The sequence below is a fragment of the Rana temporaria genome, chromosome 10 (assembly GCF_905171775.1).
Source record: "Rana temporaria chromosome 10, aRanTem1.1, whole genome shotgun sequence".
In the NCBI taxonomy this organism is placed as follows: Eukaryota; Metazoa; Chordata; class Amphibia; order Anura; family Ranidae; genus Rana; species Rana temporaria.
Genome location: NC_053498.1, coordinates 99157183 through 99392525, shown reverse-complemented (window position 1 = coordinate 99392525; position 235343 = coordinate 99157183). Strand labels below are relative to the sequence as shown.

At 44.2% G+C, this 235343-nt stretch overlaps 1 protein-coding gene across 2 annotated transcripts; it reads right to left on the bottom strand.

The window, feature by feature from the left end:
• Positions 1-7589: 7589 nt before the first annotated feature.
• On the bottom strand, positions 7590-148110 carry LOC120915371 (collagen alpha-1(XII) chain-like). 2 transcript variants are annotated; one of them, XM_040325801.1, is made up of 15 exons: positions 147755-148110; positions 59152-59718; positions 47827-48105; positions 44837-45112; positions 40912-41187; positions 40057-40329; positions 36725-36997; positions 34487-34762; positions 33211-33483; positions 30852-31124; positions 30117-30392; positions 27768-28043; positions 24125-24397; positions 19550-19819; positions 7590-8736 (listed from the first exon to the last, which is right to left on the bottom strand). In XM_040325801.1, the coding sequence occupies exons 1-15, from the start codon at positions 147825-147827 to the stop codon at positions 8669-8671; spliced, it is 4002 nt and encodes a 1333-aa protein (XP_040181735.1). In that variant the 5' UTR covers positions 147828-148110; the 3' UTR covers positions 7590-8668. The 2 variants fall into 2 exon arrangements, with proteins under 2 accessions (XP_040181735.1, XP_040181736.1); XM_040325802.1 differs by lacking the exon at positions 33211-33483.
• Between the last annotated feature and the right edge of the window lie 87233 nt (positions 148111-235343).

Below are 235343 nucleotides of genomic sequence, written 5' to 3'. Positions count from 1 at the left end.
AAGCTATTTAGGAAAAAAAATTGTACCTTTACAACCCCTTTAAGGGAATCTGTTTGGGATCCCCAGGTCACCAGAACTAGTGTCCCCATTGGAAGATTTGCCCTTTATTACTTTTCTGGGGACAACCCAAACTTTGAGATTTTCTTTTATGCCGAGTACACACGGCCTGAAATTCCGACAAGAAAAAAAAGAATTCCGACGAAATTTTGGCTCAAACTTGTGTTGCATACACACACGGTGACACAAAATTCCGACCATCAAGAACGTGGTGACGTACAACACTACGATGAGTTAAGAAAAAATGCTTCAGTTCAATGCTTCCGAGCATGCATGTTTTTTTTTTTTTTTGTGCGCCAGAATCGCATACAGAGGATCGAAATTTCCGACAAGAACTTTTCCCGTCGGAAAAATTGAGAACCAGCTCCCAGATTTTTGTTGTCGGAAATTCAGACAGAAATAGTCCAATGGGGCTTACACACGGTTAGAATTTCCGACTTAAAGCTCACATCAAACTTTTCTTGTCAGAAATTCCAACCGTGTGTACGCGGCATAACTTTCACTGTCAATTATAATGGTAAACGGAACAAATGGAGAGGGTGAATCTCCTTAACGGAGAACAGACAGCAATAAAAATCGACAGGTGTTCTAATCCCTCTACACTCTATCCAAAACAAAAAAAGTTTTGCTTTTAGTTATACTTAAAGGATGCCAATACTGTAACTGTAATTAATTGTGACCCTTTCCAGGATGCAGAAAACTGCACCATAGATGTCTACAATCGATATCGATGAACGCAGGCCCCTTTAGTTCATGTATAATTTATGTGCTTTATCCCTTTACTTACAGAAAATTATTAGTATGATTTGTGTGTGTCCTAATATATAATAAATGTACTAGAAATAAACTAATTTAAAATCATAGATGACTTTTTCTTCTGTAATGTTTGAAATATAATGATAGGAAAGTCTGTAGATAAAGGAGTATGTATAGCCAAAATGAAAGAAAATTGCTTTTACAAACACTTTAAAGCAGTATTAAGCCCAAAACCAAACATGTAATTTATTGCAGCTTACCAATCATTAGATGTGTTGGCTGTATTAGTTTTATTTTTTTACACTTTTTCCTCCCCCTCTGTTTTCACTTTGTCTGGCTAGTAACACACCTCCTGTATTAGAGTGCCTTCACTCTAAGACCCCTTTCACACTGGGGCGGTTTGCAGGCGCTATTGCGCTAAAAATAGCTCCTGCAAACCGGCCTGAAACAGCGGCTGTTGTTTCTCCAGTGTGAAAGCCCAAGGGCTTTCACACCCGAGCAGTGCGCTAGCTGGACCGCTCCAAAAATCCTGCTAGCCGCATCTTTGGAGCGGTGTGTTTACCGCTCCTTCCCTTTGAAAGCAATGGGAAACCCCGGCTATACCACCAGCAAAGCCCCTCTGCAGAGGCGCATTGCCGGCGATATTAACTCTTTTTTGGCCGCTAGCGGGGGGTAAAACCTCAACAAGAAATGGCCTAGCGGGCCACATTTGGCCCATGGAAAGTCCATGCTTCAGTATAGCCAGTAAAATATTATTTCCTATTGTGTTAAAGCGGGATTCCACCCGCAATTTTTTTTTTTTTTTTTTAAAGTCAGCAGCTACTAACAGTGTAGCTGCTGACTTTTAATAAGGACACTTACCTTGTTCTACTTGCCCGCGCTGATGGACCCCCTGATGCCGATCCCACGACTGATGCAGGTCCCGCGCCGCCATTCACACTAGGGGAAACAGGCAGTGAAGCCTTATGGCTTCACTGCCCATTTCCTACTGCGCCTGTGTGAGTCTCGTGCCGGCTTGTGAATGGGCGGCTGCGCTCTGAGAACACACACAGTTCCCAGAAAGCAGCGCGCCCCATTCACTAGGAGAAGGAGAAGAAGAAAACACACCGCAGTGCCGAAGAGGCAGATTACGGGCTTCCGCATAGCAACAGGTATTTCGGGTGAGTATAAATTTTTTTTTTTTTTTTTCACTTTTTATTTTTTTTAGGACTTTTGGCCAAATGTTGTTTTCCTGGGTGGAACTCCGCTTTAAGATAATCGGCTCCCAACCCTATCAGCATACATCCTGGTCAGTAGATGCCATGGGAAAAGTCAATTGTCTGAGGTGTAGTATACTTTCCAGACGGTCACCAGATCGGGTTTGTGTGTGGGCCTCCATGTCTGTAGGCCTGCTGGAAGACCAAGACCTAAGTTGGTGGCTGTAATGTTTCCTATCATGTTACTACCTATTGCTAGCCATTCAGAAAATCCAACACAGATAGACAATAGAGTTTTAAGCAGACATATTTATTTTTGTGTTTGCCAATTACACTGCAGTGCAGTTACAAAGCTGCACTACAACACCAATACTTACAACATACAAAACAGTGACAGGTCCTCATTGTAACTTAGCAATGCTAAACAAAGAAGTAAGATTTCAACACTTTTCTAGATGCATTGTTATAGAATGGTGAAAAGCAGTTCACACATCTAAAGTTCATTATGGGAAATTAATAATACTGACACCCTTGGCCTAAAGTTGCTAATTCTAATGTACATAGCACCAATTCTTATTATTTTTTTTAAAGTGTTGCTCGTGTTTAAGGAAAATCTATCACAAAGCACAACATCTGTGTGAGAATTCTCAGATACAGGAGGCTTGGATGACTCCTGAGCAGAATGCTGGCTCAAGTGTTGTCCATCATTGTGAAGATAAAATGTATGTAAAGTCCGATTTTTTTTTTTTTTTTTTTTTTTTTTTATTTATTATTACTAATATTATTTTTTTATTTGTTTTTAGATATGATGTAAAATGGTTTGACCCCTGTCAAGTTTATATTTTTGTCCATGTCTCTGCGAGGTAGATTCACCATCTCTGTTGGTCCTGGAATAGTGACCCTTGTCTCCGATACATAAAGTGATGGGAAATCCAACATTTGTGAGTTATTGTAGGAACAGGAGGTGAGGATAATCCCGCGTACAAACGATCGGACATTCCGACAACAAAACCGTGGATACATTTCCGACGGATGTTGGCTCAAACTTGTCTTGCATACACACGGTCACACAAATGTGACATACAAGACGTACGACGGCACTAGAAAAGTGAAGTTCGGTGAGAGACGGTTCGGGATTCGTGCTTTTCAGTCTGTTACAGCGTGACAAATGTGCAATTTTCAGTGCAAACGCTAGTTTTACCAGACCGAGTGCTTCCGTCTCGTACTTGATTCAGAGCATGCATGGAATTTTGTGCGTCGGAATTGTCCACACACCAGCTCTCAAATTTTTAGCTGTCGGAAATTCCAGAAAATGCTCGATGGAGCCTATACACTGTTGGAATTTCTGACAACAAGCTCCCATCGAACATTTGTTGTCGGAAATTTTGAGCGTGTGTACGCAGCATTAGCCTTCCATTGGGTAAACCTGTTGTTTTTTAAGTGAGGATAATCCCCACCCTTTGGAGAGATCTCTTCTTACATCCTGCTGTGTCTCTGGGGCAGGAAAATCTACTCAACCACTACCTACCGTATATACTCGAGTATAAGTTTTGTGCTGAAAATGCCCCCCATGACTTATACTCGAGTCACCTTTTTGCGCCTGATCTCCCGAAATTTGGGGACCCGGTACCGGCCTGCTGTAGGTCCCCTGGACCCAAACTTGGCACACATGTAGCCCCATTCTTCCTCTACAAGTGTGCAAAGTTTGTTGTCCGGGGGACCTACGGCTGGGGATTTTTCAAAGCTGGGCACCCCTTCCATAGACTCCCATGTTAAACGGTAATTTCTCTGGTAAATTTGGGGACCCGGTACTGGCCAGTCGTAGGACCCCTGGACCCGGAACTTGGCACACATGTAGCCCCATTTCTCCTCTACAAGTGTGCAAAGTTTGTTGTCTGGGGGACCGATTTTTCAAAGCCAGGCACCCCTTCCATAGACACCCATGTTAAACGTCAGTCTAGTCATGGACACAGTGAGGCATGCAGATGGACACCCTAGGCTTATACTCGAGTCAATAGGTTTTCCCAGTTTTGTGGTAAAATTAGGTGCCTCGTCTTATATTTGGGTCGGCTTATACTCTAGTATATACGGTAATCAAAAACAATGACTTAACATTTAAAAAGGTTCAGTTTCACTGCCCTAGACCTAGTATAAGTAAGTCAGAATATGCAAAGGAAGATGGGAAGTGAGGAAGATTTTCCCCAACATAGATACAGGCAGCAATTAAAGCTGAACTCTTTACAGATATAACAAACAGCTTTTTGTTCATTAATACATGCCGTCTGGGCTAATTTTGACATTTCTCACATACATGGAAATATCAGTTTTTTGTTTTCTAGAAAATTACATAGAACCCCCAAACATGATATATTTTCTAAAAACAGAGGCCCTGTAGAATAAAATGGTGTTTTTTTTTTCACTTATGTCACATAATATTTATGCAGCCGTTTTAATAAATACATTTCGAGAAAAAATACACCTAAATGAATTTCCCCTCATATAGCATACACCTAAATGAATTACCCCTCATATAGCAGGGGTAACCTTACGCAAACGACGTAAGCGATGGTTACGCGACGTGATTTCGTTCGGGAATCGGCGTATCAGGCTCATTTGCATAAACAAATGAGACCTGAACGTAAACGCCACCTAGCGGCCGGCGGCGAATTACATTTACGATCCGACAGTGTAAGTGACTTACACATGTCGGATCTTCAGCGTATCTATGCGAAAATGATTCTAGGAATCACTCGCATAGATACGCGGGTCAAAAAAGAGAGATACGACGGAGTTTCCTGACATACTCCGTCGTAACTCTACTGAGAATATGGTCCAAGGCATGTAAGTGTCACCTAACTATAAGAGAGAACTAATTAAGTCTTTGGCCTTCCAGACAAAGCTGTGCAATGTTGCAGAGCTGTGAAAAATCTCAGGATCTGTATGGACAGACTTACAAATGCTTTGGCAGGTAAAACAGCTGCATTATATGTAGTCTGACAGTGCTATCTGGATAGGAGAGGTTGACTGTCTCTCAACATGTATAATCCAAGCCAATGATAAAGACTAAAAGGTAAAGTTTATTGTACAGAGTACGAAATTGTACACAAAGTAAAATTAAACCCATGGAGATACCATTTTCGTAACAGATTGTCTCCTTATTCACTGATATTTACATTAATCATGGTTGTTTGCTGAAGTACAGTGCTATCAGCCATACAAAAGTTTGAATATCGTGCAAAGGTTCATTTTTTTCACTAATGCAACTTAAAAGGTGAAACTAATATGAAAGACTCATTACATGCAAAGCAAGATAGTTCAAGCCGTGATTTGTCATAATTGTGATGATTATGGCTTACAGCTCATGAAAACCCCAAATCCACAATCTCAGAAAATTAGAATATTACATGCAATCAATAAAACAAGGATTGTACATAGAACAATATCGGACCTCTAAAAGGTAGAAGTATGCATATGTACTCAGTTTGGGACCCTCAATGCGGCGTGGCATGGAAGCGATCAGCTTTTGGCACTGCTGAGGTGTTATGGAAGACCAGGATGCTTCAATAGCGGCCTTCAGCTCTTCTGCATTGTTCGGTCTCATGTCTCTCATCTTTCTCTTGGCAATGCCCCATAGAGTCTCTATGGGGTTCAGGTCAGGCGAGTTTACTGGCCAATCAAGCACAGCAATCCCACGGTCATTGAACCAGGTTTTGGTGCCTTTGGCAGTGTGGGCAGGTGCCAAGTCCTGCTGGAAAATGAAGTCAGCATCCCCATAGAACTTGTCTGCGGAAGGAAGCATGAAGTGCTCCAAAATCTCCTGGTAGACGGCTGCGGTGACCCCGGACTTAATGAAGCACATTGGACCAACACCAGCAGATGACATGGCTCCCCAAATCAACACAGACTGTGGAAACTTCACACTGGACTTCAAGCATCTTGCCTCTCCATTCTTCATACTCTGGTCCTTGGTTTCCAAATGAGAAGCAAAATGTGGTCTCATCAGAAAAGAGGACTTTGGATCACTGAGAACAGACCAGGTCTGTTTTTCTTTAGCCCAGGTAAGACGCTTCTGACGTTGCTTGTTGTTCAGGAGTGGCTTGACAAGAGGAATACGACATTTGAAGCCCATGTCCAGGATCCATCTGTGTGGTGGCTCTTGATGCACTGACTCCAGCCTCAGTCCACTCCTTGTGAAAGTCCCCAACACTTTTGAATGGCCTTTTCCTGACAATCTTCTCCAGGCTGCGGTCATCCCTGCTGCTTGTGCACCTTTTTCTTCCACACTTTTCCCTTCCACAACTTTCTATTAATGTGCCTTGATGCAGCACTTTGGGAACATCCAAATTGTTTTGCAATTACCTTTTGAGGCTTTCCCTCCTTATGGAGGGTGTCAATGATGGTTTTCTGCACAACTGTCAGGTCAGCAATCTTTCCCATTATTGTGATTCCTACTGAACCAGACTGAGAGACCATTTAAAGACTCAGGAACCCTTTGCAGGTGTTATGGCTTAATTAGCTGATTAGAGTCTACTTTGAGCCTAGAATATTGCACCTTTTCACAATATTCTAATTTTCTGAGATTGTGGATTTGGGGTTTTCATGAGCTGTAAGCCATAATCATCACAATTATGACAAATCACAGCTTGATCTATCTTGCTTTGCATGTAATAAATGTATCTCATATATTAGTTTCACCATTTAAGTTGCATTAGTGAAATAAATGAACTTTTGCACAATATTCTAATTTTTCGAGTTTCACCTGTACATGGTAAACTTCAAGTTTTCCTAAAACACGGACATCAAATAAAAACACAACAAGCAATAATCAAAGTGCACTAATCCATAGCAACCAACCAGAAACAGCTTTTGTTACCTAGATCCACTGCAGGCTGCTAGAATATGAAAACTGATTGGATCGCACGGGTTACTACACCACTGAACCTTGCCCTCATTGAATAATACCTTGTACCTCATCCAGACAATTCAGAAGTTCATCTGGGTTTTGTAAATGACTCAATAACCTAGAAAAACTTTTATGAATCCACCGATACCTGATCCTCCAGGAGCCCCCACTGTTGGTGGACACCACTGATCAGAAGCTGTCATAATTTTCCACTGCAAAGCCAACTGCTCTGTTGTCCACCACTAATAATAACCTCAATTTGGAATGATTCAGAATCCTGCAAGAACCCAGTGATGAACACTTGTGGCAGCCAATGGGCACTACCCACGTCACTAAGAAGAAACATGGGCACTGCTGACATGACCCTCCCACACCAAAGAACACAAACAAATATCTGGGGCTTGACCTGTTATGTGGCCATGCTTTTGGTAAGTAACTGTCATGTGATCCCCAGGAGCCTCTTTGGTTGGAGGTGACCAATGGACTGGAAGCTGTCTTTGCTCTCCACTGCTAAGTCGGTTGGAGGTGACCAATGGACTGGAAGCTGTCTTTGCTCTGCACTGCTAAGTTGGTTGGAGGTGACCAATTGACTGGAAGCTGTCTTTGCTCTGCACTGCTAAGTCGGTTGGAGGTGACCAATGGCCTGGAGGTGGTCTTTGCTCTCCACTGCCAAGTCGGTTGGAGGTGACCAATGGACTGGAAGCTGTCTTTGCTCTCCACTGCTAAGTCAACTGGTCTACTGTCCACCATTCATCATAACATCAAGTTGGAATGCTTCTGAATCCTGCGAGACCCCAGTGATTGACACTTGTGGCAGCCAATGAGCAGCTCCCATGTCATCAGGAAGAAACATGGGCACTGCAGACTGGACCCTCCCACTCTGCAGAGCATAAAAAAAATAAGGCCTGGGACCCGTCCTGTTATGTGACCAGAGGTTTTGGTTCATAATTGGGGCTTTTAGGTAGATTTTTTTTAAATATAAAAATATAAAGAGTGGGGAGGAGCGAGAGTGTGGAAGAGTTTTCATGTTCTTCCCTCGGAGATGATCTTTTATATAATACTTCAAGTTTTCTAAAAAAGGTCATTCAATAAAGCCAAAAGCAATGATCACACTGCACTAACTTATAGCAACCAATCACAAACAACTGTTGTTAATTAGATCCACCTTGAGCTGCTGGAAGCTGGCTTTTGATTGGGTGCCACAGGTTACACCACCACTGGACTTTTTACTCATTAAATAAACTTAAAATGATAACATATGAATCCTGTGAAGTTGTTCCTGCACATTCTGCAAGCACAGTCTTTTCTTCCAACCTTGTTAGCAATTCCCTGTGCAGAGGAGATGCCATTTTCGTAACAAATTGTCTCCTTATTCGCTGATATTTACATAAAAAAATAACATTAATCATGGTTGTTTGCTGAAGAAGCACAGTGGTATCGGCCGTATTTGACCCATTTTCAAGCGCTCAGTCTGTTTTATTCCCCTCTTTAACAACCTTCACTCAATCGAACACGTTCCCTTTTCTGGTTGTTGTATGAAGATTAAATGATTGTGTTAGAAACAGTTTTCAAAGTGGTTATAAATAAAAAGCACAGGTTTAGGGTGGTCACATGATATATCATTGACCGGTGGGATGCAAGTCAAATCATCCCATGTTCAGGAAAATGCTTAAGCTCATCCACTCTTGCCCTTCAACATCAAGGTCCAGTTTGTAAACATACAATAGGCTTCCTTCCGATTCGGCGATTTCCATGCTCATTGGGCCACAGCTTTTTTTCCATTAAGCGGAGTCTGAAGACTTGAATAACTGTTTGCAGCCGTTCCTAGGGAGACAGAAATATATACTGCATTTTATAGTTGTTTTAGGCGGAATTTATACACAATATAAAAATGCATTGGACATTTGTGCTTCTTTAACCAACTCAATACCAGCATGTTAAACCCTTTTTTGTTTCCAGGCCATATTTCAGTGCTGAGTTAGTTTGACTGACAAATACGCATGCTATAGTGAACCTAAATACATTTTATATCATTTTTTAAACAGACAGAGCTTTCTTTTAGTGGCATTTAATAGCCACTATTGTTTTATTTTATAAAGAAAAAAAGACCAATAGGTAGATTCACAGAGAGCGCCGCAACTTTAAGGCGGCGTAGCGTATCGTATTTACGCTACGCCACCTTAAGTCAGAGAGGCAAGTACTGTATTCTCAAAGTACTTGCCTCCTAACTTAAAGGGTCACTAAAGGAAAAACTTTTTTTAGCTGAAATGACTGTTTACAGGGCATAGAGACATAATAGTTAACTGATTCCTTTTAAAAATTATTAAAAATAGATAAAAAAACAATCATATAATGTGCCTGCAGTGTAGTTTCGTTTTTGCTGTTGTTTTCTGGTTCTCTGATGTACAGAGAGCCACTAGAGGGCAGTCAGCCAATAGAGAGCAGTGATACTTTGTCTAAAACTCCTCAGCACCAATCCAGTTTCGTTTTACACACAGCTCCTTGATTAGTGACCACCGTGAGAAATCTCCCAGTACTGTGGTCATCAGGAAACAGGCAACCAGGAAGTGTCCAGAACAGAGAGGATTTACAGCAACATGAAAGCAAAAACGAACAATGAGGACATGAAACCAGGACTGCAGTAAGGTAAAGGAAGCTATTTAGCTAAAAAAAAAAATTCCTTTAGTGACTCTTTAAGGCGGCGTAGCGTAAATGCGGCGGGCGCAAGCGCGCCTAATTCAAAATAGGCTGAGGGGGCGTGTTTTATGTTAATATGCTTTGACCTGACGTGATTGACGTTTTTTTGGAACGGCGCATGCGCCGTCCGCCTACATTTCCCAGTGTGCATTGCGGCTCAGTACGCAGCACGGTCCTATTGATTTCTACGTGGACGTAAATGACGTAAATCCATATTCACGGACGACTTACGCAAACAACGTAAATTTTTCGAATTTCGAAGCGGGAACGGCGGCCATACTTTAACATTGGCTACGCCACCTAGGGGGATGCCTATCTTTAGGCGGCCTATCTCTTACGGAAACGGCGTATCTGTACTGTGTCGGCCGGGCGTACGTTCGTGAATAGGCGTATCTAGTGATTTACATATTCTACGCCGACCGCAATAGAAGCGCCACCTAGCGGCCAGCCTAAATATTGCACCCTAAGATAGGACGGCGCAAGCTGGATAGGTTTAAGTGTATCTCTGTTTGAGAATACACTGAAACTTAGGTCGGCACAGATTCTGAGTTAGGTCGGCGTATCTACTGATACGCCGACCTAACTCTACCTGAATCTAGCTACAACAATTTGTGATTACTTAAACACTTCAGCCCCGGAAGGATTTACACCCTTCCTGACCAGAGCACTTTTTGCGATACGGAACTGCATCATTTTAACTGGCAATTGTGAGGTCGTGCGACGTGGTTCCCAAACAAAATTTACGCCTTTTTTCCCCCAACAAATAGACCTTTATTTTAGTGGTGTTTGATGGTATTTGAGCGACTCTGCAGTTTTTATTTTTTGCGCTATAAACAAAAACAGAGCAACAATTTTGAAAATATATTTTTTTTTTACTTTTTGCTATAATATATATCCTAAAAAAAAATCACAATAAGTGTATATTCATTGGTTTGCGCAAAAGTTATAGCGTCTACAAAATAGGGGATGGATTTAGTTTTATTTTTATTAGTAATTTTGGCGATCTGCGATTTTTATCTTGACAGCGACATTGCGGACATATTGGACACTTTTGACACTATTTTGGGACCAGTGACATTTATATAGTGATCAGTGGTATAAAAATGCACTGATTACTGTGTAAATGACACTGGTAAAGAAGGGGTTAAACACTAGGGGGCGATCAAGGAGTTAACGGTGTTCCCTCACTGTGTTCTAACTGTAGAGGGAATGGTCTCACTAGAACATGACAGAGATCACTGGGAGCAGTAGATCCCTGTCATTTTGCTAGGCAGAACAGGTAAATGCCTTGTTTACATAGGCATCTCCCTGTTCTGTCTCTCTGTGTCACTATCGATTGCCACCAGCAGACATTGAGCCTGCAGGACCGCTCATGCAGATGGCACACGCGCCCACTAGCCCGCGATTTAAAGGGGACGTACAGGTATGCCCATTTGTGCAGCCATGCCATTGTGCTGACGTACATCGTTGTGAGCTGGTCGGCAATCGGTTAAAGAGTTTGTTACCCTGAAAAAAAAAAAAAAATGTATCCTGCTGCTTAAAAGCATGAATAACAGCACAGTGCTTGTGCTGTGTAATTTGGCCCTTTCCATCATCTAAAATACCTGGCTCATCCTGCCTGGTGCTGCCCTCCCCTCTGTAAACTGACTGCCAAGTCCTGACAATGTGGTCAGTTTACGTGCGTCTGTCATCCGCTGTCTCTCCTCTGACCCCTCCCCACCCCCGTGCCTATCAGCTCATGTCAGTGCCCCCCCCCTCCCCTCTTGCTGCTAAAATAACTGTAATTTTCAGGCAATAATGTTATGTGCCCAGTGTGTGTGCGCTTTATTAAAAAAAATGCTGTTCTATACCTTATTTTTGAGCACCGATCAGCGCTTGCATGACCGCCTGACACTCTCTTCCTGACTGACTTCAGCAGGGAATTCTTGGCCCCTCCCACTTTAGCTGTCAGATTGGGAGAGGGAATGGTGGGCGGTCATAAGATATATGAATTAAGGTATAGAACGGCATTATATTTAATAAAGCACACAAACTGGGCACATAGCATTATCGAACACTGGGGATTGCCTGAAAATTACAAAGTGGGGTTACAACCACTTTAAAATGTTTTTGTTAGCTTAATACATTCTCTGAATTTAAGGATAAAAAAAAACTTCTGGGCACAGGATCCCAACCTCCCCCCCACAGCGTCTCTCCCTCCTCACAGGACAGAAAGGCAGCATTGGCAGCCATTGGCTGTTGTCAATCAAATTACCGGCAGCTGAGCAGCGCTGTCTGTGTCTATAAACACAGGCAATGCGGCTCTGGATAGAGCCCTTGCAAGTGGCCCCATAGGAAGCGGCTTCCTGTGGGGGCACCCGCCGAAGAGGTGGAGCCAGGAGCGCAATTGAGGGACTCCAAAACAGGAGGATCAGGGCTGCTTTTTGCAAAACTATTGCACAGAGCAGGTAAGTATAACAAGTAGGGTTGTCCCGATACCGATACTAGTATCGGTATCGGACCGATACCGAGCATTTGCGCGAGTACTTGTACTCGCGCAAAAGCTCCCGATGCCTGACCCGATACTTCAGATGAGAGAAGTCAGCGGGCGGCGGGTGGAGAGCGGGGAGGGGATGAGGGTGGAGAGCGTGGATTAGCGTAGAGCGGAAAGGGGCAGAGTGCGTGGCTTGGCGTACAGTGGATAGCAGGGCGGAGTGCGCGGTGGGGGATCAGAAAGGACAGGGGCGGAGAGCGCAACGGGGATCAGAGCATTCTTCAGGCGGGCAAGTAAAGTGACATGACAAGCGTGTCTTCTGCTGTTTTTTTGCCTGGGTGTCCCTTTCTGGGGAAGGAAATGACTGATGTCTCTCTTACCCAGGAATATGGTGGAAGGAGTGCCTCCGTACAACACATTTTCTCTGCTTGGGGTGCCATTTGGGAAGGCTTGTTTTTCTGCTTGAGCTAACGCAGATTTGAGCACTGGACACGGGACAGCTCAGAATTTTTGGTCCCGCTGTGTAAATCCCATCACCCTGGCAGGTATTTTGCTGGATGTGACTCCTGCCTGTTTGTTTCAATGCTGGGGCAGGAAGTTTTGATAAGCAGTGCACTAAGAATGGCCCAGGGGGAGGGGAGACCTGCGTTTCTTCGGTGAATAAGAACTAACTCTTCAGGAGCGCAGGACATTCTTCCCACTGACCAGCAATGTAAGGAACATTCTTCCCACTGATCGCCAATGTAAGGGGTATTCTTCCCCCTGACCGCCAATGTAAGGGGCATTCTTCCCCCTGACCGCCAATGTAAGGGGCATTCTTCCCCCTGACCGCCAATGTAAGGGGCATTCTTCCCCCTGACCGCCAATGTAAGGGATATCCTTCCCCCTGACCGCCAATGTAAGGGGCATTTTTCCCCCTGACCGCCAATGTAAGGGACATCCTTCCCCCTGACCGTCAATGTAAGGAACATTCTTCTCACTGATCACCAATGTAAGGGGCATTCTTCAAAAAAGTATCGGTAATCGGTATTGGCGAGTACATGAAAAAAAGTATCGGTACTTGTACTCGGTCCTAAAAAAGTGGTATCGGGACAACCCTAATAACAAGAATCACCTTTCATTTCTAAAACATATCCTATATTTTCATTTCTAATAGATAATTATTAAAGTTGCTTCCTGACATAAAATTTTAGGTTGACATTTTGATAAAAAAGAGGTGTTCAGGCGAAAAGATGTGGCCACATTGTACTGAATCTCTCCAAAAGCTTTGAGGGCTAATTCGGTATTGCCCCCCAAGGATTACCCCTATTTAGCCAGCAAGTACATTGGGGGCAGGATAAATGGTGCTGGTGGCCAAAGACTGACTAATGCCTAATGAGGACTTGCTCACCCTGACCTAAATGTAACTGCACAGTGCTGCGCTAAAGTCTGCACTTAGCCAAAACCCAATTACAAACCCGGATTAATCTCCGACCTCCCCGTCATTTCCTTTGTGTATGTTATTAAAATCAGTATTATGTACTCGCAAAAGGTCCTTGATTAAAGTGCATATAACATAAATCCATAACCTTGAAGATCCTTCCAACCAATTGGTACAAACTGCCGACTGTCAAATCTCCATAACAGACAAAGGTGCTGTTTCAGGCGTGCATGATGACTTACACATTTCAAGGGCATACCCTCTTGATCAAAGCAATCTTTCCTTTTTACCTAATACAACTCTTTATATACCTCACTATACTTGGGTATTTGTTTGCTTGATATTTTTCATTTTTTTGTTTTGCCCATAGATCCACTTGACTATGGGGATTTACACCTAAGTGTCTGTAATATATTCAACGGCACATCGTTTCTGTATAATACTTTGCATAAATCCCACAACCGTGGTTTTATAACAAAGATCGCACAGGGTAATTTAATATGGTTTACTATAGATTTAATTCTAATTTTCTAAGCAGGTGAGATGGTTCTCTCAGAATTCACAGTTACACTATACCAGCTGTAAAAAGCTGCAGAATTCGATTTAGCCAAATCCTAAGAAACAATTTCATGGCATGAACCTTCAACATTTGTCAAGGATATTTCTCAATCCATAATCACACTGAATGCAATTATGGCCCCCTCCTTTCCCCTTATCTAGCGGTTATTCTAAGAGGCATAATTTTATGCTGTGAGGATCTCTAACACCTTCTAGGATGGCTTCATCTGCTCTTAATATTCAACTTCTGCTCTAGAGATAAGAGAAGACAACAAAGTGGCTTTCAGTGGGGAAAAAAAGGCAATTTATTTTTACAGTCGGATAACTATCTGGATTTTTTTTTAAGTCCCACGCAATATTTATTCTGACTCCAATTGTTGTGAAGCAATTACCGTATTTATCGGCATATACCGCGCACTTTTTTGCCCTTAAAATCAGGGCAAAATCGTGGGTGTGCGATATACGCCGATACTCGCTTCCCGCGCTGTTTAAACGCAGCCGCCGACATATACCGAGCGCAGTACACTCGGCCATACTCGGCTCCCCTCGCGGTTATGCGAGAGAAGCCGAGCATGGCCGAGCGTGCCCAAGTGTACTGCGCTCAGTATATGGCGGCGGCGGCGTTCATACACAGCGCGGGAAGCGGCGATTGGCTCAGAGACCAGCGCGGGAGAAGCGGGGAGGACACCACGAAGACCGCAGACGGACGCCGGACCGGACAAGGACGCCGGGGAAGACACCAAAACAGTAAGTAATAAAAAATTTTTTTTCAGGAATTTCAAGTCCACATTAGGGGTGCGCGCTATACGCGGGTGCGCTCAATACCCCGATAAATACGGTATTCCTTGTGAGACCTCTATGCCTGGCCTGTATAAGCAGATATAATCACCGAGGACAATCCTCATCAGATAGTTTGAACTCACCAAATACTGATTCTATTCGCAGGGGTGCTTTTATTTCGAACATCGGGTTACAGCAGATGACAGGATACAACAGATGAATAGGTTGTGGTACTTATGCGGTCAAACAATTATATTAGGCTTGGTTTTTTCCTGGGCATTCCCCAGGACTTTGTTGTTATCTGTTTCAGCCTTCCAATGCTGCTGGCCAGCTATAGATGAGGGCGGTGGAAAAGTTTGTTTCACTTCGGTGTGTGTATTGGTCCAGCAGCGCACCAACACCTTTGCAGCCATTGTGCTACATGCTGGGTGTTTGGTGTGCTCCTGTAACTTTAAGAAGGGGTGGGCTGCCCTTCAGTCCACCTGCCCTTATCTATCCATCATAAAGCATGTGCCTCCATTGTGGGGACACTCATAGTTTAGTGTTAGGACCACAGATTCCAGGGTGCCGTGACATGGCTCACGCATGCGTTTGCAAATGCGTGCGGACAAAACCCCTGTTTTTAACGCATACTGTTAGACAGGTTAATTTGTTGTCTGCGAGCTGGTCGGTAAGTAGGCTTGGTTTTTTCCTAAGCATTCCCGAGGCCTTTGTTGTCAAAAGGTGATATTGTCTGTAGCTCACTATGCAGAATACATGTGCCCTGCTACATGTGGCCTGTAGCTGCCTCCATTACACATGAAGTTCAATCACAGGATGAGGGGTGGAGCATTACAAACAAAGGAAGTGTGTCATAACATCAGAGAAGGGGAGCATGGAAAACAAGTGCATACCACAAAAGGTCACTAGTGGCAGCATGAGAACGAAATATAAAGGTCCATGGAAAAATTGTTCAGAGAAACAATTAGCCAGATTAAGAAAGAGTTAAGCCGGCGTATCAGTAGATAAGCCGTCGTAGCTCTGAATCTAAGCCGTCGTATATTTAAGTGTATTCTCAAATTGAGATACACTTAAATCTAGCTAAGATACGACGGCCTGCGCTGTCGTATCTTAGCTTTCTATTTAAGCCGGCCGCTAGGGGCGTGAACGCTGATTTACGCCTAGAATGCGTAAATCAGCGAGATACGCCTATTCACGAACGTACGCTCATGCTCAAGCTCACCTAGCTTACAGGACTTCTATTTAGGACTTTCTTTTTATCCATACGGTACACCACATGCGCTTTGTTGCATATATTTGTACGAACGTACGCTTGCCCGTCGAAGTAAAGATACACCGTTTACGTAAGGCGTTTTCAGGCGTAAAGTTAGTCCAACAAAAAGCTGGCCTAGCCAATGTTAAGTATGGACGTCGGTCCCGCATCAAATTTTGAAATTTTTACGTCGTTTGCGTAAGTCGTCCGTGAATGGGGCTGGGCGTAATTTACGTTCACGTAGAAACCAATAAGTCTTTGCGGTGTAATTTGGAGCATGCGCACTGGGATATGTCCACGGACGGCACATGCACCATTTGTAAAAAACGTCAATCATGTCGGGTCACGATTCATTTGCATAAAACACGCCCACCTCTTCACAATTTGAATTAGGCGCGCTTAGGCCGGCACATTTACGCTACGCTGCCGTAACTTAGGACGCAAGTGCTTTGTGAATACAGATCCTGCCCCCCCATGTGAGTGGGTACATTGCACCACTACCCATTCACCAAAAAGTCAAAAGTAAAAACCACAATAGACAGTTTTTGAGAATTCAAAAAAAAAAAGTGTCCCGCGATGTACATCCTTCTTCAATCACGCCGTCTGACGGACCCGAAAAATAGAGAGAAAAAAAACGGTGTACCCGATACCCATTCACATGGGGGGCGGGATTTGGGGGCTTCCAGATTCCAATAAGACCCGACAAGACAACCAATGGCCAGGGTTGTCTGGAAGATGTTCTTGTCCCCAACCAACATGAGGACAAGGTGCTTTGGGGGGGACCCCAAAGCACCCTACCTATGTTGAGGGCATGTAACCTTGTATGGTTCAGGAGGGGGGGGGGGCATCTCACTTGCCCCCCCCCTCCTGTCCTCCAGGCTGCATGCTCGGAGATAAGGGTCTGATATGGATTTTGGGGGGGAACCCACGCAATTTTTTTTAACATTTTGGCGTGGAGTTCCCCTAAACTCCATACCAGACCCAAAGGTTTGATTTTTCATCTATTTCTCTGGGAGCAAGTTTGAATTTTTTTGTTCTGTTCTACACATCCCACAGATGAGCCACTTTACAGGCAGATTAAGGGGACCCCCCCAGGCACGATATTTAAAGCAATATTACATTTTTATTGTTTCACTTCAAGCATTATTAAAATCACTGGGCCAGATCCACAGCCCCGCAGCGCAACGTAACAGATTTAAGTTACACTGCCGCAAATTTCCTAAGTTAGGTATCGATCCACAACACACTTACCTGGAAATTTGCGGCGGTGTAACTCAAATCCATCCGGCGCAAGGCGTTCCTAATCTAATGGGGCGAGTCCCATTTAAATTAGGCGCGCTCCCGCGCCGGACGTACTGCGCATGCTTGTGACGCAAATTTCCCGACGTGCTTTGCGCAACGTGACGTCATTTTTTGATCGGTGCGGCGCGTAGTGTATTTCCGTATTCCCGTACGGCTTACGCAATCGACGTAAAATTTAAAAATTCGACGCGGGAAGGACGGCCATACTTTACACAGCAGTACGCCTGCTGTGTAAAAGTAGGGCTGCTTTACAAAAGTGTAACTAAGCAACGGGATCAGTTCCAAAGATAGAAACAGGGATACGAAGGGGGAACAGCAGATCCGCCTGCGTATCTCTTTTGAGGATCTGGCCCACTGTTCCTGAAAAAAAATGGTCATTTTAAAAACTTTTTTTTTTGCATTGATACATGTCCCCTAGGGCAGTACCCGGTTCCCCATAAACCTTTTATCGAAATACCATGCATATAAGCCGTTAAATTAGCACTTTAGATTTTTCATGTTCGTGTCTCATAGGGTTTGCATGTTCGCTCAAACTTTTTGCCTGTTCGCATGATCTGCGCTTAGCAGAGGCTATTTCCAGTGCTAAAGCGCCTGAAAACCACCCCAGTGTGAAAGGGGTCTTAAGGGGTGTGGAAACTGAAAAAAGGTTGTGAAACCCTGTGCTGGAGGACTTTCTGGCACAGGGTGCCTAATTCAGGGGTGGGATTGTGTTATTTATGCCGCTTTCCATGCCCCCGCTCTCATTTTTCCCTTGAATCCGTTCCTCCGAAGCTAAAAAATCCTTAAGCCAAGGTTCACACTGACAGCGGGATTGAAATTGTGCGGGTTCAGCATATCAGTCCGACTTCGGGGACATCTGCAGCGATCTATGCCATACCCAGCCCCTTATCCCCCCCCACTGCATTCTTGGACACACACAGGTACCCGCAGACAGCAGGGACCAGTCAGGACTCGCTGCGCGACGTGAGCATGTGCAGTAGGGAGCCAGGCTGTGAAGCTGCAAGGCTCCACTTCCTGATTCCCTTACTGAAGATGGCGGCGCCTCCACCCCGGAGCTGAGGGATGGGTCGGCTTTGGGTGAGAACATTGCGGGTGCCCAGGACAGGTAAGTGTCCATATTTTTAAAGTTTTTTTTGGCGGAACTCCGCTTTAAGTTCCTCCACACCAAGCTCATCAAACAATGTCTTTGTGGAGCTGGCTTTGCGCACAGGGTCACAGTATTACTGGATCAGAAAAGGGCCTTCCCCAACCTGCCACAAGGTTGAAAGCACACAGTTGTCTGAAAGGGTTTGCTGTAGTATTACCAGGACACTTCCAACAGAAACACCTAAACTCAATAATTTGGAGGGGTGGTCATGTACATTTGGCCATATTGGCCCAGATTCAGGTAGATCCGTGCAATATTTGCGTGGGCACAGGGCAACGAGTTTTGCTCTGCGCCCACGCAAATATTTTGAAATGCCCGCGATTCACGGAGCAGTAGCTCCGTAAATTGCGCGGGCGATATGCTAAACAGCCGGGCGTAAGGCTGCCTAATGTAAATGATCCCGCCGGGGGCGGGAATCATTTAAATTAGGCGCGCTCCCGCGCCGAGCGAACAGCGCATGCTCCGTCGGGAAACTTTCCCGACGTGCATTGCGGCAAATGACGTCGCAAGGACGTCATTTGCTTCTAAGTGAACGTGAATGGCGTCCAGCGCCATTCACGAATCACTTACGTAAACTACGTGAAATTTAAATTTCACGAGCGGGAAGCGCAGCTATACTTTAGCATAGGTTGCCCCTGCTATAGCAGGAGCAACCTTGCGCTAAAGTCGCCGTACGGAAACTCCGTACCTTGCGTGCGCAGGGCCCGCGCAACTTTTGTGAATCGGTGGTAGTATGCAATTTGCATACTATACGCCGATCACAATGGCCGCGCCCCCTAGCGGCCAACGCAAGAATGCAGCCTGGGATATGAAGGCATAAGGAGGCTTATGTCTGTCATATCCTAGGCTGCAGTCGGTGTAACGAGGTTCCTGAATCAGGAGCACTCGTTACACCGGAGCAAGTAAGCACTTGCGCCGCGCAACCTATGGTTGCGCGGGCGCAAGTGCTTCTTGAATCTGCCCCCTTGTGTATTTCTCTTTGGAATAGTAGACAGTTTTTTCATTTACCTGGATGCATTTTCACCTTCTTGCACAAGTTTCTTCCAGCACCATTCTTATACACTGGCCTAACGCAGATCTTAGTGGGGGTCCCTTCAGACAGGCCTGTAAGCTGTACACTGTGAGTCTCTGGAGCCACACTAATTGTAGATGAGCTGCCAGCTTGTCTCCGACATCTTATCTGATAGCCCTGTACATTTCCATCTGCAGAGCCCCAAACAGCCTTCAAGCTGTTGGATCGTAGGTCCTCTATGTGCAGGTACTTCACTTTAGTGCCATCTGTATGGGAAGAACATGTTGGAAAGGAATTCAGACTTCAGAAGAAAAACTAAATATAGCTTAAACATTTTGTAACATTTGCCATAACGGTCATTCCACAATGCTGCTGATCCACTATTGATACTTATAATAATATAGTTCATACTTGTTCCAGGCCAGTTCCCTGAACGCAGTCAGGGTGCGTTTGGGGAAACGTACCCGCACAGCAGCTGTGGGTCCATGCAGCCACGGTGTAACTGACATGTATGGGACTGCCTGCACGCAGCTGCATGGGACACTGGTGCATCCCCGTGTGGGCAAACACAGCCCACTTACAGGTATACACTTAAGTATGCCTATGTGAATGAGGCCTAAATGCTTGCTATCATGATGTACTGAATTAAAAAAAATATAGGCTACCAATGCTAATCTCACTTTCTAAAAATGCTATTCGCTTGTCTGTCATGATTATCTATTGCAGGCAGGGCAGGACTTAGGGTGGTGGGGGCCCCTGGGCTTGAGTGTTGAAGGGGCCCCCTGGAGCCGAGAATTGGGGGGGATGGAAGTTGTTGAGCGGGGGGGGGGGGGGCGAATTGAAGTTGTTGAGCGGGGGGGAGCGCATTAAAGTTGTTGAGCGGGGGGGGATTTTGCAGTTGTTGAGGGGGGGAGTGCCTCTCACCTGTGCCAACAGCCGGGGCCACAGACTGTCATTAGCCCGGCTGTCGGCTTTCTTCCCTTCAGCAGCCACAGTCCTCCACACACCACTCCGGTTCCTCCTGCTTCCGTGCTGCCTCCTCTTGCAGTCGGGGAAAATTAACCCTTTTGCGGGACTGCGGGAAGAAGCTGTCTGTGCGGAAAGTCCCACAGAATCCGTGCGTGTTGGGAGGTATGCGCAGGGCCGCCATCAGGAATTTTGGGGCCCCTTACACAGCTTAAGGCATGGGCCCCCTGAAGCAGAGAACCTAGGGGGGGTGGGGGTGCTGCCGCCTGAAATTGAGAAGCGTGGGGGCTGCCGCAAATTGAGAAGCGGGGGGGCCTTTACAAAAAAAAGAAGAAATAAAGAAGAAAACAAATATATATAAATATATGTAGCCATCCGGGGCCCTGGGGACCTCTGGGCCTTTTAATAAAAAGAAAAAATAAACCTCTGGGCCCTTTAATAATAAAAAAAAAACATTTATAAAAAATACATATAAAAAGGGAGGTTGCCAAACCCGGGGGCCCTGGGGACCTCTGGGCCCCTGGGAACCTCTGGGCCTTTTAATAAAAAAATAAACAAAAATAAAAAAATAAACATTTATAAAAAAAATAAAAAAGGGGGGGTTGCCACATGGGGCCCTGGGGACCTCTGAGCCCCTTAATAAAAAAAAATATATATATATATATATATATATATATATATATATATATATATATATATATATAAAAAATTAAATTTTTTTTATAAAAAAATAAAAAAGGTGGGTTGCCATCCGGGGGCCCTGGAGACCCCTGGGCCCTTTAATAATAATAATAATAATAATAAATTAAATATATATATATATATATAAAAAAAAAACATTTTTTTACAAAAAATAAATAAAAAAAAAGGGGGGTTGCCGTCCGGGGCCCTGGGGACCTCCGGACCCCTAAAAAAAAAGGGGCCCCCTATTGGGTGGGGCCCCTGGGCTTGAGCCCAGTCAAGGCCAATGGTAAGTCCGGCCCTGATTGCAGGCATCATTAATTGGCGGACCGTGGTCCGGATCTGGACTGAGTAACATTTCCATCCAGGCTGCCGCGGCCATGTCATTTAGGAGCCTGGGGCCATATTCTCAGAAGAGTTACGACGGAGTATCTCAGGAAACTCCGTCGTATCTCTCTTTTTTGACCCGCGTATCTATGCGAGTGATTCCTAGAATCATTTTCGCATAGATACGCTGTAGATCCGACAGGTGTAAGTCACTTACACTGTCGGATCTTAAATGTAATTCGCCGCCGGCCGCTAGGTGGCGTTTACGTTCAGGTCTCATTTGTTTATGCAAATGAGCCCGATACGCCGATTCCCGAACGAAATCGCGTTGCGTAACCGTCGCTTACGTCGTTTGTGTAAGCGTAAGGTTACCCCTGCTATATGAGGGGTAACCTTACGCCAGTCTGACGTATGCCATGTTAAGTATGGCGTCGGGTCCGCGTCGTCTTTTCCCGTCGGGTACGTCGTTTTCGTAAGTCGTTCTTGAATACGACTTTATGTCAATGACTCACACGTAGGCGTCATTGACGTTTTCCGCTGAGAACTGGAGCATGCGCACTGGGCTATTTTTAGCCCGGCACATGCGCAGTTCGAACGGCACGGGGGCGCGCTTAATTTAAATATAAGCCGCCCCTTTGAAATACGCGGGGATACGCCGGGCCTTTTACACTACACCTCCGCAAACTACGGAGCAAGTGCTTGAGGAATATGGCACTTGCTCCAGTAAGTTGGGGCGGCGTAGTGTAAATGGCTTACGGTATGGCCGCAGGAAAACTACGAGAATCTGGCCCCTGGTCTTTTTTGCCTGGTTGCGCTGCTGTTTACTTCCCCCAGCTGCCATATCATCATCCTTGCAGCAGGGCAGAGAACAGGAGAGGTCGCAGGTATAGGATGCTGGGTGGTTCTAGCAAGCAAGCGGCTTGTTAAAAAGGGTGAGGACAGTGCTCTGAAGGTGGTGGGGGTGCGGGGGACAGTGTTCTGAAGGTGGGGGGGGGGGGGACAGTGCTCTGAAGGTGGGGGGAGGATAGTGCTCCGAAGGACTGAAGACACTGTTGTGAAGTGATAGGATTAGGGAGGGGGAAGGGGACACTGAAGTGAAGGGGGGACTGTGATGTAAGGGGGGAACTGTGGTGTTAGGGGGGACTAAGGACACTGATGTAAGAAGGGGTCTATAATGTGAAGGTTCTCAGTCGTTGCACAAACATGCGATTCGGACCTCTGCTTAAAGATAATTTTACTGACTGGACCTCCGTGAATTTTAATTCAATACCCCTTTTGAGACACTACCCTGGAATTCAGGGCAAAGAAACAGTGTCTATATATATCTGACTCTCCTACCATGTTATATTTACCTCTGGTGTTCCCAGGGCTTTTTTTCAGCGGGAACGCGGGGGAACACAGTTCCGGCACCTCCTGTACTGAATGTATGTAATGGAAAGAGGTTCTGGGGTGTGCTGGATGATCTGTATATTGATGCTGGCTGCTGGGGGATCTATTGTTGCTGGAGGGGATCTCTTTTGCAAGGGAAGGGGGTCTATTGTTACTGGGGAGTTCTTCTGTTGCTCTCTGGGAATCTATTGTTGCTGGGGGGTCAGTCATTGCTAGGAGGGATGTACTGTTGAGAGAGGGGTCTTTGTTGCTTGTTGCTGGAGGGTCTATTGATGCTGGCTACTGGGGAATCTATTGTTGCTGGAGGGGATCTATTTTTGCAGTGGGGTCTATTGTTGCAGGTGGGGTATCTATTGTTGCTGTGGGTGGGTCTTATGTTGCAGGGGGTCAATTGTTGTTGGGAAGGATCTGCTGGCTGCTGGAGGGTCTATTAATGCTGGCTACTGTGGGAGCCATTGTTGCTGGAGGGGATCTATTTGTGCAGGGGGTCTATTGTTGCTGGGGGTGGGTCTTATGTTGCAGGGGGTCAATCGTTGCTGGGAGGCATATGCTGGCTGCTGGAGGGTCTATTGATGCTGGCTGTTGGGAGTCCATTGTTGCTGGGGTGGATCTATTGTCGCTGGGGTGTCCATTGTTGCTAGATCTATTTTACATTCTTCTTGTTTTCATTAACAAATTCTATACAAAATACTTAGCACCACAAAATAATACTTGTTTCTGCATTCTCTAAAATGGGTGGTACTGGGGAGGTGGGTAAGGGGTGGAACCAAGGAACGGTGCTCAGAGGTGGGTAGGGGGTGGAGTCAAGGGTGACTTGGAAGGAAGGAGTTCCTGCACCTATTCTCTGAGAAAAAATAGCCCTGGGTGTTCCAATGCCACTCCTGCCTTTGACTCAGTTGCCACCAAAACCCTTTGTGCTGGCTAGGAGGAGCAATGACCTCTTCTGCCATGTGACAGTGCTCAGGCCTAGTGATTGGTCAATAGATCCAAGCACTTCATCATTGGAGGAGGTCACATGTTCCCCTATACCTGGAGGTATTTTGCAATGACTACCATAGAAGAAGAAAGAGCGCCAGGAAAGGACTGAAGGGAAGAGTATAAAGTGGTTGGGGTTTTAGCTTTAGCCTGATATTTTGAATTGCATGACTTTGGTCCAAGCACATATTTTTTCATTTCTATTACAGACCATTTTGTTTGCAGATACTCACTGATCTCTGTGCACGCTATGGCAGACAAAGCCTTCTCCCCTCCAGATTTAAATATGGCGGACACTGTAACCAAGTATGTTGTATTTGATTTTAAGCCTTCTATAATAGTAGTGTTGAATCGGCCATCCACATGGACTTTCTGCACAGAATTGCTGGGTAATGGTCCATACTGGACTTCATAGCCAATGACACTGTCCAGATGAGGGCCCCAGCTTACTCGGAAACTGTGTGCCGTGGGGTCAGATATCAAAATCTGAGCTGGACCAAGTTGTTCTGGAAAATAAGTAAAATCAGATGATTAGCACCTGTCCAGGGTACCAGATATTTCACATTGTGCTAATATACCCTAAGCATCTCAGCACATCCTATAATGTAATATACCCTAAGCATCTTAGCACATCCTATAATGTAATATACCCTAAGCATCTCAGCACATCCTATAATGTAATATACCCTAAGCATCTTAGCACATCCTATAATGTAATATACCCTAAGCATCTTAGCACATCCTATAATGTAATATACCCTAAGCATCTTAGCACATCCTATAATGTAATATACCCTAAGCATCTTAGCACATCCTATAATGTAATATACCCTAAGCATCTTAGCACATCCTATAATGTAAAGTGCATCTAAAAGGTAAAGCTTCTTTTTTTTCATTTTGGATAGTATCACAGAGTTCACCAGAACAAAAAAAATATACCCCTTGCAGGTTTATGCCATAATGTGCTAGTATGTACTGCATATTAGCACATTATGACAGACTTACCTCTAATGCCTCGTACACATGATCAGTTTTCCTGGCAGGAACGGTGGACATGTTTATGTTTCACCTGTGGTGCTTGTATTTGTCCAGCAGCGCACCAACACGTTTGCAGCCATTGTGCTACATGCTGGGTGTTTGGTGTGCTCCTGCACCTTTAATGGGGGGGTGTCTCCCTTTCAGTCCACCTACCCTGATCTATCCATTAGAATGCATGTGCCTCCATTGTTGGGACACTCATTGTTTAGTTTTAGGACCACAGATTACAGGGTGCCTTGGCCCGGCTCTGTGGCTCACGCATGCGTTTGCAAATGCATGCGGACAAAACCCCTGTTTTTAACCCATACTGTTAAAGGGGATGTAAAGGATTTTTTTTTTCCCTAAAAAGCTTCCTTTACCTTAGTGCAGTCCTCCTTCACTTACCTCATCCTTCAGTTTTGCTTTTAAATGTCCTTATTTCTTCTGAGAAATGCTCACTTCCTGTTCTTCTGTCTGTAAATCAACACTGTAATGCAAGGCTTTCTTCCTGGTGTGGAGAAAGCCTCTTGAGGGGGCGAGCAGGAGTGTCAGGACGCCCACTAACACACAGCTCCTTTCTCTATCTGCAAAGTAGAGAGTGTCCTGACTTGCCTGCTCGCCCCCTTAAGAGGCTTTCTCCACACCAGGGAGAAAGCCTTGCATTACTGCGTGTAGTTACAGACAGAAGAACAGGAAGTGAGGGTTTCTCAGAAGAAATAAGGACATTTAAAAGCAAAATGGAAGGATGAGGTAAGTGAAGGAGGACTGCACTAAGGTAAAGGAAGCTATTTAGGGGGAAAAAAAATTCCTTTACAACCCCTTTAATTGGTTGTTCTGCGAGCTGGTCGGTAAGTAGGCTTGGTTTTTCCCTGGGCATTCCCCAGGTTTTGTTGTTATTACTTAGAATTACAAGCCTACAATATAAAACACCACATTTATATGCAAAACAATCTACTGGTTTGAGCTTCAAAAATCTGACATAATCATACCACCAGGGAGGCTACGGCAGAACCCCAGCCAAAAATAACTAGATGGGATTCTGAGATTACACTTTTTTTTCTGCCACTAGATGTCTTCCGTCTGATGGGCAGTATAATTTACCCACTTCTTCTGAGTCCAGGCTGTCTGGGAGCTGCCCCAGCCTGTCACTGGACAGTGAAAGGAGAAGCAGCATACTGATCAGCTCATCTCTCTCTGTCAATCTTTCCTCCTATCAGCATGCTTCTTGTCAGAACATCAACCAATTAATGCCTTGTGCTGCTTCTTTCTTTCACAGTCCAGCCCAGCTGTACAGATGCTGCAGGGGTGTGACCATGGGTTAGTTCCAAAGATTCTCAATTAAAACTATGCACACTGCTTTACACACTTACTAAAGTAAGTATTTGCCATTTTACACAGCAGAGTAGGGACCTAGCTACAGAGGGATCACTTTGACGCAGTTGACCGGCTTGAACATGTAGTGCAATATATGTGCAATATATGCAAACCCAAGTTTTAATGTAAACATTTGCTAGGAATATGTTAAGGTGTATAGCAGTGTGCACAGTGGCCCAGATTCAAGAAGCAATTGCGTCTGCATAACCATAGTTACGCAGCGCAATTGCTTACTTGCGCCGGCGTAACGACTTCTCCTGATTCAGAGAGCTTGTTACGCCGACTTCAGCCTAAGATATGCGTGGCATAAGGCTCTTATGCCCTTATATCTTAGGCTGCATTCTTACGCAGGCCGCTAGGTGGCGTTCCCGTTGTGGTCAGCGTATAGTATGCAAATTGCATACTAACGCCGATTCACAACGTTACGCGAGCCCTGCGTACGCAGTTTACGTCGTTTGCGTACGTCGGGTTTCGCGTAAGGCTGCACATGCTAAAAGCAGGGGCAGCCAATGCTAAGGATACCCGTCGTTCCCGCGTCGCAAGGTTTAAATTTTACGTCGTTTGCGTAAGTGAATCGTGAATGGCGCTGGACGCCATTCACGTTCACTTTGAAGCAAATGACGTCCTTGCGACGTCATTTACTGCAATGCACGTCAGGAAAGTTTCCCGACGGAGCATGCGCTCTACGCTCGGTGCGGGAACGCGCCTAATTTAAATGATTCCCGCCCCCTACGGGATCATTTACATTAGGCGCCCTTACGCAGGGCATTTTTGAGGAGCGCCCACGCAAATTACGTGGCTGCTGCTTCATGAATGAAGCGTAGCGCAAATAATTTGTGTAGGCGCAGGGTAAAAAGGGTACACTGCGCCTCCGTAAGGAGCGCGCAGCTGTACCTGAATCTACCCGAGTGTTCATTCAGAATCTGAGGCTGATACCAAGTCAGGTACTCACACTACTTGAATTAGTAATTTTTAATTTTGAATAATGTATTAATGATTGCAGCCTAGAATTCAGCTGCAATGTTAAAACTGCATTTAGATCTTGTAATTCTTCATTGAATAGGGCTGGAGGTGTTGCTTTATATGGAGTGGCTACTGGTAGTGGCCTGTGATGCCTGTTTACCTGGACATGATGTTGTATCTTGCAGGTGACACTATGGGGGTCTGTTTATAAAACATGAGTTGGATGAATGTCACAAGCATTTGTCCAGGTCATCCAATTTTTCCCCATATTTTTTTTTTTTAATATGACTTCCTTTGATTATTAGCTCCAACTAGTGGCCAAAATACAGTATTGTCTGAAATACTCCAGTCAGAAAATATCCTGCATTCTGGCCACTAGATGGAGCTGATGATCATAGAAAGTCATAGAATTAGAGAAAATATGGGGAACATTTATGCAGCCTAGGAATACTAGTGACATTTGTCCGAAGTCTCCTAAAATCTAAGGGCTGCCTGTTCAAAGTTCACCATGAGAGAAATTACCTGGAAGAGTTGCAATCTGGATGGACTGTGGAGGGACATACTGAACATTAGCTTCAGAATGTAGAGTAGCCTGGTATTTGGTGTCTGGGTTTAGATTGCTAATCAGAACGGTGGTCTCGTCAGCAGTCAACATTTTCCTCAGCTTCTTTTGTGGATCCGATACCAGAGCATACTCCAGAACATAGCGACCTCTGTCTGTGGTCAGCCTTGACCAGGTGAGTCGAAAACTTGACGTTGATATGTCCCAGGCGTGAAGGTTTCTCTTTTGTATCAGTCCTGTGAATGCAAGGAGGTCTTACGTCAGTAAAGAGTGTTTGCAGCTAAAATGGCCAAACCCTCTTAGTTTTTGAAAAAATAACAGTAATTCAATCTATTAAAACATTTTTTTAAGACATCCCATAATGCAAAAAATGTGCACACATTTTGTGTTTGTTCCTAATTTGTAAGAGCCCTAAAAAAAGCTAAGCTCCCATGGTGCACTGGGAGATTTTCCCGCTCTGTACAAGTGATGCTGCCAGTGGGTATGATGTATTAGAGTCAGATATACTATAGAATATTAAGGTGCCGATCACTGGGCTTGCTTATAAGCATCACTCCTATTGCAAGGAAATGATTACCACTATTTCATGGATAACACTAGCAGTACATTGATTTCATTGGCGGGTCTGAGTTCATCTCTTTTACCTAATAACTTACCACACTAAGCCCTTTTGCGTCACTTTAATGGGGGCAGGAGGGATTGACCTGGAGGCAGGAGGGATTGGCCTGGAGGCAGGAGGGATCGACTGATCATGTGGCCACTGTGATTGGCTGTCACAGTGGTCACATGATTGGGACTCAGTCCTGCTGGCTCCCAACTATTAGTAGATACACACTATGGCCCGGATTCACATACAGCAGCGCATAGTTATGCCGGCGTAGCGTATCGAATATACGCAACGCCGACGTAGCGCAGAGCGGCGAGCACAGTATTCACAAAGCATTGGTTTCTTTTCATCTATCTTTCTGTTTAGTCATTTACAGTTCAAAGGGAATGAACTTGATCTGCAGATGAAGTCAGTTTAACCACCGGAAGGACATGCCCCCTTAACGACCAGGCCATTTTTTGCAATACGGCACTGTGATGCTTTAACTGACAATTGTGCAGTCGTGCAACGCTGTGCCCAACCCCAAAAAAAATTCACCACACATAGAGCTTTCTTTTAGTGGCATTTGTTTACCTGCGCGTACAGGTTTTTATTTTTATTTTTTATTAAATTGTTCCTCTGTTTAACTCCTTATTCACCCTTAATTTACTCTAATCAGCCTCATTAACTCCTTATTCTCCTTCGCCATTTAATTATTATTTTCATGCTGATTTTTTTTTCCGCTCACTTCTATTTTATAAATGATTAATAATTAAACCTTTTTTTTTGCTTGAGTTATTCATTAATATTTTTTTAACCTTTAACATATATTTACACATTTAAGAAAAATGTATTTAATTTGTAAATAACTTTTCAGTGCTTGAACCATTGCTGACAGCTGAAATGCGAACAAAACAGTTGCGGTAGGTATTGGAAATTGGTATTGGCAAGTACTAACAGAAAGTATCGGTACTGGCTGTAAAAAAAATGTTATCAGTGCATTCCTAATGAGAATTGTAGGGGTAGGTGGTACAGAGTTAAGAGTAATGCCCTGTACACACAATCGGAATTTCCGATGGGATAAAATCTGATGGAATTTGCCGTCGGAATTCCGCTCAAGCTGTCTTGCATACACACAGTCAGACCAAATTCCGACCGTCCAAAACGCGGTGATGTAAAACACTAGGACGAGCCGAGAAAAATGAAATTCAATGTTTCCGAGCATGCGTCGACTTGATTCTGAGCATGCATGTTTTGTTCTCTGTCGGAGTTCCACACAGACGATCGGAATTAATACAAACATGTTCTATTTCTAAACTCCGACGGAAAAAAGTTCGATAGGGCCCACACGCGATCAGAATATCCGATGAAAAAATTCCGTCTGACTTTTTTCATCGTAAATTCCGATCGTGTGTACAAGCACATAAACCAGTTATGAAAGAGACTGTGCCCCGCCTGGCGTTAGTACACCAGAAACCAATGACTAGTTTGTTTTGGTAACCTATCACCCTACTCTACCAGTATTTTTGTTCTAGGTGTATGGACTGTAGGTATGATTCCACCTACATAATTGTGCAAAGTAACAGCGAGGACCCAATTAAGTTGTGTTATATATGAGAACATAGTACTAATAAGAACATGATATACATGTGGCCCAGGCTCACTGACTATGGTGACAATAAAGCTAGTTCATTCCTGAGACACAATAATAAATTAGGATTACCTGGGAGAGTGGTGACCTGGATAGTCTGTGATTGGGTAGTAGACTCCCTGGATTCGGGGATGAAGGTCACCTCGTAGGTAGTGCTTGGAGCCAAGTTACTGAACACCACACTAGTCAGATATCCATATAATGTTTTCTGCACCTTCTTGCCTAGGTCTGTCACTGGCGCGTACTCTATTACATAGTTTCCTGTATCTCCAGATAATCGCGACCAGGTCAGTTGGAAACTTGTCGATGTTTTATCCTTAATATGAAGGTTCCTTGCAAGGATCAGATCTAGAAAAAAAAAAAGATTCTGATGTAATTAGGCTAAATATGGCCATACACAGGCTGAACAAAAAAAAAACGAACAGCTTCCTCCATCCACACAAATGAGGCATGTGGAATCCCTTACCAAACATTGCATTCTGACAGTGGCACCCAACACTTTTAAACTTCACTGATTGGCTGCAGCTGCTGATTGAGAAAAAAAATGTCCCTTCATCAGAACCTCTGTAGAACAGCGACCACCACACACTGATCAAAATTTGGCCATTCCTTGTTGGACTCACCAAATTTTAGTGTATAGCCAGCTTAACGTCAACAAAGAGCCGACCAGGTATTATTAGAGGTACGGTATATAGTGCTAACAATTTATGTTGTGCTTTACATATTATACATTTACTGACAGTCACCAGACATCGATAAAGCCTGACAGTCAAGTTTTGACTGTAGGTATACTTGTATCCAGCTTACCTGGGAGAGTGGAGACCTGGATTGTTACATCCTGGATATTTGGAGCATTGGATTCTGGGATAAGGGTGACTCTGTAGGTGTTATCTGGAGTTAGCCCATCAATCAGAACTCTGTCATCTCCTGTCAAAGTCTTTCGACGCATTTTCCTTGGATCTGATGCCAGTGCGTACTGTACAGTATAACTTCCTGAATCAAAGGGCATCCGTGACCATGTTATTAGAAAACTAGTTGAGGTTATGTCCTTTACTTGAAGATTTCTTTCCTGAACTGGGTCTACAAAAACACACCAAGATACATTTAGGCATCATTCACAGAGGTGGGAAAAATTGTCTGTTGGGTCATGTTTTTACAGCATTCTGACCCCCTATCAATTCCACTCACAACCAGGGCTGAACTGGGACAAAAATTTGGCCCTGGACTTCATCCAGACTGGTCCCACTTTGACAGGTCTCTCCCATGGCGGCGCCCCCCCCCCCCCGGCCACCCGCACCCCCTCTCCCGGCCACCCAAGCCCCCTCTCCCCCTTCAATAGCCACTAGTCGTTCTACTTTATTAGAGTAGAACGGACGGTACTGGTACTTTTATAGGCAGTACCAGTGGGGAAGCTAGACATTATTTCACCTGGGGAAAAAAATCTGTTTGGTCCCCCCCCTTATGGGACAAGATTAGGCAGAAGTGAGAAACTCCCAGGCCATAGCTGTTGAGTCAGCTATCTGTCCCCTCCCCCATGCTCCTCTGTCGTCCCCCCTGCTACTCTGTTCTCCCCAGGTGAGCGCTGTGGGCAGGGAGACACAGAGGAGCGGAGGGGGGCGGCGGTCCGCTATCACTGAAGCCGGCCCACTGAGCCATCGGCCCACCGGGAAACTCCCTGTAGTCCCAATGGCCAGTCCATCCCTGCTCACAACTGTTTAAACATGAAGCGAATAGATGTGTACACACAGAAGCGTTATGCTGCGTACACACGGTCGGACTTTCTGACAACAAATGTTCGATGTGAGCTTGTTGTCGGAAAATCCAACCGTGTGTATGCTCCATCGCACATTTGCTGTCGGAATTTCCAACAACAAATGTTTGAGAGCTGGTTTTCAATTTTTCCGACAACAAAAGTTCTTGTCGGAAATTCCGATCGTGTGTAGCCAATTCCGACACACAAAAATTCATGCATGCTCGGAATCAAGCAGGAGAACCGCACTGCCTGTTGAACTTCATTTTTTTCGGCTCGTCGTACGTCTTGTACATCACCGTGTTCTTGATGTTCGGAATTTCCAACAACATTTGTGTGACCGTGTGTATGCAAGACAAGTTTGAGCAAACATTCCGTCTGAAAATGATCCACGGTTTTGTTGTCGGAATGTCCGATCGTGTGTACGCAGCATTAGTGTTGCTTTGCAGGGCAAACATACTGTTGCTTAAAAAAGTTTAGCAGGCATTGATGCTTTCCAACCATCCCCCGTTCACTTTTGTGGTGGTGCAGGTATTATAATATAATGTCTCTTCATCATCTGTCAAACATCCTTGTGACAGACTCACCCAGACAGGGGCTTTTGGAGGGGACTGAATGCTAGCCTCTTGCCTTGCGATCACGGTGCTCTTTGTGAGCTGTATGCCTTGGGACCCTGTATATGCCATATTAGAGTGACCGAGTCATACTGTTGGGACATACAGTGTAAGAAGATGCTCATGCCATCACCTCCAGCCATCTGTCTGTTCTCTGTGCTAATTGACCCTGCTATAGTGTGAAGGTGTCCTGTGTTTACACGTATGATAATGTGTATTGTATAGCAGGTGAGCGAGGAGACGTGACGTCTACCCTGAAAGGACATATCTATGAGTCACCTCAGCTGTCTAATTAGCCAATGTTAATTTATGTTCTGGTTACCTCCTCTTTAACTGTATATAAGACTGGCATTTTGGTTCTAATAAACACTCCATGTTCAGCAGACAAACAAGTCTCGTCTCGTTGTGTGCTTGTGAGCAGCTGGAATATCTGATATCTATGTCCAGACTGATAGGAAGCAGTATATGACGGAAGCACTCAAGCGGAGTGTGGGACGTTCCGTTACAGTTACCTCTGTAGAGTGAATCGTTTGACAATTGATGAGGATTGTAAGTGTAAATGAGCCTTTTAGGCATTGTAATTGTTTTTATTTCACATGGCATTTTGAGGAGCCACTTGAAGACTTGTGAAATGCAGCGATTTTAACTATGGAACACAATTGTCCCTGTCTATGGGCTCCACATGGTCCTCATTTGTTAAACCAAACTCATTTGTTAAACCAAACTACATATCATCCAAAGTGAAGTTTCCAATCCCAATAGTAAGGATGCAATAGTCCGATAAACACAGAATAAACCTTACCTATTTTAGTGGACACCATGATAACATCAGGTTGAACATGCTGGGCAGAGTGAGGGAAGAGTGCGATCCGGTAAGTGGTATTTGACAGTAGACCACCAACCACCGCACCAATCTCTGTGCCATATACAATCTTCCGTTGTGTCAACCTTGGGTCCGAAATTGGGGAATACTCCAGAACATAAAGTTCCGGATCTCCAGGCAATCGTGACCAGACCAGACGTAAGCTTGTAGCTGTTATATCAACTGCTTGAAGATTTCTAGTTTGGACAAGTCCTGTGAAAAGCAGACAATATCAGAGACAGCACTGATTTTTTTGGTCATATATATTAAATGTCACAAAGACGAAGAAAATTACAAAGAAAATAAAGGAAGGTCTTTGAAGAAGGTAGCCCCAATGCCCTCTGACGTACTGCATACTAAGTATTCCTTGGTGGTCAGTTCTACCGTGTTTCCCCGAAAATAAGACACTGTCTTATATTTATTTTTCCTCCAGAAATCACACTATGGCTTATTTTCGGGGGATGTCTTATTTTTTTTACCGGCAAGTATGGTACAACAGTATGGAGCCGACCTTACCGTATTTATGGGGCTGCCGACACCTCTCCGGTCACTTAGAGATACCGTAGAGCAGATAAGAAGGGCTGCACGACTTCTTTACAGCTCCTGAGCTCCGCACCAGTACAGTACGCCTATCACGTCTTGTTTTCCCGCCCGCGCCGCTACGCATACGACACGCCATCGCTACGTCTAATTTTCGGGGGGATTTCTTATATTTCGATCTTGCGTCGAAATCCCGCTACGGCTTATTTTCGGAGTATGTCTTATTTTCGGGGAAACACGGTAAACATGGCATGGTTGGAGACTGAGAGGTCTGGTCATTTTCTCACCCACTATGAGATCTATCGATCTCGGTGATACCTCACATGTGTGGTTTAAACGCCGTTTTCATATGCGGCCGCTACTTATATTTACACTAAATTACACCAATGACTAGTTTGTTTTGGTAACCTATCACCCTACTCTGCCAGCATTTTGCTTTTGGGTGTATGGACTCAGAGCCAGTGAACTGTAGGTATGATTCCACCTAAAAAAGGTGCAAAGTAACAGCGAGGACCCAATTAAGTCATGTTATACATGGGAACATAGTACTAATAAGAACATGATATACATATGAGTGGCTGTGGCCCTCCCCAGGCTGCCTTCAGGCATTAGGTCACTGACTATGGTGGCAATAAAGCTAGTTCATTCCTGAGATACAATGATAAATTAGGATTACCTGGGAGAGTGGTGACCTGGATAGTCTGTGATTGGGTAGTAGACTCCCTGGATTCGGGGATGAAGGTCACCTCGTAGGTAGTGCTTGGAGCCAAGTTACTGAACACCACACTAGTCAGATATCCATATAATGTTTTCTGCACCTTCTTGCCTAGATCTGTCACTGGGGCGTACTCTATTACATAGTTTCCTGTATCTCCAGATAATCGCGACCAGGTCAGTTGGAAACTTGTCGATTTTTTATCCTTAATTTGAAGGTTCCTTGCAAGGATCAGATCTAGAAAAAAAAGACTCTGATGTAATTAGGCTAAATATGGACATACACTTAACTTTTTTCTTCATTGAGACAGCAGGCTGAACAAAAAAAATAAACTAACAGCCTCCTCCATCCACACAAATGAGGTATGTGGAATCCCTTACCAAACATTGCATTCTGACAGTGGCACCCACCACTTTTAAACTTCATTGATTGGCTGTAGCTGCTGATTGAGAAAAAATGTCTCATCATCAGAACTTCTGTAGAAGAGCAATCACCACACACTGATCAAAATTTGGTCATTCCATGTTAGACTCACCACAGGCATTTGGTGCACACAAAGTAGATTTATATCCATTGTGGCTATTGAGAAATATATTTAGCTGAAAGATTTGGCTTGGGTGAGGACCGTGCTGGTCCATGGAGAGATAAGTATCCTTATATTAAAAGTCAGCAGGTACAATATTTGTAGATGCTGAATTTTTATTTTTTGGGGAGAGCCTGGAGCTCCTCATTAAGGTTCCATTCACACTAGTGTGGCTTGTCATGCAACTGTGGACATGAGAGCTGCATGACAAGTCGTTCCCCAAGTCGTTCCCCGCGTTGCCCATGTTTTCCAATGATAACCATTCATATATGCACGACTTAAAGTTGCAGCGACTTCAAAGAAGTTCATGCACTACTTTGGTCTGACTTTCATGCAACTTGAGGGCCACAGACTTTGATGTTAACCCTAAAAAGTTGCATGAAAGTCGTACCTGAATGTTATACAGTTGTGCAACAGTTGTCACTGGTGAAAGCCAAAGTCTTATTCAAAATTGCACCAAAGTTGCACTCCAAAGTCATCACAACTTTGGGAGTCATACAAGTGTGAATGGAGCCTAATGCCTAGTACACACGACTGGGATTCCCGACGGGAAAAGGTCAGTCGGAAGTCCCAAAGGGGAAAACCGAGAACCTGCTCTCTACTTTTCCCCCGTACAGACGATCAGTTTTCCCATTGGGAAAACTCTGATGAGAGCTTTTCCTCAGGAATCCCGACCGTGTTTATGCTTCATCTGAGTTTTTCCCCACAGGAAAAAAATGGCCAGTTTCTGCTACACACGGCCGGGTTTTCTGATGGGAAAAAGTCAGTCGGGAATTCCGGTGGGTAAAAAAAAAAAAGAGAGCTGGTTCTCTTTTTTTGTCTGGCGGGTTTGGCAGTTTTCCCTGTCCGAAAAACTGCGAGGGAGCATACACACAGTACGGGATTCCCGGCCACAAGCTCCCCTCGCAGTTTTCCCATTGGAAAACCTGGTCGTGTGTACGGGGCATAACACAAAAAAATTATCACCTAAAAACAATCTTGATTAATTATCAGTACTAGGTGTATGCATGCAGTTAAGTCCACCAAGACATACAATACAGATTATTCAATATTCAGTAATTGGAACCATTCTTTTCTTTTTTCTTTAGATAGGATTGCTGCCGATGTAGCAATGAAGATCCTAAAGCAGGCCAGAGCTCACTGATTCAGAACCACATAGTGAGACCATGTATCAAAATACGGAATTAATTAGCAGAGATCACACTGAGTGGATTTATAAATAGGAGTAACTTTTAAATTGGATATTTTCCACCAAGAAATAACAGCTCTTAAAGTGTATGTACTTTATAGACAAAACTTTTTTCAATTCATTTTTATAGAGTAGGGAAGGATTAAAACCCTTACCAGTATACATATAGCTGTCTGTGTGTATGATTTCAAAAGGAAGACCCAACAGGAAATAAGAAGAAATCTCTACAAAGTAAGGGAGATTCCCATTGAAGATTTACCCTTACATCTTGTTCTAATGACAACTGGAAATGTTATCACTTACTACTGTCTTGGTGACAAGAGTCACCAGACATCGATAAAGCCTCACAGTGGTTTTTAATCCTTCTCTATACTATTTAAAACTAAGAAAACATTTTTTACTGTAGGTATACTTGTATCCAGCTTACCTGGGAGAGTGGAGACCTGGATTGTTACATCCTGGATATTTGGAGCATTGGATTCTGGGATAAGGGTGACTCTGTAGGTGTTATCTGGAGTTAGCCCATCAATCACAACTCTGTCATCTCCTGTCAAAGTCTTTCGAAGCATTTGCCTTGGATCTGATGCCAGTGCGTACTGTACAGTATAACTTCCCGAATCCAAGGGCATCCGTGCCCATGTTAGTAGAAAACTAGTTGAGGTTATGTCCTTTACTTGAAGATTTCTTTCCTGAACTGGGTCTACAAAAACACACCAAGATACATTTAGGCATCATTCACAGAGGTGGGAAAAATTGTCTGTTGTCATGTTTTTACAGCTTTCTGACCCCCTATCAATTCCACTTACAATTGTTTAAACATGAAGCTAATAGTTGTGTACACACAGAAGCGTTAGGCCCCGTACACACGAGAGGATCTATCCGCTGGAATTGATCTGCGGATCAGTTCCAGCGGATAGATCCGCTGGTGTGTACATCCCAGCGGATCTTTTTCAGCTGATTTTTTTCGGCCCGACCGATTTCCAGCAGATAAAAATTTCTTAACATGCTAAGAAATCTATCCGCTGGAATCGGCTTCAGCGGATCGATCCGGCGGTCTGTACAGACTCACCGGATCGATCCGTCCGATTCCCTCCCTCGCATGCGTCGTAATGATTCGACGCATGCGTGGGTATCCTTATATGACAGCGTCGCGCACGTCGCCGCGACACGTCATCGCGATGGGATTTCGGCGCGGATTTAGATCCGATGGTGAGTACACTCCATCAGATCCAAATCCGCGGAAATCCTCAAGAGGATTTATCCGCGGATACGGTCCGGCGGACCGTATCCGCGGATCAATCCTCTCGTCTGTACCCGGCATTAGTGTTGCTTTGCAAGGCAAAAATACTGTTGCCTAAAAAAGTTTCGAAGGCATTGATGCTTTCCAACCACTTCTATTGACATGCGTTGAAAACACTCCATAAGCACACCATAAGTGCACCTACTGTATGACATTATGGAGCATTTAAGGTGTGGTTGGAAAGTGTCAAATATGATCATTTCCCATTTGGCCTCATTTGCACTTGTGGTTGTGGTATGGTAAAAACACCCAGTTGATCTGCGTTCCCCCCTCCTTCCCCAACAATTCCTTTTAAGCTGTAAATTTAGTGGATGGGGGTGCACACAGGCCATGACAACAATGCTTTGCATCGTGGTGCAGAAAAATGTGTTCCTGCTGTTGTGTTTGGCAGGCAGTACCACCTGCCAAAGGTGACCTATTCAACAGAAAAAATCTGCACCGCAAGCGCACCACAACCACATGAAATGCAAGTGGTTGCGGTGTGGTAGTGCAGGTATTATAATATAATGTCTCCTCACCATCGGTCAAACATCCTCATCAATTGTCAAACGGATCCCTTTTCAGAGGGCAAGTATAAACAAGCCTTTTAGGCATTGTAAAAATGTAATTTCACATGGTATTTTGAGGAGCCACTTAAAAACTTGTAAAATGCAGTGTCATTTTAACTATGGAACACAATTGTCCCTGTCTATGGGCTCCACAACCAAACTACATATCATCCAAAGTGAAGTTTACAATCCCAATAGTAAGGATGCAATAGTCCGATAAACACAGAATAAACCTTACCTATTTTAGTGGATACCATGATAATATCAGGTTGAACTAGACTTCTCAGATCGCTGGGTTTTCTGTAAATAAAGCTGGGCCCATCAGGGATCAGATTCTCAAGAACTTTATCCTTTTTAAGGATATCCCAGTTCTTCTGTAGAATCCGCTGCATGTGCCAGGCCTTATTGCTATACAAAAATGTACCAAAATACCAAAATGTAATTGTTCAATATCCAGCTTATCCTGAATATGATTCTCTTTGCAGCGATCATTTACTGTGATATCACTGGCATCTGCTTTTGCAGTGACCGCACTCTCATATAGGAGCAAGTATTTATTATACGCCTCCTCTATGTGAGAATCACCGTAGCCTTTGTTTTTAAATTTCCTTTTGAGGATGGTTTTCTGTTCAATATAATATCAATATAATATCTTGTTTGAAAGTACAAGTACATTTCAAACTACAAAATTGTCCAAAAGGCACATTCTTAATCCAGCACAGTTGGTGATTGCTGTTGGCGTGTAGATAGGAATCACCCACAATGGGCTTAAAATGCGTCTTGGAAAGAATGGAACCATCTGTCTCAGACCTGAGCTCCAAATCCAAAAAGATTAGTCTATGACTGTCCAGGACATGGATAAAATAAATGTCATACTGGTTGTTCTTACAATGATGCAGAAACCTTTCTAGCTGATCATCTGGGCCATCCCAAATGATAAGAATATCGTCAATAAACCTGACATATAGGACCAGGTTCGCACCATATGGGTTATGTGACCAGATGTTAAGATGCTCCAATAAGCTCCCATAGCGGTCCCCTGTATTTGCCTGTAGTGTTTACCCAAACATGAAAAATTGGTGTAGGTCAAGGCAAATTCAATACTATCATACAGGAACTGAACTTGTTGGTGATGAAACAATTGATCTTTACATATCTGCTAGCCCAAACTCATGCTTAAAGCGGAGGTTCACCCTCAAAATGAACTTTCCAGCATCCTTAAAGCGGAAGTAAACCCATTAATTTAACAGTTTGAAAAAGCAGTTACATTCCTGGCATGCCGGGAATGCTAACTGTCAAATTGGTTGTGCTCTCAACCAAACTGTCAAACCATCCAATGGCTGGTGTCATAACTGATCACATGTGCAGCACCATGGCAGTTGAAGATTAAACAGAGGCCAAGACACGCCTTAGCAGCTGTCAATCAACTCCTCTTCGCTTAGAAACGCCCATTCCCCGCAGGATTCCCCGCTCGGAGCCGGAAAACAAGGGCTCATATAACGATAAGTACAAGTAAAAAAAAAACAGCATACTGCAGATGTTAGCAGTATGCTACAGCTAATGTCAAAAAGTGGATTTTTGGGTGAACCTCCGCTTTAATGAAAGTATATAAAGATGTTACATCTAATGAAAGCCATCTATACTGTTTTTGTCAGGTATAATTGGAGAGTATATCTAACATATGGTCAGAGTCCTTAAAATAATACAATACAATAGAATAAAAATAAAATAAAAATAAACAGATTTGATGTATAGTCCACTCGAAGCTGAATGATATGAAAAAAAGGTATACAGTATGTAAATGAGGCAACTCACACCTAGCAGTCACCTTGCTATTGTAAATGTAACATAGGTTATTTCTATTAAAAAATGTAACAGCACACAACTTCATCTAGGATTAGCTTATCTCACCTGGAAGAGTGAAGACCTGGAGAGTCTGTGATTGGCTAAACTGCACATTGGACAGAGGGATAAATGTGACCTCATAGGCGGTGTTCGGAGATAAGTCTCTGATCACTGCACTGGTCTCTCTGTGTAGAAACATCTGTGATATCACTCCGGGTTTAGAAATAGGCACATAATTCACAGTATAATTCAGTGTGTCCCCTGGCAGTGCTAACCAGGTCAGGAGAAAACCTGTTGATGTTACATTCAAAACCTTCAAATTTCTTGCTTTGTTCAGATCTGTGAAAATGAGATGCATGCATTAATATTAAGTAGGTAAAGACATATTTAGATACAAACTGTACTAGTTGTGTATCAATTAGAAAACTCTGTAGATTCCCATGCCATGCACAGATTTATAGGTCTTCCCCTAGTGGTTTAATGTACATACCACGGTGTATAATTAGCATCTTTGCTGAGGAGCCTGCTGATAAAATCAGTTGGCTAGAACATCTGATAAACTTTTATTGCACTAATTGGCAAAAAGAACAGCATGTATATTTAATTATCAAGAGGCTTATATAACCTCATATTACTCTTAGGTATTTATCGTTTGCAGTCAGCTGATCACATGGGAAAGCTGCCCATGGTGCTCTGCAAACACAGTAAGTATGTCCTTAGTCCTCATGCCCAGCATCATTCAGATATAGGACATCTTTTGCGAAAACAGAATATTTCGGAGGACAGATTCAGATTGGAATAAAAACCCAGCAAGCATGAATTTTTTTTAATTCACACCAATAATGAATTAAAAGTAAACACTATTGTTTCTTAAAAATACGCTTTTAAAAATACGCTTTTTTTTTTTCTAGATGATCTTACCTGGGAGGGTGGTGACCTGCAAAGTCTGTGACTGAATATATGACAAACTGGATTCAGGGCTGAATGTGATCTGATATGTGGTCTTTGGTATTAGATTGCTGACCACTACATTAGTCTGATCCCCATACAGCGTTTTCCGTAACTTCCTCCTTGGATCAGATGCCGGTGCGTAATCCAAAAAGTAACGTCCAGTATCGCCCAGTAGCTTTGACCAAGTTACATTAAAACTTGACATTGTTACATTCAGAACTTGCAGGTTTCTTGAACGGATTAGATCTAAAAGATGGACATACAAAGACAGACATTATTAAAGGCTATCACCACATTAGTAGACGTTCCGAAAGAACATGAAAATGTAGAAAAGCAAGATCTTAAGTTCTCAAATCATAAACACTTTTAAAACAGAGTGAGATGAGGAATTAGAGCAGAGATGTGTACAGTAAGGTCTCGTACAGACAAGCGGATATCTGATGAAAACGGTCCGCTGTACACACCATCAGATCAAAATCCCCGCGGAAAACATCCGCGGTGACGTGGCCGCGACGATGATGCAGCGACGTGCGCGACCCTGGAAGGTAAATACTTCCACGCATGCGTCGAATCACTTCGACGCATGCGAGGGATGGGGATCGGGCGGACTTATCCGGTGAGTCTGTACAGACGACCGGATAAGTCCGAAGGACAGGATTCCAGCGGATAGATTTCTTAGCATGCTAAGAAATTTTTATCCGCTGGAAATCCGTCGGCTGGATTTTTATCCGCTGGAAAATGTCCGCTCGGGCCTACACACGACCGGATCTGTCCGCTGGAACTAATCCGCGGATAAATCCCAGCGGACAGATCCGGTCGTGTGTACGGGGCCTAAGAAGAGCGGTGTGGAGTAAACTAAATGACAACACAAGCAACAGTATATTTAGACAACATAGTTATTAAAATTGTTAAAGCCCAACTCTAAAAAAACATTAAAAGAGAAGTATAGTCAAAGCTGGTTTGGCTGCACTTCTCCTATGAATCACAGGAGTGCAATTGGTTTTTCACTCCTGTGACCCGTTTTCTGCAGAGAGCGGACTAAAGTCCACTCTCTGCTGACATCACCAATGTCAGTCCGGGCACTGCGTCATCCGACATGTGCCTGGCCTGAAACCCTCCACAGCCTCACAGCAAAACTGCTGAGAGCCTGAGGCCTCGTACACACTACAGAGTTTCTCAGCAAAAACCAGCAAGAAACTTGCTGGGAGATATTTTTTGCCGAGGAAACCGGTCGTGTGTACATTTTCGTCGAGGAAACTGTCGAGAAACTCGACGAGCCAAAAAGAGAGCATGTTCTCTATTTCCTTGACGGGAATGGAGAAAATTGGCTTTTCGAGTTTCTCGACAGCCTAACAAGGAACTCGACGAGGAAAACTATGTGTTTCGCCCGTCGAGTTTCTCGGTCGTGTGTACGAGGCCCCAGACGGCCGCTCCACCCCCTCCACAGCCCAGAGTTCCAGGGAGCGAGGAGGGAGAAAAACAGAGAGCTGTGACTGATAGTCTAAAGTGTTCGATCGCTTGGTTCTCAGTGCAGAGGTGTCGGGGGACAGATGCAGCATTGGACCAATGCTGCATCCACCTAGGTAAGTATGAAACGGCAAAAAAAAAAAAATCCTCTCACTTCTCTTTTAAAGTGGTTGTAAACCCCATTCATGAAGTTTGAACTAAGCACATTTATCTGTAGTGTTTTCTTATCTCTCTCCAAAGCTCTAAGTGTAATTTCTTTCTGCTGCTTCCTTCCTCCGTTATCAGCATGAGTCACTTCTGACACGTTCTCTCCGACACATGACATAACATGAGCTAATAATTTGTGTTGGGGAGGGTGCTTAGAGGGAACTAAGCACCGATCTTGTCTATTCAAACAACTCTGCATGTTCCTTCGTTCCTCTGCTTATGTGGAGGAGGGTTTCCCTTTCCTCCAATCAGCTCTCACACAGTGTAAGTTCAGTCTCCCCACCTACCCCTATGTACTGCTGAAAGAGGAAGAAAGATTTTTAACACGATCTGCGCTTTTCAAAGGGTGTAGAAAGGGGAGGATTTGTTTCATCTCGTGTATCATCTGAGGCTATTCAATTCACTGGGTATATCTAAGGGTTTACGACCACTTTAAAGCTATCCCTTGCAGTGGGGCTGCACCTGCACTGCAATGGTTCATTGCTAGTTTATGTCTAGAGGACACAAAAAATATTTAATTTACCTGATCCTCCACTCTGCTAGGCCACTCCCCTGCAGAGTCTTCACCCCCCCCCCTCCCCATGCTCCAGCAGTCCAAGGTCCTGACATCATTAAGACCAATGCAGGATACATAGCCCTCTATTGGATGTGATGAAGCCGCGGGGCAGTCCACGGCCACACTGTGGGGCACATCAACTGGCAGGGGAGTGGACAGTGAAACTGATTTCCCTCTCCCCTAGACAAAATTACCCATTTACTCTTGCAGTGAGGGCACAGCCCCGCCGCAAGGGATAATTTTAAAGTTTCCTGGAGTTGTACTTTAACAAGAAAGATAATAATTCTGTACAGCATGCTCATGTGATATACAAACTCCCGATACACACTATATAGTGAGGGTGATACCACTATAAACAATCTTCCTGTGTCACCTCCTGCCCTTCAGGTTGCTGGACTATGAATGATCATTACCATCCTAAAGGTTGTCCCTGTGCTCCCCACTCCTGTAACATACTCTTTACCAAGCAAAGATTCTGGTCACTGGATCCCAGTGCAGCCAATCTCACGCTGTCTGGAGTTTAGTGTGGAAGGTGTTATATAGTATTTAAAAATATGCAATCAATTTAGAATCCATATACCCAGAACATTGTACCTATTTTATATGCTTGCCCAAAGTTACCGTATATACTCAAGTATAAGCCGAGTATTTCAGCAAATTTTTTTGAGCTGAAAATGCCCCCCCTCGGCTTATACTCGAGTCACCTTTTTGCGCCTGATCTCCCGGACTTTGGGGACCCGGTACTCTTCCTCTACAAGTGTGCAAAGTTTTTTGTCCGGGGGACATACGGCCAGGGAGCACCGATTTTTCAAATTCGGGCACCCCTTCCATAGACTCCCATGTTAAACGGTCATTTCTCCAGTAACTTTGGGGACCCGGTACCGTCCCTGGAACCCAAACTTGGCACACATGTAGCCCCAGTTCTCCTCTACAAGTGTGCAAAGTTTGCTGTCTGGAGGACCTACGGCCAGGGAGCACCGATTTTTTAAAGCCGTGCACCCCTTCTATATACTCCCATGTTAAACGTAAGTCTAGTCATGGACACCGTGAGGCATGCACATGGGCACAGTGAGGCATGCACATGGGCACAGTGAGGCATGCACATGGACACAGTGAGGCAAAGTGCGGCACAGTGAGGCATGCAGATGGACACCCTAGGCTTATACTCAAGTCAATAAGTTTTCCCATTTTTTTGTGGTAAAATTAGGTGTCGGCTTATACTCAAGTATATACGGTATGTTTTAATATTTGTTATATTACTATATGCAGTACAGTAAAGCCTTCTAGAAAAAAAAGTATTTGTATGTCTTATTCCATTACCTATGCCAAAAATAAGAGGATTATTCCTGATTTTAGGACAGTGGTGGAAGCCATTCAAATCATTGCTTTACAGCCCATTGGTTAGAGGCACATCCAGAACAGCTAGTGCATAGTGCAAAAATAGCCTCATATTATAAAACCAATAATTCCATACTGCATACAGCTGTTTCAGCCTTTTTGGATATCATCAGTGCAGTGTATGGAAATCATAACTTTTATGGAGTAGGGATTGCTATATACAATTATAGAATTTTTATTTTAACTATCCCTTTCGCGTGCCAACTCTTAAGAGGCATCATGTACAACTGTAATAAAACATGTGTGTAAGAAATATTTGGCGCTCACCTGGAAGGGTAGTGACGTAGATTGTTTCAAGTTGGACAGATTTGTCTGTGGAACCCGGTTTAAGTGTCACCTGATAGGTTGTGTTTGGTAATAAATTACTAAGTACCACTCTGGTCTCATCTCCAAATAATGTCTTCTGGAGTCGGGTTTTTGGATCAGATACAACTGAGTACTCCAAAACATAGCTTCCTGTATCTCCAGACAACCTTGACCAAGTCAACCGAAATCCTGTGGTTGTTACGTCATCAGCTTCTAGTTTTCTTTCCTCTGTAAATTCTAAAATTGTAACGGAAATTCTGTACTCATAAATTCAGCAATGCATAATTATTACTTATACATCAGAGGTCTAAAATTAACATTGAAATTTCCTGTGGGTGTACAAACAAATATTAATTTATATTGGCTAAGTAGTGTGGTAAGGGCCAAAGTCAGCATCCAATTTTTTTTTAACAAATGACCAAGGTTGGGGCTGCTTGTCTGACTTGTAATTCTCATGTTACAGTCTATTCTTTGTAAATCCACTATGGTTGGTAGTCTGCCTAAACTGAACCTGACTTAGCCTAAAAGGTTTCTAAGTGCTGAAGCGTGGCCACCTTGTGGAGCCTGCAAATGGACCCCTTCCCCCTCCCCCCTTTGGACATAGGCCTATGGAGATTACTTGCCTAAGTCGAGGGCAAGCCATGCCCCTTTTTGTGAATACCCATGGCATAAAACTGTCATCTTCTAAACGCTTCTTTTTTTTTTGCACCTGTCTTCTTCGGTCCATCTAGTGCCATTATTTTAATACCAGACCTTTGTTGGATTTGTCCTGCTGTTACCATCCATTGTTTTTTGATAACAAGATGCAGATACGAGATTGCAAGTCCTCTCTTCTAGGTTGCACATTTATAGTTGGGACAATATTGGCCTAGTGTACATTGGAATATGTGACCAGTTAGGGTCTATTCACACCATAAGCCATGTTCTACTCCAGAAGGCAGTGTATGCTGTCAAAGGAGTGATGCCAGTGCTTCATTAATGACTCGTGGCACTTTAAAAAAAAAAAAAAAATTCAACTATATTCAAATGTTACAAAGAGACATTTAATTTATCTTTATTCACCACAGTGGCGTATGATGCAGAGTATTCCATTACATTATGCTGCACTGAAAATAGTACTGCATGTCTTACCTTTTTCACCACTGTAGCACATGTTGTGATCTGAACACATAGGACTCAGGACATACTGCCTTGTCTATCTGCTAGGACTGCGTTGGGCAGTGGTACCCAAGACATATGGTTTAGATAGGCACTCAAGGTCGATTGAGTTTTGCTTTTATTCCTCTATATCAGGGCTCGATAAATCCCGGTCGCCAAGGCGACTAGAAATAGCGTCCTGGCGACTTGGCTTGGAAGGTGGGCAAAAAAAAAAAAAAAATTGTTCCATGGGACCGGCGCTCTGCGGACTAGGCGGAAGCCGCGGCCTCGCCTAAAACATCCTGTCCGCAGCTCGCCGCGATCCTGGGAAAAGGCTGCGAGCGGCATCTGCCGCTCAAGGCCTTTTCCCAGGATCGCTGCGGGCAGGATGTTTTAGGTGAGGCCGCGGCTTCGGCCTAGTCCGCGGAGCGCCTTTTCCCCAGGATCGCGGCGGACTAGGCCCTCACCTCCCCCGCCGCTCGATCGCGGGGGGGCCGTGATGTCCAGTAATTGAGGCTGCGGCTTTGCGGCCTTGTGAAGTCCCTAGCTCTTCCTTGTGTGAGCTGGCGCCATCTGGTGGTGGCCGTTGGTATTACAAGTTAAGCATTACAAGTTACACAGCAATTCTAATGTAATTTTTCACTATTTTCACTGCCATCTTCTTCCCTCTAATTAGAACCCCCAAACATTAAATATATTTTTTATCCTAACACCCTAGAGAATAAAATGGCGATCGTTGCAATACTTTCTGTCACGCCGTATTTTCGCAGCGGTCTTACAAGCGCACTTTTTTGAGAAAAAATTAAAAAAAAATGTTATTAAAAAATAAGACAACAGTAAAGTTATCCCCACTTTTTTTAATATTATGAAAGATAATGTTACGCCGAGTAAATTCATACCCACGCTTCAAAATTGCGTCCGCTCGTGGAATGCCGACAAACTTTTACCCTTTAAAATCTCCATAGGCGACGTTTAAAAACATCTACAGGTTGCATGTTTTGAGTTACAGAGAAGGTCTAGGGCTAGAATTATTGCGCTCGCTCTACCAATCGCGGCGATACCTCACATGTGTGGTTTGAACACCATTTACATATGCGGGCGTTTTCTGGCTCCTAACTTTTTTAGCTGGCTCCTAGATTCCAAGCAAATTTGTCAAACCCTGGTGTAATGACAGGTAGATTCCCTCTGGATGGCAGCTTTGGGGGGGGGGGGGGGGAAATCGATGGGAAAATCTAGAAAATCTTTGTACCCTAATCTGAGTGTCACTGATGGCCCCTACATGTACAGTGCACCTCATTCCCCACCTTGTCATATGTGTAAACATAAGGCAAATACATACAGGCAGATCTCAGATGCTTATGTACTGTACAGAGGCCATTAGGCTTACACCAATTTACCTGGTATGTTTCTTGTCTGTGGCTAAAAAAGAGAACACCCAGAGCATACCAAAGCAAACATGGGGAGAATATACAAACTTAATGCAGAAAATGTTCTTGGGCGAGAACGTTAATTATGATTTGTAAAGCTAAATTGCTAAGCACTTGCTTTTGCTTTGCATCACTATAATGTCCTTTGATCCCACTTGTTTACTTAATGCAACAAACCCAGAATTAAAGAATGGAGATTGGTTTAAACAATGTAGAAATGAAAAAGGAAGTATTTATGTACAATAAAAATATATGCATAGCGTATTTATTTGGCACTGTATAAACATGATAACCAAAAATAGATTAATATTGTCAAAAACATGTAAAATCCTAATGCATTTTTCATTTTTAGAAACCTGAAAATCTTCATTACAGTTTTCTACTTGCCATGAAGAGTGGAGACTTGGATGGACTGAGGGCTGGCATAATCCACATTTGATTCGGGGTAAAGCGTCACTTGATAGGTGGTGTTTGGGATTAGTTTATTTAACACCAAGCTTGTCTGATTTCCAGGCAATGTCTCCTGCATCTTCTGCCTTGGATAGGCTAATGGGGAATATTCCAGTACATAATGTCCCGTGTCTCTGGAGAGGAGTCTTGGCCATATTAGCCGGAAGCTTGTAGTTGTTATATCCAGTGCATGTAGTCTCTTTGCTTGGATCAGTTCTGAAAAGTTAACACAAATATTATGAAAATGTACAAACTTTCAATGTCTAAAGCATTTATAAAAAATATTATGATCTCTTTTACCGTCTAAATTTTAGAAAAATCATTTGTAAAAAATCTCAGCTGCATTACCACTATATGTACACAAGATGGCAGCATTGCTTTTACTCTGAATTCACTACCAGACTCCAGTTTCTTGTGGATGGCTAAGGGGCTCAACTAGATACTTATTCAAAGCCGCATCTTTCACAATCACTCTACTTCAAACAACCAAGCTGAATATTAAACTTAAAAAAAAAAATGTATTACCATAGAGTATTCCCATAAGCCTAAATCTTATTATTTTTCATTTTTCCTCCCCCCCCCCACCTGTGTACAGCCTTTTGCGAATTTAAAGTAAACCTGTCATCAATAAAATACAAGGGTTGCAATTTCTGCCAGTTGCTTGATTTTTATGCTAAATCTGGAACAGGTCTATACATCATTAATGACAGTCTGAAGTCCTTATACTGTTTAGCGCCCTGCTCCTGTTGCGCTATTTTGTAAATCTAGTTACCTGAGCTGTAGTTTAGCTCAGAGGATTATACCAAATTGTGGGTTTCTGTTCCAGTCCAGCCGTGTGGCACATGTTCCCCTTGCCTGCAGGTGTCGCTGTCACCAGGAGTCAAGGTTGGAAATGCAATAGGCTGGATGCAAAAAAAAAAACTCTCCAACATCTACTTACAACTCAAATATCAGACATGGATGGACTGCTTATCATGTTTGGCATCAGGTCTCAATGTATAGATTTTTTTTTTTAACAAATATTTTTTTATTTCTTACTTGGAGATCCTGCCATGAACTGCACTTCCTGTTGCAGGCTGACAACACTAAGCCACCTTGCAATTCCAGTGATGTTGTCAGCATGCCACCAAATAAAAAAAGAGTGTACAGCAGGCTGACAACTGTAATGGATTGACTTAGGTGTCACTGCATCCACAAAAACACTTCAACGCTCAATGCAAGATTCTCCCAAGGATGCTAAAATGCGTAACGCTTTCTCAGGTGCAGCCCTCCACAGATTGGGAAATCTTTAGTCAACTGCAAAAAAAAAAAACACATACAAGAGGGCGCAAGCTTCTTGTGCATTACCCCCAAATAATTTATTGCATCCCCAAAAGACAAATAAATACTCACAAATGTATTAAAAAAAAAACAAAAAAAAAAACAGCGGGCATATTACATAAATACTTCAGCCATGGACGGTATGTCCCATCATTGGACTATCTGATTGGTAAGCTGATGCCGCTTGAGAACGGTCTGATGGAAAAAAAACAAACAAACGATCGAGTCAGAACGCGGTGACGTAAAACACAACGACGTGCTGAAAAAAACTAAGTTCAATTTCTTCCAAGCATGCGTCAACTTGATTCTGAGCATGCGTGGATTTTTGGGTGTGCCTACAAACGATCGTTTTTTCCTATCGGTTAGGTATCCATCGGTTAAATTTAAAAACAAGATTGCTTTTTTTTAACCTATGGATAAATAACCAATGGGGCCGACACACGATCGGTTTGGTCCGATGAAAACGGTCCATCAGACTGTTCTCATCGGTTTGACCGATCGTGTGTACGCGGCATAACACATTTTGGGAGACTTGCTCCCTTCCTCAGAGCTGAGGAAACTGAGGAAGGGAGCAAGACTCCCGAAATGCATTAGCTTACCAATCAGATGGTCCAATGATGGGACATACCGTCTATTTCTGAAGTTTTCATATTTGCCTGCTGGGTTTTTATACATTTGTGAGTTTTGTCTTTGGGGGTGCATAAAATTGCTTTGTGGTGATGCATGAAGAGCTTACGCCCTTTTTTTGCAGTTGAATTATGGGTGTTTTTTATAAAAACTTTGCATAATTGGTCATTAATGAATGTTCTCAGGCTGCATGCCCTGGAGATCGTATGTTATACATTGAAAAAAAATGTCAATGGGGAAAATACTGCATTATGGCCACTAGGTGGAGCAAAGGAGCATGTTTGTTTTCTGTGATACTCTGCATCATCTAGTAGGCAATAATGTGGTTTATTCTTGCGTTCTCATTCTGCACAATATGAAAATTAGCATTTGCACACATTTGTGCGTACAAGGCTTAAATTAAATTACTGACCAAAAAGGCAGATTTTTTTATTTTTTACTGAAGGATGCGCGCCGCTTGTTTACGCTCCTGTGTGCATATGCACATTACAATTAACCACTTAACCCCCGGACCATATTGCTGGTCAAAGACCAGAGCACTTTTTGCGATTCGGCACTGCGTCGCTTTAACTGACAATTGCTCGGTCGTGCGACGTGGTTTCCAAACAAAATTGGCGTCCTTTTTTACCCACAAGTAGAGCTTTCTTTTGGTGGTATTTGATCACCTCTGCGGTTTTTAGTTTTTGCGCTATAAACAAAAATAGAGCATCAATTTTGAAAAAAATTAATATTTTTTACTTTTTGCTATAATAAATATCCCCCAAAATATATATATATAAAAAAAAGTTTTTTTCCTCAGTTTAGGCCGATATGTATTCTTCTACATATTTTTCGTAAAAAAAAAAACACAATAAGCGTTTATTGATTGGTTTGCACAAAAGTTATAGCGTTTACAAAATAGGGGGTAGTTTTATGGCATTTTTATTAATATTTTTTTTTTTACTAGTAATGGCGGCGATCAGCGATTTTTTTTCGGTACTGCGACCTTATGGCATGACCAATGGCATTTTTATAGCGATCAGTGCTATAAAAATGCATTGATTACTATAAAAATGCCACTGGCAGGGAAGGGGTTAACACTAGGTGGCGGGGAAGGGGTTAAGTATGTTCCCTGGGTGTGTTCTAACTGTAGGGGGGTGGCCTCACTAGGGGAAATGACTGATCGCTATTCATACATTGTATGAACAGAAGATCAGCATTTCTCTCCCTGACAGGACCGGGAGCTGTGTGTGCGATCGGTTGGTCCCCGGAGCTGAAGAACGGGGAGAGCCGCGTGTAAACACGGCTTCCCCGTTCTTCACTGTGGTGGCTGCATCGATCGTGTGATCCCTTTTATAGGGAGACACGATCGATGACGTCAGACCTACAGCCACACCCCCCTACAGTTGTAAACACACACTAGGTGAAACAAAACTCCTTCAGCGCCCCCTGTGGTTAACTCCCAAACTGCAACTGTCATTTTCACAATTTAAATGCATTTTTTGCTGTGAAAATGACAATGGTCCCAAAAATGTGTCAAAATTGTCCGAAGTGTCTGCCATAATGTTGCAGTCACGAAAACAATCGCTGATCGCCGCCATAAGTAGTAAAAAAAAAAAAAAATGCAATAAAACTATCCCCTATTTTGTAAACGCTATAAATTTTGCGCAAACCAACCGATAAACGCTTATTGCAATTTTTTTTACCAAAAATAGGTAGAAGAATACGTATCGGACTAAACGGAGGGAAAAAAAATGTTTTTTTTTTTTTATATATTTTTGGGGGATATTTATTATAGCAAAAAGTAAAAAATATAGCATTTTTTTCAAAATTGTCGCTCTATTTTTGTTTATAGCGCAACAAATAAAAACCGCAGAGGTGATCAAATACCACCAAAAGAAAGCTCTATTTGTGGGGAAAAAAGGACACCAATTTTGTTTGGGAGCCACGTCGCACGACCGCGCAATTGTCTGTTAAAGCGACGCAGTGCCGAATTGTAAAAACCCCTTGGGTCATTTAGCAGCATATTGGTCCGGTCCTTAAGTGGTTAATGTTTCTATAATATTCCAACACTGTCCTCTAGCTTTATATCTGTCAGATGAGCTCTAATTCATCTCCAGGAACCCAATGTTGTCCTATGGATCTAGGTATCTGGGATAGAAATACTTTTGCTCCCTTTTAAAAGCTGTTGGTCATATTAATGAAAATCTGTCACATGTGAAGAAAGATCACAGCTTTGCAGAGCAGACTGTGAAATCCTATTTACTTTTTAAAGGGAGCCTGTGATGATAGAAATACGGGATCTGCCATTGCTGACTTGTTTTTAAAGGAAACCACTCCACCCGCCTTGACGTGGTGTGCGGATTGTACATTGATCAGTGTATTTTTTTAGCACTGATCAATGTAATAATATCACTGGTCCCCATAAAAGTGTCATTTGAGGGTCAGAGTTGTCCGCTGCAATGTTGCAGTCCTGCTAAAATAAAGTCCTGCTAAAAATCACAGATCGCCGCCATTACCAGTAAAAACAATCAAAAAAATAAGGGGCCAGATTCAGCAAAAACTGCGGCGGCGTAACGCATTGTCTTTACGTTACACCGCCGCAAGTTTTCAGCGCAAGTGCCTGATTCACCAAGCACTTGCGTGTAAACTTACGGCGGTGTATCGTAAAGATGTCCGGCGCAAGCCCACCTAATTCAAATGGGGTGTGTACCATTTAAATTAGGTGCGCTCCCGCGCCGAACGTTCTGCGCATGCTCCGTTTGGAAATTTCCCGCCGGGCTTTGCACGAAATTACGGCGCCCCAACGTGTTTGTGAATGGTGACGTGCGTAATGTACTTACGCCGAAAAAAAATATTAAAATTTGACGCGGGAACGACGGCCATACTTTAACATGGCTGGTGTAAAGTTAAGCCATGAAAAAGCAGGCTTAACTTTGCGACGGGAAAAAACGACTTAGCCAAATGCCGTTGTATCTTGTTTGTGAATCACAAATTAAGATACGACGCGGCAGGGTAGTTGAGCATCATGGGAAATGTAGTGCTAAAACATCTGGGGTGCCGAGGTTCACCATCACTGTACTAGAGAGTAGAGGGGAGGTTCTGGATGTACTAGAGAGTAGAGGGAAGGTACTGGAGGTACTAGAGAGTAGAGGGGAGGTTCTGGAGGTACTAGAGAGTAGAGGGAAGGTACTAGATGTACTAGAGAGTAGAGGGAAGGCTCTGGATGTACTAGAGAGTATAGGGAAGGTTCTGGAGGTACTATGGAGTAGAGGGAAGGTACTAGATGTACTAGAGAGTAGAGGGAAGGTTCTGGATGTACTATAGAGTAGAGGGAAGGTACTAGATGTACTAGAGAGTAGAGGGGAGGTTCTGGATGTACTATAGAGTAGAGGGAAGGTACTAGTTGTACTAGAGAGTAGAGGGGAGGTTCTGGAGAGTATAGGGAAGGTCCTGGATGTACTATAGGAGTAGAGGGAAGGTACTAGATGTACTAGAGAGTATAGGGAAGGTTCTGGAGGTACTAGAGAGTAGAGGGGAGGTTCTGGATGTACTATAGAGTAGAGGGAAGTTACTGGAGGTACTATAGAGTAGAGGGAAGGTACTAGATGTACTAGAGAGTATAGAGAAGGTTCTGGAGGTACTATAGAGTAGAGGGGAGGTACTAGATGTACTAGAGAGTATAGGGAAGGTTCTGGAGGTACTAGAGAGTAGAGGGAAGGTTCTGGAGGTACTAGAGAGTAGAGGGGAGGTTCTGGATGTACTATAGAGTAGAGGGAAGTTACTGGAGGTACTAGAGAGTAGAGGGAAGGTACTAGATGTATTAGAGCGTATAGGGAAGGTTCTGGAGGTACTATAGAGTAGAGGGAAGGTACTAGATGTACTAGAGTGTATAGGGAAGGTTCTGGAGGTACTATAGAGTAGAGGGAAGGTACTAGATGTACTAGAGCGTATAGGGAAGGTTCTGGAGGTACTATAGAGTAGAGGGAAGGTACTAGATGTACTAGAGCGTAGAAGGAACGATCCGGCGTCTAGGGAGTCTGAAGGTTCTATTAAATAGAGGAAATTTCCTAAAAGTTTAGAACATAGCAAGGAGATTCTGGAGCACAATATATTTGCAATAAAGAAAGGAGGTTCCAGATTGTTTATAATTTTAGTTACAATCTATCATCGGAATAGTGACTATGGACTATGCCTACTTGATCACAAGCCTGTGAAATTACTAATTATATTGGATTCCACTCCATGCTGGCAAAGATTCCCTGTGCGCCCTTTTAGTGCCTGTAAATAACTAGCACTTGCTATGTCATAGATCTGCAAACAGCAGCCAGAGCTGGCCAAACACATGATCTATATCTAGTAACCAAAGGCGTGTCACTATGTTACTCAGGTCTAAAGATAAATATTTTACTACGTCACAACTGCTGGTCAGCAGAAAATATATATAGCTTGGTGGGAAAAATAAAAATAAACCTCTTACAAATAGCTAAATAGATTCAGTAAACATGGCTTGTGCAAGGGATCACGCTAAAGCACAAATATAGTAACCAAATGTGATTATCTGCACCGAAAGAAGCAAGATAAGAGCTCAGCAGGCCGAGGAAGCAGGGAGGCACTGTTCAACCACTTCAGCCCTGGCCATTTTTTCCGAAACGGCACTGCGTCGCTTTAGCGGACAATTGCGCGGTCGTACGACGCTGTACCCAAACAAAATTGACGTTCTTTTTTCCCCACAAATAGAGCTTTCTTTTGGTGGTATTTGTTGCGCTATAAACAAAAAAAAGCATACATTTTGAAAAAAACACAATATTTTGTACTTTTTGCTATAAAAATATCCCCATTTTTTTTTTAAAGCGATTTTTTTCTCAGTTTAGGCCGATATGTATTCTTCTACATATTTTTGTAATAAAAATCACAATAAGCGTATATTGATTGGTTTGCGCAAAAGTTATAGCGTCTACAAAATAGGGGATAGATTTACAGTCGGGACTGTGACATTATGGCGGACATATCGGACACTTTTCACACATTTTTGGGACCATTGGTGATTAGCGATCAGCGCTTTAAAAATGCACTGCTTACTGTAAAAATGTCACTGGCAGGGAAGGGGTTAACACTAGGGGGCGATCAAGGGGTTAATTGTGTTCCCTAATGTGTGTTCTAACTGTAACGGGGGGGGGGGGGGGGACTGACCTAGAGGAAATTACAGATCGTGGTTCCTAGCTATTAGGAACTCACGATTTGCATTTCCTCACTGAAACAGAACAGGAATCTGTGGCCCGGATTCACGTAGAAGCGTGCATCTTTGTGCGGGTGTAACGTATCCTATTTATGTTACGCCTCCGCAACTTTGACAGGCAAGTGCCGTATTCTCAAACCAAAGTTGCGGCGGCGTAGCGTAAATAGGCCGGCGGAAGCCCACCTAATTCAAATGTGGAAGATGTGGGCGTGTGTTATGTAAATTTAATGTGACCCCACGTAAATGACGCTTTTTACGAACGGCGCATGCGCCGTCCGTGAAAGGATCCCAGTGCGCATGCTCCATATTAACCCGCAAGAAGCCAATGCTTTCGACGTGAACGTAAATGACGCCCAGCCCTATTCGCGAACGACTTACGCAAACGACGTAAAACGTGAAAAATTCGACACTGGCCCGACGTCCAAACTTAACATTGGTACGCCTCATCTACGCCGCATATAGCAGGGGTAACTTTACGCCGGGAAAAGCCTAACGTAAACGGCGTATCTGTAATGCGACGGCCGGGCATACGTTCGTGAATTGGCGTATCTAGCCGATTTACATATTTCTAGGTGTAAATCAGCATACACGCCCCTAGCGGCCAGCGTAAATATGCAGTTAAGATACGACGGCGTAGGAGACTTACACTGGTCGTATCTTATACAAATTCTGGCGTATTTGATTCTTTGAATCAGGCGCCAAGATACGACGGCTCAGACTCAGAGTTACGACGGCGTATCTGGAGATACGCCGGCGTAACTCGCACGAGAATCTGGGCCTGTGTGTTTACACACACACGTCTCTGTTCTGCCTCTCGTGCCTGGAGATCGCTCGCGGCCGGCGGTCATCGCGACCACCGGTCGCGAGCATCGGCACCCCCACGATGCAGCGGGCACACGCACCTGCTAGCCGCTTAAAGCGACCAACGTACAGCTACGACGGTTCGCGCAGCGGAGCCAGCCTGCCGAAGTATAACTGCGGTTGCTCCGTAAGCAGCTAAAGTGGGCAAGTGTGGATAATCTGGCCTGACCAGCAGGAGACCCATGGAAATTGGCCACTTACCTGGTGGTAGATGTCAGCCAGGTGCACTGTCAGTGTCACTGGAATGGTGTGAATTCAATTCTTATTGGTTTCTATAAGTTTACTGGTCTTTTCTTTTTATCATACTATAGAACAAGTACCTGAGGTAACCAGTGTTGATATAACAATCATTTCCAATATAAGACTACAGTCTGTATTTCTCGATTATCACAAGGGATTCCTAGACTGCTTACATCAGCCCTTGGGTAAAGAGCTAGAATAACCCAAAGTTCTTTGGCCAGGATTGAAACTACTGCCACAGTAGTCCACAGAGAGGTCTGCGAGCAAAGAAGGCCTACCGTATTCTAACTGACTTCTCGATGATTCTGGTCAAGCAGCAGGGATGGACTGGCCATTGGGACTACAGGGAGTTTCCCGGTGGGCCGATGGCTCAGTGGGCCGGCTTTAGTGACAGCGGACCGCCGCACCCCCTCCACTCCTCTGTCTCTCCCTCCCCGCAGAGCTCACCTCCTCTCCCTCTCCACAGCGCTCACCTGGGGGGACAAAGAAGCAGGGGGAGGACCAGAGGAGCATGGGGGAGGGGACAGACAGCTGACTCAACAGCTATGGCCTGGGAGTTTCTCACTTCTGCCTAATCTTGTCCCATAAGGGGGGGCAATGAACTGTATCTTTTCCCCGGGTGAAATAATGTCTAGCTTCCCCACTGGTACTGCCTATAAGAGTACCAGTACCAACCATTCTACTCTAATAAAGTAGAACAGCTAGTGAAGGGGGAGAGGGGGCTTGGGTGGCCAAAGCGGGAGTTGTCCGGCTGCCATGGGAGAGACATGTCAAAGTGGGCCAGTCTGGATGAAGTCCATGGCCAAATTTTTGTCCCAGTCCAGCCCTGTCAAGCAGTACTGGGAAGGATCTACCTGCCACTGACCTATGCAGTTTCTGAAGTATATGTAAACATTGGTAGCTTCAGTTTGTTTGTTAGATTCCATATTCCTATATTCTCACATTCCCTTTTAATAACCAGTTACAGGACTGTGTGCTGTTCCCACTAAGGGTTGATACACTTTACAATAAAAACCCTAAAAAAAAAAAAAAAAAAAAATGTGTCTTACTGTACCCAAGTGGGTCCTAATTCGATGCTATGGTCACTTTACAAACTGCTTTCAACTTAAATAAAAATGAAAAAAAATCTTTTTTTTTTTTATGAAATGACTGTTTACAGGGTATAGAGACATAATAGTTAACTGATTCATTTTAAAAATGATTAAAAATAGATAAAAATCAATCACATAATGTACCTGCAGTTTCTAGTTTCGTTTTTGCATGTTGTTTCCTGCTTCTGTGATGTACAGAGCCACAGAGCCAATACAGGGCAGTGATGGTTTGGAAAACTAAACTGATTGGTGTTGAGGGGTTTTAGACACACAGTTATCACACCTCCTTGATTAGTGACCACAGAGAGAAAGCTCCCAGTACTGTGGTTATCAGGAAACAGACAGACAACCAGGAAGTGTGGAGATCAGAGAAGAATTACAGCAACTTGAGAGCAAAAACGAACAATGAGGACATGAAAACAGCACTGCATTAAATTAAAGGAAGCTATTAGGAGCTGTTTAGGAGCAATAAAAGGGAATTATGCCATTAGGCTTGAAGGGGCTGTAAAGGTTCAGATTTTTCACCTTATTGCATCCTATGCATTAAGGTGAAAAAACATCCGATACTTTCCTGAGCCCTCGAAAGTCCCGCGTTGAGAACGCGCTTGATTTTGGCCCGTTTTTTTCTGGCTCTTCATTGGATAGATTGATAGAAGCAAATGCTGGACTCTGTAGCGTGCCAGCAAGGTAACCCCCTTGGGAAAGCTCTTCCCAGGGGGGTTAGCTGATATGGTGGAGGAACCGAGACAGCCGCCGAGGGACCCCAGAAGACGTGGATCGAGGCCACTCTGTGCAAAACAAGCTTCACAGCGGAGACAAGTATGATATGTTTTTTTTTTTAACCACTAGCTTACTGGGCACATATACCCCCTTCCTGCTCAGGTGAAATTTCAGCTTCCGGCACTGCGTCGCTTTAACTGACAATTGCGCGGTCGTGCGACGTGGCTCCAAAACAAAATTGACGTCCTTTTTTTCCCACAAATAGAGCTTTCTTTTGGTGGTATTTGATTACCTCTGCGTTTTTTTTGCGCTATAAACAAAAAAAGAGTGACAATTTTGAAAAAAAAAAAAATATTTTTTACTTGTTGATATAATAAATAGCCCAATTTTTTAAAAAAAATCAGTCTAGGCTAGTCTAGTCTAGTCTATCAGTCTAGTCTAGGCTGATATGTATTCTACATATGTTTGGTAAAAAAAAAATCGCAATAAGCGACTGGTTTGCGCAAAAGTTATAGCGCCTACAAAATAGGGGACAGAATTATTATTTTTTATTATTTTTTTTTACTAGTAATGGCGGCGATCTGCGATTTTTATTGGGACTGCGACATTATGGCGGACACATCGGACACATTTTTGTCACCATTCACATTTATACTGCGATCAGTGCTATAAATATGCACTAATTGCTGTATAAATGTGATTGAAGGTGTTAACACTAGGGGGTGAGGGAGGGGTTAAATGTGTACCTTGCATAGTGTTCTAACTGTAGGGGGAGGAAACTGACTGGGGGAGTTGACCGATCTGTGTCCCTATGTACAAGGGACACAGATCGGTCTCCTCTCTCCCTGACAGGACATGGATCTGTGTGTTTACACACACAGATCCATGTACTTGTCTCTGTAACCGCCGATTGCGGGTGCCTGGCGGACATCGTGGCCGCCAGGCACGCGCATCGGCATCTCAGTGATGCGGCGGGCACGCGCGTGCCCCCCAGTGGCCAGGAGGAGCAGAGGCCGTAAAAAGACGGCCACTCAGAGAATTAGAGCCACCCTGCGGCCGTACAAAGTCGTACGGCCGTCGGGAAGTGGTTAAACAAACCTCTACTAACACTTCATTGAGGAATGATCAATAACAACTTGCATTTAATACATTTGAAATGGCTTATTGTGAGATCTATCCACATACCAATAATTGAGTCCCGTAGTTCTTTTGTAATGATACCAAGGTCATCCTTATCTACAAATTTAAGGTGTTTCTCATCTGGTTGACTGGCTGCCGCAGACAGTTCCTCAAAATTCCCACGACCCGTTGTGCAAACAATAAATACTGTAACTCCCATGTCTTTGAGAAGCTGCATTGGCTGAGAGATGTCATCCGTGGACAATCCATCAGTCACCCACACCATCACTTTGGGAACATCAACTCTGGAGCCAAACTTCTCTGTATACAGCTGCTTTTTCACATAATCCAAAGCTTTGCCTGTGTTGGTGTCCCCCATCCGTTGCTGTATGTTCCGGATGGCCTTTTGGACGTCCTGGCTGGATGTGTACTGGTTAAGTGGGAATTCCAGAGTGGGGTCAGTGCTGATCTGCATAACGCTAGCTTGCACGTCCTGTGGTCCATACTTGAATGGACGCAAGAGGTCCCCAATAAACTCTTTGACGTTGGAAAACTCATCGTAGGTGACACTCCCTGAGCTGTCCAATAAGAAGAGAAGATCGCCTTCCAAATCTGGAATGAAGCTGGTGTGGTCTGCATAAAAAAAAAGGAAACATGTAAGATTTTAAATGAAATTACAGTATTTTCAAATATACTTAGAGCACACCTGGACTCTAGATCAGGGGTGCCCAACCTTTTGAAGAGCGAGGGCCACTTAAGAGACTTGGTAACCGGTCGTGGGCCACAATGGGCGGAGCAGGTGGATGGCAGCCCACTCTACTCTATAGAACCCACTCTACTCTATTTTTTAGCGGATCGGATTGGTGGTAGGCATTTGTAAACAGACACAAGTCCATTTACATCTGCCACTCCTTAGAGGTGAGTGGTGGGTCCAATTGGGTGAAAGAGGCCTAATGCCCCATACACACGATCGGAAATTCTGTCGGGATAAACTGAGACAGATTTTTCTGATGGAATTACGTTCAAGCTATCTTGCATACACATTGTCACACCAAATTCCGAGAAAAATGAAGTTTAATGCTTCCGACCATGCGTCGACTTGATTCTGAGCTTGCATGTTTTTTTTTCTGCGTTGGAGTTCCATACAGATGAACGGAATTTCCAAAAAAGCCCGTCGGAATTTCCGATGGGGCACACACAAGTTCGGAATATCCGATAAAAAAATTCTGTCTGACTTTTTCCATCGGAAATTCCGATCGTGTGTACAAGGCATAAAGCTGCTTTAACTCTGATGCACTGTTTACCTGCATCACGAGTGCAGCACAGTTCACCTGTGGCTTTCCTGCAGGTTAGCTGCACTTTGCCATAGACTTCTATTATATCCTGTAGGTGTGATGCACTTTCAGAAAACACATCAAACTCGCAGGTAATAGAGGTCTATGGATCAGTGCAGGTAGCCCGCAGGTAAACTGCTCTTCACCTGCGGATCAGTTTAAAAGCAGCCCAGTAACCACTGAAGAACAGATATGCCTATATATATATATATATATATATATATATATACACTGTGATTTTAGTAATAAACGTACCTTTAATAACAGTATTCTATTCTATTCCAGAGCAGGAGGTCGCGGGCCACATCAGAGGGCTCCGCGGGCCACATGTGGCCCCCGGGCCACTGGTTGGGCACCCCTGCTCTAGATGAACCTATAGCAGTTGACATGATCAAGAAACATCAGGCACCTACAGTAGAAGAGACCCTTCTAATTGAGACACTCAATATCACACTCAATATCAATCCTTACTGCTCTAAAAGTGATGCTCACACCCCTCTTATCTAAGTTCTGTAACCATTAGAGGGGCGGACTGACAACTCAATGGGGCCCCCGGGCAATAGAAGCATGTCGGTTTTGGACATATCAGGGACAGATGTAAAAAAAAAAAACACAGATTTTTACATACTGTCCCTGGTTTTAATGAGCCTGGCAACCCTGATGGTGCCCCCTAGTGGCATGGGGCCCTCGGGCAGTGCCCGAGTGCCTCAATGGTCAGTCCGCCCCTGCATTAGAGCATTTTATACACATTTTTATAGAGCATTTATAGAGCACACCTTGGGCCTCTTAGTACCAACTGACTATAGTTTAAACACCACGGCCTACGCGAGTATTTTTGCTGACCATGTCCATCCCTTTATAACTACAGTGTACCCATCTTCTGATGGCTACTTCCAGCAGGATAATGCACCATGTCATAAAACTCAAATCATCTCACCATTGGTTTCTTAAACATGACAATGAGGTCACTGTACTCCAATGGCCTCCACAGTCACCGGATGTCATTCCAATAGAGCACCTTTGGGATGTGGTAGAATAGGAGAAAAATCTGCAGCAACTACGCGATGTTCTCCTGTCAATATGAACCAAAATCTCCAACACCTTGTTGAATCTATGCCACAAAGAATTACGGAAGTTCTGAAGGGTAAAGGGGGTCCAACCCAGTACTAGCAAGGTGTACCTAATAAAGTGGCTGGTGAGTGTACAGTATATGAACACTATTATTTCTATTATATGTATTTCTATTTTTTTATGTTCAGTAGACAGTGCTGTGGCTTATGGTATTCACATTCTTTATAAGGTAGCAGCAGTGACTATTTGTACAAAGCTCCCAACTGTCCCTGATTTGGAGCAATGTCCCTCTGTCCCTCATTTCTCCTCATTTGTCCCTCATTTCGGTCTGATCTATATATTTGTATATAAAATTCACTTTTTATCTATCAAAAAGTGTTTTCCAGCGCTAAACCTTTCATCTGATTTTTTAATTGTTGCATTTGTAAAATTCCAAAAGTTATATAAAGAAATAGTGGTAAAAAAAAAAGTACTTGTGGGTTTAAAAAATCTTGTTTTTTTGTACAATTCTCCTTTAAGGGGGCGTGGCAAGGGGGTGTGTCCTATGCCTGCATACTTTTGCCGATAGGTGTCTCTCATTCCCATGTCAAAAAGTTGGGAGGTAGGTTTGTATAATCAAATCTTTATAATCACTACATTAGGGGTTGATATATTGAATGTTATATTAGTTTTGGTATATTAGATTAGTGCCTATTGTGTCAGCCCCCCTGAGCGCGGTAACTTAAAGGGGAGTTCCAGTCATTTTTAATGTTTATTAAAAGTCAGCAGCTACAAAAAGTGTAGCTGCTGGCTTTTAATAAACATACACTCACCTGCTCCACGTTCCAGCGACGCGCCAGGGTTCCGCTCCTCTCCCCCCCTCTCCGGCCGGCGTCTTCATTCTAAGTGTGGGCACCCGGCCGTGACAGCTTTCGGCTTCACGGCCGGGCACCCACCGCGAATGCGCGAGCAGCGCTGCGCCATCCGATTGGACAGGAGATCGCCTGGGACCTGTCACGTGTCCCAGGCGATCGCCTACAGGGAGGGGCTGCCAAAAGGCGATTAGACTATTCGCCTTAGCAGCCCCTCGGCGGAAGGAGGCAGTGGAACAGGAAGTCCCACTCCTCCTGAAGCCCCCACTCCCCCCCCCAAAAAAATGACATGCCAAATGTGGCATGTAAAGGGGCGAAGAGTGGATTAAGCGGAAGTTCCACTTTTGGGTGGAACTCCGCTTTAATATATTTGAATAGGTAAGAGATGCTTACATTTTATAGTCTGCTTAGAAAAACAAAACTAGAATCCAATAAATATGGTCAACAGACGTGTTTCCTTTGATTTAAGTTCCGAATACACCACAAGAATCAGGAACACCTGTATTTGAAAAATGCCATTCTATAAACATCAAGTGACAAAGCCACGTGGGCCGTTTTGTCCAATTACTTTACTGGTGTAAATCTCTATCCTGGTGCCTTACCTCATCCTGCAAGAATTCCATGAGACATAAAATGAGACGTAAATCTTAAATAACTGCCTTTTGACCCTTACAAATTGCATATCACAGCACACCTAGCGAGGAACGCGAGGAGGAAGGACAGACTTTACTATGTAAACTCAGAGGGACAGAATACGTTACACCTATACAAAGTCCACTTCTACTGAGGAAACCTTCCTGGCAATAATAAACGTCCCCACAATATGTATATATCACACCAGCACCAGCAGTAAGTGATAGGTCCTAGTTAAGGTGATAGGTTATGTGTCAGAGTTGGTGGGGGCCTCATTTTAAAGGCTTGTTAAAGGAGTGGTTAACCACTTGCTTACTGGGCACATATACCCCCCTCCTGCCCAGGTGAAATTTCAGCTTCTGGCACTGCGTCGCTTTAACTGACAATTGCGCGGTCGTGCGACATGGCTCCCAAACAAAATTGACGTCCTTTTTTCCCCACAAGTAGAGCTTTCTTTTGGTGGTATTTGATCGCCTGTGCGGTTTTTATTTTTTGCGCTATAAACAAAAAAGAGCGTCAATTTTGAAAAAAAATACAATATTTTTTACTTGTTGCTATAATAAATAGCCCAATTTAAAAAAAAAAAAAATTCTCAGTTTAGGCCGATACGTATTCTACATATTTTTGTTTAAAAAAAAAAAAAAAAATAGCAATAAGCGAATGGTTTGCGCAAAAGTTATAGCGCCTACAAAATAGGGGACAGAATTGTTTTTTATTTTTTATTTTATTTTTTACTAGTAATGGCGACAATCTGCGATGGACGGCGACATTATGGCGGACACATTGGACACATTTTTGGAGCCATTCACATTTATACTGCGATCAGTGCTATAAATATGCACTAATTACTGTATAAATGTGACTGGCATTGAAGGGGTTAACACTAGGGGGTGAGGAAGGGGTTAAATATGTTCCCTGTATAGTGTTCTAACTGTAGGTGGAGGGGGGTGACCGATCTGTGTCCCTATGTACAAGGGATACAGATCGGTCTCCTCTCTCCCTGACAGCACGCTGTCTCTGTGTGAGCCGGCAATGAGAGATGATCTCAAATGTTTACATTTGAGATCATCTCTCATTGGCCGCACAGATCGCATAGCAAACGGCCACTCCGATTGGCCGTTCGCCGCGATCTGTGATTGGCTGTGTCCAAGGGACACGGCCAACACAGAGTTTCCCCGCTGCTCCAATTGACGTCCAGTTGGATTTTCAGGTCCGCTCTGTAGCCGTCGTTCGGCTATAGCGTGGGTCTGAGGTGGTTAAAGTGATACTAAATTATATTATTTTTCTCTAAACAGGGCCAGGACAATGGGTGGACTGGAGGGGCGGCTGCACTGGGCACTATGGTATTATGTGAGGTGGGGGCAAACACAAGGAGATTGAGGGGTGGCATGGGGTAAGAATTGTTCTAGGGGTGGAATTTAGGGGGATGCTAGGAGTAATGATTAAGGAGGATTTGTGTTGGGGGGGGGTGCTGAGGTAGGGTATTTGTGCTAGGTGGGGGGATTTGGGGGCTTGTGCTAGAAAAAGTGATATGGTAGAAGGGGGAGGGGATTTGTGCTATGAAGGGGGGGGGGGGTTAGGAAGGGGGATGTGTGCTAGGAGGGGGATTTCCAGTGGAGGGGGGGGGGTGTGTCCTTGGAGGGGAAATTTGAGGAGGATTTGTGCTAGGAGGGGTGTGTGTACTGGGAAGAGAGTGAATATATGCTCAGGGGGTAAGCATGCAGAATAGTGCACAATTATAATTTTTTTGGGAGGGGGTGATTTTTGCTGACACACAATGCTCATACATCTTAGGGGGGTGGCACAGTTTGGCATGTTTGCCCTGGGCTCTAGATCTTGTACCGACACAGTCTCTAAATAGAATTCACACACATCCACTACTTAAAGCGGAGCACCACCCAGAAGGGGAAGCTCCGCTTGTTTGCTTCCTCTCCCCCTCCCACATTTGGCACCTTTCGGGGGAGGGGGAATGGATACCTGTCGTAACCAAATATTCGCTCCCACTTCGGTTAAGATTGCCGAAATCGTTGGGTGGCAATCTATGAAATTTCTGGACCCTCCTCTTTCCCCCCTGCTGCCTTCTGGGAGACATACAGGTCCCAGATAACAGTGCGACTCGCGCGTGAGCAGTAGGATCGACGGATCCCTGGACAGGCACGTGTCCTTATATTAAAAGTCAGCAGCTACAGTATTTGATACTGTTTAGGAGGCTGTCTAATGTTAAGAATACCTGAAAGTGATATTATTATTATGGTACTTACCGTATTTATCGGCGTATAACACGCACCCTAACTTTAAGAGGAAAGTTTAAGGAAACACGCAGGCACAGTTTACCCTCTAGTTTCAGGGTAAAAAAGTGAGTGTTATACGCCAATAAATACAGTATATAGCTCCGTCAATTTACGCTGCACTTTACATGTACATTGTACATTCACATCAGTCTCTACCCTCAAGGAGCTTACAGTCTAAGGTCTCTCACATTCATATACTGGGTCCAATTTAGACAGAAGTCAATTAACCTACCAGCATGTCTTTGGCATGTGAGAGGAACCCGGAGTACCCGGAGGAAACCCACGCAGGCACAGGGAGAACATGCAAACTACAGGCAGGTAGTGTTGTGGTTGGGATTCGAACCGCCGACCTTTTTTACTGCTAGGTGAAAGTGATATGTACTGTTGTGTAATACAGAGGGGTTCTTAAAGTGGTAGTTATCTCTTTACTACCACTTTTACCTACAGGTAAGCCTATAATGAGGCTTACCTGTAGGTATAAAGAATATCTCCTAAACCTGTACGGTTTAGGAGATATTCCCCTCGCAATGCGCAGCAGGGATCCTCGGCTAAAGGCCCGGCAGCCGCTGGACCTTGCCGGGATGAAGTCTCCCGCGCACATGACGACATCGCCGCTCCAGCCAATCACAGCGCTGGAGCGGCGATACCTGGAAGACACACCAAAGCAAGATGACATCTCGCTCGGCATGGACCAGGTAAGTTCTCCACACCTCGTTCCAAGGTAAGTATTTTATAATGAGCTTGTAGGCGGTGCCTACTAGCTCATTATGCCTTTTGCCTTTCAGGTGTAAAAAACTTGTTGCGGGTATACAACCGCTTTAACATGTGGCTCTGGGCACATAAATCAGACACAGGAATGAGACACTGGACACGCACTAGATGACTTGTACTGAACTTCAGAAACTTGAAACAGTTCCAGCCGGCACAGGTGGTAAACAGAAGACGCTGGCCTTGGCAGCACTAGATAATAGTATCCAACTTGGAAGAGGCAGCACTGCTGAGCCTTGCAGGGAAACAAGGCAACTCTCTGTATAATGCAAATCCCGATGGCCATCCATTTTTAAGAGAACCAGTCATGACTTGGCTTGTGCAAGAATCTCAGTATTATAATTGTGCACAATGATTATTTAAAAAATGTAATTTTGACCTTATTTATGCTTACTTGGCTTGTGTACAGAGACAGGAAAGGATATGGAACGCAGTGTTTTAATTTGATCTTATGGATCAACACTTAAGCTGACCTCAAATGGTTGTGTATACTCCCTGTTGCACTGTCTGAGCCTGAGGCCTCAGCTAGTGTTCTCTGAACTTTCGACCGTTAAGAACGCGATGACGTACAACACTACGACGAGCCGAGAAAATTAAGTTCAATGCTTCTGCACATGCGAATTGTTTCCGAACATGCGTTGGAATTTTGCGCGTCAGAATTGCTACAGACCAACGGTTTTTCCGATAGGATTTTTTTCCCTCTGAAAATTTGAGAACCAGCTCTCAATCTTTTGCTGGCAGAAATTTCCGACAGCAAAAGTTCCGATGGAGCATACACACAGTCGGAATTTCCGTTCAAAAGCTCACATCGGACTTTTGCTGTCGGAATTTCCGATCATGTGTACAGGGCATTACATTTGTGGTCATAGGGAAGAATCCCAATGTTACAGATAGTTAAAAGATAATTGGTATCAGTGGTTACTCATCTGAGGGGCATAAATTGGTCATTACTCAAGGAACCCCTAGGAACCTCTGAAGGAACCCTGGTTGAGAAAGGCTGGTTTATACTCGTATTTTAGCTTCTGAGTGTTCCTTAAGGGTGAGGCAGTTGATGTCACACTTCAATGACCTTTTACCACCTAACTTTCAGCCAAATTGTTGGCTCCAGACAAAGTAAATAAAGCAATATAATGAGTTGAATATATAATATTTTTACACATAAATCTGTACAGTTCTAACTTTCAGATTATTTATAAGCACAGGCTTTCTTTAAATAGCATTTCTCTGAGAGGGCTCTGTACACAATACACTATATACAGTCCCTTAGACATACTCACAGCTTCACTTGCAAGGCTTTGTGTATTTAAGATCCTTGCAGAGTTCCTCATCAACAATATTGAGTAGCAATTATCAGGATCCATGGCCCAATACTTTGTATGCTTTACATTTTCTTGGCTCTTTCATTCCCTCATCATGTGTACCATGCTCAGTCCTTCACAGTAAGAGCCAACCTTGCTTGCCCCCTTTATACTGGCAAACCTATTTTTGTGTCTCAATGTGCGGCGTTCCTGTTGGTGGTATAATTGATTGGTTTGGGTGGAGACGATTGAGCCATCACATGAAATGCAGTGGTGGTGCATCCATAGTGGGAGCAGGAGCGCCGCCCCCTCTCTCCTGCACCCATCAATCAACAATACATAGATTCAACTCCCGCACCCCCCCCCCCCCCCGACCACCTCTCCCCCTTCACTAGCTGTTCTACTTTATTAGAGTAGAATGGCTGGTACTGGTACTTTTATAGGCAGTACCAGTGGGGAAGCTAGACATTATTTCACCCGGGGCAAAGAATCAGTTTCATTGCCCCCCTTATGGGACAAGATTAGGCAGAAGTGAGAAACTCCCAGGCCATAGCTGTTGAGTCAGCTGTCTGTCCCCTCCCCTATGCTCCTCTGTCGTCGTCCCTGCTCCTCCCCCTGCTTCTCTGTTCCCCCCAGGTGAGTGCTGCGGGGTGGGAGAGGAGGTGAGCGCTGCGGGAAGGGAGAGACAGAGGAGCGGAGGAGGGCGGCAGTCTGCTGTCACTGAAGCTGGCCCACTGAGCCATCGGCCCACCGGGAAACTCCCTGTAGTTCCAATGGCCAGTCTATCCCTGAATATATGTTTTGTAGCCGCTGCCGCCCACTATTCAGGTGTCCGGCCCCCTATCGAGGGATTATGGAGGAGGATGGCTGACCCAAACTGGCAGCATTTGAGGGGGCAAACTGGCAGCATTTGAGGGGGAAAACTGGCAGCATTTGAGGGGGAAAACTGGCAGCATTTGAGGGGGCAAACTGGCAGCATTTGAGGGGGCAAACTGGCAGCATTTGATGGCACAGTGGCGACAATTGATGGGCACAGTAGCTGCGTTTGACGGGCACAGTGAGGCTGCAATTGATGTGGTTCTTTTCCGTTTGTTTGCGTCCCCCCCAAAATTTTGAGCACCAGCTGCCACTGATGAAATGTATCTATGGGTTAGGGCGCCCGATCCCACCTGGAGGGCCATATGGAATGCCTAGTACTAAGCAGTTTTCATATGTAAATGTAAAATGTTTAGAAGCAGTAATGAAAACAGCAAAATACATATTTTCTGATTCCTACACATTTGAACATATCAGGACTATCTTGGAAAATATGGGTCACCTGGCAAAAGTGGAAACTTGGGAGATTTGTTCACATTGTGGAAAACAAAGTGAGAAGAGTAAAAAATAAGGTGACTTTGGGGATTTTCAAGTGACAGCTGATAAACACTCATGATACCACCATAATAACACATAAAAGACGATCAGACACCTCAGTAAATAATGACGCCCACTTTCAGCTATACCTGGAAACCAGTCTTGGGTATCGTCAGGGTATAATGATTTACAGTACACTGTGGAAATATACTCCTATCTTGTCTGTTGTCTGGAAATATACTTTGTCTTGTGTCTGTTCATTGTTGTGATCTTGTGTTGTCTTTGTTGAGTGTGGCATGTGTTGCAATAACTTCCCTTTGGAATCAATAAAGTATTCTGAATCAGAATCTTCTGAATCTATAGAAACACAGAAAGAAGTGCCAGACCAGAAAGATCATTTTAATTATTTTTAAATAGATAAAAAAAAAATAATAATCAGCCAACACATTTCAGAGGAAACATCAATCTGTTCATCAGGGCTCAAAAGAGGATAAACCTTAGATGGACAGTGACCTCACAGATCTATGCTATAACTGGTATTACACTCTCCTCATAGAGTAACAACGAGCCGTAATGAATCAATCCTCTTAACTTCAGTATGGAAATGTGTGGAAAAATAGTTTGCCAACCATTATAGGAAAATACTGGCTTAAAGCGTTTGTTAACCTAAAAAAAATAAAAAATAAAGACACTAAAGCATTTTATACAGCACAGTGCTTGTGCTGTCTAATTTGGCCCCCTGTATCACCTGAAAAACCTGGCTGATCCTGCCAGTTTCTTCCCCTCCCCCCTGTAAACTGACCACGGTATAGCATGCCTGCTGGTCAGTTTACATGCCCCTGTCATCCGCTCTCTCCTCTGTGCTCTCCTTTATCCTCTCCTCCCTGCCTGTAAGCTCTGTGTCTGGGCTGCTCTGCTCCCCACCCCTTCCCTTCCTGCTTCTGAAATTACACACATTTTTATACCATCCTCTCTATTTAATCATGTAATGTGCCCATGTGCCCATGTGTCTGTGCTTTATAAAAATAATACAGCTACATTCCTGTTTCAGAGCGCTGATCGGCGCTCACGTGACTTGCCATCTCTCTCCTCTCTCGAATGAGAGCTGCAGTGGGTGGGGTCACCTCTCTCCTCCCTTCCTGACTGACGTCAGCGGGGATCCTGGGCCTCGCCTGCTGCAGCTGTCAGGCCGAGAGAGGAGAGAGGCGGCGGGTCATGTGAACAGCGTTGTGAAAACATGCATACAGCTGCTTTATTTTTTATAAGGTACAGACACAGGGGCACATTACATGAATAAACAGAGGATGGTTTAATGCGTACTTAGTGGGTTAACAACCACTTTAAAGCTGAACTCCCGGAATGAAACAAAAAAAAACCTTCGTATTGGGGTTAAATGTTTATGGAATCTACGGGTGGAGGAATAAGGTATACTGCAACATCTACCTTATTCCTCATTTCGGCAGGCTTTAGGAACTCTGCTCTTCTCTCCAAAACCCTGGGTTGTGGGTGGGCTCTCACTGTCCTCATGGACAAAGTAGAAAAGAATACTTCTGCTCAAAATTCTGAGTAAAGGTTTACTTCAAGACATTAGCATGCACATATTAGCGTGCACGCTAAGCAGTACTTATGCACGCACACAAGCATGCTCGTCACTGGCGCCAAACAGCCTATTCAAGCAGTATTGTGACATGAACTGATTGCTGAGTGATATATTGCCTTCCTGTGTATGACCTGACTTGCCTCTGACCTGTCTTTGAATTCCTGCCTACCTGTTGTGACCTTGGCTCATACCCTGACTATGCTACTGCAAGGTTTGCAGTTAGGCTCCATTCACATCTATGCGACAAAATGCCGGACGCTTCTGCCGCTAGAGGGGAGAATTCCCATTGCTGTCTATGGAGATGGTTCACATCTCATAGACGCCGAACGCCTGTCGCCTGAAAAAAAGTCCCGGACCCTTTTTTTCAGGCGACATTGGCGTTCGCCCATTGACAGCAATGGGAATGCTTTGTCAAAAAAAAAAAAAAAAAGTTTCACACTTGCGGCAAAATACGCCACGTACGCAGTACGCTGTTGTCGCATAGATGTGAATGGAGCCTTAGGCTGTAGTTTAAGTAGGGTTAAAATGGATTTGTTTCAAAGTTACAGGGTCTTACCCGATCGAGAGCGAGAGAGCAGGGGTGGGGCAGGGTGTGACAGGGTGGGACCATAGTGGAGTTAGAAGAGGGGGTTACTTTGCCACTTTGTCAGTTGGAGCAAGAACAGTGACAGACAAGCTTCTCCCTCCCTCCCTTCTTTCCCCCTTTTTTTTGGACTGGTTTCTTGTTTAGTCTGATGTTTAATAGAGTTCAGAATTTTATTTCCTCGCTTGTCGTAGCAGCTGGCAGGAGTCTCAGGGTATTCGAAAGCGCGAGATGGTTGTTAAAATTTAGACAATAATGAGTTGGGCCCATCAGTGTACCGTTCCTATTTAAGCTCATGCTGTAAGGTACTAATGGATAATTAAATTGTCTTCGAGTCTGTGGATTTGTGGCTGAGGGCCTTTAAGTGGAATTGTGGTGATTACAGCCTGATGGTAAAATAAAGGTGCCTTCAAAGGACACTACACCAGATATTTATGTCAGTCATTCTTATGATTGTTGTAATAAGTTTTCATAATGCAAATGGATTTTGTAAAGGTTGTATTTTGTAAGTTGTGTATTTTATTATTTAATAAATATCTGGTATGGCCTTTCTGTTAAAAGAACAGCATGGTTGCTAATAAACGGACAATACTGTATGCATTATACTTACCTATGCAGCAGGTGGCACTGTAGTATTTTAGTGTTATACTGTGTATTCTATGATATGACAGGATGTACCATCTATCCAAGTGCACTTGTTTGTGGTTAGTTCCTGTTTCATGTTTCTTATGCTGTAAGACATGCTTTGCAATCCTCCATATAAGCAAAGCTATTACTGCAAACAAGAAGCTTCCAGGGCATGGTCTCAATACTTTACACAACACTTTCAACCTCAACTATTGTTTCCATTTGACTGTTTATTGGGTAAAGGAAATTTAGTTGGGTGGGGTACATATTCAAGGTCATGACAGCCATAATACAAGGCAATACCTTAGTCATGTACCTTGCTGCTCGGGTTTGAACTAAACCTAGCTTGTATCCTGACTCTGCCTGATGTTCTTGTACTTTACGTCTCGGTTGTTGATGGCTTGTGTAGTGGCTTCGTTCCTGTCTGCTGATCAAGTTTCATACCTAACTGCTGCATATGCAAATTAGTTATTTATTCTGACACTGAGGCACGTCCAGAATGTACACTGAGCTGCATATGCAATGTGTTTGTCCTCTATATTTGTGAAAGAGCCTGTTTGATAGCTGAAAATATCGAATTCTGATATGGAGAGTTTTATGTTTTTGAAACTGAACTTCAAGTAAATATCATTCAAATGCAAGAGATACTTGTGTATTCTTCCTTGAATCTTGGTGTGCTTTGTGTATTTCTTCCAGATCTGTTCAGTAATCCAGTGTGAAGCTTTACCCCCAATTTAAGAAAGAATACGCAAGTATCTTGTATTTGTAATAAAGACCAGTCGCTGGTTCTCTCTCTCTTTGTCCAGGGTAACTGGTCTTGTCTCTGTTCCCTCCTGTAGTTTTCTGCAGGCAGCCTGTTGTGGGTGGAGCCTCCAGGATTCCTCCCACAGATCTGCTCTCTGCACAGACTACGTACACCAAGTGATGATTGCACTTCTAATTTTACAAGATTATAACTGAAAGTGAAAGAAAGGGCACTCTGAATGACAAGAAGACGTTCTCAAAAACAGTACCGAAAGGCATCACCACTCCCTTTTGACGCCATTTCCGGGTACCTGCATTCCATTTCTTTTGCAATTAACGTTTGAGGCTTTCCCTCCTTATGGAGGGTGTCAATGATGGTTTTCTGTACAACTGTCAGGTCAGCAGTCTTTCCCATGATTGTGATTCCTACAGAACCAGACAGAGAGCATTTATGAACCTTTTGCAGGTGTTATGGCTTAATTAGCTGATTAGAGTGGGACACTTTAATCCTAGAATATCGCACCTTTTCACAATATTCAAATTTTCTGAGATTGTGGATTTGGGGTTTTCATGACCTGTAAGCCATAATCATCACAATTATGACAAATCACGGCTTGAACTATCTTGCTTTGCATGTAATGAGTCTATCTCGTATATTAGTTTCACCTTTTAAGTTGCATTAGTGAAATAAATGAACTTTTGCAAGATATTCAAATTTTTCGAGTATCACCTGTATATATTATTTTATTTATTTTTGCCACAAAGTGGATTTATCCTTTACATGAATGTTTTTTTGTGCATATACAGTATGCGGTGCCTTTATTTCTGCCAGTAGTATTATTTTTTTTATGATGCACAAGGCATTGATACAAGGGTGGCTTGGAGGGCATTTGACTGTATTAATCTGTCCCTGATTTGTAGAATCTGGTTACCATAGGCCTCATACACACGATAGGATAGCCAGAGGACAACGGTCTGAAGGACCGTTTTCATCAGTCCAAACCGATCGTGTGTAGGCCCCAAAAGGTTATTTAACCTTAGGTTAAAAAAATGAGAACTTGCTTTAAAATGTAACCTATGGACTGGTAGGTCAAAACCGATCGTTAGTATGCAAAAGCATTGGTTAAAAACCGTGCATGCTCAGAATCAAGTCGACGCATGCTTGGAAGCATTGAACTTCGTTTTTTTAGAACGTTGTTGTGTTTTACGTCACCGCATTCTGACACGATCGTTTTTTTAACTGATGGTGTGTACGCACGACGGACCATCAGTCAGCCTCATAGGTTAACCTTCAGACCGTTGTCCTCTGGCTATTCTATCGTGTATATGAGGCCTTAGACATAGAAGTACAACAGCAAGTAAAAGCTTTGCCAAATGTGTGCCTATAAAGCGGACACACCCAGGAACTCTGGCGAAAAACAGACACTTCCTGACAGAGATTAACAAGAGCGTGGCCTAAAGAGACCTGTGGAAGTGTCTGCCTGACAGACGCACAGAACGTATGTGTTGTTTCTGACTGAGTCATTGTCTGCTAATTACCTGATTGAGATTACAGCACGCCAACGGCGAGGAAAATGCACCTTTTCTCTGCAGATAATTAAGGAAGCTGTTTTAACAGCTCTCTAGGACTAATTAAAGTTTCCCTGCCATGAGCTGATTATGGATGTATGCGGATGCCGACTTCTTCTTTTGAAAAATGGAGGTTCCCTGGAAATCTCGCTGAGGTTTTGGTTTCAGGAGTATCCGATCTAGAACAAGAGCAGAGATGATGAATTCTGACTGTTTTCTGACGCTTAGCCCTGGTTCACACTGGTGCGATTTGACATGCGACTTGACATATGAAATTGCATGTCAATTCGGCGGCATTTGCACCGTCCTTATCGGTGTGGCGCTGCAATGATTTCAAAAAGTCGTTTCTGTACTACTTTTTGCGATTTACATTGACAAGCAGGAGTGAAATCAGCTGAACCCGCACGGCTTCACTCCCGCAGCCCAGTGTGGGCTAAAGGTTTGATCTGGGTCTGTAACATAAAACTATTAAAAAGGTGTTGGTTACAAAAAAAAAAAAAAGGGCTTGTTCTGAGCTCTTTGAAAAGCCATCTGTGTTTCAGAGAGTGTTTGACAGGTGGTGAGGAGGCATTGTATCACCTCCTCACCGCTTGTTTTATCCCCTTGATCTCCGCTCTAGCCCACCAAAAGTGACGGGGTGTAATCCTTGCCACAGCTGCTTTGCTTCTCATGAGTACACCTCCAGCCACTGCTGCTACGGGGTAGTAGTTGGGGGTGCGGTGTAAAAGCACCTTTCAACCCTGGGGGTTTACTGCCCCGAACCTAAGGCCTACATTCACACAGTCAGGAAGGGGGGTGTTAAAAATAGGTGGCTGACTCCCCTGACCACCTCCTGGTGGACTGCGTGCAATGCATGCGCGTGGAGGTGGTGCAGGCTTCACAGGGTTTAAACAGGCAGTGAAGAGGCAATGTATCCCCTCCCAGCTGGCATTCGACTGCCCTCTTAAAAGGGTTGTAAAGGTTTTTTTTTTTTCTAAATAAGTTCCTTTAGGCTAGTGCATTGTTGGTTCACTAACCTTTTCCTTGGATTTCCCTTCTAAATGTTTTTTTTTCTTTGTCTGAATTTCTCATTTCCTGTTTCTCCACAGTAAGCTCGCCCCCATCATCTGGCTGGGGGTTAGTCAGCCAGAACAGCTTACTGAGGAGGAACAGGAAGTGAGAAATTCAGACAAAGAAAAAAAAACATTTAGAAGGGAAATTGACGGAAAAGGTTAGTGCAATGCACTAGCTTAAAGCGGAGGTTCACCCTAAAAACAGTTTTCTAACATTACATTGTGCTCACTTCCAACATTGACAGTATGCTGATTTTTTATTTTTTTTGCTGTACATACCGTCGTATAGCTATTTTCCCCCCCGGTTTCCGGGTAGTGGCTCCCGCGGGAGTGGGCGTTCCTATGCAGAGGCTAAGTGATTAACGTGATGACAAAAACTTCCCCCCAGCGCATAAGGTGCGCCACGAGTTACCGAAGGAAGCCGAACGTCGGTGCACAGGCGCCGTATAGCGCCGTATAGAGCCGACTTGCAGTTCGGCTTCTTTCGGAAACTCGTGACGCGCCTTATGTGACGGGGGGAAGTTTTTGTCATCACGTCAATCACTTAGCCTCTGCAAAGGAACGCCCACTCCCGCGGAAGCCACTACCCAGAAGCCGGGGGGAAAATAGCTATACGACGGTATGTACGGCAAAAAATAAATAAAAAATCAGCATACTGTCGATGTTGGAAGTGTAAAAAAAAAAATATAAAAAGAAGAAAAGTGCAGCGCAAAAATACAATACAAATAATAAAAATATATATAAAATAAATTGTCCAAGTGCAAAATAAAGTGTCCTTTAAATAAACAAATCCGGCAGGGGTGAGAGTGAAGAGGAGACACCAGAGGAAAATCCACCACCAAGGTAAAGATGGACTCTCACCTCATTGCTTCGACCCATAAAGAGTCACAAAGCATATCAGCATCCAAAACTCAGTCAGGACCAGCCTCCAGTCTCCAGCATAACACCATATCACATAGATATCCACAGGTCACCATAAAAGAAAAACACAAACATCTAAGTGCTCTCTGTATGTACCGGGGATATTTTAATAAGGAACAGTGGTACACTTACATTTAAAATCACTCTGAGCCGAGTGCGAGCAAAGCAGCATGTACAGCAAAAATCCAAACACAGCGGCGATGATCGAGGGTGACGTCCGTGCGTAACTCCTCCCCCTTCGAACGCGTTACGTCCCGTGGGCGTCCCGTGGGACGATGTTGGAAGTGAGCACAATGTAAGGTTAGAAAAATGTTTTTAGGGTGAACCTCCACTTTAAAGGAACCTATTTAGAAAATAAAAAAACGAACCTTTACAACCCCTTTAAAAACAATCTACTAATTTTCAGAGGGCAACATAAGTTTAAATGAGCCCTTAAAGCTGCACTCCAGGGGAAGTGTGAAAACTACCCTTGCACTGAAGTTCCCCTCCACATCCGTGCATATGTTTGTTAGGGGGAACATTGAAGATAAAAAAAAAAAAAAAAAAGAGACTTGCCTTATGTTTTGCTTCCTCCTCCCCATGTGATCAGTCTCCCCTGAATCTGCTTCTGTGTCCTGCATTCACATTCTGATGTCATCGTATACAATGCTGGTCCAGCAGATTGTGATGTCACCACCCCTCCTCTTTACGCCATCCAATTATGCCTTGTAATCACTGAAACAACTTCAGGACTTTTTATGAATGGTGGCAGTGTCGAGTGGGCAACCTCCTGTGGTCAGTATGCACAGGGGACGCTGCTCACATGGAATCCAAGCAGGATGTGTGTTGGAATACATTTTTCATGTATTTTTTGCAACAACTACATCAGCCAGTAGAGGGCAGTTGTAATATGTTTGTGGAAAATAAGGGGGGTTACTCCTGCGCTAATCAGTCCAGAACAAAATTGATAAACAAATATTGACAAAAAAGGCCCAAGCAGCAACATTAACACGTGATAATCATGAAACAAGCAAAAAACAAAAATAAATAGTTGCACTAAGTGATACCAAAAATATAGATAAGTGATGAGTAACATTAATAATAAATGAATAAAAAAATGTATGAAACAACTCAGCAGCAGATAATTCAAATCACAAGATATCTGCCAGTGGAAAAAATATCAACACTAGTGCCATTTGACATCCAAGTGCAAACAATAAATAAGCAGTATGTGATATTAAAGCGGGGGTTCACCCTATCGACGAAAAAAAAAAAAAAAAATTTTTATTCTACCATAAAATCAGGCATTGTAGCGCGAGCTACAGTATGCCTGTCCCGAATTTTTTACCCCCGTACTCACCTTGTTCTCGTAGATTGAAGATACCGGGGAATGGGCGTGCCTATGGAGACGGAGGATGATTGACGGCCGGCTCTGGCGCGTCACGCTTCTCCGGAAATAGCCGAAATAGGCTTGGTCTTCACGACGCGTGCGCATAGCCTGTGCGCAGGCGCCGTGAAGAGCCGAGACCTACTCCGACTGTCTTCGGGGAGAGTGACGTGCCAGGGCCGGCCGTCAATCATCCTCCCTCTCCATAGGCACGCCCATTCCCCGCGGGAGCCGAAAAATACGATCTCCCGAGTACAAGGTGAGTCCGGGGTTAAAAAAATCGGGACAGGCATACTGTAGCTCGCGCTACAATGCCTGTCTCGATGGTAAAATGTGTCGGGGGGGGGGTGAACTACCGCTTTAAGTGTCCTGGGGCAAGACAGCCAATGGATACAAAAAGGTTCAAATTGCATCCACATACAAGGAATAATCAAAAAATCAATGCAGTAAAAATAGTCCAATAAAAGGGAGGAAAGACCAGAACTTCAAGTGAACACTGATAGATGTGTCTGCAGATAGGAAGTAAGACTGTCATCCGCCACCACAGCGATGAAATATTCTCCAGTGCCACACAGAATAGTAAAGGGTCCCCCCCTTTACTATTACCCGCATTCTAGGCGTAAATCAACGTTCACGCCCCTAGTGGCCGGCGGAACTAGACAGCTAAGATACGACGGCGCAGGCCATCGTATCTTAGCTACATTTAAGTGTATCTCAATTTGAGAATACACTTAAATGTACGACGGCGCAGATTCCGAGTTACGACGGCGTATCTACTGATACGCCGGCGTAAACCTCTCTGAATCTGGCTATTCGTCTATAAACCAGTCATATCTCTCCCAGATTCCAGTCTGCTATGTAATGTAAGCAGGGTGGGGGGTCTCACCATATTTACAAGGGGGGCGTGTTAGCGGGGGAAGCCTCCATGAAACGAAACGGAGAGGCCCCAATCACATCAATCATTTTTTTTTCCTTGGAAATCCCTTTAAATGTTTCTTAGTGACAGCTCAGAAGAAACAAACTGATGTTACTTGTGTGATGTAGACCCACATTTCATGAAAGGTGCCGAGGAAAACTGGAAGATACTTTAAATGAGAACATGAAGAGACTAGTTTGAGTGTAGAAATAAGAAACCTGTGACAAGGGAGGAGACCCAGACAGAGATTTGTCATCCTATTTGCAGTGCAAACAGACCACAACATAGAGCCAACATTTCAGTGTAAAAGTTATATGATGACAATTTTAACTGAATGGCGATTAGTTTGCTAAAGCACTGTGTACTAGAAACAATGCCAATCTTTTAAAATAAAACAATTTTTACCTTTTTTATCTGTTGTTGTATCCCAGTGATGCCGATTTAAACAGTCTCTTTGCAGCCACTTCCTGTCTGTATACTCTGAGTCTACAGCAATGGCTGCATGGCATTTCTCAGGATAGGTTTCCTGATGGTGACAACAGTGGGCCATGCCTGTGTAATGTGCGTTGTAGTCTCCATCATCAAAAGCCTTTATGACAGGGTATTAATTCAGGAGAGCTACAGGAAGACAGAGACACTGGGCTCCATTCACTTTATTACTGTATCTGAGTGTGCAATAACATGCCGCACTGCGTTAAAAAAAAAAAAAAAAGTCTCAATTCACAAAGAAATGCTACTTAAAAAAGCGCATGTTTTATTTTTTAAAATATGTGGTAATTACCGAGTAAAACCGTGCGGTAAACTATCGTGAACTTATGAGGATAAAAGGAAACTTCTAGACAGCCGCACTCCAAAAAATATTTTGCCTTTAATTGTAAAATGGGATAAAAAAATACATGCCACAGCAGAACGGACAGAAGAGCTGATGCGTTTCACACTATCAATCAGTGCCTAAAGTGGTTGTAAACCCTTACAGACCACTTGGCCCTACAGGTAAGCCTATATTGAGGCTTACCTGTAAATTCAAGAAATATCTCCTTAACCTACATGGTTATGGAGATATTTGCAAAAAAGACTGCACCGATGTCTACGGCGCAGGCGCACTGAGCGTGCCGTTAATGAATGGGACCATGCCGTCCCTGACGGCTCCCATGCGAATGTGCGGGAGTGACGTCATCGCTGGCAACATTATGGTCAATATAAAACAAGTGATGCCCAGCAATGCCACCCATCAGTATCATCAGTGCCGCCCAACAGTGTCCATCAGTGCCACCTCTCAGTGCCAATCCATGCCCATCAGTGCCCACCTATCAGTTCCCATTTGTGCCACCTATCAGTGCCACCCATAAGTACCCATCAGTGCCACCCATTAGTACTCAGTGCCCATCAGTGCCGCATACCAGTGCCACCCATTAGTACTCAGTGCACATCAGTGCAGCCATATCAGTAGGGCAGAAACAACGAATCAATCGATTATGAAATTAATCGATTACAATTTTCATAATGGATTAATCGGCCAGTAACATAATGGGGTTAAAAAAAACTAAAATTAACCTTTTATAGTACAAAAAAGCAAATCGCTACTGTAAATATTACTTTCACTGTCCCACAGTAAAAAAATTAACCCCTTAATGTAGCGATTATTTGCTCTTTTTATACTTATTTTTTGTTTTTTTAATCCCCATTATGTTACTAAACATCTCAGGCCGGGGTCACACCTCTGTTTTTTGGTGCTTTTTGCAGAAACGCACTACAGTTCATTTACATGTTTTCCTATGGGACATGTTCACATCCATGATTTTTTTTTCAGCTGCTGCGTATTTGGAAAGGGCAAGGACTTTTAACGCAAAACAATGCTATTTTTTTTTGTTCAATAAACTTCAATGCAGAAAAGAATGTAACGTGTTTTTGCGTCAATTTGTGTTTTGTAATCTGCCCAACAAAAAATTGGCCCAAAAAAAAAAATGTAGAAATGCAATATGTATATTTTTTTTAAGGCCATTATCCGATTAATCGAAACAATAATTGACCAACTAATCGATTATGAAAATAATCGTTAGTTGCAGTTCTACATATCAGTGCCCATCATTGAAGAAGAAAACGTATACTTATTTACAAAAAAAATTACAGAAACAAAGAAAAACTTTTTTTTTTTTTTTTTAATTCGGTCTTTTTTTATTTGTTGCGCAAAAAATAAAAATCACAGAGGTGATCACATACCACCAAAAGAAAGCTCTATTTGTATGAACAAAACTAAAAAAAAATTGTTTGGGTACAGTGTAGCATGACCGCGCAATTGTCATTCAAATTGCGCTGAAAGCTGAAAATTGGCTTGGGCAGGAAGGTGCGTAAGTGCCTTGTATTGAAGTGGTTAAATAAAATTTGAGATATGGGCCTTGCATCCGCCCGGGAGCCCCCAAAAGTGGCACTATGACAGAACACTGGTATATATTGGCATATATTGGCACTTTTTGATTTCCCTGCCACATGTTAGCTATTATTATACTTTCTAATGACAGGTTCCCTTTAAATACCATATAAAGGCTGAAAACCAAGGAAGACAGATTCATGCAGACTTTATCAGTAAATACATTCTTATTAATAATAAATGATAAAATATTCAGTTTACTTTTTGATGCCAGTCAACTTATAATAAACACAGCTTGACAGCTTTCCAATCCCAGCCAAGATCTGTATTCGTTAAATTGATAATCCTGATTATCTAGGACATTTCACTGAGATACGAGCTTCAGGTACTTTATATATTAAAGCGGTGGTTCCCCTAAAAATAAAGTTTTGACATTGCATTTGCTATAATAATTACAGTTAGAATCGGCTGGTTTTATGTAAAAAATACCTCCGTACGTAGTGTTTGTATTATTCGTTCCCACCGCCACTTCCGGGTACGATGCTGGCGGTGGGCGTTCCTTATTGATGGACAGGCATCCGACCGACGCATCCATCGCGTCACGAGATGCCGAAAGAAGCCGAACGTCGGTGCGGCTCTATACGGCGCATGCGCAACGACGTTCTGCTTCTTTCGGCATCTCGTGACGCGATGGATGCGTCGGTCGGATGCCTGTCCATCAATAAGGAACGCCCACCGCCAGCATCGTACCCGGATGTGGCGGTGGGAACGAATAATACAAACGCTACGTACGGAGGTATTTTTTAGATACAACCAGCCGATTCTAACTGTAATTATTATAGCAAATGCAATGTCAAAACTTTATTTTTAGGGGAACCACCGCTTTAAATAATGTACGAGAAAGTGTAATGTTACAAGTAAGGTGATTTATAACACTCAGGGATGGACTATATACACAAGCCGATCCCTATACATAGCTGGCACTGCTCTGTTCTCACTCTCCCAATCATTCTTCTATTGCAGTATTCTGGGCTAAAACAACAAGTCAATGATTGACGGAGCTGCACTCAGTTCTTGGGAAGAAGGTCTGACTGCTTTATGGATGGGTGAGGATTGTTTGCATCATTGTGAGCAAAGGATTTCAGTTCAGGAGGCTTAAAGCCAAACTCTGGGATAAGCAAACATTGTCTAAATATAAGTGACATGTGTATTCTTACTTGAATGTTGGAGTGCTTTGTGTATTTCTTTCACATTTGTGCCGTAATCTAGTGTGAAACTTTGCCTCTGTTACATAGTTAGTCAGGTTGAAAAAAGACACAAGTCCACCCAGTCCAACCACAAAAAAATAAATAAACAAACAAAATAAAAAAAACACAGGGCTTCCTGTTCAAGGACTTCCTGTAATTAAGACCAGTCGCTGCTATCCCTCTCCTTGTGCAGGGTGACTGGTCTCGTCTCCGCCCCCTCCTGTAGTTTTCTACAGGCAGCCTGTAGTAGGTGGGTCTGTTGGGCCCCTCCTACAGTACTACTCACTGCACAGTGATGATGCCATTGCTACTTTTACACTGTAATATATGGGGCTGAAAATACATTTGGTGCACACAGAGTAGATGTATACAGTATACTGTGGCATAGGATGCATTAAAGCGGGAGTTCACCCGAATTTTTTTTTTTAACATTAGATTGATGCTCATTTTGTCAAGGGGAATCGGGTAGTTTTTTTAAAATCAAAGCAGTACTTACCGTTTTAGAGAGCGATCTTCTCCGCCGCTTCCGGGTATGGTCTTCGGGACTGGGCGTTCCTATTTGATTGACAGGCTTCCGACAGGCTTCTCCTCGGTCGCATCCATCGCGTCACGAGTAGCCGAAAGAAGCCGAACGTCGGTGCGGCTCTATACGGTGCCTGCGCACAGACGTTCGGCTACTTTCGGGAAATCGTGACATGATAGATGCGACCGTCGGAAGCCTGTCAATCAAATAGGAACGCCCAGTCCCGCAGCCCATACCCGGAAGTGGCGGAGAAGATCGCTCTCTAAAACGGTAAGTACTGCTTAGTTTTAAAAAAAACTACACGATTCCCCTAGACAAAATGAGCATCAATCTAATGTTAAAAATTACCATTTCCGGGTGAACCTCCACTTTAAGACCAGTCGCTGCTATCCCTCTCCTTGTGCAGGGTGACTGGTCTCGTCTCCGCCCCCTCCTGTAGTTTTCTACAGGCAGCCTGTAGTAGGTGGGTCTGTTGGGCCCCTCCTACAGTACTACTCACTGCACAGGCTATGTGCAGCACAGTGATGATGCCATTGCTACTTTTACACTGTAATATATGGGGCTAAAAATACATTTGGTGCACACAGAGTAGATGTATACAGTATACTGTGTGGCATAGGATGCATTAAAGTGGATGTAAACCCAACATTTTTTTTTTTTTTTTGATAAAGCTCTGGATAAACATAACATATGATAAACATGTCCAAGCTAGATATGTAAATAACCTGTCACTTAAAGCAAGGAGAGAGGAAAGGACTTTTTATTTAGACAGGTTTTTATCTGGAAGTCTGTTAATTTTCACCGAACAATAAAAGAGGATTGCTCAGAGCTGGATTAACTCTGTGTGGCAAGACTGGGCACAGATGATAGGAAATCTTATACTGTACATTGTGACATCCACTTTAAGGCTTTAGAACCACTTTAACTTGGGAAGCAGAGTTTGACCACCTGTGAGATCATTAGGGGAACACCGTACCCGCACACCAAACACTTGGCTCACAGTTGTGGTACAGTCCCACAATAAAAAAAAAAAAAAAAAATAGGCATCAGGAGGTGGCAGTAGCGCTTTCTGAACACATGCCAGTCACTGCTATAGCACCCTTAGACATCCGCAGGACTTGTGAATGATCCAGCACTAGTGTAAAATACATGCCCATACACTAGGGTGACCAGACATCCCCGGTTTCCAGAGACAGTCCCTGGATTGAGGACACTGTCCCCGGACCGGTTTGTCCCCTGATTTGATTAGAACAGGGGCTGGGGAAACTTCAAAGACAAAAATTATTTGCTTATGAATTGTAAATTTACACCACATCCCGTTTAATTTGTAAAGAAAAATTGGAAGATTTGGGATTTTTAGGGTGCAAAATTATGACAACAAAATATATCAAAAAAGATTTTATTAATAATGGTTAAAAATAGACAGAATAAAACCCATCATAAGAATATACAGTACAGTATCAACAGTGTACAAGCTGACAAAACATGTTTCGCCACCAATAGTAGCTTCCTCAGGAGCCCGATAAATGTAATTCTCCTGAGGAAGCTTCTATTAGTGGTGAAAACTGGTTGAGATTTTTCAGCTTGTACACTGTTGATACTGTACTGTATATTCTTATGATGGATTTTATTCTGTCTATTTTTAACCTTTATTAATAAAATCGTTTTTGATATATTTTGTTATAATTTTGCACCTCAAAAATCCCAAATCTTCCAATTTTTCTTTACCAATTTCAAAGACAGTCAGTGCAGAATAAAAATAAAAATAAAAATCAGAATTACACACCCCCGCTCTGCCACCTACTAGCTTGAGAGCCGGTTCACACTGGGGCGACTTGGGATCCGACTTGAAGTCGTCTCAAGTCGTCCCAAGTCGAGAAAAACAATGCAAGTGAATGGGAGCGGTGTTGATACACACGACTCGAGTCGCTCCTACTTCAAAAGTAGTTCCTGTACTACTTCAATCCGACTTGTAGCAATTTGTACCCATTGATTTCAATGGAAGTCGCCTCCAAGTCTGATCCAAGTCTGATCACGGTCTTAACTGAAGCGACTTTCCAGGAAGATAACATACATTTCTCAGGCAAACCTCTCCCTCCCTCCCCTAGAGCTGATTGTTGTTTGATTGGCCACTGGAAAGTCTCCTGTCCTGGAGACGACTTCAAGTCGTGTTGTAAATCGCCCCAGATCGCCCTGTGGTTCATGCTCAAGTCGTGTCGGAGTCGCCTCTGAAAGTCGCGCTGGAAGTCGTGTCGCCCTAGTGTGAACCGACTCTGAGGGGTGTATTTTTTTCAATTATCTGTGCCCCTTTCTGATGATCATGTGCTGCTGGTCAGAGAGGAGGGAATATTCCTTCAATTTCGGGCGCATGCCCATTCAGCTCCACCCGCATGTTCTTCTGCCTTGGCTCAAGTCCCGGCCAACCGCCTGCCTGCTTATCTCCTTGCCTTCCCTGGCGGAGTGATCTTCATTTGCTCCCTACCCAGTAGTAGCCGGGTACAGAGAGTGAGACTTGACAGGCTGTGAAGCGGGCGGCGACGGGCAGAGAGTCACCGATTGCTGCCATTACTAGTAAAAAAAAAAAAAAATACGTCCCCGGATTTCATTTTAAAAACCTGGTCACCTTACCATACACTAATGTGAACTTCCGATCTGTTCTGTCAGTTTATCAGGCAGAGCTGATTGGAGGCTCCATGCTAGTCTATGGCTGACCTACCACCCATGCACAGTGCGCTGCTTAGTCCCCCCCCCCCCCCCCCTGAACTTTACCTATTTCCCTCCTCCATCTCCCGGTCCCCAGGTTCCCCTCCCCCCACCACCATTCCCTGCAGCGAGACTCCACAGTGATATCATCAATTCCAGAAGGAAAGAACGCTTCCTCCTCTGACAAATACACAAACATTTATCATTCTCCTCTCTCTATGCGCATTTCCATTTTGTAAATATCACATTGTTTATTTCAAATGATACACTTGTCCGTTTGAAAAGGTCAGAATACCAGACATTTGTGTATTTGTTCTTATTCCCCTGTCTGTTTTCTAGATTACCTACGGTCTGTCATTTTTTTATGTATGAAATTTACACCCAGAGTGGCTTTAACCCTTTGCTGCTCATGTAATCCGGGAAACAGTCCCAGAGTAATCCTAACTGAACATCATTTACTTTGCTAAAGCACGGTGTCTTGTAAGCAATTGCCATGTTTTTTTATATACCGTTTTTGCCGGCGTATAAGACGACCCCCTAATTTTCCAGGAAAAATGTTGGTTTTGGGATATACTCGCCATATAAGACTACCCTCTTCCTACTAGTCTTTCTGAAAGCTGAGGGGGAGCCAGAACCGCTGACAGAAACAGGCTTTTTCAAATCTCACTGTGCCATTACATTACATTCCTCACTGTGCCATTACATTACATGCCCGACTGTGCCATCACTTGCCCCCACTGTGCCTGAACTTGCCCCCCACTGTGCCTGAACTTGCCCCCCACTGTGCCTGAACTTGCCCCCCACTGTGCCTGAACTTGCCCCCCACTGTGCCTGAACTTGCCCCCCACTGTGCCTGAACTTGCCCCCCACTGTGCCTGAACTTGCCCCTCACTGTGCCTAACCTTGCCCCCCACTGTGCCTGAACTTGCCCCCCACTGTGCGAACAGTGCCATCACTCACGTTTTGATTTGACTTCCAGGCCGTGACAGTCTCCGTCTACTGCGAGCGTCAATGATTTGAAAGCCGTGCCTTCTCCTCAGACTGTCCTGTGATAGACGGAACACAAATTTTTCCAGCAGCGCCTCTGTTCTGTGTTCCGCCTATCACGGACGTCTTATCTCGTCCGAGGATGAGAAGGCATCTGTGATAGGAGTAACACAGAACAGAGGCACTGCTGGGAAGATTTATGTTCTGCCTATCACAGGACAGTCTGAGGAGAAGGAGCGGCTTTTAAATCATTGACGCTCGCAGCAGGGAGACCAAACCCGGTGTAGAAGACGACCCCCTGACTATGGATGCATTTTTTTGCATCCAAAAAGTCATCTTATACGCCTAAAAATACGGTACTAGTCTCACCTTTTATCATCATCCTGTACATCTCAGTGCTGCTGATCTCCTGCAGGATCTTTGCAGCCACTTTCTGTCTACATTCTTTTTATATGATGACTATTCGACATTTCCCTGGAGGGGTTCCCTGATGGTGAGAACAGTAGAACATGCCTGTGTAATGTGCATTGGCACAGCTGCTTGTAATCTCTACTAAGAGAGCATGTGACAACCCAGGAGCGCAATTCAGAGTCAGGGAAGTGTGTTGTCACCCTGTAAGGGCTCTTTCACACTGGCGGCCCGTTCAGGTCCGCCTGCCAGTTTTTTTGGCGGACCTGAACGGGCGCTCCATGCTCCTCTATGGAGCCGGTGACATGCCCGCTGACATCCGACCCGCCAAAGTGTGACGGAGGAAAAACCTACTTTTCCATCCGTCTGGCAGATCGGGTGAACACGGACATACGGTCCGTGTTCATCCGATCCCCTCATAGGGGAGAGCGGAGGAAAGACAGGGCGGTCCCTGCACAGTGTGCGGGGGCCGCCCTGTCATCCGACGGCACAGCGGGGATCAACGGAGCGATCCCCGCTGAGTAAGCGGAGGTTCACGGGGCGGATCATTACTGACAGGAAGTCCCCGAACAAGGACCTTTATGGCAGTATCCCAGATGTTATTTTAATTAAAGCTGCAGGTTTCAAAATATTAAATATTTTTTTTTTTAAATGCATTAACAACAAGATCATGTGAGATTTATTTTTTAACAGAAGGAAGATCATGTGAGATTTTAGTGATGGGGTTTGCATATATTTTAATGTACCTTGTTGTGTGGATTATATAATTCTCCCGTGTTTCCTTGTATCCAGATTTAGCAGGGTACTGACAGTACCTCCCCGATCCTACAATAACATTTTAAAAACATATGCTCATTTAGTGCACTTCGATGCATTAAAAGGAACCTATTAGCACATGTACATACTTCTAAATTGCCCCTACATTCCTTCCTCTGATTCAGGGAATAAACTAATAGATTACTGGGGGTTAAATAAAAGAAATCCAACAGATTGTGGCGCCATCCTGAATTGAACTTTCCCTTTATAGTGCCGTCGTACGTGTTGTACGTCACCGCGCTTTGCTAGAGCATTTTTTTTAAAACGATGGTGTGTGGGCAACGTCGTTTTAATGATGAAGTTGGAAAAACAGTGGCCCAGATTCAGTAAGCAATTGCGCCTGCGTAACCATAGTTACGCAGCGCAATTGCTGACTTGCGCCGGCGGAACGAGTTCTCCTGATTCAGAGAACTCGTTACGCCGACTGCAGCCTAAAATCTGCGTGGCATAAGGCTCTTATGCCACACAGATTTTAGGCTGCATTCTTGCGTTGACCGCTAGGGGGCGCTCCCATTGTGGTCAGCGTATAGTATGCAAATTGCATACTTACGCCGATTCACAATGTTGCGCGGGCCCTGCGTACGCAAGTTACGGAGTTTCCGTACGGCGTCTTTAGCTTAAGGCTGCCCCTTCTAATAGTAGGGGCAGCCAATGCTAAAGTATACCCTCCGTTCCCGTGTCGTGAAATTTGAATTTCACGCCGTTTGCGTAAGTGATACGTGAATGGCGCTGGACGCCATTCACGTTCACTTTGAAGCAAATGACGTCCTTGCGACGTCATTTGCCGCAATGCACGTTGGGAAAGTTTCCCGACGGCGCATGCGCTTTACGATCGGCGCGGGAACGCGCCTAATTTAAATGATTCCCGCCCTCGGCGGGATCATTTACATTGCGCGCGCTTACGCCGGGCAATACATTGCGCGCGCTTTGCCATCCGCAAATAGAGCGCAGATCTCTTTGAATCCGGGCCTTTGTTTTTTTTTCATGTCGAAAAATGATCGTGTGTATGCGGCATTACTCTTCAGGCCCCGGTTACTACTGGATGGGGGAAAGGGAATAGCCGCTCCAGGTGGGAACCCAGACGAACATCCACCGTTGCAGACTCAGGTGCAGGCAATGCAGTTAGCAATGCAGGAACAAAGATTGTCTCTGGACAGCCGCACACTGAACAAATTATGGCCTTTATTGAAAAAAGGACAGCACTACAAGTCACAGCAACATATTAAGCACGACAGCGTGTGCTGTCTGAGTGTTTGGCTTGCGTTCCAGCCAAACCACCCGACGTTCACCCGGAAGTGACGTAGCACGTGATGCAGCCGGAAGTGCTACGTCACTTCCGGGTGAACATCGGGTGGTTTGGCTGGAACGCAAGCCAAACACTCAGACAGCACACGCTGTCGTGCTTAATAGCCAGGTGACGGTACCCAACGCCGGCTATTAGCAGCCCTTTGAGCTGCTACTTTGCAGACAACGGCCCCCCCTTTTTTGTTTTTATTTTATATATTTTTAATATTTTTTACCTGCATATACATATATATACTTTTAGTGCTTTCCCTGCATACTCTGGCATCGGAGTTACATGTGGACTTTGGTTCTAGTACATCTGCTGCAGCAGCCAGTCTTACTGCAGGTTTTGTCATATTGTTTATTTTAAATAAATACTTTTGAATTTTTGACAACACCCTTTGGCCATACGTTATTATACCATTGGAGGCCCTGGTTTTGTTCCCTTTGAGGAATCGAGACAGCCAAGGAGTGGAGAAACTGGAAGCCTGAAATCCATAACGTGCCTGTTACCCCAAGAGGGGACCTCTGTCTGGTGAGTGGGGAACCTGGAGGGGAGCACGTCGGAGTGTGTTATAGGAGCACCCCTTTTCCACCATCCAGATCCCTTTACTGGACTCCAATTATTCCATCAAGATCTCCACATTTTAATATTATCTCCTCTCGGAAATTCATAGACACTGTATACTACTGGCTATATAGGCTGCCAGCTAGCCGCACATATTTCCATTCAGCATCGTCCTGTGCAGATCACAGGGTGGACTGGTGTTGTTGGTTGATTATACCACATTTATACATGTGTTATTTATGCAATTGTCTTTGGCTACTGCTATATTGTGGCTTTTTTAGCTATTTACAGTGTTCATCTGCACATACAATGTTTGCTGGACCAATATAGGGTTCACATTATTTGCTTTTGTTTACTAGCACCTATTGCAATCTGTGTGTGTTTATTTATTGATGTCTGCATACTGTGTTAGTGTTTACAACATAGAGGTATACTAGCTTAGACACCCTGACCATCAGCACACTTCCAGTGCACAGTTGTTGGGTTTACACCCAGTCACACTCTTTCCCTAGCACTCTAAGTGTAGCTGTTGGCCATTGAGCTCATGCTCCCTTAGTCCTCTGACTCTGTGGGACCCCTACCAACATAGACCTCAGTCAGTTCAGCCCATACTGCACTAAGTGGAGCATATAATTACCACTTTTGGTCTAGGTAGACCCGCATCAGGACTTTTAGGTGTAGCAATACACTTAGGCAGCGCCACTATTCCTACTCCTTTACATTCCATATTCATTCTGCCCTCTAGGGGACAGTCTTTTAGGAAGGCAGCAGCCTCTTAACCTCAGATATCCCAGCGCAGGTTTCTTTACACGCCTTTATTTTACGTTGCTGTGACTTGTAGTGCTGTCCTTTTTTCAATAAAGGCTATAATTTGTTCAGTGTGCGGCTGTCCAGAGACAATCTTTGTTACTACTGGATGGGGAGCGGAGGAAGATCACTCCACCAGGGAAGGTAAGGAGATAAGCAGGTGGCTGGCCGGAATTTGAGCCAAGGCGGAAGAACATGCGAGCAAAGCTGAAGAAATATTCCCTCCGCTCCGACCAGCACATGATCATCAGAAAGGGGCACAGATAATGGATAAAAATACATACCCTAAGCTAGTAGGCGCGGCGGAGCGGGGGCGAGTAATTCTGATTTTTTTTTTATTCTGCACTGACTGTCTTTGAAATTGCCCCTGCCCCTTTTCAAATCCAATCTGGGGACAAAACCAGGGACAGACTTGGTCCGGGGACAGTGTCCTCAATCAGGGGACTGTCCCCTGAAACTGGGGATGTCTGGTCACCCTACTTTACAACCCCTTTAAGAGCCTACTGGCTTCAGGTGCGGCAACCCATTTAAAAGGACCAGTAATGGTGTCAGCAAGTAATTTAGCCACAAATATCACTTAAACTCCAATGTATCTGCATTATTCGATGAATAACACTCTACTACAGCTAATCATTCCATAGAAATGCTTTTGGTAGGCTTTTTTTTCAACTTCCTATAGGAAAAAAACATGACTAAACAGGCCCAGCAGAGCTCCCAGATACATCCTGCAGACTCCACGCTTTTCTGCCATCTATACGATACAGTGCATCCCCTTTTTATCATTCCAGTCATTGCTCCGTAGAAGTGACATGGACATCCATCATTGCCCTCTACTTTGATTGTACAATATTGGAACATCTTTCATTGTGCTGTATCTGAACCTGATGGCATATTCTGCTACATGTCCGATTTCTCTCCTTCTAGAACCGTTCAAGAGCTATTTGAGTCAATAGATTAGAGTAATGACTGCATTACGAGTGGCAGACAAAAGCCTGGTGAATGGAGCGGGAATAATCGAACATACGGATTTTATCATGCTAAGACTCATAAGTCAGAAATATGATGCTGTCTTCAATGAAATAATGTAAAGTTAAAATTGCATGAACAATATTTCAAAGCCAAACTTCAATAAATGTGACAGGCTGTTTTCTTTTAGAATTTAAGTTATACCATTCCGATTTGTATTAAAAATATTTAATATGGAGAAAAAATAAATATTCTAATGGTCTACCTTTTCTGATACAGCATATACAGTATCTCACAAAAGTGAGTAAACCCATCCCCCCACCCCCTTTTTAAAAAAAATATTTTATTATATCTTTTAATTATTTTATTAATATGCCTCCCCAGACCATCACTGACCCACCACCAAACCGGTCATGCTGAATGATGTTACAGGCAACACAAAGTTCTCTGCGGCTTCTCCAGACCCTTTAACGTCTGTCACATATGCTCAGGGTGAACCTGCTCTCATCTGTGAAAAGCATGGGGAACCAGTGGCGGACCTACCAATTCTGGTGTGCAATGGAAAATGCCAATCGAGCTCCACAGTGTCTGGCAGTGAGCACAGAGCACACTAGAGGACGTCGGGCCCTCAGGCCACCCCCATGAAGTCTGTTTCTGATTGTTTGGTCAGAGACATTCACACCAGTGGCCTGCTGGAGGTCATTTTGTAGGGCTCTGGCAGTGCTCATCCTGTTCCTCCTTGCACAAAGGAGCAGATACCGGTCCTGCTGATGGGTTAAGGACCTTCTACGGCTCTGTCCAGCTCTCCTAGAGTAACTGCCTGTCTCCTGGAATCTCCTCCATGCTCTTGAGACTGTGCTGGGAGACACGCCAAACCTTCTGGCAATGACAAGTATTGATGTGCCATCCTGGAGGAGTTGGACTGCCTGTGCAACCTTTATAGGGTCCAAGTATCGCCTTGTGCTACCAGTAGTGACACTGACCCTAGAAAAAAATGTAATGCCAAAACTAGTGAAAAACAGTTAGAAAAGATGAGTAGGGAAAAACAATGTCAGACACCTCCACCTGAACCATTCCTGTTTTGGAGGTCGTCTCATTGTTGCCCATCTAGTGCACCTGTTGTTAATTTCAATTAACAGCAAAGCAGCTGAAACTAATTAACAACCCCCTCTGTATACACCCCTCCCCCTCTGCTACTTAACTGACCAGATCAATATCGCAGGAGTTCAAAAGTGTTCCTTTAATTTTTTTGAGCAGTATATATATATATATATATATATATATATATATATGCTACAAACATGACATAAGCTTGGACATGAGTACTTAGCTCATCCATTCTGCAGTAAGCCTCTCTGGCTTCCAGGAAAATTGTGTCTTGAAACAGGTATGTAAGTTATTGTGTCTGAGTATTAATTCAAGAAGAAATTGACAGAACACATCTCATCAAAGGTGCATTGCAGTCAGAATTGAGAAGTAAGCCTTGAGATGCATTTAGGGAATACAACCGGCATGATCAGTAATTCATTTTTCCATCCAGCCGCAGTGCACCAGTCCACCCATCTCCCTTTTGTCAATATGGGTGAGCGGGAATAAAAAAAATCGATTATAAATGTGCTGGAAAAGATGTTATACTTAACAGGTCTGGTGCCCGTTTCTTAAAGTGCATCTATAGGTAACACCTTATTTTTTAGTTTAAGATAGAGTGGGGAAGGGTTAGAACCTATGTTGAGTTTTTTTGTCCAGAACAGGAGATGGGGGGGGGGGGGGGGGGGGGGGGGGCGGAAATCTTCCAATGGGCACATCTGTTCTGGGGACCACTGTCTAAAGCCTCATACACACGATCGAACTTCCAACTGACTTTTTCATGGATTTTGCTCCGAACGGGTGTTGGCCGTGAACTTGGTATGCATACACATGGCAGGATTTTACCGCCACCCTATTGTTGTCTCATCTTTAGCATTGGTTCTGAGAATGCGTGTTTGTACTTTAGTCCGATGGACTTGTACACACGATCGGATTAGCCGACGTAGGACATTTGTTGCTTGAAAGTTTGTCTGTTTGCACAGTGAACATTTGTCTGATGAAAAACACAAAGGGGCAGATCCACAAAGGTATATCTCCTGATACGCCGCGTAATTTTAAATTTTGCGCATCGTATCTTTGTTTTGTATCCTCAAAACAAGATACGACGGCATCTCGGCTAGATCCGACAGGCGTACGTCTTAGTACGCCGTCGGATCCAAGCTGCAATTTTTCGGCGGCCGCTAGGTGGCGTTTCTGTCTAATTCCGCGTCAAGTATGCAAATTAGCTAGTTACGGCGACCCACTAACGTACGACCGGCCGTCGCATTTTTTTACGTCGTTTGCGTTCGGCTTTTTCTGGCGTATAGTTAAAGCTGCTGTTATGAGGCGTACTCAATGTTAAGTATGGCCGCCGTTCCCGCGTACAATTTTGAATTTTTTACGTCGTTTGCGTAAGTCGTTCGCGAATAGGGATTTGCGTAGAATGACGTCACCGTCGTGAGCATTGGCTTGTTCCGGGTTAGTTTCGAGCATGCGCACTGGGATACCCCCACGGATGGCACATGCGCAGTTAAAAAAAAACGTTGTTTACGCTGGGTCACGACGTATTAACATAAAACACGCCCCCATCACAGAGATTTTAATGGCGCGCCATTACGCCGCCAAAGATACACTACGCCGCCGTAACTTACGGCGCAAATTCTTTCAGGTTTTCGAAAAAAAAAGAACAAAGTTACGGCGGCGTAATGTATCTTAGATACGCTGCCCCCGGCGCAGAGGTACGTGTATCTGCCCCAAAAAGTTTGTCCGATGGAGCGTACACATTGTTGTCAAAAAGTCAGATCGTGTGTATGGGCCTTAAGAGTCGGATTCCCCACAGTTTTATTGTTGATTCACTGATCTTGGTCATATCCGACTTTTCACACAGTAAGGTGATTGTACCATATCCGAGTCCCTAAACCATTTCATTGTACTTCAGCCCTGAGAAAGGGGAACATCTATGGGCCTCCAAAATATATTGACGGTTTGTCATTTCTATGGTCATTTATTGAGCCAATAAATCATTGTTGGACCAGGTTGTACCTTCCGGTACCATTGGAACAGTTTTTATTGTTGTTTTTGTCTCCCCTCAATTTGTAATAGTGACCATTTTCCCCAATAAATAAAGTTAGGGGAAATCCATTTCTCCATTTACATTTGTCCTCAGAACAAGAGATGTAGGGAAGTCTTCCAGTGAAAAAAAATTGTCCCAACGACCACGAAGGCCGGAATCACACTAGTGCGGTGCGAATTTCAGCTCTCTTATCTCTGCAGAGAGATAAGAGAAGTGTTCAGCAGTTTAGCAACGTTTTAGATGCGAATTTGGAGACCTGGGAGAAGTTACGGGTGAGAGGAGAGTGGGGAAGAAGTGTATTGAGCTGAATGAGAGAAATTCCTGAAGAGAACTGAACACATCTGCGAATCAGCTGCGTACCCATAGAAGATAATGGGCTTGAATTCGCACCTGAGCGGCACCGCAATGCCTAAAAGACGCACACGGTTTGGCGGTGTGACGGTATTAGAATGATATCCCCGTCAACATTCCCTTCTTCCCATAACGAAAATCACCCAATATCCCACGAGGAGGAATATTCCTGGAATCGCCCAATAAGCCACACATGAGCCAAGCTTACTGCTGGAACAAGACACTTTAATGGCAGCATGCTGCTGGTATACATGCAGTTTACAAGCTAAAACCTCAATCAAAGAACAATGAACTCTCCACCCCCTTTTCACACACAGTGGGGGCTCCTATACAGATTATAGGCAGACACTTCGGCGCCGACTCTGAAGACACATTTCTTTCGATAATGACATCAGTGAAGGTAATTACTAGTTGTAACAGAATACGTTATCTAGACAGCTTGGCCCCGCATATAGAAGAGTTAATTACCACAATGAAGCAATCAGAATAATTAACATGAGCCCCTTATATAATCACAGTAAACAGTAAACACAGGTCTCCTTCACACACACAATAGATCAATTACCCTTTCAAATAGGGAGCTGGCTGAGGAAGGGACATTAACATTTCAACAGAGGAATGAGTCACACCTGAAATCACCTGTTACCTCTAACACACACACAATTACTAGCAGGGAGAATTACACTGAAGCATATCCTTCACAGGCGGCAATGCGCAGTGCGAATGCATCGCACATATGTGAACCAGCCTCATTGAAAACAATGTATTTTAAAATGTTCTGCGAATTTGATGCGGTTTAAGCCGCACTCAATTCACATAGGTGTGAACCTGGCCTAAAGGACTAAAGATTTGGATTTTCCGACGGGAATTGTGTGATGACAGGCTGTTGTTGGAAAATCGGACCATCTGTATGCTCCATAGGACAATTGTTTTCAGATTTTCCGCCAACAAATGTGGGACAGCATGCTTTAAAATTTTCCGACAACAAATATGTGTTGTCAGGTTTTCCGATCGTGTGTACACAAGTCCGTCACACAGTACAAACACGCATGCTCAGAAGCAATGCTCACCATAACACAACATTAGCAGAAGATGCCCAAAGGGTGTTGCTAAAGAGCTGAAAACCCCGTAGTTTTGCGTTTGTTGGCTGCTAATTGTTTGCCGTATGTATGCAAGCAACGCCCTTCAGATAAAAGTCCTACGATTTGTCCTGCGGAAAAATCTGATTGTGTGTACCAGGCTTTTGAGGGGAACTTGCCACACTTTGGAAGATTTCCTCTAACTATAAGTTTGTCTCTGGGAGAGGAAATGAAGAGAAATGCCCCCATTGTTCAGCAGAAGTAACTCAACAACAGTGTTAAGGCTAGTAAACATGGGCCAAGTATGGGTTGTTTCAACAACAATTGGCAACATTCCTGCAGTCCTCCTTCACTTACCTCAGCCTTCCATTTTGCTTTTAAATGTCCTTAAAGTACTTGCATATCAAAGCAAGTTTTCAAATTGAAGTCAATGGAAACTAAAATAATTTGTCTTCAATGGGATGCAATACCGAATGCGGCCAGAGGTGGGGGGGTGCCAGAGAGCGCCGAAAAGACCAGAGGACACGTTGGCTCGTTTCCTGCGCCCCCATACCTCAGGCTAAATGAGGTACTGCAGGCCAATGTTCAGCTTTTCTCGGCTTCTGCGCCCCCGTACCTCAGGCCAAATGAGGTACTGCAGGCCTATTTTTGGCTCTGCTCGGCTTCTGCGCCCCCCATACCTCAGGCCAAATGAGGTACTGCAGGCCTATTTTCGGCTCTGCTCGGCTTCTGCGCCCCCCATACCTCAGGCCAAATGAGGTACTGCAGGCCTGTTTAGCTTGAATTCTGCTCTATGAATTCTTTATATACACTTTATGATCTGTGTATTTAGCGGTTTGCCTAGAGTTCAGTTTTAAAACAATAAATGCAAACAGAAACACTGGGGTCAATTTACTAAAACTGGAGAGTGCAGAATCTGGTGCAGCTCTGCATAGAAACCAATCAGCTTCCAGTTTTTTTTTTGTCAAAGCTTAATTGAACAAGCTGAAGTTAGACACTGAGGGCCGGATTCAGAAAGAGATACGATATCTCTGAGTTCCGACGGTTGTATCTATGCGCCTGATTCATAGAATCAGGTTACGCATAGATCTCCCTAAGATCCGACAGGTGTAAGTGACTTACACCGTCGGATCTTAGGCTACAATTCCAGGCCGGCCGCTAGGTGGCGCTTCGAATATGCAAATGAGTCGTTACGCCGATTTACGAACGTACGCTTGCCCGTCGCAGTAAATTTACGCCGTTTCCGTAAGAGATACGCGGCGTAAAGATAAAGCTGCCCCCTAGGTGGCGTAGCCAATGTTAAGTATGGCCGTCGTTCCCGCGTCGAAATGTGAAAATTTTACGTCGTTTGCATAAGTCGTCCGTGAATGGCGCTGGACGCCATTTACGTAAACGTCGAAACCAATGACGTCCTTGCGACGTCATTTAGCGCAATGCACGTCGGGAAATTTTAGGGACGGCGCATGCGCAGTACGATCGGCGCGGGAACGCGCCTAATTTAAATGATCCACGCCCCCTACCCGGATCATTTGAATTAGGCGGGCTTGCGCCAGGCGGATTTCCGCTACGCTGCCGCAACTTTACAGGCAAGTGCTTTGTGAATCAAGCACTTGCCCGTAAAACTTACGGCGACGTAACGTAAATGTGATACGTTACGCCACCGCAGATTTGCGCGATTATACGTGAATCTGGGCCTGATTGGCTACCATGCAAAGCTGCACTAGATTTTGCACTCTCCAGTTTTAGTAAATCAACCCCAGCATACAAAAATCCTCCAATAGTGCCTTTCTCTTGTTATCCTGAAAAGTGTTCATTTTATTAAATCACAGCTTCACACGTGCAGAGTTTTCATTTCAGGAAAAAATTCCTCATACTCTAATCCAAGGAGCGTCTTTCCATTTCATGGACTCGCTTCCAGGAAATGCTGTATGTGTCAGCTGCATTAAAATGTCATTTTTCAACATTTCAATTGGATGAGCTAATGACTAAATTCCCATGTATACCGTATTTCTATATGGAATTAGACAAATGATACATACACTGAGCAGGACTGTGAAATGGATTTGGATCGAAAACAAAATGTCATTGCTAAAAATGTAAGAATAAAAATGACACATAATCAAATAAATGTAAGCACATAAATCTCAGGAAATCAGAATGCGATGCGCCACACTAGTTGGAGAGGGCAGAGTACTGGGGGGGGGGGGTTCCAAAAATGACCAACCCTGAGTTTCTCTTGGATGAGTCAATGATCTGGTCCTGACTTTTTGCTGACCAGAGCTTTGGGCAATAGGGCTTGACATATGGGGTATCTATTTACTCGGCACAATCTCTTTTTTACAAAAAATTGTGTAATATATTGTTGTGCTTGATAATCCATTGTCAAAAGTATTGGGACGCCAGTGCGATCAGGCACGGATGTTGGCCGAGAAGGCCTGGCTCATAGGGCCAGATTCACAGACAAATACGTTGCTCCCCCGCGGCGTAACGTATCTGATTTACGCTACACCGCCACAGGTTTACAGCGTAAGTGCCTGATTCTCAAAGCTCTTACCTGTAAACTTGTGGCGGTGTAACGTAAATCCGCTCGGCGCAAGCCCACCTAATGGGGCGGGCACCATTTAAATTAGGCGCGTTCCCGCGCCGAACGTTCTGCGCATGCTCCGTGTTAAAATTTCCGGACGTGCTTTGCACAAAATTACGGCGCCCCGACGTTTTTTTTGAACGGCGACGTGCGTTACGACGTTTCGTATTCCCGGACGTCTTACGCAAAAAAAACAAAAAACGAAATTCGACGCGGGGACGACCATACTTTAACATGGCTGATCTAAAGATAAGCCATGTTAAAGCAGGTGTAACTTTGCGACGGGAAAAGACGACGAGCGACGACGTACGAGATTGCGACGAACGCAGGGATCTTCGTGGATCGCCGTAACTATTCATTTGCATATTCTACGCCGACCGCTATGGAATCGCCACCTAGCGGCCGGCCTAGAATTGCATCCTAAGATCCGACAGTGTAAGTCAATTACACCTGTCGGATCTTAGGGCTATCTATGCGTAACTGATTCTATGAATCAGCCGCATAGTTGGGACGGGCGGATCACAGAGATACGACGGCGTATCAGGAGATACGCCGTCGTATCTCTTCTGTGAATCTGGCCCACAGTCTCCACTCAAATTCATCCCAAAGGTGAAGTTAGTACTCAAGTTCCTCCACCCCAAATGCGATCATTAATGTCTTTATTTACCTTGTGTGCTGGCCCAAATCATTTGGCAGAGGGGGGATTATTTTGTCGGGTTGTTTTTCAAGCAATGGGCTTGGCCCCTTAGTTCCATTGAAGGGAATTCTTAGGGGGTCAACCTACCAAGACATTTTGGACAATTTTATGCTCCCAACTTTGTGGGAACGGTTTGGGGATGACCCCTTCCTGTGCCAACATGACTGCACACCAGTACACAAAGCAAAGTCCATAAAGACATGGATGAGCGAGTTTGGGGTAGAGGAACTTGGCTGGCCTGCACAGAGTGCTGTCCTCAACCTGATATAACACCTTTGGGATGAATTAGAGTGGACACCAGGAGCCAGGCCTTCTCATCCAAGATCAGTGTCTGACCTCACAAAATGCGCCTCTGGAAGAATGGTCAAGCATTCCCATAGACACACTCCTAAATCTTGTGAACAGCCTTCTCAGAAGAGTTGAAGCTGTTATAGCTGCAAAGGGTGGATCAATTCGGGCTTTCACACTGGAGTGAATGGAGCAGCTGTTTTTTGGGTGCTTTGCAGGCGCTATTTTTAACGCTATAGCGCCTGCAAAACGCCCTCAGTGTGAAAGGGGTCTAAAACTGGGATTCCATTAACGTTCATGTGCATTTAAAGCAGGGTTCGACGAACCCCGGGCACCAGGTCGCCATTGCGACTAGAATTCGCGACCTGGCGCCTGGTGCATCCTATGTCTCCGTGCACCCCGCCGCACGATCGTGCCGGGCAAGACCAGCCGGCCGGTAATTGAGGCCACAGCTTCGCGCCCTTCTGTAGGCCTATGCTTTCTTTCTGTGATCTGGCGCCATCTTGTGGTGGCCGTTGGTATGACAAGACAACCAGCAATTCTAATGGTGCTTCCCCTGTCTGTTTTCACTGCCATCTCCTTCCCTCCAATTAGAACCCCAAAACATTATATATATTTTTTATTCTAACACCCTAGAGAATAAAATGGCGGTCGTTGCAATACTCTGTCACACCGTATTTGCGCAGCGGTCTTACAAGCGCACTTTTTTGGGAAAAAAATATACTTTTTTTAATTAAAAAATAAGACACCAGTAAAGTTAGCCCAATTTTTTTTTCTTATATTGTGAAAGATAATGTTACGCCGAGTAAATTGATACCCAACATGTCATGCTTCAAAATTGCTTGTGGAATGGCGACAAACTTTTACCCTTTAAAATCTCCATAGGCGACGTTTAAAAAAATTCTACAGGTTGCATGTTTTGAGTTACAGAAGAGGTCTAGGGCTAGAATTATTGCTCTCGCTCTACCAATCGCGGCGATACCTCACATGTGTGGTTTGAACACCGCTTTCATATGTGGGCGCTGCTCACGTATGTGTTCGCTTCTGCGAGTGAGCTCGGCGGGATGGGGCGCGTTCCTGGCTCCTAACTTTTTTAGCTGGCTCCTAGATTCCAAGCAAATTTGTCAAGCCCTGTTTAAAGGCAGGCGTCCCAATACTTTTGACAATATAGTGTATGTCCTGACATAAAAAACTGTAACTAAAGAAGTACCACCATTTTATTCTGTGTGCAAAAAACACAAAAAAAAAACGACTTTGGCAGTGAAAGGGTTTAAACTATTTTAAACCCTCTGAGGCTCCTTCTTTAGGCAATGATTACCCATCGGAATACTTAGCCTTAGTTTAGGAATGTGGTTTAGTGCAGTCAGAGGTGCATTGTAGTTAAACACAAACTAGCCCTAAAAAAAGAAAAAACTGCTTCAGGCTGTTTGGGTGCCCTAAAATAAACGTTAGTGTTCAACTGTTGCTCGAATATCGTGTGGGATAAAAAAAAAAAAAAACGGAACTGCCACTATTTTATTCTCTAGGGGCCAGATCCTCAAAAAACAGGCTTAACTTAAATATGCCGATTTAAGTTACACCGCCGCAAAATTTCTACCTAAGTGCCCGATCCACAAAGCACTTACCTAGAAATTTTGAGTGGAGTAACTTAAATCGGGCCGGCGCAAGGCGTTCCTCATCATCAGGGGGCGAATCCCATTTAAATGAGGTGCGCTCCCGCGCCGGCCGTACTGCGCATGCTCGTGACGTCATTTTCCCGACGGGCATAGCGCGAAATTACGTTACGTCGGGCTTTGTGGATCGTGACGGGTCAATAAAGTTGCGTCGTGAAAAAAAAAAAGATACGGCGGCAAAAAAAAAATTCAAAATCGAAAAAAAAGCGCGGCGCGAGGAAGAAGGGTCTGCTTTTACATGGTGTAAACAGTTTACACTTTGTAAAAGCAGCCCTAATTTTGCACTTGCAAAATAAAACTTACGGCGACAAAACGAAGCATAATAGCTTCGTGGATCTCCGTAAGTTCTAATTTGCATACCCGAAGCGGCATTTCGACGCGAAATGCCCCCAGCGGCGGATGGGGTACTGCATCCTAAGATCCGGCAGTGTAATTCAATTACACATGCCGGATCTTCGTCCTAACTATGGAAAACTGATTCTGTGGATCAGTTCCATAGTTAGGAACAGGGATACGACGGAGTAACAGCAATTACTCCGTCGTATCTCTTTTGAGGATCTGGCCCTAGGTTCTCTGCTTTCAGAAAATGTATACTGTTTGGGGGGTTTAACTAATCTTCAAGCCTAAAATGATTTTTTTTTTTTTTTTTTTTTTTTTTAACATGTGTCCAAAAAAAACTCAAAGTTTTATAAGTCTATTCCCTTAATAGTTATGAAATCATTCAACCTTTTTTGTCCAGTTTTCATGTCGTTGCAAAAAGTGCAACTTAAACTGAAAAAAGAAAATAGCGGGCAGGAAAGATGCTTGGCACAGAAATGCGCTTCTTTAATATTTAATTCCAGATACGGAGCAGAGCTTTATCTTTTGTTCTGGATGTTTGATGCTCTCCGATGAGACAAATCAAATGCTTTCACACTGACAGGTTATCCGTTTTGCTAGGGAATCGGCTGACATTGGGAGGAAAGAGAGCTTGGGGGCCGGAGATCGATAGGTAAGTGAAATCCTGTTATGGGTATAAATCATGCGGCTCCTTCACAGTGGATAAGTTAAAGTCAACCTGCTAAGGATTCTATCTAATGACAGCGGTAGAATATCATTGTCACCAGAGGTGCTGCCGAGCGCGTCTCTACATAAGCCAAGGTTTCCTTATCTCTCAAAGTACATCTGTGAGTTAGTAATATGCATAGAGGAATAAAAACACGGATCCTCCTCCCGACCATACTATAAAGAGCCATAAATTTGAAAAAAAACAACACAATTTTTTTAGGGCTGTTACTGATCAAAATTTTTCTGTTCGATTAATCGTTTTTTTTTTTTTTTTAATCGATTAATCGACTAATTTCGATTAATTATAACGCACATACAGATCCAACCACTTTTAGCTGATCTCCTTGCAGGCTGATTCCCAGTGCAGCGACCAACCACTGGAAAAATGGATAGCAGGATACACAAACACACAAAGGCAGCGCTCAATGGGAATAGCATTAAAACATTTATAGTCTTCAAGTAGGTAACAAAATAAATATTGCACTGGAGATAAAATCGATGTAGCTACATAAACTGTAAAAATGGTGCGAGTAATACCAAACAGTAGCAAAAGCAGTCATAAAAACATGTAGCCAAGTATGATACTGGTATAAAAATGTGTACAACGATACCACTGCTGAATCAGATGAGGAGGGGTTAACATCAGTCCGTCGGCATGTAGATGTCCCATGAAGGGAACTATCACAACTCCCAGTGGATGGTTGTAGAATCCCAGGTTGATAGAGGGAAGTGATAGAGAGAAGTGTATCAGCCCTTGCGTGTGGCAGATAGTGAGGTCCCGCCGGCATGCAAATATGAAGGCACAGCAAAGGAGCCCTTCAGATGGACACGGCAAGCCCCGCCGGTGTCCGTGACGTTACTGGATCTCCGACGGAACTCCCTGAAGGTCCAGAAGCCGGCGGAGATGTGAGTACCAATCAAAAGAATTTTAATCGATCAAAAAGATTTTGATCGTTAAAAAAAATTTAAGATTAATCGATTAATTAAAAGTTAATTTGCACAGCCCTAAATGTTTTACTTTTTGCTATAATAAATATCAATTATTTTTTTAAATGAATAAGTATTATTCTACATGTTTTTGTTAAAAAAAAAACGCAAAAAGGGTATATTGATTGGTTTGCGCAAAGAGTTATAGTGCCTACAAAATAGGTTATTGATTTATGGCATTTATATTATTTTTTATTAATAGTAATGGCGGCGATCTGCGATTTTTTTTTATCAGGACTGCGACATTGCGGCAGACAGATCGGACACTTTTGACCCATTTTTTAAACCATTGGCATTTATACAGCGACAAAAAGCCACTGATATCTGTATAAATGTCACTGGCAGGAAAGGGGTTAACACTAGGGGGTGATCCAGGGGTGTGTTCTAACTGTGGGGGGATGGGACTGGCTGGGGGAGGAGATCGATCAGTGTTCCCATATACTAGGAACACACGATCTGTCTCCTCCCCCCTGACAGAACTTGGATTTGTGTGTTTACACACACAGATCCACGTTCCTGCTCTGTCAGACGCGATCGCACGTGCCCGGCGGCCGCGATGTCTGCCGGGCACCCACGATCGCTCCTCAGTGACGCGACGGGCATGCGCATCGGCTCCTATGTGACGCAACAGGAGCGCGTGTGCCCCCTATACTGGCAGGAAGCAGAAAACGTCATATGACGCCCGCCCCAGGATGGGAGATCCCATCTGCGGACGCCATTTGACTATACTCCGGGAATGAAGAGGTTAAGGTAGAACTATAGCCAAAACTTGTTTTTTCATTTTGGATAGAGTAAAGGAGGGTCCCGTCATCAAACAGGAAGTGAGAGGAAATCCCTGCAAATTTAAAGTGGTTGTAAAGCTTCGTGTTTTTTTACCTTAATGCATACTTGCAGTCACCGCCCCCGAGCCCCCGTTTTACTTACCTGAGCACCAAATCTCTGTGGGCGCGATCCCGCGTTGCTTTCCCCCTAATCTCATTGGCTCTTCAGTGAATAGATTGATAGCAGTGCGGCCATTGGCTCCCGCTGCTGTCAATCAAATCCAATGATGTGGCTGCCGGGGGCGGGACCGACTAATACAATTGCCGTCTATGGACGCCGATTGTATGGAACGGTAGAGAGCGCCCGCAAACTAACCCCCTTGGGAAAGAGCTACCCAGAAGGGGTTAGCTCTTGCAGGGAGGAGCCGAGAGAGCCGCCGTGGGACCCCAGAAGAGGACGTTTGGGGCCACTCTGTGCAAAACAAAAAAATTAATAAAAATGCAATAAAACTATCTCCTATTTTGTAAACGCTATACATTTTGTGCAAACCAATGGATAAACGCTTATTGCGATTTTTTTTGACCAAAAATAGGTAGAAGTATACGTATCAGCCTAAACTGAGAAAAAACATGTTTTTTTATATCTTTTTTGGGGATATTTATTATAGCAAAAAGTCAAAAATATTTTTTTTTTTTTTTTTCAAAATTGTTTTTGTTTATAGCGCAAAAAATAAAAACCGCAGAGGTGATCAAATACCACCAAAAGAAAGCTCCATTTGTGGAGGACGCCAATTTTGTTTGGGAGCCACATCGCACGACCGCGCAATTGTCAGTTGAAGCGACGGAGTGCCGAATCGCACAAACTGGCCAGGTCCTTTACCTGCATAAAGGTCCGGGTCTTAAGTGGTTAAAGATTCATCACAGGAACAGGTTTACCTGATAGAACTAGAATTTGGGATTTTCCCCTACTTTCTACCGTCACCAGGACACACAGATGGCCAATCTCTTCAGCAGAGACACCGACAGCAAAAACGTGACTTGACAGATACCAAACTTGACAAATAATCCTCCCTATCCGATCCACATCTAACAAAAATGTGCCTTTATGTACACACTGAACATTGTTTTGAATAGACTTTCCACTACCTAATCTTAGAAATTCTTCAGCACGTCACTATGTATTTCCAGCCCTTGAGCAATCATCACTGTAAAATATAACATTTTGACGACTTAACATCCCATCTTGACCTCGGGTTCCTATCAAGTAACATTCTGGCAGATACCAAACACATCATTCAAAGAGAAACTCTATACAGACAGGGTCTGATGGAAAAACCTACATTGTTCTGACAAGGCTTCCAGAAAACCTTTCGTATTTGTATTGTGGTTTTGCTAAAATGCCAACAAAAATGTGTTGGTTACAAATTTTTAATTATAATGGTTGATATTCATTAGTCAAATAAGTGTGATGGAGCCCTGTAGTAACATGCATGTCAGAGCAAAAAAAAAAAAACATATGCAAAACATACCAGTAAAACCTTGGTTTGAGAGTAACTGGGTTTGAGAGCGTTTTGCAAGACAAGCAAAATTTTTAAATACATTTTGACTTGATATACAAGTGATGTCTTGATATAAGAGTAACGTCACGTCACAACTGAGTATAAAAGAGAAGAGAGGCACCTGTAAGTGTAGCAATATGGTTACATTTAAAGCGGAGCTTCACCCAAATAACATGTACCGTATTTATCGGCGTATACCGCGCACTATTTTGCCCTGAAAATCAGGGCAAAATCGTGGGTGCGCAATATACGCCAATACCCGCGCCGAGTTTAAATACTGCGCTGACATATACCGAGCGCAGTACACTCGTGTATAGTCGGGCAGTCTCGGCTACACTCGCGCTCACGTCCTGTACGTCCAGACTATACGCGAGTGTACTGCGCTCGGTATATGCCGGCGCAGTATTCAAACTCGGCGCGGGAAAGCGGGAAACGAGCGAGGACGCCGCAGAAGGACGCCGGACCCGACGAAGAGGACACCCGAAGCCGCAGATGGACGCCGGACCTGACGAGGCCGCCGATGGACCCCGTGCAAGACACCAAACTGTAAGTACAAAAATCTTTTTTTCACAGGAATTTCTGCAACTTTAGGGGTGCGCGCTATACGTGGGAGCACGCTATACCCCAATAAATACGGTATATAAGATCATATTCTTTATACTTTCCACCATGTACAGTATGCCCTTTTTTATTTTATTTTGGCTCTACATACCTTATTATGGCTATTTTCCACCCGGCTTCCGGGTACTGACTCCCGCGGGAGTAGGCGTTTTTCTATGTAGAGGCGCAATGTCACCTGGGACTTCGCCCAGATGATTGACTTTCTTGAGAAAAAGTTCCCCCCACGCCCGCCTATTGCGTAGGTGCGTCACGAGAGTCACGGAGTTTCTAAAAGGTAGCCGAACTGCAAGTTAGCTCTACACGGCTCCTAGTCGGTGCGCAGGCGCCGTGTAGAGCTGATTCGCAGTTTGTCTACTTTCGGAAACTATGTGACTCTCGTGACGCGCCTACGCAATAGGCGGGTCCAGGGGGGAACTTTTTCTCAAAGACATCAATCATCTGGGCGAAGTCCCAGGTGACATTGCGCCTCTGCATAGAAACGCCTACTCCCGCGGGAGTCAGTACCCGGAAGCCGGGTGGAAAATAGCCATAATAAGGTATGTAGAGCCAAAATAAAAAGGGCATACTGTACATGGTGGAAGTATAAAGAATATGATGTTATATACATGTTATTTGGGTGAACCTCCGCTTTAATGAAGGTACAACATTTAGCAACTCACATGGTTGATGATTAAAAGAGGCACATCTAAGTATGCAGGCATCCGGGGTAAAGGTTGTCCACATAGACCATCCCCCGCACCGCCATCAACATCATCCCTTCCACGCTGCGCTCCACAAGCTTTTCAAGCCTCGCTTTCAGATCGCTCTACTGCAGGGTAGTCTTCCCGGTCACGATTGTAGACTAATGCCATACACACATGCAGGATTTCCGAAGGGAAAAGTTCCTGTCGGAAATCCCGAGGTGAAAGCCGAGAACCTGCTCGGTCAGTCTTTCCCCTGCACATGGCTGGTTTTCCCGACAGGAAAACTGTGATAGAGCTTTGGCCGAGAATCCCGGCCGTGTGTATGCTCCATTGCAGTTTTTCCCATAGGAAAGCTGCCAAAAACCGCCGGGCAAAAGGTTTTCCCGGCGGGAAAAAAAGAGCTGGTTCTTTTTTTTTGTCCGGCGGTTTTTGGGCAGTTTTCCCATCGGAAAAACTGCGAGGAGAATACACACGGCCGGGATTCCCAGGCCAAAAGCTCTCCTCGCAGTTTTCCCGTCGGGAAAACCAGCCGTGTGTACGAGGCTTGACAGCGGTGAGAGCGGGCAGTGCGGGGGATGGTCTGTGTGGACAGCTTTACCCCGGATGCCTGCATACTTAGATGTGCTTGTTTTATTCATCAACTATGTGAGTTGCTAAATGTTGTACCTTCATTAAATGTAACCATATTATTACACTTAGAGGCGCCTCTCTTTTCTTTTATACTCTGTAGCTCCTGCTGGATTTTGCTTTTAATCCCCATGGGAGGCTGCCATTTGTGGAGGACATTTTATGGTTACACAACTTATCACATTGCCATAATATTTTTATATGGACTATAGACTGAGGGACTTATGAATAAATGGTTGTGGATCAAATCATCTGAGTTTCCATTATTTCTTATGAGAAAATTTGCTTTGATATAAGAGTGCTTTGGATTACAAGCATGCTTCCGGAACGAATTATACTCGCAATCCAAGGTTTTACTGTATTTACAATATATGTGTATTTCCTGAAACAAAAAAAAAAACACACTTGGCTCTTAAGTCGTGTTATAAGCTGACAACAAACAGCACTTTTGTGAACTGAGTGGTGCCAGCCTCCATTGTTTTTTGTTAGCCACTTCCCGACCCGCGTATTGTAAATGTAAGTCCTCTTTTTAAACATGGATATCTCAGTAACGGCAGCAGCTGCTGCCACAACTGAGATATCCATGTTTTCAGCGGGCGGCCGTGTAAACGATAACGGCGGTCTCCGCGGCGGATTCGCCGCGAGATCGCCGTTATCGGTGGCGGGAGAGGGCCCCCCCCTCCCGCCGCTTTTCCGCGCCCTCCGCCGCTTACCAGAGCCGTCGGTAGCGGCGGAGGAGATCCGATGCTGCCGCCTGGAGAGTGAGGACTTGAGTGAGGGCAAGATGGCCCCCACCCGTCCTCATAGCTCTGCTGGGCGGAAGTGACGTCAAAACGTCAGTCCCGCCCAGCCTCTTAAAGAGACAATTTTTTTTTGGTCATTTTTTTAGATGACAAATTTTCCTTTTTTTTTTTTTTTTTCTTGCATTTAAGCCCAAATATGAGATCTGAAGTCTTTTTGACCCCGGATCTCATATTTAAGAGGACCTGTCATGCTTTTTTCTATTACAAGGGATGTTTACATTCCTTGTAATAGGAATAAAAGTGATCATTTTTTTTTTTTTTATATTTTAGTGTAAAAAATAATAAAATCAATAAAATTAAATAAGAAAACAAAAAATTTTTTTTTTTAAAGTGCCCCGTCCCGACGAGCTCGCGCGCAGAAGCGAACGCATACGCGAGTAGCGCCCGCATATGAAAACGGTGTTCAAATCACACAAGTGAGGTATCGCCGCGATTGTTAGAGCGAGAGCAATAATTAAAGCCCTAGAGCTACTCTGTAGCTCAAAAAATGCAACTTATAGAATTTTTTAAACGTCGCCTATCTAGATTTTTAAGGGTAAAAGTTTGACACCATGCCACGAGCGGGCGCAATTTTAAAGCGTGACATGTTGGGTATCATTTTACTCGGCGTAACATTATCTTTCACAATATATAAAAAAATTGGGTCAAATTTATTGTTGTCTTATTTTTTAATTCAAAAAAGTGATTTTTTTCCAAAAAAAGTGCGCTTGTAAGACCGCTGCGCAAATACGGAGTGACAAAAAGTATTGCGATGACCGCCATTTTATTCTCTAGGGTGTTAGAAAAAAAATATATATAATGTTTGGGGGTTTTAAGTAATTTTCTAGCAGAAAAAACTGTTTTAGTCTTGCAAACACCAAATCTGAAAAACACCTAAGGTCTTTAAGTGGTTAAACTACTCAAACCCTCCCACTCTCCTCATCTCAATAACAAACACTGAAGGATTGTCATAAGCATTCGCTCAGTGGCAACAAAGTTCATCTGTAGTCCAAGCTAAGAACTTGAAGGGCTAATTACACATCTTGAGATAAGAGGACAGCTTCGAATTTCTTTGATAATCAAAGGGTATTTTGGCCATTATCAAGCAAAACTAACAAGACACTTGTATGTTGAACATAACAAAAGGAAGCAAGATACGTTTATTTCTACAGTTTACTTACTCTTATGCCCTGTACACACGATCAGACCTTTGTCCGACCAAATTCACATCGGAATTCCATCGGAGGAAAATAGAAAATGTTCTCTATGTAAACTCCTATGGAATTCATCGGAAATACCCATGGTGCATACACACAGTCGGAATTTCCGATGGAAAAAGTTGCCTGACTTTTTCCATCGGAAATTCCGATCGTGTGTACAAGGCATAAGGTCGGCCATACACGGAGTGAGTTTCTTTCTTGCAATCGTGGGTTACTTGCAGGAAAGAAATTTGCTTGATTCAACACAACACAGGCAATGTTGATGCAGGAATCCCTCCTGCCAGGCCATTGTCTTCTCTCGACGTGGGGGCATGCTGGTTGTACCCAAGTTGTTCGATCAACTTGGTAAATTCAGCCTGCCCATACACGATTCGAATCGTATTGTTCTGTTCTCCATATCTACTGATATAAAAAACAAATTGTTCTCCTATCAATTGCATAGATACTTCATGTAAGGTTGCTGGTTCAACTAGACCCGGATTTTAAGGACAGTCTGGATGTATGGAGGCTCCCCAATGCATTGGCAGTGAAAAACATCCACACGCACACATGGTATGTCCACACTAGCTTTATTTTCTAATGTGTACTTGTTCATAATCAAATCATACAAGAAAGGGACGCCCTTGTCCCAGCCAATTCTATCAAAGTTATTAGGTTATACAAGTAATATTCGTCACAATTATACACGTGCATAAAATATAGCAGGGCGGAGGAAGTTGGCAAACGCAACGCGTCCGGGGGTCAGGAGCCTTACTACACGTCGCTCGCTGCTGTCCTAAAGAACTCTGTGATGCCATGATTTTCGTATGCCTTATTGAACCGGCTAATGTGTGAGTAGCCTGTGAATGTTTTTACTGAATTAAAGCAATTGAACCCAGCGGAAGCTCTTAGATCTTGTCTTTTTCCCTGCATATTCCGGTCCATGTGTTTGGCTGTCATTATGAGGAATTGAAACATCACTTTGCTCCCTGGTTTTCTCTGCTGAATTTTACATGCTCATTTGACCATCTGGTAATACAGTGGTCTACTGCTGAGGTGAGAGTACCCATCTTTATCGGTGGAGGGATCGCGTTTTATGTTTGGTGTGCCTAATATCACGTGGTGAAGATTCCTAAGAATTGGATCGCTGGATCTTTTATTTCATTTGGACTTATTGTGGATCATTTCACTTTATTAATATTGGTTTGCGCTGCACTGTTCTTTACTTACTTATTGCAAAAAGGAGAACTTCATATACTGAAAGTGAATTTCATCCAAATATACAGTATTTATGAAATGTTATGGCTACCTGCATAAATCACTGACCATACTGCCTCCCCGTAGCAGTTCTTAGGTACCTTTGGTACCAGTACAGTGGCTGTAGCAAAAGCTGCATATAAAGCTCTGACTTTGCTTTAAAGTGTTTGTAAAGGATTTTTTTTTTAAATAATGAACATGGTATACGGTACTTAACTGCTCTATGCAGTTGGTTTTGCACAAAGCAGTGGTAATTCCCCTCCTCCTTGCCAAGTGTGTCCATAGCAAGCCTTTTGGGGGAACTCGTGTGTGCTATCTCCCGAGCCGACTCTCTAAGTGTACATAATACTCAGCCCACCCCTCTCTCCTTACTGGTTTTGATTGACAGCAGCAGGAGCCAATGGCTCCTGCTGCATCTCCACCAATAAGGAGGCATAGATGCAGGTAAGGCCACTGTCCTTGTGCACATTTCTGGATTGAGATCTTGTGCACATTTCTGGATTGAGATTGGGCTTAGGTAAGTATTAGGGGGGGGGGGTGCAAGGGGAGCTGCACACTGAAAGTTTTTTTTACCTTTAATGCATTGTCAGTCTGGGGAGGGGAATGTTAGATGTAGTTGAAGATTTAAAGTGGATGTAAACCCAACATTTTTTTTTTTTTGATGTCACAATGTAGAGTATAAGATTTCCCATCATCTGTGCCCAGTCTTGCCACACAGTTAATCCAGCTCTGAGCAATCCTCTTTTATTGTTCAGTGAAAATTAACAGACTTCCAGATAAAACCCTGTCTAAATACAAAGTCCTTTCCTCTCTCCTTGCTTTGAGTGACAGGTTATTTACATATCTGGCTTGGACATGTTTATCATAGGTTATGTTAATCATAATATGAGGTGATCCACAGGTCATTGTATATTACCAGGATGTGTTATGTGGGGGAGGGGTGGATTTATCACTTTTTATACTGTGGATCACCTCATATTATGATATACATAACATATGATAAACATGTCCAAGCTAGATATGTAAATAACCTGTCACTCAAAGCAAGGAGAGAGGAAAGGACTTTGTATTTAGACAGGGTTTTATCTGGAAGTCTGTTAATTTTCACTGAACAATAAAAGAGGATTGCTCAGAGCTGGATTAACTCTGTGTGGCAAGACTGGGCACAGATGATAGAAAATCTTATACTCTACATTGTGACATTAAAAAAAAATGGGGGTTTACATCCACTTTAAGCCTGGTATGCACTACATTTTTTTTTTCATTGAACCCAGCGGAAAAAAAAAACTGAGGAGCCACTGTGCTTACAATCTGATGTCCCCCCCCCCCCCCACACCTTTTGTCAGAACACACCGGTCAGCGCTCAGTCATTGTGACGGTAGTAGAAAACATCCCCGTCAAGCATTCCCTTCTCCCCATAAAAGACCATACATGAGCCAAAGCTTAATGCTGGAACAAGACACACTTTAATGGCAGCATTCTGCTAGTTCTATACAGTTTACAAGCTAATCATCAATTAAAGAACAATGAAATCTCCACCCCCTTTCCACACACTGGGCTCCCATACAGATTATAGGTAGACACTCTGGTGCCGACCCTGAAGACACATTTCTTTAGATAATGACATCAGTGAAGTTAATTACTACAATGAAGCAATCAGAATAATTAACATGAGCCAATTATCTAATCATTTAGCCTGACGATACAATACACATCTCTTAAGGGTAAACACAGGTCTTCTTCACACACACACAATAGATCAATTACCCTTTAGAATAGGGAGCTGGCTGGTGATGGGACATTAGCCTTTCAACAGTCTGTTATGCAGAGGAATGAGTCAGTCGAGTCCACATGAAATCACCTTCTACACATAACACACAGACATTAAAATAGCAGGGAGAGAATTAAACTGAAGCATATAGGCAATTGCATAAAAGTCCTTCACAGTCATTTTCTGAGAGCGCTGATCAGATGTCGATCAGCAGACCTTTTTTGGTCCCTTGGACAGAAGCCGCCAGACTTGCAGCCATAAACATGGACCAGTTTTTATTGAACCGGCCAATGCCGTCCGACATTCGGCCCGTGTGTATGCCCCTTTCGATACACTAATAAATTGAAGCCAAACTCCAGCTAATACTTTATAATCAGTTATAGCAAACTGTTTTTCCGCTTAGGTTTATGGTTTTACATGAATAAATAAAAGCTGATTATTGTGATAAAGATATGAATCTGAATAGCATATAAAAGTTATATAAAATAGGCGTTAGGAGTTAAGCAGTAGCTCACTTTTCTATTCTGACCTCTCCATGACTTCTTGTGGTAATTTACAGAGTGATGTGTATCTTTTTTATTGGCATTTACAATAAAATTTACATCTGATAACATGTTTTAGTTTTTTTTGTATTATCTTGTATTTCTTCCACCTGAACTAATTATTACACACAGCGTGGCTAATTTAGAAACTTCTTTTGCTTATTTTTATAATTTCCGCTGACTAATCACATATGTGCATTCTACACTGTATAAATACCTTTGTCAGAGAACAAGAATCTTTCTGTTTACCATAAGCAGGGCCGCCATCTGGAATTTTGGGGCCCCTTACACAGCTTTAGGCATGGGCTCCCTGGAGCAGAAAACCCGGGAGGGGGTGCCGCAAGTTGTTAAGGAAGCGGAGGTGCCACCGCGAATTGAGAAGCGGAGGGGGGGGGGGGCTTTGGGTGCTGACAAAAAAATAAATGTGGGATACCATCCGAGCCCCTTACATGTCAGGGAGGGCTTTGGGTGCTGACAAAAAAAAAGAAATGTGGGATACCATCCGGGCCCCTTACAGGTCAGGGGGGGGCTTTGGGTGCTGACGTACAAAATAATAATAATAAAAAAAAAGGGGATGCCATCCGGGCCCCATACAGGTTGGGGGGGGGGGGCTTTGGGTGCTGACAAACAAAAAAATAAAAAAAATTATATTTAATTTAATATGCCTGTACCCCCCTGATGGAGGCCCTGAACATAAGATAAGTGACTGAGTGAATTCCACAACATTGTAAGCACCCCTGCTAATGGTTTGTCTCATCCCTGTAAACTGATGGAAGAGAGCTTGTTATTTTGAAAAACAACAAACTTAGGAAAAAATGTCCACGCTGTGGCATGTGCAACAATGAAAATAAAGTCGCTAGCACAATACTTACGTATAAAGTATAACACTCTAGAGACAAAAACATGCAGCGCTACTAAAATATGATCAAAAATGAAAAATTAACCATTAAATGTTGAATCTAAAGCATGACTTAACTTATGCAAAGAAGCTGCCCCCCTGCACGAAAACCTCCCCCCTACACGGTGTTGCCCCCCCCCCCAGTGTCCCCTTGTCCCATGTCCGCACTGCTTCTCTCTCTGTCCCCACTGCGTCCATCTTTGTCCCTTGTGGCACTGCGTCCATCTCTGTCCCCAGCATCCCTCTCTGTCCCTGGCAGAGTGGGGCTCCACTAATGGGACTATACTGATAGGCACTGATGAGGCAGCACTCATATGCTGCAATGATGGGCACTGATAGGCTACACTGGTGGCCACTGATGAGGCTGCACTGCTGAGCACTAATGAGGCTGCACTGCTGAGCACTAATGAGGCTGCACTGCTGAGCACTAATGAGGCTGCACTGCTGAGCACTAATGAGGCTGCACTGCTGAGCACTAATGAGGCTGCACTGCTGAGCACTAATGAGGCTGCACTGCTGAGCACTAATGAGGCTGCACTGCTGAGCACTAATGAGGCTGCACTGCTGAGCACTAATGAGGCTGCACTGCTGAGCACTAATGAGGCTGCACTGCTGAGCACTAATGAGGCTGCACTGCTGAGCACTAATGAGGCTGCACTGATGAGCACTAATGAGGCTGCACTGATGGGCACTAATGAGGATGCACTGATGGGCACTGCTAAGCTTTATGTTGACATTGTTCAAAAGTTGTCGTTAATGTTTATTTTTGCAACTTAATTCTGCATAAAACATTTTACAGTGTAATTTCATGAGATCATTTACGAGGGCATGCTTAGGGGCAGGGTAGGGTCGTATTTAAATTGGGGGCAGCATGAGTTTAGTCAGTCCTAGGGCAGCACATAACCTAAATACACCACTGCCTGAATATGTATCCTGCTGGACAGATCATCAGATGATAATAGAAGAAAGAAAGCCTAAAAAAGAAAATGAATGCAGCAATCACATCTAAGAAATGATAAGCTGCAATATAATAAATGTTTGCTTTAGGGTTTAATACCACTAAGTACGGTACAGGCAAATATAAAGTTTGTAATTAAAAAGTAGATACTTTTGAAGGCACTAGCAGCATACAAATCTCTTTATTATTTTTTAAAAGTAGCAAACATTAAAAACATTTCTACAAGCAAATCATGTTCATGCTTCATATTTACCATTAGAGATGCAATGTGGTCCCTGTTCCTGTCTTTCATGGCTTAATTGCACTTTGTCTGGCCTGTAAAATGATAATTCCAGCTGCACACACGCTTCTGAATTATCTGTATTAGTCGGCTTTGAGGCGGATTTACCAATGTCTTCGGGTGGGAAATAATCTGTTCGTACATTCGCATCCAAATGCAGAGATTAATGCAAAGGCCACCTTTTTCATACATAAGAATCTGTCTGGTAAACTCAGTATACTACAGACTAGATAATACTTATCAAACTTTACTTTCATTTTTACGAGAAATAGACAATCATTTTGTAGATGTGACTTTCAATCTTCCTGGTGCCACTGAAAATGTCTTGAACCTACTGTGGCACCCGTGACTTAGTTTGCTACCCCCAATCAAATAGATACATTTCAGTTATTAGGGTTCAGCACCAAAAGAAGAATGGCTCATTTTTAGTGAAACAAGAAAAGCTGCTCCAGGTGAGCAGGCATGTACTGGCCATTGGGACTACAGGGAGTTTCCTGGTGGGCCGATGGCTCAGTGGGCCGGTTTCAGTGACAGCCTGTCCAAGTAATGGCTGCGTGGCTCGCCCTCCACTTCATGCAGTGATGTGAGAAGGATGAGAAAAATACAGAGGAGAATAAGTAAAATAATAAAAGAGGTGAGAGAGGACTCCTTATGTTTTTTTGCACAATTACGTATAGTTTATATACTGTTTTTGTGCTTGTTTGCAAACTTAACCACTTGAGAACCGCGCTATTGACAAAAGACGTCAACAGCGCGGCTCTCAAGTGCCAAGTGGACGTCTTTTAAAGTGCATTACCCGCTCGCGCCTCTGGGGGGCAAACACTGTCCCGGTGCATCGCTGAAGAGCCGATGCGTGTACCTGGCGGCCACGATGTCCGCCGTGTACACGCGATCGTCGGGAACACAGCAGGGACGTGGAGCTCTGTGTGTAAACACAGAGCTCCACGTGCTGTCACCCCTCTCCCCCCACACAGTTAGAACACACCCAGGATACACATTTAACCCCTTCCTCACCCCCTAGTGTTAACCCCTTCCCTGCCAGTCACATTTATACAGTAATTAGTGCATTTTTATAGCACTGATCGCTGTATAAATGTGAATGGTCCCAAATTTGTGTCAAAAGTGTCTGATACGTCCGCCGCAATATCGCAGTCCCAATAAAAAAATCGCAGATCGCCGCCATTACTACCGGTAGTAAAAAAAAAAAAATAATAAAAAAAAAAATCATAATTCTGTTCCCCATTTTGTAGGCGCTATAACTTTTGCGCAAACCAGTCGCTTATTGCGATTTTTTTTTTACAAAAATACGTCAACTGAGAAAACCAAATAGTTTTTTTAAAAAAAAAATTGGGATATTTATTATAGCAACAAGTAAAAAATATATATATTTTTTTTAAATTGTTGCTCTTTTTTTGTTTATAGCGCAAAAAATAAAAACCGCAGAGGTGATCAAATACCACCAAAATAAAGCTCTATTTGTGGGGAAAAAAGGACGCCAATTTTGTTTGGGAGCCACGTCGCACGACAGCGCAAATGTCAGTTAAAGCGACGCAGTGCCGGAAGCTGAAATTTCGCCTGGGCACGAAGGGGATTTATGTGCCCAGTAAGCAAGTGGTTAAAGGGGGGCGGTCTGGATGAAGTCGAGGGCCAAATTTTGGTCTCAGTCCAGCCCTGCAGGTGAGCGAGTCTCTGGTTAATCTCCACACACACTAGTCAAGTGCTAACCCAGCTCGCATGCTGTGTAATGTGAAGAAATAATTCCGGACGGCTGCACTTCCAAAAATCCTTTAACTACTTGAGCCCCGGGCCATAGTCAAATGACGGCCTCAAGGTAGCTCTAGAAATCCGGGACGCCGTCTTTTGACGTCTTCACGTCCTCCGGCCACCGGGGGGCGCGCGCCGGTAGCTGCACGCGCGCGCTCCCGGCGCGTCCCCAAGATGCCGATGTGCGTGCCTAGCGGCCACAATGTTCGCCAAGTACCCGCGATTGGCAATGACAGAGCAGGGACGTGGAGCTCTGTGTGTGTACATAGCGCAAAAAATAAAAACCGCAGAGGTGATCAAATACCACCAAAAGAAAGCTCTATTTGTGGGAAAAAAAGGACGTCAATTTTGTTTGGGAGGCACGTCGCAGGACCGCGCAATTTTAAATTTAAAGCGGCGCAATGCTGAAAGCTGCAATTTCGCCTGGGCAGGAAGGGGGTATATGTGCCCAGTAAGAAAGTGGTTAATTGAAGCTTCATATGACAAGTGGTTGACAGATGGAGCAGGGGACAAAGAGGTAGACGCGTTTCAGGCAAATATCAGCGCTTAGTCATTACTAAGCGCTGATATATGCGCGAAACGCGTCTACCTCTTTATCCCCTGCTCCATCTGTCAACCACTTGTCATATGAAGCTTCAATAAAAGGATTTTTGGAAGTGCAGCAATCCGGAATTATTCCTTCACGGCTCATTTCCAGTGTTTTTATGCAATATATTAAACAGCTATACAGTCTACAGTCAGGGGGAATGTCATGTCATGGCTTGTTCAGTATGACAACAAGACTCCCCGTGGAGGTTATTGCAACACTAGAAGAGCCTATTAGCTTTCAGGAAGTCTGTGCAGTTATTGAACAGATGCCGATAGTTATGCAGCGTACACACGCTCGGAATTTCTTACAACGAATGTTCGATGGGAGCTTGTTGTTGTAAATTCCGACCGTGTGTAGGCTCCATCGGACATTTCCGGTCGGAATTTCCGACCAAAAAAATTTGAGCGCTGGATCTCAAATTTTCCGTCAAGAGTGTAGACAATTCCGACGCACAAAATTCCATGCATGCTCTGAATTAAGTACGAGACGGAAGCGCTCGGTCTGGTAAAACTAGCGTTCGTAATGGAGATAGCACATTCGTTGCGCTGCAAATGTTTAAATCTTTTAATGCAGCGCATTCTTTTCTTCTTTATAATCCTAGACTAATGAAGTTGTTTTGCTGTTGATATTCACACAGAGTTCTGACAAACTGATTTCCCTGAGACTCCGAGAGATCGGAAACAGCAGCAGATAACATAAAAGCGCGAATCGTCTCTCACCAAACTTCTACTAACACGAGATTAGCAGAAGGAGCCCAAAGGGGTGCACACTTGGTATTAAACTTCTCTTTTATAGTGCCGTCGTATGTGTTGTACGTGACTGCGTTCTTGGTGATGGGAATTTCCGACAACATTTGTGCGACCGTGTGTATGCAAGACAAGTTTGAGCCAACATTCCGTCGGGAAAAAAATCCACAATTTTGTTGTTGGAATGTCTGATCGTGTATACGCAGCAGAAGGGTGTCGGTGCCTGATGGATCAGGTTTAGAGTATTATTACGATATTCTCTGGCACCCTTTTTTATAGAAGCTTATAAATTCAATAACTGATTTGGCTAGGGGACAAGCCCTTATCTTCGACAAAAATTCAAGACCCATATTACGATAATTCATAAGGCTGTGTGAGGTAAATCCAATTTCTTTGCTTAATGCAGATCTTAGCCTAGACCAGGCATGTCCAAAGTCCAGCCCGCCGGCCAATCGCGGCCCGCTTTCCAGTTTTGGAAACGGGCCGCCTGGTCATTTTGACATGTATATTTTGTGGCCCCCAACGAATCCCTGAGCACCGGGGACCACAAAAGAGATACATGCTGGCTGCCTTGAAGGAGGCGGGACAAGCACCGTGCATACAGGAGTAGTTCCTGTTTACACGGCGACCTGTGTAAAAGGAAGTCCCGTCTCCTGCGCTGCCATTGGCCGACTGTTCTGTCCATCACAGGAGGCGGGTCTTTTCGACTAAAGAGGCCGCCGATCAAACAGGAAATTCTCCTGTATGTCTGTCGGCGCTCGTCCCACCCCTCCCTGTCTCCTCCAATGCTGCAGATAAATGAATGGTGAGTCTGCATTCATGGCAGGGGGGGGGGGGTACTGCATTCATGGCAAGGGGGGGTGCTGCATTCATGACAACGGGGGTGCTGCATTCATGACAACGGGGGTGCTGCATTTATGGCACTTGTGAGGCTGTATTGATGGGCAGCGACCCTTATTTTGATTCACAGTTCTTTATTTAAAATGTAAGATTGTTTAAAGTGAAGGTGCGTGTTATACGAACACACTTAGACCGAATTGTAATGGTTCACAGAATGTCAGGCAAAATGGTCGGCCCTCACGCATGTTCACTCAATCAAATCTGGCCCTCGTTGAAAAAAGTTTGGACACCCCTGGCCTAGACTATCTAGGCATTTGTCATCTATAATTCAACCAGATCAAGTGGGATTTATTAAATACTGAGAGGCCCATGATAACATTATGCATACAATAAATTCCATCCACAAGGCACAGAAAAAGAAAGTTAAAATGATGGCAATATCATACATGCGGAGAAGGCATTCATTCGGTAGGGTATCGTGGCAATTTATAGAAGTCATAATTTCACATACCGTATTAGTCTGAGGCATAGGGCACTCAAGTGGACCATGGCATTTTATTATTGCCCAAATGCTTGACTCAAGGTCAATGGCACCCTATCAGAGAGCTCTTTATATCTAATGACACAAGACAGGGGTATCCTTTTGTTGCTGTTTCTTGCTAACATTCGAAACAGTTGCAGAACCCGTGTTTTAATCCATAGCAACAAGAAAATGAACGTAGACTGCGCTCATCAGGAGAACATTCAGCTAGTACTCGCTGTAAGAAGGCACACTGCCATAATCCTGGATTCTAATGAGCTTCTCAGTGAAAGAATCTGCTCTTCAATGGATAGTGGCAAATGCCAGCAACATTTTTCCATTACTAGTGTAAAGTACCCTTCAGTCACTGCTTGTGGTGGCAGGCCCAGAATACAATGCACCATTGTGACTCTAGTGGCACAGTGACTGGCGGACTAACCCCTTCACTTCAGGACCCGAGAAGGAAATATCAGATTTAACTGACTTTACCAGATGGAAGAAGACGCTAAGACAAATAAGTTGAATGTATAAACTCGGTTCCACTTAGAATGGTTTTTCTTAGGTTTAAAGTGTATTTGTAGTTAAAACCTTTTTAAAATTTTAAAGATTAAAAGGCTCAAGGTTCTAAGGTTTTTAATTTTTACCTTTATGCATTCTATGCATAAAGGTAAAGAAGAGGAGGATCGGGTCTGCTCTGTGCAAAACCATTACACAGAGCAGAAAAAGTATGACATGTTTGTTATTGGAAACAAAAGTTTTAACCACTTAAGAACTGCCTCCTGCACATATACGTCGGCAGAATGGCACGGCTGGGCACATGCACGTACAGGTACGTGCTGTGCTATTGTCCAGCCGTGGGTCGCACCCGCGACCCAGTCCGAAGCACCGGGACGGCGGGACCCGCGGACCCGATCACCGCTGGAGTCCCGCGATCGGTCCCCGGAGCTGAAGAACGGGGAGAGCTGTATGTAAACACGGCTTCCCCGTTCTTCACTGTGGCGGCTGTCATCGATCGTGTGATCCCTTTTATATGGATACATAATCGATGACGTCACACCTACAGCCACACCCCCCTACAGTTGTAAACACACTTCAGGTCACACATAACTCCCAAACTGCAACTTTCATTTTCACAATAAACAATGCATTTTAAATGCATTTTTTGCTGTGAAAATGACAATGGTCCCAAAAATGTGTCAAAATTGTCCGAAGTGTCCGCCATAATGTCGCAGTCACAAAAAAAAAAAAATCGCTGATCACCGCCATAAGTAGTAAAAAAAAAAAAAAAAAAAATTATAAAAATGCAATAAAACTATCCCCTATTTTGTAAACGCTATAAATTTTGCGCAAACCAACCGATAAACGCTTATTGCGATTTTTTTTTACCAAAAATAGGTAGAAGAATACGTATCGGCCTAAACTGAGGAAAAAATAAGTTTTTTTATATATTTTTGGGGAATATTTATTATAGCAAAAAGTAAAAAATATTGAATTTTTTTCAAAATTGGCGCTCTATTTTTGTTTATAGCGCAAAAAATAAAAACCGCAGAGGTGATCAAATACCACCAAAAGAAAGCTCTATTTGTGGGGAAAAAAGGAGCGCCAATTTTGTTTGGAAGCCACGTCGCACGACCGCGCAATTGTCTGTTAAATCGACGCAGTGCCGAATCGCAAAACCTGGCCGGGTCTTTTAGCGGCAGTTTGGTGCGGGTCTTAAGTGGTTAAAATATCACTTTAGGTAGCAAAGGATTATCGCTTCTGTAGGGACAAGGTGTGCAAGAAGGAAAGAGCCAAAAAGCAGGATATTTAAAGTTCAGACCAATTTTTTTCATTCCCATATGTCATAAAAATCCAACGTGTTTAAGGAGTACAAAGGGTCCCCCCCTTCATCAGGGCATCTAGAGTGAGCATAATAAGTAACTTCTCAGGATCCCTCCAATTTTATCAGTCCAGTACACACTTTGGTCAATAATGCCAAGTCTTGACAAAGAGGGACCCTTTGAACCCCCGAAACATGTTGTCCTTCTATGATATGAGTCTGAATAAAATTGAATCTGAATTTCGAACATTTTGGTTTTAAGGCATTCCTTGTAGCACACCCAGTCCCTAGTTAAAGGCGTAGTTCCACCCAAAGGTGGAGTCTCCCCTTATTTGCCTCCTCCCCCCTCCAGTGCCACATTTGGCACCTTTGGGGGCAAAGCGGGTACCTGTTTTTGACAGGCACCTGTCCCTACTTCCAAGAAATCTTGCTGCATGCTCGGAAATGCGTCGCGGGTACGCCGGTGACATCGTCACGGTCAGCACTGCAGCCCAGAGTGCATTTCAGCCCTCGCTTCCGGCTCTCCTCCATCACACCACCATCCAGGACAGTCCTTAGGAGCGGCTTTAAGAGAGCCAGTGACCCGCACCCCTCGCCTACTTTCTGATTTTTTCATTTCTGTCTGTGTTACCACTAGGTAGGTACACATTCTTTATTTGTCCTGGTGACCCAGACAGAAAACTTTCAGAACAAAAGGTGAGGTGAAAACTTCCAATGCTGACACCGATTTGGGCGACAATTGTCTAACGCACAAACGATCGAAAATTCCACCAGCAAAAGTCCGATGTGAGCTTTTGAACGAAAATTCCGACTGTGTGTATGCTCCATCGGACTTTTGCTGTCGGAATTCCCACCAGCAAAAGATTGAGAGCTGGTTCTCAAGTTTTCCGACGGAAAATCTGATCGTCTGTAGCAATTCCGATGCGCAAAATACCAATACATGCTCGAAAGCATTCAACTTAATTTTCTCGGCTCATCGTAGTATTGTACGTCACCGCGTTCTTGACGGACGAAAGTTCAGAGAACTTTTGTGTGACCGTGTGTATGCAAGCCAAGCTTGAGCGGAATTCCGTCGGAAAAAACATCCAAGGTTTTTCTGATGGAAAATCCGATCGTGTGTACGGAGCGTTAGAGGGAAATACCCAAAGCTTTGTGGAGATTTCATCTTATTTCCTGCTGCATCTCTGGGACAGGAAGTTAAGGGAAATCTCAGGTTACCTTTTTTTTATGGTACCATCTCCCACTTCTTCATTCTTCATCTAGGCAAAAGATTGCATCGCTTTGTACGCTAACCCTCCCACCCTCCACAGCCTCCTGGGTTAACATCACACATCCCTGGAGGCTCCAGGACTAGTCTCTAATGCCGCGTACACACGATCAGTTCGTCTGATGGACCGTTTTCATCTGACGAACCGATCGTGTGTGGGCCCCATTGTTTATTTATCCATCGGTGAAAAAACTAGGAACTTGTTTTAAAGTTATCTGATGGTTAAAAAACCTATAGAAAAAAAACGATCGTCTGTGGGTACGTCCATCGGTTAAAAATCCACGCATGCTCAGAATCAAGTCGACGCATGCTCGGAAGCATTGAACTTCATTTTTCTCAGCACGTCGTTGTGTTTTACGTCATCGCGTTCTGACACGATCTGATTTTTAACCGATGGTGTGTAGACACGACTGATCATCAGTCAGCTTCATTGGATATCTGATGAAAAAATACATCAGACCGCTTTCATCAGATGAACCGATCGTGTGTACGTGGCATTAGCCCCTTGATCTCATGCCTGCACAGTGGGGATTTAGCTGGAATGCACATGCGGATTTCCAGTCGTAAAGAAGTTGGATGGTTTTTCCGACGGAATTCCGCTCAAGCCTGCCTTGCATACACACGGTCACACAAAAGTTTGGTGAACATTTGACTGGCTAGAACGCGGTGACGTAAAAGACTACGACGAGCCGAGAAAATGAAGTTCTATGCTTCTGAGCATGCGTCGGAATTTGTACACACGATAGGAAATTCCAATTGGATTTTTTTCCTGACGGCAAAATAGAGAACCTGCTCTCTATCTTTTTCCAGCAGTTTTTCCGTTGGAAAAAGCCTGAAGGAGCATACACACGGGCAGGATTCCCGACCAAAAGCTCTCATCTGACTTTTTCCAACAGGAAAACCAATTGTGTGTACGGGGCATAAGCAGTGGCGTCACTAGGGTTGGTGTCACCCGGTGCGGTAAAACATGGTGTCACCCCCCTCTGTCTAGGCTGCCCAGCACCAAGCAGGCAGCGCATGGGGCGCACCCCAAACCAGCCCCTGTAAATGATAGTATAGGGCAGTATAGTGGCAGGTTAGGGTAGTATAGAGTGGTATAGTGGCAGGTTGGTGTAGTGGGGTGGTATAGGACAGGTTAAGGTGGTATAGGGCATGTTGGGGTGATATAGGGTAGTTTGGGGTGGTATAGGGCAAGTTAGGGTGGTTGGTACAGGGCATGTTGGGGTGTACAGGGCAGGCTGGGGTGGTACAGGGCAGGTTGGGGTGGTATAGGGCAGGCTGGGGTGGTACAGGGCAGGCTGGGATTGCACAGGGCAGGCTGGGCATGTCAGCTAAAAAAAAAAAAAAAACACACGGGATGGTGTCACCCGGTGCAGACTGCACCCCCCTAGCAACGCCTCTGGGCATAAGTCATCAATAAGTGACAGCTAGCTACCAAAGCCAAGATGGCGGCACTTAGGTTTCCGATGTTTTGAGATGAATCGGCTGTGAGGAAGACAGCTTTGGCTTATCTTGTAAGTGTCTGTTTAGTAAAAGTAAGCAGTTACAGTATTTGTAGCTGCTGACTTTCAATTTTTCAAGTTAATTACTGAATAAACTGTAATGAATTTTTCAAACTCCTGTGAGATTTATTACACGGTAATGCCAAAATCATTAGCACTGCTCGGGACTAGTGAGAGTCTTTTAAACCACCAGACAACAACATGCATGCAAATTACGCCAAGTTATAATCATTAACAGATACAATACAGATATGTTTCAGGATCTGATTTTATGCTAAGACCCATCTTCAGGGAAATATTTGAAAAGCAAAAAAAAGTTAACCATTCCTGTCCACTCTTTTTGTTAAACTTTGGAATTGATGACAACCAAGATAGTATTGAAGGGCCATAACAGACTACAAGCTGAATACAACTGTTCAATAGCATACAACAATATTATAATAAACACAAGTTACTTGTGTACTATACAGCATTCAGTATATTAAAGGGGTTGTAAAGGAAAAAAAATGTTTTTCATAATAAGCATCCTTTACCTGCAGACATTCCTCTTTTCACTTCCTCATTGTTCGTTTTTGCTCAGAAGTTGCTCTATTTCTTCTCTGTTCTTCCTGCTTGTCTGATTTTACTGACCACTGTGATGGGAGGCTTTACTGCGGTGGTCAGTGACGTGCTCACCCCCTCCTGGGAACTACATCTGTGCGGCAGGACGCTCTCTACGTGTTAGAGACTTCAAGGAGGTGTGAATTACTGGGCGTGCCGCAATGCATACTGGGAAATGTAGTTCTTACATGAACGAGCGATGCAAACCAGGAAGTGAATGAGAGAACAGAAACTAGAATGCCAGAGGTGATATAGATGAAGGAATTTAATAGGTATTTACTCGTTTTTTAACAGAATCATTACACTATTCTGTCTGTCTACCTTGCAGACATTAATTTTAGGCAAAAAAATGTTTTCCTTTAGTGACCCTTTAAGCTAGTGCATTGTTGGTTCACTTACCTTTTCCTTCGATTTCCTTTCTAAATGTTTGTTTTCTTTGTCTGAATTTCTCACTTCCTGTTCCTCCTCAGTAAGCTGTTCTGGCTGACTAACCCCCAGCCAGAACGGCTCGGATGATGGGGGCAAGCTTACTGAGGAGGAACAGGAAGTGAGAAATTCAGACAAAGAAAAAAAACCTTTAGAAGGGAAATGGAAGGAAAAGGTAAGTGAACCAACAATGCACCAGCTTAAAGCGGAGGTTCACCCATGGAGAACACATTTTCCCCTTAGATGGATGCTCGTTTTGTCTAGGGGAATCGGCTAGTTGTTTTAAAATATGAGCTGTACTTACCGTTTACGAGATGCATCTTCTCCGTCGCTTCCGGGTATGGGCTGCGGGAATGGGCGTTCCTTCTTGATTGACAGTCTTCCGAGAGGCTTCCGACGGTCGCATCCATCGCGTCACGATTTTCCGAAAGAAGCCGAACGTCGGTGCGCAGGCGCAGTATAGAGCCGCACCGACGTTCGGCTTCTTTCGGCTACTAGTGACGCGATGGATGCGACCGTCGGAAGCCTCTCGGAAGACTGACAATCAAGAAGGAACGCCCGCTCCCGAAGACCCATATCCCGGAAGCAACGGAGAGGATGCATCTCGAAAACGGGTAAGTACTGCTCATATTTTAAAACAACTAGCCGATTCCCCTAGACCAAGCGAGCAGGAATCTAAGGGGAAAAGAGGAAAAAAACAGAAATGGGTGAACTCCCGCTTTAAAGGAACTTATTTAAAAAATAAAAAACAAAACCTTTACAACCCCTTTAAGCATAGCTTAAAGACAGATAATTGATGGGAATTTATAGAATAAACTGGCATATTTAGACCTGAGGTTAGCAGTTACCATAGCAGCTAACAAAATAATGAAATTTGAACTTATAGGTTCACCAAAAATATTTCAGCTTTATATACACGATATTGTCAAAAGTATTGGGATGCCTGCCTTTACATGCACTGGCATCCCAGTCATGTAGCTAGATTCAGTAAGAGTTAGGCCGGCGTATCAGTAGATACGCTGACCTAACTCGGAATTTGCGCCAACCTATATTTAAGTGTATTCTCAAACAGAGATACACTTAAACCTAGCTAAGATACGACGGCTTGCGTGCAATATTTAGGCTGACCGCTAGGTGTCTCTTCCATTGCGGTCGGCATAGAATATGTAAATCACTAGATACGCCTATTCACGAACGTAAGCCCGGCCGACGCAGTACAGATACGCCGTTTACGTAACGCTTTATCAGGCCTAAAGATATTCCATCAAATAGCTGAAATAGTAATGTTAAGTATGGCCGCCGTTCCCGCGACGAAATTCGAAAATTTTACGTTGTTTGCGCAAGACGTCCGTGAATAGGGATTTACGTCATTTACGTCCACGTTAAAACCAATAGGCCCGTGCGGCGTACGTTGCCGCAATGCACACTGGGATATGTAGGCGGACGGCGCATGCGCCGTTCCAAAAAAACGTCAATCACGTCAGGTCAAGCCCCATTAACATAAAACACGCCACCCTTAGCTAAATTTGAATTAGGCGCCATTACGCCTGATTTACGCTACTCCGCCGTAACTTAGCAGGCAAGTACTTTGTGAAACATGTACTTGCCTCGCTAACTAACGGCGGCGTAGTGTAAACACGATACGCTACGCCGCCGCAAAGTTAGGACGCCCTCTCTGAATCTAGCTATTAGTCTGTAGGGTTCAATATTGCATTGGCCCACTCTTTGCAGCTATAACGGCTTCAACTCTTCTAAGAAGGCTGTCCACAAGGTTTAGGAGTGTGTCTATGAGAAGCTTTGACCATTGTTCCAGATGTGTTTTTGTGAGGTCAAGCAATGATGTTGGACGAGACGGTCTGGCTCGCAGTCTCTGCTCTAATTCATCCCAAAGGTCTTCTATCAGATTGAGGTTAGGACTCTGTGCAGGCCAGTCAAGTTCCCCCACCCCAAACTCGCTCATCCATGTCTTTATGTACCTGGCTTTGTGCACTGGGCCAAATCATTTGGTGGAGGGGGATTATGGTGTGGGGTTGTTTTTCAGGGGTGGGAACCCGCAGTGGATTCGCAGGGTTCCCAAATCGCACCAGTGTGAACCAAACCTCAAAGCATACAGCCTACAAATGTCACCTGACTGTTCTCACCAAGGCTCGGTTCACACTGGTGCGATTCGGGAACCCTGCAAATCCACTGCGGGTTCCCACATCGCACCCGACTCGCATTGCAGTTCACACTGCCATATGCGAACTGCTGGGGAGTGTCATACAAGGGTAATGACACCCGCATTTCAGCTTGCATATCACACTGCACACTGACAGTTAGGACATGAATCGGATCGCATGGGTGTAAACACCTATGCGATTCTGTTGTGGACCAAAAAAAGGGTCCTGTGTGTGTTTGGTCCAAATGAGATGCGATTTCGGGCATACAGTTTGTATCACTTGCGATCCCGCACATCGCACTAATGTGAACCAGCCCTAAGTTTATTCAGCCTTGCTGGGTGTAAGTATAAAAACTGAGAAATCCACCCCTCCCCCACATAACACATCCTGGTAAATGACTAAATGTTTTGAAAACATTTAGTCAAAAACACAGGAAAACACAGGAAAGACAGCCAATCCTAGGAGAGCTGTAGGGGAGAGGAGGAGAGGGGAGGGGGATGTGAATTGGGCACTTTTTACAGAAGCTGTGCATGTCTGCAAGCTAGTGCACGAGATATGTACATAACCTGTCACTCAAAGCAAGGACTTTGGTTTTATCTGGAAGTCTGTTTTATTTTACTGAACAATAAAAAGAGGATTGCTCAGCGCTGGATTAACTCTGTGTGGCAAGACTGGGCACAGATGATAGGAAATCTTATTCTCTACATTGTGACATAAAAAAAAAAAAAAAACAATTTTGGGTTTACATCCACTTTAAGGCATCAGCTCACCAAGACATTTTGGACAATTTCATGCTCCCAACCTTGACTGACCTGCACAGAGTCATAATCTCAACCCGATAGAACACCTTTGGGATAAATTAGAGTAGAGACTGCGAGCCAGACCGTCTCGTTCAACACCAGTCCCTGACCTCACAGATGTGCTTCTGGAAAAATTGGTCAAACATTCCCACAGACACACTCCTAAACCTTGTGGACAGCCTTCCCAGAAGACTTGAAGCTGTTATAGCTGCAAAGGGTGGGCCAACTCAATATTAAACCCTACAGACTAATGCTCGTAATCCAAAGTACTCGCATATCAAAGCGATTTTTCCCATTGAAGTCGATGGAAACGAAAATAAATTTGTTCCACATTGACTTCAATGGGATGCAATACCGAATGTGGCCAGAGGTGGGGGGACGCCAGAGAATGACAAACACAGACGAAAAGGCCCGAGGACACTTTGGCTCGTTTCCTGCACCCCCGTACCTCAGGCCAAATGAGGGACTGGAGGCCAATGTTCAGCTTTTCTCAGCTCCTGCGCCCCCCCCCGTACCTCAGGCCAAATGAGGTACTGCAGACCTATTTAGCTTGAATTCTGCTCACCTTGCGAGTCAACACTCGCAAATCGAGTCAGAATTTTTTTTTAAAAGTTGCTCGCAAATCAAAACGCTCTCAAACCAAGTTACTCTTAAACCGAGGTTCCACTGTAGTTTATATATTAAAAAAAATTGCTGTGCGCCACTAAAGTTTTCGGGTTTGACTTGAAGAAAAGGTGGCAACCCTATCAGTAGTGCAGATAGAAGTCAAACTTGCTATGCATATTTATCAAGCTACATGTGTAATATGGCTGTTTCGTGTTCATAGAGTAAACGTCCTCTTTAAATGGGTTTGTTGAAGTAAGTGACAGACGAGACGTGATTGCCAGCACTTATAGATGAACCTGGCGGGGGACCAAGCAGTGATCTCTGTGGACCAAAAGACACAATTACGGAATTCAGGTGCTCGGGTTCCTGCGTGCAAGCTTCCAAGTCGTTTGGCCATATACATTATTGCTACAGTCCATAAACGTTTCCAGCTGCATCACAGGGAAAGATTTCTTATTCCTCTGCCTTAACATATACAGCTTTATTTAATGCGCATTGAGCAATAGTTTACATTTTTCCATAGCAAGTGGTCGGAAAAACAGCTTTCATTTGTCTGGCCAGTCTAAACTACTTAAAGTGACCCGGTGTTCACTTTAACATCCACAAACTACAGGCAGTATTGACCAGAAGGCATCTAGCAGACCCCACAGGCATTAGCAGTAACCCTAACAAGTACATAGCAACATCAGTTCCTGAACGTGTTTTTCCTGCCATATCAATGCTTTAGGCTCGGTTCACACCTATGCAGTTTGCTTTTGATGCGTTTCTGCTTTTTTAAGTGCATTTTGTGTATTTGCACACACGATTTTACCGTGCTTTGTGTTTTGCATTTTTTATCCTTTTTTTGTCATTGTTAGGCAGATTAAAAAATGTAAATTGTGGCAAAAATCGCAGTAAAAAGGCACCACATGCTTTTCTGCAGCTTCTTCATTGAAGTATATCGAACCAAAAAAGCAAAAAAAAAACACCGTTTTGCTTTTGAAGTCCGACACTTTTCAATAATGCAGCAGCTGAAAAAAGCATAGATGTGAACATGCCTCATAGGAAACTGTTAAATGAACTGTAGTCACGATGACGCCATGCACTGGACGCGATATCGCCATGCACTGGACGGAATGACACTATGCACTGGACGCAATGACGCCATGCACTGGACGCAATGATGCTATGCACTGGACGTGATGTCGCCATGCACTGGACGCGATGACGCCATGCACTGGACGCGATGACGCCATGCACTGGACGCAATGATTTTTTCCAGCAGGCGGCATGAAAAAAATGAATGGATTCTTCCATCTCCCTGTTGAAACATTGTTTTCTGACAGTGGGACTCCACTGAAGTCAACTGGCTGCAACTGCTAATTGAGCCACCGAGGATAAAATGCTTGTTTAGTCTAGAGGTGCAGAAATAAGGTGTATTACTTACGTGATGAAGCCATGCACTGGACAAGACGACGCCATGCACTGGACAAGACGCCGCCATGCACTGGACAAGACGCCGCCATGCACTGAACGCAACAACGCCATGCACTGGACGCAATGACGCCATGCACTGGATGCGACGACGCCATGCACTGGACAAGACGCCGCCATGCACTGGACAAGACGACGCCATGAACTGGACAAGACGACGCCATGCACAAGACGACGCCATGCACTGAACGCAACGACACCATGCACTGGACGCAATGACGCCATGCACTGGATGCGACGACGCCATGCACTGGACAAGACGACGCCATGCACTGGACAAGACGACGCCATGCACTGGACAAGACGACGCCATGCACTGGACAAGACGACGCCATGCACTGGACAAGACGACGCCATGCACTGGACAAGACGACGCCATGCACTGGACAAGACGACGCCATGCACTGGACAAGACGACGCCATGCACTGGACAAGACGACGCCATGCACTGGACAAGACGACGCCATGCACTGGACAAGACGACGCCATGCACTGGACATGATGACGACATGTACTGGACGCGATGGACGCGATAAAGCTGATGGACAATACACTGCCAGAGGATAAACAAGCATATAACCCTTGCAGAATGGATGCAGCCCCACTGAAATGGTGAATTTGCAGATTTTTGGGAGTTGGGCTGTAAATATTTAATGTACAGTATATGATAATCTCTGTACTGTCTCCGTATTATCATCCATTCTTTTTAATACTATAAAACATGCCTAAGCTTTGTTATCATTCTCTTTCATCGTATTGCTTTGACATCCTCCAACTATTGCCAGGCTTTAAATAAATCGGTTACATTTAGCCACGTCTGATAACATCATTATAAGTAGCAAACAAAAGACAATTACATTTTTCTCTTGTGGTTCATCCAACCAGGAAACACGGAAAGACATTAACCAAAAATTGCGCTTGCTTTGTATCCATCAGAGATTGGACCCCGGAGCAGAAAGCAGAGCCAGCCCTATACAGCCATTCGGTATCCATAGATGGGAAGAAGTTCACTTCATTTACATGCTTGCCAGTTACAATTACATCTTGTGGGTGGACTGAAACCACGGAAAGTAATTAGCGTAACTGAAAAACACAATTCATAAAATGAGTTCGCCCCGGCAAGCTTGAATGTTATTAGTTTGGGTCGGGTTCAATGATTCTTTGTTGTTGTGATTTTACGAAGCCGCTGGCGTATTCTGTTTTATGTCATCACACACCCAGGCTTGTGGATAGACGCGGCTGGAACTTTTGGTAATAATGAAAAATCTGCTACTTTGTTTTATCTTGTAGAAGGGAGCAATTTTATTTCAGAGACACATTTTATATCAAGCCAGGGAAATGACAAGTACAAAAAATAAGAGCTTGCTAATAAAATAATAATAAAATAATAATGTCACTAGAAATGGAAGTGTATTATTCTGAATGTATAGCACTTGGAGCCTTTTTCTAAAGTGTATGGCCCAGATTCACAGAGAGCGGGCGCATATTACGCCGCCGTAGCGCAAACAATATACGCTACGCCAAGGCAGCGCAGAGAGACAAGCATGGAATTCACCAAGCCAGTGCTCCCAACGCTGCGCTGGGTTTCGAAGGTGTACGCCGGCGTAGGTGGAAGTGGGCGTGATCCATGCAAATGAGGCGTGACCCCATGCAAATGATGGGCCGAGCGCCAGACAGATACGTATCGCGAACTGCGCATTCGCCGAGACGTGGACGCATCCCCCTGCGCATGCTCACAACCACATCGGAACAACTGCCTAAACTACGCCGGATCACTGCGTACGGCGTGAACGTAACCTACGCCCAACCAGACACGTCCAACGTAAAATACGCCGGCTTGTGTTCCCTGGTGCAGACCTTTGTATGTCTGCTGCTGGGTTACACCTCCTTTATGGGGAATAACTTTACGCCGGACGTATAACTTACGCACACTGCGTCGGGTGCACGTATGTTCGTGAATCGCCGTATTTCACTCATTTGCATATTTGAATGGCTAATCAATGGGAGCGCCACCATGCGTCCAGCCTAAATGTGCGCCCACCCTACGCCGGCATAGGCAAGTTACGTCGGCGGGATGAAGTCTGTTTTTAGGCACATCTTAGTTTGTGGGTCCGGCGCACAGATACGACGGCGCACATTTGCACTTACGCCGGCGTATCTTGTTATACGTCGGCGTAAGTGCTTTGTGAATCCGGGCCAATATCTAGTAGTCTTTTTTTTTCTAAAACATATCCAAACCCAAGAACAACTATGTAATATATTGTGTGGTGTTGTATCTGCACTACGTTTCTGGTTTCAGGCACACCCCCCTTCATATTCACCTAGCCATCCTGCCATAAAGTGCGTTAGGATTACAGAACATCTCCCCCTATGTTATGGAGAAGAGGGGAGGGTGTTCTGTAGTCCTGACACCCTTTCTGCCCTAAGGAGACAATTCTTACTCTGAATACAGTGCATCCGGAAATATTCAGTCTTTCACTGTTACAACTTTATGATTGACCAGTAAAAGGCACATGACAGCCTGCCTGGAGTTTGCCAAAAGGCACCTGAAATACTCCCAGATCATGAGAAACAAATTTCTCTGGTCTGATGAATCAAAGATTGAACTCTTTGGCATGGGCGTCCGCTCCATAGGGCAAGGGGGGTCGTTTGCCCCCCCTGGAATCGCCAGGGAGAGCCAGGAGCAGGGCCGAACTGGCCCTGGGGCTGCTTTAAGCGGCGACTGCAGCGCTCCCCTCCTTTTGTCCTCCGGCGCTCGTATCGCATGTCATGGAGCTGGGTCTGTGTGCAAGGTCCCGCCCCCCCTAGTTTGGCTCGTCTGATAGGCGGAACACTAGAAGACTATCAGACGAGCCGAATTAGGGGGGTGGGACCTTACACACAGACCCAGCTCCGTGACATACGATACGAGCGCCAAAGGACAGAGGGACAGGAGCGCCGTTTTATATTGCTTACCAGGCCTGTGCTTTGTTTGTTCCAACATCTGTTGCCACAGGTAACACTAGACTATACGGCATAGTTTCTAGTTGTCCCTTATTTAGAGTGCCTGTCCCTCTTCTGGAATCAAATCCATTTGTCCCTCATTCCAAAAGGTTCCTCTTTTAGACCTGAAATAAATATACTGGGCCATATTCTGAGTAGAGTTACGACGGAGTATCTCAGGAAACTCCGTCGTATCTCTCTTTTTTGACCCGCGTATCTATGCGAGTGATTCCTAGAATCATTTTCGCATAGATACGCTGAAGATCCGACATGTGTAAGTCACTTACACTGTCGGATCTTAAATGTAATTCGCAGCCGGCCGCTAGGTGGCGTTTACGTTCAAGTCTCATTTGTTTATGCAAATGAGCCTGATACGCCGATTCCTGAACGAATTCGCGTTGCGTAACCGTCGCTTACGTCGTTTGCGTAAGGTTACCCCTGCTATATGAGGGGTAACCTTACGCCAGTCCCACGTATGCAATGTTAAGTATGGCGTCGGGTCCGCGTCGTCTTTTCCTGTCGGGTACGTCGTTTTCCTAAGTCGTTCTTGAATACGACTTTACGTCAATGACGCACACGTCGGCGTCATTGACGTTTTCCGCCGAGAACTGAACCCCCGCTAGCGGTCAAAGAAAGGATAAAATGCGACTGTGTATTGCCGCTGCCGAAGCGCGCCCCCCCTTAAAAAATTTCAGCGGACGTCCATGCTCTTTGGTCTGAATGGCATGCATCATCACCAGGCTAATACCATCCCTACAGTGAAGCATGGTGGTGGCAGCATCATGCTGTGGGGATGTTTTTAATTGGCATGAACTGGGAGAGTGGTCAGGAATGGGGGAAACAATAATGCAGCAATGTACAAAAACATCCTTGATTAAAACATACACCAGAGCATTCTGGACCTCAGACTGGGACGAAGGTTCATTTTCCAACAGGACACGACCTGACACACACTGCTAAGATAACAAAGTAGAAGCTATGGACAACTCTGTGAACGTCCTTGAGTGGCCCAGCCAGAGCCCAGACTTGAACCCTATTGAACATGTCTGGAGAGATCTGAAAACGGCTTCCCATTCAACCTGATGGAGCTTGAGAGGTCCTGCAAAGAAGAATGGGAGAAACTGCCCAAAAACAGGTGTGCCAAGCTTGTAGCATCATACTCAAAGACTTGAGGCTGTAATTGGTAATGGCCCACAAAGCACAGTAACACAAGCATGGCATGTCTACACAATAGAGCAACTGCTTGAATATATTCAGGTGGGAAGTCAGTGGCCCAACCAATTGGTTTTACCGCCTCCAGGCCACACATGTACTTGAACCCCAAGTGAGGGGAATTCCAAAAGGACAAGCCCAAGAGGTACTTAGACTTCACAATTTAGTCCAAATTGTTTTAAAGTAGGGCTGTTACTGATTAAAATTTCCGTGTTCGATTAATGGATTTTTTTAATCGATTAATTTAGATTAATTATAATGCACATACAGATCCAACTACTTTTAGCTGATCTCCTTGCAGGCTGATTCCCAGTGCAGCTACCAAGTAGTACCAACCACTGGATAAATGGATAGCAGGGTACAAAAAACACACAAAGGCAACACTCGATGGGAATAGCATTAAAACTTTTATAGTCTTCAAGTAGGTAACCAAATAAATATTGCACTGGAGATAAAATCGATGTAGCTACATAAACTGTAAAAATGGTGCGAGTAATACCAAACAGTAGCAAAAGCAGTCATAAAAACATGTAGCCAAGTATGATACTGGTATAAAAATGTGTACAATGATGCCACTGCTAAACTAAGATGAGGAGAGGTTAACATCAGTCCGTTGGCATGTAGATGTCCCGTGAAGGGAACTATCACAACTCCCAGTGGATGGTTGTAGAATCCCAGGTTGATAGAGGGAAGTGATAGAGGGAAGTGTAACAGCCCTTGCGTGTGGCAGATAGGAAGGTCCCGCCGGCATGCAGATATGAAGGCACAGCAAAGGAGCCCTTCAGATGGACACAGCAAGCCCCGCCGGTGTCTGTGACATCACCGGATCTCCGACGGAACTCCCTTAAGACCCGGAAGCCGACTGGGAGGCGAGTACTGATCAAAACAATTTTGATCGAACAAAAAAAATTTACGATTAATCATGGAATTAATCGTTAATTTCCGCAGCTCCTACTTTAAAGTGCTTCTAAAGGCATAAGATTTTTTACCTTAATGCATTCTCTGCACTAAGGTAAAAGACCTTCCAGTATCAGCTCCCCTTTGTCCCGCCTACATACTTACCTGGCTCCTCTTTCAATCCAGCATTATGCCCGAGAGAAGCATTGATGCTCCCTCACTCTCTCTCCTCACAAGCACGGGGGAAGCAGCAGGAGCATTGGCTCCTGCTGCTGTCAATCAAATCCTGTGTGGTGGGAACGAGGGGCGGGGCCGCGCCGTGTGCATCTATGGCCATACAGTACATACAGTAGCTCGGCTCGGGAGCGAGCCTGCATGTCTGCCCCCATAGCAAGCAGCTTATTGTGGGGGAAGACACAGAAGCAGAGGAGCCCAAAGCACCAGCGGGGGATACAAGAAGAGGTGGTTAAGGGTTACTCTGTTCAATACCATTGGTAAGCAGCACGTACTCTAAGTATAAAGTGTATTATTTTAATTTAAAAAGCTAAGCCTTTAAATCACTTTAATGGTTTACAGTATGATCACATAAAATATCCAACGTGTTTCAGAGGTTTAACCACTCCAGCTTCATCAGGGCTTAAAAACTTGGATGCAGGACTCGGTGACGCAAAACAACCATACAGATCTGTATAAGATCTCACATGCTTATTTGTGGGAGATCAGTGGAGGGATATGTCAGTGTTAACAGCGGCAGCACAACAATCTTCTGTCAAATACGTGGATGTAATACTGACCCAGGCCATAATAATATACTGTGGCCCAGATTCTTAGAGGAGATACGACGGCGTATCTCCAGATACGCCGTCGTATCTCTGCGTCCGGCTGGTCGTATCTTTGCAACGGATTCATAGAATCAGTTACGCATAGATATCTGTTAGATCCGGCAGGCGTAAGTCTCTTACGCCGTCGGATCGTAACTGCATTTTTAAGCTGATCGCTAGGGGGGTGTATGCTGATTTACGCGTCGGAATATGTAAATCAGCAAGATACGCGAATTCCCGAACGTCCGCCCGGCCGATGCAGTAAATTTACGCCGTTTACGTTAGGCTTTTCCCGGCGTATAGTTGCCCCTGCTATATGGTGGCATAAGTGCGGCGTATCAATGTTAAGTATGGCCGTCGTTCCCGCGACGAAATTTGAAAATTTTGCGTTGTTTGCGTAACTCATCCGTGAATGGGGCTGGACGTAATTTACGTCCACGTCAAAACCAATACGTCCTTGCGGTGTATTAGGAGCAATGCACACTGGGAGATTTCCACGGACGATGCATGCGCCGTTCGTGAAAAACGTCAATCACGTCGGGTCACAGTACATTTACATAAAACACGCCCCTCTGATCCAAATTTGAATTAGGTGGGCTTACGCCGGCCGGTTTACGCTACGCCGCCGCAACTTACGGAGCAGCACTTGCCCGTCTAAGTTGCGGCGGCGTAACGTAAATCGGATACGTTACGCCGCTGCAGAGATACGCCGCTGGATGAGAATCTGGCCCTGTATATTTAGATGAAGGTAGCCAGCTCAGGTAAGAGATGACTTCTCATTGACTTCATGGGTTACTGCACTTTCCTTTCTATCACCATCTTAGTGAATAGACCTACATATTGTCAAGATCACGATCAAAGGATTGTGTGGGAGAACCATGAATGATGCATAGAGATGGCTGTTGACAGCTCTCAGGTTTCTCGTGATAGCTCCTTGCTCCATCACTTATTACTGGGGAGATGAGCTATCAGAAGATGTCATTACCATTTCACAGACAGGCTGACAGCTATAGGATGTAGGAACAGCACAGTATATGGTTATTAAGAAAAGAACACGCACAAGAGCTCTCTGTTAGATTTTATGGACAGTTTAAGAACGGTCAGTAGCAGGAGGGAATAATATTTGCAAACCATGGGGCAGATCCACATACATACGCTGCGCCCGGCACAGATGTAAGATACGCTACGCCGCTGTAACTCACTTGGCTTTGATTTGAATCCTCAACGAATTTGCGCCGTAAGTTACGGTGGCGTAGTGTATCTCTCGCGGCGTAAGGGCACGGAATTCAAATTGGGCGGGTAGGGGGCGTGTTTCATTTAAATGAAGCGCGTCCCCGCGCCGAACGAACTGCACATGCGCCGTCCATAAAAACTCCCAGGGTGCATTGCTCCAAATGACGTTGCAAGGACGTCATTGTTTTCAACGTGAACGTAAATGTCATCCAGCCCCATTCACGGACGACTTACGCAAGCGACGTAAAATTTTCAAAATTAGACGCGGGAACGACGGCCATACTTAACATTGAGTACGCCACCATATAACAGCTTTAACTATACGCCGGAAAAAGCCGAACGGAAACGATGTAAAAAAAATGCGACGGGCGGTCGTACGTTCGTGGATCGTCGGAAATAGCTAATTTGCATACTTGACGTGGATTACGGCGGGAACGCCACCTAGCGAAAGCCGAAAAATTGCATCTAAGATCCGACGGCGTACGAAGACGTACGCCTGTCGGATCTAACACAGATGCCGTCGTATCTTGTTTTGTGGATACCAAAACAAAGATACGACGCGCAAAATTTGAAATTACGTGGCGTATCAAGAGATACGCCAGCGTAATTTCTTTGAGGATCTACCCCAATGTGTCTTGATATAGAGCAGGCCTAAATTCAAGCCGTCTACAAATATTAGAGACAGTGGCTAGCTGTGCATGCGTGGCCTTCTAACATGATCTTTTCATAAACATGCAGATTGCAATTGGGCAAACTTTTATATTTGTGCCTATAAAAGAAGTTTGAGGAGCCGGAGAGGAGGTCCAAGGGGTTGGTTGGGGTTTCAGCTGCTGATTAGTCATGGGGGACCAATAGTGATTGGCTGAGAAAACACACCCTAGCCAAAGGAATCTTACCCTAAGGGCTCTTTCACATGGAGCGGATCCGTATTGATCCGCTCCGTTAGCCCGTTTGGCTCAGCGGGGATTCCTCCGTTAATCTTAACGGAGGAGGAAGAAAAATAGGGTTTTCTTCTGTCTGAAAAACCGGATCCTGACGGAGGCGGGTGATTACGGACATTAGCGGATGCTCCATCCGCTAACGGCCGTGATCCCATAGGGAACCATTGTAAGTCCGTAAACAGACTTATGAAAAGCGGACCGTTCGTCCGCTGGTGTGAAAGGGCCCTAAATCCTGGAGTGGCCTTCAAACACGCAAAGATTGCTTTATCTGAGCACCAGGTGAATATTCTCTAATATATGCAGGCACCGGAAAGACACCATTTTCTTTACCGAACATGAACTGCGTTTATAAAATCACTGATCAGTGTATAATCAGTAGAAACAATTCTGTTAAAAGGGGTTGTAAAGGTTCGATTTTTATTTTCTAAATAGGTTCCTTTAAGCTAGTGCATTGTTGGTTCACTTACCTTTTCCTTCCATTTCCCTTCTAAAGGTTTTTTTTTCTTTGTCTGAATTTCTCACTTCCTGTTTCTCCTCATTAAGCTTTCCCCCATCATCCGAGCCGTTCTGGCTGGGGGTTAGTCAGCCAGAACAGCTTACTGAGGAAGAAACAGGAAGTGAGGTAAGTGAACCAACAATGCACTAGCTTAAAGGGGTTGTAAAGGTTTGTTTTTTATTTTCTAAATAGGTTACTTTAAGCTAGTGCATTGTTGGTTCACTTACCTTTTCCTTCGATTTCCCTTCTAAATGTTTATTTTGTTTGTCTGAATTTCTCACTTCCTGTTTCTCCTCAGTAAGCTTGCCCCCATCATCTGAGCGGTGGATAGTGAGCCAGAACAGCTTACTGAGGAGGAACAGGAAGTGAGGTAAGTGAACCAACAATGCACTAGCTTAAAGGAACCTAGTATTTAGAAAATAAAAAACAGACCTTTACAACCCCTTTAACCCCCCCATTGGAGATCGCGTCTCGACGTTGCCGTCTAGCCTCTTGAACAGCACACAGAAAGTGAAGCCAGGTTGTCAATCACAGCCGAAGTTTGACACATCTGTTCTTCCTCTTCCAGTTATGTAATAGGTCAAAGAGAGCGACCAAATGAAAAAATCCTTAGGTATCCAAAGTCAACTGGTTACAACAAACAGGTTAAAGGGCAGCCAATGCGTTTCAAGGGCTGTCCCTTGCCCTGCTTGTTGTAACCAAATAAACAATAAAAACTTTGGATTTTTTCTCTCTGTGACCTATTACACTTGGATTTCTCAGCTTGTGTGAATGTCCTCTCCTGGGGGTTTCCCAGATTCCCGTCTTTGTGACAAACTTCTGAATACAGGACAGTTGGGCTCAAGCAATGACTTTGTCCACAACCTGTGTACATTCTTTGTCCAGGACCCGTCCCCTATACTACCTCTTGTTCCTGTTGTGTCAGTGCTCTTATGTATGTCAGCAGACCGGGGGAGTAGTACAAGATGGAGATGAGGATTAATGCCGCGTACACACGATCGGAAATTCCGACAAGAAAACCGTGGATTTTTTTCCGACTGAATGTTGCCTCAAACTTGTGTTGCATAAACACGGTCACACAAAATTCCGACCGCCAAGAACGCAGTGACGTACAACACTACATCGTGCCGAGAAAACCGAAGTTCAAAGATTCCGAGCATGCGTCTAGTTGATTCCGAGCATGCATGTTTTTTTGCATGTCGTAATTACATACAGACGATCGTAATTTCTGTCAAGAACTTTTCCAAAACCAGTTCTTCAATTTTTGCAGTCGGAAATTTTCCACAAAAAGTCCGATGGGGCCTACACACGGTCGGAATTTTCCGACCAAAGGCTCACATCAAACTTTTCTTGTCGGAAATTCCGACCGTGTCTACGCGGCATTAGTTACTGACTTTGAACAAAAAGTCAACATTTGCATATCAATATCTGAGCTATTTCTTCTGCTTAGACTGCCCATTTTGTACAAAGATTTAGAAGTGCATTTCAAATGGAGTGAAATATGAAAAAATCACAATGTTTACATACTTGTGGAAGGGAACAGTTTGGCTTAAAGCTGCAGCCACAGCCTTCTGGGACAGCGTTTCGCGCTGGCACAGCAGAAAGGTGGTTGTGAAGCCGCAAGGCTTCACTGCCGGTTTCCCTTAGGCCCCTTTCACATTGGGACGTTTTTCATGCGGTACAGCGCTAAAAATAGCGCTGCTATACCGCATGAAAAATCATGCCCTGTACTCTTCAATGTGAAAGCCCGAAGGCTTTCACATTGAAGCGATGCGCTAGCAGGAACGCTCCAAAAGTCCTGCTAGCCGCATCTTTACCGCGGTATAGGAGCGGTGTGTTCACCGCTCCTATACCGCGCCTTCCCATTGAAATCAATGGGAAAGCACGGTAATACCGCTGTAATACCACCACGACGCGGGCGGTATTAACCCTTTTTCGGCCGCTAGCGGGGGTTAAAACCTCACCGCTAGCACCCGAATATCGCGGTAAACACGATGGTATAGCCGCGCTACAAATAGCGCGGCTATACCGTCACCGCGGCTGACGCTTCAGTGTGAAGCCAGCCTTAGTCAAGATGGCGGTGCCAGCATCCTATATCTGAGTGAATAATTGGCTCAGGTGAGAACACCGCTGAATGCCTGGACAGGCAAGTGCCTTAATATTAAAGGTTAGCAGCTACAGTATTTGTTCTGAAGGAGCCTGGGGCTCCTTTTTGGAGGATACAGTGGGGATCGAAAGTTTGGGCACCCCAGGTAAAAATTTGTATTAATGTGCAAAACAAAGCTAAAGAAAGATGGAAAAATCTCCAAAAGGCATCAAATTACAGATTAGACATTCTTATAATATGTCAAAAAAAGTTAGATTTTATTTCCATCATTTACACTTTCAAAATGACAGAAAACAAAAAAATGGCGTTTGCAAAAGTTCGGGCACCCTGCAGAGTTAATATCTTGTACTGCCCCCTTTGGCAAGTATCACAGCTTGTAAACGCTTTTTGTAGCCAGCCAAGAGTCTTTCAATTCTTGTTTGAGGTATCTTTGCCCATTCTTCCTTTCAAAAGTCTTCCAGTTCTTTGAGATTTCTGGGCTGTCTGTCACGCACTGCTCTTTTAAGGTCTATCCAAAGATTTTCAATTATGTTGAGGTCAGGAGATTGTGAAGGCCATGGCAAAACCTTCAGTTTACGCCTCTTGATGTAATCCCCCGTGGATTTTGAGGTGTGTTTAGGATCATTATCCATTTATAGAAGCCATTCTCTCTTTAACTTCAGCTTTTTCACAGATGGCATCAAGTTACCATCCAAAATTTGCTGAAATTTTATTAAATCCATTATTCCTTCTACTCGTGAAATGTTCCCTGTGCCACTGGCTGCAATACAACCCCAAAGCATGATTGATCCACCCCCATGCTTCACAGTTGGACAGAGGTTCTTTTCATTAAATTCTGCGCCCTTTCTTCTCCAAACGTACCTTTGCTCATTTCGGCCAAAAAGTTCTATTTTAACCTCATCGGTCCACAGAACTTGTTTCCAAAATGCATCAGGCTTGTCTATATGTTCATTTGCAAAGTTCAAACGCAGATTTTTGTGGTGAGGACGCAGAAGAGGTTTTCTTCTGATGACTCTTCCATTAAGACCATATTTGTACAAGTATCTCTTTATAGTGGAATAGTGTACCACAACTCCAGTGTCTGCCAGATCTTTCTGGAGGGATCGTGCCATCAAACGTGGGTTTGAATTACTTTTACGTGGGTTTGAATTACTTTTCCCTCTGCCTGAACTGCCAATCAGCACCACTAATAACACCCAACCGCCCTGCCCCTGAAGTTCAGACACAGAAGTAGTGACTGCTGGAAAACTTTAATAGTTTTAGGTCAATGTATTATTTTATTTTTTTTAGACTTATACATCTTTAATCCGTTGATTTTTTTTATACGTTTCTTTTAAAATATACCTTAAGCCAAAAGTTTTATTTTTTTCCATTTTGGATAGAGTATGAGAGGGTTGAGCTGTTGTCATTTTTTTTACCATCTGTGTCTTATTAAGGGAGATTTCCCCTAACTTCCTGTCCTATAGTCTCAACGGGGAAGTGAAAGAAATCCCCTCTTAGATAGCTCTCATGGGAACAAGTGTCTCCACTGGAAGTTTTCCATGTTTGACCATTCTTCCAGAAGAGCATTTGTGAGGTCAGGAACTGATGTTGGATGAGAATGCCTAGCTCACAGTCTTCACTCTAATAATTCATCCCAAAGGCGTTCTATTGGGTTGAGGTCAGGACTCTGTGCAGGCCAGTTAAAGCGGAGGTTCACCCTAAAAACAAGTATATACCATTCAATCCAGCATACTGCCGACATGTACAGTATGCTGGGTTTTTTTTTTTTCGGTTTACATACCATAGTATAGGTATTTCCCCCCCCGGCTTCCGGGTAGTGAATCCCGCGGGAGTGGGCGTTCCTATTCAGAGACTAAGTGATTGATGTATGACAAAAGCTTCCCCCCCGGCTCAAAAGGCGCGTCACCAGTTTCCGAAAAAAGCCGAACGTCGGTGCGCAGGCACCGTATAGCGCCGTATAGAGCCGATTTGTAGTTCGGCTTTTTTTCGGAAACTGGTGACACGCATTATGCGCCGGTTGGAAGCTTTTGTCATACGTTTATCACTTCCCCGTGGGGGAAAATACCTATACTACGGTATGTAAACCGGAAAAAAAAAAAAAAAAACAGCATACTGTACATGTCGGCAGTATGCTGGATTGAATGGTATATACTTGCTTTTAGGGTGAACCTCCGCTTTAAGTTCCTCCACCCCAAACTCTCTCATCCATGTCCTTATGGACCTTGCTTTTGTGCAGTGATGCGCAGTCATGTTAGAACAGGAAGGGGCCATCCCTAAACTGTTTACACAAATTTAGGAGGCAGAAATTGTCCAAAATGTCCTGGCATGCTGACACCTTAAAGTGATTTTAAAGTTTCATGTATTTTTTTTTTTTTTAAATACCAAATGTTATACTTACCTCCTTTGTGCAGGGGATTTGCACAGAGCAGCCTGGCCCCTCCCTCCTGTCGAGTGCCCCCACAACAACCAGCTTACTATGGTGGCTCCCGAGCCGAGCTGCAACTCTGTGTGCCCATTCAGACACGGAGCTGCCATTCGGCCCGCCCCTTTCTCTATTGATTGGCTAACTGACATTAATTGGCAGGAGCCAAGGGCTCCGCTGCTGTGTCTCAGCCAATCAGGAGGGAGAGTCCCAGATGGACGTGGGACTTGTGGACATCACTGGACAGAGATGGGGATCAGGTAAGTATTAGGGGGGCTGCTACACACAGAAGGCTTTTTATCTTAATGCATAGAATGACCGTTTCCATCCGACTGTCATCTGATTCGATTTGACTGACAGATGGCAAATGTATCCCCATACGTCTGTTTTTAGCGGATCCGATGCCAGCGTGTGCCAAGGTAATGTGAAATTTTACAGTTATCAGCAAAAACAGTAAGCGAAGGGAAATCTTCCAATAGGGAAACCTGTTCCAGTAACAACCAATGGGGACACCTTCTCCAGGAACAACCAATGGGGACACCTTCTCCAGGAACAACCAACGGGGACACCTTCTCCAGGAACAACCAACGGGGACACCTTCTCCAGGAACAACCAATGTGGACACCACCTCCAGGAACAACCAATGGAGACATCTGTTAGGCTGCATTCACACCTGAGCGTTTTGTCCCCTGAAGCGCGACGCCCCAAAACGCTAGAGGGGAAAAAATACATTATTCTCTATGGAGATGGTTCACATCTCCACTACAAAACGCCTGACGCTGAATGCCTGAAGCCCAAACAAGTTCTGGACCCTTTTTTGTCGCTCGAATTTGGGCGTTTGGGCGTTTTACATGGGTGACCCTAGACCTGTAAGAAATCGCGGTAAAAAATGCCGCGTTTTGTCGCCGCAAGAACCGCCGCAAAACGCTACGCTCAGGTGTGAATGCAGCCTCAAAGTAACACCTATTACAGTAGCAACCAGTGGAGGACACCTGTCCCAGTAACAACCAATAGGAACATCTGTTCTGGTAATAACCAAGGAGGACACCCATTCCCGTAACAACCAATGGGGACATCTGTTTTGGTAATAACCAGCGGGGACACCTTCTCCAGGAACAACCAATGAGGACACCTGTTTGGGTAACAGTCAACGGAGACAATTATTCAGGTACCAACCAATGAGGACATCCGTTACAGTAATGATCAATGGGGATAACTGCTTCAGTAACAACCAATGGGGACATATGTTGCAGTATAGCCATCTGTTTCTGTAACAACCGATGGAGACGCTTGTTCCTGTAACAACCAATAAGAGCCGGTTCACATTTCCGTGGCACGACTTTGGGGGCGACTCTGCAAGTCGTCCTGAAGACCACTTTAGAGGCGACCTGCAAAACGACTTCTGTATAGAAGTCAATGCAGGTCGCCCCGAGCCGTCCCCGAAGTCGTGCAAGAACCTTTTTCTAAGTCAGAGCGACTTGCGTCGCTCCTATTAGAACGGTTTCATTGCATTGAATGGGACGCCACTTGTCAGGCGGCTGAGCCGCCTGACGAGTCGCCCCAGTGTGAACCCGGCTCTAACAGCATCTGTTGTGGTAACAAGAAGGAAGTGCCCCTTACTTTGGAGAGATTTCTTCTTACTTCCTGCTGTGCTTTGGGGACAGGAAGTAAATGAGTATTTCCCCAAAAGGGCTCAGACAGCTGAACTCCAGGTATGACCTGTATTATATAGTTATATTTATGACTGCTGTGTTCTTGTTACTAACAGACTACATCATATACAGTACGTCATTTATGATCTTGGCCTTAGTGTCACATTTACCAAACAAGCTAAAGATAGATGCTGATTGGTTGCCATGCACGTCACTATAGCTCCAGCTCAGATAAATTCCCCACAAGGTGTTCTATGAATGGAGGTCCAGCGAGCGACCTCCCGTGCTCAGTGTATAGAAGGGACCCAGAGGATCACGGCTATCAGTGTAGTAGTGCGATTTCCAGTTTCCATAGTGATCCCCCCAGTATGAATCTGCATACATTGGTCCTAGAACATAAAGCTGGACATACACTAATAGATTTCTTAACATTTCTACCAATATTCCTATAAAAATTCTCAGTACATTGGATGACTTGACAAATGCAATTTCAAAGTACTTAAAAAACACTTTTACTATTTGATTTTGTAATGAATGAAGTTTCCCAAAACAACCACATTCACTATTAGAAATCTGTATGAAAGAAATGTACAGCTCAGTGTGCTAAAGGAAGCTGAAAAACAACAGACTTACTGGTAGGATCACAAGGTGAAAACACATTCTAATAAACAATTTTGTGAACTAAGGCCCAGATCCTCATACAATTACGTTGCTCCTGGGCAGCGTAACGTATGTGATTTACGTTACACCGCCGCAGGTTTACAGCGTTAGTGCCTGATTTTCAGAACACTTACCTGTAAACTTGCGGCGGTGTATCGTAAAAGCGCTCGGCGCAAGCCCGCCCAATTCAAATGGGGCGGGCACCATTTAAATTAGGCGCGCTCCCGCGCCGAGCGTACTGCGCATGCTCCGTCGGGTAAATTACCCGACGTGCATTTCGCTAAATGACGTCGCCTCGACGTCATTTGCTTAGACGTTAACGTAAATGGCGTCCAGCGCCATTCACGGACGTCTTACGCAAACGACGTAATTTTTTTAAATTTCGACACGGGAACGACGGCCATACTTAACATTGGTTGCCTCTCATAATAGCAGGGGCAACTTTACGCGTCGCTTAAGCTACGGAAACTTCGTAAATTCGGGAATCTCGTGTAATTACCTAATTTGCATAGACGACGGGGAAAACGAGAATGCAACACCTAGCGGTGGGAAAAAAAATTGCATCTAAGATCTGACAGCGTAAGAGCCTTACGCCTGTCAGATCTAATGGGTATCTATGCGTAACTGATTCTAAGAATCAGTCGCATAGATACCCGGGGCCAGATTAGGACTTACGACGGCGCAAATGGTGTTGCGCCGTCGTAACGCCATTGAGAATCTGGGCCTAAGTTCCTTCAGTATATGGCCAGTAACAAGCGGAATTTCACCCAAAATGAAAACGTATTTCCCTGCCTACTCACCCCTCCCTCTCTCACATTTGGATAAAAAAATTCTTAATATTGTAAAATTCTGTGCCGAGAACGATGTCACTCCTCCTAGATTCTACACATTGGGTTCCAGCGGCGCCCTGCGGCACGTCTTCACTTCCTGAAGTTCAGTGTTAAAGTGGAACTTCACCCAAAAGGGGAAGTTGTTCCGCTCTTCCTTCCCAACCCCCCGCTATCTTTATAAAAAAAAAATTTGGGGGGGGGGGGGAGGAGCGGGTACCTAGTTTTGACAGATACCCGTTCCAAATTCCACTTGGATCCCCTCCCCCTCCGTGCCCGCAGCCTTCCAGGACACATCACAGATCCCAGAAGGCTGCGGGGCCATTCACAAAGCAGTGTACAGTTCACATGCCGGTGTTGGGGACCTGGAGAACCGGTACAGGTGAGATCAGCGCTGGACAGCTGAATGACTGATAAATTAAAAGTCAGCAGCTACAGTTCTTGTAGCTGCTGACTTCATTTTTTTCAAGTCCTGGTTCGCACTCATGCGATGTGGGAAACGCATTGAATCCTGTGCGTTTCCCGAACCACATTGCAATTGCACGGCGTCCATGCGATCTGCTACGGGTATCAATGTTACCTTATTGACACCCCTAAACAGATCGCAAATTGCGATAGCCAGAATCGCATTGGCTGTGAACACCTATGCGACGCAATTCAGGTGCGAGAGGGACATAGGCGTACGCACAGGGTGTGCCAGGTGTGCCCAGGGACACCCTAATCACCCTGTGCAGCACAGATTCCCCCTACTGCCCTAGCCCTTCCCCCCACAGCACTCACGACTTCTCTCCTCTCCTCTCTTGCCTGCTCTTGCTGCGGGGATGTTTCAGGGTGAATAAGGGAAGGAACCAATAATAATGTAATTTACTGGCCCCTTCCCATTCTGAATTAACAGCGTGAGTGATCGGTTGTGTGTGTTTGAGCATTGGGGTGCACACCCTAATGCATTCGGCTGTGCACACCTATGGAGGGGGAAAAAAAGGGTCCTGCATAATTTTCAGGTGCAGCCATACAAAATGTGTGACTGGAATCGCACGGCACGGACATGGCATGTGATGTGCACAGGATGGCATGTGATGTGCACGGGATGGCATGTGATGTGCACGGGATGGCATGTGATGTGCACGGGATGGCATGTGATGTGCACGGACATGGCATGTGATGTGCACGGACATGGCATGTGATGTGCACGGACATGGCATGTGATGTGCACGGACATGGCATGTGATGTGCCATACCTCCCAACTTTCTGAGATGGGAATGAGGGACACCTATCAGCAAAAGTATGTAGGCATAGGACACACCCCTTGCCACGCCCCCTTAAAGGAGAATTGTACAAAAAAATAAGATTGGTTAAAACCACAAGTGCTTTTTTTTTACCACTACTATTTCTTTATATTGGCTTTTGGAATTTACAAATGCAGCAATTTAGAAATCAGATGAAAGGTTTAGCTCTGGGAAACACTTTTTGATAGATAAAAAAGTGCATTTTATATACAACTATATAGATCAGACCAATATGAGGGACACATGTGGAGAATGAGGGACAGAGGGACATTGCTCCAAATCAGGGACAGTACCGCATGCAGCGTCTACATCGCACAAGTGTGAACCCCAGGTGAAAATTCTCTACTCTATCCGAAATGAAAAACAAGTTTGGGTTTTAGCTATAGCTCTAGTCTTGGGTTGTCCCCTTTGATCATTTCCAGGTGGACTGGCCCTTTAAGAAAACAGATCACAATGCCTTCTTGTCTCCTATACACCCCATCATTGGCAGTCCCCCCCATAGCACAGACAGATGTGATCTCCCCCAATCAGACACAGGTGAGTGAGAGTGAATGAGGAAGTCACCTGCTGAGGTCACTTACCTGCTTCTGGTATAGTGTGTCCTAGGGCAGTGCTCAGAAGAATGTGCAGGTAGAGTCCCAGGTAGACAAACATAGCAGAGTTCAGGCTGGGGATCTTATCTCTACAAGCAAAGCATAGTCCTCCTCATCCCTGGCTGGCTGGCTGGCAGTGGCAGGAGGAAGGTGCTGGGGCACCGCAGAGCTGACCATCTGATGGGCTCTCTCTGGGACTGGGGGGGTTGCAGGTTACAGCAGCTCCAGCATTGCAATAACAGACTGTGAAGTCATCCCAAACTTCTTCTGTCTTCTTCTGCCCCCACGTGTTCTGCTCTGCAAGGAGAAGAGAAAACTTCATTTCTCTACACACCCTGCTCTGTGTACTCATCCTGGGGACAGGGATCCTGCCAGGTCCTAATGCTGCCCTTCCTCTGTGCCAGGGACATGTGCCTCATCACACTTCCACAAAACCTGGACTGCATGCTACATCCAGCCCAGAAGTTCGATTTATTTGTAAAGTAACATTAAAGTAACACTAATTGATATGATTATTCTTAATAAATATTCTATACACGACTTAACCACTTCAGTACCAGGCACTTACACCCCTTCCTGCCCAGGACAATTTTCAGCTTTCAGCGCTGTCACACTTTGAATGATAATTGCGCGGGCATGCAACATTGTACCCAAATGGAATTTTTATTATTTTCTTCCTCCAAATAAAGCTTTCTTTTGGTGGTATTTGATCACCTCTGCGTTTTTTTTTTTTTTTTTTATAAACAAACTAAAAAAGACCAACAGTTTCTGTCATAAAATGTTGTTTTGCCCTTCACTGACGGGCACTGATGAGTTGTCACTGATAAAGTGGCACTGATGGGCACTGATGAGGAGGCACTGATATGTAGAATTGATGGGCACTCATAGGCAGCACTGATAGGCGGCACTGATGGGCACTAAGGATGAGCTCCGGTGTGTTCGCATAGAACACGTGTAGAGCCCGCCAGGAAGTCGGCACCCGCGCTGCGCTAATCACAGCCAGGCAGACATTTCCCGATCTCTGCAGCCGAGCATCGGACAATGTCTGCCTGGCTGTGATTAGCGCAGCGCGGGTGCCGACTTCCTGGCGGGCTCTGCACGTGTTCTATGCGAACACGCCGGAGCTCATCCTTAATGGGCACTAATAGGCAGCACCGATAGGTGGCACTGATGCCCACTGACAGGCGGCACTGATGGGCACTGACAGGCAGCTGTGATAGGCACTGACAGGTGGCTGTGATGGGAACTGATTGGCACTGATAGGCAGTACTGATTGGCACTGGCAGGTGGCACTGATGGGCAGCACTGATGATGAGGTACAGACAGGTGTTACTGCTGGGCAGGGATTGGCACTGTGGTGGGCAGGGATTGGCACTGTGGTGGGCACTTGCGCAGTTTATTATTGGGGCACTGCTGGGCATGTGATTTGTACATTTGAGGGGGCCGTGCTGATAATCAATGTGCGGACCCCCCCCCCCGACAGGGAGAGCCGCCGATCTGCTCTCCCTGTCAGCGCAAAACAAGAAATGCCATTTACCGGCACTTCCTGGTTCACGTGATTCATCAGCTGTGATCACAGCTGATCACGTGGTAAAAAGCCTCTGACAAAAGCTTCTTATCAATCATGATTGGAGATGCAGGATGTCAGACTGACCCGCCGCACTCACGATCGCCGCGATGCGCACCCCCACGGGCGCGCCGTCATGTTATCCTGCTGGATGTTGACAGACGTCCATTCAGGATAACAGAACCACTTCCCAGACGTCAATATGCTATTGACTGGACAGGAAGTGGTTAAAGTGGTTGTTTACAATCACTTTATGCTACAGGTAAGTCTATAATAAGGCTTACCTGTAGCTACCCAGGATATGGCACATGCAGGGGACAGGGGATATCTCCTAAACCGTACAGGTTTAGGAGATATCCCCTGTCCCCTGCATGTGCCAATGTAACCGGGACATGCGCACTGGGGCAAACTGAAGCAATGGCACGTATGCCAGTTCATGTGCCATTACCGGTGGCTCCCGCGCGCATGTGTGGGAGTGACGTTTTTGTGGCTCCAGCCAATCACAGTGCCGGAGCCCGTGATACCCACAAGTTACTCCGGGAGAGATGTCGCCACCGGAGGGGGGGGGGGATGAGTACTGCTGCGGTGGCTTTAATGTAAGGTAAGTAATTCATAATGTGCTAGTATTCTATGCATACTAGCTCATTATGCCTTTGTCTTGCAGGGTTTTTTTTTTTTTTAAAGAGGGTTTACAACCACTTTAACCACTTCACCTTCCGAAGATTTACCTCCCTCCACGACCAGGCCATTTTTAGCAATAGGGCACGGCTTTACTTTAACTGACAATTGCGCAGTCGTGCAGCGCTGTACCCAAATCCAATTTATTTTATTTGTTCACCTCTACGTTTTTTGTTTTTTCACTATAAACTAAAAAAGACCGACAATTTTTTTCCCCCACAATAGATCTTTATTAAAAGTACCGTAAGTAAAAGTATAACTGTTTTTTGCTAAAACGTATTCAATAAAAAAATGTAAAAAAAAAATCACAATTTCATCATTTTAATTTAGTCCAATATGTATTCTGCTACATATTTTTGGTAAAAAAAAATCCCAATATGCGTATATTGATTGGTTTGCGCAAAAGTTAAAGCGTCAACCAACTATGGGATCAGTGCCGGCCTGTTCATTAGGGGTATGCCACCCCCTATATGAATAATGAATAGAATTTAATGAATAGATTCATGCATATCATGAATCTATCCACGGCCACCGCGGCCACCTCCAAATGTATGCGTCTGCCCCCTTTCAGAACACCGGGCGCCTGAATTACAGCAGCGGAGGTGTTTTTTGAAGCACCTGATTAGAGCCATAGGCTCTAATAGGCTTCAAAATAGGGTGGGCTCAGAGCGCAGAGCATTGCTGTGTTGTAAGTTCTTTTTTGCACACGACTATATTTGTTATATATGTAGATTTATGATGTTGTTGCATTGTGATCTCCTTTCTTATGTATTTGTAATTTCACACATGTTGTGTTCCTTTTCATCATCTCTACCCCTTGAAACCCCGAAGAAGCTCAACCAGTGAAACGCGTTGGGACATTGCACCTTTCGTTGTCATCTTTATTTCCTTAGGATTTCATATAACTAGAAAGGTGTATGGAAGGGGTGTCCAACCAGTGGCCCGGGGGCCACATGTGGCCCGCGGAGCCCTCTGATGTGGCCCATGACCTCCTGCTTTGGGATGGAATAGAATACTTTTTATTAAAGGTCATTACTAAAATCACAGAGTATATCTGGGCATATCTGTTCTGCAGTGGTTACTGGGCTGCTTTCAAACTGATCCGAAGATGCAGAGCAGCGCACCTGCGGGTTACCTGCACTGAGCCACACATTCTGAAAATGCACCAAACATGTGAAATGTAATGGATGTATATTGCAAAGTGCAGGAAAGCCAAAGGTACACTGCGTTGGTAAATCACGGCACATCAGTGTGAAAGAAGCCTTGGGCCCCTTTCACACGGTCAGTCCCACCCAATTGAACCCTCCATTCACCTCTAAGAAGTGGCAGATGTAAACCGACTTGTGTCCTACCTCCAATCCGCTAAAAAAGAGTATAGTGGGCTGTGTCCTTGTCCGCTCTGTATATGCACAGCAGACACGGACCTGCCATCCGTTCACTCCGTTTATTGTGTCCCGTGACCGGTTACCAAGCTTAAGTGACCCTCGCGCTTCATGTGTTGAGCACCCCTGGTGTATGGGGTAGTTGTTACTATGTACACTTCCATATGCATCTAATGGGGCAGATCCACAAAGATCTGCCCTGGCGCATCGTATCCGAGATACGCTACGCCGCCGTACCTTACCTGGCTTTAAATCGAATCCATAAAGAATTCGTGCCGTAAGTTACGGCGGCGTAGTGTATCTCAAGCGGCGTAACGGCGCGGAATTCAAATCGGCAAATAGGGGGGCGTGTTTCATTTAAATGAAGCGCGTCCCCACGCCGAATGAACTGCGCATGCGCCGTCCCTAAATTTCCCGCCGTGCATTGCGCAAGGACGTCATTTTTTTTTAACATAGACATTTGCGATTCACGGACGACTTACGCAAACAAAAAAAAAATTCAAAATAAACGCGGGAACGACGGCCATACTTAACATGGCAGGTCTAACTATACGCCTCGAAATACCAGCTTTAACTATACGCCGGAAAAAGCCGACTAGAGACGACGTAAAGGAATGCGCCGGCCGCTCGTACGTTCGTGGATCGTCGGAAATAGCTAATTTGCATACAAGACGTAAGCCTGTCGGATCTAACCCAGATGCCGTCGTATCTTGTTTTGAGGATTCAAAACAACGATACGACGCGGGTAATTTGAAAGTACGCCGGCGTATCAGTAGATATGCCGGCGTACTTGCTCTGTGGATCTGCCCCAATATGTTTTTATGTGGATTTACAAGTCTATTTTTGTTTAACATTTTGCTAATTCATAATAAAGATATGTGTGTATATATATATATTATAATATTGGTATATGGAGCCTATGGAGACGGAGGATGATTGACGGCCGGCCCTGGCACGTCACTCTCCCCGAAGACAGCCGGAGTAGGTCTCAGCTCTTCACGGCGCCTGCGCACAGGCTATGCGCAGGCGCCGTGAAGAGCCAAGCCTATTTCGGCTATTTCCGGAGAAGCGTGACGCGCCAGAGCCGGCCGTCAATCATCCTCCGTCTCCATAGGCACGCCCATTCCCCGAGGGGAGTCGGTATCTTCGATGTACGAGTACAAGGTGAGTACGGGGATAAAAAAATCGGGACAGGCATACTGTAGCTCGCGCTACAATGCCTGATTTTATGGTAGAGGAAAAAAAAAATTTTTTTTTTGGGTTTATAGGGTGAACCCCCGCTTTAATAACACAAAACAAAGCACACAAGTACCAAACAAACTACGTTGTAATAGTATAATCTTGTAACAATGTATTTGTGAATGGTATCTGTTTGCAAGCTCTTTTTATACAGGTGATTGTTAAATGCCAGGCAAAGAACAATGGGGGCCCATTCAGTAAAACGTTTGTCTGGTGGTAGCGTTTCTTTCAAACTGCTTGCATCTAATTCATAAAAACCTTACGACCGCTTTATGCATTAAGGTGAAAAAACATCTGATGTTTGCCAGCCCCCCAGCCCCCCCCCCCCCCCCGTTTACTTACCTGAGCCCTCGAAAGTCCTGCATCAAAAATGAGCAGGCTTCTTGACCGGCTTTTCAGCTCTTCTTGGCTCATTCATTGGATGATTGATAGCAGCGTAGCCATTGGCTTGCGCTGCTATCAGTCAAACCAATGACATGGACGGATGGGGCCGAGTGATACAGTCAGCGGCTATAGCCACCAGCTGTATCACAGGAGTACGCCTGCAAACTAACCCCCTTGGGAGAGAGCTTCCCATGAAGGGGGTTAGTTCTTGCGGGGAGGAGCCGGGGACAGCCACCGAGGGACCCCAGAAGACCAGGATCGGGGCCACTCTGTGCAAAACGAGCTGCACAGTGGAGGTAAGTATGACAATATTTGAACCTTTACAACCCCTTTAAGAATCTGTTGTTATGGCGTGGACACATGGCGTGGGGCTGAAGTGGTTATTGAGTGGCCATGTGTCTTGTTAAACTCCCTTCCACGAAAAAGTTTTATCCCTATTGTGGGGTCACCAGTGTGGTCTTTGTAAATTGAAATCATATCAGTCATTGCTGGTTTAGGCACAGAGGTCCCAAATCTGTATCCAGGTCTTCAGGTTCCCAGAGGCTGTGTGTTTTAGGAAGACATGGACCTGAATCCAAAAGCAAAACCACTTCGAAGGTCCCCCAGGCACACACCTCCCAAAGAATAGAGCTCCTCAATAGCCAGGGCCCATAGTCAGTAGGCGAGAGACTACCCTGCAGGCCCCTCTTCCAGTTGGGTTTGTCACACCTGGCTACTGTGCTGACTGTTCCTTTAAAACTTTAAAGCGGATGTGCCACTAAAAAACTAAATTAAAAGCAAGCAGCTACAAATACTGCAGCTGCTGACTTTTAATATAAGGACACTTACCTGTCCTGGAGTCCAGCGGTGATCGCAGCAGATGACGAGCCGATCGCTCGTCACCCTGCTGCTCCCCCCTCCATCCACGGTGAGGGAACCAGGAAGTGAAGCGCTCCGGCTTCACTGCCCGGTTCCCTACGGCGCATGCGCGAGTCGCGCTGCGCCCGCCGATTGGCTCCCGCTGTGTGCTGGGAGCCGAGTGTTCCCAGCATACAACGGGGGGGGCGACGGGAAGCGGAGGAAAAACCCGTCCTTTGCCCGTATCGTAGGGCCGGAAGTGGGTGCAGATACCTGTCTGTAGACAGGTATCTGCACCCCCCTCCCCCCTGAAAGGTGTCAAATGTGACACCGGAGGGGGGGAGGGTTCCGATCAGCGGGAATCCACTTTAGAGTGGAGATCCGCTTTAAGGCCTAGTACACACGAGAGGATTTATCCGCGGAAACGGTCCTCCGGACCGTTTCCGCGGATAAATCCTCTGGCGGATTTTGATCTCATGGTTGTACTAACCATGAGATCAAAATCCCCGCGGAATTCCGTCCGCGATGACGCGTCGCGCCGTCGCCGCGATGATGACGCGGCGACGTACACGACGCTGTGATATAAGGACTTCCACGCATGCGTCGAATCATTACGACGCATGCGGGGGATGGATTCGGACGGATCGGTCCGGTGAGTCTGTACAGACCAGCGGATCAATCCGTTGGAATGGATTCCAGCGGATAGATTTCTTAGCATGTTAAGAAATTTTGATCCGCTGGAAATCCATCCCCGGGGGAAAAAATCCGCGGAAAAATATCCGCTGGATTGTACACACCAGGGGATCTATCCGCTGAAACCGGTCCGCGGATCAATTTCAGCGGATCGATCCTCTCGTGTGTACGGGGCCTAAGGCACTGACCCAGAACTAGTATGGCGATGAGGACTTCTAAATGAAAACTTATATTGTATAGCAAGCAAAGGGAAGTTTTCACTAAGCGGCACATTGGGATTTCACACTGACAGCTGGTTTACAGAAACTAGAACAGATGTGTGTTATCAGCGCAGTGTATTGTACAATCCTGTCAGTTGAGGGGGTTTGCACTGACAGGTTACTTTTTCCTACATGAAAACATTTCTAAACTTGTAATGAAGAATTGGATGAAATGCAGAAGTTGTATGTACGGAATTCCTTCTGTCAATCATCATTCACACACAATAGATCTTCCAGGGCAGGATGTTCAAGAAGCAGCAGGTACAATGTCCTGGCTTTGACAAATACTCTTATTCTACGTGTGTACAAATATGATGCATGGATGATATGCATCACAAAAACAATAATGGGGAGGATTTGGAGCAGATAGAATCTGGAGCAGCCGTGCATGACAACCACTCAGCTTCTGTCTTCAGCTTGTTCAGTTCAAATGTTACCCAATCTGTAAATCAACTTCTGTTCGGCCTTCAGCCTTAAATGGCCGATTAGGAAAGAGATCATAAGGCTCTTTCACCATATCCAGTCACCACCAGATTGCAAATGCCCTCCACTCAGGGGTGGACTGACCATTCGGGCACTGCCCGAGGGCCCCATGCCACTAGGGGGGCCCATCAGGGTTGCCAGCCTCAGTAAAACCAGGGACAGTATGTAAAAATCTGTGTTTTTAAAAAAGATCACAAGATTATAGCTGCCCCGCCTTTTGGAAAAGAGTACCGCTCCAAGCCCTGAGACCTATGCTGTGCTCCCGCCCTGTAGTAGTGACAGGTGCAGACTTTGCGCTGATCCGTGGAAAAAAGAAATGTTCCTGGACTGCCGCATTTCTATCAATGGTAGAAAGTGGACATAGGGGACAAAAAAGCTAACATGTTTCACATCATGGATAGATGCTTAGTCATAGCTCTATGACTAAGCATCTATCCATGATGTGAAACATGTTAGCTTTTTTGTCCCCTATGTCCACTTTCTACCATTGATTGCAGTGTTGCATGAATTTTTGGATGTTATACAGCTTTGGATTTTATCCTTTGTTCATTTTGTTTCAATAAATCGCCTATCAGAGTGCGGCAGTCCAGGAACATTTCTTTTGCCCTGCCTTTTGAGTACCTTTTCAGTGTGTGTATGTGTATTCTGTGTGTGTATACTGTGTATGTATACAGTATGTGTGTGTGTGTATACTGTGTGGCCCCATAATCTATTGCCTGGGGACCCCATAATCTCCTATTGCCCGGGGGGCGCCATAATCTCCTATTGCCTGGGGGCCCCATGAGTTGTCAGTCCACCCCTGCCTCCACTGTATCCATAGTGGTAAGCTTTGCTCCTTCAACAGTTTACCATGGTACCCCCAAGCAGGGAAGTCCAATTATTTACTATTATTAAAGGTTCTGATCCTACACTGGTCTCCATAGAGCCACATTGTAACCACCAAGCTCCTCCACCCCTTACAGTTACCATAGCAATGCGGTTCAACCAGTGGCTGTGCATCGATAGCGAGCGCCGGCCATCTGAATAACAGCAGTTGGTTGACTTTGGAAGCGGCTCTGATAGGCTTCCCGATTACAGTCTGTTGGCTTCCAAATAGTTAAAGCGGGGGTTCCGCGGGTTTAAGTTTTTTTTTTTTAAAGGTTTCTGGCGCTCTTACCTTGTGTAGGTAATCGCTCATCTGTCCCAGTCTTTCAGCCCACTGCAGTGGTAATCGCGAGAAAACGATATTTTAGAAAAACCTAAGATTGACGTTACCATCTTTACTGTGGGCACTGTGAAGCCCAGCTCGTTCTTCTTCCGGGATGCGGCGAATGCTGACACGCTGGCGAAGTCACATGACCCACCTGACGTCACGTGACCCGCGAGATATCGCGGGATTTCGACACAGTGCGTCTCCTGGGATTCTCAGGAGACGCTCCCAGGAGACAAAGCACTGATGGGGGATTTTGGAAAACCACGCCCACTCCCGCGGGGAATAGTGAGTGACAGCTCACAAAAGGGCCTCGTTTCAAGGTAAGGAGGCCGATTAAAAAAAAAAAAAAACGAATACATAGTGTACTATGGCTGAAGTTTTTAAGAAGCAGAACGTGTAAATTAGGGTGAACCTCCGCTTTAACCAGGGGACGCACAGGGTGTGCGTTCCCTGGGTAACACTGACATGCGTCTCAGCCAATCAGGTTCATCGGGTCTTGTTACCGGTAACCTGATTGGCTGAAGCGACATTGAGGGCGGGAGAAGACATCGAGGGATCGTGGAGGGAGGATGGCCAGGCTGACCCGAGAAAGGTAAGGGCGGGGGTGGGGGCAATCTGGTGGTATTTAAGGGGGCAATCTGGCGGCATTTTACAGGGCAAACTCGCGGTTTTTGAGGGGGCAAACTGGCGACAATTGATGGGCACAGTGGCGACAATTGATGGCACGGCACAGTGGCGACAATTGATGGCATGGCACAGTGGCGACAATTGATGGCATGGCACAGTGGCGACAATTAATGGGCACAGTGGTGACAATTGATGGCACAGTGGCTGTGTTTGATGGCATGGCACAGTGGTGACAATTAATGGGCACAGTGGTGACAATTGATGGCACAGTTGCAACAATTGATGGCACAGTGGCTGCGTTTGATGGCATGGCACAGTGGCGACAATTGATGGCACAGTGGCGATAATTGATGGCACGGCACAGTGGCGACAATTGATGGCACGGCACAGTGGCGACAGTCGATGGCATGGCACAGTGGCAACAATTGATGGCGCAGTGGTGACAATTGATGGCACAGTGGCGACAATTGTTTGCACAGTAGCGACAATTGATGGGCACAGTGACTGCGTTTGATGGGCACAGTGAGGCTGCAATTTTTTTTTTTCCGTTTGTTTGCGCCCCCCCAAAAAAAATTTGAGCACCAGCCGCCACTGGGTCTAACATTGACAAGTTAACAGGATCCACCCGACATTGTTACCATGGCAAACTCTAATGCCACGTACACACCATCACTTTATGTGATGAAAAAAAAACGACGTTTTTAAAAACGTCACTTTAAATGACCGTGTGTGGGGTAAACTTTGTTTTATGTCTTGTGAAAAACGACAAAAAAATAATTGAAGCATGCTTCAATTTTATGTGTCGTTTTTCAAAACGTTGTTTTTTACTTCACCGTGTGTAGCAAAAAACGACGTTTAAAACAACGTTTTTTTTACACCCGCGCATGCCCAGAAGCTAGTTATGAAGCGAGCTTCAATGGAAAAATGTGGTGAACGTAACCTCGCTTTGCTAGAGCGTTGTGAAAAAACGATGGTGTGTAGGCAACTTCGTCTTTGAAAATTGAGGTTTCAAAAACGTAGTTTTTTACTTCACAGAAAATGTTGTTTTTTTCATCACATAAAGTGATGGTGTGTATGCGGCATGAGACTCATCCACTTACCATAACAACCACTTTTGCTTTCTCAGCAGGTTACCAAATATAGTTATTTTTTTATCTCTATGGCAGACCATTACAAAGAACGTTGAAATATTTACATAAGCCCCTGCCCTAAAAGAGCTTACAGTTCTCATCAGAGAAGAATCCAGTTGCCTGGACGTGTCTGTCTTCAGTGCTTCTCATTGGCACACAACAATCATGCAATAAATAAAAGTCATTATCCCACATATACTATGTAGCACTAACCCCCGAAGGAGCTGCTGGTTTAATTTGGGCCTGCACTCTACCAATAAACCCCACTAACTTGGCTCAATCCCCTTGGCACAGCTGTGATGCAATGCAATACAATACAATGTAAGACAATACAAAATACCTGTATTATAACCCCAGGATCCACTGACTGCACTTGGAGTGAAAGAAACAGTATGCCACAACAACTGGATACTTAACCAGAGATATATTTTACTGTGAAATATGCAAATAAGTGATTACAGTAATTGTGCTGTCATCCCAACGTAAGACGACAGCACAATTGATTTAAACATATGCTATTTGAAAACAGTATACATAAACATTTTATACCTGGGAGCTCCCCCTACTTTATTAGCTATGCGTGAGATCTCACTTAAAGTACTTGGTCTTGGATCTTCTTTTCTTCGCTAGCTAAAGTGATTTGTAATCCACAGTTTTGAAGAGTCAAAGTGAGGTGAAAATGCTCCTGGTGTAACTGCAACAACTATTTTAAAAATCGCTTGAAACGTCAAATTAGATAGGCCTCAAACCTTCTCCAGTGTCAGTTTGTCTGCTCCTCTGTTTAACTATAAATCCCAGTGAGGCCTGTATATGAGTCTAACTGCGTGTAAACTTAGCAAACTGTGGGTCATGACCCGCTCACCCACTGGATCGGATCTCCGGGTAGTAACTTTTGTTCAGGGTCCTATGACTGCAACTTGTTTCTCCGTCAGCTCCGTTCAGCTCCGCTGGATGGATCCGGTTCTCCGATGCTCGGATGAGTGTCTCTCGGTCTCTGCAATCCGGCCACTGTCCTCTAGCTCTCTGAGCTCAGCCTTGGCTCCCTAGCAGCTCGGCATCAGCATCCAGCAGCCTTTGTTTACACTCCTGTCTCCCCTCGTCTCCAAGGCAACCAAAATCCTCAACCAAACATCTCTCTGCATTACCAGTATTTGGGTCTCTCCTTGTCTCCAAGGCAATCAAAATACTAAACAAAACATCTCTCTGCATTACCAGTATTTGGTCACTAGATGGCTCCAAATACTTAAAACATAGCAATGTCCATAGACGTTGTATTAAAGTATGCAAACATCAATATACAAGAATGTCAGCGCTACACACTCCCCCTACTTTATCTCTTTGGTCCTCCAAAGAGGTTCAAATTGCTAACTCTATTCTGCATTTTAGCCTCTATACGGTCATACAATACAGACAGAGGAGCTTCCCACCAATTGTCATATGATGGGGAGCTATCCTGTGCACTCACAGCTGATACTACTGTGTCTGGTACAGATGTGCCAAGGGGTGAGGTGGGGTTGTCCCTTACTGAATCAAAAGTAGAGGGACCAGACAGTTCAAGGTTTCTTTTGCTGACAAACTGAGATGCTTCAGAGCATTCGCCCAATGTATCATAAGTCAGTCTGCGTGGTGGACGAATGTCTCTCTTTGCTCTTTGCACTTTCGGGGTATCCATTCCTTTTTGACAAATGTCGTCATCCCTCCTCTCAGTGACTAAAAATGGAGAGTAAATAAGAGTACTGGGCTCTTCTGCAAGATGAGTTGCCGGCACAAATTCTGGGGCCTCTGCCCTGAGAGTTCCGTTATTATCCTCCTCTACTTCTGAAGAGATATCAGCATCTGTTTCTGAAGTTTCCGGAGGCCACAGCCAACTTATCTCCACTTCCTCTTCTTCATCTGTAGAGGGTGCAAGCTGAGATCTGGTTATTGGCCTACACACATCGGTGGATGTGGATGGGAATTCCTCCTCTGTGCTTATCCTGACTGCCTCAGTGAGAGGTAAAAGGTGATTTCGATGCCAGGTTTTTATTGGCCCAGTGTTTCCTTCTGGCTTGATTTCATACACTGGGAGCCCTGGAAGCTTCCTACACACAACATAAGGCTGTGATCTCCAACGATCAGCCAACTTATGCTTGCCTGGAATGCCTAGATTCCTCAGCAAAACCCGGTCACCTGGTTGAAGATCCTGAACTCTTACTTTCAGGTCAAAGTTTCTCTTGTTCCTGTTGACTCTGGAGTTCGAGGTGGCTTGAGCCTGTTCGTAAGCTATCTTCAGGCTCCTCCGCAGCCTGTCCACATACCCTCTATGGGAGGTCTCTGATGTGTGATCTAAGGAGGAACCAAAAGCCAGGTCCACTGGTAATCGGGCTTCACGGCCGAACATCAATCTGTAAGGTGAATACCCAGTGGCGTCACTTTTGGTACTGTTGTAGGCATGAACCAGTGCAGTAATGTGTTTACTCCAATGGGGTTTCTGTTCTGCAGTCAACGTCCCCAACATATTCAGGAGAGTCCTGTTGAACCTTTCCGGTTGAGGGTCCCCTTGTGGGTGATAAGGAGTAGTCCTGGACTTTTGTATGCCTAGTAGATCCAACAGTCTTTTTATTAATTTGCTCTCAAAGTCCCTTCCTTGGTCCGAATGTATCCGTTGAGGTAAGCCATAATGGACGAAGAACTTTTCCACGAGAGTCTTTGCTACTGTGGTTGCTTGCTGGTCTCTAGTAGGAAATGCTTGGGCATAACGGGTAAAGTGATCTGTTACCACCAAGATGTCCCCCTGCCCACTCAAATCGGATTCCAAACAAAGAAAGTCTATGCAGACCAGGTCCATTGGTCCCTGGCTCTCCAAATGGCCCATTGGGGCAGCCCTCTGGGGCAATGTCTTTCGTTGTATACACCTGAGGCAGGAATGACAGTAACTCTCCACTTCTTTCCTCATGTGAGGCCAGTAGAACCTGTCCCTTACTAGTTGGAAAGTCCTCTCGGCTCCCAAATGACCATGATGATCGTGTAAAGCAATCAGTACCCTCTCTCTGTACTTTTCCGGCAGGAGCAGCTGCCACTTTGCTTCTGGATCATCAGAGGGGCCCCTTCGGTAGACCACCCCTTGTTGCAACTGCAACCGATCCCATTCTTTCAGTATCAGCCGGGCTTCCTTCTTGGGGCTCTTCTGCAGCACATCAGACTGTTGATGTTCCAATGCCTTCAGCACCAGCCCACACAGTCTATCTTCCTCCTGATCTCTCCTGAGATCCTTTCTGGATAGCTTGGGGAGACCCTCTTGTACAACCTGGGAGACGTTGCAATAGCACCTGGGTACTCCCGCTGAGGATACTCCCACTTCTTCAGCTCTGGCCCCACCTCTCCCGTGTAGACTTGTCCCTTCACAAAGGGCTCTTACCCCCTCTGGAGTAAGTTGAGTCCAGTCTTCTGATGGATTTCGGGGGTCATGAGGCCTTCTTGATAGAGCATCCGCATCTCGATTACCAACCCCTGGTCTGTACTTCAGGCTGAAGGTAAATGCCGAGAGAGCAGCTAGCCACCTGTGACCGGTGGCGTCCAGCTTTGCAGTGGTGAGCAGGTATGTGAGGGGGTTGTTGTCCGTCTTTACCACAAATTCAGCCCTGTAAAGGTAATCCTTCAACTTGTCTACCACTGCCCACTTCAGAGCCAGAAATTCAAGCTTGTGAGTCGGATAGTTTCTTTCGGCAGGAATCAAACTTCTGCTCACATAGGCGATCGGCTGCAGATGCCCTTCATGCTCTTGATAGAGCACTCCTCCCAGTCCGTCACGGCTGGCATCCACATGCAACTCGTATGGTTTGGCAGGGTCTGCATAGGCCAAAACCGGAGCAGTGGTAAGGCTCCACTTCAATTGTCTGAAGGCTTCCTCACATCCTGGAGTCCACTGGTCCTGGATGGACTCTTTCTTCCTTCTGGGCCCTTCTTTTGGCTTCCTTGACTGATCTGGGCTTACACTAACTTCTTCGTGTTTCTTCAGGAGCTCAGTGAGTGGGTGGGCTATTTTAGCGAACCCCTCCACGAACCTTCTGTAGTACGAACAGAAGCCTAAGAATGACCTGAGTTCAGTCACGTTGGTGGGCCTTGGCCAAGAAGTGACAGCTTCTAACTTCTTGGGATCGGTTGCCACTCCCTCTTCAGACACAATGTGTCCCAGGTAATTCACTGAGGGCTGGTAGAACTGGCATTTTTCCATAGAGAGCTTCAGACCTTCATCATGAAGTCTCTTCAGGACCTTCTCCAGGCGTTCTTCGTGCTCTTCCAACGTTCTTCCAAATACTATGATGTCATCCAGGTAAACTAGTACTTCAAGTAGGTTCATGTCACCCACTGTTTTTTCCATCAACCTCTGGAACGTTGCTGGGGCCCCAGACAGGCCTTGCGGCATCCGGTTGAACTCAAAGAATCCGACTGGGGTGATAAAAGCGGTCTTCTCTTTGTCTTCAGGGCACATGGGGATCTGATAATACCCACTCTTTAAGTCCAGCACACTGAACCACTTCTCTCCCGACAGGCTCTGCAGAGCATCCTCTATCCGAGGTGTGGTGTACTGGTCAGGAATGGTCCTCCGGTTCAGGGTCCTGTAATCGATACATAGGCGTAGGGACCCGTTCTTCTTCCTGACCACCACTATTGGGGAGGCATAAGGACTCCTGGACTCCCGGATAATGCCAGTCCTCTTGAGTTCAACCAGTTGTTCCCTCAAATCTTCCAGATCTCCCAATGGGATTCGCCTAACCCTTTCACGAAACGGCTTGTCTTCCTCCAGTCGAATTCGGTGGGTGGCACTCTTTGCCAAACCCACATCAAATTCACTTTTTGAGAAAGCTGCCCTCCATCTCAGAAGTTGGGCTTTAGCTCTTTCTCTCCATGCAGGAGTAAGAGGCGTATTCTTTGGGCAGAATTCTTCTACAGAGATTTCTGCTGCTGGTCCTTCCGTCGAACCACATGCTGCGACTGGAGTTGCTGGGCTGACCTGTCCTAACAGTAGTCTGGCTGGCACCCTCACTGGCACAGCTGCTGTGTTGCGGACACTGACTGGAACTTTGCCGTGAGTCCTCTTCAATGCCCTGGTGGGCAATACTTCAGGGATAAGTTCTAACCCTTTTTTTTCTTCCTGGCTTGTATTTTCAAGGACAATGAAAGGACCTGTTTTTTTCCAGCTTAACTTGACGGAGGCTCTCAGGCAGACTACTTCACCCGGCTGGACTAACCTCTTTTCCCTATCCAGGAGCCAGATTTTTCCCACTCCCTCTTCAGGAGCCTCTTCCTCCTGTCTAAGGTCTCGGTATGTCTGGGCCAACATTGGATGTATTTTAGTTGGGAGGGTCCCCTTCTGCAGCACAAGCGGTGCAAGTAGCCTCCTCACCAAGTTAGTGTTCGTCCCAATGATGAGGGAATTTTTGTCAGCCCCTGGAGGACGAGGGCACACTATGGCCAAGGTGTCGAAAGTCTCAGTCTCTCCTGCTGTACTTGGGTCGAAGGTGAGTCTGACCGGCAGGTAACCATCATATGGGAAGTTCTGGGTGCCTAATCCCCATATCTCTAGTTCCTCCAATTTCTGTAACGGCAGGTGCTTGAGATGTCTGTCATAGAAATCCCTGTAGAGCAAGGTTACTTGGGCTCCAGTGTCCAGCAGGGCTTTTGTATAAATCCCCTCTACTTGGATGGGAACAATTGGGGAGGGTCCCACTAGCTTGGGGGGAAATCCACTGATTGCAGTACCTTTGACCTGCCTGGTGGCTTGTACCTTCGCCTTTGGGGGTCTCTCTCTTTTCCATCCTGGCTTGTTGGTGACCTCAGTGGTCAGGGGTATATGAGTCGGTGTGGAGTTCGCTATTGCAACCGGGCACCCAGTTGACTCCTTCACTGGGGACCTCTGAAGTTTTTCCCCCAGTTGTTTGGATTTTGTTTCAGTTACTGGGCTTGGGCACACTCGCCTGAGATGTCCTACTCCTCCACATTTGAAGCAGACTCTCTGTGTTTGTTTCATAGGATGATTAATGGTAGGAGTCTCTGGAGCCTTGAGTGGCAGGACTTCTTCTGTCTGGGGTTTCACCAGACGAGTCATCAACATGGTCATCATTTCCAGTATTTCTTTCTGGGTCTGGAACAGCTTCTCCAGTTCAGTCTGACCTACGGGTAGGTGGTGAATAGGTGAAAGCCATGATCCCTGTTCAACGCTTGTTGCCAAAACATTAAGTTCCTGAGTGTCTGAGGGGACACCTATCTGCTGTATTTTAGCACTTGTGGTGCTAGGAGGTTGAAGTTTCCCCTGTTTTTGGTCCCTCTCAATCTCCATTTTATCCGCTTCATTCACTTTCTCAATGAGGACCTCATCCGGAGTTGAGGGATCTTCCAAATACTGCTTCAGTTGTAGCTTGATATAGTCACTCCTCAATCCCGTAGTCACAGATCTCCTAAATTTCCTCTTAACTAGCTCGGCTCCAAAATGCTCTCCATTTCCTTCTTCCTTTGATGTGAACAGCAGGCGGTCCTTGAGCTCAATGGCCCGAAATAGGAAGTTCTGAGAAGTCTCTCTACTATCCTGTGTCATATTTATCAGTCGATGAAACAGCTCAGTGGCATCTTCCTCCTCATAATAGCTTTTCAGTATCCTCTTTAGCTGGTTCAAGGTCAATCCACTCTTCCTCTCCAACATGCCCCTAACACTTAAACCTGGGATGATGGCATGGATTACAGCCTCTCTAATTTCCGATTCCAGATATCCTTTCTGTAGCCCCAACTCTATTTGGTGTAGGAGGCTGGTGTAGGACAGTTTGTCCTTCTGCCCTCTTTCTCCTATCTGGCCGTCAATGTGGAAATCCTTCCGGATGGTTACTTCCTGCAAGCGCCCCTGGGTGCGTTTCTTCAGTACCTTCCCAGTGTTGGGCGTTATCTGGCCATCTTTCTGGTCCTCCAAAACGACACGTAACCCATTAATGCGTTCAGCTATCATACTGGAGGTCTCCTGAATGTTACAGTATTGTCGCTTCAGGTCAGCCAGCTGTCGTTCTGCCAGTGATTTAACAGCAGCCTCTGCTTTCCTGTCTAAAGGTTCTAACTGCTTTTGACTGGGAGAGCGCCCTTCATGTTTGCTGGGGTGTGTCAGGTGGAACTCTGTCTTTTCGGACAATTTTATACTGGCACCGTGGAAGTTTTCAGGGACATCCCGTTCCCACTCTATCAGTGCATAGGTGCAGTCGGTCCCAGGATCGGGTTTCACTGCGACCACGTAAGCCTTTCTGTCCGGGGACAATGCTTGTACCACCTCTTTAATTTGTTTCTTTCCCCAGTCGCTCCCTGGAAGTTCAATGACCACGCTCTCTTCTGAGCGTGTCCCTTCTGCTTCGCACCATTGGACTACTTTAATGGGGTCCATGATAGCGTGAAGGGACGGGCTTGCTTGTAGAGTGACAGGAATCCCGGACGAGCCCCCACGTGTAGCACTAACCCCCGAAGGAGCTGCTGGTTTAATTTGGGCCTGCACTCTACCAATAAACCCCACTAACTTGGCTCAATCCCCTTGGCACAGCTGTGATGCAATGCAATACAATACAATGTAAGACAATACAAAATACCTGTATTATAACCCCAGGATCCACTGACTGCACTTGGAGTGAAAGAAACAGTATGCCACAACAACTGGATACTTAACCAGAGATATATTTTACTGTGAAATATGCAAATAAGTGATTACAGTAATTGTGCTGTCATCCCAACGTAAGACGACAGCACAATTGATTTAAACATATGCTATTTGAAAACAGTATACATAAACATTTTATACCTGGGAGCTCCCCCTACTTTATTAGCTATGCGTGAGATCTCACTTAAAGTACTTGGTCTTGGATCTTCTTTTCTTCGCTAGCTAAAGTGATTTGTAATCCACAGTTTTGAAGAGTCAAAGTGAGGTGAAAATGCTCCTGGTGTAACTGCAACAACTATTTTAAAAATCGCTTGAAACGTCAAATTAGATAGGCCTCAAACCTTCTCCAGTGTCAGTTTGTCTGCTCCTCTGTTTAACTATAAATCCCAGTGAGGCCTGTATATGAGTCTAACTGCGTGTAAACTTAGCAAACTGTGGGTCATGACCCGCTCACCCACTGGATCGGAGCTCCGGGTAGTAACTTTTGTTCAGGGTCCTATGACTGCAACTTGTTTCTCCGTCAGCTCCGTTCAGCTCCGCTGGATGGATCCGGTTCTCCGATGCTCGGATGAGTGTCTCTCGGTCTCTGCAATCCGGCCACTGTCCTCTAGCTCTCTGAGCTCAGCCTTGGCTCCCTAGCAGCTCGGCATCAGCATCCAGCAGCCTTTGTTTACACTCCTGTCTCCCCTCGTCTCCAAGGCAACCAAAATCCTCAACCAAACATCTCTCTGCATTACCAGTATTTGGGTCTCTCCTTGTCTCCAAGGCAATCAAAATACTAAACAAAACATCTCTCTGCATTACCAGTATTTGGTCACTAGATGGCTCCAAATACTTAAAACATAGCAATGTCCATAGACGTTGTATTAAAGTATGCAAACATCAATATACAAGAATGTCAGCGCTACACACTCCCCCTACTTTATCTCTTTGGTCCTCCAAAGAGGTTCAAATTGCTAACTCTATTCTGCATTTTAGCCTCTATACGGTCATACAATACAGACAGAGGAGCTTCCCACCAATTGTCATATGATGGGGAGCTATCCTGTGCACTCACAGCTGATACTACTGTGTCTGGTACAGATGTGCCAAGGGGTGAGGTGGGGTTGTCCCTTACTGAATCAAAAGTAGAGGGACCAGACAGTTCAAGGTTTCTTTTGCTGACAAACTGAGATGCTTCAGAGCATTCGCCCAATGTATCATAAGTCAGTCTGCGTGGTGGACGAATGTCTCTCTTTGCTCTTTGCACTTTCGGGGTATCCATTCCTTTTTGACAAATGTCGTCATCCCTCCTCTCAGTGACTAAAAATGGAGAGTAAATAAGAGTACTGGGCTCTTCTGCAAGATGAGTTGCCGGCACAAATTCTGGGGCCTCTGCCCTGAGAGTTCCGTTATTATCCTCCTCTACTAGCAATGTCCATAGACGTTGTATTAAAGTATGCAAACATCAATATACAAGAATGTCAGCGCTACAACTACATACCTCCTAACTGTCCCTGATTGGGAAGGAGTGTCCCTGTATTGGAACCAAATCCCTTTGATGCTCATTACACCTCAAATGTCCCCTTTCTGGGTCTGTGGTATAGACCTCCTTATAAAACGCCCAATCTCACTACAAAAAATGGTATGCTGTACTATACTTTTATATAACCTTTATAATAATGAATATCCTTTATTTTTGGGTCATTAGGTGTGGGTTTAACCAGTCACTTTTCATGCAATCTTTCTTCATGCTCTGAGGGCAGCAGAGATTGTGTTCCTTGCCTATATACACTATATTGTCAAAAGTATTGGAACCCCCGCCTTTACACGCACATGCATTTTAATGGCATTCCAGTCTAAAGCCTTGTATACACAATCAGATTTTCGACAACCGTTCGTCCGTTTTTTGTTGCATGCTAGTTATACGGAAAGTGAAGTGGTTACTCACCAAATGAAATTTCTCGTACAACAGAATTCAACTTCAGACGTGACGTAATGGGCCAGATCCACAAAGAGTTATGTCGGCGTATCTATTGATACGCCGCGTAAGTTCTACGATGCACCGTCGTATCTTTGTTTTGTATCCACAAAACAAGATATGCCTGAATGTGGTCTAGATCCTACCGACGTACGTCTTAGTACGCCGTCGGATCTTAGGTGCATATTTACGCTGGCCGCTAGGTGGCGCTTCCGTTGATTTCTGCGTAGAGTATGCAAATTAGCTAGATACGCCGATTATCAAACGTACGTCCGCCCGGCGCAATTTTTTAACGTCGTTTATGTAAGGCTTTTTTTGGCGTAACGTTACCCCTGGGTCTATGAGGCGTACGCAATGTTAAGTATGGACGTCGGGACAGCGTCGAATTTTCTGTCGTTTACGTCGTTTGCGTAAATCGTTCGCGAATAGGGCTTTGCGTAAGTTACGTTCACATCGAAAGCATTGACTATTTGCGACGTGATTTCGCTCATGCACACTGGGATACGTTCATGTACGGCGCATGCGCCGTTCGTAAAAAGCGTCAATTACGTGGGGTCATACTAGATTAACATACAACACGCCCACTCCAAGCCTACTTTGAATTACGCAGCCTTACGCAGGCAGATTTACGTTACGCCGGCCCACATATGGGAGTAAGTTCTTTGCGGATACCCTACGAGCCACTCTGATTTACGGCAGCGTAGCGCATATGAGATGCGCTACACCCGTTTTTGTGGATCTGGCCCAATGCGTTTGTCGGACGAAAAAATGGAATCGGCTGTCGAAAGCACCATGCGAACGATCCGAAGATCAGCAGATCGTTCGTCGGGCAAAATTGACTTCTAATTTTTGTATCGTGTGGGTTCAATATTGGGTTGGCACACCCTTTGCAGCTTTAACAGCTTCAGCTCTTTTGGGAAGGTTTAGGAGTGTGTCTATGGGAATGTTTAACCATTCTTCCAAAAGCGAATTTGTGAGGTCAGGCACTGATGTTGGATGACAAGGCCTGGCTCACAGTCTCCACTCTAATTTATCCCAAAGGTGTTCTTTCGGGTTGAGGTCAGGACTCTGTGCAGGCCAGTGAAATTCCTCCACCCCAAACTTGCTCATCCATGTCTTTATGGACCTTGCTTTGTGCACTGGTCCAAATCATTTGGTGGAGGGGGATTTAGGTGTGGGGTTGTTTTTCAGGGGTTGGGCCTGGCCCCTTAGTTCCAGTGAAGGTAACTCTTAAAGCAGTGTTCCACCCAAAAAATAACTTTTTTATTAACAGCTTGCCTTTAATGTAAAAAAAAAAAAAAATTAAAACATTTTTTTACTCACTTTCGTAATTACTCAGATTTCGTAATCTGCCTAGTTCCTGGTTCTAGGTAGTATAACTTCCTGTCCTAAGACCCCATTGCCCAGAGACTCCTGGGAAATGAGTGTCATCATTTCCCAGGAGTCTCTGGGCATTACTATGCCTAAAAATCGCCCAGCATGCACCTCTCCCTGAAAACCAGGAAGAAAAAGGAACTGGGCTTCACATGCCCACACATATGATGGATACGGCCGCAACATGAGCTATAGGATATAAGGTAAGTGTTTGCAATGATTGGGGAGCTATTCATGTGTTTTAGGTACTATTTAATGTGATTAATTTTAGCTTGCAAAAAAAATAAAAAATTATGCCCAGAACCCCGCTTTAAGGCATCAGAATACCAAGACATTTAGGACAATTTCATTCTCCCAACTTTGTGGGAACAGTTTGGGGATGGCCCCTTCCTGTTCCAACATGACCAGTGCACAAAGCAAGGTCCATAAAGACATGGGTGAGCGAGTTTGGGGCGGAGGAACTTGAGTGGCCTGCACAGAGTCCTGACCTCAACCTGATAGAACACCTTTGGGATGAATTCTCATCCAACGTCAGTTCCTGACCGAACAAATGTGCTTCTGGAAGAATGGTCAAACATTCCCATAGACACACTAAACCTTGTTGACAGTCTTCACAGAAGAGTTGAAGCTGTTATAACTGCAAAGGTTGGGCCTCAATCCAATAGAAAATCCGTGACCAGACTTAAAGATAGCTGTTCACAAGCGCAAACCATCCAACTTGAAGGAGCTGGCGCAGTTTTGCAAGGAGGAATGGGCAAAAATTCTAGTGGTAAGATGTGGCAAGCTCATAGAGACTGATCCAAAGCGACTTGGAGCTGTGATATACACAAAAGGCGGCTCTACAAAGGAATTGACTTTAAGGGGGTGAATAGTTATGCACATTGACTTTTTCTGTTATTTTGTTCTATTTGTTGTTTGCTTCACAATAAAAAAAAAAACATTTTCAAAGTTGTGGGCATATTCTGTAAATTAAATGATGCAAATCCTCAAACAATCTATGTTCATTCCAGGTTGTGAGGCAACAAAACATGAAAAATGCCAAGGGTGAATACTTTTGCAAGGCACTATAGAGGTTAGGCCAGCATGACTCATACAGACAGCCCTCTAGTGCCTCCCCCCTGGCTCTGGAAAGTTGAAGAACATTCTAGAACTAGTGGGCGGAGGTGAGGAGGAGCTGTTCTGCATATTTAGGGGCCCTTAATCCCCAGGGCCTGGCATGGGACTAAGGAGTCCCTAAATAGACATGGGTCATGCTGGGAAGGGAGTCGGGTGGAAGATGAAGATGAGGGAGTGGCCCTCGAGGAATCCCTGCCGGGGAGGGGCTCTACCTCGGCCTAGGAAGGATCCTACCACAAGACAAGTTGGAGGAAGCTTTCTGGAGAGGCAGCTATGTGATTCTCTAGTAGGATGTGAATCGAATCCCCATCCATCTGTTTTTAGTTTATAGGGTCTGATTGGATGTCGGCGTGTGTCAACGGACGCATGCCAGTTGACACCTGCCGCTCCATAAACAGCAATGAATGGTCCGATCAGGCCACCGAAAAAATTGACAGGTGGACCCAATTCTGTGGGAAAGGGGCCTTAAAGAGAGTAAAGAGATACAAAGTTGTAAGATTGCACTTGGGCTCTAACCTCTTGCTGCCCAGGTAACACATATTGTATGCTTGGTGGCAAAGAGGGTGGGGTTTAATGTCCACATGCTACACATATGCACTAATGGGTGACTGAGGTTTCTGTGCTAGGAGCGTAATCACGCTCCCAGTCTAGTGACCAAGTTATCAAAGACAACTCCTGGTCTCTAGTAAGGATCAGGGACTGGTTAGCAATCATGTGACCACTGTGACAGCCAATCACATTGGTCATGTGATCAGGCAGTCCTTTTGAAGGGACTGTCACTTTGGCCATTCAAAGTTATATGGTTCAATTCTGGGCCAAGTACTGGTGGTGATGTGACATCACGGCTAACCTTCTGACACCAGCTGACACCTTGCCTGCTGCAGTAGAGAAAGGGAGTGTTGGTACGGTGAGTATAATGGGGGCAAAGGTGGGTGCTTTACAAATACACTGTCAGTTTGCACTGCAGGAGTTTTGTGAGAGTGTCTCTTTAACTGAGAGTAGAGAGTGAAGAATACACCCCCACACGGGGAGCAACGCTTGTCAGGTTCTGTGCTATACATTTGCTGTTTTCCCACTACAGAAATAACAAGTGTTAATTGCTTGCGCAGTGTGTTCAACAACTCCCATCCTGCTTTTCCAGGAGACCGGATTTCTTTTTTTCATTTATGACTATAAGTACAACAGAAAGGCAATATTTCTCTCACTTCTCTCTGAAGGCTTTGGATAACAAAAAAAAAAGAAATCCAATTTTAAATATCATCTCTGTTGAGCAGAATGGTAAGGGCAGAAATAACGTGCTGCATTTTTAGGTTAATATTCAGTGTTCAGGTGAAAATATGACTTCATAAAAATGCCGCAATATCTTCAGTCAACCTGAGTATCATAAACACGCACAACCTTCCCCTCAAAATGGGATTATTGACATCTCACTGTATTTACAGGCATCCAAAACAGTTAATCTTTCACATATTAGAAAAGACAGCCAGAAAAAAGTTTCTAAAAGTACTATACAACTTTTTTTTTTTTACCTAAGGCATTGAAATTATTCATTTGTATACATAGGGGAGATTAACCACTTTAAGGCAATGGGCCAGATTCACGTAGGAGAGTGTCTCCTTATGCGGGCGTAGCGTATCCTATTTACGCTACGCCTCCGCAACTTAGACAGGCAAGTGCAGTATTCACAAAGCACTTGCTCCGTAAGTTGCAGCGGCGTAGCGTAAATGGGCCGGCGTAAGCCCGCGTAATTCAAATTTGGAAGAGGTGGGCGTGTTGCATTCAAATGAGCCGTGACTCCATGTAAATGAAGTGCCGATCGTACGGCGCATGCGCGCGCATGCTCAGTATCACGTCGAATTTACTCCCTAAGATACGCCGGCTCAATGCCTGTGACGTGAACGTAACCTACGCACATCCCCATTCACGTACGACTTACGTAAACGACGTAAAAAGATACGCTTGTTCCGACGTCCATACTTTGCATTGGCTGCGCCTCATATAGCAGGGGTAACTTTACGCCGGATGTAAGCCTAACGTAAACGGCGTAGCGGACGCAAGTACGTTCTTGAATCGGCGTATCTAGCTAATTTACATATTCAACGCGTAAATCTACGGAAGCGCCCCGTGCGGCCAGCGTAAATATGCACCCAAGATACGACGGCGTAGGAGACTTACGTCGGTCGTATCTTGGCAAAAATCATGACATTTGTTGTTTACAAGTAAAAATCTGTATTTTTTTTGCAAAAAAATTACCTAGAACCCCCATGAAATGGATCCCCGCTGCACTCCGCTTGAGTGCTTCCATCAGTACACTGCTTTCTTCAATCCTGACCTCCAGATATCAGATTTTACAGCCCAATATTGTAACCAAGAACCAGACAAGACTAGTTCAGTTACAAAGCTGGTACATGAACTGTTTTATTTGAGATCTCACACAAATATATACACCAGAATGACAATACAAACCATAACCAGAAACCTAATTAACATGAGCTAATTAACTAATCATTTAACCAGACTAGTTGACTCAGAGATATGACCTTTCAAGTCAACCTTGTCGTCTTCTAGCTCACTGACTATACAATACACATTATCATAAATATCGATTTATATTGATTACAGGTGCCCTTGGGTGGTAATCAACACCCAAGTTAACAAATGTGCCACATCCCATTGGTAATTGAATTAAAAGAATATGGAAAAATTGACTTTATAGGCACATGAAAAAGTAACAACCTTTTTTATGTTTATGTTTATGTTTTATGTTTCTTTTTTTATGTTTCACAAAATAATACATAGTATACACAAGATGCATCTAAAAAATAGAATACAACAATATAAATGATTAAAGAGAGACCACTTGATGTAACACTGAAAATACTCAATAATGATATGATAAACTCGCTGCGGGGATGTAATCAATAGAAATGGCCACGCTGAGTAGAGAGTATCTCCTTGGTGTGTATCCACAAGGTTATTGAAAAGATTAAAAATAGCTCTACATGTTTCGCAATCTAAGAAATCGCTTCCTCGGGAGCTTCAATGAACTGGTGCGAATTGAGAGTGTTTAGACAGTCGTCCTCACCCTACAATGCAGCGGCTGAAAACAGAACCCACCCCAAAGGATATTGGGGTGGTGGACCATCCGTCCCCGTCGCCAAATGCAAGGCCCCTATGGATAGCGTATGAAGAAGAAATATGGGGATGAACCAGATAAAATGGTAATGGTAATATTGTGACAACTATGGGGACACCAAACAGCTGGATGCAGAGGTCCTGGGTAAAATAAAGTTGTTTCTTTATTGGATTTTGCTGCCTAAAGATTGACTTTTAATCCTGCACTCAAAAACCTAGAGTCTGATTACATCCCCACAGTGAGTTTATCATATCATTATTGAGCATTTTAAATTACGTTGTCTCTCTTTTAATCATTTCTATTGTTGTATTCTATGTATTAGATGCATCTTGTGTATACTATGTATTATTTTGTGAAACAAAAAAATGTGTTACTTTTTAATGTGCCTATAAAGTCAATTTTTCCATATTCTTTTAATTCAATTATCATAACTATCAACACAGAACTCCTTCACACAATAGCAGAGTTAATTAGTACAACTTTTTATTATTATTATTGTAGTACTACCCCCGAAGGAGCTGCTGGTTTGTTTTGGGTGGCATGTTACCTCATGGCTCCTCCGCCGTCTTAGGGGTGTATGGTGCATATAGCAGTAGTAACGGAATGTCCACGACAGGTGTCTTTTGCTGTTCTCTTTATTACCCAGCCGGGTAAAAACAATAAAACTTGTAGTGAAGAAGGTAGAGTTGAAAGGAGAAGAAGAATAGCAAATTCAGGCGTAGCAATAGGGAAACAATCCTGCTCCCACGTGTAACACTTCTTGCGCCACTCCTGCTTGAGTGGGAATAGCGTACCGGGACAGGCCTCTCTCACTGGCCTGGCAGCCAGGGTATCGCTTGAACTTTTAAGGGAAAAGTCTCTGCCACAGACCCTCCTGGAATGAACTGGAACCTTTAGGGAAAAGTCTCTGCCACAGACCCTCCTGGATTGGACTTAGAGAGAAACCTCTGCCAAAGGCCCTCCTGATTGTGGTTACGGAGATGAACCTCCTTGATAGAATTACGCCTGGATCTCCTTCAAGTACTTTCAGGTACCGACTGACAGGTGACCAGCCTCTCAGTGTCCGGATACCTCGATCCCCGGTGGTTTGTCAAGACCCTATTGGATCGCCAGCCTCTCATTGGCTCTCCTCAGATGGACTCCCCACCGAACAGCTATACCGCTTGGAATCTTCAGGATTGGGAACCCAGTTGACCACTGGGCTCCCTGCCACAGCTCACATGCCCCGGACCAACATGGTCCCGGAACTAGGAACACCACATGGCACGCACACCCCGGCCCGGAAGGCCATAACGCCGTGGTTCAGTCACCCTAAAGGTGGGTGCTGCACTCAAAGAAGAAGACCCAGAACCAATGACGTCTGCCCCATAAATACCCTCCCCCAGCATGCACAGCAAAGCTCAACCCTCCTGATTGGCTGCTGGGGAAGAGCACCCAAACATTGACTCCACTGCTACCACCTACTGCTCTGGGGTGAGAAGAGCACCCCAGCAACAACAGAATGAGCCCACAGCACAGCCAAGCTGAGACAGAGACCTAAATTTGAACACATTAACTGGATCAGAGTTCAATTAACACTCTGATCCCCCTCTAAATTTAAATAGCACCAGTACTTTGAAGTAACCAGGCGCTACATTATTAAGGTACTTCTATAACGCTGTAAATTTACATCATTGCCTACCCTCAAGAAGCTTACAATCTAACCCACATTCATATACTGGGGCCAATTTAGACAGAAGCTAATTAACCTACCAGCATGTCTTTGGAGTGTGGGAGGAAACCGGAGTACCTGGAGGAAACCCACACAGGTAAAGGGAGAACATGCAAACTCCAGGCAGGTAGTGTCGTGGTTGGGATTTGAACCAGTGACCCCTTTTTTTTACTCCTAGGTGAAAGTGCTGTCCACTACACCACTGTGCCGCCCATGAAGTAACAATGGGTGAAAGACCCTAAGAGCCCACACTAGACTAATTTCCAATAAACACATTATAGCAGACAACAGACAGACATTGGGCTGGAGTTAATGACATCAGCATCTGATATGAGTCCCAACAGTATGAAGCAGTCACTATTTCTAATATGGCATATAGGCCCTATACAGGGATCCTAGAGTCTGTGTGTCTTGGGAAGACATAGACTTGAATCCAAAGCAACATTACTTCAAGGGTCCCCAGGCATACACCTCACAAAGAGTGTTGTTCCCTTAAAATCCAGGGCCCGTAATCAGTGGGCAAGAGGTTAGCATTCAGTCCCCTCCAAAAGCCTTTGTCCTTGGTGACTCTATCATATTTCTCCCCATCAAAAATAGACTAGCAAGGTCCCAGACCTCTACCTGGTCTGAACATGTGTTAGTCGGGCAGAGTAAACTCACATGGTCAGTCCGCATGATCTCCATTCTTGGCTGCAAGGAATTGTTGTCATCAGTAGGTGTGGGCCAGAGGTCATTGACTCTCTGTCCAGCTGCCGGCGCTTGAGCTGGGTCGTCTTTATCATTCCATGGCTTGGCCTGTTGCTGGGCAGAGTAGACAACTGCCCCAGTTCCCTGAAGCTGTGGAGGCACTGTGGGTGCTAGCCCGGGGTCAGTGGCACTCTGCCCTGTTGCCAGTGATTCAGCTGGGAGTAGAAGCTTCACTACATCCCCTTGTCGCTGGGGAGAGGGGCTGACTGCCCCAGCTCCCTGGAACTCTGTAGTTGGGGAGAGGTTGGTAGGTCTCTGCCCTATTGCCAGCACTTCTGCTGGGGACTCCCCATCATCCACTCCGGCTAACTGTTGGGGCAGAAGGCTGGCTTCCTCCACTCCCAGACTGTGGATTTTCTGCTGGGGTGAAAGGATGACCTCTGCCTCTCCCAAACCGTAGCTGCCATTGGGGAGCCATTCCCTCATCTGGCTGCTGGGATGACATTTCTCTGTCTCCCAGGTGCACAAATCCTTGTTGGGGAGTAACCATCTCCTTCTCCCTTTGGGCCTCTGGAACTGCCATAGGTGTGGGGCAGATGCCTTGGACCCTCTGTCTGGTTGCCAGCACTTCAGCTGGAAAAGTTTGTTGTAACTCCACAGATGCTGCTTGCAGGAAATCCCATGCCCCTGTCAGTGTTGTGGGAGAAAGGCGGACTATGTCTTCTCTCAGGAATGCTGAATCTCTTGTTGGTGCTGAGAAGAGCTCAGTGATGTTTGGCCCTGATGCCAGCTCTTTTGCTGAAGGCTCACCAGGTTGATCTTTCTTGGCAGAAAAGTCTAGTAAATCCACAGTCTCTGGGACTGGTGTCTGGGGATAGAGGTTCACCATCTCCTGTCCGCAGAACCCAGAAGATGTTATCTGTGTTGGGCAGAGGTTAGCAGAGCTCTGCCCTGTTGTCAGCACTTCAGCTTTGGAAATGGCAATCTCTGAAAATTCCACTGCCGATTCTCTGGCATGCCACTGAATGTGTTCTAGCAGTTTCCAGATGCTATTGCTTTCTTAGCAAGTTGTCCAGATCAGGTTTAAGGTCTGAGACTCATGAGACTGAGCATAACCTCTCTGTATTCTTGCAGGTCCTCAAGGGTAAGTTTCCCTTCATAGCCAAACCCAAAACCATCTGTAAGGCTCTCCCACAGCAATCCAGGGCAGCCAAAGTCATATCCCTCCGGAGAGCATTCGGTTGTCTACCCTAAATATTCCGGCTCTGCCGGCCATTGCAGGACTTGATATCGATTGTGTAGCTCTATCTCCTGCTGGACCAGTCTGTCCAACTCGGACACCCATTGATCCTAGGGCCTGCCAGGAATGGCAACCGAAACTCCCATTGGTCACTGGCTCATTGCGCTATAGAGTTGGAAAGCACTTACCCTGGTGTCTACCAGTGACCTGGAGGGCTCCAATCCAGATCTCAACCCGAATCTGCTGTCTGATCTCCGAGTACTGATCTGCAGACACAGACCTGGGGACTGCTGAAAGGACGCTCCGCAGCAGCCCTTACAACTCTGATGTCAGATGCATATCTCTGCTGGGACGACTGAAGTCTGCTATCCCAACCTTGGATCCCGGTGGAGGTTTGGATGTCCCAGGCTGCAGGAAGCGTCCCACTGCTTGCCACCAATGTGACGGATATTAATTTTGACTTTAAGAAAAAACAAATATCGTGTCAATCTACCCAAGGACCAGAAGTGATGTCGGAGGTCGCTCCAGTCCTCCAAGGGCATAGAGCTGATTGGGGGCTATCTTGCCTAGCCATCTGCCGCAGCAGATCAGCTCCGAGCTTAGCAACGGCCTATAAAAGTGATCTTGCTGCATTTAGATGACTATAGTGTGTCGTTTTATACGCAGCACTATAGTGATCATACAGCCTATACACAGCTGCATCTACATGTGAAAGTGTATATGCACAAAAACATGCATAAACAACTGCATAAATGTATGCACACGCACACACATAAGCCAGTAAAAGAATTGCAGTACACATCTAAACATGTCTAAATGTGAATACTTTAGGCGTGTATTTTACTCTGCCAGCAAGAACCCATTTTCTATGCAGAAAATACATACAGTACATATGTCTGTGTGAATGCAGCCTTAGGTGATTATAAATTATAAGACACGTCATCTTTGTTGATTATTATCTCAGAGGAGAACACAAAGGCAAACAGCTAAGCACAGCTGGAATACATACAGTATACTTGATGTGAAATGAGTTTTACCAGCAAAGAAAAAAAAAATCCTAATTCTGTTTAGCCAGTCTGGTGATTCAAACAGCCATGCCAGAACGCATACTCAGGTCTGTGACCTCAATTTCCTCTGCTTTGGTCAAGCAATAAAGCTTGGATAAGGACCCATCTCCAGCTTGTAATGAGACAGTGAAGGAGCATCAGCAAATACGTCACCTTACACTTTGATCCGCTGCTGCTTTTTCATGTGTGAGTTATATGTTGGTGTTTCTAAGAAAGGTTTTAGATTATCTTTGATCCTTTGAAAATTGGACTGGTGTTTTTATAATTTTTAATAAAATAAATATTCTACATAAATCTTTTTTGCCTTTTACAAGTAATGAGAGATTTTAATGTGGAGCCATTGGAGTTGATTTACCAAAGTCAAATAGGCTGTTTACTTTGCAAGGACATTTTCCCTTCGCTTATTGGATGTGATGAAAATTCACTTTGCAAATAATAATCGTAAGCAGGGAAAATAATTATTGGATGATGGAAGTCAGCATAGCTTCATCTAAATACTAAGCTTTGGAGAAAATTCCCTTCCAAAGTTATCAGCCTATGTGCCTTTAGTAAACCAATTCCAATGTGTTTACAAGTGTATGTAAACATTTTCTTAATTTTGAACAGGTGGTGAGGGGTTAGAAACTCTGGGGCAGATCCACAAAGCCACTGGTCAAGGTACTGGCAGCACTCCATTTCCTTGCCAGTGGCTCGTTCCAGCGTACAAGTGGAGTTGTGGCTGGGATGGCACAATCCTCCATTAGCAGATGTGTGCACCAGGTTGTCCCCGCAATCCTCAGACGCATGGCCCACCACATTGTCAGACCCACCCAGGAGCATCTGCGGGTGAAGGCAATGTGGGATTTCTACATGATTGCAGGATTCCCACACACCGTGGGGGCCATTGATTGCACACATGTGGCACTGCGGCCCCCCTGTGACACAGAGCACATATACCGCAATCAGAAGCACTGGCATTCCATCAACGTACAGGTGATTGCCGATGCCCAATGCCTCATATGGCACGTCTGTGCCAAACACCCTGGGTCCAGCCATGACAGCTACATATACCGTCAAAGCCCCATCCCATCAGAATTTGAACAGAACGTGTATGGGGACAGCTGGCTGGTTGGTGAGTGACATGGGAGTCAGGCATGACTGTCCGCCCCCATGATGCAGACATCACGAGGGGCATATGCATGACCAACATCCTCCTGTCTTTTCCCTTCCAGGTGACTCTGCATATGCACTTGGACCCCATCTCATGACTCCATTCCGGAATCCTGAAACCCCAGGAGAGCAAAGATACAATGATGCACACACAATTTCCCCGTGCAGTGGTGGAACGCACCTTTGGCCTCCTGAAGTCCCGTTTCCGATGCCTGGATAAGTCTGGGGGTACCCTGTTGTATTCCCCAAACTTTGTGTGCCAGATCATCGGTGCATGTTGCATGCTGCACAACTTCGCCGTGAGAAAGGGCCTGGATAATTGACATACGTGATGACCTGACCCCCGAACGAGGCTATCCCGTCTTTTGAGGGAAGAGCAGTCAGGAGATGCCTCACAGTAGGCTTCTTTGCACGTTAAACACACACATTCATCATGGCACAAGGAGAATGCACGCTTGCACACCACTGTGGTCCCTAGCACGCACACCCCACATCCATATCACATTGGATTAGCCCAAGTCCACCAATCAGGACTTGGGAGCAGCAGCGCCAAGGCAAGGCTCCAATTATGTTGCTGTACATTCATACACCCTTCACACGGACCTGGGGATCACTTCTCCCTGGTCCTGGGGATCACTTCTCCCCGACAACCAAGGGTGACACCCCTTTTCCGGCAGGAATGTCACCCCCACATTCAAACACCAGTCACACTGTAGCCTGCACTACTAACCGTGTGCTTTGGCTACAAAAAAAAATAAAAACTCACAACCTGAGTATATTCCAAAAAGAAACATAAAACACTCATAAGTCGAAAAGAAAAAAATCCAAAAAAAATTAACGGCGCTGCCGTGCCCCACGCCTGCGGCGGCCACGGCCCTGGCCCTGGCTCCTCATGGGAGACTCATGGGGGGGAAATCAGGAGGAGGAGCATCCCCTGGTCTCTCCATGCCTGGCAGCCTGCCCTCCATTGCCAGGGTGATGCGGGTGAGGACTGCATTGGTGTCCGCCTGCAGCCGCACCCCCGCCTGGATGGCTGCCGTGTTGTCCCAGACAGCCTCTGTCAGGGCGTGGAACTCCTCACCCAGGCCTGCTGTGGTGGCCTGCAGATCAGCCAGGCAGGTGACCACAGCTGAGGAATTGCAGCCCAACTCCTCCACAGCTTCCTTCACGGAGGCCATGCTTTGGTCCATGTGGTCCATACACGTGGCAACCTCACCCAGATGGCGGGTCTGGCGGGCCTGGTCCCTCCAGAGATGTTCAGGGATAACATCTGACACCCCCCTTGTCTTCCTAGCCACCTTCCTGGGTCCTGAAGTGGCTTGGGGCCTAGGAGAAGGGGAGACCCTTGGGGGGGAAGCCCTGTTGGGGGAGGAGCGGGAGGGGCTACCCCTGATGGAGAGCTGACTGGTGCCAGCCACAGGGGAAGACTCCTCCAAATGGAGCCTCACCTCATTCCCACTCATCACCTCCTCCTCCTCAACCACCTCCTGAGGAGAGGTGTGGCCACTCCCTTCCACAGAGGACTCCTGGCTTGCCAGGTGGACTGACTCAGCCTGATGTCCGGGGGATGGTGTGGACTGGCCAGATGGCCCAGCACCCTCCTGCACATCTGTGGATGACACAAAACATTCACATGTTGGAGGATCCACACACTTGTCACATGTTCCCTTCCACCCCCACACATGCTACACACCAGATAGGAAATAAAACACACTTACCTGTCCTCAAGGCATCCGCAATGGAGTCAAAGCCCTCCACTCCCTCCACTTGATGCCTGTGGAGGCACTGGGCAACCACCTGCTCCTCAGCAGTGAGCGTCTCAGTAGTTGCTGGTCCCCCTCCAGTGCCCCTGGCATGAGTGCTCATCCTGGCCAGCTTACCTTTGACCAGGTGCCGCAGGTCATTTATCTTTTTTTAAATGTCATTGGGGGATCTGACCTCACTCCCCAACGCATTGACATCTGCAGCAATCAGTGCCAGGATCTCCCTCCTCCTGGCCTGGGTGGTATTGGCACTCTCTGCCCCATGGAGAAATGTATCATACTGGGCCATGGCCCTGATAATGATCGCCTTCTCCTGTGTGGTATAATTTAGCTTTCTCTTCTTCGGAGCTGCTGGAGCAGACATGGCTCTAAATCAAACAGCTACAAAGAAAAGAACAAAAGTACCTTGCTTCAGGGGGGGAAACAAACGGATGTACTTTTGCACTGGACGGGCCCATCGTTTTTTCAAAATGCTCTAGCAAAGCGCGGTTACGTTCAGCACGTACGATGGCACTCTGTTCCATTCAAGCTCGCTTCATAACTTGCTTCTGAGCATGCGCGGGTTTAAAAACGTTGTTTTAAACGTCGTTTTGCCCACACACTATCATTTTAAATGACACAAAAAACAATGTTTTGAAAAACGACACAAAAAATTCAAGCATGTTCGAATTTTTTTTTTTCGTTTTTCAGAAGACATAAAACAACGTTTTCACCACACACTGTCATTTTAAATGACGTTTTCAAAAATGTCATTTTTTTTCATCACAAAAAATGACCGTGTGTACACGGCATAAGTCCTTGTGACCACTGTCACCTGGGACTAAAAGTAGGGGAAATTTTCTCTTTCTTTGGACAGATTTCCTTTCACTTCCTGTTGTGTCTACAGGATGGGAAGTGATGGGAAATATCCCCAATAGGAGGGAAAAAGATGACAGGGTGTTTATGCTTTCCTACTCTATCCAAAAAGAAAAGAAAAGTTTTGGCTTCAGATATTTTTTACGTTTTTTCATGTTTTGTGCATATTTTTTTCTGTTTCTGTTGATATTGTTTAATTTATTTTTATATTTTAATGTCATCAGTTTCTCTGCATAAAAGTTGCTAAAAATTTAGTAAAGTTTATCAGTGTGTGTGTGTGATTTCACACCTCTGTTTGTCTACCTCGAGGAATCTTTGAGGTTGTTGCAACATTAGCCTTCTATATTTGTGTTTCGCCTCACTGCGGTTGAATTGGCTTTTCTGGGTGGGGACTATGTTTGAAGTAGGTTGCTTGCATAACTGTGTCAGCTTGTCTGTCTGAAAGGAGGTTCCTCCAATTAAATCCATGACTCAGTGCAAACTATTAGACCAGTACAAAAATAACACTTTCAAGAACTGTGTGGGATGGAGAATCTCTAAAAGCCAAAATGAGACGTGTTTTGGAATGCACAAAATAAGGACTGCTGGGCGCCTTAATAGCAGTAGTAGAGTCTCGTAATGTGTTAGACTTGGATTCATGTGGAAAGTTTAAAGTTTAAGTGATACCTTTTATTGGCTTGAGTTTTTAAAGATGCAAGCTTTCATGACCTGTTGGGTTCCTTCCATGGATATTACACAATGCATTGGCTGCCTAAATAGGTGTAGGGAGACTAGGAAGAACTTCTAAATTTTAGGTTTATATATATATATATATATATATATATATATTTTTTTTTTTTATTTAATTTTATCAATTTACAGGATGCAAAGTGAGTGAGCAAAAGTAAAATCGAAAAAATCAAATCAATACTGGCCCAGATTCAGGTAGGGGCGCGCACTGATACGGCGGCGCAGCGTATCGTTTTTACGCTATGCCTCCGTTAATTACTGGAACTACGCTGCATACAGGAAGCATTTGCTCCGTAATTTGCGGCGGCGTTTCGTAAAAGGGGCCGGCTTAAGCGCGCGTAATTTAAATGATCCCGTAGGGGGCGTGGATCATTTAAATTAGGCGCATTCCCGCGCCGAACTTACTGCGCATGCTCCGTCGGGAAAATTTTCCGACGTGCATTGCGGTAAATGACGTCGCAAGAACGTCATTGGCTTTGACCTGAACGTAAATGGCGTCCAGCGCCATTCACGAACGAGTTACGCAAACAACGCATATTTTGAAAATCGCGGCGCGGGAACGACATACATACTTACCATTGGCTGCGCCTCCTAATAGCAGGAGCAGCCTTACGGCGAAAACGACATACGCAAACAACGTAAAAAACAAGCGCCGGCCGTGCGTACGTTTGTGAATCGGCGTTAGTATGCAATTTGCATACTCTACGTTGACAACTACGGGTGCGCCACCTAGCGGCCAGCGTCAGAATGCACCCTAAGATACGACGGCATAAGAGACTTATGCCAGTTGTATCTTGGGCTACAGTCGGCGTATCTAGCTTTCTGAATACAGAAAGTAGATACGTCGGCGCTACTTAGCAATTACGCTGCGTATCTATGGATACGCAGGCGTAATTGCTTGCTGAATCTACCCCACTGTGTGTAACTACCCTTTGGCTTCAAACCAGCATCTTTTCTTAAACGTGCATACTTTGTACACTTAGGCCAGGTTCACACTGCTCTGACATGGAAGTTGGATGAGATCAATGAGATCCGACTTTGATCTGACCAGACCCTTTGAGTCTTTGTATTAATCTTGAGGGGGGAACCCACACATGTGAGGTATACCTATGAACATTAGAGGGAGAGCAATAATTCTAGCACTAGACCTCCTCTGTAAATCTAAACAGGTAACCTGTAAAGGCATTTAAAACATTACCTATGGAGATTCTTATTTATTGTAGTTTGTCGCCATTCCACAAGCGTGCACAATTATAAAGCGTGACATGTTAGGTATCTATTTACTTGTGTAACATCATAATTCACATTGTGTAAAAAAAATTTGCTTAATATTGTGTAATGTTTTTTTTTATATTCATAAAAAAAAAAATCCCCCAAAAATAGCGTTTGAAAAACTGTGCACAAATACCGTGTGTGAAAATAAAAAATTGTAATGATCGCCATTTAATTCTCTAGGGTGTATGCTTAAAAAATGTATAATGTTTGGGGTTTCTAGCAAAAAATTCTGATTTAAACTTGTAAACAAAAAATGCCAGAAAAGGCCTGGGCGGCAAGTGGATAATAAAGACCATAAGCGATGTAATAAACTGCAAGGTGATCTAATTTTTCAGCATCTACCAAAAAGTGAAATCTTATGTTTAGACAAACTAAAGCTGAACTTCAGGATCCTGTAAAATGTTGACCCTTAGCTCCCTTTCCCCAAGGGCAATTAAAACATTTAAAACTGGAAGATGCTATAAACTTGAGGCATAAGGGACCTTTGCAAATGTCTCTTCATTCACACAAAAGTAACACATAACACCTGTAATGTTTGTATTATGTGTGCAATGTCAGCATCTATTTGTTGTCTTTTGCAGGAAAAAAATTGACATTTCCTAACATTCGTTTCTAATAGAAAAATAGCCATAAGAACATTGGACCATTAGGCCCCGTACACACTGTCGGACAAAACCGATGGGAATGGACCGAGGTTCAGTTTCATCGGTCCAAACCGACGGTGTGTATAGCCCATCGGTCTGTTTTCCTTCGGTCCAAAATGTTAAAACATGCTTCAAAACCAAACCGATGGACCGATGCGCGATCGGACCAAACCGATGGTTAGTACAGAAAAGTTCATTATTCAAAAATGAGTTTGAACACATTTTCGTTGAGTGTATGGATAGCATTAGGCCTTTTTTTTTTCTATGGTGAATGTCTTCATGACTATTTTTCTCTTAGGATCGTATGTTAGGGAATTTTACATTTGCCTAGTGAAAGGCAACAGAAAGAAACAGAGAACTTTTTTACAAACATTACGGGTATAACGTATAATTAGTTACTTTTGCGCGAATGATGAGACATTTGCAATGCAAATTCTATTTTATAAATAGACCCCATAGAGGTGGAATCTTACATTTGTACGGAAATTACACAGATGGTACAGAAATGTTCATCTCTCCAGTAGTTTTTTTTTTTTGTAAAATAAAGCTATTCTTTCTTCTTGACAACATCCAGGAGCATTGCCAATAAAAGGACAAATGATGGGAGCTCAGTTGTTAAGACTCCTTTGCGAGCTGTCTTGTCAGATTGCACTCTATAAGGAATTATGCCTCGGCTCTGTGTTTAGTAGGTGTTAGAAACAGATTGAGCACCATTTAGCACTTGTTTTCTTTGTTATGACATTTTACATGTAGTTACATAGTTAGTCAGGTTGAAGAAAGACACCTGTCTATTAAGTTCAACCAATAGACAAAATTTAATAAATTGAATTCCTACACAGAACCCTAAATCAGCATTTGATACAGATCAAGACAAGAAAAGATATTGGGCCAGATTCACAAAGAGTTACGCCGGCGTATCAGTAGATACACCGACGTAACTCGCAATCTAAGCCCGTTGCATGTTTAAGTGTATGCTCAAACTTAGATACACTTAAACCTACCTAAGATACGACGGCCTGCACCGTCGTATCTTAGGGTGCAATATTTCCGCTGGCCGCTAGGTGGCGCTTCCATTGAGTTCGGCGTAAAATATGAAAATTAGTAGATACGCCGATTCACGAACGTACGCTTGCCCGTCGCAGTAAAGATACGCTGTTTCCGTAAGAGCTATGCCGGTGTAAAGATAAAGCTGCCCCCTAGGTGGTGTATCCTATGTTAAGTATGGCCGTCATTCCCGCGTCAAAATTTTGAAATTTTATGTTGTTCAAGTAAGTCGTCCGTGAATGGGGCTGGACGCCATTTACATCCACGTCGTCCTTGCGACGTCATTTAGAGCAATGCACGCCGGGATTTTTTAGGGACGGTGCATGCGCAGTTCGTTCGGCGCGGGGATGCGCTTCATTTAAATGAAACACGCCCCCTACCCGCCGAATTTGAATTCCGCCGGGTGTTTTACGTTACGCCGCCGCAACTTTACAGGCAAGTGCTTTGTGAATAAAGCACTTGCCTGAAAAACTTGCGGCGGCGTAACGTAAATCAAATACGTTACGCCCGCCCAAAAGTACGCCCATCTACCTGAATCTGGCCCATTGTATATAGAGGTCTGATTTGTTCCAACTGGGAAAAAAAAAAAATCCTACCTGATATCATAAAGCAATCAGATACTCTCTGTATCTTAGAATCTGTATGCAAATTAAGGGGAATGTCCACTTAATGGGCCTTTTCTATTGATCTTCTGTTCAGAAGATATGTTTTATTAACTTTGGGTAACTTTTTTCAACAACCCATCTTGACAGCACGGGTCCTGATGCAAATATGGTTGCCACCTGACCATTTAACTATAACTAAATCGGCAGTGCGGAGCATTTGATTTAAGCACTACTTGCACATTATGGGAGACATGTTTCCCAGTTTGGCCTCCTCCAGCGATGAAAATATTGCACATCATTAGTGGCAATCTTCTCCAGTATTTCTGCATTTGATGTCTTATTTTTCTGGCAATTGTGTGGATATCATGCATGTTATTTATGCTTTCCTCCTTTATTGGAATAGTGAATCTCCCAACATAGGAACAGCAGTGAAAGTCGTAATGAAAATTTATGACTTCCAAATAGAAAATTTCTGCAGATGAGTTGATAGAGCAGATTTCCATTATTAATTCACCATTACTTCTGAAGTTAAAGATAAAGAATAATATATTGTTAAAGAATTGTATACTGTTTAGCATGTGATGCTGAAAACCCAGAATAGTTCTCTTTTCTTCTTCATTTGCAGTGAATGTTTTAAGATTTTTTTGTTTTGGTATTACCATATCCATGGATTTACTTACCGTATCTTCGGACTTGTGAAACATAGCTCTGAACTTTGTTGCTAAGAAGTTCAGTGAACGTCTGGGAAAAATGGTAACAGGGCTCTGTCTTTTTTCCTATGCTACTGGAGCGCCACATTATGCCGGGTACTGACGAGCAAACATGTACCATGAAATCGGTCCGTCGGACCGTTTTCACCGTACATGTCTGCCCGGGGATTTCTGTATGGTGGCTGTACTCACCATCATACAGAAATCCGCGCGTAAACAATACGCGGGGCGTGTCCGCGCCATCGCCGCATCGATGATGCGGCAACGTGGGCGGGCCTGCCAGTTAAATGCTTCCACGCATGCGTCGAAGTCATTCGACGCATGCGAGGGATGGCGGGCACTCGGACATGTACGGTAGGTCTGTACAGACGACCGAACATGTCCGAGGGGACAGGATTCCAGCGGGCTGTTTTAAAACAAGCCCGGAAATATTTGCCCGCTGGGAAAAGGCCCGGCGGGCAAATGTTTGCTGGAATCTTGCCCGCTCGGGCCTACACACGACCGAACATGTATGCTGAAACTGGTCCGCGGACCAGTTTCAGCAGACATGTTCGGTCGTCTGTACGGGGCCTTAGCCTACTGTTGTTTACATTTTGTTTTTGGCCTCCATGTAATCTGGAAGAGCAGAGATTGTTTGGTAAGGTCTGCACTGGGCTATGCTGGTGTGGGCTCCTTTACTTTCCTGGATCCTGGATCCAGCCTGCATAATAATGCCTCTCTAACCAATCTTTGGTCAGAGATGTGAGTCACCAGCAGGGGGCTTAGAGGGTATACATAGGCTTGAACCCAGAGCAAAGCTCTCTTGTGCCTGGGGAAGTAACTAAGACCCAGCCTGAGGGCTGTAGCATCCCATTCCCTGGTTAATCATCCTGTAGCTGACAGAATTTTTTATGGGGTTCCGGCTACTGATCAGCTGGAGGACCTTTGTTCTGTTCTCCTAAAGCATTTGCAGAAATGTTAAGATTACAGACAGCTGGAGTACAGAAACTGAGTGATACTGCTGGCAGCTACACAGTATACAGGACACAGTGAGTACCACATTTCTAGACTTAGAGGCCCAGATTCTCGTAGATCGGCGCATCTTTATGCCGGCGTAGCGCATCTCAGATGCATTACGCCGACGTAACTTAGAGAGGCAAGCTCCTTATTCTCTAATCAGAAGCGTTCATAACGTAATTCTTGAAATAAATAAAGAATTGATAAAAAAAAAAAGAAACGAGTGGTGGCCTAGGGAAGGAGCATCCACTTGCTTGGCAGTGGTAGGAAAGGTTCTAGTTGGGGCTGGAACTGTCATGACTATTGGGTTTTTGTACCCCCTTGCCAACTAGGCTTGGAACTACTGTAGACAGAGGCTTCCCATAATTATGTGGAGTGTTTCCCGAGCCACGACCAGGGGGCAGAGATGAGTGAGGAACCTGAAAAAGTGGTGAACCGCAGAGATGGTTACAGTATGTGGGTGAAAGATCAGCAGCACTATGATGCAAAATTTTCATACACAGTTAATGTTTATATTATACAGTGCTTACAGTGAAACTGTAACTTAAAGTGGTTGTAAACCCTTTACAACCACTTTAACCTACAGGTAAGCCTAGATTAAGGCTTACCTGTAGGTGCTTGAAATATCTCTCAGACCTGCACGGTCTAGGAGATATTTGCAAATCGCCATACAGTGATTTCTTCTGCGCATGCGTCGGAGTTAGAATGGGCACGCTGTGCTGTTTCTAGCTCGGGTCATGCCGTTAAAGGCGGCTCCCGCTCGCATGCACCGAAGTGACGTTACGCGTCTCCGGCCAGTCACAGAGCCAGAGTTCGTGGCCCCCCGAAGGAAGAGGGGTGAAGAATGGACGCTCGCTACTAGCGAGGAAGACGGGGACATTTTGGGCTTCTCCTGCAGGTAAGTGTCACATAATGGGCTACTATGCAATGCATAGTAGCCCATCATGCTTTACCTTTGCAGGGAAACAAAAAGGAAGTAACACCCATCAGGGTTTACTTCCTCTTTAAGAAAATGTGAACAGGAAAGGAACATGTCAGACACTTAGGGCCAGATTCACATAGAACTGCGGCGGCGTAACGTATCGTAGATACGTTACACCGCCGCAAGTTTTCATAGCAAGTGCCTGATTCACAGAGCACTTGCGATGAAAACTACGCCGGCGGCCTCCGGCACAAGGCGGGCCAATTCAAATGGGCGTGTGCCATTTAAATTAGGCGCGCTCCCGCGCCGGACCTACTGCGCATGCTCCGTTTCGCAAATCCCGTCGTGCTTTGTGCGCCGTGACGTCATTTTTTCGAACGGCGACGCGCGTAGCGTACTTCCGTATTCTCGGACGTGTTACGCAAACGACGTTCATTTTTAAATTTCTACGCGGGAACGACGGCCATACTTTAGACAGCAATACGTTTGCTGACTAAAGTTAGGGCACCTAAAACGACGACTAACTTTGCGACGGGAAACTAGACTAGCGGCGACGTAGCGAACGCGAAAATCCGTCGGGGATCCGCCGTAACTGCTAATTTGCATACCCGACGCTGGTTTACGACGCGAACTCCACCCAGCGGCGGCCGCGGTATTGCATCCTAAGATCCGACAGTGTAAAACAATTACACCTATCGGATCTTATGGATTTCTATGCGTAACTGATTCTATGAATCAGTCGCATAGATAGAAACAGAGATACGACGGCGTATCAGGAGAAACACCGTCGTATCTCTTTGGTGAATCTGGCCCTTAATTCTGGGATATATATATATATATACACACACACACATAATCCTTCATTACATTAATAATACTGTAGATGTGAATAATTGCCACAGACTACACAATACAGAAAGGGAATTAGTAACAGACTTCTTGATTTCTTTTCTTCGCACTCCTTCTGCAGTCAGTTGATTAGCTGTTTTGTTAGGGAAATCCTGGGAAATATAATCAGCACAAGCCTTTCATTTTCTGTTAATGACAGTCCTTTATAATTACATTCTAATTAGCCAGTCACTTGGAAGCTCCATCCCGTCACTTTCATATGTTTTTCTCTTGCCTGTAATAATTCAGAGATCACAGGGTCATGTCTAGTGGGAAAAGTGAAAAAAGAGTAATGAAGAAATATATTTAATGTGTTTTTCTATTCTCTATGACAAATGATGGTTAATGCATCCCTGTGTAATGAATCAAAAAGGAGATATAGATCATAAAAACCATTAAAGATTGAACTGCACTTCAAAGCAAAATTTTTAAAAGATGCCCAGATAAAGTAAAAAAAAAGAAAAGAAAAAAGAAACAGCTCAGGCTACAATATTAACCACATGACCTCCGGAAGAGTTTACCCCTTCATGACCAGGGCATTTTTTGCTATTCAGCACTGTGCTACTTTAACTAGCAATCAGTGGTGGCTGGTGCTCAACATTTTTTTTTGGGGGGGGGGGGCGCAAACAAAAACAAAAAAAAAAACAATTGCAGCCTCACTGTGCCCATCAAATGCAGCCACTGTGCCCATCAAATGCAGCCACTGGACCCATCAAATGCAGCCACTGGGCCATCAATTCTCACCACTGTGCCATGCCATCAAACGCAGCCACTGTGCAATGCCATCAAACGCAACCACTGTGCCATCAATTGTCACCCTCAGTGACCCCTATTCCCACCGTAACCTCCCCCCCCCCTGGGGGTTGAATACTGTGGTGACATATATGGATCGTCACTATTTTGAATTGTATTGTTGTCTGTATGCCTTGTGTTTATATTAATAAAATGTATACTTTACCTTACATGTGCAATTTTTATAATTGTTTACCGTACCGCAATAGTCCAACTGCCCACAACCCCCCTCTTTGGTTTTTGGCTTGGGATCCAAATGCCTATCTCTATTCTACTTAGAACCCTGGATGATGGTACTTTTAATTAATCTTACACTACATATACCCCTTAGAGGCCAATTCTATACCACTGTGCCATGCCATCAAATGACGCTTCAGCCAATCAGGTTAACGGTAACCAGAAACGGCGAACCTGATTGGCTGCGATGTCTGTCAGTCTTATCTAAGGAATGCACCCCCCGTACGTTCCTTAGATAAGTTTCCTGGAAGCCGACTACAGCTGGCTCTGATAGGTACTTCCACACAGCCAACCAGCTGCCATTATTCAGGTGGCTGGCGCTCACCATCCGGCCATCTGAATCTGGCTGGGCAATGTGATCAGGAAGGCAATCAAGGGGTTAACTGTGTGCCCAACAAGTGTATGCAAGTATATGTGTGCGCCTTTTACTTACAGATCTGGTTGGGATCTCTTCTTGCTTTCAGTTCTGAATGGTACCTGAAAGCAAGGAGAAATCCAGCCAGTATCTGTGTGTTGTGTTTACATTCACACAGGTCTCTGTGCTGTGATTGGCCACAGCCGATCAGCGGGTATACAGCCAAAATCATTGACTGTAACCTACTGACAAACTTGTGCTGTGTCCTATCACAGCACAGATCAGCAGGGGGCGCTAATGCGCTGTTCTATACCGGAAAGATTACCATGATGTACGGGTACATTGTGGTGCCTGGGGAAGCTGCCCGCCAGCAGTAAATGTACTGCTGTTGGCCGGCAAGAGGTTATCCTTCAGTCCGTATTTGTCCCCAGCAGTAGTTCCCTCCATCACAAAATGTTGTCAGTCATTCATTCATGCTGAAAGATGCCCAGTTTAATACAACCCACTTCCTGTGAGCCCCCTTGTCAAGGCACCACCTAGGGGTACGTCACCCAGCCGATCTGGCCTCCTGTGGAGGGATCAAACAAAACCGCTGTATCTGTATAGTCCCGCCCGGCTCCTCCTCTACCTCCTATGCCGTCTGCTGCGCACTGCACAAGGGATCTAATGAAGCATGTGAGAGTGGAAGGCGGAGTGATCTGTACTCCGCGGCTTTGCCCTGTGTCGGATGATGGATCGTGGATAGTGGTAGGTTACGGCAGCCTGTCAGGCGGTCTTCCTCCTCCTCCTCCTCACTAGCCCCAGGTCTTTGTGGTGTAAAAAAAATGCTGCTGAATGGGGTTCTGCTGTGGTGTACTTGGCTGGGTGGTCTGTGGGCTGGGTGGTCTCCTGACTGGGTTGGGCAGTCTCTTTCTGCTGGGCAGTCTCTTTGCTGGGCAGTCTCTTTCTGCTGGGCAGTCTCTTTGCTGGGCAGTCTCTTTGCTGGGCAGTCTCTTTCTGCTGCGCAGTCTCTTTGCTGGGCAGTCTCTTTCTGCTGGGCAGTCTCTTTCTGCTGGGCAGTCTTTTCCTGGGCAGTCTCTTTCTGCTGGTCAGTCTCTTTGCTGGGCAGTCTCTTTTTGCTGGGCAGTCTCTTTCCTGGACAGTCTCTTTGCTGGATTAATCTGGGAGGTCTCTTTGTGAGACTAAGTTGGCGGTCTTTTTGCAGACATTCTCTTTGCTGGACTAAGCTGGGCAGTCTCTGTTGAGCTGTCTCTTTGCTGGACTAAGCTGGGCAGTCTTTTTGCTGGACTAAGCTGGGTGGTCTTTCTTCTGATGGTCTCTTTGCTAAACTGGGTGGTCTCTTTTGCTTGGATGGGTGGTCTCTTTGCTGGACTGTGGCTGTCTCTAATGCACTGGTAATGTCTCTCTTCTGCACATTTGGGAATGTCTCTCTTCTGCACATTACTTGTATAGCCCCCCAAATTTTAATTGCATCCTTGTTCTCGGGGCGGTTCTAGGGGGTGGGTAGGGGCGTGATCAGGGGAGGGAGGGTGAGTTCCACCACCTTTTCTCTGAGAAAAAATGCCCTGATTATAGTAAGAACTAAAAATATATATATATATATAAATATAAATATATATATATATATATATATATATATATTACATATACATACACACAATATGTATTTATATTATATATATATATATATATATATATATATATATATATATATATATATATATATATATATATATAATCAGCCATTTGAAATCTTGGGGTGCTGTACAACCTAATTGACAGTGCCCCCCCCATTTCTACTCATACATTTTACCTCCCCATAGTTTTGCATACACTAGCTGTAGATCAAGTTGGGTCCTCAGAACTACAAGTCTTATGAGGCATTGCAAAACTCTGACAGCCAAAAGCATGAAGTGATCCCTGCTCAGCAACATGTGGCCATACAACGTCAAGTGGCTCTAGCAGAGTTTCAATTTTAACTTCTCATTTTCTTTGGCTCTGCATATACAGTATATATGTATATTGTGATTTGTGAGTGTAGTGACACCCTGTGTATGAAAGGGGTTAACGGTGTTTAGGATATTCCATTCCCGAACACCAAGGCAGCTCCTGACACTCCAGTCAGGCGAACCCGTAAGAATAATTCTCCCTCAATAACAAGACGAAGCTCTGTCTTGAGGTTTCAAACAGGACTGACAATCTTTATTAAAAAAAAAACACAAGTCAAAAGAGGAGGTGCATCATATTACTCTGAAAATACACCTGTGACCAGACCTAATTAACATGCTAATTACCTAAGTCCTTTTAGCAGCCTGGCTGTCTCCTGAACTTCAATACACATTATCACAGGAACCCTTTCATACAATACACAGGGTCAATGATTCATGAAAGGATCCTTAGAAGTTAGTCTGGATTCATTAACATTACAACAGACAACAGACAGGTGTCTGGGGGTGATGACATTAGCATCGTTAACCACTTCCATACCAGGCACTTACGCACCTTCCCGCCCAAGCCAATTTTCAGCTTTCAGCACTGTCGCAATTTGAATGACAATTGCGCGGTCATGCTACACTGTACCCAAACAAAATTGGCGTCCTCTTTTACCCACAAATATAGCTTTCTTTTGGTGGTATTTGATCACCTCTGCGGTTTTTATTTTTTGCGCAACAACTAAAAAAAGACCGACATTTTTGAAAAAAATTACGTTTTTATTTTTTTTCTGTTTATTTTTTTGTAAATAAGTAAGTTTTCTTCTTCAATTATGGGCACTGATATGGCGGGCACCGATGAGGTGCCACTGGTGGGCACCGATAGGCAGCACTGGTGGGCACTGATAGCTAGCACTGATGGGCACTGATAGGCGGCGCTGGTATGCGGCACTGATGGGCACTCATAGGCGGCACTGATAGGCACTCATAGGCGGCACTGATGGGCACTCGTAGGCGGCACTCATAGGCGCACTGGGCACTCATAGGCGGCACTGATGGGCACTCATGGGCGGCACTGATGGGCACTCAGGGGCAGGCACTGATAGGTGGGCACTGGGCATAGATGGGCACTAAGAGGTGGCACTGATGGACACTGGGTGGCACTGATGGATACTGGGTGGCACTGAGGGGTGATACTGATGGCATTGCTACAGTCAGTGCCCATTTTTTTTTTTTTTTACTATTTGTGCTCTATTGAGAACTCCCTGGTGGTCCAGTGTGTGGATCCGAGGGGGGGGCTGTGCTGATAAACAATCAGCGCAAACCCCCCCTGTCATGAGAGCCACCGATCTGCTCTCCTCTACTCGCGTCTGTCAGACGCGAGTGAGGAAGAGCCGGTCAACGGCTCTTCCTGTTTAAATCGCGATCAGCCGTGGACACGGCTGATCACGTGGTAAAATGTCTCCATGAGAGACACTTTACCTCGATCGGGGTTTGCGGGGTGTCAGACTGACACCCTGCAACAACGATCGCCGCGATGCGCGCCCCCGGGGGCGCGCAGCGGCTCAATATCCTGAGGACGTCATATGACGTCCAGTCAGGATTTAGCAACCACTTTGCCGCCGTCAATCTGTCATTGGCGGGCGGCAAGTGGTTAAGCAATAGACGGTCGGCTTGTTACATTGAACTTCCTGGAATGCCCAAATAACATCTTCATACTTCTTGAGAGATATTGTTAATGAATATTACTGTCCCATTTTAAGAAGTCCAAGATATAATTTCTCAGTGACCCTATGCCCCTAATAGACATAGGGTGATTTAGACATAAGTGCATGGGGAGCTGAAGCAAGGGTATCTCATACTTTCTAAGGGATTCTGGGTTCCATGGGCCCGCCCGTTACAGTGAGGCACTGCTGGCAGAATTGTGGACAGTTTATATAGTTCACCTAGGTCTCTCATATACATGGTGAGGTATACCAGGGTTTGATGTGGAGAAAACTAAAGTTTTATTTTCTTCAGAATCTTAAGTCCTGAATTGAGCCCTGGAGCCCCAAGCCTTTGTAGAGCTTTGGGTGAGAAAAAACTTTCATTCATTGGTCCACATCTTAACCTGGTAGACAGACCATATTGTTATGCCCTGTACTCACGAGCGGAATTTCCGTCTGAAAAAAGTTGGATGGTTTTTCCGACGGAATTCCGCTCACGCTTGGCTTGCATACACACGATCACACAAAAGTTCTCTGAACTTTCGAGCATTAAAAACGTGGTGATGTACAACACTACGATGAGGCGAGAAAAAGAAGTTCAATGCTTCCGAGCATGCATGTTTTTTTTCCCATCGGAATTCTATACAGACTAATGGATTTTCCGATAGGAATTTTTTCAGTCGGAAAAATTGAGAACCTGCTCTCTATCCTACACCTGTTGTTTTCTGAGTCTTTATACAGTAAACTCACCCCTTGCATTCAAATATATTCACTGTGTGGAGTACATTTTCTTGTTTGAAGGGACCGTTCTTCAAAGCAGGTAATTCTTTATCATCATTGTCATTGAATATTGCATGCTTGCTATTGTGACTTTCAGCCCAGCAGGGGTCACAATATCCCTCTACCAGGCTTCTGATGTGTCATGGGAGGGTTCGAGCTAATTAAACAGGGGTTATTCGAGCCAAAAGAGAGTAGATCCCAAACTAACCAGCGGCTCCTTCGGGGGTATCGCTACATATATATAGATATTTTAAAGAGCTATCATTAGAGAAGGAAAAAAGCCAAACTTCCTTAATGTTGAGCAACTGTGTAGGGGGCCCCTTACACAGCTTCAGGCATGGGCCCCCTGGAGCAGAGGGGGGCTGCCGCGAACTGAGAAGCGGGGGGCGCCGACACTAATTATTGAGAAAATTGAGAAACGGGGGGGCCTTTACAAAAGAAATAAGGAAAATATATATATATAAAAAGGGGGGGCCCTGGGGACCTCTGGGCCCTTTACTAAAAAGAAAGAAGAAATATATATAAAAAAAATATATTTTTTTTATAAAAAAAAAGGGGGGTTGCCATCTGGGGCCCTGGGGACCTCTGGACCCTTTAGTTTAAATTATATATATATATATATATATATATATATATATATATATATATATCTAAAAGAAAAAAAGAAACCTCTGGGCCCTTTAATAAAAAATAAATAAAAAAAATACAAAATAAATAAAAATAAGGGGGGTTGCTATTCGGGGCCCTGGGGACCTCTGGGCCCTTTAATAAAAAAATACATATATAAAAAAACGAAATTTTTAAAAAAAAGAAATAAAAAATATAAAAAGAGGCCCTGGGGACCTCTGGGCCCTTTAATAAAAAAATAAATAAAAAAAAATCTAAAAAAATAAAAAAATAAACATTTATAAAAAAAGGGGGGGGGTTGCCACATGGGGCCATGAGGACCTCCGGCCCCTGGGAACTTCTGGGCCCTTTAATAAAAAATATATATATATAAAAAAGAAAAAAGAAATACAAAATATATAAAAAATATGTATTTTTTTTATAAAAAAAGGGGGGTTGCCATACGGGCCCTGGGGAACTCTGGGCCCTTTAATACATTTATATATATATATATATATATATATATATATATATATATATATATATATATAAAATATAATAAAAAAATTAAAGTAAAAAAAAGAAACAAAAAAATATATAAAAAAAATATTTTTTTATAAAAAAAAAGGGGGGGTTGTCATCCGGGGCCCTGAGGGCCTCCAGGCCCCTGGGGACCTCTGGGCCCTTTAATAAAAAATAAGAAAAAAATATATATTAAACATTTTTTTTTTTTATAAAAAAATAAATAAATAAAAGGGGAGTTGCCATTCGGGCTCTGGGGACCTTCGGACCCCTTACAAAAAAAAGGGGGTTGCCATCCGGGCCTCTGGGGACCTCCGGGCCCTTACAAGTGTACTGCCTGTACCCCCCTGATGGCGGCCCTGCTGACAAGTACAAATGGACCATCAGCGTAGTCAAGGTAGAAATAAATCTATACCGCATATGCGGCAATCAACCAGCATGAAATCTACAAAGATACAGATACTCAATTGAATATTGGCCAGAAAAAACCTCCATTAAAAAATCATCAAGGGGAGAGAGGAAAGAGAAAATAGAAAATCTAGCTGCTTACAACAAAGATGGCGCCTCTCCTTCAAAAGCTGCTCCTGCTGACCAAACACACGCCGCACCTCTTATAAACCCCTCTCCTCCTTCCCATTGGATGCGCAATGGTGCCAAATCAATGCGAGGAGTGGGCGTATCAGATCCGCCTTTGGCTTCCATGGCTAATTTACCCGGAAGTGACGATTCAAACTAGGATAACCTAAAAGGAACCGGAATGCTTCTATCCATATTCACAGGTCAAGTCTATGTACTTCAATATTCCTTTATATTTTTTTATATTTTTTCTTTCTCATTTTTCTTTATTACTGCATATACCCGTAGGCATCCTGATTATGACATTGATTATGATCTGGTCATTATTTATACATTATTGTGTATTTTTTATTGTGTTTAATCTTTGTTCTATGTGTTCATATTTTGTTGTCTTTTAATCTATATTTCAGTAGTGCGTGACAAACTCCTGAAGAAGCCAAATTATATGGCGAAACATGTCAAGAAAATTGTCTGCTTGCATTGATGAAATTCTATTGAATATATGATGGATTTTTATATCTTTTCTATTTTTTTTATATAATTTTTTTTCTCCCTGGTGTGGAGAAAGCCTCTTGAGGGGGGAGGGGGCGAGCAGGAGTGTCAGGACGCCCACTAACACACAGCTCCTTTCTCTATCTGCAAAGTAGAGAGTGTCCTGACACTCCTGCTCGCCCCCTCCTCCCTCAAGAGGCTTTCTCCACACCAAGGAGAAAGCCTCGCATTACGCTGTGTAGTTACAGACAGAAGAACAGGAAGTGAGGATCTTTTTATGTTCCCTAGATGTTCCCCTATTCTTATATTTAAAGCTCTTTTCATTCTGCCAACGTACTGTAGCCTGCACGGGCAGGTGAGAAGATAAATCACTCCTATCGTTCCACAGGTGATAAACTCTTTAATTTTGTAAGACCTGGATGTAGCATGTGAACTAAAGGTAGATGTTCTCACAGTTTGGGGGCTTCTGCAAACCTTACACTTCTTACATGGAAAAAATCCCTTGAGATTACCAAACATACTGATCTTAGGAGGTATATCAATTGCACTGGGTGCCAGTTTATCTTTCATGGTAGTTGTTCTCCTATAGATAATATTAGGCTTGGAAGGTAGATGTAATCCAAGTACCCCATCTCCTTTGAGGACATTCCAATGTTTCCTCATAGTTTTATTCACCCACCAATGGTGGGATGAGAAAGTGGTAATAAACTTTTATTATCATGTACGTTTTTAACTTTGGGTTTTAGAAGTGTTTCTCTTTCCATGTTGGTGATCCTCACAAGGTCGCTCTCAAGAGTGTCAGAATTATATCCTTTATCTAGGAAGCGAGTTTTTAGGAGATTCGCTTGTTCCTTAAAATCTTCTATTCGTGAGAAATTTCTTCTTATCCTCTGGAACTGTCCCTTGGGAATCGCTTCTAACCATTTGGGATGGTGACAGCTTCCTATTGGTATGTACCCATTTCTGTCGGTTGTTTTGAAGAAGGTTTTAGTAATTAGCTTTCCCTCCTCTTTCATAATCACCAAATCCAGAAAATTGCCAGAGACAATGTTTGCTTCATAGGTGAACCTTAATCCCCCATTGGTTATCATTGACCATATCGATGAAAGTTTTGAGAGACTCGATATCACCTTTCCAGAGGAAAAAAGCGTCATCAATGAATCTTTGCCAATATAATAGGCGGGGACATCTCCATGAGAAAATGTGGTCATTTTCCCATAGGGCCATAAAGAGGTTGGCGAGGCTGGGGGCAAATTTTGTCCCCCATCGCCACGCCCGTTTTTTGCAAAAAATATTTTCCATCATAGAGGAAATACCAGGGTGAGACTGAAAAATCTCACTTCCGGTGTCCCGGCTGCCTATTAAGTATATAAGTGTGATGTGTTGGCGTGGGAGGTCAGCCTCCGTTCTCGGTTGAAGCCATTTTTGGGGAAACGCGTCGGGTGGAGCATTATTTCCTAACGCCATCACACTCATAATATTCAGCCTTTAGGTTTTATCCTTGGCTGGTTTACAAAGATATTTTTACTTTGTGTTCCATTTTATACTTGTTTTATATATATATTTTTCTACTCCGTCATGAACATTTGCTGTGGAATTTATATATTTTTACTTGCTGTGACACTTGAGTGTTTTTTTAAAATAAATAATCTTTTTGGACATACTTTACCATGAGGATTCTATTGCTTTTTTTCTACTGAGTTACTAGTCTCAGATCTAGTATCTGGCAAAGCCAAGTGGAGTCTGCCTGCTACCTCCTGTGTGATCCGGTCTGAGGAAACAGCTGAAGGTGTTTGTTCCTTGTCCTGCAAGACGGAAGCATCCCTCCCTGATTTGAGTGGTCCGTTACCGGAGCCGGCAGGCTGATGCACACGCTCTACTGATCTCCTTAACCCGAGGTCCTTCTTGTTCGATCTAGTGTCTGGCAAAGCCAAGTGGAGTCTGCCTGTTACCTCCTGTGTGATCCGGTCTGAGGAAACAGCTGAAGGTGTTTGTTCCTCGTCCTGCAAGACGGAAGCATCCCTCCCTGATTTGAGTGGTCCGTTACCGGAGCCGGCAGGCTGATGCACACGCTCTACTGATCTCCTTAACCCGAGGTCCTTCTAGTTCGGTAAGAGGCAGTAATATCACATCTTTTGGCTGAAATAAGATCCAGGCTTCTTCTAGATAATTTATTGAATATTACAGGGATCATTGGATTAATCCCTAGAAGTGTCCTACTGCTAATCATTTCCTCATTTTATGTTTGGGACTTTATTTTATTATCCTTTTTTCACATTGGTTATCTAACACTTAGTTACTTTGGTAAAATGTTGTTTTATATATACCTTTTTTGGTGTGTATTTACATACTGTATATAGTTACTTTGATAACTATTCTTTCACTGTCATATATAAATATTTTTTTATATATTTTATATGCACTAGTATTTTGAGCTAATTTCACCTAAATATTTGGTTTGGTTGCACGCTTGTTTTTTTTGTATGTTTCTTTGGGCTTTAAGTATTTAGGCTTTCACGAGCAGCAGCACCACCTTTTGAATAATATATTTTTTCACTCACTTCACAAATATTTTTATATTTTCATTCAATTTATCTTCACTTTATATTAGGTTAAGCGCAGAGTTCTCTTCTCTTTTTTATCTGTACTGGAAATACACTTTTCCTCTGCTGCTTCCTATATATATACTGTTTTTTATATATATTTTTTTCACCAATTTGTCTCTTTGCTGGAAATTGTTTTTAGTATGGATATTTTCGAATACCATAAAAACAGGAAAATAAATACAGAGCAAGTCTTTGATCAGACTACCCTGGAAACAGATAACATTGGAGGGATCTTTATGAGACTTAAAAATGTCCTGATTGCTGAGTTGCATGCCACCTGGGATATCATCTTTCTAGAAAGATACTTGAAAGAAAAGATGATCCCGAGAAGTTTGCGATGGCATGTTTACCCAGAAAAGGGAGATAAGGATCCTAAGGAATGGTTTTTATACTTCAATGTTGTGGGCTTAGCCTTTCTAAGTTTTTTAATAACTAGGAAACAGTGCAAGGTTGCAAAATTACAACAGGAAATCAATGAAATTAAAGAGAAACTTATACCCTTTAGCAAGGAGGGTTTATATCACATTTATACCAAAGAATTAAGAGAGATCATGATAGAGGAGGAAGAGGAACAAAGTATTAAAAAAATAAAAAAATACTTAAGGGACGTAGAAGATTATAAAATAAACAACGTCTTCAAATGGCATGAACTCTTTAAAGAAGCCCATGTGGGCAGCTCAGATACTGCAGGGGTTGAAAGTATGGAAGCTAGTGGGGGTACCCAACACTATACATCCCCCAATGGGAAGATAGGGGAAAGAGACTTGCAAACCCCAGTATACCGTGATGTTGGAGCACCTAAGGGGGCAGGGGGGCCCCCCCTCTCAAGAAAAGGGTAGTGAACACCCCTTATAACAATACCTACCCCCCCAGGAACCAATATCAATATCCGTCAGCAAATAATCATCCGAAAAATGGGACGAAACCACAACACTTAAATCAAAATAAAGATACTAGATTTCCTCATATACCGGTAAATTATGGGAATCAACACATGTACCCTCCAGGAAGAACCTCACAAATGGACTATACAGGAAGATATGAAGATCCAACTCAGAGGAGACCCCCGTGGAATGATCATTATGAGGGACCCCAAAATTCACCTGGAGTTCCCTGGAAATATGATGTGAGAGTGGATAATCGTTATAGCTCTCTTCAGGGATATGAGAGCGAACATGAGGGAGAACACACGAGAGATGGTTATGGACCCTTACGAGATAACTATTCCAGACCATATGAAGAACCGCCACATCTAAATATTTGGTTTGGTTGCGCGCTTGTTTTTGTTTGTATGTTCTTCTTACACTCCAAATTTCTTCTTTACTTCAGTGCAGCCTTGAATGTTATGGAATAAGTGAGCTGACTGGTGCACAGGACTCTCTCTGTCTCACTCTCTCTGCTTTGGCTGCCTGCTGCTGGGTGAAAAGGCAGATTGCTCACAGAACACTAAAAAGGGTAATAGTGCTACCTTTTTGTTTTGGGGAACCCATTAAGGGACACCCTGCTAGTCAGGAACTGACATAAGTTTAGTTAGTGGCTCAGGTGAGCAGATATTAATTGTTTGTTTGTTCCTCAGCTGTCGGGCCAGTAGGAGAGTGCAGCGTGCTTCGCACATGCGCAGTAGGGACCCGACCGTGAAGCTGGGCTCCCTTACCAGCAGCCAATGGAAAGTCAGCAGCTACAGTATGTGTAGCTGTTGACTTTTAATTTCTTGAGGGGCAGGCAAAACACCGCTTTCAGGCTCCTCACTGCCAAGACGTTGACCTTTGTGTCAAGCCACATAAACATGAGCTTTCTTACTTACATGGCTGTCAGCACACAAGGTCTCTCTTTGCAAGTTTCTTCTCTAAGTATTGAGAGACCCTTGTGCAGGTAGTTGCTACCTCTCCAATGTATACTTATCACCTACATGGCATGAAATGGAAATTAGATACAATGGTTTGGGCCTAGTTAAATCACATGCTTAGAAAGATGGTCAGGAAAATAAACCATATCTTGACAATGAACAAAAGAATAACATGCATTGCATTCTCCAAATAAACCTGTTCCCACTACAGACAAGTAGCTTTAAATGGACATTTTTCTGGTGGCTACATGTGGTTTTTAAGATGACATAATCCCAGTTATCTTTAATCAGCAGTGGGTGGATGTCTAAATTTCTTCTAAGGCAAGCGGTGCCCGTATTGTGCTCTATTATTCACTTTCTTATCCATTACAGAATCTTATAGTAGAATGTATTAGGCAGCCTCTCAGTAAGAGGAACAGGTGCAGAAAACCTTCATCTGGAAGAAATTAGTTCAAAGACTGTGCATTCCTTCATTTTAAAAAGATATCCTTTATAAAGCTGGGACAGAGCATAAATAGAAACCATGGATCAAAAGACTGTGTTGTGAGGAGAATAATGGCCTGTGATACAATAGAATACACTGAATGCACCATTAAACCAAATGCACACCTGAAAATATGTTTGCCTTAAAGAAAAAGTAGAATTATTTCTGGCCATTTTATTTTCTTACACTTATTAACTAATGTTATGTAGTGCCGGGTTACTTTCAAGTACCGGTGCTTTGTTAAATTTAGAGGAGGATCAGAGAGTTAAGTAGCTCTGATCCAGTTAATCTGTTTAAATTGGGTCTGTGTCTCAGCTTGGCTGTGCTGTGGGCTTACTCTGTTGCTCCTGGGGTGCTGTTCCCACCCCAGGATGATAGGTGGCAGCAATGGAGTTGAGGTTTGGGTGCTTTTCCCCAGCAGCCTATCAGGCTCCTCGCTGTGCATGCTGGGGGAGCGTATTTATGGGACAGACGCCATTGGTCTTGGTCTTCTTTGAGTGCGGCACCCACCTTTAGGGTGACTGCATCACGGCGCCCTGGCAAAATGGCCTACCAGGCCGGGGTGCACGTGCCACGCAGTGTTCCTGGTTCTGGGACCGTGTTGATCTGGAACATTTAAAGCTGTGGCGGGGGCCCCAGTAATCGACTGAGTCCCCAATCCTGAGAAGATCCCAAGCGAAATAGCTGTTCGGTGGGGAGTCCATCTGAGGAGAGCCAAGAGAGGCTGGCAATCGAATAGGGTCTCGACAATCCCCAGGGATCAAGGGAACCGAATACTAAAAGGATGGACGTTGGTCACCTGTCTGTCGGTCACCTGTAATCTAACTGAAGGAGATCCAGGCCAAAGTCTTTTAAGAAGGATTACCTCCGCTACCTCAATCCTAAGGAGGGTCTGTGGAAGAGACTTTTCCTCTAAGTTCCGAGTGATACTCTGGCTGCTAGTGATAGAGGCTTGTCCAGGTACGCTATACCCACTCCGGCTGGAGTGGCGAAGAAGACTAAGGCCCCTTTCACACAGGGCAGATCAGTAATGATCCGCCTCCGTATGTCCGTAAGCTCAGCGGGGATCGCTCCGTTGATCCCCGCTGAGCCGGCAGATGACAGGGCGGTCTCCGCACACTGTGCAGAGACCGCCCTGTCTTTTCTCTGCTCTCCCTTATGGGGGGAGCGGATGAACACGGACCGTATGTCCGTGTTCATCCGATCCGCTCTGCAGACGGAAGAAAAAATAGGATTTTCTTCCGTCTGCAAAATAGGAGGCGGACGATTACACTTAGGCCCCTTTCACACGTGTGGACCGTATGTCCGCTGTTTCATCCATCCGTTTGCGGATGAAAAAGGGACATACATTGGTCCCTATGTGATTGCGGGTGTCAGCGGATGAACATCCGCTGACACCCGCAATCACATAAGGACCAATGTATGTCCCTTTTTCAGTTAACTGATTCCTTTTAAAAAATATTAAAAATAGATAAAAATCAATCATATAATGTACCTACAGTTTCGTTTTTGCATGTTTCCTGCTTCTCTGCTGCACAGACCCAATACAGGGCAGTGATGGTTTGGAAAACGAAACTGATTTGTGTTGAGGGGTTTTAGACACACAGTAATCGCACCTCCTTGATTAGTGACCACAGAGAGAAAACTCCCATGACTTTTTTCATCAGGAAACAGACGACCAGGAAGTGTCCAGAACAGAGAAGGGTTAGAGCAAAAACGAACAATGAGGACATGAAACCAGGACTGCAGTAAGGTAAAGAAAACTATTTAGCTAAAAAAATGTTTTCCTTTAGTGACCCTTTAAGCAATATTTATACAGCACTGTACTGCAGGAAGTAGTATATTGCTTTGAAAATGGCAAGAACAAGGAAATTGACAAAGAAAGACAGACAGACCGTTATAAATCTTTACAAAAATTGCAAAGAAAGCAAAGGAGTCAGTAAGCACAGTTTCCAACACCATCAAAAGGCAGATGGAAACTGGAGGAAACTCTGTCAGGTCTGGCAGGCCTAAAGCCACCACAGAATCAGAAGACAAGTTTATGAGCGTCAACAGCTTGCGTGACAGGTAGGGATGAGCCAAATATCGAACAATTTGGGGTGTTCGTGGCAAATTCGAAAGCCGCGTAACACCCTTTAAAAGTCTATGAGAGAATTCAAAAGTGCTAAGCTGTCTACTGTGATTCTTAACTTTTTGCGCTTTTTTTTTTGTAAAATGGTAGGGGTACTATGTACCCATTACCAATTCACATAGGGGGGCTGGGATCTGGGGTTCCCCTTTGTTAAAGGGGGCTTCCAGATTCCGATAAGCTCCCTGCCTGCAGACCCCTACAACCACCTGGAAAGGGTTGTGGGGATGAGGCCCTTGTCCCCATCAACAAGGGGACATGGTGCTTTGGACCCCAATGCATCCTCCCCATGTTGAGGGCATGTGGCCTGGTACGGTTCAGCAGGGGATAGGGGGTGCTCTTTCATCCCCCTCTTTTCCTGCGGCCTGCAAGGTTGCATGCTCGGATAAGGGTCTGGTATGGATTTTGGGGGGAACCCCACGCCATTTTTTTACAACCTGAAGGATCTGGTATGGATTTTGAGGGGGACTCTCCGCCATTTTTAAAAGAAAATGGCGCAGGGTTCCCTCTAATATCTATACCAGACCTGAAGGGCCTGGTATAGAATTTGGAGGGACCCTCACACATTTTTTTTTACATTTTGGTTCAGGGTTTTTTCTTAATATTGTAAAAAAAACAAAAGGTTAACGTTGCACTTGAAATAAAATGTGAAAGAAACCTACAATTAAACGTGTAAAAGCTGTCAGTACCAAAAGTTTGAATACAACACACTCAAAACGTATGATAAAATGTGGGAACAGCGCTAAGAAATATTAATTTCCCTATTTGATCAGGGAAAAAATAAATAAAAATAAATAGGGTAAAACACAAAAGTGCAATATAACGTGTATTTGAAAAACCTCTATGAAAAGATATAAGCACTAATTATGCTAAACAATATCATTTGTGACAGATATAAGTTATTAAATATTAAAAAGTGATCCCAATGAGGAAAGTAAAAATATACGCATACAATAATAATAAATTAATATTAATTATCAAATGCATGAAGTGAAAAACATCCAAAAAAAGGGAAAACTAATGCTGAGCCCCAAACAAATTTAAAACACATTTTAAAAAACTGGGGAGAAAAAAATGGTCCCAAGTTGAAATCTGTGTATTGAAGGGTTAACCAATATATTCTCATATAAGTGCAGAAATAGAGTGATGAAGAAGATTTGCGAAGAAAGATCCATCATCCACAAAATTTACACCCAAAAAGTGAGTATGTAGTCTCCTTACCGGATTTAGATGACCGCTATACAGGCGGTCTCACCAGGCACAGGGATTTAAGGTCTCCCAAAGACCTATGTAGATGTCTGGATGTCAGAAGCTGTTAGAATCCGTATCTTTCTTTGTGAATTGAGCCTGTAGTCAATTTGGAGTAGAGGATGTGGACATTGAAAACTTTACAGGACATGCCAAAGATCAAAGACCTGGTTCATTTCTGAAGAAGTTGCCTTGTCTTCTTTTCCAGTTTTTCAATTATTTATGTTTGGGACTCTGCATTAGTTTTCCCTTTTTTTTGGATGTTTTTCACTTTATGCATTTGATAATTGATATTTATTATTATTGTATGCATATTTTTTCACTTTCCTCATTGGGATCACGTTTTAATATTTAATAACTTATATCTGTCACAAATTATATTGTTTAGCATAATTAGTGCTTCATATATCTTTCCATATAGGTTTTTTAAATACACGTTATATTGCACTTTTTTGTGTTTTTCCCTATTTATTTTTAAAAAATGTTTCCCTTATCCAATAGGGAAATTAATATTTCTTAGTGCTGTACCCACATTTTATCATACTTTCCCTTAATACCCATACCAGACCCACAGGGCCTGGTAATGGACTGGGGGGGGGGGGTTCATGTGTTTTTTTTCAATGACTTTTATCTGTATTGCCGGGACCCGACAATTCATGAATAGCCGTTTAGAACAGGGACTGTTCTAAACACAAGACAAATTTGCCACTTTACAGGCATTCTATAGACACACCCCCGGGTATGAAATTTAAAGGAATATTTCACTTTTATTGTTTCACTTTAAGCATTATTAAAATCACTGCTCCCGAAAAAACTGGTCTCCAAACACTTTTTATGACAATGACTTGCATATTAACCTTTAAAATTGGCACTTTCGATTTTTTACGTTTGTGTTCCATAGACTTTAATGGTATTCGTGTGTTCGAACACACGATAATTTTTCAGCATGAAAAAAAACGTTGTTTTTCAGCATGTCGAAAAAACAACGTTTTCCCAACTTCATCATTAAAACAATGCCTACACACCATCATTTTTAAAAAATGATCCAGCAAAGCGCGGTGACGTACAACACATACGACGACACTATAAAGGGGAAGTTCCATGCGGATGACGCCACCCTTGGGGCTGCTTTAGCTGATTCAGTGTTAGTAAAAGTTGATTCACGCTTTTCTGTCTGTTACAGCGTGATGAATGTGCTTACTCCATTATGAATGGTAGTTTTACCAGAACGAGCGCTCCCGTCTCATAACTTGCTTCTGAGCATGCGTGGGTTTTTTACTTCATTTTAGCCCACACACGATCATTTTTTTCAACCAGAAAAACGACATTGTTTAAAACGACGTTTAAAAATGCAGCATGTTTGAAAAACCATGTGTAGCCCACACACGATCATTTAAAATGACGTTTTTGAAAAACAACGTTTTTTTTTAATGCTGAAAAATGATCGTGTGTACGCGGCATTAGTTTCAACTGTGAAGAGAAGACTTTGAGCTGCATATTTGACAAGTTGAGTGGCTGTAAGGAAGCTATTGTTCAGATGGCAAAATAAGAAAAAGGGTCCTGTCTGGGCCATGAAGCATCGCCAGTGGACTACTGGAGATTGGAAGAAAGAGATTGGAAGAACAACAGCAAAGTTGCTTATATAAACTGACAATATACTGTATGCATTATGCCTTTCTATCCAGCAGGCGGCACTGCTGTATTATAATATGTATTCTATGGTAATGTATTGAGAGGAAGTGCCTGCCTTTCCTCACTGTGTTCTTGTTTCCTCCTTCTTCCTGTTCCATGACAAAGATATCCTCCATGAACGAAAGCTGTATTGCTGTATACAACTGGCTTCCAGCTCATTATTTCAATGCTCAGCTAATAGGTTATGGGCCCAGGACCCCCAGCGCACCCACCGCTACCCAGCATACCCAGCTGGCATCCAGGCACTGGAAAGAATTCTACAGTGAGTCAGTGAGTAATGTACACAAGCTACTGAAAGATGGCAAGAAGTTCAGATGTGAAGTTTGCATGGATCAAAGTCTAGCTTAGGGCACATCAGAATGTTTGGATGTAAAGCATATGCCTATATTCTAAGTGAAAAGCAATCCAAGCTGGAGAACAGAGCCATAGAGGGAATTCCAATAGGCTACAGTGAGCAAACTAAGAGTTACAGAATCTTTCACCCAAAGACCGACAAAGTGACAATAAGCCATAGTGTTTGTTTTAATGAGAGCCCATCATCAGAAACACCAATACCTGAAAACTGTGAAGTGAATATGCCCAGTAAATGTCATGAATCTGCAGTAATGTTTTATTCTCTGACTGTCTGCTTACCTCTCAGGTCTGTGTTTCAGCTCGAGAGAGTGTGCCCCCACACCTGAGCATTTAAGTATGAGCCTCTCAACAGGAAACACTATTTAACCTGTGTACTGCAAGCCAGCTTTGCCGAGCAAAGTTTGAGTCTAGGCTTCTGGTGTAGTGTCCTGCTGTATGCCTATCTCTGACTTCCATGTACCAACCTTGGCGTGTCCTGACCCTTCCTGTCTGCTAGTGACCCCGATCTTGGCGTGCCTTCCTGACCAGAGAGTTTGGTCTGCAGCAGTCAGCCGAAGGGTCCATAACCTTACCGCTCCTAACCAGCGGTGTGTTTTTTTTAACTACTACTATTCCCTTATACTGGCTTTTGAAATTTACAAATGCAGCAATTTAGAAATTGGATGAAAGGTTTAGCACTGGGAAACACTTTTTAAAAGGAAAATAGTGCATTTTATATACATCCATATAGATCCGAACAAATCAGGGACAAATCAGGGACAGTCCCTCAAAATCATGTGATGCTGCAGTATGTGTACCTACTCCCAGTGGCGGCTGGTCCCTGTAGGAGAGGAACAGCTGCGATCACGCAGCTCCCAACACACCCAATCAGTGTTCTGTGCTCAGAGCCCACCTCCTTTTGAAGCCTATTAGAACCTCTGGCTCCAATCATGTGCTTCTTAAAAAAAAAAAACATTGGAATCCGGTGCCCCTTATGGAGCGGTCGCGACTGCCCACTCCATTGTAAGAGTAATTGTACATTTACAGATTGTGCCACCCTTGTAAAGCTGAATGAGCAATATCACTGTGAGGTTGGTGGTTCAGCTATGAGTAAACACTGAAGTTAGTGTGAAACGCGTCAGCTGTCCTAGGTTCCGTTGCTGTGATTTGTAGTGCCTGTTTTTTACATTAAAGTTACGTTGGATTGGAGTGCGGCTTTCCTGATCATCTGTGGTTCAACTGGACCCGGGCTTTTAGGACTTCTGGATGTATGGAGCTCTCTGATGCATCGGGAAGTCAAGACACACACAGCAATATGGTGAATCCAAGACTCTGCTTTATTTTTTGTGCACACTCCACCTAATCAAAACATACAAGAAAAGGGACGCCCTTGGCTCAGCCAATCGTATTTAAGTAATTAGGTTATACAAGCAATACAGTACGTCACAATTATACAACGTGTGTAAAACATAGCAGTCTATTTTTTGGGTGACCAACTAAACCTTGTTTCTACGGCGCCTTATCTATGTTATTGTTCTCTGCTCAGTACATAATAGCATTTGGCAAGGTTGTTCTTAGCTTCTATGTAATTAATCCTAGAGGCTCTGGGTTAAAGGATACATCTCTATACAAGCATTGATATTATGGGGGAACTCTAGCAAGCCTTACAATGCATTGATATTATGGGGGAACTCTAGCCTTACAATCACCACTTGCATTTGAAACATGGCAAAGTTCCCCTCGTCTGACCTCATCATTAGATGTTTAATAGAAGCTCCCATATTATAAAACCCATCAGTACAGGTAATATGAAAAGATGTCTTTGTCTGCTGTTTAGGAGTCAGTGTATTAATGAGCCTACTTCAGTATTGTATTAGGAAGTCTAATAATCATCTTCATTCCTTAGCACCAAGCAAAGTGCTTTATGTCTCGTATAACATGATAAGCGCAGTTCATCTTCAAAAACAAGCAACCAACAAATGTACTATTGTTGTATGAATAAAAGCAGCAATATATTAACCCCGACTGTTTGTGTTATAAGGTTTAAATCGGAACTCCAAGCATTTATATTACAATAGTTTTTTAAAACAGCTGGTGTAAGTACCCAAATCTGTCTTGATATTAGCCTCTTGTAATCCTGTAAAGCAGCAACTACTCTGAGCCAATCAGAAACCTGCTGATAGACGTGCTCAACAACTAAGCTACATTTATTGGAGTCGCCATGACATAGACCTTACATTGTCCGCAGTTCAAAATTCCTGAAGGATCCCACACATTTACCAGGGCAGTTGGATGTGCAGGTATTATCTGAACACTCTCAGGCATCACTCTTGGATGCCAGGTGCCACAAATAAACCATACACATGCACTGTGTAATGTCCCTGTAATCAATTTTTTATAAAATTGTTTCTTTCTGTGTCTTTCTGCCTCTTTGTATAGTTGCCTGTGAGCTACCAAGTCCCCTTTTTCCTCCCTCACTTTGGAATAAGCAGTGCATGTTAGTTGTGGTCAGTGGCGGTACGTCCATAGTTGGTGCAGGAGCGCCGCCCCCTCTCTCCTGCACCCGTCACTCACCAATAGATAGATTTATGCATTGCATGAATCTATCTATTGTCGCCGCTGCTGCCCACTATTCAGGTGTCCGGCCTCTTGTTGAGCACCGGCCATCTGAATTACAGCGGCGGGTGTATTTTGGAAGTGCCTGATTAGAGCCATAGGCTCTCATAGGCTTCCTGATTAGAGCCTGTGGGCTAATAGGCTTCCAAATGGTTAAACAGCGGGCGCACTGCTGTGTGTCCCCTGTTTAACTGTGCTGTGTTAGGGAATTGCTTCCCTACCACTGACCCGCCTCTCAGCCAAACAGGTGCACGGGGTCTGGTTACGGGTCACCTGATTGGCTGAAGTGACAGGCGCTGTGGTCCAATCATAGCAGAGATGACATTGAGTAGTCGGAAAGAGCGTGGAGGAGGACGGCGCTGACCCAAGAAACTGGCTGCATTTGATGGGGAAACTGGCTGCATTTGTTGGGAAAACTGGCTGCAGTTGATGGGGAAACTGGCTGTATTTGATGGGGAAACTGGCTGCATTTGATGAGGAAACTGGTTGCATTTGATAAGGAAACTGGCTGCATTTGAAGGGGGAAACTGGCTGCATTTGATGGGGAAACTGGCTGCATTTGATGGGGAAACTGACTGCATTTGATGGGGAAACTGGCTGCACTTGATGGGGAAACTGGCTGCATTTGATGGGGAAACTGGCTGCATTTGATGGGGAAACTGGCTGCATTTGATGGGGAAACCGACTGTATTTGAGGGGGCAAACTGGCTGCATTTGATGGGGAAACTAGCTGTATTTGAGGGGGCAAACTGGTTGTATTTGAGGGGGCAAACTGGCATCATTTGAGGGGGCAAACTGGCTGTATTTGAGGGGGAAAACTGTCTGAATTTGATGGGGAAACTGGCTGTATTTGAGGGGGCAAACTGGCTGCATTTGATGGGGAAACTGGCTGTATTTGTGGGGGCAAACTGGCTGCATTTGAGGGGGCAAACTGGCTGTATTTGAGGGGGCAAACTGGCATTATTTGAGGGGGCAAACTGGCATCATTTGAGGGGGCAAACTGGCATCATTTGAGGGGGCAAACTGTCTTTATTTGAGGGGGAAAACTGGCTGCATTTGATGGGGAAACTGGCTGTATTTGAGGGGGCAAACTGGCAGCATTTGATGGAGCAAACTGGCGGCAATTGATGGGCACAGTGGCTGCGTTTGATGGCACAGTGGCGAAAATTGATGGGCACAAAAGCTGTGTTTGATGGGATCCCTGCAGTGCCTGGACCAGCTCTGTGATCTGGGTGCACTCGGGTGATCTACAGAGCTTTGGCCATACTTATCCTTTAATGCTCAGGCTAGCCTAGGCTAAGCATTCATGTTTATTGCTTTGCAGAGGGGAGGGAGAAGGAGGAGCACACTGAAGGTAGACACAGCCAACACCACTGATCATGGGTATGAATACAATAGTAATCAGAGCAGTATGTCCAACCTTTCAAATTAGTTTATGTCCCCAGAGGATTAAGATCAGTAGGTATACGCTCCAAAAAATAGCTGAATTTAGAATTTTCTCATCTCATGTCTATGGTAAGAGACTTTGTAACGAATTTAACAAATTGCCGGTAAGGTCACAGAAAAATCTAATATTTATAATGCTTACTTGCAGCCTTTTTTAATCCATAAATTATTTTTACTTACTTGCAATATGCTGTTAAAGTCAGTTCCCCAACACAACCACCTCCTTCTTTACACATCAAAGCCCTCTCTTCTTCTGGGAGTGTCTAACTACTGTCTGTACTGGCCCTGCTCCTTTGCTTCTCCCCTGACCCCCCTACAAATCCTTTTATTTAGCTTTTGGGGATGAGCGTAGGAGATTACTATGAAGTGTCACTTGAGTGACAGCTTTAAATCTGCTGGTGCCGCTGGGGATCACATCCCAGATGGTCGAGCCCAACAGCAGTATCTGGGATTTTATATGTCAACACAAAGGAGGCTTTCACAGGTAAATAAAATATGTCAAATACAATATTCTTATGAGAAGATGTCTGCTGAAATTAATGGTCTAGTGACAGGGTCTCTTTAGAGTAGAACTGTGGACCAGGCTATGAACAGTCACATATCTACATATTTTTAACAAGCACTAAACACGTTTTAACACAATATCTCATTGACCTCTGAACCTGCAGACACAATGGAGCGATTAATCTTCAAAATCACAAAACAAACTCTGAAGATGTTCAAGTTGTGTCTCTGTACTTTGCTCCCCTGGCCAGTGCACCTGTTCTGTGTTTACATTAAAGCAGGCCCCCAACTGTCAAGTTAAAACACCACATCATACCTGCCCTGGAGAGGATGACAACATGATCCTTCCAACGAGATTCTGGGAACACTAAGTACCCCAAATCTTGAAAAAATTCTCTCCTGCACTGCATCTTCTCTGGAGAGTCAGTATTCTAGTTTTCTCCAGGATTTTGCCAAAAGAATTGCAACCTCAACCTGGTCTATCTGCTATTAGAGGAAGCCAAGAGTTTTTTATTTGTATTGTTTTGAATTATATAAAATATGGTATTTATGTATGTATTTATGCATTGTTTTATCAACAACGTAAATCCGCGAAACGCATAGGCCCTACTATCTTCTATGCTTGGGAATCGCACACCCTGAATTCGAAACCTCTAAACTGTAACTTGGTTTTATCTCATGCTTTGATTTTTTAGTATTACTGCCCTATGGCAAAAAATAAAAGTTGTTTATTTTTCTATAATTCTAGTATTTATATATTTATTTACTCCTCTGTGTCCCACCACTTTCAACTTTTTTCTTGAAACACAGTCGCATATTCTTAGGGGATGGTGCCTCTGTAGGAGCTTTTTGTTATTTCACATACACCCAATACGGAAAGTATTTTTTTCTATCATTTCTCCCCAAGTTTTTATTTTACAGGTATGAATCTTTGTCATGGCATGGTTGGAGCACTAAAGTAATAGGCTACCTCGCATTAAGGTATAAGGTATGCTTTAAAGATAAGAAAACTGGTGGCTTCTATGTTAATGCTAGGATGTAAGAGAAGGGGGAGCTGAGCTGCCATAAACTTTACAGATGAATTACCCCACATTGACTACAGTTACCAAGCTTGGTGTGAGTGTGCAATCTTATTTACTGCTCATTAATTTAAATTTACTGTTTGTTAATACTATGGAAATATTTGAATATATATAGTTTGGCCAAGGGTCCCCTTAATGCTTTTTGTTCACAAAAATATTTTTTTAAGCAAATAGTGCTTAGAGGAGTTAAATTGGCAAGGTGACAGTGAAGTGATTAATTTGCTGCTCAGTGGTTAAGTGACAGTATAAATCATTTACCTGTTGCATCTCCCCAGGGACCTGTCTTTAATCAGCTGGTGCCCTACTTGAAGCTGTGGAGTTTGCCCTATTAAAATGCTTTATGTGTCCTCCAGGCCATTAAGGAGGAGACGGCAATTACTGCTAACCTTATTGAAACCTCAGATCAGGCATGCTTCACTACGATGAGATGAAAATTCAGTCCAAAGCCTTAGGGAACCACTGTGACAATCAATTATTCAGCTCCTGGCTGATCACAACAGGTTCACAGGAGTTGAGCTGCAGCAGTGAGCCGTAATGATACAATAAGTATGAACCCGATGACCTGATTGCTGGGGTTGGGGCAGTTGATTTGTGTGCGTGGGGCATCTCGGAATCAGGTTCTTTTAATGTAGAACTGAACAAAGTAAATTGTTAGTAATAAAAATGCACTACCCTCTTCACCGAGATGGTTATGTTGCTTACTTTGTCCTCTTTTTCCTATGGATAGGCCTTCTAGGTATGACAAGAAATTGCTTTCTGGGTGGAGTCTTTTTTATCTGTTCAATGAGTTTTTATTGGTTTTGGCAATTTTATCACAAAGTAAACACAACGATGAACAAGGTTTGTAATGAACAATGTCTTTAAAAATTACAACCGAATTATGCAATGATGTACAAACAATAAGAACAGATAATTATAACCATGACATTTTGTTCATGTTATTCTACAGTTATCCAGGTTAAGTATTATAAGCTTCAGTAAACATAATTTTGGCTTCAAATCTCTATCCGTCTTTTGTTTATTTCCTGCGTAAAAATAAATAAAATAAAATAATTTAAAGGTCAACTCTGGACATCTCTCTTTGTTTTTACACTTTTCAATGCTTAGCTATTCTATGGCAGGTGTACAACATGGTAAGTGTTTGCTTACCTGAATAAAGCTCTCTGGACTGACACAGTATTATTAAAGCTGAACTCCGTGGAAAAAACAATTTTGGGTAATTTGCTGAGTAAAAATTACTGAGTAAAGCTTACTGAGGAGAAACAGTTGACTAAAATAATAGGAGCTGTATATACTGTATACTCTATTGCATAGTAAAATCCCATTCTGTCCTATGGAGAGGCTGTGTATTATATGTCCCAATAATAGATGTCCTCCCTATAGGAATGAGTGACATTTTTCAGAGAATAAAGTGACCTGCAACCAGGGCGGGACTTAGGGTGGTGGGGGCCCCTGGGCTTGAGTCACTTTCAAACCCTACCTTCTATACATTACTTTAAATAGAACAAAATGATACATACACAAGCTATGTATTAGAGCTACACAATTCTGGATAAACTGAGAATAAAAATAGAGATCACGATTCTGAAGTAAACCCCGGACGATTTTTTCAGTTTTTCAATTATTAAGTTATAACAGCTCATCGCAATGCAATACATATATATATATCCCCCAAAAACGAGGCCTGCAAATACCTTTTTTAGGATCGTTTCGTTCTCCGATGTGTTTCCGGGTATCTCAAGCGCCATTCGTACTGCTGTTATGTGATTCAAATTATGATGTCGCTTCTGCCCTTACTGTGTCCCTGACGGTAATCTCGCGCATGCGCCGTTGCGCCGTAACCATTCGTTGCTGTGTCTGCGGCTGCTGTTTTTTTTCACTCTCCTTTTGTGACGTCTTCTTTAGTCACACGGGGGAGTATGAGGAAGAGTGAAAGGAGCTAAACATCACAAGACTTCTCCTGTGTGCCCGACAGAGGGGAAGTTCTCACAGACTGCTAATGTGCACAAGTGTGATGACGTCATGCAAATGATCAGCTGCCTGTGTTATGGGCTATTTTTTAAGACAATGTTGTGTCCGAGAGTTTACATTACAACCACTTTAAATGACCCATGGTCATTTAAGTCCAGTCAAGTCCAGTCGGGGCCCATGGGCTTGAGTCCAGTCAAGCCCAATGGTAAGTCCGGCCCTGCCTGCGACACCACAGGGATCTGACAGAAGCGTTAACAGGTGAGTGTAAGACTTGGGGGTGATGGGGGTGCCACTTCTAACATTGAAGCAAAAACTGCAATGGATATTGATGATGGGGTGATTTGCAATGAGAACCAGAAGATATCTCTGCAACAATCATTCTCTTTGACATACAGTATATACCCATCTGCATAACTTTTTTTTACTGAGAAAGTCAGGAAAACTACATTTGACTGGAGGCACCCAAACATTCTGTAGTGTGTGCAGAACTTCATAAACATACAGCTAAGAATAGTCTTAGAGTAGAACAAAGCTCTCCATTGCTTTCAGGGCGCCTTTCAACCATCATCTGACAGCTTACATGAGAATAAACATTTTATGTAGAGAAAGAGAGTTTTTGCTAGGCAGGCCACACAAATGGCAATGCTCAGGCAGTTTCAACCAGTTTAAAATGACAAAAACGACCAACAGTTTGTATCTATACACTGTCAAATAATCTTGGTTATTGGTTAATGTTGGTGGTCATTTTTGGTCCCTTTTACCTCCTCTGTAGTGTGTAACTAAGGTCTTGATCTGGGTTCGGAGGGAATCTTCCTCAAATCTACAGAAATGTGCTTCCTGGCTCCAACATGGCAGCATGCATGTGGTCTCATGTATTGGGACAGCGTCTCCTCGCAGGGATGTAGTCCCAAGGGAGTGCTGACTAACCCCCAGCCAGAACAGCTCGGATGATGGGGGCAAGCTTACTGAGGAGAAACAGGAAGTGAGAAATTCAGACAAAGAAAAAAAACATTTAGAAGGGAAATCGAAGGAAAAGGTAAGTGAACAAACAATGCAAGGAACCTATTTAGAAAACCTTTTGGGAGTTTTGTCGTTTTCATTTAAAAACATTTTCTAGTTTCAAACAACCAAATGATAAAAACATGTCAGGACTAGGGTTGAGCGAACTCGAACTGTAAAGTTCGGGTTCGGTACGGACTTTTGTTTTTTTTGTACCCGGACCGGAACAATTAGCTGTAAGTTCGGGTTCGGGTCCAGTGTTCGGCAATGTAATGGCACGCTGCAGGGCAGCCAATCACCATTTGTTTTACTCCTGTGACCTAGAAGCCATCACAACCATGCCTACTAATGGCATGGCAGTGATTGGCCAGTGCAGCATGTGACCCAGCATGTGACCCAGACTCTATATAAGCTAGAGGGACATAGCACAGCTTGTCACTCTGCTTTAGATAGGGTAGGGAAAGGCTGCTGCTGATCCGATCTGAGGGAGAGAATTAGATAGGAGTCAGACTGTCCTGCTACAGAAATCATATTACACCAGCGCTGCATATGTTCCTGTGAGATACTCTGCATATTGCACCCGCACTGCATATGTTCCTGTGAGATACTCTGCATATTGCACCAGCGCTGCATATGTTCCTGTGAGATACTCTGCATTAGATACTTTAGGGAAAGGTTCCTGTTCCTGATTGTGCTTATAGGGAGAGAAATATATAGAAGTCAGTCCTGCTTCAGAAATCATATTACACCAGCGCTGCATATGTTCCTGTGAGATACTCTGCATTAGATACTTTAGGGAAAGGTTTCTGATTGTTCTTATAGGGATAGAAATATATAGGAGTCAGTCCTGCTTCACAAATCAAATTGCAGCAGCACTGCATATGTTCCTGTGAGATACTCTGCATATTGTAGCAGCACTGCATATGTTCCTGTGAGATACTCTGCATATTGTAGCAGCACTGCATATGTTCCTGTGAGATACTCTGCATTAGATACTTTAGGGAAAGGTTCCTGATTGTTCTTATAGGGAGAGAAATATATAAGAGTCAGTCCTGCTTCACAAATCAAATTGCAGCAGCACTGCATATGTTCCTGTGAGATACTCTGCATATTGCAGCAGCACTGCATATGTTCCTGTGAGATACTCTGCATTAGATACTTTAGGTAAAGGTTCCTGATTGTGCTTATAGGGAGAGAAATATATAGGAGTCAGTCCTGCTTCACAAATCATATTACACCAGGACTGCATATGTTACTGTGAGATACACCCTTTATATTCTTTTCTTCTATTGTGCTATTCAAAAAACATCCATTTAGGGAAAAAAAATTTTTTTGCAGTGTTTCCTCCATATCTGTACGTGTGAGATAAACACTTTAGATACTGTTCTTCTATTTTGCTATTCAAAAAACACCCATTTAGGGCAAACAAATATATTTTGCAGTGTTTTTTTATTTTTATGTATTTTATGTTATTTTAAGTTATTTCCCTATCCACATTTATTTTCAGAGTACTTGCCATGCTCTTACCAACATTTTGCTGCCATTTCGTTTTTTAGAGACGTTTTACTAGTCAAAAGTCCGGGTCCCCATTGACTTCAATGGGGTTCGGGTTCGGGGTCAAGTTCAGGTCAAGTTCGGGTCCCGAACCCAGACTTTTTTCCGAAGTTCGGCCGAACCCGTCGAACCCGAACATCCAGGTGTCCACTCAACTCTAGTCAGATCTTGTTTGCAAATGTAACATGCACATACTAAATACTACAATGTATCCGACATGGTAAGAGTGTATGTATAGTATTTTTTTAGGTTTTGAATGGAATGGGGAAGGATTAGAACCCGTGATTCTATTTGGAGGTGGGCATTTGTACCATGTTACACTCTAAATATGAGTTTAATATGTAACATATTGCAAAAGATGGAATTTGCCTTTAACTTCCACTGCATAACCTTTATACATTAACCATGTCCCCTTCAATTTCCCATTTCCTCACATCCCCTTCTTTCCCCTATTCTATATCTCAACAATGAGATGTATACTGTGTTCTTTATATAAAACAACAATAGAAAAATATTTCACACAAGAACAATGGGATGGAAATCTGTCAAAAATGATTTTCGAGGGATGCTAAAGTGGTTTTGATTTTCCACATCGCTTTTTATTTTTTTCTGGAAACTAGGTAATGGTCGTGGATGAAAACCACAGACCTTCCCAATGTTTGGCCAGCATCAGACGACCCACACTGGGAAAATGTATTGTTAAAACTAATACATTTTCACAGCATATAATGATTATTAAACTTGATCTTCCTTTATTAACTTTTTATGATTTTAAATTAGCTATCTAATATGTTCTGCAGGCTAGGCACGCATGCATACCAACTTTTTAAATAATTTAGTTTAAACTGACATTTTTTATGGGTATTTATAATTAAATAGCTTTAACAAATGACAGTAGTAATAGCTCTGTACGTTTTCTGCATGAACAGCGAAATCTCTGTTTAAGTGATATTAAGAATAGTGAATGGGAAGTCTATAGCTTCAGTTTTTACATAAATTAACAGATTATAGAGAAGAATGCAACTGTTCTCTTAATGTCCCATTATATTTAATGTGTCATTGGATTCCGTTAGTCACCGAACCATCATAGAATGTGAAAGTGGACTCTTCCAGCTCCATGTACAAAGGGAATTCTAATGCTGATTCATAGCAATGTTTTGTCAGAGGCAATTTAATCATATCCTAAAAATGAAGGAACAATCCAACTATCAAGCTTATTTCCTTGTTCAAAAAACAATGTACAAAAGTCAGTTAAAGGGTCACTAAAGTAAAAAAAAAAATTTGCCTAAAATTAATGTCTGCACAGACAGAATAGTGTAATGATTCTGTTAAAAAACGAGCAAATACCTATTTAATTCCTTCATCTATATCACCTCAGGCATTCTAGTTTCTGTTCTCTCATTCACTTCCTGGTTTGCGGCGCTCGTTCATGTAAGAACTACATTTCCCAGTATGAATTGCGGCACTCCCAGTAATCCACACCTCCTCTGAAGTCTGCCACACAGTGGTCAGTAAAATCAGACAAGCAGGAAGTGAACAGAACAGAGAAGAAATAGAGCAACTTCTGAGCAAAAAAACGAACAATGAGGAAGTGAAAAGAGGAATGTCTGCAGGTAAAGGATGCTTATTATGAAAAAAAAATGTTTTCCTTTACAACCCCTTTAAGTCTTGACAGAATGTAGTATCTACTAATTGGACTATGGGAACATACAAGTCTAGTTTAGATTATCTAGTACAAGAGTTATTGTCTGTAATGTTCACCACAATCTAACTAACTCACAATTGCGACATAGCATGTCAACTTTAAATGCCCATTTGCACCTAGGTGGTCTTTTGTGGTGCATTACCAAACATGCGGTAATGTGCAATATGTTGTGCATTAGCATGCATTGCCTTAAGGCAGCTGACTCATTCAGAGTCACTTGTGTGCACCAAAACAAACCCCAAAAAATCAAACAACATTTTTGCTGATGTAGTGACCCACAGTGCACTTTAATGCCATATCACATGTTGGGGTGAACTGCAACACATGTGTAGGAGGTGCATTTTCTGAGTGTGTTGGGTGCCATTGAACTTGAATGGCATTGCAACATGTGTTGTGGTAACATGCATATTAATGCATGTGTTACTGCAGTGCACAGCAATTGACAGGTGTGACTGGGCCCTAAATGGACTACAAACACATTGAACAAATACCAGTTTTTCAGATACAGTGCACTACAATACACAATAGTGTATTACCATGCACTGCATTGTGCTGTAAAGCATGTGCGTTGGAGATGCATTGCCATAGTGTGTTTGTGGTGCCATTTGAAATAAAGTTTTTGGGAGACTTCCTGTCTTTAAAGTATATGTAAAGACCATTTTTTTTGTTTTAGATAGGGTAGGGATAAAGTAAGGTTTCCGCTTGTTAAGGGAAAAAGTCACATGATCTATGACGGAACGCGTAGGAGCGAAGCCTATGATGTCATCATGCATACCCTGAACTGGAGGCATTGGCTATCTCATTGAGCTGCCGATCTGAAATCTCTTGAAGAGGGCAACACATTTTATTTTTTTATAAAAAATAAGCACTTTTAATCAAGCAGTAAGAACAATGATAGTTTTATTTTTTTAAGTTATGTGCTGGAGTCTTCTACTGGAGGAGGTGAATGGTTCCAACTTGACCTGAGGATCCTGAAGAGAATAGGCATAGTGATAAGTCCTGATGCCCAGGAGAGGTTTTAATCCCTTAAAAGGGGAAGGTGGACATAGACCTATTTTTACATATAGGTATGTTCCTTCAGATGGGAGCATATGGCGAAAAGTGGTGGAATAGGTGGAAGTCGCAATTATTGGATCTCTGCATTTGATTTTGAATAAATGCTTATGTTATATTTTATGTCATTTTAAACACTTGAATTTTTTTTTTTTTTTTTTGCAAACAACATCTAATAATGGGGAATGCATAATTGTAGGGTGGGTCACTGTGCATCACTATTGGAATAATTATAATTGTTTGCTGTTAGTGTCCTGCTGAGATTTTCTTACCCTTTCTGTCCCGGAGACGCAACAGGAAATGAGAAAAATATCTTTCCAAAATTAATGAAATTGATATATTTAGAGAGTTGTCCTAGAAAGAAGTTTTTCCCCCCAAAGAATTTTCCCTCACCTCTTGCTCTGAGAACAACAATTTCACAGGGAATTTTACTCCATCACTCCCTGCCTAACTGACATTGGTCGCCAGGACAAATAGAGGACAAATAGAGGGGATCATCTCTCGAGCAGGGACACAGACAGCAATAACACTCCATCTAAAACCCACAAAACACCACCAGAAAAAGAAATGAGGGGAGAAGGTGTTACCAGGGCAGGAAGGCATAAATGAAAATAAAAACACTGGGGTTGGTATACTAAAGGAAAATAGACTGCACACTTTTGCAGTTGCAGTCTGCAAGGGAATATGTTCCAGAGCTTAGTAAATGAGGGGGAGCTCTGCTGACTTCCATCATACAATCATACAAATCCATCAAAAAATATTGTCTCGAGTTGGGCTTTAAAGTGGAATTCAGCTACTTTGTAAAAAGTCTAGGCACACTATGAGTTAAGTTCAAATAGGTGCATAAAATCTCCTGAACTTATCTCTATTATTTATATCTGACAGGTTTATGGCTCTGCTATAGCATAAGCTGACATGCAGGGGTTTGAGAGAGGAAAGACAGGCACACAGAGCAGCCCTTCCCTCTGCTGCCCATTCAGAGAAGCCTTTGTATTTTGTGAATGCGCTTAAATAATACAAAGGCTTCTGTGATTGGACAGGTGGACATTGGACAGGTAGCAGCTGCACCGCCTCCAATGTTGAAGATGCTAAGACCTGAAGCATGAGCTTCAGGCTCCCAGAAATACAGCAGTAGCCGTATTCGGGGAGTGAAACACAACTGTCAGATGTAAATAATAGAGATAAGCCTAGAGTGGTTCAAAAGGCAGAAGTTTTTTTTTATCTTAATGCATTAAGCTAAAAAAACTTCAGTGTGCACCAGCCCCCCAATACTTACCTGAGCCCCATCTCGATCCAGTGATGTTGCACAAAAGCCTTGGCTGTCCAGGACTCTCTCTCCTAATTGGCTGAGACACAGCAGTGGGCGCCATTGGTGAAAGTCAGTTAGACAATGAGGAGAGAGAGGGGGCGGGGACAATCTGCTGCCCCGTGTCTCAATGGACACACAAAGCAGCGGCCTGGCTAGGGTGCCCTCATCGCAAGCTACTTGCTGCGGAGGCACTTTACAAGAGGGAGGGGCCAGAGGTGCCTATGCGGGACCTGTGAAAAGGAAGATCTGGGCTGCTCTGTGCAAAACCACTGCACAGAGCAGGTAAGTATGACATATTTGTTATTTTTAAACCGAAAAAAATAAATAAAAAAATAATATCACTTTACTTTAACAAAGTGAAATTAGAACCTGATTGGCTACCACGCACAACTGCACCAGGATTTTGCACTCTCAAGTTTTAGTAAGTTCCTGGAATTCAGCTTTAAAGCAAAGACATATCAGTTTCCCAAATTCTCAAATGTGGCCACCCTCATCCTGTCTACTGTATGTTCAGCACTCAAAGAGGCCCTGTCACCTTCTCAATGCTTGCTTTCATTTGTAAAAATAACAGAGGATGTAGGAAAATTGACGGGAGGGGTATTTGCTCCTTTTTCCCAGCTGCAATCCTGGCATGCGTGCCAACTCGCCTGTCCCTTGTGCTAGTTGAACATCCACGGCTTCTCCAATTTAAGCATGGAAATAAAACATTTTTACTTGTCTTGTGAAATCTTGTCTTTTTACAAGGATAATATATACTGTCAGAACACTGTGATTATGCTCTATTCATCCAAAGGTCTAACTGTAGAAACCATTTACTACTTTGATGCATTAAAGACACTGATCTGAAAACGATCTAAATGGCAAGTCTTTCAGCGGCAAAGCCTTTCTGAAAATGATAACATCACAAAAGAATCTGTCAAGGCTGAAGATTGCGGCTGTGCTCCCCAACGCTGCGATGAATAGGGGCCAGTGCTGCTTGATCTTGGATAATCTTTTAAAGTAGACAGTGCAAACAGGCCAGTTGCTGTAATCAGACTGCTTGTTTAGATGTAGTGCACAACTTTTGAGAAGATCCATAGAGCCATAGAGCCAATAGATCTACACGTAAGAAAAAAAAGAGTCCTTATTTTTCTAACCTGCCTGGCGGAAATCCCAAGTGTGGCTTGTGTGTGCATTTTTATTACCAAAATTGGTAACCCCAGAGCCACACTCCACCTGGGAAAGTTACTTACCTTGTTACCAGGATCCTGCAATGTCCTTCTGCTGTGTCCGTAGGCTGTTTACTCCTCTCGATTCATCACTGTGCCGGGCTCCGTTCTCTGCGAGAGTCGTAACACACGGGGCGGAGCCCGGCGGCAAATTCAAAATAGTGAAAAATACAGAACACTAAAGCCATGAACACACGATCGGTTTGTCCGATGAAAACAGACCGATTGACTGTTTTCATCGGAAAAAAACGATTGCGTGTGGGCCCCATCGGTCTTTTTTCCATCGGTGTTAAAAAACATGTTTTAAATTTTTCCTATGGATAAAAAAACGATAAAAAAATTCAATCGTCTGTTTGGAACTCCATCGGAAAAAAATCCACGCATGCTCAGAATCAAGTCGACGCATGCTCGGAAGCATAGAACTTCATTTTTTTCGGCTCGTCGTAGTGTTTTACATCACCGCGTTTTGGCATGGTCGGAATTTAGTCTGATAGTGTGTATACAAGACTGATGAAAGTCAGCTTCATCGGATATCCGATGAAAAAATCCATTGGATTAGATTCCATCAGATATCTGATCGTGTGTACAGGGCTATACAGTACATTGTGATCTGTAAGATTGCATTACTGTATCAAAGTGCTTTGTCCAGTGCCATGCATGCTCTTTTTAGCAACCAAAAAGCTTCCCTTTACGTCAAAAGTGGTTTTAGATCAGCTAGAAAACAGCAATAATAAATTAGAATCACTTGCAGAAATGAGCGATAGTGATTCGTGGGAAAATTCGTCATCAAACACTGACAGTAACGACAGCGACAATTCTGCAACTGAGCAAATTTCAGTGTTTTTGATTTTATTAAATGATTACATGAATACATTTTATTATTATTTTTGATAATTATTTATAGTTATTTATTATATTATAATTTATGATTTTGTGTTTCAAACTTTATCATACCGGGGATGTCTACTAGACTCTTGTTTGGACAGATTTAAGTAAGTTATTCCTGAGAATTACAGGATTAAAATATAAAACACCAAATTTCTATGCAAAACAATGTACCGGTTTGAGACGCAAAAATCTGACATAATCATACTGCCAGGGAGGTTAATGAAAGACAATTGTACTTTCCTTCCTGCACAGCTGTACATTTGGCCAGCTAACTGATCCAGCTTGCCAACATAACACAGATCCTTAACTGAGTGATTGAAGCACTGGCACAAAGATACAAACTATTGCTATTTCTAAGGTATTGTATATAGTACATGTAATGGAACGTCCCACACTCCGCTTGAGTGCTTCCGTCATATACCGCTTCCTATCAGTCTGGATATAGATATCAGATATTCCAGCTGCTCTCAAGCACACAACGAGACGATACTTTTGTCTGCTAAACATGGAGTGTTTAATAGAACCAAGAATACAACCTTATATACAGTTAAAGAGGAGGTAACCAGAACATAAATTAACATGAGCTAATTAACTAATCATTTACCCAGACTAGGTGACTCATAAATGTGACCTTTCAGGGTAGATGTCACATCTCCTCGCTCACCTGCTATACAATACACATTATCATAAGTGTAAACACAGGACATCTTCACACAATAGCAGGGTCAATTAGCACAGAGAACAGACAGATGGCTGGAGGTGATGGCATTAGCATCTCCTTACACTGTATGTCCCAACAGTATGAATCAGTCACTCTAATGGCATATACAGGGTCCCAAGCATACAGCTCACAAAGAGCACCCCCCAAATGCCAGGGCCCATGATCGCAAGGCAAGAGGTGAGCATTCAGTCCCCTCCAAAAGCCTCTGTCCCTGGTGAGTCTGTCACAGTACATAACATTTTTTTCCGATAAAATAGGTATTTCTCATAGCAATAATTTTCATATCATCCTTAAAGCTGAATGACCAATGCAATTATTCATGTGCCATACCTGTGGTATCCCCATTGAAGCTGGAAATCGCTGTAGTAGTAGCAGGGGCATCAGGAGGGTGCCGGACCCCCGATTGTGCCCCCAAAAAGCCCCGGGTCTCTATAGCGCTAATAACATTATTAGCCCTAAGCTGTTACGACGGTGAACGATCTCCCGCTTATGCAGCGCGGCTGAGTGACATACAAAAAATCCCACCTCTGGGACCCGGCTCCTATAATGGACATACCACTGGTCCAATTCCGAGACTGCAGAACGTGTGACATCCATCACAGGCGCTGCCGGGTTAAGGAGTAGGCGGGAATGATACTGATCCCCGGTCTCGCTCTGTGTAAATGGCCGGGCTCTCCCATCCTGGCTCTCTCTCCCTGGTGCCTGCAGCCTGCTGTGGAGTGGTCAGAATGAGATGGGCTACACTACACAGGTATGGCTGAGCTGCAGGAGTGTCAAAAGGTCACCTATCACATGAGGGGGGTTAATGTATGTGTTAGGGGGGTCAGTGTAGGTGTCAGAGGGGGGTCAATGTATGTGTCAGGGGGGTCAATGTGTGTGTCAGGAGGGTCAGTGTAAGTCAGTTTAGTGGTCAGCATGGATTGGGCACTGGAGAGCCAGGCAGCAACCAGCAAGTGAGCCTAACCCAAACCCCCCCACCGCCGGGCTTGGACTTCAGGCTGAAGCCCTTGGTCTTTTTCACACCTAGCAACGCCCCTGGTAGTAAGCATTCCTACTACAGTGATTGACACTGGCTTCTGGGTCCTGTACAAAGGGCCTGCTTGCAGCTTTGTGTACACAGAGGGTTGCACGCTTGGCACAGGTGCCATTCAGAAAACACTTTGCATGTTCTCAATTTATGCAAAAGGTTCTCTGATTGATCATGTTGAGGATCATGACATCACTTCCCAACCTCTATACCTCAACCAACCTGAGAATGCAAAGCGATCTCGAATGGCACTCATACCAAATAAATGACCCCCTGTGTTTTTTACGCAGCAGGACAACCATTTGACACAGGACTTGGAAGCTAATGGCAATCACTGTAGTGGCAGTGTCTATTACGGTGATTTACAGCTTCATCAGGGAGTGGCCAGGTATGGCAAATGCATAGCTACATTGGTCAAAGCTGGACCAATGTAACTATGCAAAACATATGCATACCTAAACTTCAGCTTTAATTTTCTAACTTATGGTTCATGCAATATATATTGTAACTGCCTCGCAGAATTTTCTGCCATATAAGTAGATCTGAAACCTAATGGAATGAGATTTTGTTTGCTAAAGACCATTTTCCATGTAAAAAAAACATAAAAAACAACTTACATTCACCTTTTTTCCTACTTTGTTGCTTTTCAATGGTGCTGACCTCCTACACCCTCTTTGCAGTCAGTTCCTGTCTACATGCACTCCAATGATGGCCGCATGAAATTTCTCGGGGATGGGTTTCATGATGGGAACAAAAGAGGACTATGCCTTCATAATGAGTTGACAAGGTGACAACACATGAGCACAATTCGGAGAATGGTGTCATCTCATAACAGGAAGTGCTCAAAGACCTTTATGGCAGGATTGCCAGGAATTATTTTAATGCAAGCTGCAGATTTAAAAATGACTTCTGAAATGACATTTAGATACTGTACTTACAAAATTAGTCTGGTTGAAAAAAAGATGCACGTCCATCTAGTTCAACCAATAACTTATATAGGATATCAGTAATTGCATTTAGGTATACTTTAACAACATCCTTAATTTTACTGATAGTTTAAAAAGCTGGAAAGACGACAATACGCACCCACATCCAAATCGTACAGCTGAAAGAAAGAGAACCCATAGAAGACAAACCTCTTATTTGTTTGTCTAGGACTTTTAAGGATGTATAATTGTCAAAGAGGTAACAAAATAAATTGTATTAAAATCAAGGTTTAGCTTTATTACAAATTAATAAAAACAGCAGACTCAAAGACCCCAAAAAACATCACAAACTGCATATAAGCACAATAGTATTTAATTAATTAATGCAGACTGATGTGTAGGATTCCAGATATAGGGTTCCGACATGTTTCACAGATTTGATCTGCTTTCTCAGGGAACTTAAATGTCCATCTAAAAAGCCATCATTACATGACATGATCATTACTATGACATAATTTCAACGTTTTCTTCATATACATTAAAACATCTACAGTCAATTGTATAGATACATTATTAGATAATTGTATAGATACATTAAAAGTGATCAATTACTGCAGCTCAAAGAAGAAACAGGACACCCACCTTATGAGGTTAACTGGGCCCCAGCAAAATTGCAAGGGGTGCTTTGTCAGGCACTGGACCATTCAGGGTGAAAAATCAGCCCCAATCTGTCCCAGCACAATTGCTAAAATGGTAACCAAATATGATGGGTATAATGCTGTTCTGTAATAGTAGTTGGAGACTAGAATACCTAAGCTGGGCACTGCAGGCCTACGGCCATTCACATCTGGCTAGAGCCACCACCTACAGTCACCACCAACCAGACAGACACAAGAAACACACACATAAAAAAGTGTGTGGGACTAGTCAGAACTAGCCACCAATAAACACCCACAACAAGGGCTACACACCCACCAAACCCTCCCCCCCCACACATACACATAGGACCAGATCCCACATTGGGTGCAACAACTAACACATCTGTGCACATACACTACCAACGTACAAAGGGACTCCTCCATGTGCGGGGGGGGGGCATGACCCACCAATGCACAGGATCCAGTCCCCCATTATTCATCCTGTCAATCCAAACACCAGAGGACCTAACAATATCTCCCCCAAACCACATACACTAACCAACTACTGTATATAGTCCAAGCACCAAGCAAAACAGCCATGCAAATATCAATATCCACACTACTAGGGGACTCCATGAAAGTGCAGGGGGCCTACATGTTATCCACCCACCAGCATATGTGATCCATTCCCCCTCACTTTATTACACATCCACTCTACAAACATTGGTAGAGCATGGGATCCATGTGGCAAACAAGCCCACTAAGACTCCAAAATCCATCACAAGCATCCACATAACCAGTGTAGTCTTAGTAACATTCTCCCAGTATCCATCACAAGTATTCACATAAACAGTGTAGCCTCAGTAACATTCTCCCAGTAGTGGGTAACTGAATCAAAGGCATAACCCCCATTAATAGTGTAAGAAACACCAACCTGTGGGCAGGGGAATATCTGCTCTCAAGAACATCCCCGCAGCAAGGTAAATGTGCAGCCGTCAAATTCCCCCTAAATAGTCCCGCCGGACCGTGCACACGTCTGTAGTCAGGTTGCCCACAGTGTTAGCCAGAACAGCGTGGCTGCCCAGATTTGGAGGAGAAGGGGGTTAACTCTGCTTTGCTTTCCTGCTAACATTCACATGCTTTTGGGGTCCCGCCTTCTGTCCTGTGACATATAAAAAGGCAGAGGTCTGTGTCTCAGGTGCGCAAGGGGTCTGCGGTATAAAGAACGGGAACCTCCAAGTACATTCTAAAAGATGTAGTCCCTCTTCGGAACACGGCCTTCGGAATATACCCAAGTCATGAACTTCTTCAATCGAATTGTGCCAGCTATGGAATTCACCCGCAAGGGCTTTGCCTTTGCCGGTACCCAGGGGCAGCCACTATTAGCATTAGATAGGGAAGGACGTTTTGCCATGGTATGTTTGTTTATCATGCTGCACTTTTAGTAAAAGTTGTTAACAGCACTTAACCTGGTCTGAAGTTACTAAAGGGGTGCACATGGGGTCCTAGCACATTCATTCAAGGGTCTGAATCTACTACACCACACAGAAGATTCTAGTTACATCACAGCAACAAAAGGTAACTGCAACCAGTCGCAACCAGTCATTGACATGGTACTGGGCTAGATAACAGGTTCTCTGGTAGTGAGGGGGTCCGTTGTTATGGCTCCCTCCCTGGCTTTATGTCTCCATTGGTCTCTCGGAGTGGACTAGCACTATGCTGAGTTATAGCCTGATCAATGGTTACAAAGAAGCAAGAGCTAAGTGAGGACTATGAGGTCTGTGCTATGTGCTTAGTGAGACCCCATTCTGTTGCTGGGAGTGAGGTAACAGAGGTGACAGGAGGAGTGGGCATGGCTATGTGTGTCTCTCTTAATGCAACACAAGCACCTGTTCAAGTGTGTAGAATATGGGATGCTATCCTTGAAAGAACTCCACATGACATTACACACAAGTGGCACATCTTTGCATTGCAGGACTGCCTTGATGTTTGACTTTCAAGTGACCACAGCCTTTGTCTGGTCCTGGTACTGTTAAGAGGTGTTGGGACAACTGACCCTTCATGTTCCTGGTGTAGCCCAGAAGAACCCACCCCAGGGTATGCCTTCTGTGTGACCCACACTTGGGCACCCAACAAGTTATTGGAGAATATATGGAAAAGATGTCATCTATCAATCACAACAAGCACCCTACCCTTACAAGCAATGGCAGCCTATATATTCCTTTAAATCTGTGGTAATTTATGGAAAACAGGTATAGGTGGAGAAGCCTTATCTGACACATACATTAATCAATATACAATTAAAATTTACACATTTCCCTGGAAGGCTCCGTCCTGATGCCGAATGTGACCTTTACCTAATGTGCTGGGAGAGATGGGTGATATAAGGCTGTGTGTGAAGTAGGACGGATGCCAGCTCATTAGCTCTGCATTAGGGAAACAACTTACTCTTCAACCCAGGAAAAACAGTGCTGTGGGCTTATACACAACGTGTGCTAACCCAATTGCTTGAATAATCCTGGCAAACCGGCACTGGGGAGATTGCTCACATAATTCACTATGCCAACAAAAAGGAAATACGCAGCCCCTCTGGCAGGTAAACTAAGATCAATGTGCAATGAGGCGTATCGCGGTATTCCAAACCCGCAGCAAGACTAGGCTGCAGTCAGTGACACTGCTCAGAATATGTATAAACCTGCAAACTCATTATTTTCCAAATGATGTTAATGTAAAAATGATTTTGTTTTTATGAGCAATGATTTGCCAGAGGCATATTGGTTTATCCACCTAGTCTTTCTATGAATTTGACGTATTTTAAGTGAACTACAACCAAAACTTTAGCTTTAGTATAACGCTACCCCTTTCAAGGGCCATGTTCTCTACCTGCTAGTGCAACAAAAGCCATGCAAACAGCAACTTTCACTCCTCAGAAACAGTCTAGGCCCAGGGGGTTGTTTTTTTTAAGGGTTTTATGCAGACTAAATTGGATGGGGTCTAGGGAGCTGAGCGATACTCCAGAACACCAAACAGGAATGTGAGGACATGCTTCCCTTGGCAGCAGCTTCTTATCTTAACACAGTCCTCCAAGCAATAGGACATAAAGTGGGCAACACTGGTCCACCATTAGCAATGTCCCAGGCCAGGCAAGTCTTAAACTCGGGGTAATAACAGCAACAATCATTGAAATCCTTTCCCCTTAGGTCTGTACTTACAGTATCCCCAGGGCTCGGGTGTGTCCCTCAGACTCAGGTGAGCAGACACCTCTGTAAATCTCAGTGGCACACCTCTTTTTGCTCCAAAATGACTTGTAGCAGGCAGGCCCGGATTTACTCCCTTTGCCGCCCCAAGGCCAGGTCCTTCAATGCCGCCCCTGCCTGCGCAGTACAAGGGGGACATTATCCGCCAGGGGACTTTTTCGGCAGGACACTAAGAAGCGGGGGGGGGGTGTTGCTGCCAAAAATGACATTGAGCATTGGGGGGTGCTGCTGCCGAAAATGACATTGAGAACCGGGAGGGGGGTTGCTGCTGCCAAGAACTATCTCACCTCCTCTTCCCTCTGTTTTTTCTCCTCTCATCATCCGCATGACAGGGGGAACTCCCAATATGAAAGCAAAAGTGTCCTCTCCTCTCAGCCGCAGTGCCGCCCCTGCACCCACTGCCGCCCCGAGGCCTGGCCTTGTTGGCCTTGTCTGGAATCTGGCCCTGGTAGCAGGATAGGCCACAGCTGAGACCTTGATGAAACAGACAGAACCCTATGCAGGACAACCTTTGGCTGGGAAGCTCTCCTTCTGGGGAAGAACCCTGCTCTCAAAGGTTCCAAACTATTTCTGCACTCCCCAACCAACATCTGGGCACACTTCCCCAGGGATTGGCTAGAGCTGCATTAATATTCATGCTGCTTACTGAACTCTTCCACCCATTATGTTCTCGAAAATCTCCAGAAAACAGGGGGCAGCAATAAAACCTGCAGAATGCAGAGCCCAGAGAAGCCTAAGGCAATCACATGCCACTCTGATGATTACAGGAGAGCCAACAAACTAAATTTGCCTAACTAGACCTAGCAGCCTAACTAGGAGAGTGCTACATCAGATAAAAATAAGGAAGGGATAAAACCCTCTGTTAGATTTGTATTACTGTTTGTGTCCCCATTGCACCTTTTCTCTCACTTCCCATCCAAGTAACAACGTTGTCTCCAGAAAAAGAAGGAGAAATCATTCTAACCAGGACAACCAAATTTTATTTTATTAGGGTGGAAAAAGTCAGAAGCTGAAGTATCCACATTGGAAGTTTCTTCTAACTTCCTGACCTTGTGACACTGTCAGTGTGAAGGGAATTTGCCAATGGTTCCATAGGCTGCAGTGCATCCCTCCTGGTGTTTTATTGTGCCTGGGAGGGACAGACAGTGGTGTATTTTGGTTTTGTGCTGGTTTTGAGTGGTTTTAGGCAAGACTAAAACACGAGTGTCCCCCCATCTAAATTTGTCCCACCCCAGCCACTTTAAAATTGTGCACGCCCGTGCAACATCGACAAACAACTTAAATTATACTATTCATATAGGCAAGACTTTAAAAGCCTTTACAGGGTACCACTTTAGATTTACAGAGGAGGTCTGGTGCCATAATTACTACCCATGATCTGGCATTCACTGTGATACTTCACATGTGTGGGATGATCGTTGCTTGCGTGCCTGTCGGACCAACACTTGCATTCGCCTTTGCATGCAAACATGGGAGCACGGGGCACTTTAATTTTTTTTCTTAATTATAAATTATTTAATTTATGTTTTAGTTCTACACTGTTGCTTTTTTTTTAAATCAATTTTATTGCTGTCACAAGAAATGTAACCTTCCTTGTGACAGCAACAGGCAGTGACAGATTCTCTTTATGGAGAGATTTGGGGTCTATAAGACCCCAAATCCCTTCCCTGACCTTAAAAACATTCAAAACACCAAGATGTGTTTTTGAATGCTTTCGATTTTTCAAACTGGTGCAGATGGTTTCCGAGTAAACCGGATATGATGTCATGACATTGCTTCTTGTTTACTGTTACGAACAGCCAAGCAAAGCAATTGAGCGTTCATTAATTTCAATGGCCAGAATAAATAATCTATTCTGGCCAATGAAATGAATAAACAGCCAAAAACTTCACAAAGGTTAAATTGGTTAACCACTTAAAGAGTTTAAAAAAAAAGATCTTGTTCCTTTAAAGCATGTTATACAGCACAGTGCTTGTGCTGTGTAATTTGACACCCTGTATTACCTGGCTGCTCCTGCTTGGCTATCCCCTCCCCTCTGCAAACAGACCACGATAATCATGGCTGCTTAGCCCCGAGATCGTGGTCTGTTTATGTGCCTCCGCTATCTGCAGCTTTCTCTCCTGTGTCTGTCTCCTCTGTCCTCCTCCCCCCTCCCCTCTTTGCATTTCGCCTAGTCACAGTGCTGCCCCATCCCCCGCCTGCTGCAGGAACAACCAATTTGTTTTTACACTATCTGTTCTGTATCCTAATACAGTGCCCCCTGACTCTGTGTTTCATTAAAAAATATCTCCTTCACCGTATCTCACGGCGTCTCCTGGCGATCACATGACCAGCTGTCTCTCCTCTGCTCCTCACTGAAGACAGCGGGGAAATCTCGGCCCTGCCCGCTGCTTCTGTAAGACATGCAGAGAGCAGACACGGCCGTTTACATGAGCGCTGGGAGCCGCCATGAAATACGGTGAATGAGGTAATTTTTAATGAAACACAGAGACAGGGGGCACTGTATGAGGATACAGAACGGATATTGTAAATGACTGAAAGTAGGCTAACAACCACTTTAACCATTTCAGCCTCGGACCATTTGGTTGCCTAAAAACCAGAGCACTTTTTACAATTTGGCACCGCACTGCTTTAACTGGTAACTGTGTGGGACTTTTTGGGAGCCTAGCCGCATATGGGTCCCAACCAAGCATCGCCTTCAGAATTTCTAAGGGCGTAAATTTTTGATTTCACTCCTCAAGAGTCACCACCTATCACAGTTTTGAAGGCCATAACCCCCCCCAAATGACCCCATTTTGGAAAGTAGACACCCCAAGCTATTTGCTGAGAGGCATGTTGAGTTCATGGAATATTTTTTATTTTGCCAAGTTTCGGGAAAATTACAAACTTTTGTTTTGCACAAAGTTGACACAAAATGATATATTGCTCAAACATGCCATGGGCATATGTGGAATTACACCCCAAAATACATTATACTGCTTCTCCTGAGTACAGGGATACCACATGTGTGGTTGCTGCGTACGGGGCCCAGAGAACCGCCTTTAGGGCGTATATTTTTCATTTCACTCCTCACTACCTATCACAGTTTCGAAGGCCATAAAATGCCAAGATAGCACAAACCCCCTCCCCCAAATGGCCCCATTTTGGAAAGTAGACACCCCAAGATATTTGCTGAGCGGCATAGTGAGTATTTTGCAGCTCTTATTTGTTTTTAGAAAATATTTTTTTTTCTTTTTTCAATTTTCCAAACTTTGTGACAAAAAGCGAAAGCTGCAAAATACTCACCATACCTCTCAGCAAATAGATTGAGGTGTCTACTTTTCAAAATGGGGTCATTTGGGGGGGGGGGGGTTGTCCCATCTGGGCATTCCATGGCCTCTGAAACTGTGATAGGCAGTGAGGAGTAAAATAAAAAATTTACACCCTTAAGCCGTGTACACACGATCGGTTTGTCCGATGTCCGGTCTTTTTTCCATCGGTGTAAAACAATAGAACATGTCTTACATTTTTCCTATGGATAAAAAAACGATAGGAGATTTTGATTGTCTGTGTGGAACTCCATCGGCGAAAAATCCATGCATGCTCAGAATCAAGTCGAAACATGCTCGGAAGCATTGAATTTCATTTATTTCGGCTTGTCGTAGTTTGTTTAACGTCACCGTAAAACGATGTTGCTGTCAATATAAATAAATCAGTGCTGCAACTGAATGGCATACCTGCTAAGCAAACGATGGTTAACAATAAAACAAAGTAACATTACAGTATAACAGTAAGACATACCATACCTGAGCAAATACAAAAAAAAGTTAGGAGCAAATCGCTTCTCCACCCCTGCCTCCATGCTTCGGCATATATGCTCTATTTTCTAGACACTTTTTTGTACCAGCGTCTGGCCTTACGGCAACTAGGTACGGCGCCAACAACTGGTCATTGAGGTCCACCCCTACCATGTTAAGGTTATATTTGTGGACACAGAGGGGTTTGTCCACAACACCAGTTGCCGTAGGAATTTGGACCGTCGTGACTGCATTCCCTATTAATTTGAGCTTTCTTATTGGGGTACGTGACCCAGTCTAGGATTGTTAGCAAACATCTAACGTGTGCCTGCTGTGGAGGGGAATACACAATATACTGGAGTTATACATACAAATCTAGGAGTTATTTCATTAGAAGTAGTTAATGATTTTGCCATTGGACACTATTTCACACACACAACCATTTGAAATAGTGACCTTTTAAGATAATTGGAGTAGAATTTTTCGGGTCCGTCGGGTGGCATGATTGAAATTGGATGGGCACTTGTTTTTTCTTTTTTAATAAAGGAATTGTC

Bases quoted from the DNA above. Each gene is read 5' to 3' on its own strand.
- LOC120915371 (XM_040325801.1), bottom strand. From the start codon at position 147,827: ATGTTTGTCTACCTGGGACTCTACCTGCACATTCTTCTGAGCACTGCC. The intron at 45,113-47,826 runs GCAAGTAGAAAA...TTACAATTTTAG, and splicing joins CCAAGTCTCCACTCTTCATG to AATTTACAGAGGAAAGAAAA. The intron at 34,763-36,724 runs GTAAGCTGGATA...TTTTTTTTCTAG, and splicing joins CCAGGTCTCCACTCTCCCAG to ATCTGATCCTTGCAAGGAAC.